This window comes from Ciconia boyciana, chromosome 2 (assembly GCF_034638445.1).
Source record: "Ciconia boyciana chromosome 2, ASM3463844v1, whole genome shotgun sequence".
NCBI lineage: Eukaryota > Metazoa > Chordata > Aves > Ciconiiformes > Ciconiidae > Ciconia > Ciconia boyciana.
In genome coordinates, this window is record NC_132935.1 from 12,282,280 (window position 1) to 12,566,558 (window position 284,279).

Consider the following 284,279-nt stretch of genomic DNA (forward strand, 5'->3'; position numbering starts at 1 on the left):
TCTCCTAGCGATGGACTGAATAGACCCTGTTCTGAATAGACACTGGACTGAATAGACACGAATAGACGTGCTCTCCCTACTGTATTTTCATTTTTCCTAAATTAACAACTCTCTCATTCATCTGATAGTATTTTTGTCCCTCAGTAGTGTCTGCATCTATCTGGGAGAGTCCAAATTAAACACACTGAGCCAAAATGAAGCCTAGATATTACAGGAATTGATGTGTGGGCTTTCACGCAGGAGGCAGTCCTTTTTTCTGCTCTTGCAACAACCTCTCCTCATGATAAAGTCTGGAGATATAAATCCTGCCTCCCTATATGTGGCTCCCACTGAAGTCACCAGCAGGTGTTCGCAGACAGAGGGTAGAATTTGCACATAGGGAAAGATCATTTGCAGTTTGCTTTTCAGAGCAGTTAAGCCTGATCTGTTGGAGATATGTATGTGAGTCATCTCACACTCACTCACTTTCCTCCCCTTGTGAACAGCAAGCAAACTTCAATCTAGCAAACCACATATCTGTTCTGCAGCATCTTTATGTCTTCTTCCACGAATACTTCACAGTCAACTTAGAGAGGGAGAAAATTTGCACCAAAATACTGAACAATTTTAGGCCTGATCTTGCAGAACAGAAGTGATGGACTTCCCTTCCTGATAACATACCCCAGAGTGTTTTCATTTATCAGGATATAAATATCAAGACAGTTTAATGTCTTTGGGTGTGAATCAGAAATAACTCAGAGGAAGACACTAGAGGATTTTTTGTCATTACTAGTGGTATGTGCCATATATCACATAAATCACAAACTTCAAGGCGAAACTCTGTTCTCATCTAACGTGGTATAAATCCAGAGGAACTCAGCTCAGCACACTTGAGTCTCTTCAGTACTAAATTTGTCCAGCTGTATTTGTGATTTAGCAGCCACAACGCAAATGTCACAGCGCTGAAAAAGCACTGAGGACAACGAGTGGCTCTACAGTTAACCTTGAGGCTGGGTATATGTATCAGGCTCCTGGCTCTGTCGCAGGTTCTGTTCTCTAATTCCCTTCATCCCAAATCAGCTCTGCCTCTTGGAAACACAGGTTATTGCTTTCCTCCCAACTTCTCTCATTTATCTCTTCATTACAGGGACAGCCCCTTAGTAGGTGTTTAAAAAAATCTCTGACTAGGTTGAAAAATGTACTGTGTTAAGCGTGCTTTTATATAATAAATGCAAGTTAATCCCTGCATGGCATAACTGTGGCATTAAAAACTGTCAGTCTCCTTGCTTTGTTCAGCATTAATCGGCCTACTCTACAGGGTTTTTAAGCAAGAGGACTTCTAGGAGGTAAGTGTCATTGGCTATGTGACCTTGCAATAAAACTTTCCTTTGGAACTTCTGAATGCTTCCCCAGGCAATCTAAATAATTTCAATAGCTCTGTGTCTCCCCCCCCCACCCCAAGTTCATACGAAAACAATTAGGTTCTGAGAAGGCATCTACAGAGCTGAGCTTACAGTCCAAAGCAATGAGGAAATAGCTCCTCCAGCTGCTGTGAATTTTACATAAAACTATCAGTGAGCACAGTCCCAAATACAGCTTTTCCCCCTTAAAAATAGTTTCTCCAAGTTAAGCTTTGGGACCGAGCATTTAGCATCATTTCTTTAATCTGCCTTGATTAAATGATTCTTAATAAAAAGTCTAGGTTTCTGAATACTCTGGATTTCATAGCTAATCATGAACGGATACTAACTGGAGTCACAGACAATAACCACAGCACAGGAAGTTGATTAAGATGCCTGTCCCAGATGAAACATTATTTTAATGTTTGGAAGGAGTGGTTTTCTGTTTTTCTTTAGAACCGCATAAGAATTTGCAAAATGAAGAACTGAACACAGATAAAATAAGCTAACTCAGGTGGTTTATCATACTGGGCTGATACAAATGTTACAAGGGGCAAAGGCAGTCACTGGGATCGCCAGGAATCCCATACTGTGAAACAAGTATGTTCAAGCAAGGAGCTGCTTCTGCTGCTGCTCCCTGGCCTCACCCCCTGGTCTCCATCTCACCTGTGTTGATGTGCCTCTAAGGAGCCCTGTCCATCTCAGTAGTCCTTACCGAAGAGGAACGGATCACCTCGCTTGCAATAGCCCAACCCTAGAATAACTCCTTGTAATCTCAATTACTAGATTTAAAATACTTTCTCTGAGGCTGGAAGCAAGTCTGGCAAAGGGACAGAGGAGAGCGGCATCATACCTAAGGTTCATCCACCACCCTCTTAAACAAGGCCAGTTCCTCACTGACAAATACTGCGTGCTCCCTATCCTGCAGTGGATTTATTTTCAAGAAGAGATGTAGGGAACACTTATCATCTTGAGAAGAGAACTGGGGCATTACCAAGAGAATAAAGCTGCCCTGAGGCATGCTGGAATTTTGCCTGGGCAGCTCTTCTCCTCGGAAGGAGCCATGTGGACATCTCAGGGCTGCTTATGTAATTTGTTAAGCAAACGTGGCTGCATACCGGAGCTGGTCAGGACATTTTCCACAAAGTGAGATTTCAAAACTGAAGTGTACTTGTCAAGACATCAGGTTTTGAGAAAGTTTTTTTGCAAGAGAGTCATGTAATTTACATCCTGGTGGTTAGGACAGCGGCCAGGAGATGAAAGAGCCAGGTGAAACTCCTTTCCCTGCACAGTTGAGAAGGAGCTGTAAGGAAATCTTTTGACCAGGAAGACTGATGGGGCTTAAACAAGAGACTCTCACACTCCAGGCACCCAGTGCCTTAAAGATAGGGAACAAAAATACAATCTGAAACCTTGAAAATTATTGCAAAACAGAACAGTCATCTTCTAAGTCACTTCTCCTGCATATGCAGCAGGCCTGAGTAAAGTGGTTTCATGCAGGGAACAGTAATTGAAAACAGTCATTGAAGTGGTAAACAAAACCAGAATGCTAAATATTAATGTGCACTAAGTGACCATGTAGGTTTTCCTTCAATATTAAGGATTTAAACCCCACAGTGTATTTGCAATAACCCATTCTTGTTTTTAAAACATTTTGTTCCAGATAGCTCAAAACCCTGCTCCCTCCTGACAATGAGAACAATAGTTTTCTATTGGAAGCTAAGGATAACTTGTTCTAGGGCAAAAAATTCTGCAAAGTTCAACCAAGCAGCTTACAGGCAAATGGGTTTTGTAGCAAGAATAGTGGGTCAGAACCTTGATTTTTACTTCTCGTCTGAAAAAAGAGCACCTCCAACAACACAGAGCCCCATAGCAACATGCTCAGGCATTGACTCTGCACTGAGTCAGAGGGAAGAATGCCATTTAATGACTCACCAGCAGCACTTATGCTGCATTGTATAGTGCTAAATAATCTAATCTGTCTATCTACTCGAGAGCCTTTAAAGAGTGCTAGTATGCAATGTAAAGAGTTTTCATTGGCATACATGAAAGGCATTAAGGACTGGATAGCACTCAATGGAAAGCTGCCATCATTTCCACTGGGAGTTGAACCAGAGCTTATACATGCAATGCATAGTGTTTGGGAAAGCTCATAGGGAAAAAAAAGAAGGAGGCTCTTAAAATCAAATGGCAATAGCTATCAAAGACAGTGGTTTCTGGACAAAGTTCTGTTCTCAGGTATTCTGCATTATCTGTGCATGCAGATCTCCCTTTGATGTCGATGAGAAACCTGCTCAACAGGGGAGCACCACACTGAGAGCGAAATCTCCTTTTACAGAGGAGGGAGAGAAGGACAGTTCCTCCTGTAGCTACCCGGACAGCCGCTGAGTTTCCTGGCACTTTCCTGTAGGTGGCACTGCTAAATTTTTTAACAAAAGTGAATTTTGTGAACTCTGACTAAGTTCTCAATTATTTAGTAGTCTTATCTGAATGGAAAAGCTAAACCATGCAAGTCATTTCCCTGTCACAGCAGCATGCCTCGCACAGACACAAAAAAGTCTAAGCCTGATCCTGCATCCAGCGAAAGTCTAAAGGAAAAAGACATGTAAGTTCAAGACTTGTATTCATGTCATCAACTGAATACTTTCCTGCTAGGAATTCAGTCCAGATGGAGAATTCTGGATCTGATTCCCTCTCAGGATTACAATTTTAGCATTTCTACCTTCTTGGTTACATAGTGATATGTGGATGTGTCAGAGTCGTTCCTTGCCTCCAGTATAAAACATGTGCTCCTGTTTCAGTTCATGGCCTGGGTTAAATAGCCATGCTGCCTGCTGTTGGCTCTGCTAGCAATCTCCGTGCCTCACAAACAGTGCTGTGAGAGAACCACAGGTGCCAAGATGCTCCTTTTCTGGCAGAAAAAACATTCCTCCTTTTCCAACCCTACTGACAATGCCTGATATTTGCAGCAAACCAGAACAGTCAATCATGGATGGAAAAATCGAAGTGGCAGTGGACAAAAAAGGCCATCTGGATGGCAGAGGATAGATCCCTCTGGGGACTGTTCATCCCGCATCAGCCCTCGGCGTCCCATCTCAAACCCCTACGCAACAGAACCACAGTGCATCTGCACACAGCGTACAGTTAATGAGGATACAAGAATCGCCCTTCAAAACATCTCACCATGCAAGAGCCAAACCCAAGTTGTCAGTGGGCTGCTTAGCAACAGGCTGACACTAGAAGGACAGTCCGGTGCAAATCTAAGCATGTATTAAAATGTCAGCAATACACACTGGTTTGCCTAGCTAGCCCTAGGCAATAGCTAACCGTGTCTACCTAACACCTAATACGTAACCTGTCCTGTGAAGGTCAATACTTTTCTATTTTCAACTAGTATAGATAAATTCATAAGCTTTCAAGAGTCCTGAAAAAGTCTTTGTTTCAAGAGCATCATGTGGCAGGAAGTCCCATGTGTCAGATATTATGTTACGAAAACATCCTCCTCTTGCACCAATTACAGACCTATCACCCTCAGTTTCACGGGTTCCTTTTGTCATCAAATATAAGGAACAGTAACTAGCAGGGACACATAAGCTTTTGGAACATCCTACCCAGAAAACTTTGTTCCTGTCCAGGCTATCAGTCCAGAGAAGCTTCAGGTTTCCCCCAGATATGCTGCTTTCCTTACTATGGGAAAGGAAGTCAGGCAGGACTCTGAGCGTGCCGCAATTAAAGCTTCTCCGGTGGCCACATTCAAAGAAACATGGATATAATCATAAGCCAGAGAGAAGTTGTATCATGACTGCCCTCTTTGTACCTCTTCTTTTGTTAATGGAGGGTCTCTCAAGCCAGCTCCTTCTGCCAGCACTGAAAGGAGAGAGCAAAAAAAATCCCTCTCTTCCCCTGTTGCAACTGCACTCATTTGACAGGCACTCAACCCAAGGACACTGCTTGCCTTCCAAGGTGAAAGCTCTCAAAAAATTGATGCTGATGTATCTTATAAACTCCCAGTTTTTACTATCATCATGGGATTCAAGTATCTGGAGAAGAGATTTGACTGATGAGAGATGGCAGCATTAGCAGCTCAAAAGTTCATTCATCCTCAAGAGCATATATATCAGCCAAAATGAGTTTCAAAGGACCGTTCACTTGAACTGATTTACAGGTACACCAGCAGACACAGAGACACTTCTTTCAGTGACATAATTTTAATAGGCCAGGAGCATTTTTGCTACTGCAGCCAAGATCAGGATATTTTTATTTTGTTTGTCACAAGGGAAGCTTTGCTTTTCATGCATTTAGCCTCAGGAACAGAGTTTCCTGACAGTGTTGCCAAGAGGACATCATTTTTGCAACAGAGGCAACACTGGGAGAATGATGTGCTTCACTGGTCTTGACTGGAGTTTATAAATGCTTTTGCAGCTGTCACACAGAAGACCTGAGCCAAACTGTCCAGTGCAGGTGTGCCAAGCAGCCATGGGAGCCCGGCACTGCCATTCTCTGTCCCGAGGCAGGAGGCAGCTGTGTTGGGCTGCCCATGCCTGCCAGCACCAGGACAGACCGGCCCAGCTCCACCTCCAAGAAGACAAAGGTGCCTGCAAGGCTGCATGCACTGCCATCACAGGGGACACTTTGGAAGAGGCTTTGGAGAAGGTTCAAAAATGCTTTATTTGGATATAACATTTTTTTCTGTAGCCCCAGGGATCACGAACCACAAGCAGACCGTGGAAGTGCTGCCCAGGCGGCTGACGGTGCGGTACATCGGCTCACCAGCAAATCCCACTCCTAAAGCAGCAGTGTGAGCAATGCCCGTGCAGAGCAAGGCTGATGGTGACGTGATGGGAGAGTTCGTTGAGGGAAAGGGTAAATTGCATAATATTTCCCACCTCCTCAGCAAAGCCAGCGCTTGATGGGGAAAAATGAGGTGGCACGGTTTTATTTTTCTTACGTGATGTTTTTTCCCTCCCGTAGAAAGGGGAACTTTTCAGCCCCAGCATTTTCACCTCCAAACTGAGTCTGTGGAACAAACTTTCAGCTGCTGACTCAGACAAACGCCCATTGCTTTCAGTGGGAGTTTTGCCCAAGCTATGACTGCAGGATTTGGTCACTGCTCCATACAAAGTCACTTTAACTCACAAGATGCCTTCTCCCCTGTTCATGGAAGAGATTGCCAAAGCCCGTGTTATTCTGATGCTTCCTCAGAGCTCTTCCTTTGAGTCTATCCAATTTTCTCTATATCCTGGGGGGGGGCGGGGGAGGAGAGATAACTGTGAATGTCTAAGCTAATTCCTCATTCAAATTTTTAAGACTTAGAGGAGAAGGGGCCTTAAGTCTAGGAAACTCTAAGCATCACTAGGTAGGACCATTTTTGTGGGCTTCTTCTGTAACATTAAGCATTTTGCTGAAATTTAAGTAATACTAACTATGGATCAAATCATTGGCATTGTGAAGGATCCCTTACCCCACTGTCACATTAAACTCATGTTAAGCAGAATGAATTCATGCCAGACAGACACATAGTCAAACTCGCTCCCAGATGCACTGGGCTCAGCCTGACCCAGCTGATCACAGAAATGCTTCACCCTGCAGCAGGGCAGGGGGCAGGGGGGGTGAAGATGAAAGAATAATTTTTACTCCAGTTTGCCTCAGATGTTTCAGCGCTGGGGTTGTTGTACAGCAAGACATAGTCGGGTACTTGGATGGCAGACAGCCACGGCCCTCATCAGTAGCACTGAGGTGAAAATTATCATGCTATAATTCAAGCCCTGTCATGCCTCATTGCTTAATTACACAGTTCTGATTACAACGGATTCATTTTTCGATAGTATGTCCCAAGCTGACATCACTTTGATTAACAACTCATTTATCTGATTACATAGTAACTCAATAACATTTTGAATTGGAAGGAAACCAGGAAGCCCTTTCATGCCCATTCAGCTTCCTAGCTAGCATGCATATAAGTACCCTGTAATTTCATCTTCTTTATTTATAGCACGAACAATGCTTTAATGATCTGGAGAATGGAACAAGCAGTAAGGTACAGAGATTTGAAGATAATAAAAAACCTAAGAGCAGTGAGGGAAAGAGATAGACCCTACAGGGACCTGTAGAAGTTCTGCAGCTGGTGCCATCTTCAAGCTTATGTTCCTAATCATTTATTACAGAAAGGCTCAGAGGCCCCAGCTATGTCGTAGCCCTATTATGTTCAGCTCTGAGCAGGCCTCTAATTGAGGAGAGTCTGTTTCAAAGAACTTGCAGTCTTGGGCTTTGATTCAGCAAAGAACTGAGGCATTAAGTCTCTGACTTTAGGCTTCATTATCATACCTCCTCTTGCAACACCGACTCTTTCTTTTATGACTCCCAATGTTTCCCATAATATGGTGTAGTTCACATCTTCAAAGTGCTATAAAATATAAGTAAATTAAGCTTTAAAACTACCCCAGTGAGATCAGCAGACAGTCGTTTCAGAGGCAGAAACTGAGTCATAGAAATATGAAGTGACTTACCCAAGGCCCCATGGTAAATCATTGATAGTAGTCAAACAGAGAAATGCTAGTTCCCAAATCTCTGTTAGCCCAGCACACGTTGCTATTTATTCTTGATTCACCCATTTGCTTTAGGTAACTTCCTACATATGCTGTGGGAATAGGAAGCAAAGACCACTGTTAATGACCATATGGCCCTATCCGTGATGGGATCCAAGGGAGATAACTACGAGACATAGTAACTGCATTTCAGTAGAAAGGCTGCCCATCAGAAAGGGATGATTAAGTGAGATCAGTATTGCACAAAAGTGCACTCTTTCCATCAAAATCCCCAGTGGGAGTCCATGTGGCTGCCGTAGCCATTGCTTGGTTCATTCCTGCTACTCGACTTGAGCAGCGCTCCAGGGAACAAGTATGCCCATGGCAGTGGCTGGCATCTACCTGCAACCCTGCAGGCTTTCCATTGCCCCGTCTCTCCAGCAACCCCCTACCGAAGCCAAGGCATTGGCACCAGGACTGTTTAAACAATTAGAACTCATATATTCCAAAACTGGTTTTTAAACAAGACCTATGAAAATTTTTTTAAATGTAGCAAAGCTGATTTTTCATTCCTGCTTGTTTAGAACAGTTTTGATAACACAACCATGCTTTTCTACGTTCCTCTCAGCAGTTTTAGCTGATTAAAATAGCACTCCAGCTTGTGACATCCTCAGGAAAGGGATATGTCTGCTGCACATGTAAGGTGATGTTAACAGCTGCCCTGTATATTGTTCATTGTCAGCTCATGATTATTACTTCTCTGACCCCTTAAATAACAACTCTGTTGAATTTCCAAGACATTTCCAAAGCCAGCGCGTAGTGTACACATCCTTGTCTACTCTGCATACAAATGGGGTGGAGGTATTTCATTAGTTAACATCTGCACGTTGCTCTGAGTTTCCAAGATATAGCTGTATTCACTAAACCTCCAATCAAGCCCGTCATCAAGTCACGTGCTGCACAACTGCATATGAAATAAGCCATTTGCTGCCAAAGTTCACAACCTGTGTGACAGATCCAGTGCAGCAGGTGTGGCTATCATGTCAAAAATTATCTTGGGAGTTCTCCAGTTGTTTCCCAGTCCAATGTCTGTTTATTGACCTACCTGCAGTTAATCTGTGAATACTTCCCATTTCTCTTCTTGACTGCACGGGCATGGTATGCAGCCTTCTGCAAGAGAAAGATAACGTTCATCATGTGGATACTCCGCTTGTCTGGAAATGTTTTCCTAAATGCCAGTGGAAATGAAATGTTGTGTGTACATCTGTGGCAGACTGCAGCTGAACTGAACACAAAATGGCAGCTGCATGAAGCCTACAGCAGCCTCTGATAAATTTAGAGGGGCAGCAGAAGGAAAATCATCAGCATTTTACCATCAGCACTTTGAGAGTGAATGACGAAACACAAAAACCAGGACTTGATTAATTTTATTAACAAGCGGCAGGAAGAATCCACAAGAACAATTTCTAACCTGCTTCAAAGACACCAAGAACAGATCCCACACACACAGCCCATTGCAGTAACAGTTACTTAGCCATCTCCACCACACAAAGCCATCTGGCTTTGGTTTTTATCCACAGCCCAGCATTCATTATTTGAAAGGCTGGCAAATGTCTCAGGCCAAGACTGATCCAGCTCTGAGCAACTCTGGGTAGATTAGGAGCATGGAGTGAGAACCATCATTACAGATTTCTGAGTCCACAGGTCATGGGACAAATCCAAACCAGTCACTCATGAACACCCCCTCCCTCCCCAAATTCAAGCAAATTTGCAGTATCCTGAAGGGCTGAAGCCACTGCCTTTGCTCTAGACATACTCTGCTTTCTAATGGGGAATAAAATACAAATCGTGGTGAAAACATGATTGTGAAAACTGATTGCAGGACCCGTCCTGCTTCACTTCTAGCCCAAGGCGTCGATGCTAGGGGAAGACAGCTATAAACAAACTGCACATAATTATTCCATTATTACAGTACATGCCTACTGCGTGGGTGGGAATTCTTCTCTTCTATCTCTAGCATGTTTCCCTGCACAGCTTCCTCCATCCCCCATCATCTGTTCAATTAACTAACACAACAAAAGGACATTACCTCAATGTATTAACAGGGGATACCAAAGCAATAGCAGACAATGTTTGAGGAACTTTTAGACAGGTGTGTATTCGTCTGATTAAAAATAATAATAATAATAACACTCCCACAACCTCCGGGTTCTTTACTGCTTTTCTTTGCCTTTCCAGCTTTACCAGGTGTAAGTTATTTGCATTTTGTTATTATTTTTTAAAGAGTAATAATTAGGGAGGGTGTGAACATAGAAGTACACTGCATCTGGCTACTACCTTTGCCAAACTTTGAGTCTTCCTTGCATTCCAGGGTTAGGATCAGGCAATTAAGGACTCTTGTAATGTGGTGCTGTGGAAATACATATTTCTCAACCAGGGCCTGATTCTTTACTCATTAATATGGATGTAAATCAGGAGTAACTGCATCAAATCAGCTGAATGCTACAGAGTTAGGATTGCAATGAGCAGAAGCTTTCTTGCTTTCTTTTTCCAAAAAAAGGGGGAAATAGAATGAGAGCTTTCTTGTGGACAGTTTGCATTTGCATATTTATTCCCAAGTATAGAGTTTTGTTTGTGTGGTTAAGGAAAAGGTGTATTAATTGGACAAGAAGCTAGGTATGAAATGGTGACCAGCAATCTCCCTAGAATATCCTAGTGCTTCCATCAGCTGAAGGGCTTGGGTAATCAAACACGAGTTTGATAGGTCTTACTCTTTCAGTTGAAAAATGGGCTGGACTAACTCTTTGCAGGGAAAATAGTTCCAGCGCCTCCATGACCCCAGCCTCAGTGGGCCAGGCTAGAGCAGATGTTGCAGTTTTGTTCCTCAAGAGTACCACTACTGGATACTGTAAATCTTAGTGAATGGTCCTAAACGATACCCAGATCAGCAGTGTTCCTGTATGTTTTGTCGCAGAGGTTGTGCTTTTCTTCCTCCATTTTGACTAACATCATACCTACTAGGACAGGTACTTCACCCCACAGGGACAGCCTACATCATATTTGCCAAACTCTGGTGTATCTCAGCAGTTTGACATTTCTTCTATATTTTTTGATGCATTAGATACCCTGTCCAGTTTCCAAGCTCTTGAATTCGCACTCAGCTTTCAGCTACTAGAGGACCATAAATTGATGGTATTCTACAATAGCAGGACATGAGGCAATACCTTGGCTGAAACATCACTTTTCAGAACTGTTCACCTGTAGGGTAGGTGGGTCATTAACTTCTTAAAAAATTGCGTTCCTCTACCAGCTCCTTTCCTATTGCATCCTACATTTTATTAATACCGCCTTATGGAGTAAAGGTGCATTTCTTCACTCCACATGGACTGTCCAGCCTTCTGTTGTCCTGGACCAGATGCTACCATTTACAGCTGTGTGCCACAGAGGTAGGATATTGTGCTGTCACAAGTAAATGATGGTCCATCCTTTCTGCACTGCTATAAAGGATTGTGCAAAGCAGAGGGCAATGGAAAGACAATTGCCTTGAAGGACAACAGTACACAGTATATTTCTCTACACAAAAGGCAGCTTTCTTGCCCAAAAAGGAAGAAAGCAGGGCTCATGCATTTTCCTGATCCCTCAAAATCTTTGCAGTCAGAAGTTTTTGCCCATAAACATACATTACCCTTCTGAAGTAAACAAAAAGTTCAGGGTAATTCTCATTTATCCAGTCTGGAATACTTCTGTTTTGTGAAAAGAAATAGATCTCAGTACAGAGGAGACAGTTGTCCTGCCATGTGCAGAACTACTTTTCTCCATTAAAAGAGCATCATGTTACAATTAGCCAGTCAGGCTTTGAAATACAGTTCTAGCCTTTAGCTAATGTTGTAGAAAAAAATCCTACAGCCTTTTAAACTTTAGTGAAGGGAATTATTTATGTTCAGATTAGGACATTAACATTTTGTCCTTTGAAATTTGCCGATACCAAACGAGACTTGTATTTATTATTTGCAAGGTGAACTAAAATAGTGGCAAGACTGGACAAGGAGGGTGTGACTCAAAAAAGGTCTACTTTCAGCAGGGCTTCAGAAGGCATCTTACTATCACTAAGATCTTCAAAAACCCTGCTCAGCTGACATCTAGAGCTACAGGCAACCAAGTTCATGCCAGAAGAAACTTCTTGCTTCTGACACTATTGAGCTTTTCGTTAGCATCTTAACTAATGCCCAAATCCTGTCTGGGCAGGATTGAAGGTAGATATTCTCCCACTTATCTCCAAGGTCCCAAACCAATAGGTATATTCTAGGTATACTCCGTACATGGGCACAACTTCATGGCCAGGCCTCATACAGAAGACCACTCGTGAGAAGGCAATTTTATGTTTATCACCATCCCATTTTAAGCCATACCTAGGTGATTGCCCTTAGAATGGGAGATGTCTACATTTATTCCCTTTTCCAACAACTCAAGAGGTGGAAGAACTAGAAAACAGGTGTCTTGTCTCCCAGATGGCAGACCTAGCTCTGAATATCTTGGTACCAGTGAGAAGACATGTCCCTCTCCTCAATGGGAAAGGATTGTGCTGGCAAGCTCTAACAACAGAAGAGGTCTTCATCACATACAATCTGTATCATGACTGTCCTCGAGGAAGGCACCTCATTTAAGAGGCCTAACCGTTGGGTTTTCCTACCAGACAAATGAGAGCTAAAGTCTGTGCTAGAGGTTTAACGCTGCCCCAGCTTTGCATGGGAAGGAAGTCTGAGTGCCTAACCCAGGGCTGAGGATGCCACAAGACTGGTGCCTGAAAGTTAGGCAATACAATGTCTATGATCATGTAAGGAGTTAGCCCAAAGGGCCTCAGAGGTATTTCACAGAGAAATGAAACAGAGTCTCTGACCATTGCAACACTTGTCATCAGAAACTGCAAAGTCAGCTGATTTTGCGAGAAACTTGCTGGTGAACGCAAGCGTTGCCATCTTGTGCTTTCTACTTACACGTGCTTTGAAACTGTAACATCTTCAACACTAGGCTGAAAATGTTGTAAATGCTTTATTTTTCCCTTTCCCCCTACTGTTAATGAAACTACTTTGCTTGTTAGAGAAAAACCCTGTCTCAAGAACCTCTATTGGTAAAGTCAGTGAAGCAGGTAAGTGCTCTTTTCTCCATTTGACAGCCTCTTTCAAACTCCTCTTTCCATCCCACCAGCTGACAGGAGAAGCCAAGAGTAGCCTGATCTGGTACACTAGGAACTTGGTTCTGGTCCTGGCTCTGACACCAGCTTACTGCCTGACCTTCATCTCCGTTGGAATCCATTTCCCTCCCCCAGCTCTGTCATCCCTCGCTCTTGTTAGACTGAATTCTTCCAAAGAAAGACTGCTTTTCATTAGCATGAACTCTTTTACTTAGCTTAGAAGCAGCCTGATATAAACTGGAGAGTTTTAATGCTTAAATGATGCAACTGCCCACCTAGGGGAATTTAAAGAAGCCAACTACTAATGATACACTAAAACATGATCCTCAGGCTGGAACTTCTTTCAGCTTTGGAGCAATATCAAGCGACTGGAAATCATTCCTACCACTTTGTTTGTATGTCTTGATTTTCCAGTTCTGGTATAAACACAGCCAGCAGTAGCTGGATTTCAAGAAGGAGGCCTGTATACTGCCAAGACAGATGATTTTGTGAAGCCCTCATCATTCCATTTACATGAGATGCGCAGAAAAGTAGAGAATTTAATAAGCATCTTTTAACACTCAGCAGCCTGAAGAAAGGCTTTCTGGGTGCATGGGAAGTCTGCACTGTCTCAACCTTGAATACACTTTCTGTTAGAAGTTAGTTGCACAAGCTCGGATTTCCTCAGAAAACAGCAGTTTGTTCCTGTGGGCTGCAATAAGTTACTACAGCTCTGAGAAATATTCCAGATAAGCAAAATCCTCAGAATGCAATACAGCATCTTTGCTTTCAGCAAACGTGACAGTGTTGACCCTGCTACATCTGTGAGTCAGGTTTGCATAATGGGCAACTAGTCCCCATGGGTGGGATTCCTTCACCTTCACTTCACCCTCCAAAACTTAAACACCGAGGTCTTATCTAATCACCTTAGGCTCACTATATGGGCAGTCAGAAGCAATTTCACCCCAGTTTCTTCTTCCCATCAACTTAACACAAAGATTCAATGTTGACTAGGTCAGACTTAGATGTCTTCCCTGTGACACACATTCATGTACCCTCCGTCACACACCCAACAATGGCTCAGTCACACATCCTCAAGACTAAACCCTGAAGTTGGAATCAAGGCCATCACGATGTTTTGCCATTCTGGTGCTTGTGTTCATACAGCTCAAGTGCTTTCACACAGGGTCATCAGTATGAATAAACTGAAGTGCAGATCATCACACCTGCCTTCATACTCAGTGTGGCTGATGCTTTCAAGAGTTAAATTCAAATGGGACATTCAGCTTACTAATGGACAATGGTTTTAAATTATAACAATAATCCTAAAGTGTCCACACAAAAAAACCAGTTCCCTTAATTTGACTCCTTCTGGAGCAGCTATACTGCAGTGAGATGAGCACAACTGCAGAAAAAGAATCAAATTTTAGGCAGAACCTAGATTTTCATGACCCATAAGCAGGGCAGTGACAAGGCAGATAACCACAAGGTGAATCTAAAGATTCAGCATTGAACATGTTTTTCAACACTGATGGAGGTCCTTTTATTACAAGATCTGTCCGCTGCAACACATTGTGCTAATGAAATATCATCTTCTTCTTTTATTAGTAAGTCCTGATTTTTAAGCACACAGCAGAAGATTGGAAACACTCTGTGAATTCAATCATTCAAAAATATATCCCAGAAAATCCTAGGATATGCATCTGCTTGTGAGCACTGTTTGTACTGATAAAATTTGGGCTGGCATCTAAATCCAGGTACATATTAAAATCTTTTTTATGTCAGATTTCTGAGACATGTGCCAGATATGCTACATGAGGTAATAAAAATCATCAAATGGACACTAATTTTGCAACCAGGAAGAATAAGTCTCACAGTCCTGTAGGATTTTTTCCTCTGGTTAGCACAGTGAACTACCCTTCCAGTTTCACGGCAAGGCTTCTGATCCAAGTAGAAGATCTGTTAGAAAATTGAGGGGACCCCAAATTTTAATAACATGAAAGTAATTTTGGAACTATAATATGAGACACATAGGAACAACACTTAGAAGCTGTAGTAGTCAGATCAACAAATAAGGTTGCTGCTGAGTTGAATATGGGCATGCAAACAAACAGAAATGGACTTGCGTTTTTGAAGGATTAAGTGGCATGATTTACCTACGAACAGTAGAAAATAAGCATATAATTTACCAAGCCTCTGTCCTTCCCAAAAAAGTAACCTTCTCATCAAATATTGACTAAAGAAATCTTCCTTGTGGTCTTCTACTCCAACTGAACTTTCTAGTCCAATTTCACCTGTTTCTTACAACATTGCCCACTATACTCTCTTTTGGTTTTAATTAAGGCAAAGTCCAAAGATCGTCAGTCTGTTTTGTTGACTTGCTTTTCGTGGGCTTTACAGCAGGGATAAGACACAGAGACCTGGGCATAGAGGCCACAGGAAGTAAGAAAGTAGAAAATGTTTACATGAAGGACTTAGCCTGGAAATTAAACAAATGTCTTGTTAATAGAAGAAAACACGGTAAAGCTGACCATTGCCTGTATGCACTGGTGTCGTGGTTTAACCCCAGCCAGCAACTGACCACCACACAGCTGCTCGCTCACTCCCCCCTGGTGGGATGGGGGACAGAATTGGAAAAGTAAAAGTGAGAAAACTCATGGGCTGAGCTAAAGACAGTTTAATAGGGAAAGCAAAAGCCGCGCACACAAGCAAAGCAAAGCAAGGAATTCATTCACTACTTCCCATGGGCAGGCAGGTGTTCAGCCATCTCCCGGAAAGCAGGGCTCCATCATGCGTAATGGTTACTTGAGAAGACAAACACCATCACTCCGAACGTTCCCCCCTTCCTTCTTCTTTCCCCTGCTTTATATGCTGAGCATGATGTCATATGGTATGCACTATCCTTTTGGTCAGCTGGGGTCAGCTGTCCTGGCTGTGTCCCCTGCCAACTTCTCGTGCACCCCCAGCCTACTCGCTGGTGGGGTGGTGTGAGAAGCAGAAAAGGCCTTGACTCTGTGTAAGCACTGCTCAGCAATAACGAAAACATCCCTGTGTTATCAGCACTGTTTCCAGCACAAATCCAAAACATAGCCCCATACTAGGTACTATGAAGAAAATTAACTCTATCCCAGCCAAAACCAGCACAACTGGGGAGAGAAACATCAGGCAAGAACTACCTCCTTGTTTTTAATCTTACCATCAAGAGAATCAGTCCTGTTGACCACAGGCATTAAGGAACTGAAAAACTAGCATGTATGGTTGAGCTCTGCCGTGTTTGCTCACACAAAGGAGAATTCCTTCAGCTGAAAGAATTAGCAAGTTAAATGGTATGGCCTGCTTCAAGTAGCCAGATGAGATCATCTGCCTAAAAAGAGATCTTCTGACCCTAAAAATTACAAAACATGCCCTACTTTCCAGATACAACCGTTAGGATCAGTGTCTCTGAAAATCAAGCCACTTATCACATTTCAAAATTCAGGTAGCTACTCTGAAAATATATTCTTTAGCATCTTTGGGCCAAATATCACTTTCATTATAATCCCACTGAAAGCATAGGGAAAGGATATATCCCTGACATTTCCACCTGGCTCTTCACCCCCTACTAACATCAGGATGTTTCAGGTTATAGCATGGTTTCCTGCTTTATAATCTTGTAAACCGTCTGAAATGTCCAGACCACTGCAAAGGTCGATATTGGTTATTCATGTTTATTGGAAGATGTATTTTCATGTAGAACTTTTTGGATAATGTTTTTCTTAACTGAATCCAAAGATCCAAATATTTTTAAACATGGAAGGGGAGGAAGCATCAGAAATTGCCCAATTGCCCACATTGACTCTCGGCTATGTGTGCTGGCAATGACCCTGCAAAGCACTTAAGCACATGCTCAACTCAGTGCACAGGTATGTCTTCATTGACTTTGCTAGGACAGGTATGCCAGGTATGCAACATCTTACAGGGCAAAGCTCTTCACACAGCAGTTCTCAAACATTTCCCTGTTATAACTCAGTTTCTGACATTCTCATGACTCTAAATATTAATCCAAACAGTTTAGTATCTGTTGAGTCAGGACGCCACTTGTAACGCACTTGGGGCATGACCTCCAGTCCCAGAAGAACTGTCCTAGAGCCCTGCGAGCACACAGTGAGTTTCTGTGGTGATTATATGTCAGTATGTGACCACTACACAAGCAAGGAAAACCTACCCTCTCTCATTACTGAGGCTGGTTTTGGGCACTACTCCAGTTCTGCCAAGTCCTTTATCTTCCCATGTAGTTAGTAATCAGTTTGTTTCTACCTCACCCATATTTACTCTGGTAGTTGAGCACCATCTCAATAAGGTGAGCAGCTCATTTTGTATTCCCTTTCCTAATTGGAGCCTTTAGGCATCAGATCATGTTTGTGCAAGACACTGTAGAATAGCTCAAAGAATTCAAGTTCTAGTTGATTCAGTAATAGAGAGCCTTGATATCATCTGCTGCATCTAAGATTAATTGGTTGCTGTGATCCAACACTTCAGATGAGTTTTGGGTACCATTTTAGATCACGGGGACAGAGCATTCCCATATATCTGAAGTATCTGATATAGCTCCAGTTTCAACCTATGACTCTAAGTATGATTATAGTATTAACTAAGATGTTAGATGCTTTTCTGCTTTTTTTCATCCTTTGTCTCTTGTTTTATGAATACTAGCTCCTCGTGGAAGAGAAGGTCTTTCTTTTGAGTGTTTATCAGCCTTCCATTGTGTTCTTACAGCTTCTGCTCCCAGTCCCTGTAATGGAAATGCTTATACCTGCTGTGAGCAAGGGAGCCAATAATCAGACATCCCATACTAGGAGACTAATAGCAGGAAATTAGCACAAAGGAAAATGTCATCTTAAATGCCCATATAACTGTCAGATAGTGGCAGAAGAGGACTGCTGGAACCAATAAAATGCACTCTGCTGCAGTAGAGAAAGATGCTCAAAAATTGTATATTTGTCCACAAAGGAAATTTTTACCCTGCATTCATGAAACCAGCAGTTAGAAGAAGAAATCTTGATGCTTTCAAACACATACCATCTCCTATTTTCACCCGCATTTTCCATGTAAACAAGTATTTCCTTAAAAAAACCAACACTGTGGGATTCATCAGCTTAAGTGCCTACAAGCTGTGCAGTCCTCGAGGCTCCATCCACGCTCCATGGTGAGACAGACTCCTCAAACGCAACTCAATCCCATCCTAAGCAAAGTGGGTTTTGTCACCTGATACTTTTTGCTTTCCCTTTACTTTTTGCTTCCCCTTTAATTGAACATTGCCTTGTTCTTTTATAGCTCAAGAGGGTAAACAGGAACACCCCCCCTACTTTCTCTATCCCATTCATTAATTTGTATAGCTCTTAGTCATCTGCTCTCTAACAAAGTAGTCCTATTCTTTTCAGTTTCTTCCTGAGGGAAGTCTGTCCCTGCTTAATTATTTTTGTTGCCTGTTCTCAACCCCCCTGTGTTTCTGCTGTCTCCTTTGTCAGGGCAAACTGCAGTTGGTAGTCCTGATTGTAGGGCTGACAATTCACACTGGCAATTCACACTATGCTGACTAGTTGTGCAAGACATTCAAGTTAGGGGAAGAGAAACTCCACATATCTTGTGTAACTAACCAAAACCATGTAAATTACTACTGAATATGCAACTAGGACTGCTCTGCTTCCTGCAGGAAAAAAAAAAAAAACGATGGGAACTTATTGGTAGGCTTTTGTGTGCATCCTGCTTTGAAGCCAAGAAGAGCCGAGGCTGTGGGAAGAAGCAGAGGTGCCCCATAGGACATTTAAACATAGCCTGAGAGAGGGTGCCTTACTCTCTAAGCCCCCTGCTTGTCCTGTTTCAGTGTCGCGGCTGTCACCTCTCAGTCTGCATTATTTAGACCTCCCACTGTAGCCTCTCCATCCCCACACGTCCCTGCCTCCCAGCCTTGACACCAGTGCAGTCCCTACCACTCTCAGCAACAAGCCCCAGAAAAGCCCCACTCTCTTATTCTGCTAGCCACCCCTCTCAGTCCATCCCAATGACTTAGGCATCCCACCCCTGAACCCCCCTCTCCTCCCTCCTCTGATCTGCCCCCACTCAGAAACAACGGAGGGCTCAGACAGGTTGCACGTCCATAGGAGGAGGATGCTGCCCCTCCAACAGACTTTGCCTTGGGGAGGGCAGTAATTGGGGCTGACAGGGCTGGTTACCACAACCTAGCACGAGCCTGGCCTGCTTTTCCCACATAAACAATTTTTGGTCCTTGCTCTGAAGGACACAATTAGGACATCAGCCACACTTCTCAAAAAATCTTCCTCAATGGCACCTGAAAAGAGATGAAAAGGACATGCCCAAAGAAAAGCAGGAGCTGCTGAAGCCTCGAAACTGGGCTTCATTCCCCTTTTTTTCTCCCTTTTTTCTAAAAGCAGCTGTGAGTTATTGTCTGACTGGATGGCAAACGCGATGCTCTGTCCTGCTGTTGAGACCAAACGCAGGCAGAAAGCACAAGCTGTTCACAAAAGATCATCAGCCCATGAGTGACTTGCCGGGAAAAAATGTGAGTGATTTTCAGCAGCAAGGCAATCTTGGGTGTTGATTATTGGCACCTGCAGTGAGACAGCCACAGGAGGGGGAGGCTTTCCCGTGAACCAGTAACAGGCTGGTATGTCCCACATAAGCTGGTTAAATAACACAGTATTGACTCTGCCCCTTGGCTGGGCATCTTAGGTAAGAGTGAATTGTGAAATCCCCAACCCAATATTACCCTCTGACATTTGCTTTTGAAGAAGTTACCACAGAAACCTCAAAAGCAGGTTTCAGCAAGACACACACAGGGCTTTGGTCGTGCACCGGCCCCGTGCGAGAAAGAGTATTTCATCCCTCCTGAGGCCCCAGTGCTCCACAGGGGTCCTTGTCCCAAAGGCAGAACTGCCTCCTCCCCATGGAAATCCCCATGGGATGCAGCGATACCCTGAGGGGTCTCATGGGGCAAGGTGGGAAGTTGGTCTGAGAAAAGAGATGGTTGAATATACATAGGAACCGCCGTGCATGTTTACAAACCCCAACCCCGATCTGAGTATCTGGCTGATGAATAGGGATGGCAGCAGATGGCTGTAGGGGTTCCCATCTTCACCTCTGAGCCCTGCCCCTGCTTCAAGACAGCTCAGCTGCTAGAGTGGCGGTAATTGAACCACTGCAAATTACAGCCTGGTGTATTAAGGAGAGCCAAAGCTGGTGCCAGTTTTTCTGTTAATATTACTGGTCTGCAAACCGTGCTGGTTCAACAGCTGCCTCCCAAACAGCTGAGCCACCTTCACAACGCGAATGAAAACTTCCGAGAGAGAGGTGGGGCAGACAGCCGGCGGCAGGAATCACTGCAGCCATCTCCGGGTAAGTCATCATTGCCCATAAATCAGAGGCCTTAAAAAGTGGATCTGAGGCGGGATGTAAAATATTACACATAGCTCTAATAACTCTGGGTTTCTTTGAGCCTCATGATGTATGACATTCCCCCATGGCACAGACTAAATCCATGACTGCATGCTTTCTAAGAAGCTTAGGAAGTGATTGTATAAAATTAGTATTAACTAGTTTCACTATTATTAAATGGAAAATTAAAGCTTTCAACACTAAGCTATTCAAGGTTGTTGCTACACGAATGCTCTGTAATGCCCTCATCAACAATAACCATCATTAAGACTGTTCCTTAAAAGCTGGGAAAAAATGCATAATCTGTTGTATTATAATCCACTTTCCTAGAGCAGCCATGAATTTAAAAATCTATTAAGAATAGCATGTACAGGAAGCAATTTCCTGTAAGTTCACAGAACGGCTCAGCCATAAATAGAGCAAACACTATCAGTTAAGTTGCAAAGGATAATCAGACATATCCTGTCCCAGATTCATAACATCAATTTATCTGTTTGGCTGACTTTGCTTCACTCTCTGTATTATAGTTTGTGGTTCCAATGTACCAGGATATTTAAGGAAACCAAAACCCATGAAGGATGTTTCCTTTGCACCACATTTTGGTCATCTTAAAAATCATGCGTCTTATTCTCCCTTCTTATTGTTTGAGGTCCTTGGCATTTACAGACGTCAGATCCATTGCATTACCTTTAGCCAGGCAAACAAACACAAATTCCCGCTCCTGGGCCTGCTAAGAAAAACCAAAGGAAAAAGCTAATATCATTGCCAGCAGGGCAAAGTTGTGCCACTGGAATAAGGAGCAGCAACTGCTGTTGTGTTGGAGCCTCAAAGAGTTCTCCATGTGCAAGAGGAGAAAAAGAGGATAAAAGTACCACAGGGCTGCAATGAGACAGCAAGCTGCCAGCCAGACCACAGTGCTTTATCTGAATAGAGCACAATGGAGAGGGTCATCTTGCATCAGACCTGCAAGGTCAGTAAATAATTAGTTTCTGTGTTTTGCAGATGAGAAAGTGGGAACCAAATTATTTAAGGCCATCCAGTGGGTCAGTGGTAGATCCAGGACTGTTTTTCTCACAGCCTCTGAGCTATATGCATAGTTTTCTAGAATCCTATATTCTGCATACAGCATTAAAAATAAAATGATAAGGCTCACGACATCAAGAACAAAGAACAGTACAGATTTTCTGCTCTAATGGGTCCTTGATTGCTGCCTTTGCTAGTATCCACAAAAAAGGAACAGGAGGAAAAATGGGGAAGGGGAAGTCTAAAATGCCCCCTAAGGTTCAGATTCTTGTAATTATTTGGGTGGGCAAAAATTTTGTTGGACAACCCCATGTTCACTGGCTGAACATGGAGGCAGTAAGTTCTCAAAGGCAAGGCAGTCTGCCAGGGACCCAGGCGAGGTTTTAATGGGTGAGGCTCTATGTTCAGAATAAATTAATTGAATGTCAGATGTTTTAAATGAGACATTTCTGTCTGATTCCCTGTCAGAAGGACACACCTATGTGCTCCCAGGATTGTCAGTCAGTTGTTCCTGGAGTGAAGCTCCCAAACCAGCCTTTTCTCATTAAAACAAAAAAAAGCAACAATAACAACAACAACAAAAAATTAAGGAAAACCACCTAATCATACGGTTATAGTTCTTGGATTCAGATTTCTGAGATTTCTGAGTCAAGAGGAATGGGGTGGCCTTGAATTTAAAGTTCCTATGTGCCAGAGTAATGCTGCACCAGTGTATGTGCAATATTCACTAGCCACCTTCTAAACAACACCAACAAGATTTCTCCAAATGCATTTTATAGGAGGCCTGGTCCTAGCTGTCTTCCAAAGACGCTGTGTAGTCAAACGTACCCCAGAATGGCAAATCTGAGAATCCTGTGAAGTGCCACCATGAGCAGAGGCTGTGACACATCCCATATGTCAGCCCTTGGGCACTTCTGCCTATGTTCACCTGCAGAAACCAAGGCATCAGGACTTTTCCTGATCACCTCGGCACAGCCCTTCCCTCTCCCCCCTACTCAGTGCAAAGCATTTTCCCTGAATATCCTGACCTAGATTTTGCCATCAAATATCTTAGTGCCAACTTACTGTTGATGGAACATGGTCTGTTCTTTCATAAGAAGAGCTTTAAATAAATCTCCTATGTGAACACACAGGGTTCAGCAAGCAGGAAAAATCGGATTTTTCAAGAGCCCTCACTGTTGTTTTCATTAAGATTAGCAGCAAAACTCCCATTAAACTTGAGGAGAACACTGCAGCCAGTGCTAAGCTACTTTAGAAATCCTGTTTATATTGACTAAAATCTACAGTCTTACTCCAAACAAAAATCAGTTCCATGCAAGAGGCTCAAAAGAACTAGACTATGAAAAATCCATAAATTAGTTCATAGGCTAATCAGCTCTTCAAAGTCATTCTTGTTTGTTTCCTTGGAAATGAAAAACAGCCAGAAGAAAAAGTCTTCAAGCTCATGAAAGTGTTCTTTCTATAGCTACATGAAAAAGATCTGAGGATTTAAGCAAACGATGAGCGCTCAGTAATAACCTCTTCAAAGTGTGCCCTCTATGCTAATGTCCTTGACTGCGATAGTCAGAGGAATAATAAAATTATACAGATTAAAATTCACCCATTCAAGTGGTGCCTGCTTGAAGCTAATTCTCTGCATGGAGGTCAAATTTGAGCCACTGTAAAACTGATAACCAGATAGTGCTACAGTTGGTAGGAAACCCTGCCAGTGTTTTTAAAATATATGGTTGATGCTTTTCTTTTGGTTTTCATAGATTTCTTTTTTCCCTGTTCAGACTGTAGAATGGAGAGGATTAGGTAATTTGGAGGACTGGAGCTTTAGTTTGCCAGATTTAATCCAGCATAAACCCCTACTTTCCCAAGGAGATACCTGATAACTGGTCAGTGGCCACTGTGAAACGAGTTGGTGGGAGCATTTTGGGGAAGTTTCTTGGGAGATCATTGTCTCACAGAATTTGAAGAGGTCAGAGTGTGATGGATTCTCCCACTATAGACACCACTGGGATTAATGCACTCTGGTTTAGATCTATATTTCCCTTCATATTTCCACATCTTACAGAATTGATACCGTAACATCTAATCTCAGGCACACTGGTACAGAAGCTTTCTATTTTGGTTTGGATTTTTCTACATGACAGGCAGAAACTGGGCCCATTTAAAAAAAGCAACCCACCTTCTGTTATTTTGCTACTTGGTTATTTTCTCAGATTCCCTGGTGGTTAAAGAACCTGGTGGTTTTACTGGAGTATGAGCTCTTTCCACTCAATAGGCAAACAAGAAGGTTTTAAATATATTTGATTTTTAATATTTTCAGCCTTGTCTAGTGTAAAAAAAAAAACCCCAGGCCCTATTCCTCCATCCCACCAAGGCTGAGGTATTCCCAAATAAGCCTTCCTCTATACAAGCATTTGTAAGTGGCTACCTCCTGACATCCCTAACCAAAACCTGACCCAAGAATTGGCCCACCCTACCACTCTACCCAATGTTATATCAAGACATTCTGGAATTGCTTCTTCAGCAAACATATTGTCTTACTTATCTCTTTTGTCAGACAAAAGAGAGCATGACTGCCCACTTAGATAGTCCTAACTACATCTTTCCCAGAAAGTCTAGCAGCAGCAAAATGTCCCATCTTCCCTCTGGCAACTGCACCTCCCAAGTCTCCCTAGCATGAAAAGGCCAAACCCCATAGCAGAAAGCCCGATGTCACTTGCTCTCAAAGGGGTCATTTATTGCCCACATCGCAGAAGCACTTTCATAGTGCATCTCTCAGAGACATTCTCGCTTCAGGACTTCTGATGCCATTGCTTAGTCATCTTGGAGGTCCTTGTGGCTAATTAAATTACTACAGCGTGAGCTCCCACCCACAAGTGGCTCTGGGAAAGTAAAATTAACCTCCCCAGTCACCTTTGCATCTCTCAAGAGGCTTTTAGGAATGTGGAGTCACATGTACATTTCTGTTTGATGGGAAAACAATAGGAAGACATCTGATAGTCCCCTGTATGTTTACAAAGAAGAAAATAAGCAAGTCTCATCTGTGCATCAGGAATTCGGTCCACCCTCTTATTCCAGTCCCTCTTATTAAAGGGTTGGCTTGAGGAAGCCTGGCCATCGCCAGGGCACTTGCACTCTTACTTTGGCTTCCCTGAGAGTCCATCCTTCCCAGATGACCTCCTCCAGCCCTGAGACAGCAGCGTGCCAAGGCCTTCTCCGGAGGAGCAGCTCTCCTCGGACCCACGGCTGCCAGCCCTGCAGCTGCCTGGCCCAGGGCTCCCTCTGCCACGGAGCCAGCTCTGCACTGCCACCATGTGCCAGGCCCTGCTCCACGCTCCCACCCAGCCCGGGCAATGTGTCCCCATCCTCACCAAACTGGGAGGTTTCATGCGGCGCAGCGGTGAAGGAACCTCAGCCTCCTTCCAGGCAGTGCCCTGACTGCTGCTTGCGCAGTGGGACTCTCTCCCGGGCACGACGGACACCTACCACATTCTGCAGGGACCATATACAGCAGTAGGATGGAGAATGTCCCACCTTGAGATATCTTCTAACCTGCTGATTGGGACAGCCATGTGGGAGATGTGGGTTCAGACCTCCTCTGGTAGAGAAAGAGATGGAGGTTGTGTGTCACACGTTCTGTCTGAGTGTCTTAACCACAGGAATATCTGGATGCAACTTTTAGGGGGAAGTTCTGATTTCGTATGTGTGCTCTGGGATGCCTTTTGGCTCAGGCCCTGGGTGACAAACATGAGCAGGAGGGATTGTAGATCATGTAGGGGTGTAGGCACTCCTCTACTCAAAGCAAAGCAGAAGCAGAAACAAAGCAGACATGCCTGGAAGCAGAGATGTTAGGGACTGCCAGAACTTTGTTGGTGAAAACCTGATGCCTGCTAGCTTTATGTACCTCCTAATTTGTAGTAGATTAGTTCATTTAATGTCTGGGCTTGCTATTCTCTAGGGGTGAGACTTCAGTTCTGAAGTCTTCCTGTGAATTCATTGTGACTATAATTAAATGGCTGGTGTACTAAGAGCCCAATACCAACATCTGGGAGAATCACGTTCCAGTCCCTCCTCCAAATAATATTTTTAAATGTAAAACAGAAGCCCACCATTCAGAGGCATTCATAATGATTCACAGAGTCCCAGCTGACATGGAGTTGCATGCACACCCCAGTGCTCTACCGCCAGCCAAAAGCAGATCTGAGCCCTGGCCTCCCACATGCCTTAAGTGCTCCCCAACATTCTCATCCTCTCCAGACATGAGGGGATTTGGTTTCATATGCTGTTTTCAGAGTCAGACTGGACCATCACAGCAAGACAGGTGGAAGTACACCTACCTTGTGAATCTCATTAATGAAAAAGTAAACCATGGCCTGCTTTCTCCACAGAGTTATCCAGAGATGCAAATGTAGAAGTCATGAAGCAATGCAGGCATTCCTGGCAGAAACAGCAGTGCCCAGAAACAAAAAATGAGAGAGATGTTTTGAGGGTCTAAGTTGGCAATTAGGCATTTAAATCCTCCTTTCAAGCCTATCTCCATCCTTCTAGATCATGAGGACCCCAGGTATACTTCTACTTACAGCTGCTCAAGCACCTTTCTCCACTGTGTTTGGTTAGTAGAAGCAATATTGATATTGTTGTCTCCATACATCACCCTTGCAAGCAATGGAGTTGACTGCAAATTAGTTCGTTAGAAACAGGTAAATAAACTATTATATCCATTAAATGCGTGAATATAAATGCATGTAGTCAGGCAGGACAATTAGGTTCAAGGCATCATTATATTCTGTACTTCAGACACAAACATAAGTGCTGGATCCTTCCTGGAAAAGGTAACAAGATGAAATGGAAAGTGGTTATTGGGTTGAGGGGTTCTATTCCTTAACATATTACACAATTACCGTATTTCCTGGGGCATTATAATTAACACCACAGTCCTGCCCACAGAGGTAAATACCTCCAGGACAGAGCTGAGGGCTATCACCAGAGCAGCACGGGGAGAATAACTTCTGCTATGCTCCCTGGGGGACTTAAGGGCATTTTTTTCATACGCATTAGACTTTGACCTGTGTTTCCTGTCAAAATCCAGTGAATTTGGAGCAACAACACTGGGACCAGCAGAGTGTTCAGAAATGGCCAGCAACATATTCAGAGCTGTTAATGCACATTCTTCTTAAAGTGACATGGGTGTAGGCGAGGAGGGGGAAGTAGCAAAAACACAGTGTCTTCTCCCTATGCCTTTTTGATCTCTCCTCAGCTCCTGCTCAGTCATGGCAAATAAGCTCTAGAGATAGATACAATCCTAACAGAGGGGCAGACCAACAAGAGAGCATGTGACATCTGGGTGAAAAGTTTCTTGCACTGTGGGATGGTAAGGAGCAGACTACGTTTTGAAAGCAGATTCTTTGACACTGGGTCTTGCATTTCATCTTGTTGTCACGCTGTGTTACCACACCACATCACACTGTGTGACATAACCGACAAACCCTGTTGTAACCTGCCTTAGTATGTGTCATGGGAAGGCAACCTGCTGCTTGATGCTTGTAAGGGTGCTTTAGGAAAAATCAATCCTGCTACTTCCCCGCACCCAGAAGTGTACCAGAAGCAAAGTTGAACATGAAGAGTTGCTCTCTTCCTGCATGTCCACAATCAGCTCCAAGCAGTCATCACTTGTCCTCCAGGATTCAGAAATTCCAGAGTACATAGTGATATAAAGCCACTGAAATGGAGTAACGTCCCATGAAGAAAGAGCCTGCCTGTTGAAACCTACTATTTCACATTCAAGTAGGAGGTGGTATGATAGAGCGCACCACAGCAGAGTCCTGGCAGCACACATCAAGAAGGACAAATGAACTTTTCAGCGCTGACTCAAGGCATTTCAATGTTGTCTTTCACTGAAGTTTGCTCCACTAACCCTCTTTGTGACTTGCTGTCTTCACAGTAGTGATATCAGTTGGGAAGTGATACCAAGTAACTACTCAGAATCTGAGACCTTTACACTTTTATTTTTGCTACTTTCCCCAGGAATTACCAGTTGCCTCACTTTGTGGATATCACCACAGATGACATTTAAGCAAGCAGTCTCCTGATTTATCTTGTCCCCAGGGGATTTCTAACCTATGTGGACTATGTCTGGATAATGAAATACACTGTCATGCCACAAATTAAACACATTAAACTAAATGACTGTCTCTCACGCTCTTTCTCACTTTGTGAACTTCTAAACGTGTATCATTGTCCCCGACATCTTCAATACCACAGACTCACCTTAAATCCAGAGAAATAAATTCTGTCCCACAGCTCAATAAACAGCATTTTAGAAAGCCTCTTTTTATATTCACCAAGCAGGTCATTCACCCCTGGGTGCCAGCTCAGCAAAATGACGAGACGTTCCCTTGCACCTTGGCATAGAGGTGGATTTCATCCAGGAAGAAAAATTTGTTTCCCCAGCAAACAGAATTTAACTGTGAGCCATGTACACAAAGAGTCAAGTTGTTTCTCTTCTCAGCATCCCCCAAAGCATTTTTTTGTCAAGACATATTAGGGAGAAAACATCATTCTGTGCAATGTGATGTACAGACCCCCCTGGTGCCCACCTGTCCCACCAAAGGCATCATGGTGCACAGGCAGGAGCATCTGGTCTGTAACGCACTCATTGCAGAAGAAAGAAATATTCACATCTTTAAGTGTGTCTAGTTTGGGGTGAAAAAATAGAGCAAGATACAGGTCAAGTTCTCCCACCCAACCCACACTGCAATGCACTGGGCTCCACCTCACGAGGCTGTATGTGTCCTCCAGTGTTTGCGGCCTTGTACCTCTGCTTTCTTGCTGAATTTCCTCGGCAGACCATAGAGCGTGATCATGACAGAGCTGTTGGCGGCCTGCCTGGCGGCACGCAGGGGCCATACAAAGCCAGCAAAACCCTGGGTGCTTTCATCAGGTGCTGAGAATCCTTTGGTGCATCAAGGCAGGCATTTCACTGCGTGCAGCAGCAGCCCAGGGTGACATCAGTGCGAGTAGCATGGGGAGGAGAGCAGCTCACCCTCTGCATACACAGCAGCCACCTAGGCGAATGGCTGCGGGTGGTGTGATTAATAAGAACCAGGATGTGCTGCTATCTTGATGAGAGGAGCAGATTGGATTGCAGTATGGGTTACTGTTCGCATATTTGCAGGAAAAAAGGACAGTGGTAAACGTTTCCAGGGACAGATGGACATGACCGCAGCTCCAGCTGTACAACCAAGCACCTTCAGGAGCCCCAGGATGCTGCAGCCATGGGCAGGCAATGGAGGAGAGGCATACTGAGGGCTAAGGCTTTGGAGGAAGCGGGGCTGACAGCGTTGCCGGGCCACAGGCCAGATGGCAGCGGTGGGACTCTGTAGCCGGCACCCTTCTCAGCTTTGGGGCTGCGATGCGGGCCAGCCGGGGCCCCCTCATCGGACACTGCTGCCACCACGGGCCACAGACATGAGGCGAGGGCTGGGATGGCGGGCAGCACTGGGCCCACAAGAATTGACAGGCCCCTGTGCTGGTGGCACGCATGGGATGGTGACACAGCCACCAGGGCTGAGCGGCCACCTGCCCTTGGGAGCCAGAGCAGGACCAGCATCTGCAGAAAAAGAAATCTCCAGCTGCTGGCAGGTGGCCTGCCTTCCTTGCTCTGCGATCTCGTCGGATCACCTCAGAGAAAATGGCTGAGTGCCTCGGCCGGCGCCCAGGCAGGACAACAAAGGGTGAGCACGGGTGATTCACCCGCCGTGCCAGACGGCTCTCCCTCCCCACCGGCGCCCGCCCTGCTCCGCAGCAGCACCCAACATGGGCAACGGCAGCCTCCGCTCCGCAGTGACCCCCTGACACCAGTTTTAAGGTTTTAAGGTTTTAATTCCAGTGAACTGCCCCAGCTCCAGCGTAAAACCCTCCTGGCTGACAGGACCCTCTCGGGGCCCGCAGATTCCCACCTCCCCCTAGACGTGCCCAGCTTCATCTGCAGGCCAGCCCCTCTCAGCCACCACCCAAGTGCCTCACATGGCTCCACTTTCCTCCCCAGACTGTGCCTCCAATGGGCTGTTTTGGAAGAGGAACAGCAGCAGATTGCTTTTAATTACATTGCAAAGTCTTTTTGGTTTCCACGGTTTTGTCCTTGTGTAGCTCCTACCACAAATCCCCAATCCCTACAGGGCCCAGGCTGCTATAATTAGTATTAGGTAAGATTAAGGTAAAGAGTAGCTAACTAGCTAATTTATCAGGGATCCAAGAAGGAATACACCCTGAATGTTGATGTATGTTACAGTTAAGGTCTATCTATCATTCCTCACATCTTCACCATCTTTAGTATTTTGGGGATTCATTAGAGCAGCAATTTCAACAAACTTGTTCACTGAGCATTTGAGACACTCATCTCTAAAACCGCTGAAACAACACTCGTGCTTTTCCATCCTATTTCTCAGCAGCTTTTATGTAATGTACTGCCCAGCTTTCAGAGACAGCAAGGCATAGAGGAAAGGGTTGGAGAGGAGGTTTACAACCTTCCTTTTCATGGAATTTAAAATCTTGAGGTTTCTTCAAAATTACAGAAATGAAAACAATTCAAGCAAATGCGCAGATGGACAGAGGGGAGTGGAAGGCTCACAGCTGAAGAAATTTTATTGAATGTATATGTCATATCAGACACTGCATCAATATATATCAATGCCCAGATAGTCCCAGAGCCCCAGCCCTCTAACCCAGAAGCCCATGTTTTATTCACTACATGTCCAATGCTTTGAGACTAGTACAGTTACATATTATAGTAAACATACATTCACATCTCTATTGCATTGTTGTTATCATATTTCTACCTCATACACAGATATAAAATATTTTGTGTTCCCTGTGGCTATGCATGTACTTCTTAAAAGCAGAATATTTTACAACATTGCTGGACAGTGTTTTCACAAATAGATGTATTATTAGTAATAAAATATCCTACTCTGATTTACATTCAAGCATCTTTTGTTTCTGGCTGGGGAAGCATGCTTGCAGTGACTTCACAACTTCTTAAACTCTATAGATACACCTATACATCTTTTGTAGAAAAAAACCCAATCTGTCATGATTTATGGGTAACTCTCTCTGTTAATCCTAATAATAGGGTTAGGAGAAGCAATATGCAACCTACTTTAACCTTCAGATTTAAGGATCTTCAGAGTGCGCCCTTCTGCTGCTCTTCAGCACAATGGCAAATGGACGGTGAAAGAGGAGCAGCACACTTGGCTGTCCAAAGCCAGAACTGCCAGATGAAAAACAGGAAACCAATCTGGTTTAAGAGCAACAGCAAGCTGTAAATATGTATCTTGATGGAAACACGTTCTCAGCCTGCAATGTTCTGAGCATACACCCTTATGCTTCACAAATGCCTGGAGGAGGACAGCAACGTTGTAAAACTGACTCCAAGCAATCTCATCTTCTGAGCTATGGCCTGGCAGCCATATAAATGACATTTTGAATGACATTCCTCTGTCCCCCACCACTGAGTCACCTTTTAGCTGGGGAATGGACACACGGTCTCTTCTGACTCTGTATTTTATGGTTCCCTGACTCTATTAATGCCTGCACAACCCTTACAGTAATATGGAAGGGACCAAGCATAGCCTTTGCATCAAAGTGAGTCTCTCATCCGTCTCCGTACCTGTCTGTCCCAGCTAATGTCATTTCTGATTCCCAGTCCCCATCATTTACTAGCCTCACGCCTGCTTCTTGCTGCATGAGCTAGACTCCCTGGCTGGAGTCCGTCTCTGTAATGCACTGCAGTCATCAAATTGCCATGATGCATCCTGTCAGTGTAGACAGCACGGAGACTACAGTGCGGTAAGTAAGGGTAATGTAATGCGGCCACGAGGCCAAGAGGCCCAAGAGTAGCCGAGACTGGAAGCACAGGAAGCCTTCTCCATGAGGCATTAGAGATACTCATGCAGCCGCACTGATTAATATTGCCTCTCCCAAAATGAAATATGCCATCTCAAGGTCAGTGGGAATGAAAAAGCACACCAGGGTAAAACTCCCAGCTTGCTCAGACTGAAAGAAGGAAAAAAGAAGTGCAGAGCAGAGGGCAACAAGCAGTAATAGCAATAAAGATTATAGAAGAACTTAATAAGGATTACTGCCTGTCATATAGTAAAGAGGGTAGCTTTTTCTCTCCCTTTTCCTTTTTGAATTCTTTCTAAAGAAACAGCCTAGGCTGATAATTCTGCAGATGGGCACTGAAAAATGAGCCAATCTCAGTTCAGGAAGAAGTTCCCGTTACAGACAGCAAGACATGCAGACGGAAGAAAGTTCAAATGCCTCCACAGGAAAATTGGACAAACGGTATGTGGAGTACAGAAGTTGCCTCAGATAGGGGCCTCTAAGGGTTACAGCTAGCCTTGAAGGCAAGGGGAAGACACTTAAATAATGTACAGACAAAGGAAGGAAAAGAGTAATACAGCAGGTGAGGTTTTGGACATGTTTTTGCCTCTAGACTCCTGGCAGGGACATTTTTAATGGTCTGTGGGGGTGAGGTATTTGCAGGAAGTCCAAGGAGGCTGCAGGAACTGGTAATTGCTTGCAGTAGATTTGTTTCAATGAGCGCTGTGGTTTCGCTACACCTCTATAGATCAGGCCCCATCATGTTTGTGAGTGACACCAGCTCACGGCTCTGTCTAAATGCAGTGGTTATTATTAGCACCCATGCACCGTGGATGTACAAGCTTTAACCACTCAGGCCCAGCCTTTGGGAAGAAACAGCCTGTGTTTAGCTGTGTACATCTGCAATGATTCATGAGATTGTCTGCAATCGCTGTAAAAATAGTACTTACGCAACCCAGGAGCTACTACTGAAATCCTGACATTATTGGGTCTTCCCCTCTTAGTCACACTCATTTCAATTAATTTCCATGCCGCCAAGAGAACTTCATACAGAAAAGGCATAAACCTGAAAGAGGAACTGGGGGAGTTAGGAAATGCAGCGAAAGGGGATGATCATTTCTTTGCAATTGTGATGAGGAAAGATTGCAGCTGTTATTCCCCCTGTAGAAGTGAAATGTGCAAACTCAACGAAAAAAAGGAGACAAATCTGTAGAGACTGTTTTTTGTTTTTTTTTTTTTATTTTGCCGAGCTGATGTTTTCCTTTACTTTTAAACTGAGCAGCTAAGGAATGGCTGGAAGGTATGAAGGAACATATGTTTTTCCACCCATTTTCTACCAGTGCTGTCCAATCCTTTCTCCATTTCTATCTGGGTCCAGCTCTGCACTTTTTGCTGTATTTGCAGCCTAGCGCTTCTCAGCTCAGCAGCACCCTGATGAGGACAACTTGAAGGATGGCTCAGAGCACACATAAGCACATGGGGTTTAGCCCTTTCACACATAAGCAACCTGCCAGACCTCATCCACTGAACCATGGCTCACACATGCGGCCCTTGTCCCCCACACCTTGGGGGTTTTCCTGGCCCAGGCCCTACGCTTCCATCACACAACCTCAAAGGCAGACAAAGAAGAGACCTGGGGGTCTGGATAGGGACAAGGGCTTTTTCAGTGTTCACAGCTACCCTTAAAAAACTTTCAGAGTAGAACCTGTAGGGCCAAATGATGAGCCCCTTTCCTATATCGGTAAAAAAACTACAACTGCTTCTAGACCTTTTTAACCCATGGGTGTTGCTTGGTACAGGAGCTGCTCCCTAATGTAAGGAGCACACAGGGTAGCCCAGAGGCCCAGGCCATCAGGACAGGGTCAGCACTGCAGATTGGACTGGATTTGTTCCTGGTTTCTTTTCAAGCCATCTGAAATCCAGCTGAAATTGGTAGAGCTCTGTGCATTTGGCACACTGGAAAACAAGGCTTTTGGACTGCACTCTCTCAAAACGTCTGTTTGCTGGGACTGGGGTGGACTATCATTTGTGTGTGCAGGAGTACTAGATGAAGGCCTTCAGAAAGTTCTTTCCATAAAGTTTGTCATGCACAGCAAAGGAAACCCAAATGACAAACTGCTTTATAGAAATCAAGCCTAAAGAAGTACTGCTCAACTTCGTATTTGCAGCAAGGCAGGTGTGTAAAATGGAATTGAAAAACAAGCGGATGTACCTGGGCCAACTTGTACAATAATAAATGCTACATAAGCCACATTTGGGTCCCTTATCACAGGTGATAAGGTGACAATGATCCAACATCTGCTTGAATCTCACTGCAGTCCTGCTGAGGCTGCCAGACTATTTCTTCGCTTTGTCACTCTGGGATTCTTCCTAATTCTTCATCCTGGCATGGAAATAGGATTTCAAAGCTCAAGGTGCTCAACACAAGTAAAAGCAGTGTTGGCTTCCCAGTAGGTTAAATACAACTTATACCTCACTGGGCCAATAGTTTGCCTCTTCAGGACTACAGGGTAGAGGATGCAAAGAGACACATAGGTTTTGTAGAAAAACAGGAACATAGCAATCAAGCACAGATACTCAACACACTGGAAGATCCTTTACCTGTAACCCTGAGATACCTGTTAGGCCTCCAGGTGTTATGAAAAGGAGCACTCAAACAGAGAGACGCAGTCAGGGCAGAGCATTGCGTTGAAATGCAAACACTGAAAAGAGATTCTTAGGGCCATCACATCAGGCTGGGCACCTTTTACACGAGCAGTGTTTCAGAACAATTTACAAGATTAGATCACAGCCTCTCAGAGCACATATTCAGGCAGCAGTGTAAAAAGCATAGCCCATGGATCTCAGGAACCTGCCTGAAACAATGAGCAACAGCAGAGAGCATTCAGGTGTGAAAGAGGTAGGTAGGATATGCAAAAAAAAAGCTCTTTTCTAGTGTTTCCTGTCCTTTCTAGCAATGTGATGCAACATGATGTTAGTTAAGGACATTGGTGTAATCTAGCTCCAAAATGAGTATTTGCTTACTCTCCACAGAACAGGGATGAGAGATGTAGCAGGTCAACATTCTTCTTACTCAGCTCTCTGTGTCTCCTGATACTGCAACAGACAGATGTCCTTCAGAGGGATGTCCCCTGTACCTATTCAATCTGGTCTCTAATGCCAACAGAGGTGGTAATTTGCATATAGACAGCTTTCTACTGGAAAACTGTCCTTTATTCTAGAGCAGAGAGCAGCCTTCAGTTGGTGATTAATGATCCGTGTTTTCTGTAGTCAGCCAGCACTCGATGCAATGGTGCCATACAGGCACAACCATTCAGAGATCATGTTTTTCTATCCCACAACTGCACTTCTGCAAGCAATCCCCCTCATCTGAACAAATCTTAAAAAAAAAAAAAAAAAAGAAAAAGCCTCAGGATTGCAGCAGAAAAAAGAGACAACCAAGAAGAACAGGAAGGATGACAGGGAGGGATACAGATTAAGAAACACCTGGACAGCTTAATGTGAAAATACTCCCACATGTGAAAAAAAGTGACAGAAAGGAAGAATAAATCCTGCTTGTACCCCACCTGATTCTCAATGTAACAGCCTGGCTGAGCTTTCTCTTTTCCAGAATACAAGCATGAACACTTAGTTCATGGGAATCAAAAAGGCCAAAAGTACCCAGAAGTAATAAAAACCTGAAGTAGCTGAAGAAAGTACAAGATACCGGGTTTTCTCTGCACACAGGGAAGCTTAGGTAAGGAGCAGACATTCACTGAGGCATCCGTTGCCCCAGATGCAGGGACTCCTCTGACTGTCGAGTGCTTCCTTTCCACTCTGCTCCCGAGAAGGGTTCCCACTGATTCAACATGCAGAAGCAAGCCTGGAATTTCCATGTGGTTTGGGTCCTTGTTGCATGAGCTTCTTGCTTCAAATCTCATTGTCAGAAAGCTTTCTCCTGAAATCCATCTTCATATTTCCTTTCTCTAACTGTCTGCCATCCTCCCATGCTGCACATTTTCCTTTGGTCAGGGGAACAGAAAATTGTGTTTGCCCACCAACCATATTAGCTTTCTTTTAAAGCTGGAGTCATCACTCTCACCAAGCAACGCAGGCACAGGGAGCTCAGGGCAGTGGGAAAGAGAGCTGAGGTGTTCATGGCACAGCAGTGAGCTGTACCACTGGGAACCACATAGTACTGGAGGGCCCTAATGAAATACGTTGGCACCAGTATAAACCATTGTCTCTCTGATTACAAAATGGCTGTGTTGAAATAACTACCAGGCCCTGCTAAAACACCAAGCTCTTATATACCACTTGTCAGCCATCATTTTCAAAGCACTTTCAGAGGGTGGGAAATGATTTATGCAAGGTCACTGAATAGAAGCAAAATTAAACCCCTCTGTGCCTGAGTCATCTGCCAGCATCCTAACCACTGAGATACTCCAGGAAACCCTGGCTTCTTTGTCATGTTAGCCATCCACAGGGCAGGGTATAGCAACAGCAGCAGCAACAGCTATACAGCTGGGATTTGCTTAGACAGAGTTATCAGGACAATTTTAAGTGGTGCAGCTCTAAAGCACTACATGTGAGAAATAGATCTTCTTTTCATATGCAGCAAAGTGATGCAAATCACAGCATAATTTTTCTCTGGAATCTATGGGACAGAGGTACTCAGGAAGGCCATACTAATATCACATTTATGCTTAAAGTCATCAAAGCAGGAAACGAATAATTTGTGAAGTAGGAGAAAAACTGCAGACTCTACAGTTCCGCGTGGTTAATGATCTTTCCATGACCTTTCAGTTTTGCACTTCATCTTTTATTTAAACTATCTATTTAGAGCCACAGGGCCTTGTATGAAGCACAGGTCTGGATCAATTTTCTTAGAGCATTTCAAGATTAAAGTGAGAGGTTTTGGTAAGGAAGCCAGAGGGAGAGGAGCTTAATATTTGTCTCTAAGCAGTTTTACAGAGCTAAGCAGGGAGTCTGCACAGTAAGGCACAAAGGAGGCTGGGGGATAAGACTCCAGTCTTTGGCTTGCCAAGTCCATCAGGTTAGCCACTTCATCACTCAGCATTTAGTACTTTGCTAAGCTGGAAAAACGGTTACCTCAGCTCCCTGTACTGTCAATGGGAAGAGGTAATAATGCTGAATTACTACCTAAACTCAGGGGCTATGGGGAACTTAGGGTAATGTCTCTGTCAGCTGTAGGGACACTTGCTACTAAAGTTGGGTGGCCTGGCCTCATTCCTTCTGTGTCCAAGGTCACCCCTCTCAAGTCCCTCCATTTGTTTGACAGAAGGATTGGGAACCTTAAAATAGCTCTCGATATACCAAAAATTATTAGAGGAATACATTGAAGGACTGAATTGGACAGGATTAAAAAAAAGTCCAACTAAACTTTGAGTCAATCTGCACAGTTTTCAGAAGTGGGGAGCACTGGAAAGCTCTTTAATCTGCAGGGTATTTGCACATCACGTCACTTAGCAGGAGCCAGAAGCCCAGGCTGAGGACATCACTTTGAACATCTCCTTGGGAAACAGCTTGGCCCAGCATCCTAGCATGCTCACTCCCACTGCACAGCCAGCACTGAAGTGTTGTGTGTCACTCCCTCGGTTTGCTGGAGCCATAAACTCATCCCATTCAATCTTCTGGGAACTGTTTCGCCATTAAAAAATGTAAATAATAGTAGCAAAAAAACTAACTCATAAAAAGCTTTGAAGTTTGCTTACAAACAAAATACCTTCATAAACTCTCCCAATCCTGTTTGTGCTAAAATATTGACTTTTCAGGGAGGTAAATATTTCTCCATTGCTCATTGCATAGAAGCTTGTTCCTGCTGTTTTTTCACATGCCAAGGCCAGTAAGTACTGCTGCAGTGTATATAATCCCAGTTTAGAGGCTGCAGTACAGTTCCCAGCCTGTTCCCCAGGAAGTTAGCCAGTGGCAATACTTTCATTAACTTTGGGGAGAGCCAGGTTTTATTTGCCTGCCTGTAGTGCTACTCTGTGCCTTAAAGTGTGCTTCAAAGGCTGTTGTGGTCTTTAGAAAGACGTCTTTTGCAAGCAGACTGCTGATCTCTTGTGTCCTGTTGCCGGACTCCAGTGCCTTGCAAATGCCCTTCTACAAAGTTTGAATAATTTGTTTTTCCGGAGTAACAATCAATTGCGGGTGATATTTGCAGCTGAGTCACTTCTAGCAAGGGCAAAAGGTAACGCCTGTTTGTGCAAGTGTAAGCCATATCCTTTCTTGGGGCTGTGCCATTTGACTATGGAGGGTGATAATTTTGCCCATCCTCCTCTCTCTTACATATCATTGAGGTTTTATTTTGCATGTATTATTTGCAGAACAAGGGAATTCCGTCTTTTTTTTTTTTTTTCATTCTGTGACTACACCTCAGAGCAGCCATCTCAAACACTGGACAAGTTCATGTAAAGCACAGCTATTGATGCAGAGGAATAACCTCTCCTATCTGTCCTAGGAGAAAAGAAAATATTTCCCTGGGAACAGGGAAAATAAACCAACCTACTGTATTTCCCTGACAAAGTCACCTCCATATCCTCCAACTCACCTCATTCATTTCCAGCCTCCCAAACATCCTCCCTCTCTGCTAAGTCAGGAAAGGAAGAAGGGCCACCACAGCACTGAACACGGGCCATTCCCAGGCATGGAGAAGATGGACCAAATCAGGCCTTCTGCAGTGGAAATCCAATGCTCAGTCTGGGGATCGCTGGGGCCTGAGGTCACAACCTTATTACAAGAATGAGGAAAAGCTCCTGCAGGAGACAAGCTCACGCATCTGGCCGAGGCAGACAAGGAAGAGAGCTACACAGCCACATAACTGCTAACCTCACGTGATGGGAGACACATGCCTACCATGTGCAGGCTTAGCAGCGTGGAGGCAGAGATAGATCTTCCTTGGCCAAACCCTTCTTCTTCCCTCTCCTGCCCTCAGCACTTCTGCAGCTGGGGGGGCGGGGGGTAGAACAACTCAAAGGAATGACAGGACTTAACTAAAGGTATATTTGAGGTCAGTGGTGGAAGTATGACTTGAATCAGCCTTCTGGATCCCAGGGCCATGTTCTACACACAGGAAGGTTTTCTTGTCCTGCTTTTTTTTCTTTTAGCTTCATTTTTACTTTTCTCCCTTATTCATGCCCTCTCCAATCCCCAACCTCACCATTTCTCCAGACACCTTACCTCCCCTCACAGCCCCAGCAGAAGTTTCTCTTTGCCTAGTCCAGATACAGGATTTTGGGAAAGGTGAGTCAGATTGACTATAGTGGACTGGACTCAAAAGTCTAATGCAGACACCTGCCCAACCCTGCCTGCTTTCCTGCCAGACAGAAAAATGAATTCAGAGGTAGCTCCTGTCCAGATGCAGTGGCAGATGTGTGGGATAAACAGATGGGCTGAAAATAAGGAAATCCATACCCTAAGTCTCTCTTTTTTCAGGCCGCAGAGAGGAAGTTAATCTGATTCCTGAACTTCCCCTACATGGCAATTCCCCCCCTTCCCCACACGCTGACACACCTTTATATAGTGACCGGCTTCATGCTTACAAATAAGGAAAGACTGATCTGGGATATGAAGGTCAGGGGCAGTCTTGACTGCAGTGACCATAAAGTGGTGGAGTACAGGATCCTGAGAGGAGGGAGCAGGGTAAAAAGCAGGATCACAACCTGGACTTCAGGGTTTCTGCAGCAAAAGGAAGACTAGGGAAAATGTAGGCCTGGTACTGAATGGGCCAGGGGACCTGGTGAAAATGGCATGGAAAAGGCCAAGGTACTCAATGCCCTCTTCACCTCACTCTTTACTGGTAAGACCTGCTTTCAGGAATTCCAGGGCCCTGACATCAGAGGGAAAGTCTGGAGCATGGAAGACTTACCATTTGTGGGTAAGGACCAAGTCAGGGAATTTAAAGCGAACATACACAAGTCCATGGGACCTGATGGGATGCACCCACAAGTGCTGAGGGAGCTGGCCAATGTCAGTGTGAGGCCACTTTCAGTTATCTTTGAAAGGTCATGGCAGTCGGGGAGGTTCCTGTGGACTGGAAGAAAGCAAATGTCATTACTACCTTCAACAAGGGCAAGAAGGAGGAACTGGGGAACTACAACCTAGTGAGCCTCACTTCAGACCCTGGGAAGGTGATGGAGCAAGTAATCCTGGAAACCATTGCCAAACGTATGAAGGGCAAGAAGGTGACTAGAAGTATTCAGCATGGATTTATGAAGGGGAAATTGTGCTTAACCAACCCCATAGACTTCTAATATGAGATGCCTCACTTGGTGGATGAAGGGAGAGCAGTGGATGTTGTTTATCTTTACTTTAGCAAGGCTTTTGACACTGTCTCCCATAAAATCCTTGCAGATGAACTGATGAAGTACAGACTAGATAACTGGATAATGAGGTAGACTGACAACTGGCTAGATTGCTAGGTTTAAAAGGTTGTGATCACTGGCACAGACCCAGCTGGAAGCCGGTCATTACTGGCCTACCCCAGGGGTTGATACTGGGGCCAATATTCCAAGATCTTCATTGATGACCTGGATAATGGAGCATCATCAGGAGCTGATCCTACCCCTCTGCTCGACCTTGCTGAGACACATCTGGAGTGTTGTGTCCAGTGCTGGGTGCACTGGCCATACTGAAGTGAATCCAGAGAGAGGTCATAAGGTTGATTAAGGGATTGGTGCATCTGTCATATGAGGAGAGGCTGAGCGAACTGGGACTGTTCAGCCTCGAGAAGAGAAGGCTCAGTGGCATCTTATCCATGTGAATAAATACCTGATGGGGGGAGTTAAGAAGGTGGAACCAAACTCTTCTCACTGGCACCCAGTGACAGCACAAGAGGCAATGGGCACAAATTGAAATGCAGCAAATTCCATTAAATTAAAAAAATAATAATAATATGAGGGTGGTCAAACACTGGAGCAGGTTGCACAGAGACATTGTGGAGTCTAAATCCCTGGAGATGTTCAAAACCTGACTGGACATGGCGCTGAGCCACCATCTCTAGCTGCTCCCACTTTGAGCAGTGGGTTGGACTAGGCCATCTGTAGAGGCCCCTTCCAACTTCAGCCATGATGTGATGCTGTGATACCGGGTTACCTAAAATATGCTGTCTGACACCCCAGGTAAACTGAAGGGGAAGGATCTTTAAAGATGATCATTCTTGTTTCAAAACAAGATCCCTTAAAAACAATAAACTGTACCTATGTAATTTCTGTCATGTTTGCCTAGCTTGTCCTTCAAGCTCTACAATTGATTCTCGTGTCTCATTATCTTTGATCATTAAGTTTTTTTTTCCCAGTGACTAATCTGAATCTTTTCTAATGAAATTTAAGCCACTCTTACAGTGGACTACACATTTAAGAAAGATTAAACACTCTTTTTGTATTTGGAGAATGCTGTTGTGTTCCCCTTCAGTTTTCTCTAAGCTGACCACGATTTCTTCAGTCTCAGCATGACAAAGTAATTCTTTTCAGATCTCGGATCATTCCTATTTCCCCCTTCTGGGCTCTCCCCACTTGACCCACATCTTTACTGAAGTGCCCCAGACTCAACATAATACCCCAGCCAAGGCCTCACCAATGATAAGTAGAGCAGAAGGATGACTTCATCTGTCTCACAAGCTGCATTCCTCTTACCAGAACCCAATACAATGTCTGCCTTTTTTGCAGTCCCATGACACAGCTGATTCATGTTCAGCATGTGATCTACTATAACCCTAGAGTCTTCTCGAAAGAGAACTGCCGGCTAAACAATTGTTCCCTGTCCCAAATTGGTCTAGTTACTCTATTTCTGCTCACATGTAGCGTTTTGCACCTGCATCACTGAACTCTTCCATTTTCAGCCCATTTCTGCAACTAGTCCCAAACATTTTGAATTCTGACCATGGCTTCTAGCATACATGCAGCTTTTTCATCACCCACGTTGTTACAGAGAAGGGTGACCCAGGGCAGACCCTTACAGAACTCCACTAACTACGGTTTTCCATATCGATGGTGATTAACTCATAGTTAAACTAATAATGTACTTTCCAAGTACAAGCCATTTTGCTAGCTCTTACATAGTGATTTATTCTAGAGTGTATTTGCCTGTCATGTGGGACTACGTTAAGACAAAAATCAAGATGGAAGACCCTTACCTTCTCCCCACCCCCTAAACCTTTTACCCTACTATAAAAGGAAAGATCTGTTTTACGTGACTTGCTTTTAATAAATCCATGTTGACTGCTGCCCATCTCTTGGGCTTGCAAACAGTTTGTCTGATATTTTTTTCAGAGTTTTCCAGGGTTTAGAAAGTGATCATGCTTCCACCTCTTCCTCTCCTCTGTCCCCATTTTAAATATATAGCCAATGTTAATACTGCCCAAGGGATGCCTACTTCATGGAAGAGTCTAGAGGGAAATGATGCAGGAAGATGTGTCAGAGCTTCAAACTGGAACCTCAAGATTGGCCAGGCCTGTGAGACTCTTGTCCCAGCTCCAAGTCTCTGATCCATGAGTTGGCTCTCCTGTGTGGCATAAGACAGAGGACACTGACCTACTAATGTATGGGTAAATTGGAATAACACTTTCAAAATGCCCACCTTTAAATGTCAGCGCTTGGAGAATAATGTCTGACTAGCAGAAATTGATGGCTCCTGTGCCAAAACCTGGAAAGACCAAGAATTTTAATATGCAGGTATCTTAGACTTCCAGTACTGGAGAGTAATTGGTTTCAGAATAATATATCTACGTCCTGGCATTTTGTTATGAATCTTTTCCTGATTACTGCTCTGCTTTATGGCGTTCTTGAGATAAACTGGTACATTATATCATGGGTCTCATTTATCAGATGTAGTTTTAAAGGTAAAATCGTGCATGCTCTTGCAGAACATGTGTACTTCGAGGCCAGACTGCCTTGAGCGGTCAAATCAAATCAAACTGCTCCAGGCTCTGTGCTGTGAAGGATCTAATCGGTCGCAGAAAAGGGCAAAATCTCCCCTAAACCTTTCCCCTCTCTCACCTTTCCCCTGACTGGCAGGTTTTCCCTCCAGTATTACACTTGCTGGCTCCCTGTCAGGTTTTATTATCCAGCAGCCCGCCTGTCACTGGCCCTGTTTTCCCAGAGATAACATTTCTGTACGTCAATGTTCACTATCTATCTATGTCACATTTAGCTTTAATCCTTTCTTAGACTTTTGTGTGAGGCCTTTGCAGTCAGTACCTGTTGCAATGGGGGTCTTGTAACATTTGCTTGCAAACTTAGTTAGGCAACCTGATTGTGTTCGATGGAAGTATCTTGAGTAAACAGCTTGTTATGTACATGGCCACTTGCTCAAGAGGTTGAACGTTGCATTACTCATTTACACATGGGATGTTTTGAAAATAAAACCCAAAACAGTGCCTTCTTATCAGATAGTGTTTAACTCATTCATGTTTGCAAAGGATGATTCTGAAATTCCCTTTCTACAGTTCCTTTCCTCTTACGACTGTTTGTAAAAGGTGACCAAGCTTATGACTACATCAGGAAGGTAGCCGTAATTAATCAAAGCACAACTGAGGTACTTACATTGCACCTATCTGAAATCTCCCTCTAGTTTCAATTGAACAAGGCTTTCCTTTCCACTTCCTAGCCTAAATTGTTGATCTGGAATGTTAAATATTTGCCACAGATCACTCCAAAGCTGGCTGTACTTCAGCAGGAGATAAAGTGGCCTCTGGGAACTGTTTGTGACATTTTCAAGAGGTTCTGAAATCCTACAAGGAGGGAAAAAAAGGATCTATATACAGAATAAGATTTTTTTCCATGATTAATTATTATCATCATATTCATTTTGCGAACAGCTAAACTGAATCAGAAAACCCTCAACCTTATCTGCACACCTAAACTAGAGCCAACTGGAACTGAAGAACACTTTCAAAAATTCGAAATATTTTTTTAAAAAAAGGTGCATGATGGGTGCTAAGCACCCACCTTCTTTTGAAGATCTGGCATACATAATTAATCCAAGCAACAGTTGTGCAATCATAATTACCTGTTTACACACACTTAAATAAGTGGTCACAACCAAAGGCTATGTCTATACCGGTAAAATAAATGTGCTTGGGACCATTTCTGGCCCTGAGGCCAACTGGCACGGAACAGCATGTCCGTACAGTTAAATTCCCTTACCTATCAAAACAGGGTAGCCATATCCAACCTGCCCATTGAGAGCTGAATAGCCTGTGTTGGCTCCCAAACAATGGTGCCTGGGAATTGTTTGGAATCCTGCTAGTTAACACCAGCCAGCACTGCACAATGGAACATTTTACCTATTCAATAGCATGGATGATTATGTATCAGGGCCCAGGAATGTGTGCTGCTTAATATACTAATATGGACATAGCCTGAGAGTCAACTATGACCTGAAAACTTTTTGTTAGATGGTAATTATTTTTTTTTATTCAGAACAAAAATAAACGTCCCACTGTAAAACCAGTGAAGTCTGTCTATGCCTCTCTATGGACTTCATTCAATTTTGGCTCAGCTGCTAGAAAATATATATTTATAGTGCATATTGTTAGTATTTATGTTGCAGTATTGCCAAGGAATGCCAGTCAAGGACAGGGACCCTTACACGAGCTGCAAACACAAAACAAGATGTGTCTACTTCAAAGTTTTGGGAGATAAGTGTTCTAGCAAATCCAGGATATATTATCAACATCTATGGGACTGACTGCACTGGCTGTTTCAGATAAATGGGCGCTTTCTCTGCCCATGCTAATCCCAGGGTTGGACGTGTGGGAAGCACGGTGTTGAGAGATTCATTCGAGCTGGCCAGGAGCCAGGTCGAGTCCAGATGTAGTCTAGACAAATCAGGCTGTAGCTGCCAAGAGCCAGGGCTTGGGAGCTCGTAGGCAGCGCCGTGTAAATACAGCCTGGCTTCTCCAACCTGGAGCTAGCCAGACCCTTGCTGTGCCCCATGGATATGCCAGCTGGGTCTCAGCTACCTTGGGTAGCCCCACGCTGAACCCTGTTTCATGGCGTAGATGTGCTCTTGCTCCTCACCGATCTCCTGGTGCAGCTCCTGGCCACCGCCGTCTGGACGCGTCCACGTTAGAGCAACTGGGTCAGTGTGAGACAACCTGCCTTTAGCCAGAGCTCAGCACAGGCTGCAAAACTCGCCGGTGGAGCTCCACCAGCTATTTCCATCATAGGGGCAGCACCTGCAGGACTGACCACAGCATGAAGGTGGGTGTCACTGTTGGGGAGAGCCCGTGGTTAATGCATGTGGCTGAGGCAGTGAGTGACAAGTTTGCAGCTCCACAAACCTAAATTAATCTTGGCGCTTGGGCATAAATGAGGTTGAATTGTGCCTGACCCATGAATGAATGAGAATGATATTTTGCCATAAGCAATAGATTTCTTTTAATATTGCAAAATATGTATTTTATACAAAAAAAGGGAGGGTCTTTGCCCTTTTTCATGCCCTTTGAAAATTATTGATTTTTTTTTACTCTCTCTATGATAAACAAAAAAAACAACACCAAACAATCTGGAAAAATTACACAGCCTGGCTGTAGCAGAAACAGGGCCTCCTGCATTCAGCATCGCAAGCCTTAGCTGCCTGCTGGCCTATTCACAGCCTTGCAAGGCACTGATTACATCCTCCATATCAATTCATGGGTTTCATTGATGTGCTGCTCCTAAGAAACTCCTGATCTTGTAGCTCAGCTGTGGAACCCACATCCCCATGAGCCCCTTTCTACGGCTGCAATGTTGGGGCTGCTGTCGGCCCCAGGGCAGCTCATCCCACAGCCTCCACAGGAGCCTCCACTTCCCACTGCTTCTTCACGAGAAAAAACCTTTTCACCTTAACTCCTCAGCTGAGCTCAGAACTGAGCCTTTTGATGTCCTCCTCTACTACGGAGGAGTTTTAGGGAGGTCTGAGCTCAGGTGAGGGCTGCCAGCTCTGCCCTGCCGACACTGCTGTGTTTCGTCTTTGGGGCTTTGCAGCACTGCTGCAGCCACTGAGTTTTCTATGCTCAGTAATGCCAGCTGATTAACCCAGGTTTGCAGCACCTCAGAAGGACAGCTTTGCAGTTTGCTCACTATTCCCTCTAATTCCAGTGCTTCTGAAGGAGCTCAGAGTAATTAGTATTATTTAGAAATATGGCAGAAGATGTCTTAGCATGCAGTATACTGAAGTGTCTGTGCACCAGATGGAGACAGAGAAATGCCACTGCTCCTGGACTCTCCCATGAATCTGGTGCTCTTGAAATTTATGTTAAACTCGGCCTAGAGGAAAAACATTGGAGTCAGGACCCCCTACCCACTCTCACAGTGAATTATCTCAATCAGAGCCAGCACTGACACACATTGTGTTTAAATTTAATTTCAGGTACAGTAACGTGCCAGGGGCTGTAGTGCACTGCTTCCAGGAAAGGGCGACTCCCACTCAAACAGGTACCTGAGAGGAGGGAGGAGGATTGCCCACCAGTTTGTGAAGGACAGTATGTGAGCACTCATCTGACAGAGACAGAGCTGTGCCCCAAGGAGGTGAAGAGGGGCTTAATTCAACCAAGAGCTATCAGCCCATCCCCTGGAAAAGGAAGAAATCAAGTAGTTTCTGGAAAAACAGGTAAATGCCTCCAGGCCCTCTTAGTGGATGTCCAGGGGCAGGCAGGCTCTGAAACTATGCCAGTCCACCGGGAAGGTCTTTCCAGGACGCTGGAGGGGTGTAAGAGCCGTGGAAGAATGGCAGCCCCTGCACCTCCACATCAGGAGAGGCAGCGCATGTTGGCAGTGTCCAGGGGAACCTCTGCAGCTTCATCCCAGTGTGAGCAGATAAGGAAGGGACGGGGGTCTCCACCTCCACCCTTTAGAAGTGAGTCCTGGCTATTTTTTTCCACTGCACATCAGTGCTTTTGTCTGCATCTCATGTCATGCTGGCTGGCATTGCAGGTGATTTTGAGATAACCGGGAACAATAAGGCTTTCTTCACCCAGGGGTGTGGCAAGTGAACAAATGGGGGGTATTGGGACACCTCAGCAAGTGCCCTGGTCCCCAGCATGCTGCCTGCAAGGCCTCCTTGCCCAGTCACCCCACCTCCACGGAGGTGTTTCCAACGACCAGGGGAAGAGTCTCACTCTGTATCACAATGCTGCAGCTGCGCCCAAGCCCTGAGGGTCCCCAGGAGTCTCTCCCAGCCCCGCCACATCTCTTTTGGTTATTACCCTGACCGTGCTCTCGGTGTTTACTGGCGGGACCTAGGTGGGTGCATGTTGGGATCTCCAGAAAAAGCCAGCCATTGCCACTATAGTGAGATGGTTGGGGGTTCAGTCCTGTGCTGGGACCTCAGGAGGCTGCAGTGGGGTGTGCTAGCTCCGTGCCCGGTTTTTGTTGCAGTTGTACAGCTGGAGGGGTTAGAGTTTCTGCTGATTTTCCCGGGCGATTGGCTGTAATTACAGCATGGATAGTGCTGTTGCTGATAAAAACAAATGCCAGGACATACTGTTACAGGGCTGCAGCCAGGTAAGGCTTCCCAGCTGCCCTCCAAGCTCGGCACCTTGGCTGCCGCGCAGGCAAGCACTGAGTTCCAGCTCCTCTGCCCCTGCAGACCCCTGAGCCCAGAGGGGATTTCTATCCACATCTTCATTGCCATCGGTCCTGCCGCTGTCCCCAACGCCTCCATGGAGTAACCACCCCAGCCTCGGGGGGACCTGCCTTCCTCAGGGGTGGGAAATGGCCTATTCAGGGGGGCAAGCACTGGACCCTGCCCTTTCCAGAGCATCCCCAGCATGACGCTTTCTGCCCTGTGTTTTGTTTATTAATCATAGTATTTTTTTTCATGAAAGGCCCAAACAGGTCCAGCTGTCGGTTATTCCTGTTCTCGGGTTGTTGATCCTAGGGGAGATGTCATAGCTGGCAGCTCTCCCACGTCAAGCAGAGGCACTGCAGAGAAAATAGAATGGATCTTGCTGGTTTCCAACAGATAATAAAATATTTGCAAACCAGTTATTGTACTTAATTTCCCTTTTTTTAATAAAGACTATCTCACCCCTACCTTCAGAACAGCTACTGCTTTTCTCCCTGCCATGCACAAGCCTGGCAGGGAGCAGCGCTAGGAGGGAGGGCACAGGGCAGCACTACTGTAAGCACTGCCTCACCGAGGGGTTTCTCATTTCTTCTCCAGCTTTCCTAGGACAGAACTGGGCTCTACTTGCAGCCTCACAGAAGCCCCCAGCATTAAATCAGGTAACAGCTGCTCTGACAGTGGTACAGCAAATTTTGAGACACAAGTTTTTTGCTGTGCCAGCTGTAGAAACAAAAAATTAGTGCACATCATAAAGTTTACCTTACCTGGCTTCTTCCTACAACTGTGTTTAACAGTCACGGTAGCCTGCAAGCTGACACCTCCTGTGAATAGTCAAGTTGTCAGGAGAGACAACAAAGCAAGTGAAGTGATAAATTAGAAGCAAATACTTGATGAGCACATTAGCATACAGGAACTTGTTTCTTTAATCTTCTATAAAACATTTAGTAACAGAGAAGGGTGGGGGGTTTTTTAAATGAAGTGCTGCTCCAGTTATTTGATGGTGGAAGTTGATGCGTGTGCTGGGAAGAGAGCAAACAGTCAGTGCTGGGCAGCGGGAGAAGTTCTTTTGGGCTCTGCTGATGTCAATGCCTGCTCCCTGCATGGAAAAGATGCAACATGTGTAAGATAAGTGAGTCATCCTGGGTCAGGCCCGGAGCCAGCGACTGCTGAGCTCTCTTCCCAGCTCTGCTACTGATTTGCTTGATGGCCTTGGTGGGTTTGTCAGGCCTGAAATCTGATATTGCCTGCCTAAACTGTCCCTTAAGAAAGCGGCTGGTTTCTCAGCATCCACTGTTTCTCACAGCTTCCTAAAATAGCAGCCCATCTCTGTTACCTCTTTGCTTTTCTACCTGGATAATGGAGGTAATTGCTCAGATGTATCCTAGTGCTGTGCAAACAGATGAGACCTTGCCAAGACAAATGTGCAACATGAGGGTCTCTAACCCTTTACTATAGGATGGAGATGTTTGAGTTACCCAGACTAAAGCTACAGAAACACTGAGCTCCATGTGGTTGACTTTACCCCCCTCAGACATCCCTGGCCTGCTGCTGTTTCCCCATTAATAACTACTTTTTCACATCTGTCACTCAGCCAACTTTTAATCCAGGTAGTGCGTGCCCTATTCATCCCATATAATGCGAGCTCATTAATCAAATTGTCATGTGGTGGAGAAAGCCAAGAATACTGTGTCAACCAGATCTCTAATCTTGTCTGAAGAAAAAGAAAACAGGTTTGTTTGACAAGATTTACCTTCCACAAAACCCTGCTGATTAGCATTGGTTTTAATTTTAGTCCCTAATGCCTTGTTGCTGGAGGCCTGAATTAACTTTTGGTGATTGTGTTGAGGGATGTTGTCCTGCTAACCAGCCTATTGCTCCCCGGAGTGTCCCTTTTACGCCTGTTAAGTCCCAGAGCTACCCCGGCAGACTCCCATGTCTTTGGAATTTCCCCAGATTTGTAAATATAAAAATTCACTGAGCATTTTAGCTGGGTCCTTTAAGACACAAAGATAGCCAGGCCAGATGATGTGAAAAATGTTTAATTTTAGCAGATGCTGCCTCACATCCTCCGTTGTTCCAGATGGTAAATGCTGTACTCCATCCGCAACATCATATGGGATGAATATCCCGCTCCTTTCCAAACGCAGAGCAGAAATAGCTATTGAATATTTCTGCCTTTTTTTGCACCGCTGTTTATGATTTTACTATCTGCATTTAGCAATTGATCTATACTGCCATGGGGATGGGTTTAGGAGAGGAGGGAGCATTGTTCCTAACATGATTTTTTGAATGTTTTCTGCATCTCTTTCACTCCGCTGGCTGTTGATAGTCTATTAATCCTTTGGTTTCCTTTTATCAATCACTTACATTGTTTTAACTTGTAATTTATAATAATCGTCATTCTATTTCCTGGGGGTTTTTGCCTGCTTTATACATCATTTTTTCATGTTATATTGGTCTTTCTACATCTCTTTTTAAACAGGCTGTTTCTTACCCCACATATCTATTTTCCATCTCCATGATATCATGGATTTTTGAACATCCAGTAGAATAGTCTTGGATAATTTCCAGTTTTCATTAACACTTCACGTTTTACATTTATGTTCCCAGTCAACTATGCCGCCAACTGCTTTAAATATGTGCACACACACACACATACACACACACATAAACACAGTGCACTTGAAAACTCAGACACAAGGGGACCACAAAAAAATGGTCGTGTTTGTTAGCAATAATTTGTATGAAGTGGGAACACCAAAGAACAGACTTGGCAATGTGTTGTAATGACACTGAAGTGAGAGAGTGCATTTAACCCACCCTCGATATGGTGAGCAGGCCTTCAGTCATGTCATTACTAAAAAAAGTCAGTGATCTTTGTCTCCAGGATGGTGCTCTCTGCTGCTCCGCAGAGGTCTCGGTTCCATCAGTCAGAGTGAAGTAATGTGATGTACCAGCCTGTGTCTCCAAGAAGTGACGAAGTTTGTCAGTGTGTGCTTGGGCTTCTGACAATGATACATGTTCTTCAGGTCTGCTGACTTCAGCAAGGGCACCAGCATTACTTGGATTTTTCTCCTGAAGAGGCTACAGCTAGAAATTTGACCACAAGGTCACAAGGGCTTAACTTGCCCCATGGCTACTAATGTTTCATTGGCAGAAACCCAATCTTCAATGCCATCTCTTCCAGTCCTACCAGGCCACACACTTCTCTACGGCTTAACTGTTGTTCCACCACCACCACAAGCTTTGCCAAGTCCTCCACCTCCAAGATACCATCTTTATAGACAAGCCCAGATGTCTGAAGCATCAAAAGCCATTGATGAAGTGGAGATTGTCCAGCACCACATATGCGGAGATCCTCCTCCCCACACAGGGCAGCAATAACCTCCACTTGGGTTTTGGGTTCAACCTTGTGTGTATTTCTGAATATAGAAACATATGGGTGTTTACGTTCATAGACGTGTGTGTGCACACTGCATACATAGGCTGATAATTAGTGTTCCAATCTACTTGCATGACATAAATCTAATTTGATTATGATCTGTGGTACAAAAACAACTTCTAATTTTTAGATCAAGTGATTAGTCCTTCCATTTCTGCCAAAAGAAGGCTCTCTTTTGAGTTAGCCAGAGCTGTCTGAAGTTTAAGAAATGAACCCCTATTTTTTTAAACTCAGGGGAACTGCTGTTGGCTGGATGAAGTGACCCAACTAACAGTGAATTAAAATCCTGGTGGGATTTCCTCCTCTGAGCTGTGAAGAGGTGACTGGAAGACTGAACGCCCTGTTCTCTTGTGCAGTGAGGTGGTCTTTTCACAGCCACCCATCAGTATCTCATTTCCAGTTTTATTAAGTAGAACTTCACTCCATAAATCACATCTTGTTACTTGCAGTACCAGAAGGAAGACATTTCCTGCTGGTACTGGGCACAAATGCTGTGCAGGCTTTTAGGGCTTGGCAGCTGTACAGAGCCCAGTCTTGATGCAGAAGCACAGAGGTCCTGGGTTTCCCAGGGCATCAGAAGGCGTCTGACTCTGCACCTCTACAACTGATCTGAATAGAAAGCATGAGTCAACGTGGATGCTATTCAACTGATTCAAATCAAGAAGGTAGGACGAGCTAATACCAGTATGAGAGGAGGACAACAGACAAGCTTCTCCGATGTGCCTCAGCTATGCACTTGCCTCAGTGCCCAGAACAACTATGCACAGTTTGGGGTTGAGTTTCTGAATGCTTTCCAGGCTGAACATTTACCTGTGCTTAACGACCATGTGACAGTAGCTGCTGCATTCCCCAGTACAGTGTCGCAAACAGACCCCTCAATAGTACAGTAAACAGTTGCTTTGTCTTTTGTCTTTATTAGTCCCACAGGAGACAATATTGCCTTTGCTTATGACCCTGTGCTCTTGCTGGTACAGCTGTCTTCCTGCCAGAGCACGTATTAGTTCCTGAGCTCAGGGTGCATACAATGTGTTTTGTTATGTGTTGACACAGACACACACACACTGGTTTACCCTAATGACGTGGGTCTCTCTGAAAACTGAGAGCTAAATTCCAGGCGGCCATGGGGGCTACACAGGATCCAAAATATTACAGGATGTCTCCCTACATGTCAGAGACAATTTCACAGGGACAGGGAGGCCAGAGCAGGGGGAAAAAAAAGAAAGAAAAAAAAAAAAGATGATTTACAGACCTAAACAGTCTTCTGGCATTGGTGGTCACAATCGAGCTTTCCCTTGCCAGAGGATGGACTTTGCCTAATTGAGTTGCCCATCCTGAGAGCATGAGGGTATCTGAACTGCTCTCGGGTCCTGCTCCAAATCCTCGGATCGTGGCGACATGGCCCCTGCACTCCGCTAGCTTCGGTTTCGTCATTCCACGCATCTCCTGGCGCAGGCAGGCATGGGCAAGCAATTCTTGGCAGCCACCTCTGGAACCACATTAGTACTGTACTATAGGAGCTACTGCCACCAAGATGTCCTCGTCTTCATCTGGCCCTGCCAAAGGGCACCGCTGCCCTTCCTCCAGGAGGGGATGTGGTGGTCGGCAGCGCAGCGGGTGCAGAAAGCGAAGTCTAGCGTCTGGAGGGGATAGACATCTGCTTCAGCCAGGGAGCCTGGCTGTCTACAAAGCAGCTTAAAAGGTTATCCTAGGTAAAAGAAGGCAAACAAAGCAAACTTGTGGGCTTGTTTCCGTGGATACTTGCCTGGAAGTGGAGGCATCCTTTAGAAGTCTTCATAGCCTCAGTGCCACAGATTGTTATGAATCACTTGGGACAAATACATCCTCAAAGCAACAATGACTTTTAGTCCATTGTAAGTAGTTCATGTGTTGATGTTTTAGAGAATAACATTGCTTAATGTGTTTATACTTTCTGAAGGATGATGCAACAACCTCTCTTTATAAGGTAACCAGCTCTTGTGGAAAGACCCATATGGCAGGTACAGCATCCACGGCACTATTATCCAGAGCATCCTGTTGTTGTTTGCACAGAGCTTTCTTTTGGGTGTTCGGACATATACTTTTCTCCCTGTTACTTTTTTTACTCCAGCAGATACGTTCATGGCACCCGTTTATAGCCCATTCCAATTTTGCTCGCCACAGGGGCAAAACTTTTTTCAGAACCTCCAAAAAAATTTAGTAAACTCCCTTATGTGTGTTTCTGTAGCCTTTCATCAAAGAATATAGAAAGAGGCCATGTGGTCTTGCGGCTAGATCAAAGCTAGAAAGCTCCTGAGATCTAATCTGGGCTGAGCCAATGACTCACTGGGTGGTTTTGGCAAGTCACATGATCTCCGTTTGCTTAAGTCTATCCAGCTGAAAAAAGCAGGCGAGAAATACATGCTGAATCCAATCTGAGCTTTCCAGCACAGATGTATTTACAGGAAAGAATCTAAATTGATATACCACACATACAGGCTAGAGTTAATACTCTCTAACAAAGATGCCAGGCTCTCGGTAATACATATTGACTTTGGACCTGTGGCTCTTTCTTTGCGTTTGCAGTTCTCAAACAACCTCAACATACACAGGATTACCTGAACAAAAGGCTGTATATATGCATGAACCCTTGGGATCTTGTGCTGCAGTCATGCTTTTCACTCCATTCTTTAACCCACCTCCAATAGCGGGTATCTTACATTGTCCGCTTCGCCAGCAAAGGAACGTGTTCAGTTCTTTTTTCCATTATTTCATTACCATTTTACCAGATTCTCTCAGGAAGCAGCATGTGAGTGCACAGGCAATTACCATCATGCATGCATGCAATGGCATTTTTGCTTTGCACAGGCCTGCAGCCCGTAATGCTGCTCCCAGCCTACCTCCAAGTGGGAAAAGCCCAGCTCAGCAGCTGCCTGATCCCAATCTCCAGTTAGTATTTATCCAACAACTCCTCCTGGAGAGATTCTCCACTGGCAAATAATTTCCCTCACGTGCTTTCCCCTTACACCTGTTTTGAGGCTGAGAACATTATGAAGGCAATCCTGATCCTAATCTATATTGTAATCCTTTCAGCCGAGCATGGGATGGAGTGAGCAATCTGTTTGCCTGACAGTCGTAATATCTGGAGGACGATTGTGTGCCTGGAGTTATGCTGCCATGTGGCGATGCTGCCATGCAGTTATGCTGCCATGCGGCACAGGCAGGGTGGCAGGGGGGAAAGTAAAAGGCTAAAAGTAAAAAGTTCCTACACAAATCTGAGATTTTCACTGTTACTGAAACCCTCTTGTTCTCGGCTCACGCTTGCAAGCCCAGAGGGTGAGTCGAAGAGTGCTTCTTGGCTTTCTGTAGGCTGGGTGCAGCCTCGGAGTCATCCAAACACGTGCCCCACCACCCCCTTTTCTCCCCTCCCTGGTCTGAACAAGCCCAGAGGCTGAGCTGTAGTTGGTTACTGAGGCAAGGGGCAGCAGGAACAAAGTGGCCAGTGGTCTGGCATCACCCACACAATTATAAAACATGACCAGCAGCTCGGGCAACCCTGACATCACCCACACAATTCCACTCTCAATTGCTCCAGTCCTGGATCTCCCCTCCACATCCATACTCTTCCTCACCCTGTTGCCACAGCTCCCAGTCTCACCCTCATCTTCCCCTGTGTCCCCTGGCAGCCTGGGGCCCAGTGCCATGAGGGGCAAATTGCTTCGTGAGCCAAAGTTTGCCCGGGCCTATGTTAAATGCACAACCGATGATCCCACCTGATGGGCACCACAAGGGAGAAGCCGCATTCCAACTCGAAGCACCAGTGGGTTCCCAAGCATCTCTCATGCCATCACTCACACCAACACAACGCAACACTTCCAGTGCCAAAACATCTCAGAGAGCTGAGGCAGGGTGTCCCCACACCTCTTAAACCTCCATGGGCTAGTTTTACTGCCAAAATCACCATTTTTCCTTATTTTCATGGTCCTTTGCAAGTAAAGCCACAGCTGAAGAGCCCAGAGGGATGTCTCATAGCTGGAAGTGTTAAAAAACTGGAGCCAACTTTTGAAGGTGCTTTGGGAGGCAAAAAGAAATTCAGACCCTAAGTCTGAATCTCAAAAACTATTTTGAAGCACTAAGGAACTATGCAGATTCATCTGCAGTAGAAGGGAATGGAGTTTTGAACCAAAACTAAGCAAAGCACTTAAACACATATTAAAACCCACTCCTAGTTAACACCCTGCAACTGGCCATCCTGCCAATTTTATTCTAAACCCAAAAGAAATGATGCCTGTATTTGCCCCAGGGGAAATAAAACCAGTTTTCCTTGAAAATACATTTGGTTTTGCCTAACGGGCGCAACGGGGCTGCGAGTCACTTCTCAGTGCTGGGCTGGTCCTTCCCATCACAGCAGCTGCCACTGCAGCCGGGCGCTCATCCCTGGCAGCTGCTGCCCAGGTTGGATCCAGGGCCGTGGGACTGCCCAGTGCAGGGTTACAAGTCGGGATCTGAGGTGAAACAAAATGTCAGCAGGCTCCAACGGTGCTGGCACCCCTTGTGCTCTATTAAATATATTAACAAGTAATGGCATAGTGAACTCCAAGACGCAGTGGAGTAATTAAAACAATAAAATCTTTAAGGTTGAAATGATGCCTTTTGTTGTGGGTGGAAGGTGAGCGAAAAAAAAAAAGAGCTTTATATCTGCATCAGCTCTTTGAAAGAGATTGCTGAAAACAGCCTGGGAAGTGGTACCCTTTCCCTGCATAGAAACAAGAAGGGACAGAGAGGGTGTGAGTCCCCAAGGTAAAGCTCACCCCTGTGCAAGGGTGTAAACATCTCCCGCTTCTTCCCATCTTCCTATCCCACCCCTCGGTCTCCCCCGCAAAGCCTCTCCGATAAACCTTCAACAGTGGGACTCGTCGGATCTGAGCAATGAGCAGTCCTTGCATTTTGCACGTGGCTGAACTTCACTCCAGTGAGTAAAAAAAAAATCCTGATGGTTGAATTTGGTAAAAGGAACTACTGCGCCTGTGTGTCAAATATGGGAAGAGTCACAACTTCTGCCCTGGGCTCGTACAGCTCTGCCCTGGATGGAGAGCCCAGAGCAGTGCTTTACTTTGCACAAAGTGCTGACGCCAACAAATACCATAATAGTGGAAGTAACTTTAACAAAACACTGCTGGCTAGCACAGCACTTCTGAACCCCAGCCGCCTTTTTTTTTTTTTAAAGCTGTTTTGAAAGTTAATTGTTGAGCCTCACAAAAAAAAAAAAAAAATCGGAGTTGGGCAACTATTTATGCCAAGGTTAAATTGGGTCAAATCCTGAAATCCTGACTTCAGGCCAGACTCTACAGTTCCCATTGATTTACACAGGAATGTTGCATGCACTGGAGAATTTCTCCCTGGGTTGCTCCTCGGGCTCCGTTGGGTGACCACTGAGTTAGGATCTCTAGGTTTGACCCAGCACGCAGCAAGCAGGCTGGCAATGCAGTGGGCTGCTGAGCAGGCCAAGCCTGACTTCGCTCCAGATTGCAGTGGTTGTGTTATAATTTATGCCAGAGCAAAAGTCCTGAGTATATCCTGAATGTAGTTGCATTATAGTTCATGTCAGAGCAAAACTTCTGGATATACCCTTATGATCTGGCTGGGGATTTTATGCATGTGGGATCTGTGGGACCAGATACCCCATGCATGGAAACTGGCTCACCCCTGCAGAAAATGTGGTGGGGCTGCCAGGGTTTCATTGCAGCTCTCTGCTTTCTCAGAAGCATCTGGTTTCAGTGAAGCCTTTCTAACTTGCACCGATCGGGTGGGACCCACAAGGGCTCACAGCAGACAACTCAGCGACATGGTGGTCGTTCCCATCCCCGGTTGCCTTTGCCTCTGTAACTCCCTGGCATTTTTTGACACTTTGCTAGCAAAGGAGGAGCATCTGGGATATGAGATGGCTCCACTGGTATCATGCTGTGTGTCCTTGTCACCAGGAGCATCCTCAGCTGGCCCATAAAGGAAAACTCCAGCTCTCTTAGGCTGCCCAGCATAGCAAGCAGATATGAGATGAGAAGCTGTTCTTGTGCGTTTTCAGAGCATGCATTTTCTATACACACACAGAGTGATTTATTTCTCCTTACTTTGAACTGCTGCAGCAGCCTGGATCATGGCTGTATCATTATCCACATACTTTTTTTGTTTTGGTTGATCGCTTCCCAACTTAACTCCTCCCTGTTAGGTCTTTAAGTAAAGAATTTCTCCCTTTGCTTTTGAGGGCTACACACATCCTTCGGTGGCTGCAAACATACCTAAGGAAAGTGCATTATCCAGCGCATTGGTACATTATCCTGTTGGATGTTTTATGTGATGGTCACTGGAAGAATCTCAGTGCTGAACTGTACTTTGTCTATGGTTGGCATGTGGTGAGACTAAATAATCCTGTCTGTTACAAAGTCACTCCTGCTAGTTGTTTCCAAATGAATCAATAACCCTTTTAAAGCCACAGCTGCAGGACCGCAGTCCATCTGCCACTGGCTTTTGAACTGCCTACAGTCATACCCGGCATTTGTTACTCTATCCAAGTCATCCCATTGACTCCAAGAAGCACTGGGGATGTTCAGGGCTTTGTGTTTAAGTGCCAAACCATGGACACCCTTCCACTCACCCGGTGCTGGGAGTCCATTGCAGCTGGAGTGCTTTCCAAAATGATTCATCCTGACCTTTGCTTGAGACACGGAACAGCTTCCTAGCAAAGATGAACCCGACTTCTGGAAAAATCACTCTAAAACCATAGTGGAAAACTTCCCGAAATAATTAAATGCAATCATTTGCAGGGGTCAAAAGATCTGGACACCTGTTTCCTGGCGAGGCGGCAGGGGGGCCAGCTGGACCGTCGCTCAGCTGTCCCAGTGCCCGAGCGAGACTAGCACTTGGGTAAAGAGCAGCTGACGGGTGCTGAAGATAGCAAGACCGAGGTCAAGCCGATGGGAAGAAGAGAGGTAAAGACTGCAATTGCTTTTCCAGAGGCCTCTGCCCAGTATGGAATTATAGAATGGTTTGGGTTGGAAGGGACCTTAAAGATCATCTAGTTCCAACCCCTAGACCAGGTTGCTCAAAGCCTCATCCAACCTGACCTTGAACACTTCCAGGGAGGGAGCATCCACTACTTCTCTGGGCAATCTGTTCCACTGTCTCACTGACCTCACAACAAAGCATTTCTTCCTAATATCTACTCTAAATCTACCCTCTTTCTGTTTAAAACCATTACCCCTTGTCCTATCACTACACTCCCTGATAAAGAGTCCCTCCCCATCTTTCCTGTAGGCCCCCTCCAGGTACTGGAAGGCTGCTATAAGGTCTCCCCAGAGCCTTCTCTTCTCCAGGCTGAGCAACCCCAAATCTCTCAGCCTGTCCTCAAATGGGAGGTGCTCCAGCCCCCTGATCATCTTCATGGCCCTCCTCTGGACCCACTCCAACAGGTCCACATCTTTCTTATGCTGTGGGCCCCAGAGCTGAACACAATACTCCAGGTAGGGTCTCACAAGAGCAAAGTACGGGTGGATGGACGTGGATCTGCTCAGCCTTGCTGTATCTTCTCACTGCGGGAGATGGGCAGCAGCCTAGGATGTGTGTGCTGGAAGCCCCCAGCAGCTCCTTCAGCTCTAAGGTACACAGATGCCGAAAGGCAGGCTCTGAGCCACCTCTACAAACCCATCCTGTAGTGTTTGCATTGAACCTCTGACAACGCGGTGGGAGACCTGGTTCACTCCAAACCCCCTTCCCCGTGCCACAGGTGCAAGGATTTTGCCAAGGGAGGCTGTCAGCCGTAGTAAGCAATCTCTTCCATCCTGCACCGCTCTGCCTGCCACTGGGTGAGGCCTCTTCCTCTCGGGCTCTGACTCACGTCCACATGCGTGAGCAGGATGTGCATCACGGGCCAGCCCTGGGTCACCAGCTCGGCCCCCAGCGCGCTGCAGGAGCAGCCCTGCTGGCGTCCAGCAGCCAAAGCCCTGCCAGCAACCCTGAGCCATACCCAGCACCAGGGACTGGAGCTAGATGTGACTCCAGCATCTTCCCTCCCGCACAGAAGGATGTCCCAGGATGGACCATCTCCTGGACATGGCTATTAAAGGTGGTGCTGTCTCCAGCCAGCACCGCTTGCCCAACAAGCCTGCAGGCAGGGGGGTCCCTCATGGCTGGAGTCCAGGTCCCATCCTGACGTGTCAAAAGCACTCTCCCTGCAAAACCACCCTTGCCCCACGCCAGAGAGAGATTTTTCAGGGCTTCCGCTGCGGTTGGCACATGCACATGAAGCGCCTGGGCCACAGCACGGCACAAAAAGGTGCTCCCCCACTGGCCAAACCACAAATCCTGCTTTTCCCCACGCGCCTGGAGAAAAAGAAGAAGAGGAGATTGAGAAAAATGTTACCAAGTCAGGAAATCATTCTGGAGGAGGGGGAGTAGTTCCTCTAACCTCATGCATGGGGGAAGAAAACTATTTGCTGACTTTGCCTTATTTTTTAATTTATTGTTTTGCCAGCTGCTCAGATAAAAGGACAAAGCTCTGCCTGCTGTAATGAGGCAGCCTGTCAAGCTTGCCCTTGCAGCACGGAGCATCTGGCTGGGACACCAGTGACGAGTGGGGAATAGTCCAAAGAGTTCACAGGACACATCCTTTCAAATCCCTTTTTGCAACAGAGAGGACCGGACACTTGCTCATTCTTCCTCACATGAAAGTTTTAAATCTCCTGGAGATCATTAACTTCAGCAGACAGGGCTCTTACATATTAAGGATCACAAGACCCGTGATTGATAAAAAAAATCCCATGAGTTTGCTGATTAAGCCTTTCTGTCTGCTGGGCTCGAGTCCTCATCCCCGGCCACCTCCAAAGGCTGCTGCCCTGCACAGAGCTTGGCTACTCTGCATCGCCTCCGATCCCCATGGGGAGCGAGGGCAGCACAAAGTCCCTCCAAAACTGGGCCAGTTGGTCCTCTTCAGTGGTTCCAGTTGTACTCCTGTGTTTTGGAGCATATCCCCTTTCCAAGCAAGATAGTTGTCCTGGTTTCGGCTAGGATACAGTTAATTTTCTTCCTAGTAAATGGTAGAGTACTGTGTTTTGGATTTAGGATGAGAATAATGTGATAACACACTGATGTTTTAGTTCTTGCTGAGCAGTGCTTACACTAGTCAAGGCCTTTTCAGCTTCCCATGCTCTGCCAGGTGCACAAGAAGCTGGGAGGGGGCACAGCCAGGACAGCTGACCCCAACTGGCCAAAGGGCTATTCCATACCATAGGACATCATGCTGAACAAAAAAACTGGGGGGGAGTTGGCTGGGGGGACACAGCCACTGCTCAGGAACCGGCTGGGCATTGATCAGCAGATGGTGAGCAATGGCAATATCGCATCACTTGTTTTGTGTATTCTTTTATCATTATTATTATTTTCCCTTCTTTTTCTGTCCTATTAAATTGTCTTTATCCCAACCCACGAGTTTTACCTTTTTTTCCAATTCTCTCTCCCATCCCACTGCGGGGGAGTGAGCAAATGGCTGTGTGGTGTTTAGCTGCCTGCCAGGTTCAACCACGACAGTAATTTAATGGAGCAGCGCCAAGCTCTGCTCTGGAATTCGCTGCCTCAGGATTTTGAGACCCCAAAGTGCAGACAGGGTCAAAGGCAGCCAAGCCACTGTTCAATAGGAAGGTCTTCGGAGGATGGTTAAACACCAAGGTGGGCATCAGTGGGCCACGAAGTCATAGAATCACAGAATAGTTTGGGCTGGAAGGGACCTTAAAGATCATCTAGTTTCAAACCCCCTGCCATGGGCAGGGACACCTTCCACTAGACCAGGTTGCTCAAAGCCTCATCCAGACTGACCTTGAACCTCCCTTCCAGGGAGGGAGCATCCACAACTTCTCTGGGAAATCTGTTCCACTGTCTCACCACCCTCACAGTAAACAATTTCTTCCTAGTATCTACTCTAAATCTACCCTCTTTCATTTTAAAACCGTTACCCCTCGTCCTATCACTACACTCCCTGATAAAGAGTTCCTCCCCATCTTTCCTGTAGGCCCCCCTTAAGTACTGTGTCCCTGTGCTGCAGGGGGGACATCACAGGGGGAGCCCAACGGGCACCTGCCCTGCTCCCATGCACATCTGTAGGCATCTGCCGGAGCTTCTCCTGGGGCCAGGTGGACCTGTTGGCCCAACAGCATCCTGCCTTCCCCCAGATCCAGGCAGCTTGGGCACAGGCATGAGGGTGGGGAGGAGCAGGGTTCACCACCATGCTTGTCAGCCAACAATTTCACACAAGCACCAGGGTGGGTTTTACCCTTTCGCCTGGGGTTTGGGAGCCGTTGCTCCCCTGCTTTGCAACGAAGGCTGCCAGCTGACCTTTGTGAGCCTTATTCTGTCGCCTTTACTCACCAGGGGAAATACTTACTCACACCAGGCATCCCACTGCCCATCTGCAAAGTCATTGTCATTGGGCATAAGAGTCTTGTGCAGCCCTTTGCCCCAAATTATGTTGATACTTTGCCCCCAGTTGCTAGCACAGCAAAGAAAACGCGCGGTATTGGAACATCAGCGAGACTACAAATCTGACAAGTCAAGACTTGATGGGGACGTTATCACAGGGCCCAACAATGGCTTTACACTCAATTACATTTATGGTTTCTGTGATTCATCTAAATGTTTATGGCTTTGTTACTACCTGGAAGTTAAGAAAAGAAAAAAAAAAAGAAAATGAAAAAAAAAAAGCCCTGTAATGAACAATTTGCTGGTGCAAGACACAGGGTGACACAGGAGAAACTGAGCAACTACCTTAGGTGGTGGGGAAGAGTCATTTTCTGTGGTGAGCGGAGCTATATTTGATTTCTTAGGCAATGTCAGCTTTTGCATGCTACATTCTTTGGCTAATCGCCAGTGCAATGTGTAATACTTTAGCCACACTGTTGTTACTTAATCCTTTCCTAATCTGCAATTTGCGCAAGAGGAGTAAAATCTAAGCAAAGCCACTGAGAACATCTCCACTAACAATTTATCAAACTCGACTTTTGTTGTTGGCAGGAGACAGTAGTCGGTGGAGGTGAATGTTTTCCCACAACAGCGCCGTATGATAAACACGGGGCAGCTGATTCATGCCGCACTTATTTTCTGTCATCCACCCTTCGTGTCACCCTGATATTTCTTCGAATGATAAGCCCGCGTGTATGCTCACAACACACCGCCGAGGTCCCAGTTTCATCTCTTTCTGCAAATTACACATTAATTAACCATTAATAACAGTGGGAGTTGCATGCAGAAATCCCCACCCGCTGTGATGAGACCGTGCCCTCAGTGAGCAAGTGCCTTATTAATCACCTGCATTTCAGCGCCGGAGCTGCCTCCGCAGCCCTGCGGGACAAACGTCCCTTGAGAGGAAAGCACACGGGTGCTCGCCAGCCCTAATCCTGCCATAAAGAAAAGCGTTACCTCTTGCTCTATGAATTTTATTTATTTTGGTCCTCTGGGCAGTGCTTGCTGTTGTTAGAAACATGATTGCTTCATACAGTTATGTTAATGTTTGCATTTGACAGAATGTAATTGATACTTCTGCTGCTCTGGCTTCAAAGCCAAATTAGGAAATGAAGTGCTGCACATTAGCTTGTTTAGCTGGTTAAATACTGTAAATAAATACATACAGTGCAATGAAAACTAATGAGTTTTCTTTAAGGCATTTTCTAAATAGCTGGCTTCATAAAAAAAAAAAAAAAAAAAAGTTCCTGCTGTGAACTCATATCCTGAAGGATTTGTCATTTTGCTGCAATAAAAATTGACCCTGGCTGAAATCTGAACTCTGAATTTCACCTGGAGACCAGGATTTTGCAAGTTATGGAGGAATCATGGTAAGAACTGTTGCAAATTTCACAGTGCTTTTACCAACAATAGTTCTCAGAGATGTTGCATTTAACAAAGCCATTTTTTGCAAGGGATTAATTCAGATTGTGGTTATATGTCAAGCTATTCTTCTCAATGCTCGCTAAGAAAATATTGTATTTGTAAGAAGCATTTGCATAGGATATTTCTTTGTGCTGCTAAATCTGTGCAGCGCCATAACACTAAACATTAGGATTTTTCCCTGACAGAATGCAACAGCATGAAAAAAAAGTGGGGAAAAAATCTGCTTTTGTATAAAGAGATAATCTGAAGAGATGTGCTTGACAGAACGCACTCAGCACTGATTGAATAAAATGTGTTTTTCAAGTTACCTCTCAGGCCTACCCTCAATGCATTAAAGCAGAGCTAGAGAAGAGCATGCACAGGCTTTGCGATCCAGCCAAGCACAATGAATCTTCATCTTGCACATCTTTATAAAAAATCACTCTTTTCCCCTTTTTCTTTCATAAATAATACATTGGCGAAGAAGTGCCTTTGACTGACTTGAAGGTATTCTCCTAAAATCAGGGCTCTTTTTAGCATAGGTAGAAGTGAACCTCTACCAATCCTTCTTAATTAACTGCAAATAACCTCAGCAGTATCACCTGCTTGGCAAAGAGATGTTGACCTTAAACCTGAGCTTGCTGAGCTGGCTGTTTTACCTGGCGCTTTAAGAGGAAGCTGGTTAATAAATTCTGCTGTGCTACTTTAAAAAGAAAATTATTGAACTGATGCCTAAAATGCAGCTGAAGTATCAAGAGTTGATAAAAATATGTTACCTAGGATGTGAGATCTATCCTGACTGGGAGGTAGTGTGATGGATGGAGTTTTAGGAGGGAGCCCGGGATGTAGTGAAAAACCTCATTTTTTTGTGTGTTTTCAGCAGCAAACAGAGGAGGACTGAAGCCTCCCAGAACTTTTCAGAGAGGCCAGCAATATCTTGCAACTTCAAGATGAAAATGGTGACCAGCCTGAGAAATACGTAAGGGATTCAGACAGTCCTCATCCAAAAGGACCATTTAAAAAATAGGCAAATTATGACGCTCTCAAAAAGAAATGTATGCATTGCATAAATCAAAGTTCTCACACCTACCATCAAAGTTTAATCACTTAATATGCTGGTTCTTTCAACATGCTCTGAAACTTTGTATACAATAATACAAACGATGGGGTTACGAAGCAATAGCAATTTATTCTGCTGTACAAACGGATGTTGCATTATAATCCCTAAAGCAACACAGAGGCTGTTTGCAGATGTTACTAAAATTTGGCATTTATTTTAATTGCTCTACAGTGTAGCTCATGTGAAATAAAGTCATGGGATGACCTACACATTCACCTACTCAGGGCGACTTAATTGCAGGGGAAAAAAAAGAAAGTGTTTTGAAAGTTTTCAAGGTTTCACCAAAGCACGAACCTCCTGCAGTTGTTTTAAAAGGATGCATCAGGGCTTCTGTCCAAGCCCGAAAGCATGGTAGGGCAGGGGGTAATTTAATCAGCCAGGCTATGTGGCGCATGTATTTTTACAAGTCTTGTAAGAATAACATCAGTAAAGTAACTTGAGATATTTTGGTGTCTGACATTCACTCAGCAAGTGCTAAGAAAATATGCTTACTGCACAGATTGTTGGTTTCTCAGAGTGGGAGTCAAGGTGCCTAATGAAAGTCAGTGCACTTTGCTTTATCATTGACCAGGTCCCTATTCCCTCCTTTTCTCTTTCCACTCGCTTTCTAAAAGCAGAGCCTGTTTAAAAGTTGCTCCTGCTCAAAGAGCTGCCTGGAAGCAATTGCTCTGGTGAACAGATTTCAAGCAAAAGGACAAAGTTAAACATGAGGCAAAGTATAAATAAAAATCAAGACTCTCTTCCTCCTCCTCTCTACTTGTGAGCGATGATCTCACCGCTCTCGGGTGGATTACAAGGGTGGCTTGATCTCTTTCAGGAAAGCACATTCTCTAACCTTGATACTGCTGCTATTTATACTCCTCTCTTCTCTCCACGAAGAAAAGCAGCTCTAATAATCTTTCCCTTCATTTTTAACGGGAGCACCGGGTGGCCTCTGTGCTGCCTGCTGGCAGCAGGGTCAAGCCCCTGCCCACTGGCTCCAGCTCCCCGTTAAAGCCACTGCTGTCAAACACTGCCTCTGCTTCTGGCTACTCACTTTTAGACACCTGAGATCTGATTTTCCACTGGCTCGAGCATCACATTGCCACGCACACAGGTGCAGGGTGACAGCCTTGCGGTGCCTTAGCATTTTCTGCTCGTGCCTCACAGATGGAAATGAATGCACGTGCTGAAAGCAATAGGGTTTCTAAAGCTGTAACTCCTCTCCCCCTTGTTTATCAGATGAGTAGGACACCCCGTTTCACGTAGCTCCGGGGACATCTCAGGCCCTTTCCACCCCCCTGTCCCCACTCCTATCCATAGGCATTCAACCCCAGGCAGAGCAGGGGGAGTCAGGGCTCAGGCCCCGGCGGCTCAGGCACAATGAGCACACATAGGGACCGTGGATGAGCTGATCCTCTCCGAGGCCAAACCCCATTTTTTAAGATTAAACCAAACATACTCAAGCTGCGTTCCCCTCGAGACACCGCAAGAAATGGGGACAAACATTATGAAACCAAGTTTATTAAAACTTTCTACAAGTCAGACTTTATCATCCAGGTTTCCATGTACATATACATATTTACAAGTTGGACATAGTGTTTTTAGCTTTTCTGGCAGAGGTTTCTACCAATATATACAAATGTACTGTTTTTCATAGAAGGGTTAAACTGTATCACAGATACAAATGTCAAGCAATCATGAGAGGTTTAGTGCAACGGAGAGCTGTAGCGCCCTGCTCTTAATGCTCATGATTCTGTCAAGTTAGTATTGCCAACAATAATTCACATTAAATTGCTCTTCGACACTTCTTATTAGGACAAACAAGGTACAACAAAACAAGAAAACAAAACCCCAAACAGTAAGGTATGTACAAAGTACACAGTCCATGAGGTATACATGGTATTCTCGCAACGCGTGGTGGGACTACAGCTTGCTGGGGGTTTACCCTTAAAATGACTTCGCTCAAACTGTGCCGCGTCAGGGACGTAAGTTACCCAGCCCACGGCCATTTCAGAAGCCGCGTTCTCGCCTAACGCAAATGGACATCTCTTTGCATAAGCCACTGGACACAAATGTGAAACAAAGCAGAAATTTTAGGCAGGACTAAGCTTTACTTACCCCCAACCCAGGAAGCTAATGACTTAGATATATTCATTATCCACGCACATTGGAAAGACTACGAATAATCATGCAAAAAAAAAATTCAAGGGGAAAAAAAAAAATGTAGCTGGAAGCGAACAACATACCTGAATAATCAACTAAGGGCATATGGAGATTTTACTCTTAAGACTAACTTTTTGGGGAGTGGAGGAGGAAGAGGAGAGGGGATGTGATGTTTTTAAGAGTTGAGGCTGCAGGAAAACACGACCGTGTTTACATGTACTGTACAAGATACCCCTTATCGTTTTCCAAGGGAAGGCGCCCCAGCCAATAGTGTTACGGTTTGGTAAACGGATATGTTTTGGCACTCGGAGCTAACGAGACCTGCTACTTGACAAGCTCGCTGAGGGCATAAAGTTATATAGGCTACAGCATGGTAACACAAGGCTTCAGTCTATTTAAAATGCTTTGCCAGTCAGCCAATGGAATCAGAGGGGGTCTGGCTGGGAGATCCACCGGTTTCTCCCTCAAAGAGCCGCAGCAGTGATTTGTGTTATGGGTGGATCTAGGAGCTTCATGCCTCTGAAAGCAACATCCGCTGGAGGAGCAGCAGCGAGCAGGCGGCTGGCCGTGGCCGGCGAAGACCTCCTTCCCTCATTAAAGTGCGCTTACAGTCAGAACGCTACTTTGCAAGCTGGCCGGTGTGACACGCTGTGTCGATGCCCCTTTTTACCCATTTCTGTCAGATTTGCTCAGTTAGAGACATGCCTCGTGCCCCCCCGCCCCCTAAGCATTGCAGCCAGGGCTCCGCACCCTCGTAGCTACCATGGGAAAGCAGAAGGGGCTGCCTTTCTGTCTCACACCTCACCAGCCATAAGACTGCAGCCAAGGTGCAGCCAGTTACACCGGTGGAGAATGCGGGAGGCAGGAGAAAAGCCAGGAGGCTCTCGCAAAGCTGCACGGGTCCTCCAGGGCCGGCGGGCTGGACCTACCGGCAGAACAAGAGGATGAAACTCTGAGTACGCTCAGGGAGTGGAGATCTATGGGTTGGCGTTTATTTTAAACAAGGTCACTTTTCTGACCATACTGGCACTTTAAGATGCTTTTGAGTTTGCAAACGTGGAAAAATGAAACCCTATGAAGATGCCGGAGGTGAGAACTGCCAAGTTTTTTGAGATTTCAGGGTTAGCAGAAGAAGGAACTAATATCGTCACTGTCTCCATGGTATTCTGGAACAATTTGATCCGAAGTTCCCGTCTCTTGGTCTGTATATCCAGGCTCCAAGACTGCCTCGAACCAAGGGTGAAGCAAGATCTCCGGAGCAGTGAGTCTTTCAGAGGGCTCCCGCCGCAGGAGGCTGCGGATGAGGCATCGGGCTTTGGGGGAGACATGGTCAGGAATACAGAACTGTCCACGCCGGATTTTGGAAAACAGAGTGCTAGGGTCCGAGTCATGGAAGGGATAGCGTCCCACCAGCAGGGTATAGAGCATCACTCCCAAACTCCACACGTCGGCCGATTTTCCAGAGTAAGTCCCCGTTGTGTTTAGAATCTCAGGGCTGACGTACGCCGGGCAGCCGTGCTTGTCTGAGAGTGCGTCGTCTTCGCCTTTGATGATATGTGTGTCTTCCAGGCTCTCCAGCCGCAGCTGAGTCCTAGGGAGGGCAGGAGAGGAAGCCACGGGTTAGAAATAGCAACACCCAGGCACAAGCGAGCCCAGCGAGCCCCCCCGCCACAGCAATCCCCACTCCCCTTCTCGCATCGGCATAAAGAGAAGGAGAGGAAACACTTTTTAATTTGCAGCAGAGAAGTTGCCTGGACTCCCACACCTGTGCAATGGGAGCGCAGCTATGTGCATCAGGTAGGCACTCAGCAACACCTGCTTATTTTATTTACCAGGGATTTTAACAGCACAGAGGGCTGTTGAGGAACACCAGCAAGTCACCTTCTATCTATGCAGGTTGCACTGCAACTGCAGGGGGTTAATCAGCTACAACGCATTGCACACGCCGCTATTTGCGGTTCAGGCTTGAGCAAACAGCGTCCAGCTGTGTGATTTTGCAAACCGCAAAGTCCAGCTCCCTCCCACACTTGCGGGAATCATCGGCTCTCCCGAGTTTTGTATTTTACTTTTTAATTATTATTCTTTTTGCCTTTCCAGAGGGTACCACCGCACCCGTCACCTCCCGGGTGGAGGTGGGTCCACCCCGACCTCCCGTTTTGGGGGGAAAGGGGAGCTTGTCATCAGCGAGGAAGCCATGGGCTCGCCCGGGAAGGGCTCTGCGCTGCCTTGCAGCCCGCTGGGGTGTAGATGCGTTGGCTGCAGCCTGTCCTCAGCGTGACCTCGCCAAATACCCATTGGTTCTGCAAACGGAAAATATGACTCAACGCAAACCGTGGGCCCGGGATTGGCTGCGGGAGCCCTGAAACTGCACCTGTGCCGGAGAGCCCGAGTCTGCCTGCCATTGCTTAACCCTCTTCTTGCCAAATGGGATGCACATGACACTCGCCTGTGCAACGCATTATTTCCAAATGAGCGAGACTGTGTGCAATGTAACATTTCAACAAATGTTTCATCTTCTCATGGGCGGGAAAAGCTGCAATAGTTTCCTTCAAAGGAATTACTTTCTTTGCATGTCAACATATGGTTGTTTCTGTTTAAGAGGGGCAGCGCTGATTAATTTTCTTATCACATTTATAAACGATATGCTGAAGAAACGTTAGCCCAGTTAAAAAAAAATAAAACCAAAATGTGTTTTGTTCTGCTTCAGTAATATTACCTCCAGTTTCATCAGATTAAGCACAACTCCATTACAGCTTTTACTTGGTTTTTTAGCTTTCCACGGGATAAGCAGCTAGTCAGAGTCAGTTTTGCTGATTAAAAATGTATTTCTGGCTCTGCCACATGCAGTGAGGCACTACAAGAGCAGCAAACACTCCAGGGAAATACTGAATTATTTCCCTAATTTAAATTTAACAACTAGATTCTGAATCTCCTTTCTATAAACCTAGGCTTTAGGCTAAGTTTTACCAAGGTGCTTTTCTTCGGTACAGGATTCCCAAGGCAATATTTAACTGTGTCCCACCTTCCCTCCTGTGCGTGCCCACATCCGTGGGCACAGGGGGCACGGAAAGCCCCACCACCAGTAGTGGAGGAGGGATAAAAGCCTTGAAAGGACACGGCCAGTCTTTCGGTAGCAGCGTAACCCTGATCAGCAGGAGATTTCAGCGAGGAGACCCCTCCCAAGCACCCCTCTCCCGACCGCAGCTCTGCCACGGGGCAGCTCTCCCTGGCATGAGGATGGACCAGCTCCTCACACCTCCTCATCCCTCAGACGGGCCGTTCCCCCTCCCAGCCCCGTGCCTCAGCCTCCCTCCTCTCCTTCTCTCTGCCTTTTATTCATTTCACACTGAATGAGTGGCACACATGACATCTTCTGGCACTAACGAGCATCCAAACTATTGTCCCTTTGTCTACCAGCGGGTTTCACCAAACTTCTGCTGAATGAGAGGAAGCTCCCAGAGAGCTTCCTCCCTTTTATCAGTTGAGATCTAACTAAGAGTAAGTACGTACTGGTTAGATCCATGACCTACTACACACATGTGATGGGGACCTACTCGGATCGCTCGCAGGTGATGCCCGGCTGACACGGCCGTTTCCACTCCCTGGGACGCTTTTTGCGTCTCTGGATGTGGCATTCCTCCCTCCCCACTCACCCCAGGGCTGGCTGGTGACAACCGCTTACCTTTCTTCATTAGAGAAGACAAATTTCCTGAGCTTGAGGTCACCGAGTACGATGGCTGACTGGTGGCAGTGAGCTACAGCGGAGACGATCTGCTTGAACAGCCGGGCAGCCTCCTCTTCCCTCAGCCTCTTGCAGCTCCTCATGTAGGAATGCATGTCCCCAAAGTCCTTTTCAAAGAACACATAGGCCTTGGTGTCCCCAAGGATGACTTCGACGACCCCGGTGATGTTTCTGTGTGACGGCAGCTGAATGTAAGGCCGGATCTTGTCCTGGTAGTGTTTGAGGGGGAACACCTGTAAAGAGGAAATTAAACTAAAATTCATTCTCAAGGGCGTTGAAAGCAGCCGCTCACGTAGCGACTCTCCCCAAACAATGACGAGGGAGCTGGAGGGGAGCCAGGGCTCGGCAGGACTGCCGTTCAAAGCGGTTACCGAGACCCTTTCCTGTTCATTTTATACTGAAGGGGGGGGGGGATAAAACAAACCACCATCCCCAAAGCCTTTTGGGGAAGGTACTCCCAGGTAACCCGGAGTTCCAGCTTACTTCCAGCACATGTAAATCCCCACCGGCGGCGGCAGGCCGGGCGTTTCTAACCAGGGAGCAGCGGGAGGAGGTTTTGCAAAGCTCTCCCCGGGTCGAGCGGTTCCGCGGGGCTCAGAAACACCGGCAGGATCCCCCCACCACCCCCCCCATCCTCCCCATCCGCGCCCGCGGAGCTCCGCGCTCACCTTGCAGCGCAGCTCCCGGCCGGAGCTCACGCTCAGCGCCCGGGACACCTGCTCCCGCTCGGCCAGCGGCAGCAGCAGGTAAGAGGCGATCAGGCTGGGACCCGCCGCTCCCCCACCGGCGGGAGAAGCGGGGGCACAAGGCGACCCGGGAGCGCTGAGGCAATCCGGGGGTCCGCAGTCGGCGAGGCGAGGGCACTTGGCGGCCGGCGATTCTTCGGCGGGGCCGTCGTGGAGAGGCTGGAGCCGCTTAGCCGGAGCGCTGCGGCAGCGGGCGGCCGGCAGGAGGGACGCGGGGCGGCTCATGGAGGGGAGCGGGAGCGGGCGCGGAGCTAGAGGCGGGCGGTGCGGGCTTGGCGCATCCCTTCGCTCTCCCCGCCGCCGAAACCTCGGGCCGTGTCCACCATCTGCTGCCGACTCCGCGCTAAAGTAGTTGGAGGCTTTGAAAAAAAAAAAAAAAAAAAAAAAAAAAATTAAAGGGGGGGGGGGGGGAAGTGAGTCTCCTCCTCCTGGCCCTGACGCACGGGGAAATGGGAGGAGGGAGGCTCGGACACGCCTGCTCCGCTCCGCCCGCTGCTCTCCGCGTCCCCGGCCCCAGCGGGCCACGCAGCCAGGCGGGGCGGCGGGAGACCCGCCGCCCCGCCTGGCTGTGTGGCCCGCTGGGGCCGGGGACGCGGTGGGGACCCCCCTCCCGTGGTCCTCCAGCCGATCTGAAGCAAGGACATCTCATGTTCGACCCAGACTCCTGAAGACGGCAGCGCTTGGGGGGTCACCCCTTGCTTTTGGGGTTCGCCCCTCGCAAGCCCAGCGTGCTCGCAAAACCCTCGAGCCTCCACCGTCCCCTTGTAAGCACAAAGATAGAGGCAGGGAGCGTTTGCTAGCAAAGCGAAGCGCTGAGAAAGTCACCGGCACCAAGGCAGCCCTGGAAATGGCAGCAGCGGGTTTATCCCCAACCAGCGTGTGCTGCTGGGAAACGGTGCCAGAAATTTCAGATGCCGCTGTAATGCTTTTGAGACAGCATCGCCTCGTGCGATGAGTAAAACCAAAAAGTTAAGCCAGGCTAATTGTGGCGAGAAAGCAAGCCCACCTCCATTCACAGGAGCTTCTCCTTTAAATGTTTGCCACACTTCTCCCTAGCCCCAATTCTTGCTTTTCACCAATCACTAAACAACGATAGTTCATCCCAAGGTTTGCATCACGAAGCTGTTGTATATTTACCACCCTTCATTCACGAGCGTGGACTTCATGTGCACCATCAGAAATACTTTGCATTGGGTGTTTCCCATGTTAAAACTATCTGCTCTCCGAAAAAGGAATAGCATCGAGAGCAAGCAGCAGCCAGCAGCTGAAGTGACCTGTGAGGAGCAGAGAGTCGAGCTCAACAGCCACCATCAGGCTCAGAAGTGTGGGTTTAAAGGAATAGTAAATAGATTTGCAGCCAGGACTGTTAGTAAATGGAAGAAAAACGAGAGAAAACCAGACAACAAATCATCCCTGGAAAAAATGCAGACAGCTGTAGTTTTGACAGGAGTGCTTCCGAAGGAAACTCTCCAGCTTTTCTGTTTACATATATGCAAATTTTCAGTAATGCAGTGCTGAGGCTTCCCTAATAGCACAGGGAGCCTGCGTTTTGTTACTCTGTAGAATCAGTTCCTATCCTGTTTCGGTTTCCCCAGCCCTGGTCTGTTTAAGCAGCAGGAGGGACGGGGATGGGCCTCCCCCAGCTCTGCAGCCCGTGATGCCACGCGTGCAGGTATTCGCTCAGATTCCTGACAGATAACTGCACTGCAAACCCGTGCATGCCTTCAGCTACTTCTAGTGTATTTTAAGAAACACATGAAACTCTTGTGCGGGATGACTCATAGCATAGCAGTCCCATTAATGCATTTAAACATAAAATGCATATGCCATAAAGGGATATCCCAGGGCCTGCATTTTCCTTTCCTTTTTTTTTTTTCCCCCCAGAAATACAATTCTGTTAATGTCTGCAGATCGTTTCTGAGCGATTCACCACAACTCTCAAAGCACGCTATTTTATTTCATTCCTCTCCTAGGTAAAATATACGCGAGTATCCCTCAGACCTTTGTTTTACTTTTCCCTTCCTGGAAGTTTTATGATTGGGATGCCGCTGCCGGGTGAATTTAGCTGGTAGGATGCTGCACGTGTGGGCTGCTTCCTACATCTGAGATAGCGCGAGGTGGTGGGGGTGTCAGTGCTTTTGGGGACAGGGGAAGGGTGTAGACACATCAAAATAGCAATGTATCTACATAAACATACTCACGGGCATTATTAGTGTATAACAGCATCTGCTGTAGCTCTCTCAGACCGAGATGCAGTGTGAGCAGGAGTGAAGTTGTCAGTGTAAAAACCAAGTGGTACACCTGGGGTAAGTATGTTCCTTTGGTCCTCACCCTCCCAAAGATCCCCCTCTCTCAGCTTCTGTGCCAGCTCACTGTCCCCGTTGAGAAGGGCCATACTGAGGATCCATTTGCACACGTCGTTGGAAGCCGTATCCTTCACCTTCCCTGCCTCCCACCCATTTAAAGCTTCTTAGAGTCCACAGCTGGTCATCCCATGCTGGCTCTATGCCACCAGGACCAGCACAGGTGCTTGGTTCAGGCTACTGATGGCCAAATGGGGGATGGCACCTATTGGTCCTTAAGAAGGGCAAAAAGCCCCCCTGGTCACCCTGTCCCCCCAAAAAACCATCTGGGGTGTGAGAGGAGAGCAGAGCACAGAGGTAGACACAGCATTGCACCCCAGAGTCCTGCCACAGGCTCCTGGTGTCTGGGCAGCCTCTTCTCACAGGGATTCCCCAGATTTCATGCTCTGTGGGGGTGTCCCTGCTAACTGGAGCACAGAAACTGGGCATGCAGTCCCCAAAGGCTGGGAAAAGATAACCCCTGGGCAATTCATCCCAGAAGCGCTGGTAGATGCCCTCTTCCAGCTGACTGTATAGACCAAATTTCAGTTGTCTACATGTGGCTGAGATGAACCCAAGCTTACATCTCCCAGGTGTCAGGTCTTTGCAAAACAGGGGCACTTCTTGATGGCAGGAAACCTTCATTGCTTCTTTAAAATGCCTGGCATGCTTTCAGGTACTCAAAGCATTCATGTCATGAATAAACATATAGTAGCAATTATTAACCAAATAAATAATGCTCGCTAACTTATTCTCAGTCTTGCGTTTTGGGTACGGATCATAAGAAAAGGTCCACATCCAGACTCCTCTCCATCCCCACCAAATTCATTCCAACATGCAGAGCAGAGAAGTGATTCCCACTTTGGCTTTTCTGTTTTTTTTTCTAATTTTGGCTGATCCCCAAAATGCGAAAAAAAAAAGGGATGCCAAGGATGGTGTCTGATGACCTGTGTGGCATGGTGCTTCTCCAAGGGTTGAAACTTGTCCTCCTTACGCATGTCCACCAGTACTTGCATGCAAGCCTGGTTTGGTTACAAACCAGTGCAGAGACAGGAGGAACTGCAGGGAGAGGTTTGTGAAGAACAGAAGGACTGCTGCAGCATTTCAGTATCAGATTTTTGCAGAATATGGGGCTACCACACTTGCCATAGCGGTCTCTTGTTCATTGTAGGTACCACAGGCTTTTAAGCATCCAGGCATGTCTCCGGCATTAGTCTCCTCCTGAAATCAAAAGCCATTGGGGGTCTTCCTTCTATTCCCTGCACCAGCCTTCATCATTCCTTCTCTGACTCCCCCAAAAAAGCTTTTTTGGGGGCTATCTGCTTAGCATACATGAGATGATACTAGCATGGCAATTCTCAGCTGTGCCTGCGGTGAATTTGAGTCTGAATAGCTTTACAGCCCTTCCAAATGAACCAAGGCAGTGTTCCGCATCTCCAATGGATAGCACTGTAAAGCGTTGTGGAGCACAGATCAGTGCAGATTTACACTTACAGACCTAACTTCGGGATAAAACATTGACTCTGTGGATGAGTCTTGCTACCCAAGTGCTGCTGTGAGCCAGCAAACTACAAGGAACCAAACACCCAGCCTTGGATGCTCGGTCAGGGGCCCGGTATCAGTGAGGTGGGGCAGGGATGGCCTTTGGGAGTGCAGATCAGTAGTCTTTGTGCTTGGGAAAGGACAACAGTGTGCAACAGGCACCTTCCAAATGCTAAGGAAGTCTGAGGAGCTCCCAGTCAAAGGACATTACAAAATCATTACAAAATGTAGATTCTGCCTTGGAAAAGGATGGTCAAAGGAAACAGGACTGCTCGTTGTCTCCTCTCTTCCTGGAGTCCCAGCTGATAGGCAAGGAGCTGGAACTGGAGCAGAAGCAAGATCCTGTGGGATGTGTAGCACAGATCTGGCACGTCCCAGCAGAGGGAAGGGTCTTGCCCAGCACAGATTTGCCAGAGCTGTGGCAAGCTGAACATTGCTCTTCATATATTTTTCTCTCTTTCTTAAAACAGACAAGCAGCACTATTACATCTGCTAGATGAAGATTTAAGAATCCAGAATTTCTGGTGGTCAGGCATCAACATTCCCTTTCCCTGGCATGTTATTTTATTTAAGGGGATTTTTGTTATGTGGTATTCAAGCATCTACCTGTCTTGCCCTCAGCCAGTGCCTACACTCACCTGATCAGCTGCTTTTCCTTAGATGCTCACAAAATTATCTCCGCTGCTCCAGTTCTCTGACCCTTTATCTTTGTAACTAGAACAGCCAGAGGCAATGAGAATTGTGTAACCATCTCCCCACTTCCCAAGTGCTTGGGACAGGTCTGGTAACTTTGATAATATGTCTCATGGGATACACAGAGTAAATCTCTATTAGATTAGGCCACTTATAAATAAACTGGCTGCTTGCTATGGGAAGAAATTTAAAAGTCATTATTTTAGTTATCGGATGAGAGAGGCGTGACATACAAGTACTTCAGCTAATATTAAACTATCAGGCAAACGATGAAAACTAAATATCTTTATTTTACAAGTTATCTCAAGCCATGCAATGAAACTTAAACTACTGCTAGATTGAAAGCCAGCAGTTTAAAACCAGCAGGTCATCCATAATCTACTAGCGTACAGAATCACCCTGCACAGACAGGGCTCAAAGAGTAGTTGTGTGGCCAGGTGATAAAGAACTTAAAAGTAATGGTTTTTTATAGCAGGAATGGCATCTGTGATAAACCCACAACCATCCTTAGACACTGTGGAACTCAGTGGCAGATTCACTGTTAAGATATAAAACACATGATGAGCACATAGTGACATCAAAAGAAGTGCAATGTAATGGTGTTCAGATGTCTCCCCTCAAGCTCGCACAGAAGCTGCTCTGAGGGTTGCTGTTGCTAGGAACCCTAAATAATTCCCTTTTGATAAGCCAGTTGTTATCAAATCCAAGGAGTCTCATGAGCAGCACCTCCTGACTTTGTTCCTTTGCGGACTAAAGAGCATGAAGGCTGCTTCTGTTGCTTGAAAGACGTGTGAAGGTTCAGGTTTTAAACGTCAAATCCTGTTTTTACTTCAGAAGTTGATTGCACAAGCGGACAGTGAATGAGTGTCTCTCCATTTCCCTTGCGGTCAGAGAAGATCCTATTCATACTGAGTTTACAAGCAAACACTTCCTTTGGTAAGCTTCCCATGCAATTCAATTCATGTGCCTGCTTTCAAGCTCTGTCTTCAGGTCTGGACTAACATCAGAATAAGCGAGTGAGGCAGGCTTTCTTCTCAGCCCACCGCAGCATTTTCTGCAGCATTTTGAAATGATGAAATGCACTGTGTTTTCTGTACGTTGCTGCAGTCCCATTAAGTCGCTGAGATTACTCATGCATCAAAAGGCTAAGCACATACCTGGGTATCTATCTACTGTATGATGTACACACATCCCAGAATTTTACTTGCTTAACAATCAATCTAATGTTTTTACTTCTTATAGTTACTGGCTGGCAGCCTAGAATCCGCTGGCACCTACACATAGGAGTCTCCTCTGAGCACTGCTGTGACCATGTCGTGTGTTTGAAATAATATGTATTAACAGTAAGTACTTTATGACCAGAAAATAAATCATTATTTATGGAAGACTTGGAATTTGCAGTCAGTACTAGTCTGTACTTGTAGTGAGGAGCCATCAGCTTAAGGCTTTGGCTGTAGCAAGAGAAAGGAAGACCTGTCCTTGGGATATTCTAACATTTTCCACTCCAGGAAGCCCCTTTCCTAGGTGCATCTTCTTCACTGTATAACAGAGCACTATCCTTTATGGAAATGTTCAGTTAATGGACCACACAGTACCTCAGGATCCATATATGGAGATTTTTAGGGAAGGTGGAGATTAATATTCACTTGAAACGGCAGTGGAAGTGAATCAAGTTGCACATTGAATTCTAAGCTAGTTTTGGCCACAATACTAGAGCTATTCTTGAGAAAAACGTCATGAGGTACTTGTGACCACAGGTAGGGTAAGACCTTTGTCATCAGCCACTCATGAGGAAACATGAGTATGTCCAAGAGGACATTGTCTAAAATAAGGCAGAGTGTTGGCCTTGGCTGTTGAGTCATCGGTATCACTTCCTGCAGCCTCTGCTTTTGCTCCGGGTATTTCTCAAGAGAGCCCTGACTTAGCCTAGTCTTTTTGATTCTTCTAGAATGAATAAGATCACAGCTCCGGAGAAGTAATGATGAATATGTCCTTGATTCAGAGGAATGTGTGCTCCTTTTAGCACAAGTGTGCTAAATCTTCCATGAGATGCCTGCCTGATTAGTTTTTATCTTTACACATCATGGCTCCACTGATTTGAAAACTTCAGAGTCTCTAGTCGTAAAATGGAGAATTCTACTTCACGGGGAGAATCTGTTCAAGTGAGAGAGCTGTGTTAATGGTTCATGCCTCAGGGTACCACTGAAAGCTGTTGCATATAGATCTCTCTTGCTTTTATTTTAATGTTTGATTAGACATTTCTTTAATCACTCAAAATACTATGTGGAACTTCTGTTCTCTGGCAGAGACAGATTCTCACCAGGTTTCAGTGACAGACCCTTATCAGCTACATTGAGGCTTGCTGCATTTGTAAAGCACCCATTATGGGGGAAAAAAAAAAACCACCTCACCTGAGTTTCTTTCCTTAAATATTGTTGCAAAATTTCTGACGTCAAACAATGAGACACAAATTACCCTGTGAACTGTTAACATATGCCTGTTTACATATGATATCTTATAGCCAAAACAGATTAAGGTTTGAAGGTTTAACTGCTGTTGAGTTTCCACTTCTGTGAATCATACAGATCAGCTTATTCATCACAGTCACTTATTTTTATTCTTTAACTCTTTCAAGCTACTTCTATCCAGGGCGGAGTTTATGGGGGACATGGGACACATGGGAACAGAGAGGTCACAACTGCATAACAAACCCCAAACTTTGCAAATGAAAGAGCAAAGAGCTGCCAGTAACTACAGCCACCCCAATGAATCAGTAGCGGTTTGTAACTTCCATCAGGTCAGTTGACAGGCACAGAAGCCTTCCACAATTGCTGAGGCTAGTCTGTCCTTCCACCTAGTGCAGTGCCACCTGCAATTCATGCTGATGACCAAGCCTGTAATCTTTCAATTTCAGAAGGAAAATTACTTGTAAGAACCAACAAGAAGAGAGAACCAGCCATGAAAAATCAACAGGATGGCTCAAATTCCATGTTTGGAGAAAAAAACATTCACTCATTGTACTAGGATTCCTTGGATGTTACGATGTAGTTTAAATTCAGAAATGCCAAACATTCTGGGGAGAACTTCATTGATTTCATTAACTACAGGCAGTTTTCTCTAGCAGGTGAATCTGTGCGGTGCATCACTGATTTGATGGGACTCAAGTCAGCAATCCTGACATAAGTGCATGAGTATTTGTCATTTTCTGGATAATATGGCTGTGGCCATACTTGAAAAGAGGTATCTCTGATGATAAAAGAAGGAAACCTACCGCCATTTAAGTACACATGCCTCTTCATCTCATATGTGATTGTTATTAAAGCTAAGCAGGTAAGTGCTGCCAAAAATCAGTCCATTTCTTTCAGCTGAAGACTGAGAAGGATTTCAGAATTTAGGCTGCACCTGCACTTGCGATTCAGGCTCTCTGATTCACTGATGTTGCCTGGCTCAGGCTAGCAAAGGTGAGAAGGAAGATCATGTATTCTGAGGCAGGTATGTGAACATTCAAAAATACCTTTCCACTTAGAGTGGCAATAAGTGCGTGCTTGACTATTTGTTCTCTTCATTTAAAGTGTTGCTTCAGATTTGTTTTTTTTTTTCTCCCAGCTGCATCATCTTAAGCAGGCAGTTCACATTATTACCTGTGGATTAGCTAACACAGAGACAGATTGAGTGCAGCTTCCACTAGGGCCATCAGCACTGCTATGGGTCAAGCCTCTCTCTTTAACTTATGACAACAAGGTGTAACCAAGACAGCAATCTCCCTTATAGCATTACTCATTGGAACATGAGGGCAATGACCATATCAGGAACTGCAGCTATCTAAGGGTATACTGGTACAAACACCACACGTAGCAAACCAAACCTGCTGCCACCAGTTTGTTGGTATGAATTAATCTGGGTATAATTTAGTATTTGTAATGTTACGTGTTATTAGAAGGCACGCTCAAGCATCCAGACACCTACATGAACTAAATTTGAGGTGTGACACTGCGGCCATGTAAAATGTATATACATCTTTGCATCTGAAAATCTGTGAGACTGATTACCACTAGGGATTGAATTACATCCATGAGGACAACATTAATGCACCTCTGTCAGAAACTGCAGAGATTGTTTAACTAACGCAAGTTTCTGTTTCTGGGTGTTCTGGCACTGGAGTAAATTTAATCACAAACTTAAAGATGAAACAAAAATCTATGAACAGTTTAGGACGTTCCCTCCCCCACCCTTTTTTTTTTTTTTTTTTTTTTGGCAAATGCTATAGTTAACATCCTCCCTTGTGGTATTTAACTGAAAATCGGTGACCCATCTTAAAAACTATAGGTTTGAGACCTGAGATGTCTTAAAAAGGACCCGATTTTTACACATAAAAATACAAACAACTACATACTGCTCAACCGCTCCCCAGTCTCTTTCAGCTATTTCAGCTGGGCTTCCACAGACAGAAGCAGTCATGATCACTGCTCAGCTTTGAAAAGATGGACCTTTGGGGTTAGACCACATTATGAAAATTACCCAGCTAATTCCCATGAAGTGTTTTGAACACAAAAGCACAGTGCAAATAATAATGGTTCAGTTCCCTTTTTTAGCTATGAAATCAGCTTGCAGATTAATATTCTTCAATTACAAAATAACAATTGCAGTTTGAAGTGGTTTGCACTTTTAAGTGCAATTGGGTTTAATAATGGTCTGCAAAAGGAAAGCTGTTAGCAAACAGTAACCCAGAGTGAAAAGCTCAGCATTTAGGTACCTTAGCTACATTTTACACTAAATGTCAGATTGTAAATTCAGAAAAATTACCTAGGAAAATACCATCTAACCTGCTAAGGATGCCAAAGCTCAAAGAAACCTGTATTTTCTGCTTCACATATGCCAAGAGATAATTGCCATCTGACTACCAAAGCAGCTCCTTTTACCTATGGCTATTTCTAATTCATATATGTCGTGCCTTGTCTGCTAGATGTGTTCAGATCAATTTAGATAATAAATACAGAGTGTCACAAAGTTTAAGTCTCTTTTTGGATCTGTGCCCAAATGCATAGATATCTGAAGCTTATATAAAATGAGATTAACTGCTTTTCAGTTCAAGGCATATGGTTCCAATGTATTTGTATTAATTATCTACAAATTAGTTATTGGAATAAATTTGCAAATAATTGTAGTCTCCTAACCTACAGTATTAAGGTAAAGCCCCCTGGGGCTTCCAAACGCAAAAAGCCTGAAATAAAAACTTCTGAATCTCAAAAGAAAAGCGTAAGTTAGGGCAGAGTGTTCAATAATTATAAGAATGAGGCCAAGATCCTCAAAAGTGAGTGGTAATTTTGTGTGTCCACACACGAGGTACAGATGTGCAGCCCTTCCTGCAAATTAAGCTCTATTAAAGTTTCTTGAGGTTTGTATTAAAACATGGACATGCTCCCAAGCAGGGTATATGACTTGGGTAAATCCTTGGCCAGAGTGCCCTACTCCGAGTATTCCCAGCAGTTACAGAGACAGTAACAGAACTATCTGCAATATTGAGCAAAGCACTCCCTATTACATGCGGGCAGAATCTGCATCTCTAATATGCTGAAAAAAATTAGCACACTGACAAGGAAGGTTAAATGCTGCAAAACACGTTTTATTTATCAAATGCAAGCTTTTAGAATTTCAGGAAGGTTAAAAAAAAACAAGTTAAACTGGAATTCCACATATTCGGCAGTTTAAAAAATGCTTTCAGTTACAGCTGAGACCTTCAACTTTGCCTATAAATGAAACACTTTAAATAACAATCAGTTACACAACCTACTTACAATCAGCAGCTTATCTCACAAGACCTCTAATAACAAATTTTCTTTGTGGCAGCAGCGTATCCAGCTGACTTTTCCAGTGTTGACCAGCTTTGTTTATTCTGACTGTCAATCGCTCTTTTAAGTGCTTCATCTGGCACAAGATCTGATTCTTTTACATCAGCATGGCTACAGCCAATTTTAGGGCATCTGTTAAAAAGAAAAGAGAGACTCCATTAAATCGGAAGAATTGTATTTGTCAGATATAGGCTTTTACATAACATCTGCTGGTTTATTGTATTTATCTGGGATTCACTCTCTCCATCAGTTCCCCGTTACCTCTTTTTCTCTTTACCAGCTGTCTGTGGGGAAAAATAAATCCATTTATCTAAACTGGTGGGAATCAACAGCTGAAGAAAGGAAGGAACACAGCGAGAGATGGAGCCTCTCACCTGTAGATCACTCTTGCTTCATGTACACAAGCTGCCTGCATCAGTAATTGTACTAGCATTGCATGGACATCTTTCTGTGTTGCTTTCTCTCTTTGCAGTCCTCTACAAACTGCAGGTAACTACCTCTTACCTTATTAATCTGCAGTGGAGAAGTATAATCTTCACTGATAGATAAATAGGGAAATTAATTTCTAGGGAAATAGATAAAAGAGAGTAAGACTTGCAAAGGCTGACTGGTGAATCAGTAGACTATTCAGTTGGTGTAAAAAATTACCTGGCCTTTTATGAACTGAGAAAGCACAGAAAGGAGAGATGGGGTCAAATTAACAGCCTCTAAATGATAATGAAATACCAAATGTCTTACAACTACTTGAAACAGCCAGATAAAGGCAGCAGGGTGAAAGATATTCAGGGACCAAAGGTCATTTTCCTTTGGCAGTGGCCCATATATGCACTGATGGTACCTGTATTCAGAAATAACACTTTTCCTGAATTTTTCCTCTATTAGGATTAACTTTTGTCTGAGGCGCTGAACTTATTTACACTCGGTACTCATAGCTTTTACTCCAGATTTGTCCACAGCTTACTGTGTTTGTCATGGATAAGTCACTTAATTGCTCTGTGCCTCAGTTTTCCCATGTATCACCTTATTAGAGCAATAGCTTGCCAGATTAATGAATAACAAGTGCTCAGAAAGCTTCCCACTTTTCCTGTAAGCATAAAGTATTAGTATGTCCTTCCAGGCAGTGGAAAATAGTGAGCAAACTGAGATGTAAGAGTTGCCTAAAGGAGTCTATGGCGAGTCTATCAGCACAAAACCGGTGGCTGTGTATACGTCAGCTGAAGAGCTGACATTCGGCCAGTGCACTGCCAAGTGCACCGAAGGGATTCCGTGGATTCAAACTGGAAAGTACATGTGAGGAAACAGCCACTTCTGTAACTCCAGAATGAGCAACAGCTTTGATTTCAGAGTCGGGATAGAGAGGATCCCCCTAACCACGACTCTGCTCTATCAAGATACCTGCTTCCATTTGAATATTGCTGGCAGGAGCGCAGTCAAGTAGCAACACCATGAGAATGGGGTACTCAAATGGGGAACTTGTTGCATCAACTGGCCTATCTTCCTACCACAGCAGACTTTGGTTTTTCAAAACTGACTGCATTTTCATGAGAAAGGTTAAAATTACAGCAAGTCAGTGAGACTGGGCAGAGAAAACCAAGCAGTCTTTCTTAGCTTCGTTACAGAGAAGTTGAGTTCTTGCTGTGCTTGTGCTTTTCTAGCATACTGGAATAACTACTGTAAAAATGGTAAGGTTGCAAGCTAAAAGCTCAAAATTAAGAACTGCCGGGACTGCACAAATAACTTCAGTTTGGGTATAAGGTAGCTTTTAAAGCTAAATGTTGTACAGCTTACACGATTTTTTTTTACTCTATATTTTCTCTACGTCTTTAATTTCTTAAAAGGTAAAATAAAAATTCAATCACGTGACCCTATTAGTTTTTCCAGCAGTGCTTAAACTTTTGATCCACCACAACAGTCTCTACTACCATGACATTTTCCTGATGGATTTAACAACACAGAGAATTATTTAGATATGAACATCCTAAATTCAATTCCGTATTGCAGAACGTATTTTTGTTGTGGTTTGGGGCTGTTGAGCACATGCTTCCTAGCCTGTCCCTATCCTCCAGAATGCTCACTTTCTTCCCTCCAACTTGTGAGCTATTTCCCAACTCCTGTTCATTTTTCCAGCCAAATTTCTGTCCATCCATGTTGCTGGTTTTGTTGTTACTCCCAGTATATTGCACCCACTTCACTTTTTCTCCCTAGACCTCATAACACAGGCAAGGTACTTCTGTCTTGTTCTTCAAGCTGTCTTGACAATAAGGTAGTGGCTGGACATCCCAATCGATGCTTGATTTCATAGCAGTGCTTTCCTGTAGCCAGGAAGGAGCGTGGAATAAAAAGTCCCTCTCCATCTTTGTCTCCCCATGGCAGAGTATGTAGAGTCTAACAGAAATGCAAGAGCAACGGATGGAGGAAGTAAGCTGCCTGTAGCATTATCTTTGGGGAAATCAGGTTGCTAGTCTCTGACAGACCTTCCTGAGCATTTGAAAACTGCACATTTATTAAAAAGTCCACAACTGGTAAGTTTCCATGACGTCATGAACCCAAAGCATGAGGCTGTAGCATATATGGTGTAAAAACAAATATGAAATTAATGATGAAATTATATGTCCTCTAAACTTGCTCTAAAAAGTGTCTGTGCCCCTTTACTTCTCTTTTTTTTTTAAAATCAAAACCATCCTAAATTTGAAACTTACCTGGGAGAATTTCAGGTTTAAAAATTCAACTGTTACATCTTTTCATTCAAAAAAATATGTCCTGTGTGGAAAGTGGCAGGCTGCTTTGATGATATAAAGTAAGAATTATTTAATTGCAGCATAGTAGGAACTGCACAATCCTGTCTGATCATTCTTAAAGCTCTGTCTGATCATTCTTAAACTCTGTACTACCTAAAAAGTTGTGTTTTAATATTTGTCACTTTAACACTCATTTAAGTGTTTTAATATTTCTCAGTTGTATTGGAATATAACTGCAAAAGAGGGTTCACAGAGAAGATGTTTATTTTTTTTCATTAACTTCAGGGCTTGCTAAATAAGCGGTGGGAACAAAATGAGCAACTAAATTTTAGGAAGCTGAAGTTTCTCTTTGTTGCTCATGGCCATATGAAATCTCTTTGCTTCTGTTGTGCAGGTACCACGAGTAGCTGTAACTTCCTCACACACTTCCTGAATATTTCCTTACACATTGTTTTCATTAAAAAGAAAAGCTCCTTCACGTGTACAGTACTAATGAGGAGACTGTGACTTGGGTAGACACTGAGGTATTACTTCCTGCAGCCTTGCCAATCCAAATACATTTCCTAGAACAAGTGGAGTAAAATTCCACTTACACAGCAAAGCAAATAGCTTTTCCACACATTCTCGTTAGCTTACCGGACTTTTTTCTTTTGCTGCTTTCGAGTCTGGATAATTTTTAGAATGGCATCTTCTTCATAAGTATGTCCACAGACTTTGTTTCGAACTGGCCTCTTCATTTCCACCTGTAATCAATAAGGTTTGATTTAAAGGAACTGATAATGCCCATGAAAATGCTTCTTATGAGATTTAATGTAAAAGCGCAGGAAGTGTGTTTGCCATTCATACATGGCATTCCACTCAAATTACAGGGTCAGGTCCTGCATGGTAAACTGCATTCCTACTTACGTGGGTTTTTTTCCCAAGCAATGTTGCTCTTCTCTGATAATGCTTGTGATTTATACTGCCTGATTTTAACGAGTATGGCAGATTTGTAATAAACAATCCAATGAAGAATATGAAATAACTATTTCCCAATCGATTATAGTAGCAGTGATAGCATACCTGTGTAATGGGACAAATAAAGTTCATCTGACTCTGAGTCACAGCTATATCTTCATCGATTTCTTCAATGGCCTCATTACCATTATCTGATTGACGACAAACTATAATGGGAAACAAGACAGTTTTCATTTAATATTTAATATAGATAGCCAATACTTAAAATAGCAAATAAAATCCAGCATTTGCCAAGCATTATCTCACAGTGATATCTAAGATGCCACGACGTATTTCTGTACCACTCCCTGAACAAGATACTGCAAAACCACTGTACTATAGTCTCTGTAAGAAAATGTGGATTTTTAAATGGTAACCACTTGTGTTTGTGTATATGTGTGGCTATTTATAGCCAATGCTAGAAAGGAGGGCTGGGAAAGAAAGCAAGCTGGCCTGAATATATGCAAAGCCTTTGGTATTCTCTGTTCAAGTTCACCAAAAACCAGTAACATGCAGGTGAGTCCCCAAAATCTAACAAAGAATGAGGTGGAAATTTTGCAGATTTGGCAGTCCTACCCTCAAGATCAGTTTGTGTTTGAATGTCATAAATGGGCTTGCTATATAGCCTGTATACACAGTATATATTTTAAAAGGAATTTGTACTATTTGTCATAATGCATCATTTGTAAAGTGATGCCGCTGTATTTTAACAAGACTATAATTAGTGAAAAACAAAAGCCAATAAAATGTTATTTGAGATGGGTAATAGAAACGTTATTGCAGTAACCTTAAGGAGGAGGGGCAGAATGAAATACTGAAATCTCCCAGAAAACACCTGATGGCCCAGTGCCAGGGAATGAGGGGCAGACAAACAAGAAGAAATCCACCTTGAGCTAGAGAAGATGCAGGTCCCCACTTTTACCAGAAGAAGAAGGCAAGGCGTAAGCAACTCTGCGTACCCAGGGGCATGCCAGCCCAGGGTTCCATGCAGAAACTAATTAGCCCGAGTCAAAAGCTGAGACACAGGAGCAGCTAAGGAGGATATATATCGCTAAGTATAACCTTAATAAATGTATGCATGTTGTTTTATCTTTTCCTAACTTTGCTCTGTTATTGTGAATCTAGGCTTTTAGTTGAATGCATTTATTTATCTTTAAATCTTATCTGGTAGTAATAGCAAACTTGACACCTGCCATAACTTTCCATTCCTTTGGGGTAGTTCTGCAATGTTTTTGCAGCAGTGCCCTGGGGTGTAGTCCTCAAGGTGTCCCAAGCTGAACAGAACATTTTTCTCTCTAGCTGCACAAGCTAGTTTGCAATGTGGCGACACAGGGTTTGGAGAGGATGAAATCCGTCAGTCGCCTGTGTTGGCTTTGACTGCCAAGGGGGCAGCGAGAAACACAGGTGAACACGGAGGGTTTAGAGTTACTTCATGATTTGTCTTCTACAAAGTCTTAGCCTTGGTTCCCTTTGCTGCTATTGCACACTATCAGCCGATCTTTGTATCTTTGCATCCCTGGTATTCAGTCTTCCACATCTGTTAAGGACCAGTGTTTCCCAACTTATGGTCAGTCCTGCATGCCTGTGTAATACCATCACCTTCCGGATGATAACAGCAGACATCACTCTTGGAGCAATCACGGTCTCTCACACCCAGTCTAGACTGAGCACACTGCCATGTGAGCCAGCACATCTCTGGTTGAGATACTCTTGGCATCAGTATTGCAGCCATCGCTCCACCACAGCACCTCTCGGTATGCTGGTTTTATTTGCATGTTTTTCCTTCCTCCTTAACAGAGCTTGCCCTTCTCTCCATTCCAATATACCAAGAGTTTTCCAAGCATTCAGGAATGTTTCTGACCCAGGTACTCCTGCAAATACTTAGGCAATACTCAGGCAAACATCAAGGGTATTTCTGTTTCTGTTACTAAGGCCTCATTCAATCAATAGAGTGTGGATGCAGGGGGAAAAGGAGCTCAAATGTCCAACATCAATAATAATTTTAAGGCTTTCATCCCCAAGAATATTAACATACCTTTATCAGATATTGACCCCCTAACAAAAGTAAACACTTGCAAATCAGAAGGAAGAAGTGGGCACAATTTAACTGTAAATACCGAAACTGCAATGGTATAGACATCATACAAAGACTTGCATCAGTCACCAGTTTTCAGAAAAGAAAACCTGTCACATGCTATTCTTAGATTGCTCATATATAAGGTTTATTCTATCATAAACACATAGTATTTTGAAGAAAACATAACTTTGGGGGGAAAGAAGTGGTTTTTTTTAATGAAGCTTCTGAAATACAAAGCAATAGGTGAAATCCCACTGAGATAGCAAGGCTAAACAATATTGCAAATATTGATAGGTGCCAGCTTTGGCATTGGCTGTTTTATTTAAATACCATACTGATTTTTTTCCTATAAGTAATGCCAACAAAGAACAAGAGATTCAGAATTTCCTTAAATTCATGTATCTGCAAATTTTGACATATTGCAGCTCTAATCTTTCCTGATAAACATCTGGAAACTCACATTTTTCTATGTTGTACTTTGTTTCAACTCATGAACTTGGCATGTAGTTCCAGTGTACCAGCGTATCACGTCGGTCAATGAAGTTAGAACACAGCAGTACTAACAGCAAGATCGAGGACAGGTGATTGTTTATGAAGGATTTTTTTTTTTTTATCAATATGTAGATGCCAAGGAAGGTGGGTAAAGTTTTAAAATGCAGGGCTCGTGCCTGTGATTTTACTTTTAAAGCTCAGCTCTCCAAGTTAGGCATGTAGGTGGCCTCTTCTGGAAGAGTGTTCACCTCGCGCAGCACCTTCTGACTTTGCTAAGGAGTCACCACTTCACTCATCACTTCTGTGTGTGCTTACTTAGGTACCGACACAAGAATTTAGGAGACTATGTTGAAGCATCCAAGTTTGAAAATATCAGGTCAAGCTTGGGTACTGGTGCTTGAATCTCCCCTGAAGGCCTCAGGTCTCTAAATTATGTGAGCTAAATCACAGGCTGAGTTTACCTCTTTTTCATGCTGGCTTTGGAGGTGATTTAGATGCCTCATGTTTAATGGTTGAAATTCCATGAGTTGAGACCTACTCCCTGTAGGTGGGATATATTAATCTTCCTGGATTAAAATCGTCCTCTTGCTGCAAGCTTATCTTAAACACTTCAGGCTGCACTTCATTTGCAATGATTTTGTATACAGTCTACCAGAGCGGGGCCCTGGTTTCAAGAGGTTATCACAGCACAAATGAATAATTATTTAAAATATTTCCTTTTCATAAGCAGCTAATATTTTAAATAATAAATATGCAAGACTGGGATGATGCAAGTGATACCTCAAACATGTCAATAGCAAATTAGCATAAATCAGATAAACCACCCACAGATTTGTTGTTATTGCTTGATGTTCTAGATTACAGGAGGAGAGAGGAAAATAACTTTTTTCAATTACAGTCAATTTTGCAGAGATTATGCAAAACACACATACTTCTCAAACTGGTCAGTAAGATGCTCTAAACTGTAGATCTATACCTGTAAACTCATATTGGAAGATGTTTTTATTAAGGTCAAAGGGGTTTTTTACCAAATGAAATGTATAAAAGTTTGGAGGATCTAACTTGCAAGTCTGACTATTCTATAGAAAGAAGAAATAAAAACACTAGGTCATACATATTTCAGCTAAGTCAGGTTACATTTTTGTAAAATTGAGTTTTCCTTGCAAATTAAAACCAGATGCAGAAAACACTAAGTTATTGTTCCTGAAATTCAGAGGTTGCCTTAAGTAACAGAAGTCCATACCTCTATTTTGGTAGTCTGAGAGATTACATTTTAAGAGCCTTAAGAGTTTCTAGTTTTCCATTCCAGCCAACTGAAACCTGTTATGAGTATTAGTAACGCATTTTCTATCTGGCTATCTCAGCAATGATGTTTACAGCTAATTAGTGCCCACTGTTGTAATAAAACTGCATTCTCATACAGGTATCTATTTTTGGTAACACATCATAATGAATTTTGCAACTGCCAACTGTTTTTTACTTATTCAGTTTTAATTAAAAGCTGGTAGTACTTTATATCTCTATCACTTTCATCTCTTGATAAAAATGTGACTAATATGCCTTAGCGCAGTTTTTACCTACTCTGCTGAGAGAGACTGAGAACTTTTAACCAACTTGTAAAAATAAGAAAGTCATAGTGCGGAGACATTAACTGCTATATTGTGAATTATATTAATTGTGAATTATATTAATTGTACACATATTAAAAAAGCATTAGAGGAAAGATCCTCTCCATTGTCATTGTCACTTCTATGACAGACAGACTGCTGTCTGCTCACTGCTTCCAGTGCCAACAATGTCCTCTACCCAATTCCCGTTCCTCTAACCTGAGTGAGTACATGTTGCAATGTAAACTTAATTGATTTCTTTCCTTGTGTGCTGCGCTGTTCTGCCTTCTCACCTGCCATCAGTCAGATGCTAATCCCGGAAATCAAAGGGTAACGTTAAGCATACCGGATTGAGTCTTTGTAAGCCTGAGCCACTAGACAGACAGGGTCTTGGCTCCCAAGAGGGTCTATTGTACTGCTGACTCTATAGAAATAACAGCAACTCATCCAGGCTGGGAAAAATCCTATCTCTGAGAGCTCCAAGAAAAACATGAATGTTATGAGGGCAAGTCAAATGCCAAGTGTTCCTGCCAGCAGGACACTGAAAATAGTGAAAGGTGGGGGAGGTGAAGGACATCATCACATCCAAAAGTTTTATTCTAAGAGTCAGAAGGAGTCTGGGGCACTGCTAGCATGGGGTGAAGTCTAAAGAAGGGAACGAGCCCAAACACTGCTTTCCACAAAACACACTGCTGAGACCACCATGGGCAATGCTTAAGCGTGGGTCAGCACGCCCATTAGTGCTCTGAATTTGAGTTAGACTTCAGAACTGGAAAAGCAGACCAGAACAACTGTCCAGTGTCCTGCCCCCGGGACGGATCTGCAGTAAATGCTGTAGGAGGAGTGAGAGAAGAGGGGAAGCACAGAGTAATACCTTCCTGGCAAACTTTCCCAGTCTCTAGCAATTTGTGGCCAAGGACTTCCTGAGTCAGAGGTAGTATCTTTGTACTTAATAAGCCCTGGAGTTTTCATCCAATGAATTTGTCTAAACTTGGAGAGGGGCATTTGGGCCTGGACTTTTCAGCTTGATTAGAGACAGTTATCTTTGCTAGAAAGGTTAGCAACAGTTTAATTTTCCTTGAAACTTACCGCAGAGGCTGCAGGTTATAGTTTAATTTGATTTTTAAGAGGGAAAATAAGGTGTGCAAGCTACAGCTGCAGTCAAACAGTTCAAAGGCTTTCTTGCTTTTGCCAGAGGCATGCGATAGTTTAATTTGCCAACCAAGCCAAACTAGGCTTTGCATTAAAGTACCTTACAATTTGATTACTTGCTAGTGTTGCAATACACAAGTTGATCTAAGGAAGGTGGCCTCTAACATGTTGCTCCAGATTGCAATTGCAAATTTACTTGCTCCTGCCCAGGCCAAGCAATTTGCTGGTAATTTACTGACAAGTCCCTTGTTACGTGCCCTGTTTTACACATACTTGTGTAAGAAGTACATAGACATACATTTGGTCAATCCAAAATAAAATGACAGTTCTGTAAATATAAGCCATTCTGATTTTCCTGGAGTGTGAAGGACAAATTAGATGAACAAATTAGCAAATTGTTAGTCCCTTTACCTAATGAGTGGGGAAGGAAAGGACAATATCCTGCACTAAGCAACAATCCTCTAAAAACTCCTTTAATACCATCAAATTCAGAGCACTTGCATATTTTACAGTATTTTGTCCCACTAAGCTACAGGCCTTTTAAAATACACTATCCCAAATGGAAATACTGTTGCCGTTTTATCCTTTCACTATGGGATAGAGCTGGTTGATGCCAGTTTTCCAGAATGAACTTAAAATGAAGAAAGACTGATTTGATGGAAATGTTATGGGACACTTGTTACAGAAATGTAAGTGAAGGAGATGGAAAGACACTTGAAGCTAGATACAATTTGTTGTTGTATTAATAAATAAAATGTGACTATGAATCCCACCTAGAAAAAAACCAAAAAAAAATCCAGAGGTGCCCTGTGAAACCTTCAACTCATACACTATTCAAAGTGAGAAGTAAGACACGATCTTGTCCTTTAGATTTTGGGAAATTCAGACTGGTGTGCAGTGGGAGCTGTGTCCCTAGAAATGTGAACAGAAAGGGTATCTTTGATTATAAACAACACAACTCAAACAGTTTGGTAGGCAAACACACACAGGCAGCTTTCTTGCTCCCTCTGTTATTGCAAACAAACATGAGAAATCCACACTTCAAAGTCCGTGGATGACATTTCAAACAGCAGTTTCCTCATCACTGCAGTCTGGACTAGATCTGAAGAAGCTCCTGGGGGAGATGAAGCTTACCTAAAAAAATTTCATGAAGGCTCATCAGTAAGCTCAGAGGAGCCACTATTTCTGGAAAATCTAAGAAAGCCATATTCTTCCACCTTAACTATCATCTCCCACAATGGCGTGCAAACTTAAGAAGCAAGTTAAACACCAAAGGCTTGCTGAAAATAAACCTAACTGATAAACAGGTTACTTAAATGACCAAGAAACTCTAGGTCTTCATGAAAGCGTGCCAGGCATGTGACAATAGAGCAAAAGTGTTAGGGATGCCACAGTACAAGCAAAGGAAGACAAAACCTGGAATATCTTACAAGGAAAAATATGTATTGGACACAAGCTACTAAATTGCAAATATATGTGAAGAACATTTTTACTACTTGGATTTTCTCCTGTCCTTCAGAAGAAAAAAAGATGAACAATCCCTGCTTCATACAGTATACTGTATAAAGGCAATTTCCATGCTTAGAGAGCAACATTTCATATATCAGACATTAGAAGAATATCACACACATTTAAAAAATGAAGAAATTCACTCCAGACACATGAAAGAAAAAGTTGCAAAATACGCAACCAGAAAAAAAAAAAAGCCCTACCATTTCATTAGAAGATGAACCACTTTCCATTACTAACATTGTGGTCAGAATCTGGAATGTCACTGATGCAATGCTAACCATCAAATGACATGAACATGTAGGGCTTGCCTACACAGGGAAGCTGTTGCAAAATAAGTGAGGGTGTGAATGTAGAATGCATTAGCTACTTGGCATTAACTCACTGTGTGGATGCTCTTATTCTGCACTAGGAGTGCCTTTTGGCTGTTTAGCCTAATCCATTTCCACAGTGGACTTGAGAAAGGCACTGTTAATGCTGGACAGGAGCAGTGAGAGGAAACGCATCGGTATTGACAGCAGTTTGGAGCCACATCTGTTTATGCATGAGTCCTTAGCAGTCCGTGGATGGCCTCTTCTGTAAATCTAATTAAAATTCTCTCAGAACAATCCATGCCAAATATACTCTACATATTAGCTCACAAGCAGAAACCATGTCTACAACATCTCTGAACAAAAAGTAATGTCATGTATCTTTTAACCTACATGGTTGGAGGTCACTTTGCCCATTTCAGTCTGTCATTTGGGGATTCTTGTCGTCATTCACTTCTGAAAAGCTGAACCGGTGACAGATTTTCAGGTGGGACAAGCTTCTGATAGAAAACACTCCTGGACAGAACTGTTCCAGGGTAACAGAGGGACAGAAAACAAAAACAGCAGTGATCAGGCAAGCGGACCAGGCAGCGTAGCTTCCTAGCAGTCCATCCAACAGGTTGCTATGGAACTAGTGAGCAGAAAAGCCCCTGGCTAGCCCAAATGATCACACCCCTGGGAGATTATCATTCTGATTATCGTTTCAATCTGCCTCTTCATGTTCTCCTCAAAAGACTTTTTGCCAAAGACTTCACTGTATTTCTTTCCTAAGCAGCTCTGTTGAAAAACATCTTTTAAAATTCACCAAAATAATGCCACCAGCCCCCCTGTCAGACGCATGTAGTTTGCCATGTGTTGGGGGATCGGTAGGAATACTTACAAGGTATAGGGTGGAGGGCATGAAGCTATAATCCCTGAACATTAACCTGTTGATTTTGTGGTTGGCGAGGATGGCACCGACTCAGCAGTCTGAAACTGCAAAGCGAGCACAGGAAAGAGCAATCTCTCACCTTCAGGAATCGGCAGGTTTGTAGTACAGGAAACCAGCTCCGCTGCCCCCTTCACCCAAAGGAAGCTGGAGAGACAGATCTGCCTCTCTTTACCAGGAAAAGACAGATGTACTATATCGCTCTCGAATAAAGACATGGGTACAAATAAGAAAAAGTGAAACCAAAATGGTGGGGACAAAATATGCTTTTCTCCACCTCCTAAAGCCCAATGTTGAAACACTTGAAAGAAACTTTTAGGCGAGATATTTTATTTCAAAGTTAATATTAATGAAGAGAGCAACATTAGCAATTCTGTTCTTAGTGATGCATTTCAATCCTTCAGAGCGCTTTCTAAAACTCTTAACTACTTCAAAAATGAATTTACTTCATTTTGAAATATATAACATCAAGTGATTACAATTCAACGTGCAGTGAAGCACCATATATATACACATAACTTACTGGAGTTATATTATTAAGATGTATAAAGACAGAAGTTGTGTTCATTTCCCAAGCTTTTTCTATAGAAATGAATTTCTTCTGTATTTTACATATAAAGTTTACCACTCCAGTTATTCTGAACTCTGCAGTTTTGCACTGCCTGAAATGCCTCTGCTGAAATGGCCTCTGGGATGGGCAAGAAGACTCAGCTGTCTGCATGTCATGGTCTTCACTCCAGCACCATCTCGGAGCTTGTCCCTGCTGCAGTCACTGCTCCGGGCACTGTCTGGGTACCTGCTCGGGGCTGCATCTCCCACTCTGCTCCTGCCTTTGGTCACCAGCCTGCGGCCCCAACAACCTCCTCAGAAGAGGAATTTTCCTAAAGCAATGAATCATTTGTGGAAGTAATTACATCCAATTCCTCCTTCTCTTGAACACAAAGCACTATAAAAAAGGTCAGTTTTACTACCATGACTGTTTTGCTGGTTGAAAACTGAGGCACAGGGCAGGAATATGTCCAGAGCCACTAGCACATTTTGTGTGCTAGACCGTTGTCTTTCCCATTAGACCACACTGCCTTCCCCCTGAGTAACTAAGGCTATGAACAGTTTCCAAATACATTCTTAGTGAATGCATCAGTTCCATGCTAAAAGCAAAAAATACAATTCAGAAACCAGTATCTCCTAGTAATTGCACAATATCTGGTTGTTTATTTTGAGAAAACTAACACTTGCACTGAACAACACATGATCATTTTCTGGTAAGTCATATTTATAAAATAATGCTTCTTTGCTAAACTACATAAGAAAAGGGAAAAAAATCAACATTTAATATCATATCAAAACAAGTTAAGAAATAAAACTCAGGCTTTTTTTTAAAGAGGAACTTACAGATCTGCCATTGCTCAATCATAAAACTGCAAGGTTTTCATATAGGTTAAGGCAGAGTGACATATTGCATGTGTGTGTACTAAGACGTTCTGCATAAACTATGCTGTGCACTCTGAGCAGATCTTCACTATAATAATGCTCAGTAAGCTGTTCTCTAAAAGAAATAAAAAATGCTGCTAATCCCAATTTATACAGCATCCTCCAAAACAATGTCACAGGGGGCTTGTGCAGCTAAACATAATGCTATCATCAGTTAGAAACAGCTGAACAGTTATTTTTCTCAACTTGTCCTGTGATGTAAGATTAGGCTTCTTGAATGGCAGTCAGTACAAAAAATCTAACACTAAAGCCCTGAGCTATAAATACTCATGGATTATAACTGCAGCAGCCTAGTAGCTTCTGTTGGTAATTAGTAGTTAATTTTAAATCTGATCGATATTTATTTTAAATTTCTTTCTGCAGATTCTCATTTGCGAGGAGTATAACTGGCAGAGTGGATCTTCATTAATGCTACAAGCATCAGAAAATCCTTACCATTCTATAGGTGTCATTTATGTAGCAACACATGCATTTCAGACTTCACCTTGACATTTTTGCATGGTGCAGATAATAGACAATCTGGAAACGACTGTGCTTTATGGCAAATGTGCTGGGAAGACTGTGAGGGGCTTAACTAAGGTCAAGCACGAGGCAAAGTCTTTTAAACCCTCAGGGTCTCTCTATGTCTGCACTTTCCTCTCCAGATCAGGTTTAATAGGGTAGTGAAGTGGGACAGAGAAAGGGCTTGAACACCCTCAGCACAGATGCACACAGCAGCAGAAACAAGAACGGCTAAGCAGGACAAGCAGAGCAAGGGAAGCTAATGTTGAATTGATGGGGCAGCAGTTGCAGTGTCACTTGTGCTTCATAATAAGGATAACGAGCACATAGGTAAATCACATGGCATTCTGCACAGTCTTCATCTTTCTAGCAAAGCAGTTAATGTTACGCTCGCTATTTCAATCTTATTACCAGGATGGAGTAAATTATAGTTGTCCTCTTAAGAACTATTAACTTCCCTTGCATTCTTTGGCTGGCACATCAGCTCTTGCAGAAACATGTACAATCCCTCCATGTATGCTGAGAAAGACGAAGATTTTATATCTCGAAATAAACAGCTTAATATAAGTGAAACAATCAAACTGCACTAATTAAGGAAGGAAAACAAAACTGAGTACAACAGCATTACACTAAGGAATCACCATTTCAAAACAATGAAGATAAGGCACAGCCTGTTTTTGTCAATGCTTCTTTCACATCAGAAATCAAGCAGAGCCCTGCAACCCAGAATTTAGGTTAGGTCAGTGTTACTGAGACTCGCTGGTTTGTACAGGTAATTAAGATTCCTCTTTTTCTACACATTTGGTTACAGCTAGTAAAAATATGTGGGAATTGGGTTCAGTGACTGGAAGGAATGGAAAACCTTTAAGGACAGAATCAATATATAAAGGGGGATCATAAGAAAGATGGAGAGAGACTTTTTACCAGGGCCTGCAGTGACAGGACAAGGCAAAATGGTTTTAAGCTGAAAGAGGGTAGATTTAGATTGGGTGTGAGGAAAACATTCTTTACTATGAGGGTGGTGAGACACTGGAACAGAGAAGCTGTGGATGCCCCATCCCTGGAAGTGTTGGACGGGGCTTTGAACAACCTGATCTAGTGGAAGATGTCCCTGCCCATGGTGGGGGGGTGGACTAGATGATCTCTAAAGGTCCCTTTAACCCAAACCATTCTATAATATTTCCCTGGTTCCAAGCTTTTATTTGCAGATACCAGCACTGGCAGCTACAGCTCTTCGGGATCAAATACTACCTTGATATGGTGTGTATGACAATACTAGAACATGTAACACAATTTAGGAAATAATCTATTAGATTAAGAAGCTGAAAAGCACTTTTAGTGAAGACCACAAAGGCACTATATCCTTAAAAAAATGCAACAATAGAAAATGCTAGTCACAGACAAATGACACAGTTAAGCTCTCCGCATGACAAAATACACTCAGCCTGAACTGAAAAACTGCTCTGACCATACACTTCCTAGAAGTGTCCTGCTAGTTTTTTCATTGCAAAGCTGATCACGGTACAGCATTCCATTTCATATAAAGGAAAACACATAAAGTATCAAAAGGGCTCTTCAGAGGGCACATACCTGAATAATAAATAATTCTAGCCAGGGAGTACAGGGAAATCTGCAAAACAGCAGCAAGTCGCATGCCGCTTTTGTAAACATAGGAAATGATTGCTTCAAAACTTTCAGCTGCTTGAGGTGCTGTCCACCCATATATGACAAACCTAACAGGGAAGAGTCACCGTGTTAGTGACACCCACAGGTATGTGGAAAGGGCAGTCATTTCGCAGTAAGCAGAGTTCCTTGGGAAGTGACAGTCTTTGCAATCATGCATTCCTGGGTTACTACATTTGGCCTCTGGCTTGTACAGCACAGAGCTTGAAACCAGAAGCTCGATTATCACTGACAATGCTGATCTGGAATTTCAGGAATGGGTTGCAGTGGGTCCCGGGAAGCAAACAGCATCTATGAAGCAAAGAAGCACTCTATACCTTTGCCAACAGAGAATGTTATGTTGCTCTGAGATGTTGCAAGAGCATGCAAGTAGTGTGGGAAAAAAGCAAACAGAGCTGGTGCACTACGAACTACAAACGGCATCATGTTATTTACCACGGGGGGCAGGAAGGCGTATGGAATTCCACACCGCTCAGCGCCTGACAATATTCTTCAGCAAATTATTAAACAATTCGATGGTAAGCAGTAAAGGATAACAAGGTAGTAAGAGGCAGTCAATATGTTTCTTGCTGGATCAAATCATGCCAAACTGATCTAACTTGCTTTGCTGATAGATTAACTGTCCCTACTGGACGAGAGAAGTCAGGTAACATATATATACTGATTTTAAATACAGCTTTTCACATTCTCCCGATGACATTCTCCCAAGCAAACTGAAGAAATTAGTATGGATCTTCACCCAGATCCAAGAAACAACACAAGAATTAAGCTTTATTCTGATTACAGTTTCTTTTTTTCTAAAACAGATCACAGGTGTAACAATCATTACAGTAATGCCTAAAAACCATACCAGAGATCAAACAAGATTGTACAAGACACTATACACATTAATGAAAAGACAATTTCTGGCATTACAGAGCTACAGTCTAAACAATCAGGACACACAAGGAAAATACCTTACCAGCACTGTCAGAGATGGGAAACTGAGGCAGAAAATGATTAAGAGCCTGATTTTCAAGCGAGCTCAGCATATTTGTTGCTGAGCTCGCTTGAAATTCTGGCCATAATCAACATCATGGAAATCACTAGATATTGAGCTCCTTTGAAAATCAAACTTCAATATGAAAATTTGGCCCAGAGGTCTTTTGAAAATCTACATCAAGAGGCTTACCCAAGGTCACCCAGGAAGTCGGTGGCAGGGCTGGGAACTGAACTTGCATCTTCTGACTCCCACTCTGGTGCATAACTAATGTCGCCCTGTGTTCTGTTTTAATTAGCTATGGGGAGATCTCAAACCAGAGAACGCTTTTGAACTGAAAGAAAAGAAAACCCTCACAAATGCATTCAGTTTCCTCTCAGAAGCATCAGCACAATGGGCTACCAGCAACTCACAAGAAGTAGGGATTTCTAGCTTCTTTCACAAGCTTCTGTTTTCCTTGGAGAAGATAAATTGTTTGTTGTTTACTTCTCATATATAAAGGGATTCATTGGAGAACTGTTCATTTTTTCTCCAATAATTTTTTTTTACTTGCATTATGCCTCTGACCCATACAAATATTTTTCCAGTGACAAATGAGGATAGAAAAAGGAAGCCTGCAGAGTGCAAAGGCTCCTAAGGATTAGTAGACAACCTCTGGGGCAAGGAGTGGAGACTAATGCTATTGCTTATTATTACTACATTTTTCCCTAGGTAGAGAGAGTTGTTTGAAGTGGTTTCCTTGCTAATGCAGTGGCAGAGCAAACTATTTACTTTGCATGTATATGTGGTTGCTTCAGTACCTCTCCTGCTGTTCCTGTGGAACACCTAAGATGCACTGTTTTCAGCAGTCTACAAGTTCTTTCTGGAACATCTAGGTTCTCCATATTTTCCCTGGCTTTGGCAGCATCCATAGGTCTCTAAGCATCTTCCCTGACAAGTCTTTGTTGGAGAACTACTGCAGCCATCTCAAGAACAACAGAATATAGAAAATTATAACAAAGGTGGAAAACAAGCCAAAGCTAGAGTAGGTGTCTGTAGCAGCTTCTTTTAGCCCAACGCACTTTGCTAAAACCTAGATATGGCATTATTTTGTCAAAGACAGCATAATAGGTTAGTATTTCTATTCATATTTTTGCCATCAAAAGCTTTAGCCTACTTTCCTGTAAAAGACTACACAGGTTGATACGTTGGAAGAGCTCTTCAAAAGGGGCAGCAGGTCATTTCCTCAGCTCTCTGACCCTGATATGCTGTCTGTGATCACAGGGGACTTCTGAATTCACTTTGTTGTACACTGGGAATGTCACTGATAAAAGCCAATGAGAATTTTGCCCAGTTTTCCTCAGACAGAAAGCTATTTGGTGGATAGAAATGGAAATTCTGGCTCATGCTGACGGCTGGAGATTTCATAAAAGAGAAGCTGCTGGGTTCATTATTCCCAGGTTTCTGTCAAAAGTAGAAAAATGGCTTGCTTTCGTCTTTCCAACTTTCAGTCTTCTTGTACCTCTTCAGTGCTATTTTCAAATCTGCTGCCTACTTTGGGGTATGTTTCTCTTGGGCTCAGAACAGTATCTTCTCTGTCAAAAGCACCTTCCAGTTTTCTTCTTCATAATTTTCACTGCTACAAGTTTATGTGTCCAGCTGCAAAGTTGTGTAAGTTTAAAAAGAACTTTATCTAGAAAAGCCAAGAAACACTTCACTAAAGACAAAACATAATAGGTATGTGAAACAAACAGATGGTGGAGTGAGAGAGATGGTATACAAGCATCATGTTTGTTTCTACAGATTAGCTGGGCATACAGTTTCTACTTACAGAGCATTTTCAGTTTCTTTTAATCAGGAAAAAAAAATTAGCTTTAGTTTAGCACTGGTTCAGGGATTACTAGTGTTTCTACAATGGAAGTCATTAAAGGGGGTGTTTGAGGGAAGGCAAATTTATTTTACAGGGCTCCCTCCCTTCTGGAGAGTGCTTCTCATGTAAGGGATGGCACAAGAAAAAGCAAAGGGACGCTTAGGGGAAAATAAGCAAAGCTGACACTCGAGGTTGGCAGCGCTGCCCAAGCAGAGGAGAAGTGGGTGACTCCATCAAGTCGCGCACTGCGTGGCTGGGTGCGGCAGCAGTCTGAAGGTCCTCACGGGTAAAGCATTCCCAGAGCCTACTCCTGCAAGAGTCCTATCTGTCAGATTCTTTTATTCCATCTTATCTGTCTCGTTTCACTCCACACCCTCCTTTTCTTGTATGGCTTTCTCATTGTCTCGTCTCATTTATCTTGGATCCCAAGCATTCTGGGGCAGGGAATGCATCTTTATATAGTAAAGAGGCAGTGCTTTTATGGCACTATATGCATAATTAATAATAATTCATTCAAAATATAAAGTGAAACTTCTCAAATAAGCATTAAATATCACTTGTCTAGAAGAGGGGATCTCTTCAGTTAATGAAAAACACTACTGAAAATCTTGGGGTTAACCTTAAAGTGTATGCTTAAAACAAACCACGACCACTGTTAAACACGCAGGTTGCACATGTTCTGGAATGCTGATTGAGCAGGCTTATGTGGGATCACCCAAAACCCTTGCAAGCTGATGAATCTGAATAATTAAGCTCTCCCTCATTACAGGTCTCCAAAGCACATTAATCAGGTCTCCAGAAGAGTAAAGTTCACTCCAGAGACAAGAATACATCTTTGACTAATTGGGTGTTTTGATCAGCTGGATTTGGTAAACTGAGGCTGCGTTTGAAATATCAGTATTGACTACATACAATATTATATGCTACCATATAAGTTATGCATTCTGCTGTCTGCATACTGACCCAGCAATAGATCTTACAATGTACATTATTTTACTCTATCTCTTTTCATTTTTGACAAGTGTGAACTTCTAAGGACCTTATGAAATACTTTCTTCTCCTCCAATAAAATCACAAATGGAGTGGGGTTTTTTCATTTTGTTTTGTTTTTCAACTCGGAAATTTGACTCTATATTATGATCCTGACCATGAAATGAGCTCACAAGGGCAGTACCAGCAGTCTTCTCAATTGTGTTTAACAGTCATCTTGTCCCTAAGCTCACTGAAGGATGGAAATCCCTCTTTACATATGCTGCTGTCATGGCTAACATCCTGAGAAGAATTTTGTTGAGTCTATTGACCACATAAAATTTAGAATTTAAATAACACTTAGACAAATTATATCCATGCATGAAAAATTAAATACAATTACAAATATCAAATAATACAAAAATGCTTTCGAAGATGCAGAGGAAATTTTATTTGGAAGAACATAATTAGAATCCTGCTCACACTGATCTAAAACCCCGAAAAAGGAACAGAAATCCGGCAGCGCTAACATACTAAAACTGGTATAAACCAGTAGCATTAGCACCACCCCACTGTACTCTTGCTTTAATCCTGAAAACTTGCCTGGCACAGGTAGCCACAGGCACCTTCTGTAATATGCAACATCATAAAGATCTTGTTATTGGATGCTTGAACATTCAAAGTGGGTTGAGCATTATAATATCGTAAAAACAAGTTTCTAAGTGAAATCTTAGTTAGCAGTACAACATCACTCATTTCTTTCCAAAATGAATTAACTATCTTGAGATAATGCACAGCTCTAATGCTTTATGTAAAATTTTTTGAGATAGAGCACTTAACCAACCAAGAGCAACTTATACTCAAATATGATTTGAAACAATGAAAACTTCCTTATCAAAGGCCAACATCAGATTTAATCCATTGAGCAATACTTGTGATTAGTACACAAATAGATGGGTGGAAATGCAGAGAGTTATTAACATTTGAGAAATTAGGAAACCTTATAATCAAAACATTATTTTACAAATTGATTTAAATACAGAAGAGGAATATGTTCAGGCAGGTCTTCTATTTCAGACATTTTATTTCCCTTTGAAACTTAAAAAAAAGAAGAAGCAAAAGAAGACGACAGACATGTCAATGACCGAACGGGTGGGTGGGTCTTCCTGTGAAATGAATCATACTTTTCATTCAGTTTTATGAAAGTCTTGCTTCAAGCATGTCTATAATTACTCTTTGTTGCAATGGCACACCAGTCTGCCATGCAGTACGGTTTACAAGGATTTGCTAGTTTTCTAAGGGTGTGAATCTCTTTTGGGACACAAACTGCAACGCGGGTCCCTTCCTCAGCATGCACACGTTGGCTGGGAGAGCTGATAAAGAAATTTTGGTATAGGATGGTCAGGAAGGTTCTTTGTTATAATAGCCTGAATTACTAATTGAAGATGTATAGTAATCATCAGTATAGACTGAGACAACTATCTAAATCCTGTGGCCAAAGTTAGCTCTGCCTCAGAAGCTGTTACTACAAGGACACACAACCCACCCCAGATTATGGTGTTTCTTTGTCAGTCTTGATGTTTTATATAACTTTCTATTAATGCCTTTCTTGGGTACCTGCTATGTAAAATCAAAAGTGATTCTTTTACGAGCCATTCCACCGAAGGTGCCCAGCCACTGTGTTGGCAGAGAGAGCACCAAGTTAGGTGCTGAAGAGTCTTATATAGTCCTTCAGGAAAGTCAGCTAACTAGCAAAGGGATCTACAGCTACCACCAACCTTGAAACTGCTAAAGAAATCACACAGCACATGCTGAGGACAGCATTTCAGATCTCTCGTATTTGGGAGTCTGGTGCTTTATTCTGCAAAAGCCTCCTACCACCAGAGATTGAGAGTTCTAAGGCCTCTCTGGAGTTCAAAGCTCTTTCTTTCAAAACAATAGGAGATAATATTGTTTCTTTCAAAATATGTCAGTAAGAGAAAGCAATAGCACCACTCTTTCCCTTTCTTTCAATAACTAAGAAGATAGAAAAAATGTTCAGTTATTCTTGGGTAGCTTGCAGCTCTACTAAGGAAAAAGTAGGGGGCCACTCTGACATCTTCTACTGAAGCTGGACCACTGTGCAGCTGGAGCAATGGGTTGAAAATGAGAGCCATGATTTTGCAGCTCCAAGAGCAGGGCATTCAACTAGGAGGGAGAAAGTTTTGAGCTTCTCCCTTAGCTCCCTGGGTTATTTCTGGTATCTATTCACATGCTGCCTAATGTGAAATGCAGTCCTCAGTATCTTGAGAGCAGTACCAGTGCCAACACCTACCTGCATGCCCCAACCACTAAAAACCAAAAATGTTACTTTTTGCTTGGTCTCCTCCTGCCACCCCTAGTCTTTTTGAAGAGAAGAGGAAGACAGGGGTCTACACCCAAATAAACAAATGCAGTGTCTCAGTTCAGGTTTTTGGATTGCTCACTGGAGACATGGAAGTGTCTCTCACAGGAACAGTATATGGCACAACATACTAACTGCATCCCTAAACAAGGTACTTGTTCTCCCCTCTAAAGGAGAGACACTGTTTCATCTCCATATAGAAGTCCAGATCACTTAGGTGTTCTAAGTATTCTGCTGCTTAAGCTCATTATGTGTGGTAAAACCTATCCTTAAAAGCTTGTTTTCATTCATTGTACAGAACGTGTAGGTGCCTAACTCAGCATTACACATTCTACTACATGACTTGGTCTTCTGATGTTTTTAAGAAACATACATCTAAATCTACAAATGTCTCCCCAGCCACTCTTTCTCTTTTGTCTGACTCTTTCAGGATCTAAATCCTTAATGGACTTCATGGAGCCTATGGCATATCTCTCTTTTAGCATAGATCTGTGTATCCTATGGCAATCTCATTTCAAGTGCAGATTTTGTGTGCTCATTGCGATGAAAAAAAGAATGAGGGGAAAAATAATAACAAAAAAGCTTATAATCCAAAACTACACTTGCTTAGAAACTAATTGTGGAAAATATCCAACAGCTGACCTGTAGTGAACATTTTTTACTGTGTTGTCCAATTCATTCAATTATCCATTTTTCCTTTCTGCTACTACAAATACTGGAACATACTTATTAAAGAAGATCTTTTCCTTTTTCAGGTTATCTGTGTTTTATGTATTCAAAATATATAAGCCATTTAACGTAAAGCTTTAATCACTGTCTCCTTTTAGGCTGCTTCATTAGTACGCAAACAACGATAGATCCTTTAGAAGTAGCCTGAAAAAAACCCCAAACCTTTCACAGACTATATTTACAGAACTCTGCTAATTTAACATTTCTGTGTCATAGAGAGAATTAATATCTTTTATTTTGTCACTATACTTTTATCAGTGAGTGACCTCAACCACTCACATAGCTTCAACAACTATGTGCAGTTCATACATGTGTCTTTCCTTTTCTAACCTCCCTCTTTTCATTTGGTCCTGTATCTCAACCCATCTCTCTCCTGTCTCATTTCACATACCTCAATACTGAGATCAACACAGAAAGGGCTGAAATACAATTTTTAGGCCAGAATCTACTGTTCAGGCAGATTTGCACAACAGCCTACAAAATGCAGAATAAGAAAGTAAAAAATATTTAAGCTCTTTAGAGTCCAACACCAAACACGAATTAGAGAAATCACATTGTCTGCCTGTTATTGAAGAAGACCACTGATGATATCAACGGGCTATTCTGGAGCGTGATGACGACAAGAACACAGGGATGCCTTTCCAATGATGGCCCCTTACTTCCAAGAAAGTCACAGAAGTATCTGTCAGGTTCCTTAGAACTGGGAGTCTAGTGAGTGAATATTGGTTTTACACCACTGGAGAGAGAGCACCCCTTACATTTCCTCTCGAACTTCCTCCCCTATACTTCTTCCATTGCCTGCCTCTAGTCATGTCTACATTAGTATTGTCTTTGATAACCTATTTTTCCTTGGGCACATTAGCCTGAGCTGGGATAAAAATTCTGGTATCAGTATTTGTACTACACAGTTTAACAAACTGCTTCTGCCCCTGTTGTGATCACGGCATACGTATACTCACTTTTACAAAGCCAGTATCTGTGTCTTTCAACTTTTTCTCTCAATTGATGACAAAACTAATGGGAAAAGGGAAATAAAGATGAGAGATACTGTTCAACAAGCAAATATGGAATATAAACTCATTAGAGTCTGAAGATAAAGAAAAGTGTATAAATAGAAAACCTGTAAGAAAAAGAAAAGTACCTGTAAAAATAGAAAACCTGTAAAAATAGAAAGCCAGCATCTGTGTCTTTCAACTTTTTCTCTCAATTGATGACAAAACTAATGGGAAAAGGGAAATAAAGATGAGAGATACTGTTCAACAAGCAAATATGGAATATAAACTCATTAGAGTCTGAAGATAAAGAAAAGTGTATAAATAGAAAACCTGTAAGAAAAAGAAAAGTACCTGTAAAAATAGAAAACCTGTATAAGAAAGACCAACAGCCTGAAATTTGTCTAACATATTATTTGCAAACTGATTTTTAGGCACCTGAACATAAATGTCCTGATTCTCGAGGTGCTCATTATGCATAATTCCTTTCACTTGAGCCTCAGTGTTTCTAAGAAATCAGGACACCTACTCACATATCTAAACGCTGGGTCAGTTTATGCCAGTAAATGCCATAACAGTGAATCGGCATCTCTTCTAAGAAATGGTATTGCTAGTTACCTCATGCATTGAATGAAACCTTATGTTAAAACTGGCCTTCAGATTAGAACATTAGTTATCTACAAGCTCAAAAGTATCTATCCATACATCATTTTCCTGTCTTCATACAAAATGTTCCAACAGAAGTCATTCTTTATCCACATATGAATGCAATTATTTACACAGGAGGAACACAAAGTCTGCTACCAAAAGACCTTCTTTACTTTCCAGAAGTCCACATTTTCTCAAGCACAAAACAAATCCCTTTGTGCTTATTTTTTTGGGCAAGAAATAAACACAAAGGCTATAAAATAGCAGTATTCTCCAAAGACATAATGAAGTCATACATGTCATTAAAGTTTAGTCAATCTGCTCGAAATCCTCTAAGGCAAATACATTCAAGGTTAACGCAGTCAGCTCTTCTCTTCTACTGATTATATGACTTGATCTCCTCTGAGGAATGTAGATTTGACCTTCAAATTCTGCAAGGAACTAGGAATTTCAAATTAAGCATACATAGCTAGTTTTTGACACCAAGAAATCTTTTCCACCTTTTCAGTAAAGTAGCTGGGTAGAATGAAACAGACCCCCAGTCCTGCTTTTTCTTGTGTGTTTTCCCAACAGCAATTTTCAGTTATTTGAGTAGCTTTTAAAGCACCTTACCTCGGTGTTTATCCATCTTTCTCCCATAAGTCTGGAGCTGCTGACCTAATAAATCTGGCTTTTTAATATTTCTGGGCTAGAAATATACTATACTGTATCATACATTTTACTCCTTACACTGACCCTAATTTGTCTCGACCTTAATAATCAGACTGCAACAACTGTGCAAATAAAAAAAATCAGATTAACTTACACAGTTCAATTTTCAAAATGAACAGAAAAAAAGGATGAAATATAAGAGCTGTGAAGCTAATGGAAATGTGTGAACTGTAACAATGTACACAACAGTTACAGAGTCCTGATTTCACCACATCATTGTAAACACACTTCATGTTTTCAAGAAAGGCTTTTGGTTGCATAGTGGACTTTGAGACTCAGGGAATTCTGGCTTCAGCTCCTAATCCTACTATAGAATGCTTTTGTCTTATTCAATAAATAATCAGTTTCTCTGAGACACTTTTTCCCCTAAGTAAAACTGGAAGCATAAAAATTTCCTTCCTCACAGAAGTGTTCTCCTGTTGGAGACAAGTTTTGGGCATAAACATGCTAAGTGTTTAGATCAAAAGCAGAAAGATTAGTTGCCCTCGGTTAGAGAGAGAGGTATAGAATAAGTTTTAACAACCAGACCTTTAATATCTTACCAATTCTAGTGTTACTGAGAATAAAACAAAATCTTTAAAAGTAAACAGTTACAGTTACCTAAGTATTTTTGCAGTGCAAGAGCAGATTAACAGAAACTACTGATCTCAGAGGGCTCAAGATCATTCCTAAAGTTCAAGGGGAAACAGCAAAGAAAGTTAAGTATCCCTGCCATATTTCCAAAAGCACAGTTAAAAATGTTTGAGCTTCCTCCTAGCTTTTAAATATTTTTGTTCGCAACACAAATTAGCATTGCTTGCTCTTAATGATTTTCTCTCCAAGGATCTGCTCTCTGCATCCTGCCAATTGTTTCTGGCGATGCTCAGCAAGGCCATAGAGCAATCGTTCTTTGCCATTTGTGGAGGCCTGCCAGAAGAGGCCAAACAGGAGTTAAGACTTGATTTAAACAGGTCTCAGTTTCCATGCAGCTCCCTGATTAGCTCCTTTGGCTAGTTACCACCATAAATTATATCAGAGAATTATGCTCTGGGGTGGGCAAAGTGCGGGAATGGGAGGAGGGAAGGTTCACTATGTATTTTACCTGGTAGATACATGAAGAAGGATTTTAATTGACAGAGTAAAAGTCAATAAATTTGTACTGCTCAGATTGTGAAAGGCCACTTTTCTACAATTCCAGCAAATACAAAGATGCTCTAAAACTCTCTGCCTCTCTAAACTCTCTCCCCTTCTAAAACTATTCAAGTAACAGATGACTTTGTAAGGATTCCTGGACCTCCCTTAGACCAGAATAATTTTAAGGAATGATGCTTCATCTGAATTAATTAAACCTCACACTATCACTGTAAATTAGCTACCTTTCTTCCCAAATTATGTTTTCAAAATTTCATACCTTTAATCCTTTGCATCACTTCCCAGCAGAAGGCAGGCTCTCTCATAACGTAAACTTACTAATAGAAATTATGAGCAGAATGATAGCACTTTTCAGCAGATACAATGCTGTTAAACTGTAAGGGTTCAGACAGAAATTTTCTGAGCCAGCTGCCTGACTCTGGCTGATATGTTTGTTTTGATACCAAATCCAGCAAACGTGGTACAAGTCTGTTCTGAGACTAAATTAGGCCAAGACACACAGTAAGAATTACAAAGACTAGCAAAATTGTGTTGTAAATGATGATGTCAAGAATCTCCAGTATCAGGTATTTGGCAATGAAAAGGACACCATCATGTCACGGATTTGACACTTGGCATCTGCACACAAAACTGGGCATGTTAAAAGCTTAGCAAAAAAAATAATTTTGCGCATATCTTACTAAATTATTATTACTTAGGAAGTTAAAATTTCTAAGGATTTCCTCACAAGCAGGAGCTGAGGTGTAGAAGGTTCCACTTCAAAGATTATTAAAGAAATTATGTTTCTGCAGGACTAAGGGAAGATGCTTTTATGTACTGAAAGCTGGAGAAGAGTCAGCAGTAGGATCAGTGATCCTTTCTAGGGATCCCTGCTGGAACCAATTTTATTCAACATTTTCACTAATAACCCAGAGAAATGAGAAGGTGGTGAAATCTCCGAGTGTGAGGATGCTATTAAACTCTTTCAGTTAGTCAAGTGCTGCACCAATAATGAGGAACTACATTAAGACTTTACAGAAGTAAGTGGTCAAAAAGGTGACAGAAGAGCTTCAATGTAGACAAATGTAAGGTGATTAATTTAGGGAAAAATAATCTAAACCATGCCTGCATAGTACTGAACTCAGGCCTTGTATTTACAAATCAGGAAAGAGATCCTGGAGTTGCCACTACCAGTCCTGAAGCAGCTCAATGCGCAGGACAAGTCAAGGAAGCCAAGAAGCCGCTGGACATCACCAGCAATGGCATTAAGAACACGACACTGAGTGCCTTCCTGCCTGTACATAAAACACTGGTGCACCCACATTTAGAGTACTATTTGCAGTTCTGTTTTTTGCAACTCAAGGATGAAGTGAAGTTACAAAAGGTACAGAAAAGGGCAACTAGAATGATCAAGGAGAGGGACAAGCTGCTTTACATGGAGAGACTAAAAATGCTGAAACTCTTCTGTAGCCTAGAATCTGAGTCTGCAGAGACTATGAGTGAATGAAAACAGGAAACTAGGAATAGGAGAAGGAAGGGGAAGGGAGGCAGATTTGGGCAACAAGTAAGATAAGTGGCAGGAATGCACAAGGAGGATGAATTGGGCAAGAATTAGGATGGTAAATGAAAAATATAGTAGCATTTGGGTTGAAGGAGAAGAGGTGGGAGTGACAGGCACAAGCAGGTTGAAGAACACCAGGAAAATCTGGAAAGGGTAGCAGGGAGAAATATCCAAGACTGCAATAGGAGAGTTTCTACAAATACAACATTTTTTCCTTGAGTCTGAAATTAAACTTGAAATTCCAGAACCTCAACACTGTGAAAATCTCTCACTAGTGGCTGGTCAGAAAACAGAACCATAAACTGTTGCTTCTGCTGGTATTGCTTTGCCTTAGTGGCAGGGGACACCATATACCCACATGTTCCAAATCAACTGATAATATGTTGATAATCAACTGATATGTTGATAATCAACTGCTAATATGTTGCTCAATACAATTTTATCTTTTCAATCTTTTATCTATGGTTCCATGTGAATTAAATTGCCTGTACTAACACATTGAAGGGAATGTCTTTGACAGTTCTTGATCCCCCCCCAGCAGGTTTGGAGGTATCTTCTCAAGAGGTGGGGACAAGCCAGTTGCACCATTCTGCTTTATTGCTTATAATGGAATACAATTACTCAAACATTTCTGGCATTCCTTGTCATCCCCCCCGCCTCATGAAAATAAGTCAAATTTGCTAGTTTTCATTCTGAGTCAGAATAAAAAGTTGGACTTTTTTTGCCCAACCAATTCTAATCTTAATATATCTGACATGAGATCAAAACCAATACAAAAAAAAAAAACAACCCAACCCAAAAACCAAATACAAAACAATGCCAGTTCTTGAATTCCTAAGTTTAAGTGCTAAAATTTTCATCTTGCAAGTCTTGTAAGAGTTTTGTCATGTTCTGGCATGACAATACATATGAAGTGGGGTAGCAGGCTAGCAGAAGGTTGGTAGGTGGAAAAGAAGGGAGGAGTAGAGGCATAACAATGACACATATTTCTGAAGTTTTATAAGGCTATTTCTGTGACATTTCAATGAATCATTTTCCAACATCAATAAAACTTACAAAATACTTAAGCCTGTTTATAAGCTGTTGCAATTAATGGATAATAAAATAACAAGGGATTCCTTACATCCCTAAGAGGGAGTTGTCTAACTCCTCATATGCTACTCAGTATACTGTCTTCATAGAAAGACAATAGCTTTCATTCAATTTTAAAAAATTCAACTATTAAGACTTAAAAAAAACCCCCTCTTTTTGAAAGTATCTCCTTTTTCCAGTTGAAATACTAGTACCATTTGTGGTAAGCACTCCTTCACCCCTGTAGAAAAGTGGGAAGCTCTGTATAATTCTGATAAGATCAGTTTTACAAAAAAGTATGTCTAAACACTGCTTACATGAAAGATTTCAGTTTACAGGAAAGAAAGGGAAATCCCCGCTGAAGGAATTGCACAAGATGTACCAATTACAAGGCATAACGTTATGACATAAGGATATGTTTTTATTTTGGTTTCTGATGACCATATGAACTACAAAGACAAGACTTCAACAGGTTGCACTCTGCACATGTAACTGGTGTGAGGAGGCAATAAACTGACTACAGCCGCCTTATATGGACAGATATTTTTAGCATTGGTATGAAAAGAAATGGGTATTGAAAAAGAGAAGGAATGCTTGTAAATATAAAATACAAAACACCAGGCATGACATTTTTTCTCATCAGAAAAACAGAAAACAGATTTACTCTGATGAAAAATGTGACAAATCTAGTTCTATGAGCTGCTTACGTACTCTTTAATAAAAAATATTCCTAAATAGAAAATAACACTTTTACTATAAGATATATGGCTGAGAATTTTACTGAAAGCAAAATAAAAAAAGCATGGAAATTGAAAATGTTGAGCTATGTAAACATATTTGTGGTTTCTCGACACATTTAGAATTTACCCTTTTGACCTCATGTCTAAGTAAATAAATGTCTTTATTCAAGATATTATCAAACTAAAAATCTTCCAAGTTGATTAGCCACATCCAAATATAATTCTATTCATATTTATTCATATCTGTAGTTTTGACTTGAATAATAAAATATTTCATAACAGCAAGTGTGATTAAATACTTCCACCTTGAAGTGCTGGAATTGTGCAATATTCTTCTGAAACATCTTGCTAGAATACTTCTTGACACCACTTGTGTCTTGTCCTTCATTTTAAAAACATGCAATTAAAAAAGTATTCATATAAATCTTCTTCCAGTCTTAAGTGCCCCTGTATGTTCACTTAGACATTATCCACCTCAAGCAGCCAACATAAACTCCTTTCTGTATATATTTCTCCCAAAATTATGATTCATTATACTGCCTATCTTCATATTTTGTATTACATTTTTCTAAGTCTTGGAAACCAAAGAAGAGAGTATGAAATATCATATTATATCAAGAATATTCGTTAACAGGATAACTGTCTAAAGTATTTCATTTCTTTGTTAACAGTATTTCTACATAACATAAAACTCTAAGGCAGCAAGAGAAATCTATTCTGCTGCTACAAAGAACTACAAAGTCAATTAACTTCTTCTTCCTGTGATTTTAATGACTACTCATCTAAAATTCAGTGACGTAACACATCAAATAAATCTTAATAATAGCTGCACTGTATTCACTACATGAGAGTCCTCCAATTCTGTGTTCCCATTACCGTCCAAGTATTTCACAATCATTTTGAATAGATGAATGGGAAGAGCTATCTAACTTTGACAAGGCTATCATCTCCTACAAGGATAGCTTAAGATCTGTTTAATAGTTTTGATGTTCTAAATGCCTTAGACATAACTTCATGCATCAGTTGTTTCACAACCGTCCTCTCGGGTTTTGTTTAGTTTTGGCTTTTTCATATTAAAAGCTTCTATGTAAGGTTATATTTTATTATGAAGTCAATAATTTAACTTTTAGTCTTATTTTCTGCCTTATTTTAGCTTATTCCACTTATTTTAGCCTCACTTTACATTTCTTATTTATCTTTTCAGAAAAAAAATATTTGGGTTTTTCTTCCTGTAATGCATATTTTTTGTCTCTTTCTTTCCTGCACTGAGATTTTTTAAAAAATACAGCACAACAACATTAGACTACTTTAACACAATGAAAAAGAAACCACTGATTTTACCATTTTACTTGCAGAATCTAAATTTGGGAGATTAGTATTTGTCCACAAATTCTCAAGGAAGTTATGAAAAGAGAGAAAGCCAAACAATTTCTACTACAAATTTATGGTTTTGCTCTTAAAAAACAAGTGCATTTGACCTTTGAACTTGAAGATAAATGAATTTTTTATATTTGTCTTACAAATTTTTGAATTGTTTTACTTGCGTCTTCTGAGGGATCACAGTGGAGCACATCAAGAGTTACATGTCCACTTTAAAAAAATATTTTAAAAATCACTCTTTCCTGAAGATAAGCTATCACACATGCATTACAAAACAGTCCTTTAATTATACAGTTTCATACTTAAAAAAAAAAACCACAACATGGGGTGCCTGTGTTATTGGTAGCACAAGATAGCTGCAGAGCAATAAGTAGATCAGTCTTTAACATTTCATTCTATCATCATGACTCAGTGTGTGGTTCAGTGTCTTATTCACTAGAGCCATCAAAACCAGAATTACAGAAAGATCCATTTCCTCCTTGGCTTTTCCATGCCATTGGCCTGTATTCCTGATGCTGCACTGACCGGTAGGGTAACCTTCAGAAAATCACTTTCCCTTTCAGTCTCTGAATTTCCTCATTTGAGATGCCTTTGTTGGTAAAACACTTCAAGACCTAGTGATTAAAAACAAGGTATATATCCAGTAGTAATTAAGTAAAAGCCAGTTAGCTTGTACTTACAGTGCACAGACCTGTAAAGTCATCAGCACACCCACCAGTCTTGACACAATGGTACCATGATAATGACTATTGTTATTGTTAATACATGAATATCAAAGAAGCTGCTGACAAATACTAGATTAAAGTGAGGAAATTCAACATCAGGTAAAGAAGGATACTAAAAGCAATGGACTTCTGCAAGTTCATTCATCATCTGTTACGTGCTCTCAGTGAATCTGCTGACAAGGAACTAATTTTACTAGCTTTTCTCATTTCCAGCCTTTTAAAGAAACTCCAAAATATATTCAATATATTTAATGGAGTTGTGTGTACAATCAAAAGAAAAAAATACAACCTGTACCAGTGAAAGAAAATAACCAAGTAATGGGCTTTATTGCTGGTTCTCATCCTAAAAAGCCCATCAGTGCATGGAATCCCATAGTGGCAATAGTGATGGGCAAAGGTGCAAGAGAGAATAGAAGAGCAGTAACTTGCCCTGTTGCCACCCAGGGAAGATTTTACACAGGCCCTCCCTTACACCCCTAGAGAAGTGGATCTTTTTGCATTAAAATATATTCTGTAGTGCTAATACTTTCTGTACAGTAAAATGACAAAATTGCTTCTAGAAAAAGGGACTGATGGATATTTAAGCATATCAGAGAGAGCTCATATTACAAAAGACTCAGAAAGGATGTGAAACCTTGCTTCCAAATACTTATGAAATAAAGCATGCTTAATGAAGCATGTTATATGAGTAAATAGCATATGATCGCACTTTGCTTCTCTATTTTAATATAAACTCTTCAATCTAATGAGTTGACATCAATTGAGAAATTATTTCTGTGACACTTACTGTCCTGCCTTACAATTTCTTACAGGATACTTTTGCTTGGTTAATTTAGATTTGGACCTTCCATTCACCATTTTCCACCTTGTTTTCAGAATATTTCTTCAAAAGAGGACTCAAAGTGTGTAATACTAATTACTTACAAAACCCCTTTTCATCGCCCTCTCCTCCTCCAACCATTACAAAGTAATACTAATGAAAAAAAAACCAAACAAAAATTAGTGGAGGACGTCAATATTTGTCCCAAGGAGCACCCCAAAGCAGGCATCAGTCTTGTTGCAAAGGAATAGGTCAGAACTCAGAAGATCTGGGCATTATCACATGTAATCTCTGAGATTTTGCTTTACAGAAATTAGGAATAGTACTGAATTTCTCACTGTCTGTTCTGCATCTAGACTATAATCTAGTGTGAGCAGGGATTATTTCTTATTATGTGCACATGTAGCACCCAGTCTGATGGGATGAACAGAATTTATTCCAATGAAAATCATGAAAGCGTACCTAAATATGAATAGTACAGCTATGGGAACAGATTGGTGGGTGGGAAGAACTTGAAAATAGACACAATAGGAACAACAAAGCAATCACTCAAGAAAACCCTCCAAACGATACTAAAGATTTGCCTAATAACTATGCAGACTGCAAAATACAGGTAGGTGGCCTTAGTTTCTACAAAGTGGAAATACAAATACGCACATGAACAGGGCAGTACACAAGTGCTATTGGCATTGCTCGCTGTATTTCTACAGCACAAACGTATGCAGTATTTGCAGATTTCACAGTAGAAATCAAGATACTGAATTATTTTCCCTTGGTTTTAATTTATGTTACATCCAATTTTTTAAAAGTACAATGTTGTTTTTCTCTTTGTAACCCTCCAACAGTTCTCTTATTGCAGCAAACATCTACAGATGTCAGTTACAGGTTCATTATTTCCTTGCTGATTTCCTGTAAATCTTGTGACTCAGCATGTCATCTCAACCTGTTACTCTGTGTACTGAGAGGACATCGAACACTTTCGCAACCGTGCTCCAGCTGCACACTTGCTACCTCCTTTTCTGTGAGCAATGTAGAAGTCATCACTGAACTTGGGGTGGTCATTACCCTGTTACTAAATTCAGCCCTGCATGTATGAATGCATGCACACACACCTTGCTAACTGTGCCAGAACTATTGGTCATCTTTATTCACTATAGACAAAAATACTTCTTTCTCTATTCACTATAGAAGAATGCTTTTTTTTCTCTCCATAGTTCTGACATTAACTACAGTCTTGAGTAATTCCCTTGCATCACTGTCCTCCAATAATGCTTTTTGAATGAGATCTTCTTTTAAAAATGTAGCTATCTTTTCAAATGCAACCCAGAATAATTCATGTGCTAATTTTTGAGTATTTACTAGAAATATTTGTAAGACTCTCCTTTTCAGATATTTATGATTAACTCTTTCAGTCTGAATAGCTGGCTATTTAGCATCAGAAACTTAGGACTAAAATCATTACACCCTTAAAAAAGCCCTTCTCACATGACTGCTTCCTATGTCGCCTTTGAATTTCTGTAAAGGTTTGGCTTCTGGGTTTTCAGAATATCTTTTGTTTCCTAATGTAACTACTACATTGGTTTCTGGAAGCTACTTATAAAGTTTTTTGGTTTTATTTGAGGAGGTATTCCAAATACATACTTTAATTTTTGTTTTTAATATTGAATTACTCTAAGCTTCTGCATTTAAAATGAAGAGAGTGCTTCACTCTGCAGGTTTAAACAGAACCTACTTGAATACTGTAGAGCATATCTGTATCTGAAATAAGGAGTAAATTGTACTGTCTCATTTGTTTTCTTGGCATGATTCATCACTTTAAGGGCCTCTGTTCTGTCACTTCATTTCCAGTCTAGATTTCTTCATACAAGAAAGTTTTTTGTGCCTTTAATAGTTTTTCCTGCCTCTCTCTGAACTTTATTTTAACTGCCTTCTCTTTGAAGATAAGATCCCTGCAGATGAATACAGCATTCACGGTGAGGATACATAATTTGTATATAATCTCTCAGCTTTCTCTATTCATTTTTACTATGATCCTTTTCCTCTTGCTGTACTGTAATTGGCCTGATTTGGGGGACCCAGAAAAGAAAGCACTCATTGTTTTGGGCCCTTTTGTCCGTTTGTTAGTAACGAAACAAGGCAACATCTAGCTGGAGAGGTTTAGGCTGAAATTATTTCTGCTTCTGAAGAGCTTGGGAGGAAAAGCCTGCGATCAAGAAGGGTTTACACAAGGAAGCTAGTGTGTTGCTGGGATAATTTCTTGGGAAAGTCAGAGCTCTCCTCCACAGAGTTATTCTAAAGAACACAAGTGTAGAACAACCAAGCCATCTGACTGTAACATCTACTTGACCTCATGAACTTGGCCTCATGAGCCGAGTCTGTGTTTTGAAGTGTATTTTATACTGACTTAAGTAAGAAAATCTCTTATAGAAAAGAATTTAATTTCTCCTTCTGAAATGCCTTGATTTGCTGTACCAAGTCCTTTGGAAGAGGAGACTGCTGGCTGCCGAATAGAAGCACCTCGTTCTGCTCCTTGTGCTTGTGCCAGGCTGTGGGACCCGGGCCGACACTTCCCAGCTGTCCTTCAGGCAGACAGGTTTTGAGTCTAATCACACGTAGGCAGACTTGAAGTTCTCTTTTCTGTAGGCATTACCCCTAAACTTATCTGTGCTAGCTTGAATTAATCTAAGGTAATGCTTACCACAGTTCACACAGTTTTTCTACTCTGGTTGAAGTTAATTATTTGTTTTTAAATTTACTCAATAAAGTAAGTTATTGTGTTATGAACTTTTTTCTGAATGGACCCCTAAATCACCTCAAACTGACTCTCCTTCATGACAAAATGTGTTACTTATCCCTGTTCTTTATTTTATCCTCTCCTGGTCCATATTTAATTGCTTTTTGAAATAAAAGGCTTCTCATGTACCATAGAAAGGGACTTTATTTTTCCAAATCTGATAAAGACTTTATTATCCACAACAATTTCAGATTTTGTGCCACAGGTCAGGAGACCAGACTAATTCCGTAGTTCAATAGTACTCTATTGAAATTATTCTCATGCTTAGAAAATTCAACAATGTTAACTTGTTCACCACCTGAAATACTTTAAAGGCTTTCTGAAAGCTTTACAGGTTCTGGCACTCTAGTTCTGAAAATTATGTCTCTGTTCATTAGGGATAAGTTTCATTTGCACAGCTTTACTCCTGGTGAGCAGGCATTTTACTAGGGCTCCTTGTGGCTAAACATATAGTGCAGCAAGTACTCTCCAGGTATATGTTCTGCTTTGAGGTGTGTATAGAGACAGACTGACAGGGAAAATAAGGAAAGATATGATTGAGAAAGGATGATTCGGAAGAAAAAGTATTAGCCTGTGACAGAAGAGAAGTGGATTCAATTCTGTTCTAACACACTTTCTGAAAGCTCCTGTATAAATCACTTCAACCCAGAAACACAAAGAGAATGATATGCCTGACTTCCACTGAAACCCCTGAGAGTTAAGTCCCCAAAAATATTTTTGTGGAAGTAAGTCTTGTTTTTCTGGCAAAAAAAAGTATCCATCCACAAAATAGGTATTACTACAAAACAGCTTTTCTTCCGAAGCAGCTCACATATTCCCCATTAGTATCCACAGTATTAAAAGAATTTAGACAGTACTGACTGTGTGGGACATTACACAAAGAGACAGGAGAAAAAGAGACTTAGAAAAATACATTTCAGTCCCAAAGCTGTACTTGTCTTTAAAATAAACAGTTCCAGTGTCTCAGCAGTCATGGTTTCTCTGACACACACTGCTGCACTAGGAAGATTCCAGAATAGCAAAAACCTTAGTGGCTCTACTAGCATGGGAAAAAGAACGATAACCAGCAAGGGTATAGCAATCTACCCTTCCTTTCAAAAATTAATAGAAAGAGGAAACATTTCTACATTTGAAACAGAATCAAAGATTTTCTGCCAAAATATTGTTGTCATTAAGTTTCATGCATTTGATTTATTGTCACTTCCTGCTGTTCCTATTTAAACTCGCCTTTCCAGCAGGCATGTAATCAAAATCATATGAAGTGTTCCAACAGCTTGCTTGTTGTGGCTATTTATAGTAAATATTTACTGATACATACTTTAAGAGAAAAATAAAGTCCTACACATGACAATTATTTGGAAAATACTGATCAAATTCAGTTGGATCAACACTTCAGTATAGGATCTGAGGTTCAAGGCAGAATTAAATTGAGTCACATTTAGCTTATTTTTAGCACATATTTCATATTGCCTCGCTATGAATCTACAGTGCAGTTGCATCCTAGCATGTCACAGAGCTAAGAAAAGACATTTTTGCTGCATCGAGTTATCTCATTAGGTATGAAAAAAGTTTTCTCTATATGAACTCTCACATTGGTGAGAGCAGTTGTCATTTGCTCAACTTATTTACAATCTATTCTAAAAGACAGTGTAAAATGGGCCTTAGGTTTGATGACAGCAAAAGTTTTTGAAAAGCCATACTTTGTTGTTCGGAGAGTTTGGAAATTCCACGTCCTGCTAGTAAATAAAATGTGTGTGTTATTCAAAAGTTCAGTAACATACAATGGAAATTACCATGTATGGTGTCCAACAGTCTGCTGAACAGCTGGAATTTTAAGGCTGCAAGATTGTAAACTAAAGAATGCCCAAGCAATTTTTCAAAGAAACACATTAATACAGGAAGCTTGTGACAGTGCTAAAGCCCCTTATTTTAGGGCTTTTCAGGACTTACGCCTCTCATTCCATGATTAAATTGTCAACTGAATGTATTTCATGCTAACTGTCTCAATGCAGTAGAATTGTGATCAAGCTGATGATTGAAGAAGACATCACAACAGACTGCCTAAGTGGCAGGCAGCATGTGAGTACACATGCCTCCACGGATGAAGCTAACGAAGGTTTCATGTAATAGATACACTAATGTGAGGGTAATGGATACCAGTATGAAGAGCTCAAAAGAAACAGACACACTGCCAGAATCCGCTTCATTAAAAAGAAATGGTGCAATTCTATGGTTAACCTGTTACTCTGGTAACAGTTAGTATAAAGAATCCAAAAACGAGTCATACATGTAAAGGTGCCTGCAAACTGGTGAGCAGCTGTGTTGGTGAATCAACGAATTACCGGCAACAGAAAAGCCCATCTGTGAGCACTGATGCATAAGGTGTATGCTGCTATTTTGATCCAATTACAAGCAAAGTAAACCACAGACAGCACAAAATGGGCAGTGAGAAAAAATACATCCTAATAATCCAACACGGAAGATTTCCTGTGAAAAGGGCATGGTCCTAAGAGATTCTGAGATCTTTAGCTTGGCTTTGTTATTTGTGAACACATTGTCTGTATAAACAGGGAGACAAAGGCAGAATAAACCTCCTTATATCAATGACCTTTACTCAGCAGCAGCACTATAGTTTTCCCAGGGTTGAAAATAAGGTAGCTTTAACACAGCCAGCTGGCAATATCATCTAAGCATTATTTCATGGGAGATGCTGAACTTTCAGGTTCTTCTGAGTAAAGAGAGACACGTCGGTATTTCACCAGCATACTGATGAGTCTCCTTTCTAAATTCTGAAGTGGTGGCTCTACAAGGCATCATATTAAACTACCTGGGAGGCAGAATATGGCCTTAGGGGCTGCTGCATTTCAAAACAGTTGATGATGACATACAGTTGTCTGCCAGTACCTGTTAAGCCCTTTCTCAGAAGTGCAGTGAAGAGCAAGAAGAATAGCCTCCAACATATCAGCAATATTTCACCAAAGCAATAAACCACAATCAAACGTTCTTTTAGACATTCAGCAGAAATGTGATGATGAGGCAACCTAGATCTGAGAGTGAAGAAATTAATGCACAACCAACGCACCTAGTACAAAACACAAAGGAAAGCCAGACTTGGCCCAGAACCTTTCCAAATGCCATTGACAGGCAAATTCAAACTATTCACTACTCATCTTTTCCAAATGGATGAAATCTTGGTATTACTTAAGTCAAAAGCAAAACTCTCCATTTAACAGTGGCTGTAATTCAGCTGCAGGAAATTAACTGTCAGGCTTTCAAGCATTTTTCCTCTTGGGTAATACTTGAAACATTTATCAACTGTGCAGCAGGATCCCAGCATCTCTGTTTAGTTTTCCTCTTGATAGATAAAGATTGCAGCAGCTTCCATGTTGCTACATTTATCTACATTTTGAATAATAGAATAATAATCTTTCTACTTCCTCTATCAGGATGGCCTTTTTCCAGTCTGAGCTCTTCATGTTTCCTCATCTGCAGCTGTTAGTAAGCGAGAAGCTGCTTTGGATCATTTGAGTATTCTACCACTTTCTGCTTAAGAAACATGATTCTAGGAACAGACAAGTCAGCTGTCAAGAGATTATTTCACAGATGCACTTGGCATCATGTGAAGCCATTTTCAGCTGGCAATAGCTTGAATAAACATGTAATTCCACCACAGAAAAAAGGCAGGCTTAGGAAAAAGCAATGATGAAATCAAGAGTAAGCAACGTGCACTGCTGAACTGTTTTTTGATGTTCAGCATGCCCTTCCAGAACTCAATGCATATCTCACTTCTGTTTAGAAGTCCACACTCCTTTTATGAGGCACCAAGCACAGAGGCAAAAGGAGACTTAACAGACCAAGGCAGGGGATAACGTAAGGGTATCAACAACTAGGCAAGTGGCACAGCAAAGTACGTAGGTTTAGTGCCTTGTTGCACCTATCAAACTCCACATTTTATAGGGCAATAAAAATATTTCCTTGATTACACATAGTTGGACATTCAGCTTTGCTGCTTATGTCAGGAATATGCTTATGCTCCTATTTTTGTTGTGTTAACAAGTATGAGACTCACAAGCCTAGTAAGTGTAGAGAACACGGAGTATTCCATGTTGAACAGTCTATTATCTTGCCAACCAGTCTACACTACAGATCAAGTTTGATTAGACAGGTAACATTTCTCACAAGATGTTTTATGAGCTGAAATATTTTCTGATTGCTCTGTGTAGCTGGAAGAGAATAAATGAGTTTATTATTTGTTATTTTCCAGGTTTATTTGTATTCAAGCAGCACCCAAACTGTGCAAGGTGGTTTACCTGGAATTTTTACTCATGTTCTCCCAGAAGAGTTCCCAATCAAAGGAAACAGAATAGAAGAAAGATCCAGCTTATAGAACATTCAGTTAAACACTTTTGCTTCAAATAAGAGGCTTATTCACCGTGTTGTAAGTAGAGACTGAAAATGCACGCTACACTGTGTGGATACTGAATCCATAGCTAATCCTATATAAATGCACCAAAGCGAATATTCCAGAATTAACAAACAATGTGCATTTTCTCTGGCACATCACATTCCATCAAGTATTTGCACTGTAAGCTGCTTGGAGCAGGGACCTGCCATTTTTAATTAGTCCATAAGAACTATGTACATTAGGGACCGCATTTAAGACTTTTTCTTCTTTTCAAAGTTCCAAAGAGCAGATTTGATTTTACAGTTCTCCTACGAATTAGAGGCTAAGGAAAAGAAAGCAAAATCTCATTTTAAATAATGTAACTGATTACTTGGGCTTTATTCTGACTACTATTTTTTTTTTTATTTATTTCTGATTTACATTAATGGAAATGATAGGACAGTAGTTTTTGGTGTTTGGGTTTAATTTTTAAAGAGGTGTTCACCCCAAAAAATCTCCAGTCTCCTCCAGCTAGACTACCTGCATAATACCTGGAAGAACTTTCAGAATCAACTGTTCGGGACACATCCTGAGCTATATCTTACATTCACAATTTCTACAGTCATTAAGGGGTAAAAACATCTCTTAGATCAAAAGATTTTGTTGAATCCAATACTTGGTTGGGGACTACAGAAACAATAATTACTGGAAGGCCACATTTGGTGAACTTTGGGCTATATTTTTCTTTTTCTTAGAAAGTGAAGACAACGTAAGTACCAACTTCCTTAAAACTCACGAAGAGGAAGTTAAAATTTTCCAGATGTCCAAATTCATAACTAACTTGAAAACGGATCTTTGAAAATAAATAATAAAAGTCATTAAAACATCAACAAAATCTTTTATGCCCTTATTGTTCTTCCCATACTGCTGACCACACTGACTCTTTCAATATGCAACTCTGAAGAAGCTAATCCAAAAGGAAAATATTTCTGAAATGCCATTTAAAAAAAGAAAAGAGGAACCAGACTGGACACACACATTTCAAAAAATCTGACCTTGCATGTAAGTTTTTGAATCAAAATCTGTTGTTTAATAGCTTTCACATGAGTTACTTCCATATCCAGAGCAGAAAACCCAACTGAAATGCTCAAACTATGATGTGCCTTTGCCCAGATATTTTCTTCTGAGATTGCTAAGAGGGTAAAATAGCATGTCCCAAATGCAAAGTTCTTTGATGTACAGGTAAATCTATGATTGCTTATCTTGTGAAATCAGTCTCTCGTGTAAACATGAGTCTCCATATGGACGTAGCTGCAGCAAATCAGACTCTGTTCTAAATTATGCAAAGGAAGGGTTCCCACTCCTGCAGCTTTAACCACATTCCCTTTACACTTTCCAATCCATTCCTTCTCAAGCAACTCCAGCATTCATATCTCCTCTGATACCATTTGTTTGCCAGAATTGCAGCATTTAAGTTAAGATTCAAACCCAAACACTCCCCAAGGGAGCTGAATACCCTTAATTCCTATGCATATATATGAATCCTTCACCTGAAAGGTTTTGGGCCAATACGATCATGAACAAAAGCATTTTTTAAGAAAGAGCTCAACTTTGAGTGTATTTTGCTACACCTACAGCTATTGCAAAAGCAAATATTTTGAACAATAGGTGTCTGCACACCTGGGAAGTTGACAGCCAAACCTTAGGCAATTGGCAAGTATGGAATTTAACTTTCCTTTAAAAATCTCAAAATACTAATTTGGACAATTAATCTTAAATATAGTGGTCTTTTTACAGATATCTGGTTACGCTGTGTAAAGCACTTGTGAATTTTTAAATTCTGAAAGTTCCCTCTGTAGTTTAGTACCATTTATAATACAAGTCCTGAAATGCTATTTACTATTGTGGTGCTTTGTGCATCCATGCCATTTAAAAATATTTTCAAATTAACATTTCTGTCTTCAAGGATTTGCAAGGTAAGGCCCCATTCATTAACGGGGTGTAGGTCAATGGTTTTCAGTCTGTGGTCTGTGAGACTGTAGGGTTTAAGAGAAGCAAACTAATCTTCATGAGACTTAGGTTTGTTTTCTAAGGGCCAACACCTTCATTGTTTGAAGCCTGCATTTGAAATTGGTAACTACTGCATTAGCAATAGACAAATCACACCAATATTAGTAGCACCAGGATCTATAGAACAGCCCCCCCACAAACAATAAGCTGTTCATGGGATTCCAAGTGTCCTGGATTTTCCCTAATACTATCTTCATTATTTAGTCCATACTGTCTACTGGATTTACTAGCTCATCAAGCTGTCTTTGGAGATGGGTCTAGACTTCTGCTTGTCAAAAAATTTCACTACCTTGTCTTTTTCTGCTTCCAAAAATGGGAACAATCCCTGTTCTTACAGCTATCAGTCACTACTCTGAATTTGCCTTAAACCTACATGTGCATCTCTTTTCAGTCTGGCTTCAGTTAGAAAAGTTGGAAACCATTTTTCTAGTAAACCCTGTTAATCCCATTATCTTTCTCATCCAGCACAAACAAAACCTGTGATAGCAATTCAGCCCACAAATTCAGAATCTATGAATTGCTACACGATAAGATTTCTATTTACAGTACTTTCAGATAAACAAGCCATTTGTTACAGATGAAACTTGCTTTCTCTTTCTGGCCTCACCAGACCTGATGCCCAAGAAGTACATAATTTCTGCCACTTAGAGCATATTCTGTTAAGGTATGAGGGCATCAAGCAGAATTCTCCAGTATTTCTGCTGTCCTGCCAATACTGTCAGTGCTAATATCTGGATGGAATAGTTGCATAGATGAACAAATTGCCTGAAACAGGACTAAATATAACATTCTTTACTGTTAAAATATGGATAAACTCTGACCTGTAATCTTTCCAAAGATTGCTGCTAGACCCTTGCAGGTGCTATAAGAGGATCAACCCTGGAACACACCATCACAGAGGATAACTATATTTTGTATCAGCCCCAAGACTTTGCCTCTCCTGTGGATACTCAGGTTTTTCTGCCACTTTTCTGCTGTATCTGTGAAAAAGAAGCTAAAACACTCTATTGTATATAGCGCAATAATATAGTAGCAATTTAATCAAAGATTAATTACTAAAGAAAAAGAGATCTATACATTTCTCTCATGTCCCAATGTAAAGCCATCTGACAAAGCTAGTATCAAATAAGTTAAATTAATGATATTTTGTTCTCAAACATATACACAAACAGATCACATTCAGCAGTTTTATTAGACATAGCAGTGTTAGTAATACAGCAATATAGGGCTTATAATTTTGCTAAATGGTACCCATTTGGACTGAAACTGACTGACTGAATTTCAATCAAAAAAGTGCATCCAGAGCACCAAAATCACAAAGCTAAGGAAAATTATGCAGTTTTACCTCCGTAATTCTGACAATTTGTTCTTTGGACAGCTCCAACGTCCCTTTGTGCTGAAGCAGGGATGTGAAGTTAAGCTCAAGTCATCTCTGCGTTGGGAATAAATTTTTGTCTTTCCTATAAGAATCTGTCCATTTTACCCAACAATAACTTTCTGAAAAGCTGAAATCTGCACATTCTCTTCTGGGCTTCTGGGCTTAGTAATTCTGAGATTTCATCTAGACTGGGCATAAGTCCAGAAAGAAGAAAGGAAGATGGTCATTACCCTGCCTAAACTAAGTAGACTAAGAGGAGGAAGAGGCTTTCTGATCAAAACGGGTAAGTTGCAAACCTTGGGGAGGAAAGAGGAAGATTGGGAAAAGCAGTCTGAGGGGGATGGAATGAATAGAAGACTGGTAGGGAAAGGAGAAGGGAAGTTAGGAAGGGAGTTTCCTTATTCCAAATTTAGAAAAGGGGTGATTCGAGATGACCTATGAAACCTGACGTAAGACTGCAGTCTGTTTTGCATAAATGCTGAAGTCAGTGGGAACTGTGTGCCATACAACAACAACTCTGATAAACTAAGTCCTAGGCTTCTCAAAAGCTACCAAAAACATTTATGTTAATCTCTCTGAATTTCAGTTTCCCATCTGTCAAGTGGGAATAATAATAATCCTCTCATATGGGTAATGTAAAAACAAATTCATTAATGCTTGCAGATACTGTAGTAATGAGCATCATAAAAAAGCACAACAGAAGTACTAACTCTGCATTAAGAACAGGGTTTGATTAGTCTGCAGTAAACAACAAATGGGCCTTTTGTTCTCTGTCTTAACAGAATGAAGTCTTGGTATTTAATAACTCATAGACTGTAGGCAATACCTGTAACAGCAGTAAGAAAAAGGCACTGACCATATAGCCAACAAGGTAGAGAATACAAAATACTGAATCAGAATTGAGAGGAAAAAGTAAACTGTGACTGTGTAACTTAAAGGCCATCTGATTGCTTATGGGTGGGGGAATGAGGAAGGGATAAAATAGTAATTTTAATTCAGACACTTAGTTTGTAAGGTTGCCTTTGCAGCCTTCATAATTTCCTTTTAACTCCACATTATGTGTGTGCACATATTGCTGTTCATGCAGGCACTCACAAATCTTCCACACTGACACTGTGTGTACACCTATATCTACATATTAAGTAATTTTCAGCTAAACCAATAAAATACATCTAGAACTACTATATTCAGTGTTACTACATAATGATGTTAACAAATTCACTTATATCATAAATTATTCATGTACAATAGCAGCTTGAAAATATACTTTTCAATCCTTTTGAACTTAGACTAATCTTAAAACAACAAATGATGAAAGTTCAAACAAAGGCTAATTTTGTTTAATGAACTAACCAAGGAGGTATTGTGAAAGTATTGTGCAACCAAATGCTAAGCTAATTATTGTGAGATCAAATAACCGTTGCCATAGTTACTGGACAGTGTTTTCCATAACCACTTTTATCTCTTCAATAAATCTTTGTGATGCAACAAATATAAAAAGTTGACTGTAAAATGACCATTATGTTTTGAACAGCATTTAGTTATGAGTGACCTGTCATTGTGCTTGCGTTCCCGTGTTTGTCAGAGGATAATAAAAGACAAGTATCTGCTCAAGTTAACAGAGAAACAGTTATAGCTTGGCTTGGCTTGAGGACTGCAGTTCAGGTTGTTGATTTTAGCATAAGACATTTTATTTTGTGTATCAAACACATTTGTGTTGATTTGTTTGTCTTTAGATTGTATCTAGTATCAAGAAGGCCACCTTGTCTCTTTTTCCCCCACAATAAGTGTATTATTCTTTTATGTTAGTTCCCATTAGATGATGCAGTGAACTCTACAGTAACTGAAAGGTAAAACCAAAATTTGGGTCATAAACAACTGAATATGAAAGTCAACATCAAAAGCATATACCACTGCATAATGAAAAAAACCCTGCTGCTCTGATTGAATGCCCCTGTAAGGGAGTCTAGTCTGTATCATGTCATAGACTCAACAGCTGGCTTCTGCAAAAATTGTCCTGAACAAATAAATATTTTACATTAGCTACATTTTTATGTACACAGTTATACCAGGAGGATTCATGACTAAATCTAGTGCTTGGAATTAATCTAAATTTGAAAGGTCTTGAGAAAATACTGGTTTTGATGGGTGAACTCCAGAAAACAAAGATGGATACTGGAGAATAGGCTATCTCAGCCTCTCAGTGGAATTTTCTAAATTCAACATTTGAGTATAGATGTTGAAATGAAATGCCCAATATCAGAAATTAAATGACTTCTAGACATTTGTATTAAATGACAGTTCTCTCCTTTTCTGACATCCTGCAATTTCATGCAACTCCTGCCAGCTTACACAGGATGCTGCAGAAAGTCCCACAAACCAGATGTGGCTCCAAATATGCTTCTGTCTTAAATTCATGAGCAACTGATTATCAGCTAAAGCTAGCCATAAATTCTACAATGAAAAACATAAAGGTGACCAATTTCATATGTTTCCAGAAAACACTGTGGATTTATACACCTTTTTTCATGTCACCAGCACGTTTCTGATTTTCTGATGAGTTCCTGGGGGAAAAGGAACTTCTCCAAACACAAACAGTCCCATTGTACTAGATGTCCCAAATTTCTTGCTGCGGACTCAGGAATCTGGCCATTGCAAGGCCCATAAGATCCTACTCTTGCTAGACTTTGTGTCAGTAACAGGCAAGGAAGCCCAAAGGTCTAATTCAAAGCCATGTTGCACGAGAGAGGCTCTGTTACCACCATAGCTTCTCTGACTGCCCCAACAAGGGACCGTAGGTGTCCAAAACGTGGAGAGCAGGACAGAGAAGCAGGAGGTAGGTCTTGCAAGGAGAGGTTGTGTTAGAGCAGTCTTAGGGTTCTTGAAGCTGGAAGTGCCATTCCTGCCAGTTTCATAGTAGTTACACAAACAAGAATACCAGAGTTCAAGTCAACACTGGTACACTGCGTATCATTTCAGAGCAACAACTTGTCTATTTTTTCCCAGCAAGTATTTTCACAATTTTCAATACATAGGAAATTTTCTACTTTAATCAGTTCAACAAATGAAAATCCTACTTTTGGCTATTTTTGCCATATCTATCAAGCACAAGGACAAAGGAAATGAGTTTACAACCCAAAGAAATTCCAGTTCTAAAATAAGCTCTAAATAAAAAAAGTTACATGGATTTCTATCAAGCTTAGATCTGTGCAGACTCCACAATGTTTTTTAAACTTTGCAGCTCAGCTAATAAAGCCCAAAACACCACCATTCCTCTCTGAGGCACTTGCATGGCTCACAGAGGGGATGAGTGGCATGGGCCATCTTTGCATTCCACTGATTTTTGCTGCTCCTATGGCCCAACAGCTTCATGGCATCTGAGCAGTTCAGATCTGAGCCTAGAACTGGGAATCAAAACCCTGTGCCACTTCTCTTCCTACTTCTCAGATGAATAAGAATCTAATGTATTGTGTTAAATAAGAAAATAGATGCATAAAAAAGCATCTGATCAGATGGTTAACAGAGGAATGAGGTAACTGAGAAGGCACAGCATAGAAAATAATATCTTATAAAATAAGATTTGACAACAGCAAAGAACAAAGTGGAAATCAGTTCTACAGAACCTCAGAAGAGAAGATTTTCATAGTGCTGCAAGGGACTCTAACGCTGAATTTTGGATCACAAGTCAATTATTCATGCATTGCTGGGTATTTTTTTCCTCCTTTCTTATTTTCCCAGCCTAGTAAGAAGCTTCGTCATTAATTTACCTAAGTTTGAATGCTCAACTTAAGCTAACTAAACCTTTAGCATGCTTTTCAATGTTTCTGTAACGAAGCTGCCATCTCGATATCACACGCCTGCAATATAAACTGACACTTACTAAAACTCTTTTTCAGGTAGAAAATAAAGCACTACATGTGTTCCAAGGATAACTGTATAAAGAAAGAGACAAATTGGTTAGTTACATTCAAGTCACCTTGAAATGATGAAATTTTAGAAAGCTAAAAAACCTTGAACAAATAAACAATAATACACCCTGTCAGTAGCCTAAATCCCCACAGTCCTTACTCAGGGCAAATGTATGTTTTGTTAGAGAAAGAATAAGGTTGCCGGAATTGTATTCATAGGAATTACAATATCAGCTAATTTTACAGCAACTCTACACAGCTGTCGAGAACGTTCATTTTTTTTAATCTGGGATATGTTGCAGAAGGAGCCAATAAAACTTTTTTTTTTAATAGTCTTCGACTTTTCCTTTGACTAGAAGACTGTGCAGATCTAGTGCTGTGGTGGATTTTAGCTTCGCTGATGTTAAACTGCAAAGTATTCAGTGTATTACACAGAGATTTCACGATGTGAAAAAATTTAGTCTGCAGTCCCTGTTCATGGGAGCACGTTTTGCGTTGTGAGCCGTGCTGCAGTTTTGAAGATATTTCTGTGCTTTATGCTTCTTGCAACACTCAGAAGCACCAAGTTACACAGACTTACACAGTGCATCTCAGAGACAGCATCTCTTTCTCTATGTATCACAAAGACCGTGATTAAACTTTGAGCACCAGCTTGTATGGCATTTTGGAACTTATTTCTCCAATAACTTGACAGAACAAAACCCTTATGAACCCAGATGATAAGACTGTACCTCTGACAATACAAGCCATTCCATGATGCCAGACAGCCCTAGAAAGCAGACAGCCTGTTTCAGAGAGCAAAAGAGGTGATGTGAGGAATAAAAGTTGAATAGTAGTTGAAAGAAGGGATTCAGACTTCAGTGGTTGAGGAGATTTTTAGATTTAGGTCAACAGTCCCACTGCAGTGATTCCTAAGCTTTTCTTTCATAAACCCACTTCTAGGATTACAACCCTATTTTCACTGCAACTTTTGATAGTGTCCATACTTGCGAATCACTGCTTTTAAGAGTAATTTTAAAGTTTTTATAAAATTATATGAAGTTATTCCAAAGCATTGGACACAAGAGAAACAAAATACTCAACTCCTAACTCTGCACACACTTGCATCACTTGTTTAGTGGAGCTTCCCTTGAATTCTAGCAGTGTAAACAAAGGGGAGGACGAGGCTAGGCATCTCTCATATAAATAGAAAACATTCTTTGTACCATTACATAAAACTCATTTTGCAAAAGACTTTTTCTAAAGCTTTTATACTATTTTACTTATTTCCTCGCCTGATTAGCTTTTAACCAAATGTAGATGTTTTCCCTGACCTATTTTCAAAGCTAACTAATCCCTAAATCCCCCAGTTATGCAATCTCGAAGGATTAAACGTTTGTCATGAAAGAGTCTGGATTTGTTTAGACTGAATAAATTTCAGTGGTTTAAATACAGTTCATTGATTAAATTACATTCATAGAATGCTGGCTCTTGTCACAGGGAGTCTGCCAAAGTAGCTGTATTTAGATGTATATGATATAAGCTTCTGCTCATAGTTAAGCCCACAAAATATTTGCATGTGGTGCATCTTGGAAGAGAATGAGGCTCTTTTTATTTAAAACACTTGTTCCATCTCCACAGAAGTATTACAATTATATAATATGTATATTGCAGTAGCACCTGAGTGCCAGCCTGGACAGAGCAGCATGATACTAGGCAAAATGACAGTCTCCACTCCAAAGCATGTAACCTAAAAGGCAAGACAAACCAGGTGGAGGAGACAAACAAGTGTGTTGGTCTGGGGGTGGTAGCAAAGACGGGGTAGCAAATAATAGGATGCACAGGATTTGCAGCCAATGAGGAAGAACAATCACAACATGCCATCTGCCCACCCGCAGTTAGATGAGAGTTCTCTCTATGCAGTACAGCAGAGCAGTTTTGAAGAGACACTTGGAGGAGGACAGAACTTTGTCTTGGAGCTTCTCCTATGCTTAGTAAGGTGTCATGAGAGAAAGGATAAAGATGCCGAAGGAGAAGTGGAAGATTGAGACCAGCAACAAAGGCAGGTGTCAAGGATGTAGTGAGATAACAGGTCACAGAGCGAGCTAAATGGTCAGAAAGGTATATTCTGCTTGTTTAGGTTTTGCTCACACAGTCAGAACATTCTTTAGAAGTCACCTTCACGGTGGTTTAAGCTAACTGGTTTTACTTCTCATTTACAATGGACTGGGAACTGCTATTTCCAGTTACACTATCTTAGTTGAAAGGGTATAATCTCAATGTGTTGTCATTGAACAGTTGCTTTGTACTTCTTAGAATGCACTGAGATCATGTGCTGCGAAATGAAAATGTCTTTATTGGAAACGTGAACACCAAGAGAGTGATTTAAAAGAGATGAAAACATATTTCTTCACAGTTATACATGAACCTCTCTAAATGAGGAAGTCAAGAATATTTTTTTTCTCCTTAGACATAATGGTCCCTGCTTGGGTTTCTATCCTTTCTTCCAAAACAGTATGTCTGTCTCTCTCAGGACAGGAAACCAGAATACATGAACTGCTTTCATGAACTGCTGCTTTCACCTACTCTAGCAATTCCTATTTTAAACAGTTGAAATAGAATGGTCATACACAATTCACCTTCAAACCTTCTAAATCTGTAGATTCAGAACTTATTCAATGTATCTAGATTTGTGCCCTTCAATTCTGAAATGAAAAACTTGATATTTCATTTTCAATTCATTCTGATAAATCACTCCATTATGTGAGCAGGGACTATGGATTAAATAGTCATGAAATTCAGGTTTAGCAAAACCAGTTATTATAGCATTGCAACATATCTACTGAATATAAAGATGCAAAAATAGTACTTTCCACGTTCCATGACATTTTCTGTAAAAACAGTCTTTTACACAATTACATGGTCCCTTCTTTCTGGAAATGTAAGTAATTTTCAGTTTCTACTAGGACAGGAAAAACAGCTCACTGAAGTTGAGGCCTCAGTATTGCAAAATTCTGTACGGATAAGCCAGCTCTTAAAAAGAAAGTCAGACTACTTGCTCACATTATGGGTGGATACCCTGAGTGGCTGCAAAATACGACTGCAACCATTAGCCTGTAACAAGCAACAGATAACTACAGCTTTTCAATAGGTACTGACAGCAGCAGATTTGCTGTATTTAAGACAAAATCTGGGGGAAATTCACAGCTGTCACAGCTGTGTGTCTGCGTTCGTAGAATCCCAAAACAAAAATACTGATCAAGGATGAAAAATAACTGAGTAAAACTGAAAGTAGAAAAATAAGACTATTCTTGAAACGGATGGAAATGAAAGAAATGAAAATGAAGGGAAACTTAGTTACAGTGAAGCACTGGCAAGGATGTCTGAGGCCTTGAGAAATAAAAAGAACTATGCTAGTGCATGTGCCTCGTGCTGGGCAGCCTCACCATGCAATCTTTGAACAGCTAATACTCATCAGAATATGGCTTAATCAAAACAAGTTAAAAAAAATCATAAGTGGTGGTGAGCAAGAAGATTTAACACAAAATCTATTTCCAGGAAAATTAGTTCACAGAATTAAATCAAGAATACAAGATTAATAAAAATAGCAGCAAAGCCATTTTTTTGTGTTTTATTTTCCTAACTTTTAAAGCAAGTATTTTGAATCCACTGTGGTTTTTTTCCTAAATGAATGCAGTCACAATACACTGTCAAAGCAGTTTGATTTATTTACTATTACACAAGCTAGACTGCACATTAAACAGCTTTTACTGTAGGCTTCCTACGGAAGAGTTAAAAGCTTTGCTGGATTATCAGCTGAATTAGCAGAAATCACCCGGAGAAATCCTCCTCCTGTTGTTCTTACTTCAACAGCAGGCAGGATTTAAGAGCAAGGTTATAGGACTTGTCATTAGAGATCTCTCAATGTAACTCAACGCTGATGCATGACCCTCCACATACCTGGTGACACACAGGGCAGTGGACATCTAGATCCTCAGTGAGGACAAACCAGACTGAACATCCAGAGAGGGCTCTGGTGCCAGCCTGTTTCTCAAGGAAAGGACCTTCTAGGAAGATCTTCTCAAGCTGGGATCTGGCTAGATGGCACTGCCACTGTGAGAGCAAAACTTCAGAACACATCCATCAGCCATTGACCAGAAAAGGAAAGACTGCAGGGTTGTAAAGCAAAGAAGTGAGATACAGGCACTGCAAGGAAGGAGTGTGAGATAGGGCTCAAATCAGTGAATCCCCCACGGCTGGCACAATGCTTCACAGGAGTAGGTAGCGGGCACAGATACAGAAGTGAATGTATACATGTATACATATATACGGTATCTTAAAAATATTAGTAAATGGGGAAAATTCCTGCTTAAATTAACCACACTGATAACTATAGAAGACCATAAACACAAGTTTTAACGATAATGGTGCTGGGTCAAGTCCTGCAGTGGCTATGGGTACGGGCCTAGCTCATATATTTTGCATCCTTCAGTGTTTCTGGACAGACCTTGAATTAGCTGATAGTATGTTCAAACTTAATACATGTGTTTCTAACAGCACTTCAAGTACATCGGTATTTCCTTTGATGCATGCTTAAAATACTTATTTCTGAATGTAAAATTCATACATCTCATCCAGGAACAGCAAGCTATTTGTATATTTACTCTGAAACCTCAGCAGAATACTGTACTTTTGCTAGATTTTGGAGAAAGAGCAGTCAAATAGCTTCCAGTTCAGCTCCTGAAGAAAAGCTAAACGAGAAGTAAAAGACTGTCAATGTCAATGGTTACAACAGGATCTGGGGAAATGACATTGTCAATGGTTACAAAAGGATCCCTGCACGCAATGCCTAACCAGTCAGAAGATGCAATTTCTCAAAAAAAAAAGTGCACTAACATCTCTTTGCCATGTTTACAGTCATCAGGTTTCACTTAAATATTAATTTTCACCTGAAATAATGTTGAAACCAAACATTAAACCGAATGTGTATGGAACTTTTTCAAAAGTTCACTGTAGAGTAGGGATGACATTTGCCTCAATGCTGCATAAAGTCTAGGCATGTTTTATGATGGTGTGAAGTGTTTGCTGCGGCACATACTTCCTGTAGTGTATCATAAGACTTAGTCCATGCAATATACAAGGTTTTCCAGATTAAATTCTAGTGCTACATATATGAAACATCCCTTATTATTTAATTATTGTTTATGAATTAATTTCTATAAGGCAATTACATGTTGGTGTTACAACACTACCATCAATATAAAGAGAACTGCCTAGAAAATGAGCAGAACAGAAAGCATTATTTCCAGTTAGATCTTTTGTTCAAGTCTCTGGTTGTTTATTTTAAAGACAGTATCTTAAAACAATTTTTTGCCTAAAGATGGCTTTTCTATTTTAAGTCTTAAACAATCTGTTCCATGAACTACTTGGAAAAAATGTGTTGAAAAATAGTTGAAAAACATCCTTTCATTATAATTCCTGGAAAAAATGTGACAGTCATTATCTATGACGAGACTTTTGTATTTACAAAGAGTTAATTCAAATATTGTGTTGATCTCTCCTTCCCCCTCGAAGCAATACTGAACAATCAGAATTCATTATGTTGCCTATTATAAATCAAATGCCATTATTTCTTGTTTTACAATGGAGACAGCATAAAAAACACACCAGAGTAGAAAATATCACCTGGTAAAACTGAAATGACATTTTACATTAAAAACTCATTTCTATCATTTATACTTGGATCAGACCTGCACCACAGAGCACTAAATACTGCACTGCAGTTTTCGTGATCCACTCTCAAAGGTTGACTGATCCAAAGAGATAGTATCAGGGGTTATATTACTCAGCCACACATCCTAATGAGAAACTTTCCCATTCCTGTACCCGCAACCACTGACAGGTTGGCTCACAGATACACCTTTCTATGCATCATCCAGGCAGGTCAATGGATTGTACAGATGGTCTGAGAATACCAATGTAGAGAAGCCAGGGAATGCTGCAGTGCCTTACGTTTCAACATGGAGATGTTCTGTGCTTTTATGCAACTGCTTCTAAGGAGGTTAAGGAGCTGTAATTAGCATACATCACCTCTCTGTCAGTGGAGCTAATCAGGCTGAAAAATCCCAAACGTCTCCACTCCTGAGCAGTCCTGCTTCTTGCAATGGAATTTTCAACCTCTTTCTTGCTAATTGCTTACACTGCTTTCAGACTTGCTGGCACCACGGAAAGCTTCCTTCTGGTGTGGAAATCGGGGGGGGGCGGCGGGACACGGAGACGGACGATGGGACACATGACACAACACAGACTTTCGCTATGGAAGTGACCTTTTCTCTCTGCTAGGAATCTCATTAGAGCCCTGGACTCTTCTGAAGACATCTATTGATACTAACAGTATAGACCACTTGGAAGCTAGTGTTACACATTCAATTTAATTCTCACCAAATTTCAGGGGTAATTCCTGGCCTCTGTCTATACTGTAAGGTCAACAGCTGTTTGAAAGCAAAGTATTCTAGGTGTCACATCTGGTACCATGCTGCCAGCTGCCAGCACAGCTGTAGCTCAGGCTCAAAGCATCCAAATTATGATTACAAACAGCAGAGGTTATGTGATCTGCTGGTGAGTTGCGGTTGTTAGGTGCTCAATCTCCTCGCACCTGATCAGATCAGACCACGTGATTGACAGCTTGGGGTCTGGCTAGCAGCCTCAAGCTTTCCTCATTGAGAGCATCTCCCAGAGTCAGATCGAAGTCTGCACCTGAGCACACACCCAGCATAAACAACATGGATGATAGGCAAGTCCGTAGCTGAGAATGGGCTTAACAGTTACTACTCGGTTATCTTGACTAGGCATTTACTCAAACTTCAGAATCTATGTACTATTCACTTAATGCCTACTCAGGTCTAAATGTGATGTTCACACATCACAGGCACAGATGATCTAAGACCCAACTGTTGTAAGAAACTATCTAACTAGCTGCTGTTTCCCGGTTACGGCTAGTGTCTGTTGGGCTTCTCTCTACCTTGCCTTCCCAGGACCAATAGTAAAATATTTTTCATTGCAGGTCTGGCCTTTTCAGCATGCTCTCTCAGGTTGTTGGATACCATCTTCATTTATCAGCTTCAGAGTAAGTTTTCACTGAAATTTTTTTGAAGATTACATAACTGTTTCACATACTACAAAGTAAGAGTGTACTTGTAACAGACTGCTTCATGTTATACAATTCAAACTCTAAAATAAGTCACTATGTAGGGAGTGTCATGAGCACAAAATAAATTATAACAGCCAAGAACTAAATAATATTTAGATGACTTTTTATATCCTGCTTATATCATACCATGTTAATGTGATTTTATTTTTGCTTTGTAGCTATGTTTTCAACCAAATAATTTTTAGAAATCAGGGCTTCATGAGTTCACCTTGAAAAAAAAACCCACATATAAACTAAACAATAAATAATGTAGTTGTGTTGATATGTCAGAAGGATGATATATAAGTTGCTATGCCAGGAAAACATACTTTTAATGTCAGTCTCTCAATATCAGAAATTAGGGTTTTTTACAGTTAACTGTATTGCCAATGTAAATGCAAACCTTAAGTAGATCTACACACTATAAGATTAATAAAAAGGTAGAAAACACAAAAGCTTCTGAGGACATTTTACTAGAGGACATCGTTCAAAAACGTCAAGGACAAAATTTGCTATGTAAAAGTAGGGCACTGCACTATATCCTCATTCAGTTTTTAAGTTAAAAAACAAAAAAACAAACAAGCAATCTCCCTTCTTTATTGAAAGGTCACTGTAATGCAATAGGACACAGTAAGCAGTTGTGAAATTAAGCCCTCCAGAACCTGGTTGCAGCTTTGGAATGTGACCATTGTTGTGCAATGGAGTTTGTCACCATCATATGAAAACCCATTGGGAAATAAATCTTTTGTTTACCTGCTCATCACAGATAACCATTGACTGATTCACATTCTGTAGTATTTTACTAAGGTCTAAAACAATACCTCAGCTGCAAACATGATCTTTTTCTTTGAACAACTCTATTCAAGCAATTTTGGAATAAGCGTCATACATCCTACATACAGAATGTTTGCTTTGTGTTCCTCTTTAAAGAGAAGGTATGTCAACAGATTCACAGCATATTAAAAGCTTCTCAGTTCTTGCTACCTATTTTTACCTGCTTAAAAAAATACAATAACGATGCTGTGCTAGATATCCACTGTAACATTAATCATGCTGATGTCTCAAGCAGAGGCTTGACCTCTGCTCAGAAGGAACAAGCAGTAAAAGCAAATTAACCCACATGTAGAGACATCTATATAAGCAGAAGTATGAGCACATTGTTCTAATTACAATCTTCATTCTCTGGAATTTTGGAGAATCTGAGGGCACATCTACATACGTAGGTGTAAACAGAGCTCCTTCGCCCATTCCCTTGGGTGAACTGATGGAGACTAGTGCTGATTCAGAATTTGTATAGCCACATTTGCATGGCACTGAACTGACTAGATGTAGAGACAACGCAGGCAGAGGAACTCAAATGTCTGCACATGTCTGTAGACACTCATCCTGAGCTGCAGACTTTCCCCGATATACAGAGGGCAACATAATAAAGATTATAATCAAATTTCTCAATCAGGGAGCTGAAGAGATACTCCAAGTTTATATATAAACTAAAAATATGGCTCCAGATTTAGATTCCTAAATGTGGATTTAGGAAATTAACTTTGTAATATGCAGTGTTGATGCAGAAAATTAACTTTCAGTATCTTAAATTCCTCAACTGGCACAGCTGATCTGAAATACACAAGCTAGTTATGCCTTAAAGCAGGAGTTTCTAACATGCTTAGTGAAAAGCATATCTCTTCACTCCCATCGTCTTTGGTGACTTGACTCGCCCAAGATTAAGGACTCTCATGACTTAGAAGATCTTTTCAATTGCAAACATCTGTTTGCAGTTTCTGGTCTGTAGTTAATCTCAGGGCAAATTTGTCCACTAATACTTCACAAAAACACCTGCCACCATAAGTGTAAAAGGCTTGCCATAGATTTTAAGTGTGGGAAAAACAAAAAACAGAAGCAGTGAAATCTCCTAGACTAATGGCTTTTGAAAAAGAAAAGAATTTGGCAGCTGTTCAGAAATGAGCAATTTAACATTTAGTCTCTTCTTCTCAAAAGGTGACAGTGATTAACAGTCAGTCCAATGATGCTACTGGATCTCGTATGACTATGCTTGTGAATCAACCTTAGACAAACTGCAGCAAAAACAGCTATATTTAAGATTAAAGGCTCACAGGACAACCTTAGTCAGTAAGGTTGGTTCTATAAGCACACAGTCACATAAAAAATAGTGCAAGAGACAAAAAACAGTTTTTTCTGGCCATCTGTAGCTCATGCTATGCAAGTACTACATTTAATGGCAAATTTGCTTAGTAATAACTATATTATTCACAACTCTCAGGGAATAAGGAATTACATCCTAAGAAACCGATCCATTATATATGAAAAAGAGTTCCTCAGGTTAGATGTACCTGATAAAATCAATTTGAACGGTGGGGAAAAAAAGCCTCCATTCTGCTGTTGAAAGCAGTGCTGAAACTGAATATATCTGCAGAACACAATTTGTTAGTCCAAGATTCCTATCACTTTTCTATTGACAACTCACAGACATATTGGTTCCTGTACTGTACCTCAAACACACTTCAAGACCCAGGAGAAGAATGCAAGAAGATGGACATCCTCACAGCCTGTAGTGGTTAAGTGGATATGAATTCTTTCAGCACTGTGCATGATTTACAGCTTTGCATAATCTCTTCTGTTTGTTCTATTATACGAAAATATTAAAGAAAATAATCTTGGATTCGTAACTGGAACCAGAAGTGATTTGAGAACTGAGAGTTTTCACCTGTCATTTTAGGATGCACGTGTAACAGGATGTTGGTTTCAGTTCAACAGAGTATTTCTTATGTATTTATGGAAAACAGTTAATACGTTGTAATGAAGTTCACATTCAGTGCTAGACTATCGTGCTCCTGTGCTCAATTTAGAGCTCAGCACATGGTCTTCTGATACGTCCTAAAGAGAAAGACTCCATGTCAGTGCCCTGCCCATACTCTCTGTGTCATTCACGTTCTGTGAATGGGTACACAGAAACACACACATATGTGAGGGGAATACTTTGCTATAGCTTAATAGAGGCATTACTTACACAACGTGTATAGAGATGCCCAAGAGGTATCATGCCTTAGGCAGCTCCAATCTTTCTGATGATCCTCAGAGCAGAAAAACCTCCTACACAGAGCTGTCTTTTAAAAGGCACAGTCTTACTCCTAACATAAATTCTCATGTCTATATTCTGCATAACATGTCTGGAGGTGTGGCTGAGGTACAGCCTATTCGGTAGCTATGAAGAGATTGCTAAAGAGCGTATACCATGAGTAACTACTGAAACCATTTTAATAATAGTGATTTGGGGGTCACTGTCAAAGAGGTAACACAGAAAAAAATCAAAACCCTGTCCCACTTTACACTGTCTGATATAACACAATCATTTTTTGATTCTAGGTTTAGGGAAATAACATGGTATCATTTTTTAGTATGATTGTTAGTCAGGAAAACTTAAAGAAAAATTACTTTAACCTTATTTTAGTTAAGTTCACTGAACAATTTTAAGTTTTAAACAGAAGAAGTCTCTTCAGTGCAGTTATGTCTGCACTTTTATTCACAAATCTGTGTTGAAATAATGTAGAATAGTGCACATCAGGACAATGCATAGGATGCCACTGTTAAGCTTAATTAATCATTCTTATTCCTCTCTTGAGTCATCGTAATGAGATTTTTTTATAGGGAAACCACTTCAAGAGAAATTTTTGAAGTTGGTGTTCTAACAGATTAGATAGAGAAAATGCTTGAGCTTATAAAGATCCTGCAACAGCATATATTATTAAATGTACAGATGAATGTACCGTATAGGCTCTATTTCCATCACCTGTAGTTAAAGGAAGAGATACATAGCCAGCTTTTTAACCGTACCCAGGTATGTGGGATTTTACTTTTGTAGATGTTTTGAACTTACATTATTAGTATTTTAATTAGATTTATGGTACCTCCTTTAAACACATGCAGAAGGTTGTGTGCTGACAGCATAAGATTTTTCTTCAATTATCATAGTAATATTTTTTAAAGTAGAAAAAATATGGAAAATATTAAAGGATTTCATTATCTATTGTCCTAAGAAGTGGCTTTTAGTTAGAAATTACATTTAGCTGGAACCAAAATTTTAGCATACTGAAGAGTGATATTTGGCCCTGCCAGTGTATTTCAGGATATCATCACATGGTTACCTCAGCAAGTTGCTTTTGGTTTCAGCCCTCTCTCATTACCCCTTCCCATCTGACTGAAATCAGCTGATCTTTTATAGACATTCCCACAGTCAGCCAGCAAGCTACTCGCTGTCAGATACCAAGCACCATATTTAGGGTGTGCCTTTTAAATACAGAGGCCAATAGGAATACAGTTGCCTCGTTTTGTCTGCCTCTCAAGAGCTGACTGCCTTCCCATCATAAAACCTTTGCCAATCAAAGAGAAAACATTCTCAACCTACAGGCTTAGCCTTCTGATTCCACATATGCCCTTGCTGAAAATGCAAATAAATAAAATATATATTTTAAAATGTTTAAAGTATATCTTACATAAACTGGATAAAATGTAATTAACTTTTAACATCCATGCAATCATTTTGTTATTGCAACTACAAAATAATTCTCAGAATACAGCTCTTCCAGAATCTCCAAGAAAAATACTCTGTTTCACCATTTTCTGATTCATTCGACTTTGGAAGCAAAATAAACACATTGCTGTGTTTAATATTCTTGCACAAGAGAATTCACAAGAATGAAATGTGTTCAAAGTTCCTAGAAAAAAATGTAGCAATGCAGGCTGCCAACTTGTTCAATGTCAAGCTCTAGGCAGTATAGCAGGACTAGCAGTAAATGACTCATAGTGAGTCACGCTTTAGCTATTTTTGCTTTTAAAGTAATGCCAGGCACTGTGTTAATATTCAACCCAGAGTAAATTTAGCAATGCAAGAAAACAAGTGTTTCCATGGTTGCTCCTTCACAATGTTTATGGTATATACACAGCCATTAGGCACCCGAATTAAGCCAAATGAAGAATATGGAAATGTTCCTCTTTCATTTACAACTGAATTTTGCTACATTGGGTTCCATGACTCACTCAGCTACTAGATTTTCCAACTCTAACAAGAATGTAAAGCTATAGCTAGCACACCACCAACTGTACTGTTAGTGGTCAATAGCCACTACTTTCCTCTAAATTATGGCTTGTGCTGTGTACACAACTGAGCTGGAAGCATACTGGCATATCAGTAACTGTGCAGTCAAAAGCAAGTGTAAATGAACCAAACAGTTTATCAAGATAATGAAGTTATGCATATTTTTTTCAGGACAAAACAAGACTGACATGAAGGCCTCAGTACTGAAACTAAGTACATCAATCATGGGTGACATGTTCTGTGACACTTCTAAGGAGGAGCTGGCAGGGAGGAAAGCCAAAGAGGAGCACTGAAGGGAGGAAGGAGATTGTAGCGTCATGTGAAAAGGGAAAGCAGCCGTATAAAAATGAGGAAGAATGCTGATTCAAGCTGGGGAGCAGTTGGGTAAAATGAGAGAAGTGGTAAAGAGAGTACAACAGAGCTGGAAAATGTCTGTCCATGACATAGCTGTGATGTGACAAAAGCCATATGCAGGCATGATTTCAATGGAGCTATCTGCACAGCCGTGTTTTCTTAGGTGAGCAGGTATTTGTGAAATTGAGGAATATGAGCTCAACTATGTAGACATCTGACATGGCATAACAAAACTCTGCTAGAGAACTGGAAGGGAGAATTTAATCTGGGTTGTAGGGAAAAAAAAACAACAAAAAACTCAAAGCAATGGATGCTGCAGCAAAGGTTAGGTGAATAGCTTACTTTGCCCACACTAATAATGGAGCTGCCAAATGATTACATATGATTGCCTGTTAAACTTTTTTGTTCACGTTTTAATACAGTGATTTATTCATTAGTCTTAAATTGCAGTAATTACTATTTTTACTGAAGAGGCTGATAAAGCAATCAGGAAGCTTTTACATTTTTTCCCCTCAAAGAAAACTCTTCAGCTTTTCTGCATGAAGTCTTCTTCCATGCTGCGATAAGCAGGGCTTTTTTTTCCCCTGTTTTCCTGTCTGATTATAAACTAGCCACTTCATTTGTACTGGAAGTTTACAGATAGATCCTGATGAACAGCCTTCCTGGAAAGACTTCTTTAGATTTCATTAAGTCTTGGATTGACCCATAAACTTTCAAATAGGGAGTGAGGGAGAATACTTAAGTTTGGGCCAGATCCAAAGAACTGAAGCAAACTACAGACACTAAAGTCCAAAATGATGAAAAATCCTGTTCAGTGGCCTCCTAACCCTGAAGGCATCTAACTCTGGTAACCCCCTCCCAGCTTCTCCAGGGATCTGAAGTTCTGACTTCTGTACTTGCCCAGAGCTGCCCCAGCCTGAGTAACAAGGAATATACGTTGTTTGTCCTGTGACCTCTTTGGCTCTTGAAAGCAGGCAAGATCCATCCAAGTGGAAGAAGAGAAAGTAGTGATGGAGATGGAGAGAACCCAGTTTCCCATTCCTTGCTGAGTGAGTTAACTACTGGAGTACACAGTCATGCACCCTCTTCGCATCCTTCCTAGTCCCCTTCCATTGCCAGCTGCACACGGTGCAGAGTTTGCTTCAACTGAAGGGCTGATGAGTGCCCTCTACAGACCAGCCCACAGCCGAGGCGTTGCGTGAAAGCCTATGAGCAACTGTATGATGTCACATGTAAGGTCCATCCCATCCAGCAGTCTTACTCTGATGATGAATAATAGCAAATCCCTATAGAGGGCACAAGGTAGGGAAAGCCTACAGTGATGTTTTCCTGGTATTCTTGTCCAGCCTCCAGTAATCTGATCAGGGACATTTGGAGGATCCAGACAGGAGCCAAAAGTGACATCTTCCCTGTAAGGGCTTTTTCTTACGTGCTTATTTGTGAATTTATTTGCATCACTTCCTGGGCAACTGCTGTAGACACAATGCTATGATGTAAAACATAAGCACTCTCACCATCACTCCACTAACTGCTTCTCTCCCTCATGAGATATTTTTGGTGCCTGCTGGAACACCTGTTAAGTAACTTGCCTTTAATCCCGAGATCATTCACAGCAAGTCTGGTAACGCAACCAATCTACATCCGTATTTGAGATGATAAGACACGATAAACCTATCCACACTTGTAAAGTCAGATGCTCTGTCTCAAATGAGAGCTAATAACAGCTGAAAGATGACAACTTAAACCACTCCTCAGTTGTGACAGAACATCTGAATGCTCCAAGCCTGTTTTAGAGTAAGTGTGAATGCCATCGGTGGTGTTTGACTTCTTTGACTTTGTGCTAGTGGTGACTGAAAGCAACATATCTTAGGTTACCCCTATGAGACAGTACACACAATTACCACTTCACCTCCCTGATAACATCAGTAATCATTTCAGAGCCTGAAATTCCCAAATCCACAGATTAGACCCATGGTCCATTTCCTCTCCAGCTACATAATATAAGCATGTGTGCTCAGTCTCACAGTAAAAGCCCTGATTCATTCCCTTTGGTTACTTTACAGTTGGCACATTTTTAGTCATCTTATGCAATACTGTGATTGACGTACAGATGTAAAGCACGCTATGCTGACAGAATAGATCTGTCACTCAACAAAGTTGTTCACGCAGATGTGCCCTAACCCTCCTTATGGGAGCCAAGGCACTTAACTCTGGACTCTGGCATCCAGTCTGAGGTCCACAAACCTAAAAGATGGGGTTTGCAGTCCTTAGCGCTTCTCTAGCTTTCTTCCTCCGTTTCAGCTAAACTTATTTAACAGGTTTGGGGTAGTGTAAAGCAGATCTCCAGTACATTTAATGGCATAAAATTCAAGCTGGAAAGAAATCATACATAGGCACCAATAACCTCATGCTATGAGGTTATTGGTGCCTACGGCTTTTGAGAGGGAAATGAAACAATATGGATATTAAAAATTATGGTAAGCAGCCAATGCAAGTGAAATTCTGATTAGGAATTAGAGGATGTTTATTAATCTTGCTGCACATTACTAGTTTGCATGTTACTGTATGTTGCCGATATAAATCAGGGAAATTCCACTGATTTCAGAAGCTACACTGACGCTTACCAAACCAAGATCTAGCTCAACTTGCAGCTCTTCTGAAAGACACACCAAGAACTACATGGCAAATAGTTTCAGGAACCATAAAAACACCAAGTGTTTTCCGTTCTCTGAACTGGGGTACTCTGAAGTTACCATGCATTGTGATATGCACTGATAGATTATTATTTAGACAGCATTATCTCAGATCTACTTCCCTGTTCTTCCTGAAATGCTTTTTGTGGCTGGCACTCAATCCAAATGCATTACTTGGAGTAGAGTTCTACTTGAAGTAGTATTTCCTTTGATCCCTGTGAATACTGATGGCACAAAATCCCACATATAAATGATTAAAATTAACATATAGGAAGGGTAAAAAAAAAAACTACTGTCCCTCCACGAGTAAGATGAACACTCAAGCAACAGAAAAAATGAGTAAATAAAACAAAGTTCCCTAAGTTAAAAACTCCATTGAGCTTTATTTTCCTCCTTCCTCCTCAATATCCTAACTTCAAAATGAGAACATGTCAATTGAAAAATCCTAAGACTGAGATGCTCTCCCTTTCCTCTTTCTTTGCTTTCTTCTTCTTGGACTGTTTTTCACCTGTTTTCCTGTGATCACACTTGAAGTTTAAGCTGTAAGCTCATGGAACAAGGATGGAATTCCTCCATCCTCTATCTTTTAAATTTGTCTGAATAGCATGCAAAAGACATAATGGCAAGTAAAATTGTACTGAGATGGCAGAGGCAGTCCTTACATTTTCACTGCTCAGAGTTTTACAAGAAAAATAGTATGTATTATTACACCATGAAAGAAGTGAATGAAAACTCTTAGTGAAATCGCTCATGTTTTATTACCAGAAAGCAAATTTTCCATATGGTATAATCCATCTATTGAAGTTTTCAGAATTTCAGATACAGGCAAGCTTTAGCATCTATCTCTATGCTTCTTACTCATCTGAAATTTATAAAACATTTCTGATGAGTTCAAATATGGTCACAAGACATGAGATTTTATAAGTTTCCATGTTGCACAAATGGATTACCATAGACTCAAGAAATACAGGAACTGACTGAACTGAACTAAACACCATTGAGGGAGAACATCTATATAAGCTAGGGTGCAGTGCTGGCACAAGAACAAATGAGCAAAATCTTGGTCACAGACTTGTTTTGCCTGAAAATTTCTCACCATCTGAGCAAGGTTCTAAGGTTTTTTATCATGCTTCCAACAGGAAAAAAGGGGAAAAAATTAATGTATTTTAAGATGGCATTTTATTAGATAATGTGATTGACTGCAACATCAAGGGAACGGAATCAGCATCCAGAAGCTCCCTTCCTGACCTATATGTTCCTACAAACAGTACAAATGCCATGCTGGCAGCCATCAATGTGCTCACTTAAGAGAGAATTATCCCATGGCAGTAACAATAAATTACCCAAAGTATTATCCCTAAGTGTATAATAATAATAAAAAATTATTTCTATGCAACACTTCATTTCCTTTCTAGATTTTATATACTCAGTGCTGATCTGAAAGCCAGGCTGATATAAAAGCAAGAGTTATATCTTGCAATGACTTTTGCAATGGAATAAAATGTAGATCTTTTTAAAAGACATGTATAGATCAGATGAGTGGCACAGAAAGAGATAAAAAGAGTTCACCCTCAAGTATTCACTGATTGGAAGGGCAGATATTTATAACAAGAGAGACCTACATCTGATGCTCTTTCTGATTTAGATACCTCCCTCAGCTGAGTGCCTTTACCATAGGACTAAAGGGTCAGTGTCTCCCAGTATTTCCTTCTGCAGTTTTTTCCATTTTTATATATAGTTAAATACACACTGAACAGAGAGAGAGGGAGACTGATCCCAGAGCTACAGGTCAATCACCTAGCAGGCCCAGAGTCAGTCAAGTTTTGACTTTAAATTGCTGAGACCAAAACCCAGGTCTCCTACACTCCAGGTTACTCACAATGGAGAAGGGCTGTTTGAGGGGGTGGGTTGATTCCTCTTTCATTTTAACTATGAATTCCACGTCAGAACTCTAAATGCGAAAGCATGAAATTTCATATTCTGATCAATCACATTAGAAAGGCAATCATTTCATCAAAGAAACCCTCACCAGATTCACTGGCAGTTAATGTTCTTCATTAAGCCACTAACAGAATTACTGCTAATGCAAGCTTCTGCCTGTTATCCTACCAACATAGCTAATTTTTGACCCAGAAAAATTGTCCCAGATTGCAAAACAAAAGTTCTGATGGTTTCATTCATTCTAGAGTTGGTCCTTCTTTGCAAACTAGCAAGGACACTAACTTTCCAATAACTCTGTGAATTATAGGGGTTGTATGTCAGACATAATCATCATCACTTTAACTCATTCCATTTCATTCCCAGGCCCTGGTCTCCTAATCTTTCAAAACTACAAGTGGGCTAGCTCACTCCCGAGCAAGCCAACTAGTTCTCTCAGGGTAGTCCTTTAACCCTACCCAAAAGTCAGATCTCAGTCACACAAATGCCTCTAAACATATCCATGTCACTCCTCAGGGGCTGCAATTTGCTCCCTCAGCATCATGCCATGAAAACATTACTCTGTCAGACTAAAACACAGTTATGTTATTCCAGCTCTGTGAACTGAAAAAAATCACAAAAAATAATAATGATGGTTTAGTGCCACAGGAGTGCCACAGGAGAAGCAGGACAATTGAGTGTTTTGCAGTGCAGAGTGGACATGGCTACTTTGCTCCCTAGGGTACTAGCCCAGAGCAGCATGGATATGAGCCAGTCCGCGTTCATTAGTCTCTCCTTGCACAGTCCACAAACATAATATATACATAGCTGAATTTCAGACATAGGTATAAGGTTCAGACCCACCAAGATTTTAGGCACCTAACTCCCAGTGATCTGATCTGAACCTAAGTGACTTGATCTAATACAAGAATACTGTAAAAGCAAAGAACTAAACCAAGGTCTCCTAAACTGCAAGCGACCTTCCTAATTCCTAGATTATCTTTCCTTTCTTTACTACTCAAAGGGCTGTCTATAAGCAATTTTACATAAATGAAAAGTGCATATCCCACACACACCACTGAACTGTCATAACACCAATCCCACTTTCAGTTAGAATTTTCAACTTTTGTGCTGAAGTTGTTTTCCCATAATTAGTCAGTAAAGGGATTTTAAATTATTATTTTATATTACAAATACAAAGAAAAATACATTAATGTTATTTTTCAGCTGATCCTCTACTAACACATCTAAATATAAAGGTGAAAATAACCTTAAAAGAGGTTAGCTACTACTGAAGAAAAACCCAGATCTGTAAATGAGTTATGTGACTCTGTACAAGTAACTTCAACTATTTACTCAAGTTTCACCTCTGTTATATGGTGAGGAATAAAATTAACTTGCCTACCTCAATGTAATGTTGTGAGGATTAATTGGATGAAACTTGTCAAGCATTATACTACACAGTGTCATGTTGCAGCTTGTTTTCTTATGCTACTAAAAGCAAATCAAAGACTTTAGCCTTTCCTGGAATCTCCAGATAGACTGTTTTATGAATTTAAAGAGAATTCTTTTCACAGTGTCATTTTTTTCTAGCTCAAACTGCATGTAAAATAACATTTTTTTACATCATTATCTCTCACCAAATGCATGGCTTAAAATACATGTATCAACAGGGCATAATGGTGTCTACTTGAACATTAAATATTAAATTTTAAAACTTCTCCTTTGCAAATATTTGCTTATTGATAATGACTATGAATGTCTCCTAGCAAAATGTTAAATCATGATACATTCTCTCTCCTTTCAAAACCTCTGAGACTTTTTTTCTTCAGTGGAGAAGGCAAGGATGAGCTTTACAACTGCAGTGCTGCTACCTTCCAAACTCCATTACAATGACTGGTTTCCTGTGACAAAAAGTTGCTTAAACTACTATTGTGTCTCAAAATTACTTGTTACCTATCAAAAAAATATTATCTTTCTTACATTTGCCAAATTCACTCCTTAAATTGTTTGGCATAACCAGCAATATTGTCATTCACTCAAATCTTAGCACTTTCTACAAAAGGACTACTGAAGCGTGCATCTGTTGGGTGTTCGTACAGACCGTAGTTATCAAGGATTCCAAAGTGCATGTTATCAGCTGCTATAAAAGGGCTATGAAACCTGTCATCCTTTGTGCACCGAATGTGAAACTAAATAACCTTCAGCAAATACAGCAGTGGCAGCTAGGGTCACAGGAGTAGAGATTATACCTTCTGATTAGCTCTTTTCACAGAGTATCAGAAACTTAAACTGATACATAAAGACAGCTCTTACTTTCATTTTGTGAAGGCAAAATTCTCATACTCTGTGCCAGAAGATGCCTCTGATTTATATATATATATATATATATATATATATATATACTGGCATGAAATAAAAAGACTTGGTAATACAACTTTAAACAGAAGGTGGGATTCTAAATTTACAGAAGATACAAAATGCAAAGTTACAATTCCTGCAGTAATCATGACTTAGTTCCTATGGGCTTAGTCCTGCAAGGTTCTGTACTGTGGTTACACTCCAATAAGGAAGTGAAACATGCCAGCAATCTCACTCATTTCAAACAATCTACTCATGCAATTTAATTTAAGCAACTTGCTTAAGCATTTCACTTAATCCAAAGGAGATCGCTAAGCTCTTTGCAGGTCCGGGGCCCTTATGTGTAAGGAGAACATCAGTTATGTAGGGTTAAGGTCACAAAAAATTTTCCTTACAAACCACACATGCAATTATTTAGAACTTTCCAATATTACCAGATTTAGTGAGTATCCTTCCAAGTGCTCAATTATTTGGAAAAGATAATGCAGTCATTTTGGGGTACAAGAAATGGTTAAAAAAAATATATTAAAAAAAATTAATCAACACTTCTTTTCTACTGCTTACATTCTAAGCAGGTTTGAGTAGAAAAATGAAAATGTTTTCCATTAAAAATAAGAAGTGGGAATTTAGGAATGTAAGATAGTTCTGAAAACAGACTTCAGAAAAATCACTTGCTGTTCACATAAAACCTGTCTGACAGTGTTTTGACACATATCATCAGAGGTGGAGATTTTACATCATTTTGCACAAATTCCAGCTAAAGTAGCTGCATAATAAAGGCTCACAGATTGAGGGAAAATGCCTGCAAACTGTCTGAAAGATGAGCAGAACAGAAACTGCTCTGAGGCACGATATCATCCTTACTGCCACAGAGATGCACTTTCCCAATTTCATTTCTGCACCTTAGCTGGTGCTGAAGTTCAAAGCTAAGAAGGTCTCCTTCCTGCAGCACTGCCTAGAGGAGAGGACAATCTGAAGGTGATACAGCACCTTTCTCCTCCCTGAGTATTAGAGCTACCTACTGCTCTGCATGTCACCTGTCAGGTGGCAGGGAACAACCATGCAGCTCCCTTTTATCACTGTGGCAGCAAATATCAAGAGAGAACATGTATTAGCTTTCTTAATTTTCTGTTAAAATAAGGTTATATTTAACTGCTTCACACTCTGCACCGTACCTAAAAACTTTGGTTCAAGAATGTTTTTCTCCTTCCAATCGTAGTTAATTTCTAAGTAGCAAGACAACATGAGAATATAACGTTTTCTTGTTCAGCTATTCTAGAATACAAATGTCAAACTCTGCATAAAAGAGATGTAGTGATTAATGGTAACTCACCATGGAAGGCAAATCATTTTAGCATCTACCCCATCTGCTCCTTTGAGACAGAAAAGGCTGGGACAAAAGAAAACTCCAGGAAAGCTCCTCTGAGAAAGCTTGGCTGGAGTTTTGGTATTTTATCTGATTTAGCAATAAAACCAAATCCCAGGAAAGAGCTAAAAATTGGACCATACTGTACATATGTGCTTGAAACAGGCCAGGAGTTATGCACTAAGTTGTGTCCAAACCTAGCAAGACTAATAGTTGAAAATAAAATATTAACCAGGTAGCTGTTGATGAAGTTATTGACATATGTAACTCACATCAAGTAGTTTTAAAGTCTGTCCCAAAATTTGCAGTTATAATATGCTGTATCATGGGACCTGTATTTTAGGATTCATGCTTTTGAAATCACAACTCATACAGGAGAAGCTAAAGAATACACAGATGGCTTGACTTAGGCATGGCTGCTGAATATTTAACAGGGTGACCTTAATGTTCTCCTTACGAAAGAAAAATAAAGGAACATGTGCACACGGTGTGCTATAAGGTAAATCACCAGTTTATTGAAACTAGTATATGTCTTCTACAGATTTCATGAATCTTTAGTTCAGCTGGTATTGCAATCCAGAAATTCCTGCCTCTGAGCCTACTCTTTCTCTACAGTAACACTACTTTCTATGTGGTATATGTGATATTTCAGATAATATTGACAGTGCTCAATTACACATCCCAGCATAGTAATTTACTGTGTAGAGCCCAACAATGAGAAGAGGCTTTTTGTACCAGATGGAGTACGCATGCCAGTTTAGCCTCTCACAAAGACATTAAGACCAGAGGCCCTGATCCTATAAGAATGTGGGTATCTGTCATTTTTAAGTTTGTGAATAAATTTGTGATATTCAATTCTGTGGGTCTTTTTAAAGGCTAGCTATGAGTGAGAAAAACACACAAAAGGAGAGAGGGAGGATAAGGGTAATGGCAAGAAGATCACATAACTACAATAAATAGAGAAACTGGACAGTCTTACTGGTTCCAGGTCAGCGTATCATATAGAAGTGAATTTACATATGTGAATATAAACAGACTCCACTGATCTTCAGTCACCCATTATTACTCAAGAATTTCTGGGAGCCTTCCTGGTAAAAGAGCCTTTTCAAGAGGAAAGTAAAGTAGGAAAGTGACTTTATGGTGGATCAACAGATTATTTAGGCAGAAGAGACAACACTGATACAAGTTTAAGGCAGGAGAATTGTGCTTGCTTTGAATGATTTGACTTCGAATTTTCCACCTCTTTCCTACCTGCAGACCTGAGGTGGCATTTAGTTATCCATTTCAAAAGAAGGTGGGCTGAACTAGACTGTTTGAATACATCATCATTACATTGCATCCAAGACTCTGAAAGCTAACTAACAATTTTCCATTCAAACTTTTAAATTGCATTAAATGCTGCAATAGGAGCAAATGTGATGGATTTACCTCATCAAAAACATCATGAATTCTACAAAACCCAAGCTGACCCAGCTGATCAATAGTCCATGGACTGAACACAGCAGTCCATCCAACATCATCATGCATTTCGTTTTGGGCACAGTCTGCCCTCTATGCACAACCAAAACAAAAGTCCAAGTGGCTAAGAAGACAAATCTGGAATTCAGGCAGTAGTAGCAGAATGATGTCCTTGTGACTCTTATTGTGCTTATTTAATTTGGGGTTTCTTTCAACAGGTCTGCCAGTTAGAACTCAGTCCCATAGCCTGAGCTGAATGTATTACTAGGGCATACGCCCCTTCCTCAGGCAATTACAGGGTAGAAAGTAAATCCAAAGTCAGTTATCAAGATTTTATCTTCTCAGTTACAAACACCTGGAAATTAGGAATTACAACATAATGGTGGGGCAGTAATAATTTTATGGTTATGCAGGGAGTGAAAATTACACTGTTTTGTGGTCTGCAACTTGGTATTTTCATTCTTAGAGTAGTGCCAAGAGCCTATTAAACTCAGAGACCAGTGCTAATACTCAAATCCAAAATCTTAAAACCCATAAAGATGGGGAACAAATATATTAAGCCCTCAAGGTCTAATCCTACGGAGTCTTGAGATATCAGATCTAAAATTCACCTTGTCAAGCATGTCCTCACACTTCATAAATCTCTACAGGGAAGTAATCCAAAGTCCAGTGAAGTCAGCAGGAAAATTCTTTCCGCTAGTTTCAGCGGGTTTTGGATAGGAGTCCAAAAAACAAAACTCAAGGAGAGCTACAGGAGAGCATCCAGAATATCATTTTCCAATGGTATAAATCATTAATCTATGACTCCTGAAGTTCCTGAGATACCAGTTTATGTTGAAATCAAAATGTAGGGTGGGAGGGAATAGGTACAGGGGTCAAGGGACAGCAAGCAGAATAATATGATTTCAAAACATGATCATGATTGGGGAAGAACAGCACAAATAGTGTTAGAGCCCATGAACTTTCCTGGCAACAGTAATCAGAGTGATATTTTAATGGCTGCTATATGTGCAGGGCAATAAAAGCATACAATTTTGTTGTGTTGCATAAATACTAGAACTGTTCACTCTCCAACTTTTCTGGTAATTCAAGCACAAATAACTTAAAATTTTAACACTTGATAAATCATGTGAATTAAAAAAAAACAGATTTTAATAAGTTGAAGTGTTACATGGTGCATGCATAGAAGCTGTAAACCTGAGAACACACAGAGTAAGCATTTTCCAACAATATAGTTCTATGATTAAAGCAAAGGTCTTCTTAGAGTTGCAACACATCCTAAGTTGTGAAACAGGAGCAATTTGTTTAAGTGACAAATGAAAACAGCTTACCTAATCCTTTTAGAAGATCCTATCAATTAAGAAAAAAATGAAAAAGTCTTCAAATGAAAAAACTCACCTTACAAAAAAAACAAGTGAAGTAAGATTTTCATGATATTTGTATTCAAACACGGCAGGAACTGTGGGAATCTAAATAAAACTACCAAGGTAATTAACTGGCTTTTTTTTCTACACATATATCAATTTAAATAAGTTTTTAAATAAGAACACTCACCTCGGTTTGAGCCATAACTGGCAGTTCTATATTTTAGGACAGTTAGTCACATCTTACCATTTATCATTCAAAGAATCTATTTTTTTTTAAATACGACTTACATTGTTTTCTCATCTCTTTAAGTTGATCCTTAAAATATATGTATTTTTCATTCCTTTGCAAATCTGAGTCACTGTTCTTGCTCTCCAGTGCAGTAAATTTTTCTTTTACTAAATATTTTAGATCTGGTATATATTCTGGTTTTTCTCGTTTTATCTGTAATGAATAAGAAATAGAATGTTATTTATTATAACACATATTTTAATACAAAGCAAAAGACGTCAAGCAAAAATTCATAAGCATAATTTCAGTTTCTTTTGACTCCAGTTGGGTTTCCTGCTCTGAAATCATAACCTCCAGGTTATTATTTATTTCAGCAAAAGTAACTATAAAATGTAGTGTTTCGGTGTCATTTAACTCAGTCGCTGTATACAGGTATTTCTCACACTAACAATAGGGAAAACTGAACCTCTGCAGTCAAACTTACTTCCATGAGTGGTAAAGGTCAACATGTTAACAACCAGCATAACACTGAACGTGAATGAAACCAAATATGACTCTGTCCAAAAAAGTGAGATGAATAAAAAACAGAAGTAACTTTTTAAAGAGTTTTCAAAACCTCCACTCTCTCACCATTTCTGAATCAGCTTTTCAGAAGCTTATAATCTGCATGGATGATTAGTGTGATAACACCAGCAAAAGCAGTACAGATAGCTAACGTAAAAGGAAACCACCTCAATGTATTTGTTCTGTGTGAACAAGAAGCATTATGCCACACAGGCAGGCAAAACCACAGTTTCTTGAAAAGCACTTGCTTACAGTAATTGTATCTGGAATGATCTGAAGAATAAATGACTGGAAATAAAAGGGAAGTCACCACATAGGCAATATTAAGCTACTCCAAGAATGCAAAAAGCACTTTGGGAACCCCCAAAAAACAATAATTAGAGGTTTTCCTTCTGTTTCTCAAGCCAGCATGAAATTCTAGGGAACTGTACCTTTGACAGGTCTTCAAAAGAACTAGCTTACAGGTGGTAGGCTGGGGACTGTGCTATACAATGATGATCAGCAGCAGCACAAACTCTGAAAGAAGGTGGACATCTGTCACATCATAGAATCACAGAATCATAGAATGGTTTGGGTTGGAAGGGACCTTAAAGATCACTTAGTTCCAACCCCCCTGCCATGGGCAGGGACACCTTCCACTAGACCAGGTTGCTCAAAGCCCCATCCAACCTGGCCTTGAACACTTCCAGGGATGAGGCATCCACAACTTCTCTGGGCAACCTGTTCCAGTGTCTCGAAACCCACATAGTGAAGAATTTCTTCCTTATACCTAATCTAAATCTACCCTCTTTCAGTTTAAAGCCATTACCCCTTGTCCTATCACTACACGCCCTTGTAAAAAGTCCCTCTCCAGCTTTCTTGTAGGCCCCCTTTAGGTCCTTAGCGCTAAGCCTTTTCCAAACCAGACAAAGGTTATTTCTAATCTAGCCTATCCCAAACATATGGCAAAACATGCCAATCTGAAAAAAGGGAGGAAAGCGCCATTTCTGCTGAGCCACTCTTCCCCTACCGCACACATTAAATTCTGCCACTCACCAGACCACCATACTATTCATTGTGAATGACAGGAAAAGATCCTACTGAGAAAAAAATGGTCCACTTCATCAAATCGTTTACAGCTCCCAGAGTTTACAGAGACGTTGGAAATCCTACAGAAAGTATTTTATTTCAGGAGCCAAAGAAATAATAAAAGTTAATATAAAAATGGACTTTGCAGATATATAAAATGCTACATAGCCAAGAAAACTTTCCTTTTAATCAAAGCAAAGCAATCCATAGAATGATTATTTCTTCCAAGAGTAAAGCCAGTTTGGCACATTTACTTTAGGAAGATGTGAGTTGTAGCAAGAAGAAAAATACGAAAAAAACATTCACTGCCAGGTGATAGCATGCAGTTTTCAGAGGCACCTGGAGATAAAAGATCACCTACCACAACATCCAACTGCAAATGGGAAAGACTCAGGAATACCTTGGTACCAAAGGAGCACAGCGACTATGAAAGACCAACAGCAGGTCATCGCAGATGCTCAAACTGCTGCGTAAAGCCACAGTAGCATACAGTCCTCATCCTATGAAACCTGACAAAAGGAGCAAAGGAAAACAGAACATCCTGTGCCCAGGGCAATGGGGGCAATCATACGCACTCAAATGATTTGCCTGTGTCAGCATCACAGCAAACTGCTGCGAAAGAAGGCCTACCACGACCAAAACCAACATTGTTCAGTACCCAGCTGGACAAGAAACTTGGCCATCAGGTGTATGCAAGCACAAGAAAGCAGTAACTAAATCAAAATACATTTAAAATCCAACACATTATAAAATAATTATTTGATTTGGACAACATGTAGTGCAAACACACTCCTTTCTGCAACAACTCCATCAGGCTGTTTTTCAGACATTCTCTCTTTAACATAAAAATAACGTATAAAAACACAAAAATAACATATAAACACAGGACCACACTCACAAGCATAGCCCAAATAACAACCCATCACTAAGGCCTGTCCTCATCACGAATGAGAGCACTATGGCCAGATACCATACAGAAGATCCAGCTGTGTATACTAAAAAAAAAAAACCCCAAGTGCTTCTAAGTTGCTGATACTCACACAAAGAGTAAAAGAAATGATGTGGACACCAGTTATTTTCGCAACAGCAATACATTAAGTTGTGAGGATAGTCCAGCAATGCAGCACATATGACATAGGCTCAGACAACCATCTAATATAGAAACCTAAAGAGTTAGATGAGAGAGATGCTCAAAGAATGCTCTTTCCTGTAGTTTAACTTCTTTCACATTTACAATTTAAATTCAGTTTCTGTTCACCTCCAGATGATTGCTTTCATTAAAATGATTAGTAAAGACACCATCCCTGACCACACTCAATACTGTACCATCACGTATGCTATTACTGAAATGCCAGGTAGACCTTCTGGAAGGTCATTACGTCACAGGTGAATAATAAGGCATGTCCACCCACTATAATAACAAGTAAATACGTTTGCTGTGCACAAGCAATTTCTCTTTGGTGCTGCATATCCCATTCCATGAAGAGGGTTGAGAATGGTCTAACCCAACAACATAAATGAAAACAAATGAAAGAAAATGTGACATCAGTCCTAGTTCCTCACGGTGGGACAGAATTGCAACATCTTATACACTGCATCAGCACAACACTCTTACAGGTACATTAGAGTTTTCTTTAGTTCTCATCACCCACTCCTACTCTACAGATTCATGATGGATGTAGTGATTATGAGATCAGCATAAAAAAATGTATGAGGACAATACAAACATAAGATATGGCTAAGGGACAAGGCAAAATTATCAATATTCAGGACAACAAGTTGGGGTCATACTTCTTTTTGGTCTAAGCAGCATGTCAGACAGGTGCTCTACTAGCAAACCTGAAGCCATTGGCATGTTCAGTTTGTCAGTAGAAGTTACTTCACATGGGAACCATGAAAGACACGTTAAGCAAACAACTGTTCGTTTAGCAGCACTGTCAGCCAAAACCAGCATGCTAAGTAACACCTTGCAGTCATCAGTCAATCCATTGAGAGTTACATTGATTTTGAAATGGGGTGGAGGCATACACACCCTACAAAGCACCCTGGAAATGACATATAACTATGAACTGGGAGTGTTCAGGACATATGGTGAAAAGAAGTATCAGTCACAACAGCTTGTTTACAGCAATAGAAAAAGCAAAAGCATCTGCTGTGACAGTCCCATAGCAGCAAAGAACCACATGAGTATTTACATGGCAGCTCAGCAATAAGAGGGAGAACAGACATGTTATATACGATAATTAATGACACCACATACTTGATCTATCAGCAGTGCTGATAGGAAAACACATTTAGAAACACTAAAAAAATAATTGTTTAGAAAAACATAGCTGTGGTTTACCTACCAAAAGATACATTTGCTCATGGCAGCACACCACACCACCTGGTCACAGCTGATATGTGCAAAGAGGTTACTGCATTTGATGGGCAATGCTTATGAAATGAGCCAGTTCTTGGCAGGTCTTTGACTTCTGCCAATATCTATCTGTAAGGACGAGCCTTCCTCTTGTAGATTCTTTCACTGGTAGTGTGCCTATTCCATGCATAAACTGTTAGACCATGCCTCCAAAAATCAGGCTTTTTGAAACGCCAGCTTGCACAGCCTAAGATAACTGTAAACTCAGGGTATTCTAAGGGGCAGTCTGGGGAATTTTTATTTCATCAATTACCATAACCACCAAATGGGAAATAAATTATTCTGTTCCAGACCAATCCCAGAACCAGTGAGGTCAAAGGTACCATAGACTAAAATTGGACCAGCTTGTGGTACTAGTCTACATACAGTAAAGGATCAGTGTCTAAAAAGGCACTAATTAGCATAACTCTGCATGCAGCATTGCATCATTTAGTAATTTGTCCTTCCCAGCATTATGTCCCGAAACACTTCACAAACATTAAAGAATTTAGCCTCAAACACCCATTGTGACATATGTACCATCAACTGTATTTTACAAATGGGGAGACTGTGGAATGAAGAGATGAATAACTTGGCCTAAGGTTGCACAAGGAGACTGTGGCAGAACCAAGAATAAATAAATCCTGGTTCTGTGCTTTGAGCACAAAGCCATCCTTCTACCTTCTCCTTTAGCTGAGGGAAAGTTCAAATTAACATGTGCATTTGGTTCACTCTCTAAAAAGAGGCCTGAAACAGCTTGTGGCTGCTTGGCAAACTTTGTGATAAAAGAGCGGCATTCGGCGTACCACAAAAATGCTCCACTGGACTTTGCATTGCAGTGGTTCAGCATGTGACATGCCATGGTTATTTTTTAGCCTTTTCTTTCTTCTCTCTCTGGCACAGAAGTTCTTCAGCTGCATGTTTTTAATCCTGTCACTGTTCCTAGGTACCCTTTCTCAGGGCTATCATTTATGTCCCTTGGTTTTGCAGAGTTTGCCAGTGCCATCCATTTTATTTCTCATAAATTTCTTGACACACCTGAACCATGTTGAGGTTTCCTCAAACCAGTGACGCAATCTGCAAAAGACCTCTCTTTCCAAAGAATTCAGAATTCTCACCTTAATCTTTAAGGCCACACATTATTTGTTCCCTGTAATTTAATCCCCACAAAATATGGACTTTAAAAGTTTAATTTACAGATATTATTGACACTTGGTATTTGTGAGGCAAAGAAACGTTCTTGCTTGCTAATGACCTTTTCAATGACCAAGTCAGCTGACGTGGCAGAATTTCTTCATTTTCCAGATTCTTTGTTGTTTCATTTATGAAAGGGAGGGTGATTAGTCACTCAGTGTTAAGGAGCTCAGAGGTATGTAGTTACCTAGATATTTATATCCTTTTGGGACAACCTGAAAAAGAATATGCTGATGTCTCTAGCTAACTCTAAATTCATAGTAATTTAGACTGTATTTATACTACAGCCATGTGCCGGTGCACATGCTTACAGAAAACTGATAGCAGCTGCATCTTTTGAAGAAAAACTTAGTATCTTATAGCTCTTGTTGGGACAGAATTTCTTATCTCTGTAATTTGATATTGTAAAGGAACTCAGTCAAGATTTTTCAGACAGACGACTTCAGATACTTCAGGACTTGGGGTGACTAGCCTAAGACATCCTACAAAGACCCAGTTTTCAGAACCTGGGTATCTCACACTTTCTGAATTGACATCACTTTAAAATATCTGACCCAGATGTGGACATATCTAAAACTACTTATTTCAGAGAACAAATGCCAAGAATTGGCTGGCTATAGCAATAAGTACAGACACTGTCAAAACAGCTTCTCTGAGCATCTCCATCAGATAAAAATAACTATTCTTCCTTTATTTATATCTGCTATGCAACAAAATCAACCAAAAATGCATGTCACACTTCCTTCTTGTTTAACGATTCCTACGTCCTATTATTTCATCCTTACCTCACTAAATAATTTATTATTACAAATATGCAGCCTTTCAACACATACATTTGTTTTACCTCAGGATAAGTCAAAGTTTGCTGTGATTATTTATTACAACAATTTTTTTCACTGAGAGGGAAAATAACATGGGAGCTAAGTAAATTTGTGGGCTGAGTCACCCATACACTTTGTGAATCATGTGAGAACCAACTCTAAGTGAGTCACCACTGTAACTGAATCAGGCTGCAAAATTTCAGCTCAACCTAAACAGTCATTTATTATTCTTCAATGGCTGGATTCAAAGCCTTAGCAAATATCAGATCATTTGTTGATGCACAAATAAAACACAGCTCTTGGAAACATCTGCAAGGGCACTCAAAAAGGATATCATCATTCAGCAGCAGGAACTGCCCTGGTTTGAACAGGGCTCTGCTGCAGTCAGAATTGCCTAAGGGCCCACATCTGATTCAGGAGGTGCAACACCTCTACACATCATGGCTGCAGGGCTGGGACTCCGGTTGAGCAACACCTTCACAGACAATTGTGAAATGCCAAGAGAGGCATATTTATGAGGGCTGACCCATACTTATGACACATACTGCCTATTAAACTGGGCCAGCACAACAGAAAATGACTGTCAGCACCTTTCAAATATCCCAAAACTCTGCCAGAGTAACAGTCTGAAGGTGAGGCAGGGTTGCCATGGTTCAAAAGCAGCATGTCAATACAGTGGTTGTAGCTAAGGTGTCCTCCAGAATGAAACTGTTAGTACCTTCCACAGTTTCCTTTCCTTACTTTGAGTGTAGCTGGAGATGTTTAACCTTTATAAAGAAAGTAAGCACAAAGGGGCATATGCTGCTTCCATGTATACTGGGGTATATCCAAAACTAACTCCTCACAAGTCGTGGCACATTAGATTCATTTTGGTAAGGCTAGAAATGGACTTTGGCCCACCCTGTTTGCTTTCTTTCTCCTGTTTAGAAAGGAACCATATATAGAGTGGGATTAAAGTAAACGAGCACCAGGTGAAGAAACAAAATTACCTGGGCACAAATGCAAAGTTTATAGCCTGAACAGCATTTCTTGGGGTTCCCATCTGTTAGACATTTCACCTCAGGTAAAATGGTTTACTCTGCACGTTTTAACAGAAAAAAAATGCTCTTTGTATTTTCCCCAGTTACCCACTATGGTTGAGACTAGACTGTGAGTATCTTTTTGTTTCTCTGCAAGACCTCTTGTGCACTGCTTTGCAAAGTGCAAAGGGGTAAAAAGAAGCAAGGAAAGGGGATCTTATTTAAATACCAGTATTGAAACTACTTGCTACCAATAGTGTAAAACTGTCTCATAAAGACAGCAATAAATGTGAGCATTAGAGGTGAGGTTTTCCCAAGGTACCAAAGTGAAAAAAGTTAATGGATATTTAGCACCTCAATCCCTTCAGCATTTCTGAAAGCCCAACTTGCCTGTGGTTTGCCATGAGGGTTGGATTGAATTTTCTTAATTATTCCAACCAAACAGAAGTCTGTCTTCATCTTGTTTCTCTGTAGTTTTTCAATATATGAAGTATGAGTACAACAAAGCAAAAACTTCTACAGTATTTAGGAGACATTTATGAAAACACCTTAAAAATATGGTTCAAGACACAGTGGAGGAGCAAGTACATAAATTTACTAATCCTTTCGTCTCTCTGTACTTTAAATTTCTGCCACAAACATAGTTTACGTGCAAGTTACTTTTGGTGCAGTAGAGATACACAGCATCTTGTTCTGAGTAGTTTTGCCTGAGCACAGATTAAGGCCTATAACAGCAAAAATAACTATTCTTATTAAAATGTTGCTTTGTTTTAACGGCATGTTAGAAACTGTGAGGCAGATGGTGCATCTGTTTTAGCAAGGTTGATTCAGCAAATGCATCAGGTTGTTGAACCAGTTTACCAAGCTGCTGATTAATTCACATATTTAGAAAACACATTAACATGGATATTAGAGCATTTTTTTGTCTTTAATATCCCACTCAAACTGATGGGAATTTAGACATTGATTTCAGTGAGAGCAGAAGAAGGCCCTAAGGTGATTTCAGATTAACAACCTGTTTACTCTTGTATGGCTCTGCTTGGTTGACTGAGATCACTAAAACCCATGTCTTCCATAGTGTGGAAATATAGGGTTAAATCCTAAAACAAGTAAATTCAGTGTATCTTCACCAGCTCCTACCAAACACTGTCGATTTATGCTAGCTGTGAAGCTGATGCCCATTTAAATACAAAGTGTGACTTATACTTTGGAGAACTGCATACAGCATGTATTGTTAAAATCAGATGATTTTCCAGAGGGATGTTTTCCATATTCCTTGGGCATACCTCCAGTGAAAGTCAAGCAGACTTTTTCAATTTTTACTCCTCTCAATTTTTTTTCATTCATCTGATTAAATTCTTGTCCCCAAAAAGTACTTCAGCACTGACAGCATTTCTTCTTCACGCTCTCCAAAACAGCAATGTGAGTCATGTTGTCATTTTTCATTAAGACTAAATGTAACCTTTAAACTTCTGGGAAACAGCAATAAGATTTCTAAGTACAAACTCATGCTTTATTTGAATTGACATTAGCTGAAAAACATATATCCTGGCTGACACTTACAGCCTAGACTCGCCTAATTAATATATCTGTATTACTATATGGATCAAGATGGCAATACTCCATCAGGGTCAGCACCACCTTTAACCCAGAACAGTGAATTCAGTGATGGTGCAGAGCTGGACTAACCGGAAGAAAAAAAGAGTACCACTGCAGTATGCCCCCAGATTCCTTATAAGCAGGGAGTACCTACCTTACTTACACCTGTAGTGAGTGTAAAACACCTCACCTGTACAACAGTCCCAGTCTGCGCCCTGTGGCAGAACTGCCTTTTACTTTGCACTTTACTGCGAATGCCCTAGAGATAAATGTCTCCTTTGAGCCTTTCCACATATCACATTCTTCAATCATTATTAGTGATGTTTTCTTATCCAGCTTCCTATTGGGACAGCCCTCAATAGAGTTATTAGCCACTAAATCCCAGGTCTTACTTCCATTCCTATCCTTCTTGATTTACCAGTTCTGGCTGACAGCTTGAACCTCTTCCCTTGTCTTGGCAAATACTATGTGCTTTCCTAGTACATGCACAAGTTATTCTTTTCTGTTAGGTTGCATAGGACACTCTAGAATGCTAACATAGCCTTTTTGCTATGTAGGTGTCCCCGGATATCTCAGTTCCCAATTTTTTATAGGCTCCCTGCAGGGAGTATATCATCTGATAGCGAAGGATATTTTCAACTGCAATTTCTTTCCTCCTCTTTGCTTATAGGTTCCATTTTTGCTATTAATGCAGTTTCAGCAAAGCCTCAGAAAAATAACTGTATCAGAAAATTAGCATTCAAAGGGCCTTTGCTCCTAGTATGCTCAATTAAGCTGCTTACACTGCTTACAGTGACTCTATAGTCACTGATTTTTGCAAAGACAACACGTGCTGTGTAACAGCCTGGATTCACCTTGTCTACATTACCACCCTATACATCCTTCCTACCGACTTTCCACAATCCTTGGAGTCTATCCACACCTTTCCTGTTATCTATAAGAGCATCAAGAGGCTGGTTCTTGCCAGTAGATAACTGATGATGCCAGTCTCTGTCACTCTACCTGTTTGATTTTTTAAACAAATGCATTCCACTTTCTCTCTCCTGGTCCTCCTGCTGTGAACAGCTACTTATAAACATTTGGGAATAAATCTTTAAATCCCTCTTCAAAATCCTTGTTTAAAAACATCTTCCTTTATTATGATGCCCACAAACCCCTTCACAACTGTCTGACTGTTTCTGTGCTATGACAGCTGTGTGCCCTGCACGACTGAGCCCAACTTCCTGACTCTGGAGCATCTCTTTTTATACAGAGCCTCACAAAACTGGGTCCTGAGAAATTTGACGAAACCTGAAGAGCTCTTTTATTATACGTCATTACACGGACTTCCACATCTTAGCTCATAACCAGCTTGCTTTGTACTGTCCACATTAAAGGAAACCTGAAAAATTGTGAACAATATAATAAGCTGTAATTAAACACAACATTAGCGATAGTAATATCTAACTGTAAGGTAGATACCGGATGCAATCTGATAGCTGACTGTAGAATAGAAAGCACATAAGAAGACTTTTTAAAAATTCAGAGACATTTGTTTTGCAACTCTCTTGCAATTTATATGCCTTTTTAAAAATCTAAACATAAATTATCAATCCAGGTTTAAAATTATGACTAAAAATGAAATCATATTTCAACTCTCCAGCCAGTATAGCTTCCTCCATTATACATAAGCCCTTGATTTTTACATGTTGTTGGAACTAATTAAAATCCAACTTTAATTTAATACAGTTTTTAAATAGTTCATAGTTAAAATAACAATTTCTGTAAATGCGACTGGTGTGTGACAGCAGTATTAACTTACCCATGTCTGCAAAATGTAACAGCAGGGTGAGAAGAAACAGGGTAAAAATAAGAGTTCACAACTGCAGTTATAAGGCTGAAGGAGACAGTTCTACCTGAGGGTCTGTCTGCATGGCAATAGGAAAACAAGGAGCACGAAACAGAAGAATTCCTAAACGGGGGTGCTCCTCACTTATACTGTTGAAATACTGTTTGTAAAAGCAAAATAAATTAAAAAGCTTAGCCTCAGATTTAAATACACTTTTCTTAACATTGCCTCAGCTGACAAGAAAAGGTTATGGAGTAGAAACCTTGTTTGTCTCAATAAGAACTTACTCACACAGGAAGTCAAACCAGTATGAGTTTGGCTGTAATACTGAAAAAACTCAGTACGTAAAATTTTGACTATCAAAAACATTGCCATTATGCTGGCTGACAATCCCAGAAATGTGATGTTGTTCATGATTAGACACTGTCACTTACCGTAAGATTTAAAAGTATAAAAAGTAAGTCATTGTCTTCTAAACTTAACACTCTATGCATGTATTTCCTTTCTGTTATTTTCAAGCTCAATAGATACATTTTTTTCTTGTTCCTCAGTTTCTGCAACACTATCAAATTTGTCTCCCCAGATTCTTTCAGGCTGCTAGCATAAACCCTATGCCAGCCAGCTCTCTCGATCACACCTCCCCTGTCATTCAAACTCCTCCCTACATCTTCCCGAATTTACAGTCCTAGGTCTTATATTTAGTACTGGTTTTGAACTCGTCCTTCCCCTTTCTCATATTACTTTGCTTTCCCTTTTTTATCTTCTTTTGAAGCTCATCTCATCATCATTCATCACAATTTTTCAGTACTGCACTCTCCTTCTTATAACTCTATCGAACTCACTTTTCCTTCTTTTCTCTGACTCATTCACTGTATATCACATGCTAAACTGATTCCTCTCTTTATTACTAGCCCTAATTATGGGATGCCTCCATTATTCCTTTTATATATTACATTCTCACCAACACCAGCTCCTGAGTCACAGGCAAAGGATTTAGGGAGCAGACGGAGCAAGTGACGGCCTCCCCTCCACGCATGGGTCATCAGTCTCACAGGAATGGTAGGTTTCACTGACCTCTTCACAGGGTATTGTAGTACGTGCTCTCCCAAGTGCACCCACTGGTACCTAGGAATATTTCGTCCTGAGAGTGCTACTGCTGTGCACTTTCCTCAACTGTCAGTGACCTCCTTAAGTCACCTCACTACAAAGTGAAAATACACCATCCAAAGTGGAACAGTATAACTCACCATAAGTAGCTAAACCTTATAATTGCATCTCATGCTTCAACAGGGATCTTCTCTATGAGTACACGTCACAGCAAATTATTTGACTTGACACTACTCTGTAGTTATTCACAATCAGATGAAATTTCAGCTACTTTCAGCTGATCACTTGCTATTTTGGCCCGTTCCTGTAGATTAACTATTATTAATCTCCATCATGATTGCTCCCCTTTGTTTTTGTCTTCTGCCATGCAATATACAGTCACATGATAATATTTTTTGCTTCATGAGTTTCTCTTCTCCACCAACCTCACCAGCACATTCTCTTGTCCAAGGGACTTTAGTTTGGACAGCAGACACAGCTCATCTCTACAAAATATAGGGCAGTTGCTATCTGCCCTTGTTTCTCAAGCTCATGACAGACTCCTGTGACGAGCAATGAGGAATCTCATCTTGTTATATAAAATACTACATGCAAAAAAGCCCAAGAACAGGACAAACAACTCCCTGAGGAAGTTATGTATTACAATCAGTAAACAGATGAACCATTAACTGATCAACCATTTCATTGTTCGCATGACAGAGAGAATGAGACATGCCTACTGCAAAGCTGGGTAACAAAACTGAAAAAAAAAGAACACCCAACTCACTGGCAGAAGAAAAAAACTCTTTTCCAGAGTCACTAACTCAAAATGGAATAATTAAAACTCCCACTTCAGAAGCTACCACTTTGAAGTGGAACTGTAGATCTCTATTTGCATATTAGGAATGCTTGTGTCGATTTCCATGCTCCATCTGAGCAAGAGATTGCAGATGAGGATGACGAGGCTCTGAATTAGGACAAATCAAATGGATGCGGACTCATGAAATCCTGTAGAGATAATTATGAGTCTCTCAAGATGATGTAATTAGTATATTAGCATGGTTTCCTCCTTCAGCAGTAAATACATTTTAACAATACGTAATGTCTTTATGTCTGCTATTTAATACGTCAGCCCTGCTAAAAGTCCTTTGCACCCTTCTGTTTGGTGTGTCAGCATCATTACATGCCCCCACTTTGTGGCAGACAACTAGATGCACAAAAAGACTAAGTTGCAGCAAAGATGCAAACTGTAACACTTAAGATTTAGACATCCTGCTATCTAATGCAATCCCCTCCCTAAATTAGACAGTTAGACTTTTTATGAAATGGATGGAGAAAGCTAAGTGTCACAAAACAGGAATCACAAAAGCCAGCTATCTAAGCAAAGATAGTCTAAGTGACAGGGAGTCCTATTCCTCTAATGGCAATGGGTGCCTCCACCACAAACCCTTTTGTTGAGTTAGTTGCTTAAGCCAGGCAAATCCTTCCTCATAAACAATGATGAGAGAAATCCACATACTATCAGACTTAATATCTCAGTGGTTAAAACAGTCATCAGTAAGGTGAGTGACCCATTTTCAAATCTCTGCTCATCCCATATTAGTTGTCCTAGCCCATAGGCTATTGGGTATTCAGGGGTAAGACATCTCGATCTCTCCTGTTTGAAGTTGTTCCACTTTGTATAACTAATTAAAAGATAATTGGAGTAAGTACTTGAACCTGACTCTCCCACATCCCAGGTTATTGCCTAACCATTCAGCTGTGGGTTCACTCTCTCATTTTGTTTCTGCAAGGTTCTTAAATCATGTAGGCACTTTTAAAAATCCTATTCTCTGTATTTTACATACAAACATTCACAGAGCAGAAAGTCACATTCATTTCATAATTACCACTACAAATATCTCCCATTCTTCTCATAAATAGTACCAGCTCTCTTGCTCAATGCTGAAAGATAGGTGTTTTGTTTGTGTGTTTGTTGGGGGGGGAGGGTCTTCTTTTTCAAACCCTTTGTCACAATACAACCCATTTGTGCAAGCACAAAACCAACATTTTCTGTGGTTCGTAGTTTCATTCCTTGCTTGGAGAAGGCAGCAAGAAGCCTCAAACAGTATTCATAGATAGCAGAATAAAGGGATATTCGTCTTTCACAATGATTGATGATCGTTCTTTGGATTCTAAAAATATGGTATGGGCTTCAGAAAGCACATGATGTGATGAACAGCTCTGCCCTGAAGAGCTCGCAAAGTAAATGATGGACCTGGCACACAAGCAAAGACGCAATATAAACCACACTTCAGGAGAAACACAGATTACAAATCCAGGATAATGAAGCACAAGTGAAAGCTTGTAAGGTATTTCAAAATAAGGACAGCCTGGTATAACAGGCATTTGTTCAAGGACTATAAGGGCATCGTGAGCTGATAACAGAAAGATAGTCTAGGGAAGAAGTAGTTCAAGAAGTAGTACACATGACAAAGTAATTCAAGGAAGGCTGTTCAACTGGTCTACACAAGCAATAAATGTTTACATTTATTTTACAGTTATCCCACTATAAAACTTGCAGATCCTTTTATTTCATTTCAGCTTACGTGTCCTATATGAGAGTTTAACAAAATAAAACAAACCAAAAGAAAACCCCACCGAAAAAACCCACAAGAAAAGAAAAAAAAACCACTCATTCCAGAGCAAGAATGTAGGGAACACTGATAAAACTATTTTAGTTCTGTCGCTGGCAAAACCTTCCCCAAAAACAAAGCCTTAGTTTCAAACTGGGAAGTAACTACAGTCCGAGAAGAGATGAGGGAAAATTTTAGAAATGTTGGGTGAACAGTGGCTGAGGAAAAATAAAGAGTCCAGCAACAGTATTGTGAAATGTTAAATGCAACAACATTACACAGCAAGCAGGGGAAGATCTGATTCAAAAAACCAAAATTTTGGCTGTGCAAAACTGCACTGGCTCATTTATGTTTTCCAGAATTTTTTTTACGATATAGCATTCTGTTAGTCTTCAGCTTGCAGTTCTTCCCCATAGGAGAGGCTTGTGGTGACATAATACAGGCACAAACCAACCCCCAGAACAAAAGGTTAAAGTCTTTTACAATATTTAATTTCTGTAGAGATTTAAACATTTCAATATGTCATTACAAAACAAAATGACTCAGTATAGATGCAATTCAGATGTACCAAAATGCATTAGTCATTCAATAAAACAGGCACTGAGGATTTACTAAAAATACTTTACAGAAAAAAATAACAACATATATTTACTTTACTGCATGGTTGTTGTGGAAAACACATAAAACCAAATACTGCATAAATCACCTTAATTTGCCTACCCTGAAACTAGGACTGCTAGTCCTAGTCCTAAAGCAGCATGGCTAACCCACATCCAGTTTCAAGCCCTTGTTTTGAACAGCAGTGCAAGAGGAAGCAATGTGTGATGTGATCACAAGGCAAGCAAACAGGGCAGGGAACTAACTAACCGGCAGCATGAGGAGCTCCCTGCCAGGTGGGAGTCTCACCAGCGGCACAGTTATCTTGCATCAGCTTCCTACTTGTCTAGAGATGAGATGGTGTTCCTTAGGGAACACCAGCAACAAGGAGCCTTGCCATCAGGACACAAAACCAGAAGCAAAGCAGTTAGCATGGCAGTTGGACTGCAGGGTGCGTAAAGGAATCCCAGAGATGTCACAAAGAGAAGCTGCTCCCAAATGGTAATAACACGGCACAGGTCACCCGTGCAGCCTTTCTGGTACTTTGGCAACCTCAGCCTCCATGGAAGTGCTGAGGGTACATTCTGCCAACCAGGGCTTGGACTGCTCAGACGCCCAGCGCTCCTCCCTGGGGCAGGGAGGTGCGTTCTGATCAAGTCACTGCTATGCTCAGTTAGGAGCTGCCAAGAGACATCAGCAGGCTTCATGCATCAAGGGTGCTGCACAGGAGACCAGTAGGATCTTTGAAGAATTTCTCCAAGACACAAGCTTAAGCCCCATTAGGGTAAGAATTACCAAATATCTGCTGGAAATACAATACAGTGGAAGCAGTCTAGGAGGTTCCTGGAGTGTGGGGAAGATAAATTCCTGACACAGCTGGTGAGTGAGCCAACTAGGGAAGGTGCCTTGCTGGAGCTGTTGTTTGTGAACAGAGAAGGCCTTGTGGGTGATGTGGTGGTTGGAGGCTGTCTTGGGCATAGCAATCATGAAATGATAGAGTTTTTGATTCTTGGAGAAGTAAGGAGGGGGGTCAGCAGAACTGCCACCTTGGACTTCTGGAGGGCAGACTTTGGCCTGTTTGGGAGCCTGGTTGACAGAGTCCCTTGGGAGGCAGTCCTGAAGGGCAAAGGAGTCCAGGAAGGATGGACATTCTTCAAGAAGGAAATCTTAAAGGCACAGGAGCAGGCCATCCCCATGTGCTGAACGATGAGCCAGCAGGGAAGAAGACCAGCCTGGCTGAACAGAGAGCTTTGGCTGGAACTCAGGAAAAAAAGAGGAGAGTTTATGACCTTTGGAAGAAGGGACAGGCAACTCAGGAGGACTACAAAGATGTCATGAGGTTATGCAGGGAGAAAATTAGAAGGGCCAAAGCCCAACTAGAACTTAATCTGGTTACTGCCGTAAAAGACAATAAAAAATGTTTCTATAAATACATTAGCAACAAAAGAAGGGCTAAGGAGAATCTCCATCCTTTACTGGACATGGGGGGACACATAGTGACAAAGGATGACGAAAAGGCTGAGGTACTTAATGCCTTCTTTGCCTCAGTCTTTAATAGTAAGACCAGTTGTTCTCTGGGTACCCAGCCCCCTGAGCTGGAAGACAGGGATGGGGAGCTGAATGAAGCCCCCATAATCCAAGGGGAGATGGTTAGCGACCTGCTACACTGCTTAGACACACACAAGTCTAAGGGGCCAGATGGGATCCACCCAAGGGTATCTGGTGGAAGTGCTCACCAAGCCGCTTTTCAATCCTTTATCAGCAGTCCTGGCTAACTGGGGAGGTCCCAGTTGACTGGAGATTAGCTAATGTGACACCCATCTACAAGAAGGGCCAGAAGGAGGATCTGGGGAACTACAGGCCTGTCAGCCTGACCTCGGTGCCGGGGAAGGTTATGGAGCAGATCATCCTGAGTGCCATCACATGGCACGTACAGGACAACCAGGTGATCAGGCCCAGTCAGCATGGGTTTATGAAAGGCAGGTCCTGCTTGACTAATCTGGTCTCCTTCTATGACAAGGTGACCCACTTTGTGGATGAGGGAAAGGCTGTGGATGTTGTCTATCTAGACTTCAGTAAAGCCTTTGACACCGTTTCCCACAGCATACTCCTGGAGGAACTGGCTGCTCATGGCTTGGACAGCCATACTCTTCACTGGATAAAAACTAGCTGGCTGGCCAGGCCCAAAGAGTGGTGGTGAATGGAGTTAACTCCAGTTGGCAGCCGGTCACAAATGGTGTTCCCCAGGGCTCAGTACTGGGGCCAGTCCTGTTTAATATCTTTATCAATGATCTCGACGAGGGGATCGAGTGCACCCTCAGTAAGTTTGGAGATGACACCAAGTTGGGCAGGAGTGTTGATCTGCTGGAGGGTAGGAAGGCTCTACAGAGGGATCTGGACAGGCTGGATCAATGGGCCAAGGCCAATTGTATGAGGTTCAACAAGGGTAAGTGCTGGGCCCTGCACTTGGCTCACAACAACCCCATGCAACGCTACAGGCTTGGGGAAGAGTGGCTGGAAAGCTGCCAGGCAGAAAAGGACCTGGGGGTGTTGGTCGACAGCTAGCTGAATATGAGCCAGCAGTGTGCCCAGGTGGCCAAGAAGGCCGATAGCATCCTAGCTTGTATCAGAAATACTGTGGTGTCCTGGTTTCGGCTGGGATACAGTGGTTGCGTGATGCTTAATTGCTGACGGGGGTTCAACCACAACATGTGGCCAGCAGGACTAGGGAAGTGATCGTGCCCCTGTACTTGGCACTGGTGAGGCCGCACCTCGAATACTGTGTTCAGTTTTGGGCCCCTCACTACAAGAGAGACATTGAGGTGCTGGAGCGTGTCCAGAGGAGGGCAACAAAGCTGGTGAAGGGTCTAGAGCACAAGTCTTATGAGGAGCAGCTGAGGGAACTGGGGTTGTTTAGCCTGGAGAAAAGGAGGCTGAGGGGAGACCTTATTGCTCTCTACAACTACCTGAAAGGAGGTTGTAGTGAGGTGGGTGTTGGTCTCTTCTCCCAAGTAACAAGTGACAGGACAAGAGGAAACAGCCTCAAGTTGCGGCAGGGGAGGTTTAGATTGGATATTAGGAAAAATTTCTTCACTGAAAGGATTGTCAAGCATTGGAACAGGCTGCCCAGGGAAGTGGTTGAGTCACCATCCCTGGAGGTGTTTAAAAGACATGTAGCTGTGGTGCTTAGGGACATGGTTTAGTGGTGGACTTGGCCATGTTAGGCTTACAGTTGAACTTGATGATTTTAAAGGTCTTTTCCAACCTAAACGATTCTATGATTCTATTCCATGATTCTAAGAAGAAAGGTATGACTGAAGGACCAGGAAGAGGATACAAACTTGCAGAGGATGGAAGCTGGAAGCCTGTGACTTCGGGTAAAAGGAATAAAGCTCTGTTTCCTCCTCCAGCTGTGCCTAGCTAACAGTTTCAGGAATAGTAGGGGATGTTTGGGGAGAAAATTCTGAGTGGGTATCTCAAGTCTTTGGATTAGTACCAGTACTAAAGAAAGCATCGGTGTTAGTGGCTGATGAGGCTCCCCTGTGTGAAACAGAAGAATCCATCCCTATTATCTAGGTGAGTCTGTTGCTTGCCCAGAATTTAGATCACTGATGTTACAGAGAAATTGCCAACACTCACCCAGCCTTCCAAATTCTACCTCTTGCTGCTAACCCTTGTGGGACAGAAGTAACACAGCCAAGGGAAACCTTGAGCAGCTCAAATGGAACAGAGAGCTCAGAGCAAACATGAGAAGGCAGAAATCCCAGTGCTGCTCTCTTCAGTCCTTCTAGGCAACGGAGAGGCCTGGCTAGCAGATGTAACCAGCAGACTGATGCCTGGTTGTACAGCTGCTGTCACCAGAAAAACTTTGGGTTCTTTGATTACAATGCCTCATTCAATGAAGATGGACTGCTATGGAGATATGGAAGCCACCTGACAAAGAGAAAAACATTTCTGTGAAGAGACTTGCTATTCTAGTGAGGATGGCTTTAAGCTAAATTCACTGAGGAATGGGTACTTGGCCCAGAGATAAGGGAAGGGAGGAGAAAGTATGTGTGAGAAAAGGCCACAAGGGAAAGTTACACCTTTCTACTTGGAGGGAGGGCATGCAGAGGCTTACCTCAGGTATCTGGATACTAGTGCACAGAGCTTGTCCAACAAACAAGAAGAACTGGAAGCCTATGCACAGTCAGAGAGTTCTGATGTGATCAGGATCACAAAGATTAAATGGGATGGCATCCATGACTGCAACAGTGTCGTGGAGGCTGTTCAAGGAGAACAAGCAATAAAGAAGGGCAGTTGCACTTTCTTATAAAGCACCTCCTTGTCTATGCAGAGGTCCAGTGTGAAACCAGAGAGGAATCTTTGGACAGGAATCTTTTAGTCAAAAGCAAAGGCAAAAGCAACATTGGCCACGCAGCAGTGGGGGCCTGTTACACACCACCTGCCCAAGGGGACAAAGTGGATAAGGCTGTCCAAAAACAACTACCAAAAGCAACCCGATTACCAGCCTTTGTCCTCATTAGGGATTTCAACCATGTGGGCACCATGGCATTGTTCAAGCAATCCAGGATATTTCTAGATTGCATTGGTGATAACTTTTAATGCAAATGCTAGAGAGACCAAACAAAGATAATACTCTACGTGACCTCTGTGCACAAACAAGGAAGAACAAGTGGCAAATGTGGTCACAGACAGTAGCTTGAGAGCAGTGACCACAAGCTGATTCCATTCAGGATCTATAAGAAGATGGGAAGGTAAGCAGAAGAATTAGGACTCAGGATTTTATGCAAGTGGACTTTGGGTTATTCAGGAGATGGCTCAGCAGAATCTCCCAGGAAGTTGATGCAAAAGGTGCCTAGGATAGCTGGTAAATTTTTATAGGAAAACTTACTGAGAGCTCAGGAACAAATAATCCTTTTGTACAAGAAGACTGGAAATTTCAGTAGAAGACCCACTTGACTAAGCAAGGAGCTTCTTAATGAACTGTAATGCAAAAAGACAGCATACAGCAAACAAGAACAGGCAACAAAAAAGGAGTACAAAAGCACTACTTTGGCAATTAGGAACAAAATTGGGAAAACCGAAGTGCATTTAGAATTAAAAGAAGTGAGGGATATAAAGAGCAGCAAGAGGGAATTGTGTAAGTTCAGAGGAAATGTGGGGATGTTACTGAATAGGAGAGACAACCTAGTAGTTGTGCAGATGGAAAAGGCTGAAGTACTCAATACATTTTTGCCTCAATCTTCACAGGCAAAGAGTACTCCTAGATTTCCAGGTGTACCAGGATGGTTTGGGAAGGAACGGGTTAGGGACGACAAGTTAGAAATTAGTTAGAGCAGCTGGATGTATTCAAATCCATGAGGACAGACAAGATTAATCTGAAAGTGCTGAAAGAGTTGGCTGATGTGACCCCAAGAGTCCTGCCTGTCATCTCCAAAAAAAACCATGATCATTGGGGCAGGCCCCTGAAAACTGGAAAAAGGCTAGCACTATGCCTGCCTTCAAAAAAGGCATGAGAAAGAATTCAGGCAACTACAGGCCGGGTAGCCTCACCTCAGCCCCTAGAAAGATTACATACCACATCCTTTTGGAATCCACCTCCAAACATGCAGAGAACAAAAAGGTAATCAGCAACTATCAACGTGGACTTACAAAGGGCAGTTTATGCTTGATTAAACTGATTGCCTTATGTGATGAACTGACCTGAAATGCAGATGTGGGGAGAGTGGTGGATGTAATCAAATGGTCTGGTAGGTAAATTGAAAACTACTAAGACAGCAGGGCTCAGAGGGTAACACTCACAGTAAACATTAATTTGATGCCCAATTTGTAGCCAGTACCAAGCAGAATATTATAGTGGTGAACAGTAGGGCTGAAAATGTTCAATATCCTCACCAACAACCTGGATGATGAAACACAATGCACTCTCAGCAATCTTCTAGACAATATTAACCTAGTGGCATTCGACACATCAAGCAGTAGAGCTTTAATCAAGAAGGACCTTAAGGAAATTCAGGACTGGAAACATCAAGTTCAACAAGAAAAATTCTGCAGCTTTTCTAGGGGCAGGGTAACCCCATGCATCAGTGCATGCTAGGAACTGACTGGCTTTGTAGCAGCTCTGCTGAAAAGGACAGGGAGGTTATGGTAGATGCCAAGCAAAATGTGAGGAAACATTCTCACTGCTAATAAGGCAAATTGGATACCGGCTACATTAGGAGCAGCGTGGCCAGCAGGACAAAGAAAGTTACTCTCCCCCTATATGAAACATTGATTAGGCGATAGCTGAAATACCACATCCAGTATCAGACTCCCCAGTTCAAGAGGTACGTGGAGAAACTGGCGTCTAGGAAGAGGCTGTGGGCTCATGATAGACAGAAGTTGAAGCAGCTGGGTTTTTTTAGTCTGATAAACAGGAGGCTGAGAGAGGCAAAAACTACTTGGAAGAGGAGTTACAAAAACGGTGGAGCCAAGCTTTCCTCAAGTAATGAAAGTGCATGTAAAATCATGATTTTTTTCTGACAGTTCTATCAACTTAGTGCTTTGGTTTTTTAAAAATAAGACATGCTTTGTTGTCTCTTATTCAGCATCTCCTGTAATAAGCAGCCCATAGTCACAACTTAGTTGACCATATATATAATCCCAGTTGGACCACCTTTCTAGTTTATAACACTGCTGATGAGGATATAAAAGGCATTTTTATGTTCACCAATTCAGGAATCTCAAGGACTGATCTTAAAACTTTCAGATTCTGATCTATTAAAGTAAGTAAAAAAACTACATTGTATGGTATCTACCCATCCAGGAAAACATTTCATCCCATTTGGTGTGGTTGAGATCAGAGCAGGTACTTAACGTGGAATTTCATCAAATTTATAAGAAGGGGTTCCAGCAGATGCTCACCTAGAGCTGTAGTTCTCCTCCTCCCGCCAATACTACAAGCAAGATTTGTTATTTAGAACATGTTATTAAGTTTTTCTTGGGCATTAAGGGAGAAAGCTGGCTGCAAGACAAGGATCTAGCTGAAGATTCCTCCCTTCTTTGGTGCAAGTGGGTGTACCTCTGCTAACTTCAGGATGGATTTTATCTGCTAGTACCTAATTATTAAATGGTTTGTGTGGTTTTATATGATACAGATTTGAAGTGAGCTTTGAGATTAAGAATTTTTCCATTATGTAACAATGCCCAGAGCAGGAGCTGTTCATTTACTCATTTTTTAAATCATCAAATGTATGAGTAAGAACACAGAGGTAAATTATTAGATACCCTGAAGACTTTCCAAATATTAAAAATATGGAGGTGAAAGGTAGTTTTTAGATAGAACTACGTTCCAAAATAGGTTTGAAGCAGATTATAAATATTATTCGTCTAAAGCTATGTAGCCAGTCAATATAAATTTCAGGATGCAGGAGTGCTTGTGGACTCTGTATTTTCTATGTAGTTTGTTTTCTGCTGCATAAAGATGAGAGTACTGCATCAGACCAAAGATCCATCCAGCATATTCTCATCTTTGACAGTGGCAGAAGCAAAAAGCTGGAGTAGGAGTATAACAAGAGCATCAAATAGAAAGATCTTCCCCTGTTTCCCACCGTATACTTTCCCTACTTCTAGCAACTTGCAGTTTAGGGGTTTCCCAAGACAGTGACTGTATTTGAATCTTTACATCTAATAGCTGTCAATGAGTTTTTCTTCCATTAATTTGTCTAGTAGCTTTTTGAACCCATTAATGCTTCTGGTCTCCATAACATCCTGTGGCAATTAACTCCCCAATGTAATTATTCACTGTGTAAAAAGTTACTTCCTTTTGTTGGTTTAAAACCTGTTGCTGGATAATTTCATTAAATCCTCTTTGTTTTTATGTGATACATTGTGAACAAGCACTTCTGTTCCATCCATGACTGTACACACTGCTATTATAGTCACCTCTTATCTGAATTAACCGTCAGTTTCTCCTTGAACAGAAGTAAAGACACACCTGTGATCCTCTATAGGTGCTTTTTGCTTTAGCTGGATTTTCTCCTTACCATAAAACACTGTACTTCTATCAAAAATTTAACAGACAAATAAGTACTGAAAAGAACTAGTATAAGGAGGGATTAATATAAGGAGTCTGGGTTTGAGTTTTGTGCGGTTTTGAAATGGCTGAGCGTAAACTCACTTGGAGCTGTAATACACATTACAACTATAGTTACCTATGCTGTGTATATAAACCTGGTCGATGGGATTTGTCTGAAATACGTTTATAAGCCTGACTGATTAAGGAGGCCAGGCATATTCAAACCTAACTGGTAGATTAAGCAGAATGACTAGCTATACTCAGGTCTAACTAGCTCATAAAGGGTTAGCAGAGACACACGTCGTTATAATTGATGGGGCTGCTCTGTGCAAATCCAACTGATGGGTCAGATTCTCTTAAGACACTGTTCAACAGGATCGCCACTGTTCTGTCAGATTTTGTCTGCCAAGAGATATCATGCACTGCTGTGGATGGGAGAAAACGCAATACTTCTGTAAGTCTTCTCCAAGTGCATGCCACCAACTAACAACAGCCAACTCTGGTTTTGGTCAAAAGAAGACGAGAAAGGGATTCTAAAGCCTAAGCAGGCTGTAAGAGGGGAAGCAACAGGAGAGGAAGAGGAGCTGCCCACCAAACAGAACATAATCAATGTGACTCCAGGGAGAAGAGGTGGTGATGAGGGCTGTGGCTCCAGTAGTTAGTGGAATTTAACAGACAGCAGTGGGGGAAGGTGGGGTTGTTTTGTGGGGAGTAAGAGCATACAGTGGGGTTGTTAATAGCCAAGTCCAGAAACGCCCTGTTTCAATAGATGGTTTTACTGAATTGGACCAAACTGCCTCTAGTGCAGCCCAGCCTTTACCTGTATCCCTTGATCACCTCCAACTAAGCATAAAAATATCCATGGAGAAACATTTCATCTACAGCCCACACTTCATCATTACAACAATTATCACACACCACAAAACCACACCCTGTCAGTTTTCCCTACTCAAGTTGCCATCTTCCCAGCAACCCTTGTAAATTCACCATTGCATCCAAGCCCTTACTATCCTATCCTCTCCCCACACAACAGTCTGCTGGGGAAAACATAGCATCATAACAGCTTTGAACAGAGGATGAGTATCTAGTTGAATAAACACTGTGAATTGTTCACACAGAAGCAGTGGCAATGCAGTAAGGCACCAACATTTGAAAAGAGCCAGAAGAGTTAACACTAGCAACATCATTGAGCTTTTCATTTCTCTGTTTTTGTGGAATTTATCAGGCGTAGTATGTGTGAATACACATTAATGTGGGAACTTTACACTTTACAAGGAAGTTTTGAGTGTATCTGATGTACACACTTATTTTCTTAAGTCTTTTAAAATATTTTTCATTCATTGTCAGTGTTAACACACAAGCCTAAGGATAAAAGAAATACTTCAGCTAGTTAAATCAGCTTACTCAGGCTATGCACTTAGCTCAGTTAAAAAAGATGAGAGCCCAGAAACTAGTCCAACTTGCCAACTCTTATTATCAAGCACAGTGTTTGTAACTCACAGTAGGTTATCAACAATGGGGCCACATTTGGGAGATACCGTGACATCTGGTATTGATTTCTGGCAGGATTTTGGTCTTTTTTGAAACCTCCACCTCAAGTTGGAAAGATAATAAAACGCATACGTACTACTAGGCAGATTTTTTTTATTATTTTAGTAGACATTAAAATAGGCATAGTTACATACTGCAGCAAATCACAAACACAAAGAAGTCATGCTTCTTCTTTTAAATCAAAGCACTACCTCCCATCAACAGGAGCAATGTGAAAGGTGAGAAAGACAGTTTGATATTTGCAGAACAGGTTGAGTGCATGTGTTAAAAATAATAAGAAACCCGTTATATAATTTAATGAAATAAACGTCAAAAAGCTGCTCTTAACTCCCAACATCAAAAAATAAAACAAAGAAATGCTCCACAAACCTTCAGTTCTTTCCATTTTAACAAAGGCCCTAAATATGCAGTTCTGTAAGTTAAAACATTCAGAACAATCCATATTATGAAGTCGCAAGAATTTGGTACATTCTAAACTACATGTAACATGTTGCATACACACTCCTGCTTACGCCCAGAATTGGATAGCTCAACGAGAAAAAGTCCCAAATAATATAATTTATGAGGAAGCTAGGAATGAGAGTAGCAACTTCTACTAACTCCTTCTTAACTGAAATTCTTTAACAAAAACAAATTCATGGTAGTAGCAGCCACAAAAAAGTGTGATCTAGTTAATGCTGTAAGCAACATTTTATTTGTGACTCATTATAAAGCTGCTAAGAATCTTGCAGAGGGAAAATCTGTGTAACTGAATATTTTTATTGATAAGGTCAGTTAAAAAACATACTAGGAGAAAGAGTAAATGTTTTTAAATGAGTGACCTAACATTTAAACTTTTGGGGGAGGAATATTAAAATACCCAACATACACATATATTTTCTGGAAACAATTACAGTAATTAAAACAACACCGAACATTTGGAGAGAGACATTTTATGGAAGGCATTCCAGAACTGCCTCCCCAAAGACACTGATCAGCTTGGGTGTGTTCAATTACGGGGATAAATTAATTTCAAGTCAAAACTCCTGCTGCTGAGAATCATCCAGCCTTTAGCGCTCCCCCCCCCCCCTCCCATTTAAATCCTTGGACTGTCAGCAGGATCCTTCCAGATGACATGGTTAATTTGAAAGACTATTTTCACTACTGATCAACTGAAACTACAACTCCAGTGTTTCCAGTAATAAGTTTCATCAACAAAAAAAGTAATAATCCATAATTTGAGATGAAGATGGCCTTTTAATTTGCACTGGCTATCTACCTCAACACCTACCAATTTCATTACATTTTATAATTTTATCTTCTTCCTCTAGGCTAAACTAAGCCAGACAGAGTTAACTCATGTTGACTCTGAAATGCAGACATTGCCTAGGAAAGCAGGGATCCAAACCACAGAGACTTTCAGTTGCTCTCTGTTGTGACCTTCTGGAATTCCAGAAACAGTTCAGACTGCCAATTACAATTCTTAGTATTAAAATAAAATCATTTAAAAACTGAATTCAAATTGCTTTGAAATCTTCAGGTAGAAAAAAAAATAAATCTCTTCACAGACAAAGAGATGGGATGCTGTCCACATGACTGAGATCGTGATTGAACTAGATAGTAAATTCAGTTTCAGTATGTCTAGTACAAGATCAAAAACACCACAACTGCATGACGCACTGATTAAGTGCAACCCACTCTGCCAATTCTAGTTTTGCACATAGTTATGCTCCATCAGGTAGCGTCTGTCCTTCTGCAACCGGCATACAGCCAGTATAAATATGATATCATGTGATCTGGTTTATTTGATGAGAATGTGCTACCAGGCGATTTGGTACTGCACAAAAGTGGTATTAATGAACATGGGACCATAGCCCAAGGCAAGGAGTGAAACAATTTGTCAAGGTCAACCACACAGGCTGCTAGTAGACCTGAAAATAGTATCCAGTCCTCCTTAATCCCAAGCTAGTTTGCTACCTACTGGGCAGCACTGCTGCCCAACATAAGAAACACAGTTTTCAAATTACAATGGGGTTCTGAGGATTTCTTTGGCACATTTGTTCTAAATACTATCCCTGCTGCCAACCTGTCTATGGAGCTCCCAGTTCCATGTGATGGTCCGAGGTCCAGAACATTTCTTTTCACCCAAATCCTCGCTCTGCTAACCAGCTGTGGCCCCTGCTGCCCCAGCCCTAGCCACACAAGCCAAGGGCCATTTCAGCAACTGCAGTGTTGACACTGCAAATATTTAGGAAAATGTTTAGCTTGACAAATGTAAGTAACTGCAGTGAAGTCAAATAAACCTATGTTCGTGTGCAAGGGTGTCCAGCGTTTAGTCTCCAAAAAGCAGGACACGTTTTTATTCTTCCTATGAGACACTCAGACACACTACTGAGGGTGTGCTATATAACCCACATAAAATCAAACACTACTCCTACTTCTTTATATACTGCTCACTAAAAAAATATTTTTATGGCAGCTCTTCAAATGTGGACTCTAACATATTCTTGTAGTGAACTATACACATAGCTTACTAATTCTGGGAAAATAAAAAAGCGGCTTCCATCAAATGCTTAGCCCAACACATACAGAGACAGACACAAAAAAGTAAAGTAAATATTAGAAAGTAAATATTAGAAATGTGTTGAAACGCATCCTTGTCCCAGTTTCTGCAGGAAATACCTACAACAGTGCAATACTGTTTGAATTACTGTTTGGAGATGGCAGTAGGACAGAGCAAGCATTGCACTATTGATTAGAAATTAATCAAAGAGAATCAAAGAAATCAAAGAAATTGCACTGAAGAAACTTGAAAATGTTAAAGAACTCCATAGCTAGTAAATGCCAGAATTAAGTTTGCCCATAAAAGTTTTATTAAGCCCTATGGCATTATATATATGCGGAAGCATAACTACAGAGTCACATATTATTTTCCTCTACTGTCCTGCCCAAGTCATGATAAGGATTTGATCCAATGTCCATATTTTGCTTATTCTGTACGATGAATTATCAGTCTGAAGTGGCTTCACTAGTAGATAGCAAGTAAACAAGCAGTAAAGAGCAATTCCAGTTAGCATTCAAGGTACCAAGATGCCAAGGAGACATCCATTGTTAACAAAAACTTTAAAGATGAAGCAAGTTCTCCAGAAATCTATTTATTATTTGATGTGAGAGAAGACACTGCACAGGTACAATGTGTTTCACCAGGGGATTGACTTGTTGCTGCTGATGGTGCGCTTCAGTACACTGTAAGTGAACTTCAAGGGAGATCCACTAGCTTCTACAACAATTATAGAGTCAGAATAAATACAGTGAAAGACTACAAGAGCTCTTTTATTTTTCCTAACAGCCCAAGAAGAGATATATACATCTCTCTAAACCCATTTTCATGGTAGCAGACTTCACAAACATCTTCCTGAGCCGTTTCTGTGCAGCAGAGGACTTTTTCGATGAAAAGAAGGTCTCAAAATTTTCATGGCTAGCATACAAGATTTCAGAATCAAGAAACACTGATGCACTGCACATAAGAGAAAATGCTCTGAACTCAGCTGGAACAGTAAAGGTCACAGTTGCAGATATGGATATCATCTGTGGATTTTGCCCTAAAACATGCTGTCATGACAGTGCAGTGAGAAGAAAAAGAAGAGCAAAGTGCTCATTAAGAAAGCACCAGCACCAAACAAGGCTGTTTGTTCCATGAAACTAGGAAGTTCCATGACAAAAATTGTTTCACTGACAACACTGGCAGAGAGTCCTGAATCAATCAGAACACATGAATCCCATGGGATTCATAGTCTTCCTGTTACTTAGCCCTACAGAAAACTAAGTGACAATCTGATTTTGAAGCACAGCCCTGTCTCTAACAGGCAGCAGAGGTCATTGATGACACTGTCAGTGCCTGCCACACAGACTGGACTTGGTCATCACATCAGTTCTGCTGCCATAGCTGTGCCACCAAGGAGGATGGGAGCTGGGTGGAATCACATCCCCTGGTTGACCTTGCTATTCCTTCAAAACCCACGCTGCAGGTGGAACTACCACTACAGAAAGTGTTTTGTTGGTTCAGTTTACTTTGTTGAAAGAGATGGCTTCAATATATTGGTAGAGCCTTCTCCAATAGGACCCACAGCCAACACAGCTAATATTTCCATCTTTTTCTTCCAGCTCAACACCACCTCCTTCCTAGCACTCTTTCAACCAGTCTCTTCCTCATCTGTCTGTATGACCTCATGATTTCCCAAGCCCATGTCCTTTACCTTTCCATCTACCTCTTCCCACACTCAGTGGTTCTGTAACATGCCTCTTAAAATTTTTCTTAAACACGTCTCCTTCCACCTCACAACCTCACTCAGGTTTAGATTTTATCCTCCCTCACAGTGCTCAGGCTTAACAAAAGGCAGACTAAATTCAAGCAACATAGACTGATGCTTGGCAAAGCAGTAACTTACAAGAGGAAGTACTAAGCAATCTTTGCCAGAGATGTCACTATCACATTCAACACTTCGCTCTCACCCGCAAAGGAAACAAAATAGCCCAGGTTCTCTTTCCCTGCAGGAGAAGAAAAGAGAGGCGGGAATAATGCAGCTTTAGAAAGCTAGTTATGTCTTCCTTGTTCTCTCGATAGACCTACAATACATTGTGATTCATTTTATTTAGAGAAGTCTGGGGACTTCAGAAAATTTACCCCAGCTTTTACAGTCCCAAACAAGCCAAATGCTTGAAAAGCTGAGATAGTGATCAGAGTCCACCACCAACACCCCTGCTAATCTAAAGAGCAGAGTAGGGGAGAGAGAGCAGGCACAATACGCTGGCACTGGCCACTTGAGAGCTCTCCCAGAGTAGGGGACACTTGAACTGGCTAAGTCAGCCTGGGTCCCAATCACTTGGGTCCACTTCAAGAGTATAAAGAAGTCTGCAAGAGATACTCCAGCTCCATCAGTCTTCTGTTGTTGTTACACTAAAAATAAGAGAGCTGTCCAGACTTTGCATGAAAGGACCCAAATATTGGCTAATATATTTTAAAAATACCCGTTAAAAATGAAAAAAGAAGCAGCAGTAGGAGTCCAGTCACTACACAGGTACAAGAAAATCCAGTGGCACAGGGAGTTTCCACAGACAAAGGATTTCCCACAGCCTATTGTTGGAAACACTATGATTCAATTGCTCATTTCTTGCTCAACAGGCTGCTGATTCAACCAGAAGAGGATGCTGATATGTTTTACCTTCTGCATTCCACCTACTGCAAGCTAAATCAACAAAAAAACTTGGCTTTTAAAAACATGTGACTATATCTCATGCTAGTTCCTAGTTACTTACATTACATACTTTTGTTGTACAATATCTTTTTGTCAATGTCATTTAAAGGTAAACATAATAAAATAATAAATCAGGAATTTTAACTGTCGCTGTCTCCTTATCTTGCTAACTTCCAGTTGGACATTCATTACAAGCAGGTGGTTAGGTGAAACACACAATATAACATACTTTCAGATTCACTGCTGTATGAAGAAACCACAGACCAGAAAAAATGACAACATACAAACTCACAAAATAATCAGATAAAATGTGCTTTGCAGCTTGAGACAAATACTGTTAACACTGTATATGAAAAACAGTCTGCTTGTGAAAATGAATGGCCTGCTGCAACTCCCCAGAGAAAGCCCTCAGGTAAGGAATTCAGATGGAACCAGGGAGCAAGCCAGTGGAGGCTATTTTAAACCCAAGCCTATCCACAGCTACCTCCAGGTGCAGTCCTAAATTCAGCAACAGTATCTGTTTCCCAGAAGCAGACTTTAAGCTGTCTCTGACAGGTAACTGGAGATATGCTGTGCAGTTCTAGAGGCATGGCATGTAGCTATCCTCCAAAACAAAGCACTAGCTGTTATTTTTTAGAGAAGAAAGTGTATCTCTGTTCTACTGTAGAAGCTTATATACATTTCTTTCTCTTACTCAGAAAGGTTTGTTCAGGATGCTGGCAGTGGAAAGTACAGAAAATTCCCTAGAGCAAGGTAGGAAACAGACATAGGGGAAGTGTGGCTAGAGGCTAACAGATTAGCCATTACTGACTTTATAATCCACGTAGACTCTTAAATGTGTTAAATGTCTTGGAGCTGCATTTTTAAAACCTTAGGAATGAAAGAACAAGGAAGGAGCTTGTTTTTGCAAAGGAGGAGTCTCTGACACAACATAAATGAGCTACATTAGGGAAAAAAGGGGAAAAAAATTAAAACCAACCCTTCCAGGACTTTATTCTTTTGGAACACAAGCATAGATATGCACACAACAGATGCTGCTGAATCCAATCCTAAAAATCATGAATGTATCATTGCTCTACCTAAACCCACAAAAATATCTCCACTTCATTGAGTACTTTGTTGGTGAAGGGACAAGCTTACTCTTTATACTCCTGAGGATGAAGAAAGTGTTTTGCTGGCACATAGGAATAATGAAAGAAGTTACATTGTTGAAAATTACTTGAAATTCCTGTTATAACAATAACACGTCAGTTAGTTAATAGCTTACAATCAAAATATAAACCTACTATGTTTCACTCAAGCCTGGATATACATCATTAATTTCTAATGATGTGAGGACTATGTTATGTTTTACTAGGAAAGCTTTAAAAATCATGAATATTCCGAATAAAAGGAAAAAGTTCTGATCCATCCAGTTTCTGTCAAATATAAACTAGGAGGTCCCGCAGTTATGGTGACATCTGAGTTGAAATGTGTATTTAAAGACTGCATGAGGAATAGTGACTGTATTTGATGCTGTCCAACATTTGCTGATATTGACATAGTTTTCAACGCCTTTTAACATGTAATATTTAATTATTTGAATGAAGATTTTTCAGTTAAGCATCTGACTCAGGATGATTTTAAAAAATTATTAAAGGAAAACCTTTCTACAAAATAAAAACCATGTAGGCATTTCCCAGAATAGAACTCATGGAAAATGCATTGCTTTGCTCTCCTGTTTTTGTTTTAAAAATAGCAAAAAACAATAGCAAGATAATAGCAAGACAGGTTTAATTGAAAAGCTCTATTACTTTCATGCTTTGAAACACAGATTTCACATCTTGAAGGGAAATAGAGATGTGCATTTTGCCTTTTCTAGAGAATTCCATACAAAACTGACACCTAACAGTCTATTTGCAGACACTAAAATAGGTTACTTAGAAAGCTGAGTTCTCCAAGCATGATGTGGCCCAAAAATTAAGTGATCAAGTACAGACTGCACTGAAATTGACTCTTTCAATGTCTGGATCTGCTGTGGAGCCTACACCTTCAGTACCTTGCTTGCTAATGGCCAGGCTGCGATGATCAGAAAAGAGAAAACTAAGGAGCTGGTTCAAGAGAGCAGTCAGGGACAGCCTGAGAGAATGCAGAAAAAGCAGCCGCGCACTGGAATCGCGGTAACAAGGTTACCGAGCTGAGTGGATCACGCAGAGTCCAAGAGCCAGGGACAGAGAATCAAAGGGGGCTGACAGGACGATAACCATGAGAAAACACGAGATAATGGCGGAGCGGGAATGGCCAGGACAGCGGGGAGGCGCTGGCGGGCGGCGGCGGAAGCAGCGGCGCTGGGCGGGCGCGGGGCCCCGCCGCAGCCCCGGCCGCCGCACAGCGCGGCCCGCGGGGAACGCGACCGCGGCGCCCCCTGGCGGCCAGCGCCGCCGCCGCCGCGCCCCGGCCCCGCCCGGCCCCGGCCCCGGCCGTTCCCCCTGCGCCGCGCTCCGGCCCTCGGGCCGCAGCGGGCACGTAGGGGGGTTGTGTTCGACGTCGTCTTCTGTCCGCGAAAGGCGGGGAGGGAGAAGTCCTCCGAAAGCTGGTGTTCAGCTGCCTGACCCACGGCGTCCTCCCCCGAGGCCGGCTGGCTAAGGAAAAGCAGCTTACGCAACCCGTGCTGCGTGTGTTTCAGCCGAATAGCCCCAGCACCTGTTGTGCAACTGCAATCGCACTCAACGCCGAGCTAGAAACCCCCTGAACACGCTGAAATGCTCTTGCAAAAATGCGTGGTCAGGGAGCAGACGAGACCCTAGTTAACTGAGTGAACAATTAACAAGCTCACCCTTTATTAAGCACCAGCAAATTCATGTGGCAGGAAGGCACTGGAAACCAGGCTTCATCAGTTCCCCGCTGCCAGAACCACTTGTTTATTCCTGAAATCAGCTGCCTCATTCATTACGCAGCTTCCATCTTCCGCAATATGAGAAGCAGGTATCATCTGAGACTACGGTGTCTTAACTACACAGTCCTCAGTCATTCCCAAAGCACTATCCATCCCGTATTCCAGCTGGTGCAAGAGTTTGGTGGGGAGGAATTAGAGACTGTATCACACTGCATGCAAACTAGGAAGAAAAATTAATAGTTGTACTGGCAACTTTAGTATTTTACACCTGTCAAAGACCTATCTTTCCAACTATGTATTGTTTTAATGTAACATTTGTATCTATTAAAAGATGATATTTAAATACGGATATATTTTCATAACTTTAATAGAAATGACAGTTTACCTGATTTACTGTTTCTTCAATTGCTCTCATATAATGGTTGAGTTCTCTGTCCATTGCAGCATATTCTAACATGACATTTTCCATACTGTTAACATCCTCTACATCATCTGCAAAACAAAATATTTTGTACACGGATGATCAGTTGTATTATTTTCAGGGAGCAGTTTTTCTTTACAGATATGAAGACAAGTATTAATGCTGTGAATTTCTAAAGCATCTGTAAGGCACAGCAGGTGTTTTCAAACATACACTTTTTTCCTATTTTGCAACTGTAAACCTTGACATTTCTTGGGTAACTTGAACAAACAGCTTACTCAGAAAGACACTTCCCTGGTTTCATGTGAACAAGAGAGAGTGTGTGTAATTTCATCTACCAACACCTAGTCATTAGGCAATCAGGATATTTTCTGCAAAAGTTATATTTCATGACTCATCACATTGCCTCAGAAATAGTCAGAAGAAACTTACATGCCCTCTCAGTACAGTATAGTTCACAGCTATAATTAGACCCCTTATCCCCAATAAACATAGCTACTGCAAAATCAAAACAGAGCCAGCATTTTACAACACAGGAAATAATGGAAGATTGAATAGCACTGGCGAATCAAGCAGTAAAATTTTAATTGCCAGTGAAAATCAATGAATCCAGGACACGTGCTTAGTAATTCACATCTACTTTTATTCTCTTCTGCATTCCTCCTAATTTCACTCCTTTCATCTCTAACTACACCTCTGCTTTCCCATTCTAACATTGCTGTGCATCTGCTCAGCTGGATAAGGACTCTTCATATATGCTACAGGGCTGAACAGCCACAGCTGTCTCTCTTGACACAGGTGCATGTACCACACCAAATACTGCCAACTGTGGGAGGACAGCCAGCCACGAGCCCCTAGCCCATTCAGGAAATTAAGAAATTAGGAAACATAGGTTCCCACTTCTCTTACTCCCATTTATTCCTACCCTGCAATTTCCAGGTATAGAGAAAACAGCTGGAAGCAGCTGGAAGCTGTAAAAAAGCCCCAAAGTCTGCCATGTAGCATTGGAGGTTGTCATTTAATGGAGTAGTCTTCTTTACAAGCAGTTTAAGTAGCCAATCTGTGCTGTTATTTTAAGGAAGAAAATCATGGTATAGTTTTTTAAATTACTTTTTTTGTGAAGAAAGGAAAATGTCCTCTGATCTGGCGAGCTAGTGCACTTCCTAAGTTGCTAACTATATTAGTACGTTAGAGCACAAAAATCTGTCTCTGCAGAAAGCTAACATAAAGCATTGTATAGGGCCGTCTTAGCTTGAGAGCAAAACCTGAAACTGTTGCTGAAATAACACCACTCAGGGACAGGAGCTTCATACCATATGAAACAGTGATGGATCCAGGAGACAGAAGGAAAAGCACTAAGATATATTTATACAAAAAAGTTACATAATAAACCATACTATTTTGTGAACACGGCAATTATAGTCACGATGTTTCCCTTAATTAGGTATAGGCTTGGTACGTATCCATTTTTCATTAAGTAGATGAATGGATATTGCAGGCAGAATCTTGGCATTCCTGCAACTTTCTTCTGAATAATCAGCATTTCCCTCTCCCCTTTCCCTTCCCTCCCACCCAATTTCCATATCCTATCTGGTAACTATGATCATGCTCTTTTTCCTTCCTGCTAGGAAGCATATGAAGTGCCTCCTTCAAGGCTGACACAAATGGCACTCCATGAATCACAGGAAAGGTTTGTGTAGCAAGTAACTATCATTCTCCTCCCATGGCCAAAATGAATCATATCCATGACATAAAGAAACTACAGTGCCCTAAATCATTTTTTTAGGGGAAGAGAAGTGCATTGGTGAACACCAAGAGACCTGTATTAATGACATCTTTCCTAAAAGTTAAAAAAAGCTTTAGATAAAGAATAATAATGTTGCAACTTGAGAGATGCATTAAAGTAAAGCTCAAACAAAGAAGCAGAACACAGCTCAGGCAAGAGGGACATTATCTGTAACTACATCCTGCTCTACATTCTTCATGTACTGACCATTCCACCCCTCCACCAGCCTGTTTTAAGCCTCAGTGATGCCCACTGCTGTTTCCCTGTTGCTGTTCTTTCATGCGCATGAAGTATGTTATATATACTGGGAAATCGCTGAATGTGTCACTAATGCATGATCATAGCCTGCCCTTGAAGGCATTATGGACATAGAAGGACTGTATAAAGGTCAGTTGTTGTCCATCCCCTATTTCTGCTCTTTGACAGATACTAGAGTCCATTTTATATCTGCAGTTCAATCCATAGTCCAAGGTGCTGAGAGCTAAGAAGAAATCTCCCATGTTGTTCCCAGCCACTCATCTCCCCATGTCCTAAACAAGATTTAAAAGAAAATTTACATTACAGGCTATTGTATTTGGCTTTGAAAAACTCTTGTCATCCCACATTACACACTGCAATAACCCGCTGTGCTCGGCTCCTCTGCTCCCACCACACTCTCCCATCGCCTGATGAGCTAAGAGCACTTTTGCCCCTCCCTGGTACGGAGCAGAGGCAGAGCAGAGCTTGGGTACACATGATGAGAAGCTGTGGGTGACTGTATGGGGATGTAAAGTTTTATAGCTCACCAGGGCAGGGATCGCAGCACCTTCAATGTTTCCGTACAACAGACTCCACCATAGACTAATCAGATCACACCAGTTGACCTGATCTTACTAGGGAACAAGAAATCAGAAAAGAAAGACTTCTCTCTCCTCACCACCATCTCACAACTCACTCTCCCAAATCCCACCAACCCATTAGTTCAACAGCACTATAATATGAAGAAGAATCAACATTTAATAATTATATCAGGCTTTTGAAAGATTTAAAAGGCATTGTCCGTTATTCACTCTGCAAGCCCCGCTGCTACTTTTATTTCAGTTGTGAGGAAGGCAGTAGAGATTCATGGTAAAGGGATTCAAGGCACTGTCTCTCTTCCAGCAGACTGTGACCACGTTATCTGCTGAATACCCTCCAGCCAGACTTCAGCTACAAAGCCAGCTAACTCTCCAAAGCACTCAAACCTTTCACTCTGCAAGCCAGCAACCTAGCTCAACACCAAAATCAAACACTTTGCAAGTGCTGGATCAGTGCCCTTCTGTTATCTAATCAAAATTTATCCTAATCTTGTTTCTAATTCATATCTAAGGAATGCATTGCAAACTCTCTGCATATGCTTTTAGCTACTGCCACAAAATACCATCGAAGTTGCATACTGTAGTTAAGTCTCCTTGTTATCTAGGCTAAATATGTTGAGTTTAGTAAGCATTTCTCCACAAGTCCTTACCCTCACCACCCAGAGATTATACATTTTGCAATATTACATCTTTTACTCACAGAAAGCCCAGTTCAAGGCCATAATTTTCATTTTCAAAGGCCCATGTGCATCATGTTAAAATTAGCTGGCTGAATATGCACACTTCATGATTATGAATTCCAGCTCGCATGACTTTATGAACTCTTTTTATAATGGAAACAGGGATATTATTCTGAAAAGTCTCCCTAAATAGTAAAGAACAAAATTACATAAAGAGACTAACAAGAGTTTAATTTTTCATTTCTAGTAAGAGACCAAACTGATCATGCTCAGGTGCCTTACTGCTGATTCAAACTGTAATCAATCAGGGGTATCATGAACCCCACAGTGTTAAAACAGAAGTTGCAATAACAGGATAGAGTCAAGTCAGCACTGGTTTAATACTTCCTATATTAACACTCATCTAAAATGCCACCCATTTATCCAAAACTTGCATTTCCTTCTAACATCTGAGTTCATAATTACTTTAGTTCCCTGCATACATCCACAAGTTAGCAAAATTTCTACAGATTTTTCACAACTACCTCTTTTTCTGTGCAAAAGTTACAACATCAGTATTTGCTTATTTAGGGTATTACAGCTGTCCTGCAGCCAATACACAGCAATTCAAACAAGCATTCACTTCCACCGCAGACTATCTCAAACACAAAATGGTCTGGAATACCATGAAATTACAGGAAGGCTCTAAGCCTACAAATATAACAGTACTTAAAATGAATGCTTAAGCACAGACAACATGGATTAACATAAGTATATACATACTCTCGTATCTTTATAGTATTGGCTAACAAAAGTCAAACTTCCAATTTAAAGAAAACAGGACATTGTCAGTTCTACCTCTTGCACTACATATTAGGTTTCTTTGAATTTCAAGGGTACATGCTGGTTTTTCTGTCAAGGTCTCCCATCATTCAAGGCAGAAGAGGAATGGTATACCATTGCCCACAAATTTTGACAGACTTTTAAAACACACGTAGCAGAAACATCTGTCATTTGAGCCAATAGCAACAGCAGTAGTAGGGCAGTTGTCTTCATATGCACCAGCAACAGATAAAATACACACTTTGCCAGCAGGTTTCAAGTTACGGCTGACAGCAGAGGAACACAAGCTCCCCAGCTTCTCGATTTAGTTCCATCTTCTGAAGGAGAATGTACATTCTCGATTCAGGATACAGCTAAGCATTTTGTTGTTTTTAGCAAGTACTTGCATCTTCAAAACCAAAAGTGCTAAGACAGCCACCTGCACCCCCAATTTTGGTCTAGTCAACTGTTGGAAATTCAAGTTGGACAATACATCTTGAAAAAAACTATCAACCAATCCACACTCTTTAAAAATAGATTCACAAAACACTTGGAGGAGACAGTAGCAAGATGTCCCTCTACTGTCTAGATGCTTGATAGTGAGAGGATACAGACCTATGTAGAAGACCACTGTCTTATTTCCTTCCTCTGTCTATATATACTTGAACCCTGCCATGGTCCTCCACACTGTACAGACCAACAGGAACTTAAACAGGAGACTGATTGCTTCTGCAGCACTAAGGATGCATCTTCACTTTTTCTCCTGCAGATACATGGACAGCTCCTCATAAAACTCTCACCAAGGAGATTTCTTTCCAAATCTCATCTCCCTGACCTGTAACATATTTTATCTATTAGGCTGCAAAAAGAGCAGAATGCTAGTACAGAAAATTCTAAACTAAAAGAAATTAGAAGCAATACAAAGGAACAGCAAAAGACAGGAGAAAATCAATTTGATCTCCTGAATGCAGGTGTCCTCACATTATAACCAGAGAAATGGTTGAAAGTGGAATGCCCAAAAATCTCCACAGAGCCCTTTGGATAGGGAACTAACCACTGCAATTCATAAGAGAAGAAAAATTATTGCTGATTAGAGGGCCAACAACCATACAGGGAATGGCAATTGGTGGAGTAAAGGGGAACTTTGGGGCAGTAATTGCAAAATTTCCCTCCACGTAACAGTCAAAAGCTACTTACTGCTGAAGCTGGTCCTAAAGAAACCTCCAGCTTCTCAGGAAATGCCTTAACTGGGCTGTAGAGTATTTGGAGCTGGATTTCCCTCACTGTCCCCTAATGAAGCCATTCTGCCTGCAAAGAAAGCTTTCATATACATGGAGTTAGAGACCAAGTGTGCATGAGTGATTTTACAGACCAATGCCTTCACGTAGATACCAGCACTCCAGTGAAAAGTAGGTATGTCTTACAAAATGAAATTACATCAATGAGAGAAAGAGAAACCTACTCTAAGTGGCCCTGCTTGAACGGGGGGGTGGACAAGATGACCTCCAGAGGTCCCTTCCAACCTCAACCATTCTGTGATTCTATGATACTCCTCGATACCCGATGACCTTGTATCTAAACCATTCTTCTGGAAGATGGTTGAAAGTGAGTTCAAGTTCAAGTCCTCTCAAGCAAAGAAGGAAGTTGAATCTGAGTTTCCTATATTCTATCAAAGAAAAAATCTGAGTAGAAGGAGTAAAAGTGAGAGGAGTGTGGGAGACATGACTACTAGAACTTGTAAAGGAAAGACCAGCACAGAAGAACACTGTTAGCTGACTGTGCCCAGAGTTGCACCAGAACTATCACTTGTGAATTATTTCTAAAGTTTTATCTTATTTTCTATTCATTTTCTGTTAAGAAATTGCAAATCAAACTACAATACTTGGATTCAGGTCAAGCATTTTGCTGTACCTGAGTACAGTCTTCTGAGGTTTTATTTTGGAAAGGAAAGGGCAGTGCTTTTCAGTCTGGATTTAAACATTTGTTTTATTCAGCAAGTAACTGAAAAAAATCTTCAATTATCCATTTCTCCCTGTTTAATTTTTTTTTTTTAAGTAAGATGAGCTAAGGGTGTCTGGTAGATTACAGACTACTCCTGACAAAAAAAAAAAATCTTGTGTTACAAGCCATTTCTCTGTAGGCTATGACAGTCTGAAATGGGAAGAGACAAGATTCAGTGACCCAGGAGGCTCCTGCCAATCCCATGGAAATGAAACCCAAGTACATTATATTGTAGAGGGAGTCAGAAATTCAACAGAAATGGACCATGCAGGGTCTGAACGCCCACTCTGAAACATCTCAATTGCTGAATGCCCAGTTTGAAACACCTCAAGGGGCCAGCATTTCCAGTGAGTGGGTGTTGCACACATTCTGAAAACAGAGTCATCTCAGAATGGGCACAGAGAAGTTGAGGCACCCAGTATTACTAACCACTTTTGAAAATAACTTACTATATTGTTCTATAATAAAGTAATCATGAAACTTTTGCTCAACATGAAACTCCCTTCAACTCCATTGCCAGCAGAACTAGGCCAACAGTGCTTTTGAAAGCAACTTCCTTATAGTACTTTTTTTTCTTCAAGACTACCAGGGGAAGCCTAAAAACTCATAATGATCCCAGTTTAGACTTGAGAGCAGTAACAAAGATCTATCTTACCAGATATTTCTGCCACAGTATCGAAACAGACTGCAAGGTAAAGAAGGGCAATACCTCCGAACATCTATTGACACTGTGGTAATACCTAATGAAATAAACAGGGTTCTCAGAGAGAGTTTGATTTAGCAAAACACTCCAACATGTGCTGACGTGCTTTGCTGTATAAAATCCAAAGTAAAATGTTATTTGACACAAATAGAGATGGTTTAATTTAGGCTGAGGCACACAAACAATAAAAAGACATCAACTAATCTCTCATACAAGTAAACAGAGTTTGCTATGGAAGAGAAAGAGAAAAAAGTCTTTATAACGTATCTACATATTTTTTGCTACTGTAACCTCTATGTTTGGTGCCACACACACAGCACCAAGACATGAATCAGGTAGTATGTACACACTTCCCCAAATAAAAATGGATGCTTGCTTGACTAAAGGCCCATACAATTCCCAGGCTACTTCCCTCCCTTCAGACAAAAAGAGACCAGCACCTGACCAGCACCTCTTTTCTCCTTACTTAATTCCAAGGTCATGGTGAGGTTAATCTTTATGTTACCAATTAACACCTACTTAATTTTGCAGAAAGACCAATTTAAAGTTAACAAAGACAGTGTAACTAGTAAGCAGGAGCACTGAAGGAGGATTTACAACATGCAACAATTTTGAGAAGCAACTCAAGCTCTCCTCTGTCATAATTCTGTATCAGTTTCCTGGAATTATGCAAATATCCATCCAGAGCTACTGTGCTCTGTTCAACAAATGAGTAAATCAGCATTCCTCAACACTATCTACATCCACAGGTCCAAGAAGAACAGAAACACAAGTTACGTTGACAGACAAGCAGCAAGGAAACACCAAGGCTGAGGTTCATGTACCTTTTATTTGGCAATAAAGGGAGTTTCACAGGTCATTTCCCCAGGCACTCATCCTTGCTGTTCCTCTATGTTCCTCTTCTGCTGCCCCTCAGCTAGGATAATATGACTTTTCACAGGGTTATACTATAAATTGGTTTAATGAAACAATCCAGGCTAAAAATAGCATTCCGCCCTCCAAAACCAAACCAAAACAAAAAAACCCCAAACCATGGTATTCCAGTAATTGAATCTGAAATGCAGATATACAAACAGTTGTACCAGTAACAGTTGTTGAGGGGGTGGCAAACCGTAGCAAGGTGGAGTTGGGGGAAAATAACTTTCTAAGCCAACTTGTTTGCCAAGAAAAAGGTAGAAGAACCACACCTGTATTTTCTAAGCAAGGACAAGGCATATGTTATCTTCACACAGAAATCTGACCAATCTCTCATAAAATAAATAACAAAACCCTCTCTATTTTCATATATATATATATATCTATATCCCTCTCTTCTTAGTGGATTTCAACATATGATTAAATTAAGGCTGAAAACAACATTCACTAATAATTCTAATGAGAAAGGATTTTCCTATGACTAAGAAGCTTCTTGCCTGTGGAGGCGTGGGCATGTCTACACCACACAATAGAGCATGGTTCAGAGCCCTGAGCTGCTGCTGACCTTGCCTTCCTCAGAACGAGAGATGGGAGGGCTGGGGATACTTAAAAAGAAGGGGACTACTGCTGTCCTCCTTTTACCCGCTTTCTCCTCTCAGAACTTGATATGGTAACATTAGAATTTGGGCAAAAATTTTCTTGAAATATTTTCCCTCACAAGGAACAGTGAAGTATTTGTTAAGGTGTTGTAATTGCTACTCTTTGATCCCTCAGAACACTTTCTAAAACTGCTATTTCAAATGAAGTATTTTATTTCAAGACTTTTAAAGGGCATTTACAATTTCCATAAAAGGTTCACAGGCTGCTATATCTATGATTTCCACTGGAAAGGAATACCAGCAAAATCATTTTTTATTATTGTTTTATGATTCCAACAAGTTCATTTCCAACTTGTTAGAATTTTTTTTAAGAAGCACAATTTCTTCTGTATTACACAAGATCGTTACTTGCACGTTATGAATTCTACAGAGATAATCCACCCATTTTGTTTACAAATTAACAGTGTTAATGCTTTCTGTTGCCAATAACCAATTATTCTCTTATTTTAAATTGCATTGACAGGTGGATAATAAATATTTTAGTGTGAAGTGCACGTCTGTCTCTAATAAAAGGCATGATTGTTATTATCCAGCAGTAAACAATACCATTAGGTTTTTCACAAAAAAACTTTACTTGTGTTAATGAACCTATTATATTTCTCATCTCAGAGAAGCTCATTTGAAGTGCACCTTCATTAAACTAAATGCAGTAGTTACTTAGAATTTCCTTCATTTGGGGGAAACAGGAAATGTGTTGGAAAGACATTTCAGTAAAAATATCAGTAAAGATAGGAAAATAAACCCTTTTCACCCAAGACCGTCAAAATGCTCAGAAACATTACTTCTCTGTCCAGAATTGGAGGCAGCCTAGCTCAGAGACCGAGCTAACAAGCCCTCATCAGAGCTTATTTAATCAGATATAATGTTTCAGTAAATGCAACTATCTTGGTTCTGGGCTCACGCTACCATAATGTCTGGGTCTGGTGCAGATATATCAGATTCAAAATCTAATTGCACAGACTAGACATGCTGCATGTGGCACCACAAGAAATAGGAGTCACATGGTGCATCATCAATGGCCTGGCCAGAAAACAGGGCCATGACGCAGGACAAAAGCATGGGAGAGTTGCCTCGCAAAGAGACTGAGAGCGCAGTTTCAGTACAGAGGCAGCCTCACTCTCAGTCCCTTGTTGCATACTCCCTTCACACTTCAGAGGTGTCAGTACTAGTGCTTGTGCATCAACTGCTCAACAAACTGGTCCCACTAAAACTGAGCGAGCTGTTCTTTCTAACCCAAGCAAAGCCCAATTACCAGACTGCAGCGTGCATGAGCTCTAGAACAAGTTAAAGCAGTAGAACACGTAACAAACAGGAAGGTAAGACCAAGACAATCCTTCACTTCGAGACAGTCCAGCACCAACTTATTTCGGCTCAGTTCAGTAGTCATAGTTATATTCCCACACAAAAAGAACGCAGAATCCAAACTAAGCTTCCATAACTGACAGCAACAGCTTCATGCAGACACAAATGAATGCACTTCTAGCACTGAAATTTTAACATTATTGACCTAAAATGAAACAGCTGGGGAAGGAAAAATGCCAAAATATGTCTGGTTTTTAGAAGTCAAATATTTTGATTAGATACTTCCAAACATAACTTTTTTTTTCTCTGAACCCACACAGTCTCCCATTCTAAGTTTTTATATTTCTGCTTCTACAACCCTTAGCACTACTGACTTCAGGATTTAGAGAAGTTAACCAGTAACCCCACACAGAGCAAGGCTGGACTTCAGCTAACTAGCCAGGGGACTAGCTATACTGCAGCTGCAGCAGCAAGCAGCTCAGGGTGGAAAAACAATCCAGTTTTATAGTTGGCTTTTTAGACAAATCCGGCTGGCAGACAACTCCACGTTCTACACCACTGGGGACAGAGCAGTGATGTGTCTTACAACAGAGCTGACACTGGTCCACATACATAAAGGAATAAACAAAAGATAAATCAGATTCATAATATTCAGCTAACAATGGAAAGTTTTGGGTTTTTAAATCAGAAACACTGATCTGTTAGATTGTCAGAAATGGGAAGGTTAGTAGAAAAAGATATGAGTATCATCTCCTAAATTGTTTGTTGAAAATGTAGATACTTCCGTATGCTTTGGGTATTTTCCAGTTTCTGTTGAAGAGAGCTAACAGACAGAACACAACCAAGGTTAAACTAAAGGAGTCTAGAAAATCAATGTCTCATGCAAGCAAAGGTCAAGTGATGTTCCCCACACAAAACATCCAATTCAGCATGAATCACGTATTGATATGGTACTTGAAGTGCTAACCATGGAGCAATACTAAAGCTAGGACTTTCAGAGGCCATAATTCCTCAATATGACCAAAAAAAAAAAAAAACCAACACAAAAAACCAACCTACAACCTAATCCTCTTACACAGACAAGGCAAAGGCAAAGGCAAAGACTGCACACAAACTGCAAATAATGAAAAACAGCAAGTCATTCTGCCTCTAGTAGGCCTCCTTTGCATAAAACCTCTTCTGTGAATTGGCAGATCTCCCCTTTTTGGCATGAATCGCTGGTATGTGGCATTCATTCTGTTGCTTGCATACTGGTAAATGACAGAGCTAAATCTTTCCATTGCTGGAATTTCGTTTCCCACAAACTTCATACAGAAACTTCCCCTACTATGAGGAGCTGCTACTTTGTTATCATATGGAAAATGCACATCTCTGTGCAAAAAAGGGCAATGCAATTCTGTATTGCCTGGGTCTCTCACATAAGCACAAATATTTATGATTTTGAGAGGAAACAGGAATTTGTTTGATGGCTTACAGTACACCACAGATGATGGTGTCTCAGCATGTTTTTTAGATAACGCTGTTATCTTTGTCCATAGTAGGAAAGAAGTAGCTCTGTGGGGGCCTCATGGCATTTAAAAGGGCTGTTTTGAAAAAACAGGAATATAAATTGAAACCGAGTGTGGAAATGTTCTGTAACTAAATAGGAAGAAGTAGAAGGCTCCCTCTGTTCAGTACTAAAACAGAACTGGTAAACTATCACATAGCTATCAGACATTGTGTTATTAAAATAAATTAAATTCAGAACCATATGACTATGCTTGAGATTTGTGTAGCTGACACGTACTACTTCAGAGAATTGTCTCCCCTTTATACTGATATGCTTTTGAATTTTGTTCAGTCTAAATGCTGGTTTTCTATAAGTGACTGGGCCAAATCTGGGCACTAAAGTAAGTATGTTCAGTGGAGAAGTCTTGATTACCTTGAGACATCAGGACAGACTACACGCCTCCAACAAAGCATGGATAAAAGATTAATCTAAAAATACTGAAGAAATACAGAATTTGAATGAGTGATGGCATACCTAATTCACTCAAAAAACAGCTGTGAATTAGATCCACACCCACAAGTAATAAACTTAAAAAAAAGAGTCTTGTGAAAATGTCACATTAATCTACCCATACAGTAAAAAGTCTACTCACCCACTGCTTACTAAGATGATTAGTAAGGAAATCACAAGTTAAACTTTATTCATCTGCTTCAGAAAAATAGGAAGGAGTTTGCAAGGTTGATTTAACTCAGAAGATATTATTGTCACTTGACATTTACATGCAATGTATAATTCCATTCCCACTTACAGTCTGGGGAAAGCCTGTTAAAATACTTCCTTAATGTGTGAACACTCCTTTGAATTGTGTTCTTTTCATCTGTCACCTTCTCCTTAAGCCAGCTGGCTCCTTTTGTTAAGTCTTTTTTAATAAGAAAGTTCATTATATGTAATTTATGGAGCAGTTTGAGATTGTCACCTTCTATTGAGTGCTACAGCACATGCATATTTCAGACCACTCTATAGCATTTGATAGTTGATAATGTCAAAAAAGTAAAGAGGTTCACACGCATATATCCTGAACAACTCTAGCATGAGACTCATCAGGACATCTCTCTTCTCATTTTCAGCCACATCAACCTTCCACAGGAGGACTGTGGAACCTTTGAGCCACAGTCCTCCTTCGATTTATATGCCAGACTACTCTTCCCATTTGCAAAAGCTAACACCTTTGTGGAAACTACAGAAGTTGCTTACACGGGAAACAACATTAGGAAGGCATTTAAATATCTTCCGTCACCTAGAGCACGATCAGCATACTGTCCTGCTTAATCCTTTTGCTGTGGCTTTCTTATTTCTTACCTCTCCTTCATTACACGTTTCTTTACCACTTGCTCCTCTCCCTTTCTCTTCCTCCTCAACCAGTTCCCCCATTCCTGCTCGTTTTTTCCCTGAGCACTTGCTAGTCTGCTTTTTGATTCTTTCTCTATTAGCAAGTGATATCTTCCTGGTGATCACAGCCTTTGGGGGTCCCGTCCTACTTTCTCCCATCCTTTTATATAATAGCAGCTCTAACAGACTCATGGCTGTTGATTTTCTTTTATTGACATAATGGTCCATTAACACACAAAAAACCCCAAACTGAAACAACAATAACAAAAAAGACATAAGCTCACCAGTCATTAACAGTTACTGCTATGTAGTGCACAGTTTGGGAACTAACCTAATGCAAACAATGCTTGAAAGGGTGGCTGGGGCAGCAATGTGAGTGATGACAGGTTACCTGACTATTACTGTATGCCCTATGCAGAAGGGTGTGCTGTATGATGCTCGTGATGAATGCGAGACCTTTGTTCAACATGTAAAGAGGGTACAGGGATTGTTCTAATTTTTTTTTTTTTAAAAGGGGCTGATTGTATGCTGACAATTTTGCAGATGCATCACTATCTTTATATGGCACATAGTGCCTAATTTGGGCAAAGGCTCTTTCTAGACCAACAAGCATGAGACTAAATCCTGCTAATTGCATTCTCCTTCAATAAGCTCTTTCAGTGTTTCAAAGAAAGAGCAACACAAATTACTTAATGCCTGGAAAGTGTGACTGACTGAAGACTGACTAAAGCAGCTCAACTTGCAAAGTTTAAGTAAGAGATGCTAAAGGTGACTTGCTCATGATCTACCACTACCATCCTGAAGATTTCTGAATATATTGGGCTCTCTGATTATCAGACAGAAACATAAGATCCAGTGCCTGAAAACTGAAACAAAGCTAATAAAGGTTCTCTCTGAAACAGAGTTGAACTATTTATTCAGAGATGGGATGGATTCTCTATCAATTTAGTTGAGTTTTTACTGGACTGTGGGTTTCACTGGTAAATTTTCTTTCCATAAGCAGTTTTAGTAGCACATTTTTTGAAACAGTGCAATATTTTCTCTCGTCACATAGTATTATTTATTGACCCACCAATAAACATCAGACTATCCTCCTGTAGACATGGCTGAAGAATCCACTCATACATTTCATCTAATCTTCAATCGTCTTCTAATCTTCTAATCATCAAATCTTCACTTAGTGTCCTGTGTATATTTTAGTAGTTCAAACCATTTCATACCACCTATAATGGTTCTTGGAGATGTGATACTTCCTATTTGTTAATTCACAAAAGGTAAAAATGACATGTTTGCTAGGCCGTTGTTTTCTGCTGCCTTTTATTTCCCCTGCACACATATTTTTCCTGGCTACCTATCTCCTATTGCCATTACAGACAACTCAACTTATTTCTAGACTCTTGCAATATAATTTCCACAAGCACAGAAGACACAAGCAACAACAGAAGTGAACATCTACAGAGGAGTTTGAGATACTCAGATGTTCATACATCCTCTCAAAACACTCCTGACACCTCTTTTTATAGAAGGAAAACTGATGCCTAGTGAACTTTAATGACTTGCCCAAGGCCACACAGTGGCAATGCCAGTTTGAAAGCACAGTTGTTCCGAGCCTCAAGGCCTCAGCAAAATCAGACTTGGAGCATCTCAGTTGTTTTATCTCTTTCATATAATGCTATTATGAGTTCCTTGTTGTACTTGAGAGAAAATGGGAAAGAAAATGAGAAGGGAAGAAAAAAAATCTATGAAAATTATAATAAGAAATATTCCAAATCTACAGCTCAGACAACCAACCTCTGCCTGTCCTCCAAAGGATGAAATTTTTCATAGGTCTCAGTGACAGCAATCATAAGGAAAACACAAGTCTTACATGTGATTCTGACTAATAAAGCAAACATTCCAATTTAAATTCTTGGAATTTAATCAGTATATATTATAAACTTCATTCTTCACTAGAGTGTCAGCATTCTGTATAATATTGGTGTAAATGGAAACACATCATAAAACCTGGATTTGAGTCAGAATGCATTTTTAGGTTTTCTCTTTTTAATTATTTTTAGCTATTAAAAGTATTAAAAACCTCTCATAATTAATGCTACATGCACTGACAAAAAAGTTACTTGAGTATCAAAAAAAAAGAAAGGTAAAAAAACAGTCACAAGTTCTTGAATTCTTGAAGAGAAGAACAAAGAAGAGAAAGGAAAAGGGGAAAAAAAAAAAAAAAAAAGAAGAGATGAGATGAGTGTCCTGTGTCTATTGGTAGGGGATCAGGATGAAGGTCTCAGAATGATCATGCCTACCTAAGGGCTTCTTTCATGTTTTGACCAAACACTGAGAACATGTCAGCACAATGCTTACTTTTAACCCATATAAATCTTTCCCTAATGGAAAGAATCAAGAAAAGAAATACAATTGCTTTATATTCTTAATCTTTCTGAATGCTGCCAACCCCAGATTTTTTCCTACTTTTGTGGGTCCCTCCTCCCTCCCTAGTTATTTAGGCACACAATTAGATCACTGAAAGCTAAATACTGATCTACTCAAATTTATAAAAATTAAAGCCTTCAGAGTGGGTTCTTCAAAGCCCACACTACTTTCTATATATACTGTATGCCTCTACATTTAAACAGGAGTTAGTGGTATTTTCTTATTGCCACATTTCTGTGGCAGAAATATGATGATAAGAAAATGACAGATTAATATACTACAGAGAATATTTTCATACAGTAAATTATTCAGATAAAATATTCCTCTCTGGCTTTTGTTCAAAGAGGTTGATTTATCTTTGTGCTAAAGAGCCCACACAAGACCTCTGCAGTACTTCATAGTATTTTGAAGCTGGAACAGACCATTAGGATCATCTATTCTGATCTCATGCATAGTAGAGGCCAAAGAACCTCACCCAGCAATTTCAAGCCTATAACTTACAGCTATAAGCTCACTCATTCTCTCAAGGTTAATATCACTAGTGTGCAGAGGGTCTGCAAAAAGGTCTATACAGCATTTAAATCCCACTTATGATCTAGTTTGAAGACTGCTGAGAATTTATGAGGTCTAGGTCACAGAGAAATTTATAGTGACTATGGGTACATGAGGTAACCCACCAGGTGACTGCAAACCTCCCTAACTCATAATGAACTTTGGGGGAGAAAATTACCCACTTCCTTAGGAAAATACATAAGAAAAAAGTATAAATATACACACATATGTATACACATGTATGTATGTATTTGAAATCAGACACTATGTGAATACCACCTACCGAAACCTGAGAAATAAAAATTGTGCAGTTTTCATCTGAGCACTCACAAGAGTTCTGACAAAAACCGAGACTGTCCAGAGTACGACCTTCTGTTCAGGTGCAAGCTGCCAGTACATTTCCATGAGAATGAACTAAAGACAGTTATTCAGCAAGCTAGCTTTAAATCAAGACTGGATTTCACTCTGAATGATACTCTCTAGTTCAACCACAACATACCAGCTTCAGGCAAGAATAACTGTAGAAATGCAATGATCTGTATTATGCAGGAAGTCAAAGCAGTAGATCATGCTGGTCCCAAACAGCTTTAGAAATCTATGATCTGATAATACTAATTCTCTTTCTCCACTATTAATCTTAATCCTCCATTTATATTTTAGTGTTACTAAATGCAAGAGTACTGCGATATGGCACCAACACCTCTAACTCCATTCTAGGAGGGAGTTTCTGTAGGGCCACAGCTGACCACAGCCGGTGAAGGAGAAACGGCACAAGCTGCAACCAAGCCTTTGCTGCCACCTAATGGGTTCCCCTTTCCTTCCAGAACTGCAGAAGTTGAGGAACAAAGATGCTTGGATGCACTCAGCTTACCGAGTACCCAAGATGAAAAAGAGCCAGCAGAACGAACGCATGCTGCTTAACATAGCTACCTTCCCCTCGCTGCACTGTGTTCTTTTTACAGTCAAAATTCCAGCTAGGAAATAATAACAACCCCACATATTTGTTTCTTCCCACTTTGTAAGATTACAGGCTGTGGCCAGGGTGGGTTTTGGATAAATATAAAAGAACACAAATCTTTCATTACAAGTCATGTTTTTCCAGATTTTGAAACAAGGCACATTTCCAAATTCTCATTTTTCAGACAGCTTCTTTGAAGAACAGCCTTCAGAACCAACCAGTGTATTCCAGCAATGGGCTCATCAGTGCTGGCTTTAAATGTTGTAAGTAATTTTTACACCGTAATTACTGAAGCACAAAGGTAGCACAAAAAATTAATCCAACCTTCTCTTCTCAAAATTTGGGTATTGACTGAAGAGCATAATGCACAAAATGTAATTTTTTTGTCTTCAGAAAAGCGTTTCACAAGAACCCAACCAGTCCTTTTTGTTTCAAGAAATAAAATTACTTGAAGAAGAAATACTTAAAGCGTGACACCATTTACCTACCTGCTTCAAGAAAATATACATATCTTCCTCACTGTTAGTTGAAAGGTTAAATACCTATAAAACAATCCAAGAAGCACAACATAATAGAGGACAAGCATAAGTTAAAATAAAAAAGAACATCTTTCCTAAAAGGATGAATCTTAAGTGAGGGATTTGAAGGAAAGCAAAATTAGTATTTTTGAGAAAGGGAATCTGAAACATTTTATCTCACATACCCCAAAATACAAGTTTACTTTAAACAACAGAAAAAGAACCTTCCCAAGAAGAAAGATGTAATTTTGGTGCCTACACTGAGTTTGTGCATGCCACCAATTAGTACCACAGACATTGGTGTAGCAACAAAGCAGTCCAGTTAACAAACAGCTTCTGGCAGATAAATGCCTGGGGTTAGAAAGAAACTTCCTCTGTGAACAGCTTGGTATCATGAGGGAATTCTTGCAGCTTCACAGGAAGCATCTGGTAGAGGCTAACACAGACGGGTTACTGAACTTCATGGATCACTGGTCTCTCTTCATTTTCTACAGTACCTTCTCTCATAGCTAGAAAACATTTTTGTATAGCAAGCATCAGTGAAAAGCCATTTATCTCCAGGATGGACTTTGACATTCTACACTTACATTCTCCAACAAGCAAAAAGAAAAAAAAATCCTGCAACCCTTACTTGGATCTTACCCTAACCTAAAGACAAGGTAAATTCTGAGAGACTGAGGCACACTCTTGGGGATTTCAAATCCAGGTAAGATTGTTCCCTTGTGTCCATAAAGAAGTAAAGGATTGCTCAATTCCAATGATATTCCTACACTGCATATAAAACTGTTTGCTAATTGCCTCCCATGAGAACCTTCACAGACATATGGACTCGCAAGGGAAAAACAAGGATTCTTCATGCAGGGTCCTTACAACACAGGCCACAGCTTTGTCCATTATGAGGCCACTATTAGGTGTAGAGCAACCTAACAAAACCACAATTCATATGCGAAGGAAGGCAGGATGTGCAAGAAAACATCTTGACACAGATTATCGTCTCTGGACAAGAACAGGATAGCAAGTCAAAGTTTAGTCCTGCTCATTTCCTCAGTCAGCTGACCTTCATGATACCTCTTACTCAAGCAGGCATACTACATACTATAGTATACTATATGTACTGTTCTCAGGACAAGTACCTTATGTTTTGATTATTTTTATGAAGCACAGTGATGTCTAACACCATGGAAACTAACAGAGCACGAGAATTTTAGAAGCATAGGTGTCAGCAAGTTCACTTCTGGATACCAAAACAATCACATCATGGTCATTTCATGCACAAGAACTTTGCCAATGTTAAGATTCATGTTATATTATGGTCCTGCAGGAATCCTGCATTTGAATTTTCAATGAAAAGTAAACTAGGAAAAAAAAAGAACAAAAGAAACAAATTAACCAAACCATTTTATATTCACACAGAGCTACAGAGCCCATCCTTATACTGGAGTTTGCACCATTTCAAGTAGGAGAAGTTTTAAGTCAATGACAGAGAAACTTCCATGGAAAGGTTCCCTGCTCTCAGTAATGAATGAACTTACGATCTTCAAGTCTGACTTTGTTATAGGTTGCTGCAATGTGTTTAGAAAGCCACTGCATGTAAGAACAGTGGATATTCCATAGAAACTCATGAACCAACTGCCTATTAAAAGGCTGCCAATAATTTAATAAAACCAGGCTGACCGCCGTGTCTATATTCTCTGCACTCCTTCCTATGTCAACAAGGGTCAGCAATGTTTAGCGTGATTCCTGTTTAACACCATTTTAAGAGAGCAGTGAGAGAAATCAAAGCACTCTGGGCAATCTCACAGAGCTAAACACACATTGAACAAAGATCCTACATTACCAGCTGCTGTTTGGCTAGTATTTAACAGGCATCATGACACAAGTGGCTCCCAAGCAATCTGTAGAATAGAGAGCAGTCAGTAAAGGGAGGACATTGCACATGTGAGATGCAGTGCAGCACACATGAAGAAAAGCACAGAAACAGCTCTGAGGCAAGGGGAACAGACAAATGGGATATGCAGCCGGAACTGAGGTAACCTCTGCTGGCAGAGAGAGCAGGTTATGCAATAGGAAACATAGCAGACAAGCAGGAAAAGCCGGAGCTTTTAAAGGGCTAACTTAATCCGGGGCAGATGCCAAAGAATCATATCACTAACACTCTGTAAGACCCATGGGCTTGCCCTGTACATACTGGTGAGCAGAAAAATCCTTCAAAGTGTTGAGGAAGAGAGGAGGAATTCTCATGCAGACCCTGATATTGCTACAAGAAGATCACTGCTATGTAATACATATGTAATACATGCTATGTAATACATATGCTATGTAATACCATGGCAAGCAGACACGGGTAGCAGCTGACCATGACATCTTAGGGCAAGTTTTTGAAGAAAAAGAAAAGCAGCTCATTTTTTTTCCCCAAATAAGACTAGAGTTCAGGTGCAATAACTGCTTCCCACCCAGCTATTCTACACACCAGGGCCTCTACACTTCACACTGGGAATGTGATGTGTGGTTAGAAGAAAGTCCCAGACATCAAGGAAGCATCTTGCTCTCTACTTGAAAACCTGTTCAGCTAATCAGACAAAACCCTATATGTTAATGCTTTAAAATGCTTTTCAGAAGTTTTACGCTAAGAAATTCTTATCATCCTGTCTGTACTTAGCATAGTCTCCAGCTCTCCCAATTATTTCCCATTTGTACTGGACATTCCTCCTAGTCCCACACAGCTTTGGCTCCAGCCCAGAGACAAAAGCAACGACCCCTCTAAAGAGCAAGCTGCAGGGCTGGAAGCCTGGAGATGACCATGAGTTAGTCTTCTGCATTCCGGTATCTACAACTCTCCATACTTCACAGTCCCATATTCTCGAAAAAGTTCTGCTGCTTTCTCCTGTGGAGTCAGATAAAACTGCCATCCTCAGCAAGCTGACAGAATTCACATCCGATAACTTTGAACAGAGCTGGGAATGGATGCCTGTTTTGGGTATGGCAGACCTATACTGGGCCAGCATATTGACATCAGCAGCAGCACATCAGTCAATGCACGTGGCAGGTTACACTAATTCCAAAAACAGAGAAGACGACTTATCCTTCACGTATTTCATATGGATGTCCAGCAGTGCTTTCTAACTCTATAGAACTACTTTAAGTAGTTTAAGTAAAGACAGTTCAGCAACTAAGAAAAGTTCAATTAGCAGTGCAAATAGCTGTTCCTCAGTGTGCAGAGGTGTCAATACAGGGCTTAAAGTTCAATACTAGGAGCATTACAACTGGGAGACATTGCCAAACAAGTACTGACTTAGTGAATCCTTTTTTCAATCACACTACTAAAGCTCAAACAACAGATTGAGGCTAAATTTAGGAAGATGCAAATTATAGTAGAACTTAGATGATTTTACTTGCATTAGAACTGATTTTGAACAGCGTCACCTTCAAATTCACATATATATTAGGACTCCAGTCCAGCAAAGGATATAAGCACATGCTTAAGCTTTAAAATACACAGACCACTCTGAAAGTTGGCGGACCACTCAAGAATTTCAATGTATCCTTTCCTTCAGTATTTTGCTAGGCTGGGCCACAGAACATCCGAGGGTATTTTGAGCATGGGGAGGACATACTGAAACCAACTGTGCAGTCTGTTTTTCTGCTTACGTGGTTTTTTATATAGTAACATTTTAAAATGTTTCTATACCACAATGGTATTCTTGAAAGAAGAGAAAAATATGACCTTTAGACAATGTCAGTATCTAAAGATAATCAGCACGAAGACTAAGATGGACATAAAACTTATCTTTCTTTTTAATTCATTAAATAAAATGAGCTTTTAAATCGGCTGTTTCCCTTTGACATTCAGTTTGGTGAAACTAGTTTTCACCTCTAGATATAGATCCTTAATCCCTTAGTGGTTCTTTTTAAATTTTGTCTCTTTGCCAGCGCATGCTCACAACACAACACCATGAAGATACTCAGTGCTAAAATTCTGCAGATTCTCAATGGACAGGGAGGTCTTAATCAACAGTTTAACTTCACATCAACAAAGTTATTTGAAAAATAAAAGGTTTTCAGGATCAGATGCATTAAAATTATTCTTCACCTAAATTAACAGCAGTTAACAGAAACTCTGCCTTATTTTGCCAGAGATCGTACGTGTTCATAAATGAGCAATGCCTGACCTGAATATTTAACACTAGTAATTTCTTTTCATAAATCTATACAGGACTAGAACAAAATGGACGCAAATGTACTAGTGGACTAAGCAATAGAATCACTGATGAAATTAAGACTTGGTTAAGTGCAATTTTGGCAAAGAACCTTACAGTAGTCTAAGTATCTCATCCTTACGGCACACTGTGAACAGTGGATTCCTTAGAGGAGAGAGACTTGGCAATGACTGTGGTTAGAGCTAACTTAAGATTTATCTCCAGAGTACAGCAGCAGTGAACAAGATGCTAGAAGGCACAAAAGAAAGGAGAGGTAGTACAAAGCTGGGAACAGATTCTGAGCATTTATATCATTAGAAGCCTCACAGACATTTCAGACTTTTAATTCTACTGTGAAATATTTTCCTTTTGACTTCTTCATGTGAGGTCTGTTATTAGTTACAATTCCATAGTAAAAAATCCATACTTCCATATTATCTCTCACTAGGATTCCCAAAACATCTCACACCATTAAATAAAGCTTAAATGGACAGGAATAATTTTAAATTTACTATTGTGGACTGCAAACAGATGTCAAGGGAACTATATGCGTAAGTAGAGATGAATGTGAATCTGCCTAGAAATATCGGCTATTAAATCTTTCCGTTATTCATATGAAATGGGAAAGCATTGTTTTTATTAGTATTATTATTTTGCAGAAAGTAGTAAAATGAACTCGTACAAGGTCATGGAGAATTAGGTTAATTGGTACATTCTGGCCTACATTTCAAAATGTGGGACCATGTGATGAGAGGCTATAAATCTTTAAATCTTCAAAGTCATCTGAATTGCAATTTATATCTGTGAAACTGACTCCCTCACTTTTCTATATTTCTCTGACCACTATTTATTGCAGAGCTACAATGTTTGATTATTTAATTGAACCCTTCCTCCCCCGTCAATTTCTCTAACAGTTGTTATACCCCTCAGAATAGCTGTATCCAGTGAGATTGCTTTATCTTTCCAGAACAGAAAGTCAAAAGCTATAGGGGAAAATACCAAGTTAATAGGAAGTTCTGAGCACAATTAATGTGTAGAAGAAAAAAAAGAAAAGCAAAGAACCCCAAACCTGAGAACTGTATCCAAACTAAAAGGCTCTGTTGTTATTACCAGAAAGTAATGGCCTCATGTAAGTTAACTATGAAGAGCAAAAGTGTTCATTTTTAAGAATATAATGAATAGATGTACATTGGGCTCTTAAGATAGAATAAATTTAACTACAGCAGCACAGTAATGAACAGCAGGCACAGTAATCAATGGTAGCATCAGCATGTGCACTGGCTTGCAGCCATGCTGCCTTTACCCATTTAAGATAAATTCCATTTAAGCAGGACTGAAGTGAGTCAGGAGGTAGATGGCAGCTTCCTAAAAGGAATTATGGTGCTGGCAGAAATGACAGTCGCAATTCAACAGGAGGCATTCTCCATATAAAATTACTGTTTAAATGAACACCCAGTGTTTGATTTAGTTCTGAAACTTTCAAACATTATGTCAAAATGAAGGTGTGAAAGATCTATTGTGATATTTATTTATGAGTAAGCATTTTAATCTGATGTCCCTGATGTCCAACTCAAAAACCTCTATCTGTCTTCTCTAATAAAGTTTTCTCAATTGTTTCAGTCAGTTGGAATAAATTTTATTTTTCTCTTTTGGATTATGATTACAGGTACAATGTTTCTATATAGCAGCCATTATTCACCCAAAAGAGTATCATTTCAGTGGTGGTGAAGTAAGTAATCCCTGTACCCATTATTTACCTCCCAGAGAGTTGAGAGGCTCAGCCAGTGTTTGCAAAGCATCCCAGATGTCTGAAGAAAGCTTACTATAGGTTACAAGGTTACTACAAATCATGGAATATCCTGAGCCAATTCCTGCCCACAAGTCTGGCACCTCTTCCTATCGGCAGCCCTCTGGTTTCACAATCAAACAAGTAGTTTTATTCCCTCTTTATTCTATGTAACGCTACCACCATCTGTTTACAAAGCTTAAATTCAAAATAATTCTGGGAGGATTTTTATAGCTTCCATAACCAGTGTAAGAGTTCCTTGTTCTCTGGATGATTTAACTGGAGAGGACTTTAGGCTACTCAAGGGTCACGGCCAGATCAACAGACAGATGAAGAGGCCAGTTTCTTTTCAAGGCTTTCTTTAACTTAAATGGAAGTACTGCTTACTTCCTATCTTCTTCTGCCCCCTAGTGAGCTTTGATTTTCACTCCACCTGAACAAGCATGCGGCTGCTTTATAACTTCACATGCATACAAAAGTGCTGAAACACCAAACTCTTTTCTTTTTACATCCTTTAGAAGAGTTCTTCATATCGTTCTCCACTAAACACATCAGAAACCGAAGAGCCTTTTATAGCCCTGCAGTGCTAATATGCAGGAAGCGATTTTTACTGAACAGGGAAACACCCACAAAATTGGCATACCATAAAATCTCTCTAAACATGTCAAAGAAAACTTAACTTTGTTAGTTTATATTTCTCTGCTTTACTAGAGCCGCGAAGTTAGAAAAATCATACATAGGTTCTTTCACAAATCACTGTTAAAAAAACTATGGTGTTTTCTGCCTAGAAAGCATCTCAAATACAGGGAAAAGTGATCCACTTAGAACTTTTGGTCTAACTTAGCATCAGGTACATTTATGGGAAGTCTCTCCATGATACTGCATTAAACAGTGGCCAGTCCAGCAAACACTATTGTGTACTATTTAATAAATATGCTTACCAGTACATGTTTTCAGGATAGGGCTTGTGGAGGACAGCAACTAAGAGAGGAAACAGACATCACTTACTGCACTAACTTTGCCTGCCTTTTCAGTTATCTTCAGATGTAAATGTAACCTCTCATATACTCGCTATGAAAATTTTTGGTACTATTCCCAAAAAACAGTGTTGTCCAATATGAAACTCCAAAGGAACAAAATACCTTCACAGAAATAGTGCTTGTAAAATAAAATAACAGTCACAATAGAGTTCTTTGCTTCTACAAAGCCTGGCAATGAAACCTGTCAGAAGCTGGACAAAGTTAGATCTTGTAAAGGCAATTAAAACAAATTGCAAATGGGACAGGAACAAGAATGCAGAAACATATTATCTAATGCTGGCTCAAAATTAAATTAATATTTTGCTTCAGAACATGAAGGCAAAGTAGGATAGACGAGTAACAATTCTAGAAATAGAAATCGCCATATATGAGTTGGAGGTAAGAGCTGAACAGTCAAGTATGGCAGATCAGATAATGCTAATTTTAAAACACCGAAAGTATTTGTTTCCCAAAAGTATGTCATGCCACAGAAACCCTGTATCTTTCCTGATGGCATTGTATAGGCAACATAAGAACTTGAAGTCCAAGTGGAATAAGTCAGGGGAGCAAAAACCAAACCTTATAAAAGTGAGGCGCTTCACTCATTTGTTTGTTCCCTGCACACACGTACATACATCTGCAAGGAAAAGTGTAGGAGTGAAGAAGACAACTATTGTAAGTAAAAAGCTAACACTGTAACACCAGACCAAAGAGGTATAAACTACAAATACAAGTCTGGAATAGCTTTTCTGTAGAGCAATGGACTATGTTAAAAGGTGATGCTTGAAAATTCTGTAACTGTGATTCTACAGGAAAGTTGCTACTGCTAAAATAAAATTAGTGTTATGGTCTAGGAGCTGTTTTCCAGTCACATGATGCAACTTAACTGTAACAATGACCATAGGCATTTCACCAAGAGTAATCTCCTCCTCTCAGGGTAGAATGCTAAATATGATCCTTTTGGTTACTGAATGAAATGGACAAAACAATTTCAAGGCTGTAATAAAGATTAATGTGTCAGAAGCACGTAAGTGAGGAAGATAACAACATTTCCTAAGAGTATAATGCATGGACTTCCAGCTGCAGACCTGCAGAGTGAAGCTTAAGTTGCCTTTCAACCTTCCAAATAGGAATGCAACAAGGGCTTCTACTGAAAGGTGAAATTAATCAAAGCTTTTAACTTTAGTACCAATAACTAATTTCTGTGGATCATTCTGCAGTGTTGGGACTGAACGAATTCAGTACATTCAGTGTATTTCCATTGCTTACAGCAAAATAGGAGAGATGGTGACAGCAAAAGCAGAGAGGAAACAGAACTGGTTATACCAGTTTTACCTCAAAGGGAATCCCCAGTTGACGGTTCAGACAAGCTTTCCATTTCCTCTACCTCGCTAGAAATGGCATGTCAATTGTCTCTGACAGCAGTATGGATAAAAAGGTCAAAGGAGAGAGAACTATCACACTAGACAAAGAGAAAAGCATTCATCTTGATTGTACATAAACCTTGGCTTAGTTGAGTGCAAGATTTATAATGAACAGCATAACTTTTGTTTCAGAGGATTCTTGCTCTCCACTCATAACTAAAAGTATTAGGGTTTTGGAGCTTTAAAGTTTTTTATTTTTTCCTAGTGAAAACATTATCATAGATCTAAGAAGACAGAGAAATGGGATGCCTAATGTTTGGCTTTGAAAAGTAGCTTTGCAGTGCACCTGTTATTGTGAAACAGCAATGATGAGACTGTTAAAAGTGATTACAGATTTAAGGTACCCCACTTTGCACACTTTGGACACTTTGCAAGTGTCCAAATTGAAGCACCCTAAAAGGGCCTGATTTTTCAGCAGAGAAAGAGACAGCATTTTAAAAAATTGCATCCCCTAACAGGTGTCTCAAGCTTTGTACTCAAAATCATTAGCATTATTTTAATATATCTTGCCCTAAACATCAAATAAAACACACACAAAGAAGCAGTATTAGAACGAAAAGTCATTTTATTCACCCACTTAAGAGGCCTTCTCCATCTCATTCAGCAACATTAAAGTTTTTACAAAACTGTAAAACAACCACTGGAACGGAATTAGTCTTAGGTGTTACAAAAGCTGGGACAATGTTTGCCTGGTATTTACATTTTCACTGAATTTATCATTTAAGACAATGAAGTGATTGGAATGAAAACACCCTGGTCTAGCCAGAAGAGCTACAGTTCCTATAATGAAGATAAATATTGACAGTAACTAAGTCAAAATACGTAGGCCTAGGACTCATCTGTCAGATTCAGGATGCAATCCAAGAGAGACTATACTTACTGAAACTTTCCACAAGGTCAAGCGCAACGTGAGTAGCAATATCCATTCCAGTATTTATGTAAGACTGGCAGTTTTTCAGAGATGAAAGAGAGGAATCCACACAGTTGAATGAGATTCTTGCACCGCCCGGCATCTTGAAATCGTTACTCTAGAAATAACAGATACAACACTTTGAATGCAGTTTACACCCAAATAATTTGGGAGAGAAAACAGAAGCACAGATAGATAACCATAAAGCACATAAACATCAGAGAGCAGGGATGAAATATTCACTCCCAAGATGTCAGTAATTTCAGTGGAACTGCAATTTACCAGAGGTTTTCAATTCACCTTCTGTTCAATATTAAGCAAAACTACACCACAAAAAGCAACTTGCAGTTTTCATCTGCTCATTCCTATTGCTAAACCACAATGAGGGTCAAACTCAATGATTATGTTCGCTTGAAAATTACTGCTCTATTACAGATCCAAAGTAGCTCACACACCCTAAAACTTGTCTGTGTTTTCTAGGCATATTATCAATTAGGCTAGAAAGAAATATGACCTCTCGCATCCAATTTAGCCTCACCAACTACAAGCCTGTTCAACAGCTAGCCCTTGGAAAAAATAATCTAATAAAGGGCAACTGTTCCAATAAGGTACTTAACAGTAAATCATCTAGCATAATTTTTTTTAAAAAAGCCCACCTTACAAATGGCGCCTACTTCCCCCAAAGATATCACAAATTTTTAGTAACAACATCCCCTTAGGACAGAATAGTGTCACACAGGAATCATGTTTATCTTCTTTACCACCATCTTCCTTTCCAATACAGATGCACAACCTACAACCTTGCGAGGTTTAACTGCTTCTCCTCTGTCATTAATACAACTTTCAAGTGGGTTTGCTTATGCTGTGCCTATGCACACTGTTCACATCAGTTGGTTTCTTCTCAAAAATTCCACTTCTGCTCTTCCTTCTTCATGCTTTGCCATAACTCGCTCAGATAACACAGAGCTATTATAAGAAACATGAACCTGGTGTGCAGAATTTTATACTTTAAGTTGCAGGAGATAAGAAAAATTCTGCTCAGCTTTAGATACCGAGTTGTTCACAAAAAATCCCCACAAAAGTCTTGGACAGACAGAAATACTGCATTAGTCCATGTAAAGAATAACTGGTATGTTTAACGACTATACCGAGATCATATTGCGGGAGAAGGAGAATGGAATCCACAGCCAAATTTGGGTTTAACTGAAGTTTTAACTGAATTGTATACAAAATAACAAGGGGATGACTTGTTCTATCAACAATAGCCTTTGACAGGCTATAATCCAACAGAAATCTGGAAAATATCTAAATAGAAAGGACAAAGCTTTGCCCAAGCTTTGCATACCTAAGGCTGTATCTCCCTCTGCTACTTTCCATGGGATTCCAAAACTACATCTTGTGCTCATCCTAACCTGAACAACATTGCCACATTCCTCGCAAATATCGTGCAGACTATGAGATCTGAATACCTGCTGTCACACTCTCTTCTCTGCTAATGTTTTCTTTCATATCTTTTTCTTTTTTTCCAGTTAAAAAATGTGCTTGACCACTCAAGACTATCTTTTATGACACCTTTTTTAGGTCACATGCTTCCAACAACATTTTAACAACAGTTCAAGTTCACCACTTGAACTTCTGAATTACATACAAATTGCCTTGCTCTCTGTCCCCTTCTAAAGGTGCACCTTGCCACAGAGGAGACAGTGGCCTTCAACAACAGCTCCAGTTATGTCAGCTCATGCTCTCCCCACCAAAAGACAGTGATTCCTATCTTTAGAGATCTTTAGAGACTGTCAACTAACAACAGAAGACAAGGAAAAAGTTCCTTACAGAACTTCTTGAAAGTAAAGGAAAAGGATGCTCTTAAAGATTTAATAACCAATGCTTTCAGCTGTTACATTATTCAACTTTTTTTTTAAAACCTGTTTGCCGTCTTAGCGAGACTGTTTGTAAAGAACCTCTGTGATCCAAGTATACGCTATTAAATAGTCACATAAAATCACATTAGCAGCTTTATCTTTCTGGGCCTATTTAGTGTATCAAAGTTAACAGTGAGAACCTAATTCCCTTCTAGACCCTGGTAAATCTCACTCACTGAGAAAGCCTGCTGTTCTTTTGGAAATTTCACAGATACACACTGTGAAAGGCAGGAATCTGAAAAAAACAACAGTGAAAAGTTAAAAAGGCTTCTTCATTCTCTTGACATTTGTGGAAGCACTGAGCAAACTACACAGGAACAATAAAAGTTATTGTTTACAATACTAAATCATACCATTGCATTGGTAGTTGCATCCCAATTTGTCTTCTGGAAAGTAATTTAAGTACTCTTGGACAAATATTCCTTCTTTTTTTTTTTAAATAAAAGATTATTTTTCTTAGAAACTGTTTACAATCCCAAGCAAAGATTTCACTCTTGAATTTTCTAAGTGAATTCTCCAACTTCAGCTTGCAGCTGTCTGTTATGCCTTCAGAGGAAAAGCCACATTCTTCACTGGAACTGGTTTCACAGCAGTCTTTTTAAGGCACTCTTTTTTGCCAGGAAGGTCTTCAATGGGTGCATCAATGAAGCACTTAAAATTTGCAACTCCCAGCCCCCCAGTCCCCTCACTTCTGGAAAATACAACCAGCAAAGTCAGAGCTGAAAAGGAGATCAAGTGAGACTACCAAGGCAGATTTTTTTTCTTTCAACAATAAGTGATCAAATGGTCCCAACAGGATTACTGAGCAGCAAACTTAAATTATGGTTTCTATTCTGCCACTCATTTTAAAGATTTGAGCAAATAACCTAATTTCTCCATGCTTCAACATCCCAAACTACTAAGTAGAGATAAGAAAAAAAAGAGTTACTTCTGTAACACAAGATCTATAGGTGACAAGTGCTCACTGACTACCAGGATTAGTGTCAACCTCCTAGAGTCACTCGGTGACCATCCATCAAAGGGAGACGTTACTTCCCTGCCACAAAGGTCAGGAGCAGAGCCCACCAAGCTCCGCTCTGCCAGCCCTACCCTGTCCATGACCAGCCAGGGCAGCTGGCCCGGCCCACTCTGCCCCTCGTCAGTCATGCACGGAGGGCAACGGCCCCACATCCCCTCCCCGCCCGCCTCTCCCCGCTCCCTCGGCCGGAGGGGAAGGGCGCGGCGAAGGCAGCCACCCTCTCCAGCGGCTGCTGCTCACCTAGTCCCAGCCGCCGAGGCCCGAAGGGGCTCCTGGCCCTGAGGTGGCCCCCGCAACGACCCTCTCGGCGGCAGGAGCAGGCGGGCAAGCTGGGCCCGGGGGAGGCGGTCCAGGCGGGCGGCGGAACCGCCTCATCAGCCGGCGCCTCTCCACATGACGGTGTCGTCATGTGATGGGAGGCTGGGCCGCGCCGCCCGGAGGGCTGCCGCCTCACTTGCCGCCGCAGCTCCGTTCAGGCGGCCGCTGTCCCTGCCCGCAGGCGCTGACGGAGCGGAGCACCCTCCTCGCTGCCGCCACTCACCGCACCAGTGGCGAGGGAGGGTGAGCGCCGCCGAGCGGGGGTGGCACCGGCGGGGAGGCCGCTGCGTGAGGGGAGCGGGGGAGGCCGCCGCCGCCGCTCCGAGGCGGTTGGCGGTTGGTCTCGCGCCGCGGCGGTTGCCCCGAGGCGGGTTCAAACCGTGAGGGAGAGCGTTGGCGGGAGGGAGGCGGGACCGTTCAAGCGGCCCGGTGACTCGCCTTGTCGGAGAGGGGTGGGATGTAGTTTAAGGCCCAGTCCGGCTGCTGTGGGGTCTAGGGCCCGCTTTGGGCCCTGCGGAGGAGCTTGCTGCACCTGGAGTCATGCCCTGCGTCTCGCCTAACGGGAAGGTCCGGACTGCTGGTTCTCATTTTGGGGCAGAAGAGGCGCTGTCATTTTAAATTTATCTCAGCGGTTTGGAAGGTTATGGGTGAAAAGTAAAGTCAGCTCATAACTTCCCATAAATGTTTTTAAACATAAAAGCTTATTTTTAGCAGTGCTGTGCTCTGTGTCTTGCAGGAAACATGTCAATAAATAAAACTCTGACCAGGAAATGTAACCACAGCATGGAAGCTAATGCAGCAATGAATAAGGGAATAGAGCTATATTGTTTCCATTTGCTATAAAAGCTTTCCTTCTTGCTGAAGCTTATTACAACCACTTTGGTTGTCTTTTTAAAGTGACTATTATAAACACAGTGTACATGCTGAAGATTAATTCAGTGCCTTTTTTCATTTTGCACAGCTGTGGATAATTTAGATTTCATAAATTGAAAGATTTGAGAATATGCTTAAAAATCCACATAGATTAAACTATCAAAAGTATTAATATGAACCACTCTGAATGTGTGTGGTTTTGTGTTTTTACAGGTTATTAATGGAGCAGCTAGTTTTCTCATCAGACTTTCTTCAAATAACCTAAAGACTAACGATCAGAATCTGACCGCGGGACTTCTGCTCTGTCACGTCCAGCTCCACAATGGTTGATTTTCTAGCTGAAAACAATCTCTGCGGTCAGGCAATTCTTCGAATTGTCTCCTGTGGAAATGCCATCATTGCAGAACTTCTGAGACTTTCCGAATTTATTCCTGGTGTTTTCAGGCTAAAGGACAAAGCTGATCAACAGAAATATGGGGATATCATATTTGATTTCAGTTATTTTAAGGTAAATCCTGTTATTGTTAAACTTCTCTTTAAAGCATTGCTGCCCTGCCTGAGGATGCTTCAGGTTATGAAACAGCCATTCCTGACTATTGCGTTTATTACTAGCATTCTTCAGAGTTGACTATCATGACTTCCTACTTGCTTAGTTTTTACCAAAAATTCACCAAACTGAGGAAGCAATTGGGATACGCTTGCATGCTAACGTTCCGTTTCTGGGCTGTCTTGTGTTTTATATACTTCTGATCACACGCAGCCTCATCTTATTCATTTCAGTGAGCAGAAGCAGTCTAGGGAAGGTTCTGTGCTTGGGCTCCTAGACAGAACATAAGTATAACTGGTACCTGCACTGAGAGTATCAGGGCAAGAAGGAAGAGGCAATTTTAAGTTCATCCATACAAGACCAGTTCCAGCTATACATTTCAAAATGTTTGATGAGTCATCTGGCCTGTGAACGTTGACAGATACTGATTATATAAGACTTGAGTATTAGATTCTGGGGGTTTTTTTTAATTATGTCTTGCAGAAACTTTAAATTATACTTTCACTAGCAGGTTCCGAGCCTGTGCAGTTGGTTGTTTTCCTTTGGAGCAGTGCTGTGGGCAGTACGCCCATCTTCCTTTGGTTATCTGTAGCTTATTCTTTGCAGCCATGAAAACTGCTTTCTGCTTTCCTGTTTGACAGTACTGTGATTGTTCATTCACTGGACTTGTCACATGCACTGAATAAACAAATACATCAAGAGTAGTGTCCATGAAAAGCCCTTGTTTCCCTTACAAAAATTAAGCTTCTTGCAGTATCTATTTCCTTCTACCATTCCCCATCATGATTAAGAAGGAACTACAGAGACTGTCTAATCTGACTTTATCTGGATTCTGCAATTCAATAAGTGTTAATAGTAAAGCAAGCAAGGAGGGAGGGTATTTTTATTTTATTTTTTTGTAAGAGTTGTAAATGTCAAGCACTAACTGTGAGCCTTGGACACTGAAAACCCTGAGCACAAATAATTTCTGAGATGCCTTTAGATCTAAGTGTTTGTTAGAAGTCTTTTTTTTTTTTTTTACACAAATTACTTGAAAATTTAAAAGCAGATGGGTATAATTGGTGAGAAATACAATTATCCTTGAAATTACAAGATTTTTGAATGTTAAGGAAGCATAACAGTGCTGCTGCTTTTCAGAGCACCAAAATCCATAAAAGACATAAAGCAGAGATTAGTGAATTTACAGATGTTTTTACTGCGAATGTGCCATTCCTGTATTCATGATTCTTAGAATTACCTGATGAGAAGAGATTTGAGATTTTGAAAACTCAGGCTGTTTACTTTGTGTATTTGAACTTCATAGGCAGTTTGGGGCCTGCTTCTACCCTTTGTTTTATGTAGGTATTTTGCACAAAAAGAAACTGAAGAGCATTTTTAAAACCACACAAAAATTGTCAGCTGGGTATTAAGCTTGATATTTTATTTAAATTCTATTTTAAGTTATTTTTATGGCGCTCGTGTTGACTAAATCCTTTTAGGCAATGATCTCATGCTATGCAAGTGGTCTGTGGAATGACATATTTTCAATTAAGTGTTAATAATATTTTCAGTTAAACTCATGATATTTTCATTTAGATGGTGGTGGTAAGACCAAATGATGGTTATGAGAAATGTTGACAGTGGTAAATGGCTAAAAAAGTTTGTACCATTGCTTTAAGGAAGTCAGGCTCTGCATCCCAACCATTCCCACCCCCCCCCCACGGTTGTTAATGGCATAGTTTCTGCATTAATTTGGGGGACTAGTGCTGAGCTAGATCCAGAGTCTGTAAAAAAAATTCTCACATCAGTCTAATACTTTCAAGCAGTTTAAATGTATGAGAAGGTTCTAAGCTCACCACTGTTTGTGAGGCCTCAATGTTATGGTTTCTAGCTGAGAAATCAATCGGATCAAATGTATAAAGGAAAAAATTCCAGCAGGGAGATAGTTAGCTCTACAAAAAACACACACTGGCTTCAGATGTGCTTGGGCTTTACCCAAAGCGTTAACTATTCTTTTCCATTGGGTACCTAGGATAAATTGTATTTAAAATCATTGCAGATTGTAACAAAGTGTAAAACTCATCTTTTTGGAATCAACATTCAATCATAAAGTAGCTTGGAAAACTACAGATCCTTGTTTTAGCAAGAAATGTTAATTCTGGTGTTGTGCGTGCAGTGGTGGTTGTACGTGTTCTGTGTCCTACTGAAGGGGTGTCAAATAGAGGTCAAAGTCAAATACTGTCTCTAAAGATTAATTTCTTTTCTTAGGGGCCTGAGACATGTGAAGGCAAACTGGAAGCCAAACCTGAGTTACTGGATTTAGATGAAGAATTTCGTGAAAACAACATTGAAATTTTGACGAGATTTTATCTAGCTTTTCAGAGTGTACATAAATACATTGTAGATTTAAACAGGTATGGTATCTTAAATACATGTGGATTTTCTTAAAAAATAGATTACTGTTTAGTCTTAATAATGAGAAGCTTTTTCCTTAGAGACCCAGTACTCTCACTGTTGAAGCATATTCATGTGCACCTGGAAACCTGGATTGCTGGAGCGAACACTAGCTTTTACTCCTGCTGTTGCTTACCAGCTTAATATATGACCTGAAGACACTTAACCACTCCACCTCATTTCCTCAATTGTATGTTAGAGCTAATTTTTCTTCTTTATCTTGGAGATTGTCTTGAAGATTTTTTTAATAAAAAGAGACTCTATATTATTGAACTAAGTTTTTTGTGGTCTTGCAAAATGGAATATCAGATAGGTTTTTTTCTTTAACTTTCATTGGCATTATTTTCCTGAACTTAATTTTTCAGTGGAGTTGCCATATTCTCAAGTTTGCTCCTCTTACCTGTAAAAAACAATATGAAAAGTTCATGAAATACTCTAAGAAAAAGTTCCAGAGAATCTTCAGCGTAAGAATTGTTTTTGTTATTGATCTTATATGAAAAGATTAATTAAAAGATTAAATGTTTAACATTACTTATTAATAAGTGGTGTTAATGGAAAATCCTTTAATAGGAAGAAATCTTCTGTTAATCAAGATGAACATACTCTATTTCTAGCTCTACCTTCCAAATTGCAATTGAGATAAATTTATGGTATTTCCAGGAGATATTTTTGAGGTAACTTGAAAATGATGGTTTTACTGATTTTTGGAGTAGAAGCCATCTCAGTACTCGCTTCTCAGGCTGTTGTCCATCTATGAGAAGATTAAGAGGATGTTAGCTGTAAGTTACAGAGTATCCTCTAGTGTCTTTCACATACACCATCAGGATGTGGATGGAGGCTTTTGCCAACTGTTTGGCTCTAGCTAGGAGTTCTAGCCTCTCATTTCATAGTAGAGCATCGCTTCTTTGTCTGAAAAACTCCATGCTGCTTGTACTAGGGAAATGTTCTGATGTGTCTGTCAACTTTCAGAGAAAATTGGCCAATTGAGTTCTGAGGACATACGATTTGAGAGCAAAATAGTCAATGACCAACTCTTTGTTATGATCCGTAGATATTTAGATGACCTCAATGAAGGAATTTACATTCAGCAAACATTAGAAACAGTCCTCCTTAATGAAGATGGAAAACAGCTTCTAGTAAGTATTGAACAGTTCTGTAATAGTAGAAAATGAACCAACTAGTTTAGTGCCAAACTAGACAAAGATTTAAATTTACTGAATGCGTGGAAATGCTATGACTCACTTTTAGGAGGACAAAGTCCAAAAATATACAGCCCACCATTTTTCATATTGTATTGACTACGTAGTTGATATTGGGTTAGTTTGCCAGTACGTGTTTGTCTTTACATGTTACTGCAAAATTGTATTTATGTGATTTCTTCCCTTCGTTCTTCCTTTTTCTAAACAGTGTGAAGCACTCTACTTGTATGGAGTCATGCTACTGGTCATTGACCAGAAGATTGAAGGAGAAGTCAGAGAAAGAATGTTGGTTTCCTACTACAGATACAGGTAATGTATATTGGTTTTCAGAAGCACTCATGGCTGAAGGGATGTAGCATGAAGTATATTCAGTTAACTAGGTTATTGAATTGAGATAAATGGAAATACCAGCAACTTTTTGACTGTCTGACCATACAGATAGACTCCGATAATTCTGCAGAGTTCTCTGCACGTCGGTAGAACTCCTTGCATTAGCCGGTTTTGCAGGTCTAGCTGCAAAACTGGAGCAACAGATTTTTCATGCTGTCACAATAGAAATTTGAAGTCCACTGACAAACTTGCGGCTAAAGGTTTAATGTTGCCAAGTGCCAGCTATGAAAGTATCACAGGTTCCCAAATGTGTGAGCAGATCTTGGTGAAAAGTCCTGAGTATCTAGATGACAAATGTATTGCGAGTCAGACATCTTGTAGTTACAGTGCTTGATTAGTCAAATCAGTAATGAGTTTCCAGGGTAGGCTGACAGCATCATTGTATGACAGTTTGGGTCTCAAAGGGTATCAGTGCAAATCCTTTCACACATATAAAAGAGGGGCATATCCTGTTCCTATGCTTCTTTGACTATGTTTATGCCTCTCAGTATATAATGAGAGAGGATTCCCTAACTCTGGAATGCAGAAATGGGGAACAAAAAAGAAAAAAAACCCAAGAACAAAACTCCTCTTCTGAATATAAAGCTACTTGTTTCTGTTCCTGAATAAAGTTCATTTTTCTGTTTGTGCTTTGTGTGCTTATCTGGGATTCCAGTATGGACATTTGTCAGTGTCCTCCTGTAATATGGTGAACATTATATTCATGAAGTAAACAACCAAAAATCTCCCAGACCTTAGTATCTGATCATTTTCTTGGAGGAAAGGCATGGTTACAAGGGGAGGGAGAAGAAATGGTTAGGTCATGCAGCTCAAGTTTTGTTCCTTTCTTTTGTAAAACAGTGCAGCCCGATCCTCTGCTGATTCCAATTTAGATGATATCTGTAAATTGCTTCGAAGCACTGGATACTCAAGCCAACCTGGAGCTAAAAGACCTCCAAACTACCCCGAGAGTTACTTCAGCAGGGTACCCATAAGTGAAACATTCATTAGCATGGTTATTGGCCGCTTACGGTCAGATGACATTTATAACCAGGTAAGTTACTGTGAGATAAGAGGGATCTAAAACTGAATATAAAATGGTTTCTCAGGTTAGTTATTCAACCATGAAGCCCAGAAAAAAATAAATAGCAGAATCACAGAGGTTGGAAGGGACCCCTTGATATCACCTAGTCAAACCCCCTGGCTCAAGCAAGGTCAGCTAGAGCAGATTGCCCAGGACTGCGTCCAGCTGAGTTTTGAGTATTTCCAGAGGTGCAGACTGCAGAACCTCTCTGGGCAACCTCCTGCAGTGTTTGACCAATCTCACAGTAAAAAAAACTTTATTTGATGTCTTTAAATCATAAATGGTTGGCCACTCTTAATAACTCTTATTCCTTCAGAGATTCCCATTCTTTTAGTTACTGCAAAGACATTCGTCATCCCTTAGTGGACAATGTGTTTAAAATGAAACACTAGTATCGCACTTCTTAACTATGGCAATTGTATTCATAAAGAAAAAGAACAAAAATTGAAGAAAAGTATGAGTATTGGCTACTATATTTACAGTCTCTTCCAGTATGACTCCCTTGAGAGATCTTTAACAAAGCGTTTGCTTTTGAGCAAGTTTCAGTCTTTAGCATGGACAAGCAATCTTATTTCTGTAATTATTGTCACACTTTTAGTGAATCCTGGAAAACTGAAGCGGTTTATAGATGCCAGAAAATGAGCATTTGAAGATTAATGAATGACTGTAAGAAATAAACAAAGGCTTAAGTCTTTAGGCAGGAGTAATAATTTAAAAGTAGGGACTTTATCGAAAACACTTTCATACTATGGACAGACTTATTAACCTTCAAAGGGGAAAAAATGCCTTTTCAGGTACTGTACTGTAAGAGTTTAAGTTGTGCAGCGCTCTAGAAACAAAAAAAAGAGAACTTAGCAAGTTGTGAAGAGAGTCCATTTTATGACATAATCTGTATCTCTGTTAAGAAATTGTGAACTGTTTGTGAGACTATGCTCTTGTAAAGTGCTTAACCTAGAAATCTTACTTAAATCAGCTGATATTTTGTATCAAAATTACTTTTCCTCTTTTTTATGTAATATTATTGGTTTATTGCCTTTGCATTAAAATAATATTACAATTTGTAATTTTTATTTTGTAGTGCTTACAGTTGATAATGAAAAACATCAGTGTTTCTATACAAAGCATGATTATAACCTATGTACTTTTTCCAAATGTAGTACAAAAAGTAGGGTGGAAATCTTCAGCTCAACCCAAACTAAATACAGCCTGTTTTACTACATTATGTTATGTCTGAGGTGTTATCTCCTTTGATACTTGCAGCTTATTATTGATGTCAGTGGGCAGAAGCCTCCTGATTTTTCTTACTAGTTTGAACACTTACCCTAATAAAATAACCGAACAAAATTAAAGAAAAATAGAATGTTACTAAATAAAAGCAGAGAGCTGTTGTCCTAATGACAAATCATTATGTCTTATTGAATATGATTTTGATGCCAACTTTTTTGTTAGCGTGGAGGTCTTTTAATGTATTATCCTATGTATTTTTTAAATGAAAATTCAGTTGATAATTTGAATCTTTTTGATCCTGCTGGTACATGGAATTGGTGAATAATTAAGTTATCTGCATCCTAATTGCCTCTTGCTTCAGTTAAATTAATACTTGTTTCTATCTGAGATTAACTAAACATACCCAGTTGTTATGAAATACTTATTTCTAACTCTGCTCCTTTCAACTCATCTTAAGCTCTTTGGTTCATCCCTCCTTTGACTCATTTACAGCATAGTAATATCTTACCATATCCTGTTAAAGTTAGCAGGCATCTACACAGTCAGCTTTTATATTCTGCAAAATAAATCTGGTAAATATGCTGCATGTGTAAGCATGTCCAGCTTACCCACAGATCCTCCTTGCCTCCAAGTATCTACCATACTCTTTATCTATCTATGTATCTATCTACCATACCATACTCTTTAATGTGCCCCATAATATTTCGAAGTGGTTTATGTTGCATTTTATTATGTTATGTTTTGTTTTCTTCCCTTTTCCTAGGTTTCTGCATATCCATTACCAGAACACCGCAGCACTGCCCTGGCTACTCAGGCTGCTATGCTCTATGTGATACTGTATTTTGACCCTTCTATTCTTCACACTCAACAAGCAAAAATGAGAGAGATAGTGGATAAATACTTTCCAGATAACTGGGTAAAAAAAAAAAATCCTGTTTTAAAACTGTTCCCTGGATTTAATGTTATAGGAACAATTTACCTTCTTTTTACAGTGTGCATTACAGAAAATAATACTGTCCTAAAACTAGAATAGATTCTTCTCTGGGGAAATTTTACTGTGTTCAGAATGAAATGGTCTGAGTCAAACCTTCTGGATAAGTGTGAAAAGCTATCCTTTAAAAATACCAGTTATTATCTAAAATAGTTAAATCAACCACTCTTAATACCATCATGGTAAAGTGAATCATAGAAAAATGTAGGCTGGAAGGTAATACAGGCATCTTCTAGTGCAATCTTTTCCTCAAAGCAGGGCTAGCTTCGAATTTAAATAAGGTTGCCTGGGCTTTGTCCAGTTGTTTTGAAAATATCTAAAATATCTACAGCCCCTGTGGGCACCTGTGGCTGTGCTTTATCACTCATGGTGAAGAATTTCGTCCTTCTATAAAACTGGAATTTCCCTTGTTGTAGCTTATGACTGTTGCCTCTTGTCTTTTCACTGTGCACGTCTGAGATGGCTCTGGCTCTGTGTTATTCATAACTTCCCTTTAGGTAGTGGAATACCACAGTCATGTCCCTTGGTCATCTTTCTTCCAGCTTAAGCAAAACCAGCTCCCTCAGCCTCTACTTTCATAGTCGGTCCCCGTCAGCGTCTTAGTGGCTTTCTATTCAATTCATTCCAGTTTGTCCATGTCTGTCTCATACTGAGGAGCCCAAATCTGGATACATTACTCTAAATGGGACCTCATGAGGGCTGACTAGATGAGAATAATCACTTCCCTCAATCTGCTGGCTACAGTGTGGCTGACATAGCCTAGTGTATGATTACATACACTTTGTTGTCATAAGGCTGCATGTCTGATTCATGTTCAGTTTGTGCACCAGGATGCTTAGGTCCTTTTCTGCAGAATTGTTACGTAGGGAGGCAGTTCCCAGATTGTGCCAAAACCAAGGGTTTGGTTTTGTCCCGAGTGCAGGACTTTGTATTTATTGTTATTGAACTTCATGTGGTTTCTGCTGGTGAATTCTACCAGCTTGTCAAGGGTGCTCTGGATGGCAGTCTTGCTCTCCAACAAATCCCCCTATAGTGATGTTATTTGAAAACTTGTTTAAGGATTCATTCCACGCCATTGTCCAAATAACTTAGAAGCAAAATCTGTCACTCTGTGCAATTCTATAGACGTTTTCAGATGCAGTGGTCAAAATGGAATTACTACATGTCTTGGTATTGAGATTTAGGATTTCCATCCAGAAGCTCTAGTCTGAAAAAAATGCTACCGAAATAGGCTGGCATGTAACAATAGAGTCCCCAGGTAGTCTATATCAAAGGGAATCAAAGAAACTATAAATTAATTTGTGTTTCTCTATTGGTTTCAAATTGTATTCTTCTGTACCGTAAGGGGAACAGTGAAGAAAGGAGGGAATAAACTGTAATAGCTGGCTATTTTAATAGACATTAGAACCAATCAGTTTCTGAAAAACTGCAAGCTTATTTTAGAAATGAGAACTTGACATTGTGAATTTTTGATTATGCCAGTGTTTTTATTCACTTGACTTCATAGTACAAACTGTTATTTTAAGACAACACGTATCTTCTTGTGATCAGGTATGGATGAGTTAGCTGCATCATACAGAATACTTGACTCTCAGGCTGGTTTCAAATCATTGTTAGCAGTTGAAGTGTAGCCTTTTGAGGAACTGTCATCCCCAGGACATAATGAGTTTCACTTCAACAATACGAGAGGGATCCTCATATCAGCAGACCAGTGTCCCATTTGCCTTTACTGGCTTCCTTTTTGACACTGTCAGAAGAGCTCAAAGGCTGACGGTGTCCCCCTAGATGTGATCACTCTAGGATGGAGGAATATTGGAGCAATAGTGTGACAAAGCTCATAATGCCACAGCTCTGTATATCCTTCGTCTGTCAGTAACCCAAGACTTCCATTTTTAATCAAGTATCTTATGAACACTTGTAAGTCAATCACAATTCTGTATTTTTAATTACACTCTTGGGCTAGGGGTCTGAAATCAGTTCATCTTTGCTCCTTAAAAATCACAGTGTGGAATCATAGTTTCCTTCTGTTTGTGTTCACCACAGAAGATGCATTACATTTCAATTTTAGCCTTTGGGCATTCTTAGACTAGGATTAATTCAGATTTTTTTTTTCCCATATCATAGTAATTTCACCAGTTGCTTTTGTCAGTCTACTGCATAGCATCATGGAAATGAAAAAGAAGACATAAGTTCATGGGGGGGGAAAAATAGAGGCCAAGGATCATACATAGTGACTGAAAGAACTGTCAGCTTGTTTTCAGAACTAGGCCTCTAGTTAACTGTGTGCCTTTTATTTCAAAGTCTTCTTACTCCTTGATTTCCAAAGTTGATGGAGCAAAAAGTACAGGTACCAAAAAAGTTTAATTGTCTTACATTTATACCCATGGCATATCGCTTTCTACTTCTATTGCTAAATGAAAAGTATGTATTTTTCTTAATAAAATGTAAGTGCAGCTTCTTGTTTTTTGCTTCCAATCCTAGGTTATTAGCATTTACATGGGAATCACTGTAAATCTAGCAGAAGCATGGGAACCCTACAAAGCTGCTAAAACTGCCCTCAACTACACGCTGGATCTTGCAAATGTCAAAGAGCAGGTATATAAGCCAGGGTTAAGTATTTCTAGCAAGATTTAAGCTGCGTGGGCATCTCAAGTATATTATATGACATCAATAATGCATGGGTCTTTTTTTCTTGCTGTAATAATACAATTTTTTGTATTACATTCAAGTACAATACTTTGAGTACATATTTTTGTATGTAACTTTGAGTTAAAAATACTTCAAAGTTTCAAAATCTGGTCTTCACAGCACTGCTTGTTTCACTTCCTCTTGCACTGTTTGTTTCCCCTAAAAGTTTCAGGGTTGTGACTTGACTGAATAGATGCTAGCACTCATTGCCATGTTGTTCAGTATTGGAATGTCTTAAAATGAATATAGCATTTGATCTTTCATAGATAACAGTTTTAGAAGTTACACATTTATGCTGACAGTGTGTGGCAGCCTCCCGAATTAATGGGGCGTCCCAAATTAAATAAACAATAATCTGGAAAAAGCATCTGATTTAAGAGTGATACTGGAATATTGTATGATGCAATGCAGTTAGTTCTTTTTATGTGAAATCATTTTTTCCATGCCTAAAAAACAGTGAGTAATATTGAGTTGGTTGATTGTTTGCCCAATCAACAAATCAATTGACTGATGATAGCTAAATGCTTCCTTAGAATCTGACCCCAGTGCTCAGGAAAGAACACACAGAAGTGTCTAATTAGGAGAACTGTACTATATATTGTCTAGTAAACTTAGGGAATATGAGCAGACATTTTTCCTTAGTCTTTAGGGAAGAAGTTTGCTAAGTGGAACTGACATTTAATTCATAACAAGTATTTCCATTTTGGAATAGATTGTTGTTGTTGTTCTTTCTCATTAGGCAATAAAATATTAGTACCATTTTTTAGGAATGATTTCTAGAGAGTACATAAGTGAATACAGGAAGTTTACAAGTCTGCATTTTTGAAGCATTATGCTTCCTGTGTAGGCTCTTCGGTTTAAAATTTAGCTTGCATCCTTTGTCATGCAGTTGCAGTGTATGATATTGACTACTAGTAATGATGATAATTTTTATAGCACTTGTTTGATCTGTGTACCCTTTAAATTCTTCGGAAGCCACAGTCACATTGTACATGATGTATTCCGTTTGAGGCAAGGATTATATTGATGCAAGCTTTGTATATTCTAAGGCAAGCAGATATGCTGCAGTCACTGAGCGAGTGCATACTCAGGTGCAGCAGTTTCTCAAAGAAGGCTGTCTAAGGGAAGAGCTGGTGCTGGACAATATTCCCAAGCTGCTGAATTGCCTGCGAGACTGCAATGTAGCAATCCGTTGGCTGATGCTTCACACTGCAGACACAGGTAAGACTTCATGCTAGACTTTTATTACAGAGCTGTCAGTCCTGCTATACTGCTGCTTCATGTTACATCCCCAGGGAAGTTCAGTGTGTGCTGCTGTTGAAGTCAGCAGAGTTTCATCTACTGTTTTCAATAGATTGTTGAGCTGTTCTCTTGCTAACAGTCTCCTAAAGTCTTCGGCTGAAACAGCACACGTGCATTTCCTTAATTCTTGCGAGCTAGACACAGGTATAAAAAGTAGGAGGAGAGGTCATGATCCTGTTGAATACTACTCTGCAGAAAAAGTCTGGGAACTTTATCTTTTTCTGCCTTGCCACTTAAAGCATCATTCTGGAAGTTCTACCTAGCACCAAAAGGAAAGCAGTAGCCAACTTCTCAATATCTTAGTAATTAATAGTATAAAACCAAGGTTTTTATTCTGTTGAATGGAAATTCAACTGAAACTGTTGAATAATGTCTCTGACATGAGTTTGGGTCTGTAAACTTACCTATTTAGACACTCTCTTGGGTGAATGCTTGTGCTGTCTTTGGGGCTTCTTGGTATGTGAGAGGGCTTCTGTTACACCTCCATGTGTTTTCTGTAACACCTTCAGAAATTTTGATCTCTGGGCTTCTCAGTCAGGTGTACTAAATTCACATTTAGTTTGCAGAGGCCAGCAGAAGTTTTAAGAAGGCTGAAGCACCACAGAAGCCTTAATTATTTCCTATTCTAAGGAAGGTTTGTGCAAGGGTGGTGAGATCCATGTAAATGGAGAACAAGTGGGGACTTATATATCAGAGCAAAATGTTTTTGCTTTCAAGCTATTAAAAAAAAAAAGTCTATTTACAAAGATTGAAAAGCTTGGCCAAATTCTGTAACAGTGGAGAAATGTTGTCTTTCCATTTTCAGCTTGTGATCCAAATAACAAACGTCTTCGCCAGATAAAGGATCAAATTCTCACAGACTCAAGGTACAATCCCAGGATCCTTTTCCAGCTTCTTCTGGATACAGCTCAATTTGAATTCATTTTGAAAGAGGTAATGTACTGCTGCTTTCTTCAGCGTTTTCCCCTGAATGGCAGAACAGAGCTGAAGACTTGAATAGCAGTGGTACATTTACTGCACAGTCCACTTACATAACGAACAATTATTTTGATTTGTTAATTGTGAGTTTTCTATAGAAGATTACAAACTACTATTGCTTGGAGGTGACTTTTGCAGTCTTCTCAATAATTGGTAGTTTTCATTCTTACCCAACGTGTTTACGTTTACTCAGAATTTTGCATGAACATCCTGATGACAGGCATAATAAAATCTGTTGAGGAAGCTGCATAAGTTTTTATCCTGCCATATTTCTCTTTTTCAGGCTTTCTTTTAAACAGAGACGAAAGCCTATATATGTTGAGGACAAGCTGCTAAGAAAACTCTTACACCTATGTATGAAGTTCTGTCATTTCTAAAAGATTCCCCATTAATGCTCTGGTACTAATGTGGTGGAATATATAAGAGTATGCTTAACTTCAAGTACGTGCTTTTTTGAATTGGGTTTCTCTGCACAGGCTGAGATGACTATGTGAAGTATAAGTCATCATTAGACCAGAGTCTTCTAGGATCTCTAAGCTAAAAAAAGTTACTGGATATTTTTATAAGTGACTAAAAATCAATAATATCTGCATCATACTGTTTTTTAAAATTCAGTTAATTTCTGTCACTGTATGTCCATCTGTCGTGGTTTAGCCCCAGCTGGCAACTAAGCACCACCCAGCTGCTCACTCACTCCCCCCTGGTGGGATGGGGGAGAGAATCAGAAGAGTAAAAGTGAGAAAACTCATGGGTTGAGATAAAGACAGTTTAATAGGGAAAGCAAAAGCCGCACACGCAAGCAAAGCAAAGCAAGGAATTCATTCACTGCTTCCCGTGGGCAGGCAGGTGTTCAGCCATCTCCAGGAAAGCAGGGCTCCATCACACATAACGGTTACTTGGGAAGACAAACGCCATCACTCTGAACATCCCCCCTTCCTTCTTCTTCCCCAGCTTTATATACTGAGCATGATGTCATAAGGTATGGAATAGCCCTTTGGTCAGTTTGGATCAACTATCCTGGCTGTGTCCCCTCCCAACTCCTTGTGCACCTGGCAGAGCATGGGAAGCTGAAAAGTCCTTGACCAGTGCAGCAGCAACTAAAACATCTCTGTATTATCAACACTGTTTTCAGCACAAATCCAAAACATAGCCCCATACCACCCACTATAAAGAAAATTAACTCTATCTCAGCTGAAACCAGGACACCATCACACTGGCTGTACTTCTTAGTGTTTTCAATTTTGTATTTAATATTCTGGCAAGATCTTGAGGTTATGTAGTAATCACTGTAAGTCAGTTCCATCTGTTTTCAGTATTTTATTTCATCTGTTGTAGTATGCCTTCTTACCAGTTTTGTAAACCAAATGCTTCATTTTTCAATAGATGTTCAAGCAGATGCTGTCAGAAAAACAAGCAAAATGGGAGAACTATAAAAAAGAGGGATCTGAAAGGATGACTGAGCTTGCTGATGTCTTCTCAGGAGTTAAACCTCTTACTAGAGTGGAGAAAAATGGTAATTATTAAAAACTGTGGGAAAACAAGTAATTTTATTTTTTTATTTCTAAGCTGATACCAAAAGAAAATACATGAGGCTAATACTTATTATAAGAAAAGTTTTAATCTCCCTCAGCTGCCACAGAGGTCTCTTACATGCTGTCTTGTTTAGGTTTTCTGCATATATTCCATATGTTAGTCATATTTAGGTACCTAATATTTAGATGGCCATATTTTTTAAAATATTTTTTATCACTTTATTCAGATATGCCAGATAAGACTATGAAATGCCAGTTCACTTTTCTATGTATAAAAAGTTCACGTTACTGTACTCTGTGTACAAAGGAGTGCAAAGATCATGCCCATTAAATATGGGGATGGTTTAACCTCTCCTCTCATTCTTTTCTTAGCTGTAACCTGGTTTTCTGTTGTACCAGCATTTTTTGAAACCTTTTTTTACTTCTCATCTGCACTGAGTGGTATTCTCCAAGGACTTAAAGGCGTTGAATCTGTATTTCTCTCCAAATTTCTTGCTCTTTTTTTTTGAATACTTTTTTTTTCCCCCCCCTTGAACTGGTGTAAGAATAAGAATTGTAAATCACTCTCTCATTTGGTCAGGAGCATTGCGTAAAGTGTCAATGTAAGGGCAACATTTGTGATCAATCCAAAACAACAAAACTTAGAATACAGGCAATTTTCGCACTTGATTCCACTTAAAGGCAGAATCACCTACTGAAATATTTCCCTTTACCTTTTTGATGTCAGCAAACGTAGCTAAAACATAGAAATTGCAACTGCCAAGGCAATTAACATTGTAAAACAGTTCATAAAACACAAATTTATGATTTAAAGGGCTTTATCATCTTTTTACAGATTTTATAATGCTCATTTGTGTTGGTAGTTGGTTTTTTTAATGTTGTATGTGAAACTTACCTGAGCATTTGCCACTTCACGAGTTTGCATGTTGAACGAGTAGAAATGTAAGAGTAAGATTAAAACTTTTAAAATAATTTCCTACATGTATAGCTTTGTTTGTTTGTTTTGACTAGCAAGTTCCCTGTGGGTTTTTTTGCTTATCATACATGCAAAGATTTGATTAAATTTTTCTTGTTCTTGCATAGAAAATCTTCAAGCTTGGTTCAGAGAAATCTCCAAGCAAATAATGTCTCTAAACTACGATGATTCCACTGCAGCAGGCAGAAAAACTGTGCAGCTAATACAGGCACTGGAGGAGGTATGGCAAAGAAATTTTGAGATAAATGACCTCGTCCTCTTGAAAAATAGCGTTTGATACACATGCACTGACTTCCGATAGATGAGTTACAAAAAAGATCTGCATTTTAACAATTGTTTAAGTCTGTAGATCTTTGCAGTTTTCTATATACAGTCAGCAGGACTTGTTTATAGACCTTGTGATTGTAAAATAAGGGATATAGCATGAAAAATCATGCCACCTGCAGCTGAGGATTAGTAGAGTTTTTCAAAGAAATTAATTCAGTATTAAATGTTATTTGGTAACATTGCTCATTTTATTAGAAATTCTGAAAATAAATTCATTTGAAGCTAGAGAGGGTAACTTGAAAGGCAAAATAAAAATATCCGTATTTGTTATGTGTACATTTCTTCTACTTCCAGGGTATAAAAGAATACTCAGTATGGTGTTTCACAGTACACCTCCTCGAGTAACTTTGTGAAATTTATTATTTAACGCACTCTGAAGTAGGCCAGGATTTGTTAAGAGTCTTGCTGTAATAACATCCTGAATAAATATGTCAGTTTAGTGATTCTATTTGTATTGCTGTCCTTAAAGATGAACAGAAACAAAAGGGGTGGTTTTATGGTGTTGGTTTGTTTTGTTTTTTAAATATAGGTCCAAGAGTTTCACCAGTTGGAAACTAACCTTCAAGTTTGCCAGTTTCTGGCTGACACCCGCAAATTTCTCCATCAGATGATCCGAACTATCAACATTAAAGAAGAGGTCTTGATCACCATGCAGATAGTTGGTGATCTTTCTTATGCTTGGCAGTTAATTGACAGGTATCTTAGCAGGAGCTTTTTCTTCTAAATCAGTCATGATTCGTGAAACTTGTGGGAAATAATATGCATAAGTATTATTAATACTATAAACTTTCAAATTTAAAAACAATCTTGAACCCATGTTCTATCAGTTGTTGAGTATATTTAACTCTCATCAACTTGAATAAGAATTAACAGCCATCCTTGTCATCTTGTTAGCTGCAGGTTAAGTGATACTGTAACTTTTTACTCTTTATCCTGTTCTAACTGTAACAATTTTGTTAAGCTTCTATCTCCAGCCTTTAGCCTAATTAAGTGTTCTCCAAAATACTGGAGTTCCTGTTTCAACCAAAAACAAACAAGGAAAGACAAATATTAGAGAACTCCTTTTCCATGGTGTGATTTTGCTGAGCTGCTACTTAATTACCTTGGCTCTTAACACTCCCTGATGCCCTCTTCTTTTGCCCCACCTACCCCTTAATGTTACAGCTTTTTCCTAGCCATTATCTCTTCAGACTAAAATCCTCCTTTAGTGAAGTTCTTTAGTGATCTCCTGTGCCACTTCTAGATTACACTGATGCTGGTGACATATGATTTAAGAGCTGAAAATAAGAGTTTAAGGGGAAGAAGCTGATTTGTTTTGTTTGTTTCCTACCCCAGCTTTACATCTATTATGCAGGAAAGCATACGAGTCAGTCCATCTATGGTAACTAAACTCAGAGCCACTTTCCTAAAGGTAAGTATGAGCAACAGTGAATGTACTTGAACGCTGCACGTCAACCAAAGCATTTGTTAAATAGGCCTTAGGGCTGTCAAGTCACAAAAGAGTCAAAACTTCCTTTTACCAACATTTTCTATATCCAGATTTTTCAGACTGTATTAAATTAACTCAAGGTTAGTTTTAAAGAAAATAAAACCAAGTTATGCATGTCTCTTTATGCAGCCAGTTATATTGCTGCTGTTAGGCAAGTAAGTCTCATCATCCAGCCTCTACTCATTACAGGTATTTGCTGGAGACATTGGTGCATAGATGGGATCCTCTGCATATGTATTAGAGGAAGCTGAAGGAATTACAAAGGTTAGGTTGGCTATGCCCTTTGTCTGTCATGATGAAGATCTGGCATCAGATGAAAATATTCTCTGTAGAAGTAAGAATGGCAAATAGCACGGGAAGGAGTGTAAAATTACAATGAAAAAATCTCTGATGCAACTGGTAAGATTTAAAAACAATGAATAAGGGGAGTGTAGCGTTATAGACTGTTGGACTTCCTTGACTTTTAACTTTTTTTTTTTCTTTTCTGTTGGCAAACCTGATGTTGTAACACTGCTCTTTAGAAAGAATCTAGTGCTTTGAGTTGTAGGTTAAGAGAGTTCAGGCATGCAATTTATATTAGAAAAACAGACATGTGAAGTTAAAATGTTGACTTTATTTCTAGCTTGCTTCTGCTCTTGACTTGCCACTTCTCCGCATCAATCAAGCAAACAGTCCCGATCTTCTCAGTGTATCACAGTATTATTCTGGCGAATTAGTTTCCTATGTTAGAAAGGTAGGCATTTGAAGAGATGTAATTGTCTTGTTCTCTAATTACTTTTCCTTAATTGAAGATTTATTATTTTTAATGAGAATATACTGACTATGTTTGTTTCTTCTCTCGTTTACAAAGGTTCTACAGATAATTCCAGAAAGCATGTTTACATCTCTTCTCAAAATTATAAAGCTTCAGACTCATGATATTATTGAAGTGCCTACTCGCCTTGATAAGGACAAGCTACGAGATTATGCTCAGCTTGGACCACGATACGAGGTGCAGTTAAAATAGGGAATTCTGAAAAAGCTTATCTTATAGGTGGCCAACTTCAACCAAAGTTTAAATAGGTACAGCTCCATAGAGTTACACTTGTAACAGTGAAGTTGGGTTTGTTGACTGAGTAAGAACCAAAATTGACTAGTGTTATCATGAGTATACCTTAGGTTTCCTGAGGGTAGATGAGTAACTTTTGCTCTTCTGTTTGTAAAAGTTTAAACTTTTGATCTTGTAGAAAAGAGGAGGAAAATTAAATATATTTATAAATGAGGGTAAAGATTTTTGGATTTATCTAGGTGGGGGAGGGGAAAGACCTAAAACCCAAGTCTGAAATTAAGCTTTCCACATTTGGAATACTTGTTCCAGGAGAAGAAGATTGAAGACTGAATAAGCCAGCAGTGTTAAGCTTTTTGCTGCCCTCAAATGTGAAGGCAGGATGGAAGCACATTGATTTCATCAGATAAAGCTGCTATTGCTCATTGGCTTTTTGTAGGCTTTTTTTTTTCTGTACTGTTATCAGTCTGGAACAGTGAGCAAACATTAAAATTATTTGGTTTTATTTTTAATGGAGGAGGATGAGGAGCAAAAACCTGAGTAGACCAGTAACTCTTTCCCTCAAAGAACGTATCTTTTGTCTCTCCAATTATCAGTTAAGATGCCAGCTTTTTCCAGCAGTTTTTGCCAAAGTGCTCACTAGTTAGGAGTTTTATATAAACAGGCTGTGGTCTTGGGTTAAGCTGACGTTCAGACCTAAACACTAGGTTTAGGCTCTCCCACTAAACTTTGTAAAGACAGTTTTTTGTTGGGTTGCAGGGGGAGGAGGGAGGCAAGGATGGAGGAGGAGGCAGTATTCAGTAATATTTCTTTTATTTCAAGGAGGTAGAGGGGAAACTGAGCATCTCGCACAAAAGCTTTTCACTTTTGATTTCTGTAGAATTCTAAGTCTGAACCATGTTGTCTCTATTCTATGTTGTAAATGTCTTAAAGGCAAAAGACTGGCTTGTCTGAACTCTGAGCTTAAGGATGCTCACCTAATAATTTAAAATTAAGTGAATGTGCTACTGTATCAAATCAGTGGAAATACTGCTGGAAGCAGGCTTTATTATGGAATAACTGCTTCAGGCTGTGTCCCTAGCCTGCTCAAAGGGACCAACATAGAGTTTTGTCCATGATGTTTTATACATACATGATATAGCCAGCTAGGTCTTTCCTCCCATGATCTCTGAGAGTTATCTGTTCTTTCCTACTGGTAACATACCTATATTGATCTAATTAAAAGAAAGATTATTATTGTACTATAAGTAAGTCTACAACAAGATGTAAAATTGAAAGTATATTAGTGGATATTACTTTAATCTAAAATAGGAAGCTACCACTGGGAAAGATTTCTATCTTTTTAGAGTAATTTTAGAGTAGTTTATTGAACCACTTCAATAAATTGTATTTTCTCTTTCTTTTAAAGGTTGCCAAGCTAACCCATGCGATTTCAATCTTCACTGAAGGTATCCTCATGATGAAAACTACTTTAGTTGGTATCATCAAGGTAATGTTCCATTATTCCAGTAGGAAAAAGTAATTCAGTAGCAATTAGCACTTTAGCACAGATATTTCAGCACATTAAGCACAACGTCGAGAAAAGATAAAAAGACAAGAAAAAATAAGTTTGCATACAGATTTTCAAACGGCAATGCCTAATTTGGCATTCAGATAAGAACTGTATTATTTAAGGTTGTTAAGAACCTGCAGTCCTCATTGTAAATGGATTCATCAACCTTAATTGATGCTCTTCCCCCCCCCCTTACTGGAAAATGACTGCAAGCTTTTCTGAAGAGCCGTTTCTTCCATTGGCAAAGAGTGTTCTTCCTACATTAAGATACCTCTTTCAGGACCAGGAGCAAGTATTCTTGAAGAAATATATACTTCTTGATGCATACTGGCTTCTCAGAATTGTATGACATTCTCAATGGATCATTAACAAATGTTCAATATGGGAACTACAAACCTTTGCCATTCAACTTAAAGGAATCATTTATTATCTAGCAGAAGTATTTCAATATTTATTCTTTGAACAAGCACTGGTGGGCAAGTGCATCTGTTAGCAGTGCTCTCCAATTCATCATAAGTATTTAATATCTGTCTTGGTACAAACAAAATCCTTTATATTTTTTTATACCTTTCTGACTTTAAGAGAAAAATGTTTCTTCTACTTAGGTGGACCCAAAACAGTTACTAGAGGATGGAATAAGGAAGGAGCTGGTGAAACGGGTAGCCCTAGCTCTTCACAGGGGACTCATCTTTAATCCTAGAGCCAAGGTATGTAACAGCTTGATTTGATTTTATTTTTTTATGTATCTTGGGTTTGCTGGGACCTCTTTTACTGTACTACCTTCTAGAAAATAATTCGTACTTTTCTGTGCAGATTTCCTTTTTGTAAAGTAGTACACTCTCTGAACTTCCTAAAGGTTTTTTTGGAATGCCTTATTTGATGTTAAAATGAGTTTATAAACTGGTAAGAGTACATAGAATTCAAAAACATATTTTTATCTTTTGCCAAGTGTCCTGTCAATTCTGAGTTCACAGTTCTGTCTTTGGCTGTGATGACTGATGACAACACATGATATGTATAAGCCAGGTAAACATAGAAAGGCAATGACAGAATAAGGAGTGTGAATCCTTATTTTGATCCTGTCCAGATTCTTGAGTCTCCCAGATCAATCAATAGTACCACTGAAGCCTAAAATAAACATTAAAAGCAGGAGGAAAAAATATTTAGTAAGAAGAATTACTTCAGATACCAAACAATCTTTGATAAATTTCTCAGCCCTTTTCAGTTCTGTCTGGAGTATAGTGAAATCCTCTAGAGGTTGCTGTGTAAAGAAGCATTTAGAAGCCTTTTACATTTTCTTTGTATTCTGCCTGTTCACGGTTTTGGTTTTGGGTTTTTTGTTTGTTTTTTGTGTGTGTGTGTGTGTCTGCAGCCAAGTGAACTGATGCCCAAACTGAAAGAAATGGCAGCTACAATGGATGGATTCCATCGATCATTTGAATATATCCAGGATTATGTCAACATATATGGTTTAAAAATTTGGCAAGAGGAAGTGTCTCGTATTATTAACTACAATGTGGAACAGGAGTGCAATAACTTCTTAAGAACAAAGGTGCTAGTAAAAAACAAGAATGAGTAAAAAGTTGATAAATGTCTTTATATTTGGATGTTAAAGTTTGTGACTGATGGAGCATATGTACCCCATTGTGCACAGTCCATACTGTTGTGACTTCAACTAAATGTGCTAACTACTGTGTGAAAACTTTGCCCTCAGCTTTTTCTGAATTATTTCAGCATCCCCACTGCATTAGTTGTACATAAGAAGAGCAAAGTGCCCCAAACAGAATATTTTAATATCTCTTGCCAGTGAACAATATCCTTCCTCTCTTTCTCAAAGAAAACAGAAAGTAACTACTGAATCACAGTAGTCTCTCTTTATCTATTGTTAGCCATGAGAACTCAGGCTTAGAAAGATTGCAGTAATTACCAGCTCTTTTTGTGATATTTCACAAGTGGTGGAGTGAATAGATCTTAAATTTAGCTAACAAAATGGTGCCTAGTCTTACTGCAGAAAGGAGCAGATGGAATTCTCACCAGGATTGTAGGTAGTTCTCTCAACCTCCACACTTATCTTCTGCTTGTTCTTTGTCATAAGGCTCATTCTTCTCTTTGCTTTATTCTGTTTCATAGTGTTCTGTGTGTAATTTACAATATTGTTTTACAGTGTACTACTTTTAAATTAAACAAAAGGAATAAAATTTCTAAGTGAATTAAAAACATGCAATGGTAACACTGCAAATTACTCTAAAACTTATTTTTCAGATTCAAGACTGGCAAAGCGTATACCAGTCTACTCATATTCCTATACCAAAATTCACACCTGTGGATGAATCTGTAACATTTATTGGTCGGCTTTGTAGAGAAATCCTGAGGATCACAGACCCAAAGTAAGTACGGTGTGTCACAAGCTTGTATTACAGCACCATGCATTGGATTGCTCCAATTCCACCAAAACAAAAAGTACAACAAATAGTTTTTCCTTAGCTGTCATATCACCATCTTTATCTAAAACCAAATTTACCCAATCCATCCTGTACATTTTAACTATTAGTCTAGAGAAGTTGTGATTTTAGTCTAAGAAGGAAAACGGTGTCTTACACAAATAGAGGAGAGAGACGCCAGGGAAGGGTGACAGAACCCTTGCGGAGAGAGGAGTAACTAAACATCACCTGAGATACTTAGAGAGTCTTTCTAACCTCTGCCTGAACAAGATAACTCATTACTCAGATTATCACAGGAACTGTCTGCAGCTTATTCTGAAGTAGTTGTTTGTTTAATTTTTCCTCAGAATCACGTGCTACATTGACCAAATGAACACCTGGTATGATATCAAAACTCATCAGGAAGTAACCAATAGTCGTCTCTTCTCAGAGATCCAAGATACTTTAGGTACCTTTGGTCTCAATGGTTTAGACAGGCTGCTGTGTTTCATGATTGTAAAGGAACTGCAGGTAATTTTTGAATTTCGGTTTCTCAAGGTCACGATGCTTTTGTTGTTTAATAACTCCTAGTGACATAAAAAAATCTGTTAATTTTTGAAATGGTAAATTGAAGTCAAAAGCATTTGAAAAATGTGTATTGAAACCCAAAGGTAAGAATTTCAGTTACAGATATAATTATGGAAGTTGGTACTCTTGAATAAATGGTGCTGTGTAACGGCAGGTTATGTGTTACATTAAACCGCGGTTTGCAAGGAATGCCTTTTGAAGGTGTACACTTTGTGTATACTTAAAAGTTGATCTCAGGTCAACTTCTATTTTTCTGTCTAGATATCAACAAAGAATTAGATTGTTTAGGTCTACCATGATATAAATAAGGTGTAAATTCTGTGTAATTACTTTTTCCCTAATACCTCTATGTGAAACCAAGTTTTGTTGTTTTCTGAGAAGAATCCAGTCCTAGCCTGGTTAAAAATTTTAAGGAAAATAAGTATTGATGAAAACAGTTCTTCCTCAAAAATTTAATTAATCGTTGTCTACAGTGGGTATTACATATTGATGAGGGGGATCTGCTAATTGTCCTAACACTGATTAGCATAACTCAGAAAAGCACAAAGTCTAACTACAGAATTCCTCAAGTCTTCATCTGTGTTAAAAAATCCCTGCTGTTAAAAAATGTGGCTCTTGTGCATGTGCGAGGATTTTACTTACTTCTTTCTTTTATTTAGAATTTCCTCAGTATGTTTCAGAAGAATATATTGCGTGACAGGACAGTACAGGATACCTTAAAAGCACTTATGAATGCTGTCAGTCCTCTCAAAGGAATAATAGGTAAGGGCTTACTGGTTAAGATGGAAGAAAGCCATTGTCTTTGTACGCTTGCATTTATTTCTCTTCTTCTGTGTTCTTTTTTTAATGCCTCACCCTTCTTCTTTTCTCAGCAAATTCAAACAAGGTTTATTCTGCAGCAATTGCAAAAACTCAGAAGATCTGGACAGCATATTTGGACTCCATAATGAAGGTAGGTTTACGTGACAGTGATACACAGAATTCACTCTAGGCTCTTTGGTTATATACTTTAATCTGCTTATTCTACAATGTTGTATTATGTTGCCCTGGAATTCTGTAACATCACAAATGAAGCAGGCCTGGACTTGCGAGAGCTCCTGAGCTTTGTTTGTATGGACAGCTCACATTCCACAGTGCTTAGTGCTGAGAGTCCTATGTAATAGTTTGCCAAAAATGGAGTCTGGCACTAGAGATCTGATCTGGGAAGACCGAGTTAGTGCTTAGTATCCGGAGCTCTGAGACTCCCCACAGTGCCTGGTGAACATAACATACCTAAGGCTAAAGTTTGGAGCAGCAGCATTTCCTGAACTGGCCTTGTTCACGCAGAAGGCAGTCTACCGTGCCAAAAATTTAAACAAGCTATCCCATTAACGTGTCTCTTTATCTTGTCTTTGTAATGATATTTTGTGACCCATGTTTTTCAGAGTGCTGTGAATGTTTGTTTATGTTACTGAAAAGAAGAGGAAAGGTCAGGGAAGGAAGGGGAAGGTTGACTGCAACAAGCCTCTCTGTTGGTTTTTATCCCTGCCTTTGCTGGCCCTAAGGTCTAGGGAGAGGTGGGAAAAAGAGTACAAGCATTTTCACTGACCAATGAAAAAAACCCCAAGTAACTGGGTTTTTACACCTGTTACCTTTTTAGTGCCCTTTTCACACTGCCTGTATTTGCTACCATGAGCTATGTGTAAATTTTGAGCGCTGTGGATACTCCTCTCCTTTGACTGCACTGCACAGTTGGGGTCTGTCAGTTCTGACTGCAGGCAGTCTGAATCAGTGCTCTGTTACCAAAGTGAGGAGGTAGCTCCAACCACTATGTATGTCCCTGATTTGGGAAGCCCTAGAAGGGCTGTTAGGTGTAATGAGGACTTTGTGTAATCTCTTTAACTGTAAATTGTTACTCATTAAGTTTTTCCATAGTTTGACTTTACTCTTCCTTCCTTGAGTTCAGTATAACACCCCACCCTTTTTTTGTTTCTTTGTTTCAACAGGTTGGTCAGATGCAGATCTTAAGACGACAGATTACCAATGAATTAAATTATTCCTGCAGGTTTGACTCCAAGCATTTGGCTGCTGCTTTGGAAAATCTCAATAAGTAAGAAACAAAATGTGCTGAAGAGCTGCATGTATCACTGTGATGTAATTATTATTTAACTCATCAATCCTTAAAATCCAAATTATGGCAAAATACGGAGTCTGATTGTATTCAGGTTTTTGTTGATGAGTATTTGAATTTGAACCCAACAAAAACATTAAAAATAAGTAACTTGGCAAGTAATTTGTATGAACATGCTGGTGGACAATGCAGCTTCTAATTGCATTTGGTTATACCTGGATTTGAGGTCATATTTGGATGAGAAGTAAGAACAGTGAAAATGTGTGGTGCTGATTTTGAAACAAATATGATGTTTATAAAAAGATATTCCAAAAATGTGGTTTACTCTTGCTTGTAACCATTTATAGGTTTTGTGTCTTTGAAGTTTTTAAATTAATACGACATGTGGCATCATGTAAGGTTTATTTGGGGATAATTTAAATAAGTATTTCATATAATTAATTTATTTTCCTGTTAGAGCAATACTGGCTGACATCGAAGCGCATTATCAGAACCCATCGCTACCTTATCCTAAAGAAGACAACACTCTTTTGTATGAAATCACAGCTTATCTGGAAGCAGCTGGCATTCACAATCCATTAAATAAGGTCAGGCTTACATTCCAGTGCTCGGTACAGTTTGCTTTTTCTATTTTATTGATTATTAACAGAGAAAAAAATTAATATGTGGAAGAACTGTGTTCCTCTTTTTTTTTTTCCCTCTCCCTCAGATCTACATAACAACAAAACGTCTGCCGTATTTTCCCACTGTCAACTTCCTATTTCTCATTTCCCAGTTTCCGAAACTTCAGTACAACAGAAATTTAGGTATTGTATAAACCGTTGTTTGTCTAAATCTAATGAAAACCTATGTGAAATTATCTGTAGAGCAGATAGTAAAATTATCTGAATAGAAAATACTCAGTTTCTGACTTTAGTCCTTTGTGTCCCAGCAGGTTTGTTATAATATTGAAGCCAAATACAATGGAGCAGGAAGCAGAATCCAAACTCCTGACTTTCTTATTCCATTCTATGTCTTAGTTAATATCTTTAAGCCATTTGCTATGGAAGAAATGCAGTTGTTACATTAGGTTTTAATTTTCATGTGTGGGCAAGCAGAAGGGGAGGCACAGCAAAAAACCTCATGAGAGTTTATTATGTCAGTTTGCCTCTGCTGTAAAGAATATGTTCTGTTTTATAAACGTGTTGCTTTGGGGGTTTTTTTCTGTGCAGGAGTGGTGTGCAAGCGGCCAGCTGATCAAATTGACTGGCTTCCTTTAGTTCTGGGACTTCTTACCCTGTTGAAACAGTTTCACTCAAGATACACAGAACAATTTCTGGCTCTGATCGGTCAGTTTATTCGTTCAACGATGGAACAGTGCACAAGGTATCTGTGTTTTACTTTTTCCCTAAGTATCACCTCTGTGAAGAGGACTTCAGTAGTATTATCACTGCTTTTCCAGCATGTTTTTCTAGCAGAGTATATGTATTTGGCTAAATATAAGATTAAAATACTATTTCGTTTTGTAATGGAATCCCATGGTACCTAGTGGAAACGGTGTTATTTGAAGACTGGCATTTTCATGTAATTTTATCCAAATAACCGATCAGCTAGTAAGAGTATGATCTTCTTGGTGGTTTAATTTTAGCCAGAAGATACCAGAAATGCCTGCTGATGTAGTGGGTGCCCTGATGTTCCTGGAAGATTACATTCGCTACACAAAGTTACCAAGAAAGGTAAGGAAGAATTCCATGTCTCCCATATGGAGCATTGAGCAGGAGTCCTGTTCAGATGAGCTAAATCTTGGTTTATGCTGTGGTTATGTACTAGCAGTTTGATCACACATACCTACTCTGGAACACGGCATCACCTATAAACAAATATCCAAAAAACTGGACTTGTTAACCATGTCCAAAAAGCGGTATTGACCCTTTTCAGATGTTCTGTACAAGATTGCCAAAAGGAAATACAGATGAAAAATGTCACCTGATAGGAATGGGTCATAATGAATTATTTTACCCTGTGTTACAAATTGTGTTACTTGTGTACTTTGTGTAACTATTCCTATACTAGTCATAGTATCCTTACAGAAAAATTATTTTATAGAAAATACAGAGGGGATACAAAATATAGAAAGGATTTCAACTTTGTGCGGATTTGAGAAGAGTCTGTTCCATTTAATCTTCAGAGAGCGTGTACATTGCTGGGGGGCTTTCGGGAAGGGAAGAAATAAAATAGAAGTTCTGAGATGTTGCAGAATTAAGTAATAATAAACTTAGCAGTATTCTAAATGCAGGGCAAAAAGCTAATTAGCAAGTCTAACTTTTGGTGAAACACCATCTCCAGTCCTTGATTTCCTTCCCTTCCCTTCCTGCCAAAGCATGGCTTCCCAGGCAGGTTCTTTGTTTCACGTGCAAGGGAAGTTCTGAAAGTCTGGGCTTGTAGAGAGACTTTATTTTAAGGTTAAATGCAACTTAACTGCATTTGAAGATGATACATTATTTATATGTGGTATTAAAAATAGGTCATTATCCTATTTGCTATAGGCTATACCTCAGTGATTCTTGAATAAGCCATTTCCCAGCTAATACTCACAACTAAAAGAGAGAGAGATTCTTCCAGTTTCTCTCATCTTCCGAGCCCACAGTGCAATGTAGTAGAAAGTCCCTGTGTCAGCCTTGCAGCTGATGTATCCGGTACCTGTGCCAGCTTCTGCTTCAGCCTGGTGCTGTGAGGAAAAACAGCAGAGAGGGTGTCAGCGTTCCTCCAGTCTTACACAATACCTGTGGTCCCGGCCATTCCTCACAGCCCAGGGCTTGCCCTACCTGCCTGACATGGTGTTCCTTCCTTGCTCTGTGCACCAAGCAAGAACACATCCAGGAGCGCGTCCTAAAGCCGGGGTGCTTCAGGCCAATAGCGTGTGTGCTTGGCTCATAGATGAGGTGTGGTTGTTTAAGGGATGAACAGAGCACACAAATGAATAATGGAGGAAACACCTAACTGTCCCTTCCTGTTCACTTCAGGTTGTTGAAGCACATGTGCCTAGCTTCATTTTTGATGAATTCAGAACTGTTCTGTGAATATGGAGAAGGACCGAGTCTTTCCCCCAAACCTGAAACGGGGAGTTGGGGACTGAGGATGAGACAAGTACAGCTTTTCAGAACTGTACCTTTTCTGTGCTTTAAGGCAGTACCTACAACTGCCTCTATGAAACATAACCATCAGCACTAGTCTATATAATTAACACTTGTTTAAATCTTGGCATGATATGCAATTTGTATCTCATCCAAACAGTGTATATTTTGTACTGCACATTATAAATGCTCTATGTAATTGTTTATGTATAAATCATTTAGTTTTTTGTTCTGAATAACTATTTGTGGAAGTTTGACTTTTGTATCACAAATGAACAATGAAATTAGAAATAAAAGTGTTGGATAGTTGGCCGGGACTGATGATTCCAAAGTGTCAATTTTCCTGTTAAAAGAACCATTACTGAGAATGAATATACAGTGAGAAGAGGTTTGGTGTCTGCCTCTGTACTACAAAAAGTTAATTTTCCTCTATAGGGGACAGAAAAATAATTAAATAGCCATAGCTGAAAAGTCCTGTCATGCTATTTACAGACACAAACAATTCTCCTGATGCAACTGTAACATGACTAACGTATTCATGTAACTTTGAGTCTTGGTGTGGAACCTTTTACACCTGGCATAATTTCTTGATAGGGGCTGCTGTGGGAAAGCCAGTGGGGGATGTTATTCTGTCACTGAGACAGCTTGGTGATTATCAGACTGGAAAAGAGGAGGCAAAGGCAACAGCTGGAGGGAAGGGTTACTGAGAAAGAGGCGTTTATGGCACTAGGACAGGCTGGAGCGGCTTGGTGGCAAATCGAGTCCTTGTTTAAGAAAGGAAGAGCAAAGGAAAAAGGGCAAGGGCAAAAGCCCCAGGACACTGGTCCTAGCCGCATCACCCCCTGCTCTGCAGTGAACTTGCATCTTCCTCACCTGCCCTCAACTACCCCAGCCTTTTTCCCTGGAAACAAGAACAGGGAATGTGCAGTCCCCTTCCACTGCAGCTGGTGACAGGATCGGGCCAGGGGGGTGGCTGTCCATGCCTTCCATTTGTGCTGCATTGGAGCCAGCATAATAAGTAACAGGTTAGGGCCCTGCTGGTTACCAGTGCAGAAGCAGCCCTAATTCACAGAAGTCAGTCCCATTACCACAAGAATAAAGAGATGAATATTAATTAATGGGGGGGAGGGGGTGTTGGATCAAGAAGTTTTTGTAATCTTGCAAGTAGCAGGGTACCCCCAGGTTTTGGATTGAGTGAGGATTACAAGAGTGCCTGAACACATCACAGGGCTTGATCTGTTAACAGATTGTCCCCTACTAGGGGAAATAAATACTCCATTGGTACCTGACCAGCTTGGGCCCCAGAGCTTGTGGCAGGGAGGACCGTGGATCCCACCGCTGTGCTGATCCCCCCGCCAAGCCCATAGCCTTCAAACAGCACCGGCTGCTGCCTCAGGGATACCTGCACAGCCCCACGACTCATCACGGGGTTGTGGCTCAGCCCTCGGAGGAGTGCAGCCTGGCCCCAGTGTGTCACCCGCTCCGTTACGTTGATGACATCCTGCTGACTGGACCTACCCAGCAGGATGTCAGGGAGGCACCGAGCAGTGTCCTGGGCACCACGCGAGGGCATGGTTGGGAAGTTAGTATGAGGACCGGCAAATGAAGTACCGTTTTTAGGCATCATCTAGCAAGGAGCTTGGCAGATTACGGAAACAAACAAAACTTCATACAGCTCAGCCCCAAAACAAGGTTGATGTGCAGCGCTTTGTAGGATTACTGGGGTACTGGCACCAGTTTATCCCTCACTAAGCACAGGTTTTAAGGCCCCTGTATAATGCAGCGAGAAAGAGGAACCAGTTTGTATGGGGGAAAAGAGGAAAAAAGAGCTTTCGAACAAGCCCAGCACGCTGTCTGCCCTGTGACTGCTGGATGTGTGGATCGTTTGAGCTAGCTGTCCTCGTTTCGGGAGATGATCATGCACATTGGACTTTGAGGCTAAAAGATGAAGGAAGGCTGCTACCCCCTGCCTGGGCTCAGGCAGCTCCGACACATGCACACATCCCCCCCACACACACCCCGCCTACCCCACCAGCAAAATATGTCAAGGGACGAGGCAGGGGAAGGCTGCTGCCCGTCATCCTGCCAAAGCTCAGCAAGGTGGGGGTAGCGGCCAGCATGCAGAACTAACGGCCATGCTCTTGATACGAGAGGAGACCCCCACCAGCACTCCTGCGTTACGTACTGCCTTCTGGGTGGTATACAAGGCATTAACTGCATGGGTTAGTGGTAAGTGGACAGCCAGACAATATGGTGGGGGGCAGGATTTATGGAAGCCCTTAACCCAGAAATATGTGAATTTACACCTGTGGGTTTGACATGCTGATGCTCACATCACCCGGCGTGTCAGGGAAGCAAGGAGCAGAATGCCACAGCTGATCACAATCAGGTCACATTCTCAGCACTACCTCCCGATACCCCGTCCCCTGATGCTCTGCCGCCCGATGACGAAGCTCTCACTAAGCGGGCTCACAAAAAATGTGGGCACCTGGGTGTCGATGGCATCTACAAACAGATTCAAAGCCAGGGCATCCCACGTACCCGGATGGCAGTTGGGAGCCGGTGCAGCGGGGTGCTGTCTGTACGGTACCGAAAGCTGAAGTTCCTTAGTAGCCTTATGGGCGGCTCCGGCGAGGGCAGGTGAGCAGCAGGAGGCTGAATGGCTTCGTGCAACAGTAGCGATTCAAGGACAGACAGACAACACTGTGCTCATACTTGGCTTGCTTCAGGTCCCTGGAATTAACTTCAATTTTTATTGGCTTTTTATTACATTTGTAAGTTAAATTCTAGAATACTGTGAGTAGACTGGCACAGCCAGCACTCCTCCCATTTCTCAGTGCTTTTGTGCGTAAGAGATTGAAAGCCTCTGGAGAAAAACTGCTAGAAAAAGAAACAGGACTGAACTCTTTGAGGGTTTCCTGTTTAGCTGATCCCTGTCCATTTGTCGCAGTGCTGAGCTGTACCCTTCTTGTCTCTGTTGCTTTGAAATTAAGTCAGAAGTCCCCTGTCGGGACTGTCCAGTCCACCCTCCTGCTCAGAGCAGGGCAGCCAGCACAGGGTGCTCAGGGTCAAGGCCAGTTGGGTTTTGAGTGTCTCCAGGGATGGAGACTCCACAACCTCTCTGGGTGACCTGCCCAGGTGTTTGACCACCCAAACAGTGAACAAAGCTTTTTCTTATGTTTAAATGGAATTTCCTGTGTCTCAGTGCGTGACCATGGCCTCTTGTCCTGTCACTGAGCACCACTCAGAAGACTCTGGCTCCATCTTCTTTACTCCCTCCAGCCATCAGATGTTTATCCACATGAATAAGATCCCCCTGAACCTTCTCTTCTCCAGGCTGAGCAGTCCCAGCTCTCAGCCTCTCCTTGTATGACAGATGCTCCAGACTATTAATCATCTTCATGGCCCTTCACTCCAGTACGTCCATGTCTCTCTTGTACTGGGGAGCTCAGCACTGGACACAACACCCAGACATGTCTCACCAGGGCTGAGCAGAGGGAAGGATCACCTCCCTCGACCTGGTGGAAACGCTCTGCCTGATGCAGCCCAGGAGGCTGGTGGCCACCACTGCAGGAGTGAACTGGTGTCCCACAGGATCCCAGGGCCTTTTCTGCCAAGTGGTTTTCCAGCAGTCATTCTGGGGCCTGGGGTCATCCCTCCCCAGGCGGTGGGTTTCACGCTTCCCTTTGCTGAACTTTACAAACTTTCTGTCTGCCCATTTCTCCAGCCTGTCCGGGTCCCCCTGAACGGCAGCACAACCCTCTGCTGTGTCAGCCGCTCCTCACAGTTTTATATCACCTGCAAAAGTGCTGAGGGTCCATTGCCCAGGTCATTAATGAAGATGTCAAACCGTACTGGCCCCAGTATCAACCCCTGGGGTACACCACCAGTGACTGGCCTCCAGCTGGGCATTGTGCTGCTGATCACAGCCCCCTGGGCCCAGCCGTTCAGCCAGTTGGTTAAGCTTGATTTTCCCTTTGTAAATTGATGCTGACTATTCCCAGCCACCTTCTTGTCCTTTGTATGTTTGGGAATGGTTTCCAGGTCTATTTGCTCCACCACTTTCCCAGGGATCACGGTGAGGCTGGCCGTCCTGCAGCTTCCCTCATCCTCCTCCTTGCTGTTCCTGAAGACAGGAGTGATGTTTGCTGTCCAGGGCCCAGGATCACCACCACCGTTCACAAAGACACGACAGCGGCCTCACACTGACACCTGCCCGCTCCCCCAGCACCCGGGGCCCATCACACCAGTTCCCATGGACTTGTATACACCCACGTTGTTTAAATGTTCCCTGACCTGGTCCTCCTCTGCTGAGGGACCGAATACTGATCCGTGGGGTTCAGCACTGCCGAGCATTGTCATTTCACCTATTCCCAACTCAGCCTTTGCAAAAGCTGAACCTGCGTCACAGTAACTCGGCTTTCAGGGGGAAGGATTTCAAACTCTTGCCTTCTGCCCCAGCAGCTGGCTTTGTTAGGAGTACAGCCCTTCCCTCTCCAGCCGGCAGAGGCTTGCCCAACGCCCATCTCCCTGCCCATCCAAGAGCTTTGGCATGTTCATGCCAGCAGAGATACAGCGTAGGCTTCCCCACGGGCAGCCTGTGCCCTTCTGGCCTCCACGTCTGCTTCCAGCTGTGACGGATGCCCCGCTCTGAGTGAGCGAACAGCTCTTTGGTTCAGGCATCACCAACAAAAAGGCCTGACTGAAACCAGCCCTAACCTTGAGAATTGCGCTAGGCGCATCTTCTCAGGACTGAGGAGTCTAGGCCACGTCTTATCAGGAGCTAAGAGTATCAGCCCAAGCTGAGACTAGACATAATTAGAACTGCTACAGCTGCACTCCTGCACATACACCAAAGCGGGGTTTGGCTACGAGTCAATCACTTTACACTATAAAAATTTGTAGCCTCTCCGAGCCCATTGAGCTCTCCTGTACGGCAGCGGGCTGCACGGCAGTGATCTCCCTTGAGCAGGGATGCCTCTCCAGGTTACTCCTCGAGGCTGAGAGACCCCGTACCCAGCGTCCGATATCTGTAACGAGGTAAGCGACATCTTACACTAGGCCTAAAGGTACATTTTATGCTAGCGACATTTATATATCCAGCTATTATTAGAAGTGTAGTAAGTAGTAGAGTGTTTGACTGCTGCCTAATCACCATCTAAATCATCATTTCAATCAGCATCCAATCATCGTCAAATCACTGTTTAACTAATATTCAATTATTGCTTAATCACCATTTGATTTTCATTCAGTCATCAATTAACTACCATTTGATCATTGTTTGATCATTAATAAAACCCTTTTAGTCAACCTCGTAACGATGACTACTCTTAATAATTCACCTGTGACACCAGATAAGCAAAGGGAGATGTACAGCAGGAGGAAGGGGGAATGCAACGGTAAGATTGCAGATAAAAAAAAGGATAGATAGGGTGAAATGGGGGAGTCGGTATTACCCAGCTTTAATAACCTGAAGCCTTTAATGTCCAGCCCGTGCTAGAACCACGTACTCCTATTTTAGGGGGTAGGAAAGCCAAGAGCAACAGACGAAGAATACAAACTGGTGTCAAACTATTTTTTCTCTGTTTGACTTTATTTTTAAGCTTTTCCTTTAGAAAGCTCTAAACTTTCCCAAAACAAATGCAAATATCCTGTCCCCACCATGGAAGTACAGTTTCCTAAAGTTGGCTAAGATAAGTTAAAACACACAGAAAACTCTTAGCGCATTAGGGCTTTTGTTATTAATGCAATTATTTATGATTAAGCTTCAAGTTTTAGGTCCTGTTTGAGAGTTACATCAGACCCTGGGCAAAAACAGATTACAAGGGGCAGTTCAAGGGCAGTGTAAATTACTGCTGTGACACAGCAAGCAGAAAAATCAATAATGATTTTATTATTAAGGAAAACTGATGGTCACAGACAGACTAGAAAAAAAACTCTAGAAAAATACTCGTCATTAGTTTCTGCAGCTGAAGTAGCCCATAAACATCAGCAGGCAGCTTTCCTGTGCTCTAGTTCACCACGGTATGCCTCAGCAGGGAATAGATCCCTGCATTTCTTCTTTAAAACTTATTACGCCCAAAGTCTCAATAATGCTTTATGAAGACCTGACTCTGAACTCATCTGCTTTGGGAGGTATCCACGATGCCAGAGTTAATGGGCATTCCTCCCTGGAAATTACCATCTCATGCTTTACTCGGGTACAAACCACCAGTGCAGGGATTCCCTTTCACTTCAAGCAGGTACAAACCAACCAGTACGCAGTGTGCCACAGAAGTTAAAAGGGAATTTATGCCATTTTATGATGCTTAATTTTAATTCCTATGGCTCTTCAGACAAAACCAGAAAAATTAATACTTAGAATAATTATAGAGGTATCATTCTAGCAGACATCTATTGGTTATACCCATGATATTTTCTCATCCTTCCACGTAATCAAAATAAGTAGAAATCCACCAAAACAAGGCTTCCAGCTTTCACATTCTGTATTTTTAAAAAGGTAACGACAAATAAGACATCAATGAAAATCCAGTTATATACAAATGAAGCAATATCAAATAATGTCCTCCATCTTCAAATTCTCCATCTATAAACCTTTGTAGTGCAAAAATTAAGTATCAGGCAAGAAGAAAAAAAAACCCTAAGTTCTTGTCTCCCAAGAAACCCCACTGGAGCAGGGTCTCAGGACCAAGCTGCTGCTCTGCACAGAGGGTGCCGGTCACTCCACACCACTGCGAAGCCCGGGACACTCCACAGCAGTGGCAGGAGCCTTCCCGGGAGGGGGTCACGTCCCACTGCTGCCCAGAAACCAGAGCTGCGGCGGCTGTGGCTCACCCTACAGCCAGTTCCACCGCAAGCTGTTTGGCTCCCATTAGCATTGGTGGGAATTAAGAGCACATTCTTCGTAATCTGTTTAAAACATAATTCTCAGTTCACGTTCTGGCATGAAACGTAAGACCCGATATATTGCTTTTACCTTTAAGTTTGACAGTGGCAGACAGTGTTGTCTCCCAGCACCATTATCCATTGCTTAACTGGTTAACCAGGCCCAAGAAAGCTCAACTGGCTTCAAATAAGCTCACACCCAGACAGTACAAGACTCACACCCAGATCTGCCCAGGGGATGCTTGCATTTATCTAGCCTGCATGTTAACATTTGAAATTTGGAATTTGAATTTGAAACGCCTTCCTGGGGAAGCGGAGGAGGCATCTGTAACTTGCATCGCCACCCAAGACAAGAATCTCCATCGAGACTCAGCATTAAAAAAGAAACACACCCTGGTGCAGGAATCCCTCCCGGCCACACGCCCCAGCGCTGCAACTGCTGTATGAGGAGAAAAGATTTTGAAGCTTCAAGCATCTTACTGGCTGAATCACACAGGGCTTTTAAAGCTGATGTTAGTATATGCTAGGCTAAGGCAGAGACAATCTCATTTCTGCATGCTCATGTCTTTTAAACCTTTGAATGCTGTGTTCTTCTCTGTTTTGCATTTGGCAAATAAGCACCTTCATTCACTTGTCCAAATATAACTAAATAAAATCAAGATAATCCTTTCTACAGGTATGCCAGTCCTTAAAAGCAGGTTATAAAGGTATTTTTAAGGTGTGCAGCGACAACGGGTAATGCAGAAGTCTGAGAGGAGAAATGCCTTCCCATTACAGACTTTAATTTATCTAATTGTAAAGATGGTATGTGACAAATACAGTAGCTGACAGGTATTGTGTAGGTACGATACGGAGTAGAATGATGCTGGGTGATGCTGATGTGATCAGACACATGAAAATAAGAGACCTCTGATTTCAATGCCCCAAGCTGGGCTTGCAAATAACATCTATACACACTGTTTCCAGCTGTCGTTCACAGGAGAAAACAGCTCTGGACAGAATGAAAATGGAGACACAAAATATGCTGAGAGACAGAGTGGCTCCATGTATGCTCTACAGTAATTAGCAAGTGTACTCTGTGTACAAAGGAAACCATGGTAAGTCAACATCCAGTTTCCACCGCCGTGTAATTACCTGTGGTTACCGAGTTACCATGTGGGCAAACCTGAGCCACGGCAGTGCCGCTTTACAGCTCGCATTTGACAGAGATAAAGGCAACTGGAGTTGACAGCTTGTTCGGGTGCTGGATCTGATTCCTGCCTGGTGATGGCAGGAGAGATGGAGACTTTGGAGAAAAATGTAATCTAGGCGGCAATCACTAGTCACTTTTTAAGCCCCTATTCATACACTTCCCCAGAGAGGCACTGTAATTATGCTTGAGATATTATATATTATTAACACCACATTATACTACCACTGTCTCAGAAGCACAATGAAGTCACAAATTACAAAATCCATCAGCTGCTCCAGGACTAGTCAAGTGCTTTCTCTTTGTTCCAAGTGATTAAAGTGAAAGTGGGAGGGAAACTACCACCGCTCTGCTTCTTACTTGCTTGTGCTGGAGCTAGAGAAGGCACTAAGCATGTGCACAGACCAAGCAAGTATCACTCCTCACGTGAAATCCAACATCGCGTGCCTGCACTAGCAGGCATCTTAAAGCCATAATAAAACCCCCTCTCATTGCCCTATATATTGTCCAGTAAAGGGCTTGTTCAAAACAAAACAAACCCCCAAAACCAGAAGACCAAGAACACTTAACCTACACGATACAAATTTCTCAAACAAGCTCCAAGAAATGTGACACTTGCATGAACCAGCTCCCCACCTATGAACAAGCCTCCGGACCACTCACTAGCAGAGAAGGCAACTAGTTTCCTCTTTCCTCCCCACCACTAGCAAGTTTTCATACTCCTGCAGCATGTCGCGAGCTACAATCTCATCGCTACGTATAGCTGCTTTTCTTGTTCCTTCTGCTCTCTCAGTTAGCTGTAGCTGTCACTGCTCCTGGAATATAGGGATAACCACACACGCATGATGCACATCTCGTGCCTACAGCACTTATCGAAGCACACTGCTAAGGGCACGGGATGGTATTAAATTTTGCAGTGTAGAAATCAGATATATTTGCTGCAACTTGTGAGTTGTCTGTGTGTGCATTGTGTTCCTCTCAGGTTCTGAATCATGCCTGTGACACACCTTTCCTGGTGTATTGCTTCCCTTTGCTGCATACAGATGTAGAAACTGAAAACCAGGACTCTTACAGACTGTCTGCTGCGTACTTTGGCTAGCATTAGATGTTGTTAGATTCCATTTTACCTATAGACATTGCCCACTCACTGCCAGCTTTACTCCTCTTACTCTCATTTGTCTCAAGAACTGCTTCTTTCATGACCTTCCCCCTGCCCCCCAACCTCCTTCTGTGTCCCTGAGAAAAACACGGCAGACAGGGACTACGGAATGGAGCTTGAAATTCTGCCGTGACTTGTCTTCACCAGGGCACAGCGCTGCCGCGTGCCACTGACCACCTGGAGTAGGAGCCCAGCCAATGCTGTCAAACACTACCGAACACTAAACCATCAGTAATTTCAGTCAGAAGCCCACACCCTGTGCTGTCCTGTGTCCAAGTGATCCCGGTTTGTTCGATACTTCAAAGTCAGTCCTTCATCTTGTCCTGAGGACAAGGCATGTAACCATTTCGTGAGTCGCATTTTCAGGTTGCTCTTCCTTACACCTACATGCAAGATTTCTCTCTCCCCCACGGTAATTTCCAACAAGTGATTGTTACCCCGATCATCAAGACACTTAACCAGGCACCGGGTTCAAAAAAAGAAAAGAAAAAAAGAGCTTAAACATATATGTAAATTTAAGCATGCTGGTACTTCCTGATAAATCAGGACCTAACAAGACTCATTAACCAGAGATACACAACAAAGAAAATCTACAGATATCGTAACTTTTTATTTAAGTTAGCTGAGGATATGCGTATTTGGCTCAGGACTGTTTACCTTTGACTTTAAAGAGACTGACTGCAAATAATATAAAAAAATAGAAAATGTAAAATTAATCAATATTTTCAAAATTGTCACAAATTTTGAAAACACTTGTATAAATTCTGCAAAGTTTGTATACCCTTAAAGTGGCATCACTTAGTTACCATATATAACGATATTAGAAAATATTAGTACTTTACCCTAAAGTTTAAACATAGACATATTCATGATGCCTGTAATTTCAAGAGGGTATCAAAAGTGATATGGTTAGAAAAATATACATACTTTTGCTTCTGGAAAAGAACAGGTCATTTGAAATATCCATCAAATAAAATACTAAAAAAGCCTCTCCACAGATTTTTTTCACAGTTCAACATAAAATGTTTGTTTATGTACAGCTTATGCAATCTGTTATTTTTAAAAGATATAGTCAAAGTTTTGCTAGCACAGAAAAATGGAACCTGTTCCTGCTCTCTAACCTGTTGGCTGCACTGATGTGTGATTGTTTAGGCAAGCCAAAATAGGAGAGCCATACAGCGACACACAAAGCAATCATAAGAAAGGTAAGGAAAAATGAAAATACACAAGAGCAAAGGAAAGCATATTGATAAAGATAACATTGAGAGGAATAGTGACCAACAGTAAAGCTCATGAACTCTTTAGTAGCATGCAGTAATTTCTACAGGGGAAAAAAAAACATACTCCAAGTATTAAAAGGACACTTTTGCGATACTTGTTATGAACTTTAAGAAGTAATATTAAAGATTACTTTACTGTCTACTGGAAATAGCCTGGACTGAATTTGTTTCAGTGGATACGGTTTGTTGCTGTGCTTCCGTTCATGGCAGTGTTAAACTTCAATTGTGCACACACCAAGTAACCAAAACAAACCCCCTAAGTTTTTAAAAGGAAGTGAGATAGGAAGAAAGTTTCAAAAACATGTGCTTTCAGTACCTGAGTGCAATGCAGTAGCCAACACAACTATGGTCTGATTATTACTTGTTTAAATTAATTCTGGTGTAAAGAATTATTTCAGAAGAGCAACATGGCACTTGCAACAGTGACTGAAGTTAAACATATGGTGACACTTCAAGATCTGAAATCCTTTACAGTGTCCTTTTAAGTGTCAGCAGACTAGTACCTTAGCTGCAACTGAAAAAGAAGAGGCAAATCCTAATGAAATAACCCAAATCAAGAATGTTCTTACAATATTTCACAGTAATGAAGAAACAGTCTATGGAACTACTGAACAGAAAAAAGCATGAAGGATAATAGCAGCATATGGTTTACCGTTTTCACTTTTCAGTTTATTAATATTAGTGGTGCACTCAGCAATGGATAAAGCAAGGAATGAAATTCTGACAAAACTGGCAATTATCTACCACATGTCAACACTTAATTATGCTCCTTGTAAACAGCTAACTCCTTTTTGAATTTTAATTGCAAAGAAAAGAATATTTACATATTATATATATGTATATAACCACAAAACCAAAATTACGTCAAATCCTTATCAAGGAAATCACATTTTGAAGAGAAGAAAACATAATACAATATTAAATAGTACATGTCCAAAGATTTTGAAGGCATTGTGATTTTCATGTTTTCTTCCTCCAGTCATTTCCCCCTGGATTTTAATAGACTAAATACTTCATTTCAGAGTAAATAAGTGGAAACATTATAGCGCAACTCCGGTAAAGAATAGCTCCACTACTGAAAAATGCACGAGGGGTGGTGATCCATGACTCTGACTTAAAGCAAAAATAAGCAGCGTATAATGCCACAGCAAAGAAGTGGCCAATCAGTACCATTGGTTTAGGAGATAACCTGTATTAAAAACAAATAGATAAAACATGTAAATAAACAGAATCAGAAAACACTGACAAATTTTCATTTTACAAAGAGACATCTCCTCTCACGATTACACACAGTCTTCCAATGTAGGCAGCTCTGGTCCTGCCATCTCAACTGAAAATATGAACTTGATTGTCTTGGAGCTGCTACACACTCTGTATTCCTTTCCACAGTATAGCCAACATACGCTGCTGCTTTCCCTTCATTTCCAGCAGTCTGTGTCTGCCTTTATCAACCTCCAGGGGAATATTCTCAATAGGCTCTATCAGCTGTAGCTCTCATTCCAAAAAGGGGGAAATATAAATGCACACATTTTCACATGTTCAAAGTAGTATGACTTACTGTGCATACACTAGTTTCGGAGCATTTAATTCAAAACTCCTTGATAGTTACCGATTTCCTTATGCTCTTTTATGGAAGACCTCATCCTTTACTATTCTCAACTTCTCAAGCATGAAACGTCTCCACCAGCTCCTCTTGCTAGTCTGGACCCCTCTACCTCATTCAAACTCCCATGCCACCTACATTAACCTCTCTCCAGCTTTTAGTGGCATTTTTTTTACAAAGAAAAAAAAAGAGTCAGCATTTAAGACATAGCTTCTAATAAAGCTCCAACCTTTAGTATAATCCTAAAAATATAGGTTCATGTGAGCCATTGCAGATGACAACAAGTTGGGCAGGAGTGTTGATCTGCTTGAGGGAAAGAAGGCTCTACAGAGGGACCTGGACAGGCTGGATCGATGGGCTGAGGCCAATTGTATGAGGTTCGACAAGGCCAAGTGCTGGGCCCTGCACTCGGGTTACAACAACCCCATGCAACGCTACAGGCTTGGGGAAGAGTGGCTGGAAAGCTGCCAGGCAGAAAAGAACCTGGGGGTGTTGGTTGACAGCCAGCTGAATATGAGCCAGCAGTGTGCCCAGGTGGCCAAGAAGGGCAATAGCATCCTGGCTTGTATCAGCAATAGTGTGGCCAGCAGGACTAGAGAAGTGATTGTCCCCCTGTACTCAGCACTGGTGAGGCCGCATCTCGAATACTGTGCTCAGTTTTGGGCCCCTCACTACAAGACAGACACTGAGGTGCTGGAGCGAGTCCAAAGAAGGGCAACGAAGCTGGTGAAGGGTCTGGAGCACAAGTCTTATGAGGAGCGGCTGAGGGAACTGGGGTTGTTTAGCCTGGAGAAAAGGAGGCTGAGGGGAGAGACCTTATTGCTCTCTACAATTACTTGAAAGGAGGTTGTAGCGAGGTGGGGGTCGGTCTCTTCTCCCAAGTAACAAGTGATAGGATGAGAGGAAATGGCCTCAAGTTGCAGCAGGAGAGGTTTAGAGTGGATATTAGGAACAACTTCTTCACTGAAAGGGTTGTCAAGCATTGGAACAGGCTGCCCAGGGAAGTGGTTGAGTCACCATCCCTGGAGGTATTTAAAAGATGTGTAGCTGTGGCACTTAGGGACACGGTTTAGTGGTGGACTTGGCAGTGCTAGGTTAACAGTTGGACTTGATGATCTTAAAGGTTCTTTCCAACCTAAACGATTCTATGATTCTCCCTGTGCAGAGCCGACAGACTGCGAGCAAAGCAGATCCTCACAGAGGCTCACAATGCTCGACCCCATTCACATTAACTATTACCAGCACACTGAACTTACACAGATAGCAATCCAACAGGACCCGAGACACATTCTCCACCAAGTCTGAAGTAATGGAAACAGGCTTTCTTTAGCTGATGCAAGGAATCTACAAAATGAATTAAAATGACTCAACAAATACATTCAACATATACCAACAACTTTTTCAGCATACACAACAGTGATATTAAATCTAGGACTTTGGTACTTTGGTAGCAGCTGTTCTGTTAAATTCAGCTGGATTTTGAGGTAGTTTTATTTAAGTAAAGGATAGTCTTACAGAAAATTTACATATTCTTGGATATTAACTGACACAAGAACAAGTTTTCTCAAAGTTTTTTCTTTGTTTGGGGGGTTTTTCTTTGGTTTTATTTTTTTAATACTAACTCAAGAGTTGCCTTCACATTGCTAAAACTCAGTTTACATAACACTAGAACTAAACAACTAGGCAGAGAACATAAGCTAACTCATTAAAATCCTTTGACATATTTTTAATATATACCAATATACATATATATATACACACATATATAAATATATACGCACAAACACATGGACATATGTTCATACACATACACATCCCCTCCTCAGGCATATTTATTTATCAAGTTGTAATTAGTCAGAAGTTATCTTTAAAATATATTTACCATCTGTGGCAGCAAAGAGTTCATAAAGTGCCTGGGCAAGAACATTCACTACAAAAGAATGAGATTTTTTTCTTGACCAGTAAAATGTTCTTTTTGCCTGAAAAAGGAAAACAAATAGTATTTCTGTCAGTAAATACAGAATAGCATTCAAAAGATTCCCAAAGAGGTGGTAAGAGTCATACTAGTGAAAATGTAGAGTTGATTTAGTGATACACTAGATTGGTTCCAAGCTAGGTCATTAAGGAACTTTGGAAACTTGTTGAACCAGTTATCCAGGCTCCTCTTACACTAAATATAGCAGGAAAAAAACAAAGGTAGTTCCAAGGTGTGCTTCATCTCATCTTATAGTAGGTGGCTGGGGTAGGTCAGAAACTTGAAGGATAACACTCACCTAGTTCTCTCTGTTGACTAAGTAGGAAATAATGGAAAGTCTGAGGTGACTAGCTGAGATGTAAGTATTTGCATTTGGTCAGGTAAATCCTGTATTGTCCTGACATTCAGGGTCCCTCTAAGTGCTTCTCAATTTTCAAATACACTTTCTGAATCATTTACTTGTAGTTTATAATTATTCTAGCTGTAATTTAGCCAAGACAATATGCCTAACCCAATTAAAAGCAGTAAACAAATGAATAAATCTTATTATCTACTTGTCAGAATTTTGGGTATAAATCTCACTGAAAAAATAAACTCAGCATCACCACTGATGGTGCTGAATACTGGAAAGGAAGGATGTCTTCTAACTTACTGCTCTGCGATTAATGCAGCAGTCAAGAGGCTAGTGGAGCATTGAAATGTGTCTTGATAAACTCGGTACACATGCTCATTATTCTCCAAGTGCCACTCACACAAGCGTAATAGTCCAAACCCACCCCATTTACGATCAATCTGTGTTACAAACACACTACTAATATGGGAATATCAGGTTATACTAGCAGCGTATGCTGACTAGACACAGCACACCAGTCTCCTTAAGCAAAACACGACAGGTCAGTAAGCAGAGTTTTGAATCTGCCTTTTGCCACACAGCCACAGCACTCACAAATCACAGCTCCGCTTACTGGCGAATGCCTAATGTATGATTTATCTATCCAAAGCTTTGAAAACAGCTGTGCTTCACTAATAACTTGCATGTCCCCAAGTTGCATAAAACTTAAAAGTGTGTCATTAAATTGCAGCAAAAGCTGCCAAAATAAAGATTCACCTTAAGAATGTCAGAATCTTCATAAAGGTCTGGAATATCCTGGAGTAAACTTCTCCATATTTTAACATCGTTTAGAACAACACTCATTCCTCCACCAGTTAGAGGGTGTCTTATGTTATATGCATCTCCTAACAGAAGAACACCTAGACAGAAGAGAAAAATTAATGGGATACTGCATGACCATTACATAATCTTAGAACTCAAACCCTCTATTTTTTTTTAAAATCAAACTTACTAAGAATTCATTCCCACGAGAAAATAAGATTAATAACAACTAGAAATTTAAAAAAAAGGAAAAAAAAAAAGAATGTGTTGAAATTAACAGGCTTAAAAAGGCTTTAAGATGATCAAAGTCGAAATATATTTTTCCCTATAGGTATGCACATATGTGTGTCAAAGAACACAGACACACACACTTTTCAAGGTAATTTATTTCCTTTTTTAATCAAGTTTCCCTTAGAAAGACCACACTTGTATGAGTTTGAGCAACTGAGTGATTTAAACTTAAAAATAAAGCAGGCACTGATTTGAAGTCTGGTGTCAATATAAACATTTCAGTTAAACTACGCCCAAGGTACACATTTTCGAAGTATTATTTTTCATAGAAGAATTATGAGACAGTTGTATTGAACAACAAGCATACATCTACGGTAACAAAGCCTTAAGTCCCAGAAGAAGTTTATAATGCTGTTTTCCCTCCTTTTATTTCATAATACACACCTTTTTTGTTAACAGCTGAAGGGGGCAAGAAGCTGGCTGGCATAGTCCTTAAACGATCATTCTGAACGGCTATTAAGAATGGTTCCTTTAAGTGATCTGCAATAACCAAATTTTTTAGTTACACTACTTAGAGTCTAAAATAATTTGCACACAACCCATTTTAACCTCTTCTTAGAGATATAATCCTCCTGAATTGCTAACCTCACAGATATGAGCTGAACAAATTGCTATTTGATGAGGAATTGAAGAAGGATCAATGGTTACTGAAACAGTAACTGTGCACATGGAAAAAGCCCACACAGTTCAATGGATTCAATGAAATGTGCCTTTTTGGGCACATTTAATTGTGACAATTATGGATGGAAATCTTTCTAGACTTACCAGGTAGTTGTGGATGAACGTTCTCAATCATATATTCTTTTAAATTTTTTGGCATTTCCCCTCGAATATCAACAAGGACCCGAGTCTCAGTTGAAGAAATCTGATAGATTAGCACTGGACTAGTTTTAGCTAAAACAAGTTCAGCATAATTAGGTTTAAACTGTGGTGCATCCTTAAAAAGAAAAGAAGGGGGAGAAAGATTGAGACTGATTAATGAAAGGATATTAAACTTCAGATATACAAAATAAATTTCTGAAATACTTTGAAATAAAATCCCATATCATATTAGGTTTGTGTTATTTTTCTCTTTAAATGAAAAAGAGAAGTGTTTTCAAAAAGAAAGTTCTGAACTTCAGTGCAGTTACACTTCTTTTGGCAATATATTTTAATATTTGCTAGAATGTATGTTAAGTTATACATTTCATCTGAACACCTCACTAACATTTAATACACGCCACTGAAAACCTGTAATGTAATCAACGTAGTAGTTTTCCATAAGATCATTTTGGTTTATTTTCATAAAGAAGGTGGTGGGAGGGAAAGAAATACACTAGTCTGTATACGACTACATGGAGAAACCAGCTGAGGAAGAATCATAGGGTTCTATCCAACCAGGTCTTAAACAAGTTTCCAAAAGTAGATAAACAGGAGGCACTTGGGCAGTGGTAACTATAGAGGTAGGGACCCAAGAATTGCTAAAGTTCCTCCAAGGCAGTGTTCTCAGTCCAGTGAAAGTTCTGTAGTTTTGGTTCCTTCTCCCTTAATTATTTTTGCTGTTAATCCAATGGTTATTGCAGCAGCCACAGAGGGCAAGACCCACCCAGGATTCCTACCCGAGTTCTCCAACCACCCAGCTACCAAACTAGACTCCCACTTTCTCTCTTAAAAGTTTATAGGTCCTGAAGGTATACATGTACCAGGTTACAAGGTACCCCACCTTCAGGCAGGAGCACAGTTTGGGTATTCTTCTGGAGTATAAAACATAGGTGGTTTGACCCACAGCTCTCAGGATGATCTAAACCTCAAGATTTCTGCTCCCTGAACAAGTGCCGTAAGTATTGTGAAAAAATGAGTGTCACCATCTTAGCTACCGATATCTTAACATAACCCAGTCAAAGCACCTATATCCAAGGAAATAATTTTACAAATTGGGTTCCAGCTTTACAACAGTGCCTACCTCTAATCCAGAGATTAGTGCTGTGTAAGATATAGCACTAATAGTACCCATAGCACTACCTTATATGAGATGCTGAAACTTTTCTTTCTTAAGGAAAAAAAAAAAAGTATTTTCTATGAACTGGTCTAGTGAGTCCAGTGCTCAGTTTAAACTAGCTATATTGAATCCTAATCCTTTTTTTTTTAAACCCTCCCTTGTTCAACTATGTGCTTAAGATTAACACTGTACTCCACTCTTAAAACCAGAAATCTAACTTTTAACAACAATATCCACTTAAAGAAAACAAAACAAAACCCAAAACTGGCTCACAGTTACTTAAAAGTGTTTTAAGAGTTGAAAATCTGATCTGTAACTATATCAGATATGTCAAGTTTGACATAGCAAGTTCAGCTATCCTAGAGCTGGGATGGAGTATGCATCAATAATTTAAAAGTTAAAAACATAGACCAAAATTTCCAACCACTCCTCAAAGGGACACAGAAACCGATAGAACAGCTGGATAAATATCTAAAAGCATAGTTCTAATTGATTCTGTTGGAAAACATAATGAACAACAACATATTCAGTGACATTCAGATCCACATTAAGAAACGGTAGCATACCGGCTTATATGGTATTATATAGAAAAGTTACCTTCAAAATGCAACCAACAAAATGGGATGAGACGGTAACTTTGTTGGAGACCAAGTTTTTTCTAAACTTGGAGAAAAGCCCATCAGCTACAACAGTAAGTGGTGCATGAAGTTGCTGCAGCATAAAGAAAAAATAAAAAAAGATATGACATTTTCCATTTTGCTTCAGAACAGTGGGAAACAACTCCCAAGCTCTCATTTTCAATTGCACATTAGATGTTCTACAAAACAATAAACGTGTAAGAGGATCACAGACCATATTTATAATATATGTATTAAGAAATACAGTATTTTTTTCCTTCCTCATATGCATATTTAACTCTATTTCCTCTAAAAGTTGATCTAACAATATACTCCAGCTTTTTTAGACATGCAATCAGATAACATAGTTATGGGGACTGTGTAGGAACTTGGATTAAAAAAAGAAAGTAGACTAATTGCTCCCTTCAGCCTACAATGCTCTTCAGGAGAAAAAAGAACATGCAGAAATTTTAAATTAAAGAAGCATGCATAAGCAACTAAACAAAAATAAACTGAAGTGTAACAAACTGAAATGCAAGAATCATACCAAGATCTTCTTTAAAAGACCAAGCAGTGAACTCTGAGCAGTTCCTAGTATACTTAGGAACTGTAAGAACAAATAGTGTATATAGACAAAATAAAATCTGAGTAAACTGATTAGGTTCAGCCTGAACATATGTACAAATTCCTAATGTTTAATACATACATTGTTCTCGAACATAAACGAATTATTCTGATTATTAAAATGTATTTTTAAGCATTTTACTGTTATGGTAATATAACAATATTATTATACTAGAAAGCATTTAGAGGTAGATGTTGCCTTCTACCTACAGCTTTTTCGATGTCAGTATATTCAGTGATTTAACTGAAAATGACTCTAGATTTATATTGAGCATTAGTCCTTGGCCTTCAATGATCTCATACATTTGGCATGACCTGGAAAAAACTGTTTTCCTTTTAAGCTTTCAGAATGTAAGTAACAAGGCAAAAAAGCATGCCGTGTCTCATTAGTATTCCTGGAAAATATTTTACTATTAGATGGAAGCATTTGGTGAGCCAGTATGTGAATGGGTTCCTCTACAAGCAGTTCTCTCCTGCATAGGAATAGACTTAGTCACTTGTGTCACTCAATCCTTACATCTTTTGCTGTGTGAAGGGAAGTTGGACAAAATCAGACGAGAGTAGAGCTGAGGAAAATAATATACGTTTATGGTGTCTGAGCTTATAGAAGTGAGCTCCTGAGTAGAGCTAATGAAACCTCCTTCTATGGATTCCTGTCTCAGATGATTGTAAGCTCTAATTACTCCTGCAATTAGAGCAAGGTCACCTGCCTATATGGGTTCCTTAGAGTCTAATTATCTGAACATTCATGCTACAGTTTTTCCACAGTCAACATACTAAGACCTTTACTCTATTCAGTTGCCTAGTTTTGATAAATTTTATAAGTAGATTTTTAGCATACTGGCTAATTTCAACCTCATTTAAAAGAATACAAATCTCAAAGGTAACATGGTGGACAATGGGGACAGAGAGAACAGAAAACCACAGACATAGATCAGCCTCCTTTTTTTATGAAAGCAGGCTAAGGAATGTAAACAGGCTTTGGTTTTGGGTTGTTTTTTTTCCCCCGAGTAGTTTCCCAGCTGTAAAAAGTCACAGGTAGGGAAACAGTTAAGAAGAAATGTTTAGTAGAAATTTCTTACAGTAGATTTCTACAATCAAAGGACATCTAGGCCAGCAAATGAAACAGCTCTTTCCAGCCACAGAACTTCAGCATTCAGAGCAAAACATGAATTTGCTTATCCCCATTACACAGATAGGAAACTCAAAGCCTTAAGAACAACATCCATGCTCTCAGGAAAGATGCAGGCTAAAACACTGGTCACCCTACTGCTGGTCAAATAAGTCACACTTAAAATTACATAATCATCCAGAAAGCTTAAAAACAAATCTCAAAGCAAAATATGCACTACCCCCCTCTACCCCTGTCCTGGTTTCGGCTGGGATAAAGCTAATTTTCTTTCCAGTAGCTGGTATAGTGCTGCGTTTTGGATTTAGTATAAGAATAACATTGATAACACACTGATGTTATAGTTGTTGCTAAGCAGTGCTTACACTAGTAAAGGACTTTTCAGCTTCCCATGCTCTGCCACAAGAAGCTGGGAGGGGGCACAGCCAAACTGGCCAAAGGGCTATTCCATACCATAGGACGACATGTTCAGAATATAAACTGGGGGGAGTTGGCCAGGGGGCAGCAATCGCTGCTCGGGGACTGGCTGGGCATCAATCAGCAGGTGTTGAACAATTGTATCACTTGTTTTTTCTTGGGTTTTGTTCCTCTCCCTCTCTCATTGCTTTCCTTTTCATTACAATTTATTATTATTATTATTATTATTATTATATTTCAATTATTAAACTGTTCTTATCTCAACCGATGAGTTTTCTTACTTTTGCTCTTCAGATTCTCTCCCCCATCCCCGGGGGGGGGAGGGTGAGCGAGCAGCTGTGTGGTGGTTAGCTGCCTGCTGGGTTAAACCACGACAGCCCTTTTGGCACCCAACGTGGGGCTTGAAGGGTTGAGATAATGACAGATCTGACCGGAGCATGTTAAAACAAATTTGTGACAAGCATTCATTATATTAGTTTAATAGTCGCTGGTCACAGTGTTGATTAATTTGCTCTCAGAGTTGTTGTGCTTGTTCTCAGAGTCATGTTGTGTAACACCTCACTTACTGTATATGTTCCCTGAGGTGCTGTTTATCACCTCTGGGAGCTGGTTAAGGTTATCACTTTGCTGTACTGTGTAGCACTGGCTTATGACATGATAAAATTCTTGGTCGTGAGATTGTACTCAGCACTGCTGTCATCCCCGTACTTTGGGAGCCATCTCACGGAAACTATTAGTAATTTACACTTTTAATCTCTTCTCCTCGGCAAGCCAGTCTACGGGGGAGACACCTTCCTTCACCTTCGCTTTCTCCTCCAGGCTGATTACAAGAGCTCTTGAGAAATATCCTTGGCATGTTCAAACCAGCATGCTCCTATTGCTGTGTCTCCTGAATGTGTTTCAGGCCTTGTTTAAGGCTAAACAACCATTTAAGAATACCACCCAGAGATCTGCCCTGAGGCTGGATAGTTAGGAGTAGCAGGGTGTGCAGGATAGCATGGGCAAGTACCTAGGACAGTGGGCACTTCCACTGTTTTGGAACTTCACCCCTGAACTAGTGCAGAATCCTGAAAAACTAGTAAAATATTTGGAAAAAGTATGCTGTCACCCTGGCAGCTCCAGAGAGAGACAAATCACTGCAACATGCTGGGGCCTGGCCCAAGCCTACCGAACCCTGTTCAGCACTATTCAGTACCGTCAAGGGGAAAAGAAGGTCTCTGGATCTGATGACAAAACAACAGGCACTGCAGCTACTCCAGCCCCCCCATGACAGGCACTGCGGCTGCTCCAATTGTCACGACAAGCACTGCAGCTGAACCAAGGAATCAACCCGTGCCAGCATCAGTCACCCCCATACACAGGAAGAAACCCTGGAAGCAAAAGTCAGCTCATTTAGAAAGGGATGATGAAAAAGCAGGGCCATCATGAGGAGAGGAGGAGGAAGAGGAAGAACTCATAAAAGAGATGGAAACCACCTAATCCCTGTTCCTGAGTGGGCAGCAAGATATGCGAAAATATTTCAGCCATCGTCCAGGCGAGCACATTGTCACCTGGCTGCTCCGATGCTGGGATAATGGGGCCAGTAGCCTGGAATTAGAGGGTAGGGAAGCCGAGCAGCTGGGATCCCTTTCTAGGGAAGGAGGCACTGACAAAGCGATTGGAAAAGGGGCACCAGTCCTCAGCCTCTGGAGGTGACTCCTGTCAGGTGTGAAGGAAAGGTATCCCTTCAAAGAACATGTTATATGTCACCCAGGCAAGTGGACTACCATGAGAGAGGTATCCAGTATCTGAGGGTATCAGCTATGCTGGAGGTGATTTATGGTGACCTGGACAACAACCAGTTATCCAAACATCCAGATGAAGTCAAGTGCACATAACCGAGATGGTGGAAGTTTGCAGAGAGCACACCAGTGTCATACGCCAACTCGTTGGCAAAACTGACCTGGAAAAATGAAGAGGGACCAACGGTGGATGAATTGGCTGGCCAACTCTGGCAATACAAAGAAAGTCTCTCTTCCTCCCTCATCTCGGCTGTGGAGAAACTGTCCTGGGAGGTCCAGCAACTCAAAGAGAATAGGTCCTACTTTCCACCTGTACAGACCAGTATCTCAGCCATTACGAGTCAGCATCCCTCTGCTCAAGAGAAAGGATAGAAGGTATCCTCCAGGGTAACACCACGGGGCACGCTGTGGTTTTACCTGCGTGACCACAGAGAGGACATGAGGAAGTGGGATGGAAAATCTACCTCGACCCTAGAGGCACAGGTACGTGAGTTGCAAGGAAAAACAATCACAAATGGGGGTTCTTCCAGGAAAATTGCTGTGCCAGTTTCCAGTGGGCAGTTCCCCAGACAGAGTCAAAGGGCTGATCTTACTCCTGGTTTTACAGAAGGAACTCCTGACCCATACTTACAAGAACTGGGTAGTGAATACTATGACCAGGACTAGAGGGGCCCTGCCTCCAGCCAGGTGGAGGAAAGGGACAACCAAGTTGGCTGGTCTGTGTGGATTCGACGGCCTGGCGCATCAGACCCACAGGAGTATAAGGCTCTAGTGGACACCGGTGCACAGTGTAGCCCAATGCCATCAAGCTATAAAGGGGCAGAACCCATCTGTATTTCTGGAGTGACAGGGGGATCCCAACAGCTGACTGCACTGGAGGCTGAAGTGAGCACAACTGGGAATGAGTGGCAAAAGCACCCCATTGTGACTGGCCCAGAGGCTCCATGCATCCTTGGCATAGACTACCTCAGGAGAGGGTATTTCAAGGACCTACAAGGGTACCGGTGGGCTTTTGGTATAGCTGCCTTGGAGACGGAGGAAATTAAAGAGCTGTCCACCCTGCCTGGTCTCTCGGAGGACCCTTCTGTTGTGGGGTTGCTGAGGGTTGAAGAACAACAGGTGCCAATTCCTACCACAACGTTGCACCGGCAGCAATATCACACCAACCGAGACTCCCTGATCCCCATCCAGCAGCTGATTCATCGACTGGAGAGCCAAGGAGTGATCAGCAAGATTCACCCACCCTTTAACAGTCCTATATAGCCAGTGTGAAAGTCTAACTGAGAGTGGAGACTAACAGTAGACTATCGTGGCCTGAACGAAGTCACACTGCTGCTGAGTGCTGCTGTGCCAGACATGCTGGAACTTCAACACAGACTGGAGTCAAAGGCAGCCAAGTGGTATGCCACAACTGATATCGCTAATGCCTTTTTCTCAATCCCTCTGGCAGCAGAGTGCAGGCCACAGTTTGCTTTCACTTGGATGGGTGTCCAGTACACCTGGAATCAACTGCCCCAGGGGTGGACACACAGCCCTACCATTTGCCATGGACTGATCCAGACTGCATGGGAACAGGGTGAAGCTCTGGAACACCTGCAATACATTGATGACCTCATCGTGTGGGGCAACACAGCAGAAGAGGTATTTGAGAAAGGGAAGAAAATAGTCCAAATCCTTCTGAAAGACGGTTTTGCCATAAAACAAAGTAAGGTCGAGGGACCTGCACAGGACATCCAGTTTTTAGGAATAAAATGGCAAGATGGACGTCATCACATCCCAATGGATGTGATCAACAAAATAACACCTATGTTTGCACCAACTAGCAAAAAGGAAACACAAGCTTTCTTAGGGGTTGTGGGTTTTTGGAGAATGCATATTCCAAATTACAGTCTGATCATAAGCCCTCTCTATCAAGTGACCCAGAAGAAGAACGATTTCACATGGGGCCCTGAGCAACAACAAGCCTCTGAACAAATTAAATGGGAGACAGTTCACCCAGTAGCCCTTGGGCCAGCCCAGGCAGGGCAAGATGTAAAAAAAATGCTCTACACCGCAGCGGGGGAGAATGGCCCTACCTGCAGCATCTGGCAGAAAGCACCAGGGGAGGCTTGAGGTCGACCCCTAGGGTTTTGGAGTCAGGGATACAGAGGATCCGAGGCCCACTATACTCCAAGTGAGAAAGAGGTATTGGCAGCATATGAAGGGGTTCGAGCTGCTTCGGAAGCGGTTGGTACTGAAGCACAGCTCCTCCCAGCACCCCGACTGCCGGTGCTGGGCTGGATGTTCAAAGGAAGGGTCCCCTCTACACGTCATGCAACTGATGCTAAATGGAGTGAATGGGTTGCACTGATCACACAACAGGCCTTGTGGGAAAGCATCGGAGGTGGAAGGCTGCTGTATGGAGTCCTATACGACAAGTCGCAGAAACAGCTGAAGGAGAAGGGGAATGGAGTCAGTTTGCAGAGGTGAAAGCCATCCAGCTGGCTTTAGATATTGCTGAATGAGAAAAGTGGCCAGTGCTCACTCTCTATACTGACTCACGGATGGTGGCAAATGCCCTGTGGCGGTGGTTGCAGCAATGGAAGCAGAACAACTGGCAGCGCAGAGGCAAACCCATCTGGGCTGCTGCATTGTGGCAAGATATTGCTGCCCAGGTAGAGAGCCTGGCTGTAAAAGTATGTCACGTAGATGCTCACGTACCCAAGGGTTGGGCCACTGAAGAACATCAAAATAACCAGAAGGTGGATCAGGCTGCTAAGATTGAAGTGGCTCAGGTGGATCTGGACTGGCAACATAAGGGTGAATTATTTATAGCTCAGTGGGCCCATGACACCTCAGGCCATCAAGGAAGAGATGCAACATATAGATGGGCTCATGATCGAGGGCTGGACTTGACCATGGACGCTACTGCACAGGTTATCCATGAATGTGAAACATGCGCTGCAATTAAACAAGCCAAGCGGTTAAAGCCTCTCTGGTATGGAGGACGATGGCTGAAAGATAAATATGGGGAGGCCTGGCAGATTGATTGTATCACACTCCCACAAACCCGCCAAGGCAAGTGCCGTGTGCTTACAATGGTGGAAGCAACCACCGGATGGCTGGAAACATATCGCATGCCCCATGCCACCGCCTGGAACACTATCCTGGGCCTTGAAAAGCAAGTCTTATGGTGACATGGCACCTCAGAAAGAACTGAGTCAGACAACGGGACTCATTTTCGAAACAACCTCATAGACACCTGGGCCAAAGAGCACGGCATTGAGTGGGTATATCACATCCCCTATCATGCACCAGCCTCTGGGAAAATCAAACGACACAATGGATTGTTAAAGACTACACTGAGAGCAATGGGTGGTGGGACATTCAAACATTGGGATACACATTTAGCAAAGGCTACCTGGTTAGTCCGCACTAGGGCATCTGCCAATCGAGCTGGCCCTGCCCAATCAAAACTTTTACGTACTGTAGAAGGGGTTAAAAGTCCCTGTAGTGCACAGAAAAAATATGCTGGGGAAGACAGGCTGGGTTATTCTTGCTTCAGGCAAAGGAAAACCCATCCGTGGAATTGCTTTTGCTCAAGGACCTGGGTGCACTTGGTGGGTGATGCAGAAGGATGAGGAAGTCCGATGTGTACCTCAAGGGGATTTGATTTTGGGTGAGAACAGCCAATGAATGGTATGATGTTAATTGCTATATAATACTGTACGTCATTACTTTTATGCTTGCTAATTCCATATTAATGGTATTACAGTAAGAATCACCCAGATTAATGACGAATGAACTTTGATGAAACTGTGCAAAGTGCAGCCCTGATGGAACCAGAACTGGCTTCAGCCTGCAACAATCCAACACCACACACCATCTCTCCTGCCCTGAAAGACTGTTATGACAGATGGAGCCCAACGCCATGGACTAAATGAACCCAACGGACATTTTAGAGGGATGGCCCATAGACTAAGAGAATGATATCTGTGTGTATGTATCGAAAGACGGGGAAAGTGGTGGTGATTAATTGGAATGTATTGGAAAGGGTGGGACCTGGGCATGACGTAGATGGTATAGAATAAGGGGTGGATACTGTCCTGGTTTCGTCTGGGATAGAGTTCATTTTCTTCCTAGTAGCTGGTATAGTGCTGCGTTTTGGATTTAGTATGAGAATAACGTGATAACACACTGATGTTTTAGTTGTTGCTAAGTAGTGCTTGCACTGGTCGAGGACTTTTCAGCTTCCCCTGCTCTGCCAGGTGCACAAGAAGCCGGGAGGGGGCACAGCCAAACTGGACAAAGGGCTATTCCATACCATATGGCATCATGCTCAGTATATAAACTGGGGGGAGTTGGCCAGGGAGCAGCAATCGCTGCTCAGGGACAGGCTGGGCATCGGTCGGCAGGTGTTGAGCAGTTGCATCACTTGTTTTTTTTCTTGGGTTTTGTTCCTCTCTCTCTCTTGTTGCTTTCCTTTTCATTACAATTTATTATTATTATTTCATTTCAATTATTAAACTGTTCTTATCTCAACCCACAAGTTTTCTCTACTTCTAGTCTTCAGATTCTCTCCCCCATCCCACCAGGATCGGGGGGAGGGTGAGCGAGCAGCTGTGTGGTGCTTGGTTGCTGACTGGGGCTAAACCACGACAACCCCCCAAACAAAACAAAACAAAAAAACCCTTCTACATTGCTAGATGATAAAGTCAGTTGGATTTGGGGGGGGAAAAAAACAAGCCACCCCACTCCCCCCAAAACCTCCTCCACTCCAAACTCCTTATCTTTCCAGTACACATATGTGATTCCATGGCTTATTCTACTACAGTGGATTTCCTAATACAGTTTTATTTGTTTTATATGACATGCAAGACAGACCAAGGATCAGGACTTGGAACTCCCCCTTCCTCTAGCTACCTCAAGAGTGGCCAAGGATGTTGTTTCCACACAGCTCTCTTACAGCTTCCTACTTAAAGCACTTTGCCACCAAGTGGGCTGAAATGCCTTTTGCTTGAGGAGGGTCTAAAACCAGCTCTTCTACATCTTGGGCAAGTACTTTTAAAAGGCTCTTTTACGTATGGTTTTATACTACCATTTCCATTTCTAAGCGCCTTAAAGATGAGAGATTTTGTTAGTAATGCTCAGAGCAGGATCTTCCAACTACTCAGGAACTTTCTCAATGTTGTACGGAGGACAGCAGAGCTTAGATAGGAGATTCCTGTCTTCCCTATCAGAGTGCATATGAACACACTGCCTAGACAACTTTAGGCAGCAAAGTAATTTTAAAGCTAACAAAGGGGGAGATTTCAAGTTTGGCTTTTCTAGAGAATAGGCAGTATATCCAGAACTTCAGCACATAGATTCTACCTACATTGGTCTCTCCTAAACTTTTTATTTTAAGTTCATACAGTTTCATAGAATTTAGCCAACAATTTAGCATTATTTGAGGCAAAGAACATTAATCAAATCAGTGATGCAATTAAAATAAGCCAGAGCTCTGGTGGAAGTGTATGTGGAAATGTAGACCGTTACATCCAGGCAAAGCATAAATCTTAATATATTGGTTTTTTCCAGCAGTAACTCTCAAAAGACTTTAAACCCCAGACATATGAATATTGGAATAAATAATGAACTGAATTCTCTGGAGACACTGAAAGCAGAAGCTGCACAAGAATTTATAACAAGAGTTCCCATATGCTGGGACTGTATCCACTAGGAAGTAATCTCCCTTTATTAAAGCTTTTTCTTTCTTGATAATTGCATTATTTCCTTAGCACTGCTCCAAAATAGAGGGTTTTAAAAAAGTTTATATATATATAAACCAACCCTCGATTTTCTCAACAGTTTAACAAAGATTGTAACAGAAAACTGTCTTACCTTAGTGTCTCCAGTTTGTTTGTCCTTGTACTGAACACCCACGACACAGTCATCTTCCTCAAGCAATTGTAACACAGTCCCCTCAATGAATTTTGCACTGAAATAAAATAGAAGGGTTAGAACAGAATGGAAGAGGATTAATGATGCCAACATTTCAAGGCACTAGACACGGAAGGAAAACTGGATTTTCACTAATTTTGTCTCTGCCAACACAAACACTTTGTTTAAATTTTACAGACAAAGATGTTTCTTGACCACCTTCAGAAGCCACAGTAAACGTCAAACAGTGCTTGTCATTAATTTCAGTTCAACACTACCATTTGGTGTGATGCTTGAGAATATTCTAAAACTGCAGTGCTTATCTTAAACACCCTACCACTTAGCAGAATCCCTAGCTGTGCTTCAGGTGCTCCATGGCCATGTGAGAGACACAGAGGCGTTTGACACCTCATAATGGTCAGAAATCAGGCAGCTGACTGAGTCATCCCTGCTAAATGGTGGGAAATGCTGACAGTGCGGGTGAGACCTAACTCCAAGCAGAATGCAGGAGCAAGATCCGAAGTAGCACTTCAACATTTACCATGTACAGTAGATAAAAGTGAGGTACCTAACTCTCAGAGTAGTCCAAAATAATCTAACCAACCTGTTTAGGACAGAGACATGTAGCTTTTCACCTCAGGAATTCAGGATACCCCTTTTTTTTTTTTTAGTTGGCTATTTATGCTTTTAAAGTTCTGCTAATGCTTATGTTTGCAGTTTGAACTGAGCATCCTCAATTTCCACCTCCCAACCAGGGCTATTTCGGTTCCACAAATTAAATCTCTGTAAACTTAAATCCCTTGTTGGGTCTGAGCTGTTAGACCTGATCCCAGCAGTTCAGACTTAGCCACTCAAAATGGACACCCTCTCTCCCTCACAAATATTTTTCTATCCAGATGGAATTCCACAACTTGGAGAAATGAGCTAAAGGCCCACATGAGAATACAACAGCTTGATATTTTAGGCTCTCAGAGGGAACATGAGCAATCGAATTCATGTCTTTTCTACATATCATCCAGCACAGAAATTTCAGAGCAGATAGTGACTGGCTTAATTTGCCAGGCAACAGGCAGGTTGGCTGTATCAAAATATGAATGGTTATGCGTAAGCACACTACCAGAAATTTCAACAGCAAGGGAGTGCAGCAACATGTCAGGTTAATAGCAGGTGAATCAGAGTTCTGCAGATCCTATCAGCTTTAAATTTCTTTTATAGTTGTCATTTCAGTTATCTGAGTAAGTGCTCACTTCTTTTTCTGGTTCTCACCCACTATAAAAATAATTAACTAATGATGCCCTACCTCCTTCCTTTGCAAAAGTGATTTTACTCATCTGAAATAAATTCATATTGCCTAGTACTTATAAAGAGGATATATTAATCAGTAATAATTATCCTCTATATTTTCACAGTTATGAGATTAAAAACAAGGCCTCATGGCACTATTAAGAGATCTTGATCTCTCCCGCACCTTAATTTAACATGCAGTTTTCTATGCTACATTTAAAATGGAAAGCAAACATACACAACATGAACATTAAAGAGAGTGTGGAAAAAGGGGAAAGAATTGTATTCAAGTCACAAACATTAGCTTTTGTAAGTTTCTGCTTCAAAGACTGTGTACAGCAAAGGAGTTTTCCCACAAGTTGAACAAACAGGTGCCCAAATTTAACTGAACTTGAAGCCTCAACAACAAAGCTTTAGCTTTTATAGCTAGTATACACGATTGTCATTAATTTTAATTGCACTATAGAGCTGCTACCTTTTAGTGCTACTTTTAATAATTCATATGAAATAACAGGTATGATAGCAGAATGCAATTTTCCAGTTCTGAATAAAGACATGTAAGGTAAAAACACCATAAAGCACCGAAAACACAAAATAAAAAAAACACCCCACAGAAAACAGTACCTAGAATCTATTTTGTTTCAATAAAAGTTTCCTTATCTCTTGTATAAAAAAAAAGTAATCAGTTAAAGAGGAAGTACCAAACACTAATTTTTATTTCATTAGGAAGAGAAGGTGTCTTCAAGATTCTGAAAAACAGAGGTTAATAACTGGAAAGAGCTACTTCCGTTTAGTGCTCCTTTCTAGTTATTTTGCTTGACTTCTTGTTATCAGAAAAAGCAGAACAACATGCAAATATAAGAGAAGCTTGATTTCTGGCATCACAGATAACATCAGTGGAAGAAATAAATGTCCCTGCTCATTGCAGGAGGGTTGGACTAGATGACATTTAAAGGTCCCTTCCAACCCAAACCATTCTATGATTCTAAGAAATTATATCAGATTTGCCACTTGTTTCTTGACCAAAGAAGTTCTACGCATTGCTCACTGAGAAGAGGTTGGTGCTTCTGGTAAAATGCCAAACCCGAGAATCGGTAGAAGAGAATAAACTCTTTATCCTTGAACTGTTCTCTCACATGGATGGGCCAGTACCTTGCCTAATATTTAAAGCCCATATTCCTGTAGTTTAAAGATTAACTTGTCCCAAAGGCTAACGTATGATGTATACGCAACTCATGAACATGTCTACAGAAATCAGAGCGAGTAACTACAGCTGTTACTTTCTCTCAGTCTTGTTCACTGCAGCCTTCTGTGTTGGGACAGAGTGAAATGGTTAAGGAATCTCACAGATGCTGGGAACAGTGCTTCTGAATCTCTGGATCCCAACTGTGATGTTCACAAAGTGACTCACTTGGGCTCTGCCATAGCTGCCCTTCGGAGACCCATGATGAACTGGCCATGATGAAAAGATCTTCCACTGGCCATGTGGCCATCCTCATATGTTGGATAAGGAATTTCAACCTCCGACTTGCTCTCTATGTCATGAATTATGTAACCATTTACTATTTGTGAATCAATACCTTCTACTGTATCTGCAAAATATAAACCAATAGATGAGTTTAAAAAAGGTTTTAAGAAGCTTAATTATGTATGAAAAGTATTTATTTACATAGACTCCAATTTTCTTAATCAAAACACACATGTTGAAACACAAATATTTTCAAAATGGCAGACTGGAAACACACAAGCAATTTTAATTCAAATATTAAACAAAGATAATGTATTTCTTCATTTTCCCTGTAGACATGCTTTTTCTAAAAACATAATTGAGTGTAGTAACTTTTGTGTTACAGATATATTTACATTTTGAAATGCACTCACCTTCAAGACCCAAGTCTCTAAGTGCATTAAAACCTCCAGGTTGCAACAATTCTCCAACTATCCTGTCAGGTTCTTTCAGATCCCTCTCTATCACAGTCACCTTTCTTCCATCCCTTGAGAGCACCGTGGCCAAGGAAGAACCAAGGACGCCTGACCCCACAATGATAATTTCTGGATCGTTTTGGGGCGATGATGTTGTATTCGGAGCAGTCTCTGTCACATATACATCTGACGAGTTTACTTCTCTTTTACCCTTTAGAAAAGAAAGCCAACAAAGTTACATGTGCCAATGTATCTGTACCATAACCTCGTCAGAGGGCTGACTTTGGACTAGTTCTACTTTGACCCAAGGGACTGAGAGCACATTGGTAGTTGGAGAGCATCTTCCAGTTTAGTTTTGTCCAAAATGAAACCAGTTGTACTCTACAATGCAACAAAAACACAACAAGCAGAGAAAAGAAAAAAACAACACCCTCCCAAACAAAATCAAGATACTTAAAACTGCCCCACTGATCAAAGGCAAACCACTAACATAGTCTCAGAGAGACTGAAAGTCAAGTTCCTATACAAGGCAGTAAGCCATGGCTGTCCCATGTTCTTGGTCTATAAAGTAGCACACCAGTGCCTTCATACCAGTGAGCCACTACTACACAGAGGCCTTAGCACTTTGCAATGAAAAAGGTTATCAGATTCACTGGAGAACATATTTCTCTTTAATTTTACTGTAAGTGAACCTACCTACCAAAATAATAGCTTATAGTAATACTCAGCATGGAAAAGTGTCAGCAGAAGCAGCTACCTGGGAAATGTTATGAAGAAGTGGTCCTGAAATGAAAACTCACCAGACAGTCAAAAGTATAGGCAAAATTACCATTCACCTACATTTAAAACTGTTAAGAATTTATATATATCAGATTTCATATCAGTTAACATACAAACTGGTAACTGAAGACCAGCTATGTTATAGTACCTTCCCAACAGCATCTAATCATATACGCTTCGAAGTGAAAAAAAGTTGTAAGGGCAATTTCAGTGCAAACCTGCAAGTCATTTCTCCAGCTGGTACAAAAGAATAGAGTCCAGTTCACTCTCTTCACAAATGCCTCAGCACTACACTGCTGACAATGGTAAAAATATGATTGCATCAGTGAAATAAATGCCCAGAATAATACTGACACCAGGATTTCTAGTGGCATAGTGTCGTGTTTGTATCTACAACACAGCAAGGGTGTGCAAAACTAAACTATCTGAATTCAGATAATACAAGAAATTGGGGTAAAGGCAGCTTTTACCAGAAAAACAAAATAAAAATCCAGAACCTTTGACTCGCAGCCAAAAACAGTTTCAAGTTCTCTTGTGCAAGGGGTCAGTGCCCAGCTGAAAATGCCCAGAAGCACACAGGAAAGTAGCCAAACAGTGCCAACCCACAGATGTACTGAATATGCATGTCCAGTCAGTAGTCTTAGATGGCAGGACTCCAGCTAGGCTCCAGCCACGAACTAAAGCTCTCTCCACTGTCTCACAGCAACTCTCATGCTGGGCTCTCGCAGCAACTCTCATGCTGGGCTCAGTGGAACAGACTGACTATCTGAGCTCAGGTCCTGTAGCTATTGTACAAGCAATAATTTAGCAGTCATTTTCAAATACTGTATCTGCAGTTGTCTAGACAAATATGTTTTATACAGAAATATTAGGAAGCTGATCACAGAATAGCTGAGGTTGGAAGGGACCTCTGAAGGTCATCTGGTCCCAAACCCCCCTGCTCAAGCAAGGTCAGCGAGAGCAGATTGCCCAGGACCACATCCAGTTGGGTTTTGAATGTCTCCAAAGATGGAGACTCCACCACTTCTCTGGGCAACCTGTTCCAGTGCTCAGTCACCCTCACAGTGAAAAACTGTTTCGTGATGTTCAGAGGAAACCTTCTGTGTTTCAGTTTGTGCCCATTGCCTCTTGTCCTGTCACTGGGCATTGCTGAAAAGAGCCTGGGTCTGTGCTCTTTGCACCCTCCCTTCAGGCATTTATATACATCAATGCAATCCCCCCTGAGCCTTCTCTTCTCCAGGCTGAACAGTCCCAGCTCTCTCAGCCTCCCCGCATAGAAGAGATGCTCCAGTCCTTCATCTCTGCAACAGACTGGCAATTGAAGATACTTTTCTGCTAGCATAATAATCCTTTACTACAAATCTTTCTTCAAACACATTTGATTTGACTCTACAAAATGCCTGCTCTATCACTTTAAGTTTCACTGTTTCTTTTGTCATCCAAAACTAACACAAAACATGACAAATCAAACATCCAGCATGTGAAGACAAACCCTCTCCAACCCTTTCTTAAGCTCCTTTCCCTCACTACGGCAGAGGGTCAGTGGCCAGAGGGAACAGCAGGAGGACATTGCACCCCATGTGCCACGTCTGAATTTGCACCTACCTTTCTGGATTTGGGTTGTTCGACTTGTCGAGATCCTGGGGTGGGTTTTGCCCAGAAAAGCCCAACAAGCGGTAAAGTTGAGAGAACATCAGAAAGCACCCCCCGGTGGGTCTTCCGCTGCTGCTGCTGCTGCTGCTGCTTGGGCCCCCTGAAGTGGTACCTGTACGACAGCAGCAAGCCGAGGGAGAAGAACACTAACACGGAGAGTAGCACCTCCTTATTAGCATAAGTCATGAGGTCTCCGCACTTTTTATACACGTAGATGAAGGAGGCAATACCCAGAAAGGTCCACATCGTGAGGGGACTAGTCACTGTTCCTGGTTGCTTCCTCCAAAGCTTTCCTGTCGACGGATGCTGCCCAAAACGGGGTTTTGTGCAAGGTATGAAAAAATATATCTATAGCAATGCAAAGACTTCCTTTGCGATGGAAGGGAGGGAGATCTCAATGAAAAAACAAGAAGCTCCACAAAACCCTGTACGGGAACAAGCCCCACCTCGCTGGGCTGCCAGAGGAGCCCAGAGAGAGGTTCCAAAAACGCAAAAAAACCCCACAAAAGAATATAAAACGTCTTTTAAAAAATCACCGAGCTCCGCACAGCACCTGAAGGAAAAGCACGACGCCGCCCACCACACGCGATGCTCGCGGAGCTGGAGCTCGTCCCCGCCCCGGCCCGGCCCGGGGGCTTCCCTCTCCAGCGCCTCCCGGGGTCACCCCTCCGCCGTGCCCAGCCCCGCCTCGGCTGCCGGAATGGATGCGCAACCGTTGATGGCGATGCGGCCGCAGCCTCCACGCCCCGTGAATGAAGCGACGGCGCTGCCAGGGAGCCGCCCCGCCCGCCCGTGACACACCCAGGCGGGCGGCTCCGGCGGAGGAAGGCTCATGCCCCGGGGGAGGGCGGGGGGCGCGGCTGATGCTCTACCTGCTCGCGTCAGGGCCCCTCGCAGCCGCCTCACGGAGGGAGGATGCGGCCCGGCCTCCCCCCCGGCAAACCCCCGCCTGGCGCCCCCTCACAGCGAGCACCCCACCAGCGTAAGGGGGGGAAAGGGGAGGGGAGCCGGTCACCGGCGGAGGCTATGCTAATGAGCAACCACCTCCGCCTCCTCGTAGGTACCGCGCGCCCCGTGCCTCAGGGGCATCTAGCCAATCGGCGGTGCTATGCCGAGATGGCGCTATGGCCAAGCGCCCAATCCGAGTGGGAGGAAGGCGGGGCTTGCGCCCGCCGGGCTCCTAGGGCGATGTGACGACGGGGAGGGCGGGGCAGGAGCGCTGCGGTTGCCATGGTCACGGGATGAGGTGCTGCTTGCCGCGGCGGAGCGAGCCCTCCCGCTCCCCCCTTCCCGCGCGGCTGCCGAACGGGGGCCGCGCATGCGCGCTGCGAGGGGCGCGGGTGCCTGAGGGCGCGGCGGGGAGGCTGAGGGCAGCGGTCGGGAGCCGGCGGGCAGCCCCGGGGGGTGGCGGTGGCGGTGGCACGCAGGCGGCGGCATCGAGTCTGCCGTGCTCGGTTCGGCGCCTGCCGGGCTGCGGGGGGCAGGAGGCTGAAGGCGAACAGCTCGAAGAACGAGGGGGCGGCTGCATTCGTCTCTGCGCTGGTCAGTCCTGAGGGACGGCACCGTCCTGCAGCCTGAGGAGATTTAAGAGCATTTTCTGAGGCAAAGGCGTAAGGGTGCGGCTGCAGGACAAGCCAGAGGGGCAGGGGCAGGCTGGCAGCCGCTCAGCTGCAAACTGGGCCCAGAAATGTAAAACCCATGGGAGAAATGGGGGGGGGGGGGAGATAAGAAAGAGCCTGCTGTGCCCCAGCCTTACCGATGGGAAGGGGAATTTGAAGATTTGCTCGTGGGATGATTTGTATGGCTGGACAGAACGAACAAAACACAAATAATCCTTTTTTAGCATTGAGCTGTGCAGAGTCACGCACCTGTGATCCTCCCATTTCTCCGAGAGAGGGACCTTTCTTGGGCTACGTAATTGTTGCAGCGCAACAATATTGAACATGTCTATCGCAGTATAATAATACTTAAAAGTGATGAAGCTGTGAAACATGACAGGACCCCACTCCAGGCAGAATTGGTAAAAGAATGAGCAAAACCAATCACATGCAAATGCAGTGAAAGGAAAGGAGATCCTTGCAGTGGTAAAATGGAGTGGATTTTGAAGAGGGGAAAAACATTTAGTAGTTTTTCATGTGGTAAAAAGGAGACTGAAAACAATTTGGTAGACTTGAATGAATACAGATGAAAACGGGAGCCAGTAAGAGTTAGGGGTTTGGTTCATTTATCAGATCAGACAGTTTAGGCTAAAAATAAAGATCCTGTGAGCTAAAGAGGTCAAGCGCAGGTTTTTCTATATGGTAAAGATACTGGTCTCATCCAGTGATGATGGTTATTCCCTCAACGATGACATGAACTCTGGTGCAGCAGAGGCATCCATAATCATAGGCATCTACCTGTAAAAACGTGTTCACAGCAGGAGCTGCTTTTCCCCAGTTTGAACTAGGATTATTAGAGCTGTCAGCAAGTTTTATATTTAAACCACTTGAGACTGAACCTCTTAAATACATCTGCACTTGATTTCCTGTGTTCAGTTTACTAACCTTCCCTGTGCCTGCTAAAAATGCCTTTTGTTATAGACTGAGCTCCACAGAGCCTCTCAGTATGTTGTAAGACCAAATTAAACCGTGTGTTTATGAATCTACCATTTCATGGTAGAGACCAAACATAAGACAACCCATAGCCTTTAGGAACCAACACAAACCTTCTAAAGACTAAGAAATGTCAATTGACATACATGAACCACCAACTACTGAAAATAATAAGAGTAATGCAAGTGCATAGTTAGAACTGTACCAAGGACCAGTGCAAGCTTAAGTGGTTAATTAATAGGAAGAAGAATGGTGTTTAAGAAAACAGACTGAAGCAGAATTATGTGAATGAAGATAATGGTATGATGATTTTAAGATTAGAGTAAAATTTCATCTTCTGCTTTACTGCAAACTATCAAAACCCCCTCTTCACGTGCCATGGATCCTGCTTTATGCAGCAGGGTCAGATTTATATTAACTTTATGTAAGGTTATGTGTGTTGACTCAGTGAGAACATGTAATTGTAACCCACTACAGAACATCACCTTTCTGTCTCATCCAAGTCACTGTGTAGCCACTGTGTCTGAGCCAGAGGAGAGGACAGTAATACGTGGCTTGTATGGAAGGAGTGAGTGCAGGTGTCTCTTCAGCTGCAGGCTGTAATTAGATGTTACTAGGTGACCAACAAAACTGCACACTTGTTCTCCCTCCACCCCAAGAAATCACCTTCTGTTGATGAAATAGTAATGCAAAATGTCTTTCAGTATTATGTAATTAATTAGTTATTTTTCTTGATACTTGTATTTGGAGTGGTTAGCGCTGGGAATTGAAGCAATTACAGAATTCTGGTTTTGAATGCAACACTCACAGGGGCATCCGTTCAAGGCTCAGATGTCATCAGAACATTTCCGTATTTCCAGCCACAACATGGAAAGTGGGTGCCTCTTCCCACTACCTTGCCTCTCTTGCCACGATCTCTTCATTTACTCTCACTGTCCTGGCTATGGTGAAGAGCTTGACATACGTACATTTCTTTGTTCTCTGAAAGAGCTATCTTCTGTTGCTTACAGTATTGTAAATAAGAAGGTATTTCTTTAGATAGCTAGGTAGAGCTACTGATTTTTTGCTATGGCCCTATTTTCCAACTTTACAAAACAACCTGTTTTTTCTGTTTTGTATTTATGTGCATCCTTTGAACTTTGTTAAGAATTTTCTTTCTAGAATAGGAAACTTCTTGCTTCACTTGTGAAGCACTGTCAAGATGACTACCTATGAAACATCATTTAATGATTTAAATTTCACAGTGGCAAATATGAACAGGCCTAAGCAAGAATTTCTAAAATTCTGTCACAACATCACAATCAGGAAATAAAGGTACCTGAGAAGAGGTTGGAGTTGAGCAGACTTTTCTCTTAACCCTTCTCCAGAAGCAGCTTCACTCAGCGAAATGCTGTTTTCGGGCTCAGACAACCAGCAGTTGGCAAGGCAGCAATGTGAAATTGGAATAACCAGAAACGGTTGGCTGACCTCCAGGGTATAAAAAATAAATCACTTGATGAAGGCTTTGCCAGTTTTGCAGAAGCAGGCATCATACGTATGGCGTCTTAAGATGCAGACACATAAAACACAGGACATGCCCCTCGTTCATGGTGACAGCTACCCTGGCAGCACATGCATCAGGACCAATATCCAAAGTATCAGACCTGTTGCTTATATGCTGCACAACTGACCAGCATGTGCTGTACGAGGCTGAGCCTCGCTGTCCACGGACATGCTACACGTGATGTAGAGCCTGGTCTCACTGCGCATCCAGTTAATGGTCATCTACCCACGCTGGTAGATAGATGGAGAAAGTCTGGTGTGAAGCAAGAGGCCACTTGCACAAAAAGCTCTAATCGTTGCGTATATATCAGTGGGTGTGTGAACGAATAAAAAACTGTTATCCTTCATGTGGGGATGTTATTATATTGAGAAGTTGGGTGGTTTAATTCCTTTTTCTAACAAAGTAGTGCAGTGCATTTGGATATTTTCAAGGCTGATCACAATGAAGAACTCTGCAGATGTTTTCAGTATGTTTTTAATAAATGTAAAAAACCAGCTTAATGTCTGAGCAACAGCAAAAACATTCTCAAATATATATGTAATGAATGAATTGGAAATCCACTAAGAAGTTTTAAATATTATGCAGCACATCATGAAAGTTCATCCTGATGACATACTTTATTTATAAAGTGTGCCAAGGGATGCTTAGCAATATTTTCTCTCTATCCCAGCAGGAAGATTGTAAAATAACTTGTCTCTTATTAATGCATAATTAGGGAATTAAAGCCCGTAGCTCTTATGTTCTTTGCAGTCTGATAGTACAGAATATTTAAGAGGGTACCTCTCTGGGGGCAAAGCTGTAATGCCTGGGGAGTCCAGGCTGTAATTTAAAGTTATTTGGGCTTGAGGAATACAGGCAACATACAGGCGGTGGTATAGCCAGTGGCCACATGCCCCCTGTGCCAGCCCCAGCAACTACATCTATAAGCACTTGTCACCTTCTTGGTTCTGCTTTACCTATAAGGTTGGAATTATGCTGTCCATTTTTCTATCATTTTATCTCTTAGATTGCACATCGTGATTTTTTATTACCAATGTGTTTACCTCTTTTTCTTACTATATAGAGTGAGCAAGCATTCAGTTGATATCCATAATCACAAGTCAGCTGACTGGGATGGAAGGAAGGAAAAGGAAGGGCTAAGTCATTATTTTAAAAAGTACAGTCCTCACACCAGCAGTGGCAGAGTTTTGTGTTTTAACCTGATTTTCAAGTTCTGTTCCATAGACGTTTCCTAGTCGTGCCTTGCTGAAGATGGTAAAATGTTTTCACAGGACACTACAGGCATGTACATTCCTCAGGCTTGTGGTGTGAAGGTGGCAATGCGGGAATCGGGTTAATAGATAGCAGACAAACTACAGATACTGAGAATGGAAACTTATATGTGCTGGATTGTCTGGAAATGAGCCCCACAGGACCCGAAGGTTGAGCTTTTTCTTCCACAGATATGCAGCTATCACAATGTCCTGATTACAGAAGTACTTCTCTACTAAGCATGCAGCACTGAGAAAGAGAGAATGGAGCTGCGTTGAAAATCAACATGTAAAACTCAGGTTTTACAAGACTCAAGTTTGAGAATTTCTTGTTTCAACTCAAGTTTGGAAAAAAAACACCCAAAGTTATCTGGGGCCAAAAGGTAAGAAAAGGGGTTAAATATGGATATAGACACTGCTCTGTATGGTGCTGTGATATGTGAACAGTACTGCCTTAAATTAGATCTGTAGTTTTGACTCAGTAATGTTCCCTTTAAAAAAGGGATATCTGTTTTTTTTCCTTTCTTATAAAAGCATGGGAACAAATTCCACTATTAAGTGCGACTGTATTTCTTTAGAGTCAGAGTTTGTTTCCTATTATGTCAAAAGCTGAAGTGACTGATAGGATAGTTTCAATCAACATTTACTTCAATACATGTCATTATCAACTTTTTTATCAGCTACTTTATTATCAACTTTTTTATCAGCTACTTTAGAATCCTGACATAGCTGAGGTAGGGCTGTCTAAGCAGCAACCACACTGGGGCTGGATCTCCATCTCCAAAGAGCCCCAGAAGCGCTGCCATGTAAGTTAAGCCTCACTGCAAAACCCTCTGCAGACCAAGCCAGTCAGGTCACGTTTACACTTTCAGAGCAGTCTTTGCTTGTGGCTAGTATCCCCCTCTCGTGGAGTTTTGCTAAATTACATGCCAAAACTCTCACATACTTTGTCTCTTAATCAGGGTCTGATTCACAGCCACGCTGCTGCCTGCAGCACTACTTTGCAATAGAAACGGGCCAAAGCTAGACGGGAGGCGGTTCCAGTAGAGGAATTGAACTTATTTTCAATTTAATCACTAATTCTTGTTTATTGGGAATTCTCAATCTGTGTCTTTAGCTTTTTCTGCTTTTTAGTTTTCTTTTAACTGCTTTATGCAGAATCTTTTTAAAAACTAATGGGTACTTGAGGGTCATCTGATGCGTTATTTATTTTTAGGGTCACAGGTCTTCAAAGCTCTCTTGACCCTTCAGTCAATATAAAATGACGGACTGTGTTCTGGAAGGAAGCAACTGTGAAAATCACTAAGCATGCACATCTCTGACAGAACTGTAGCAAGAGGTATTACAGTTAGTAAACTTTGGATGTATAAATGGGCAGAGTGAATAGGAAAAGTAAAATTATTTTTACTGTGGTATATGGCATTGCTGACAATGATATCAGAATGCCCTGTGGGAATTTGTGTTCTCAAAGGCAAAAATCAACCTTAAAAATTGAAAAAAAGGTAAGCAAAAGAGCACCACGCCTGATTTTTTAGACTGGAGAAAATGCATTTCAGTAGGACGTACAAGAAATTCAGTGTGATGAATTTGTCAAATAAATGACCGAGAAGTGACTGGATTATAGCAGAGAAACACCTTTAGGTAAAAAAAAAACAAACAACCCCGTGTGCCAATGGGTTCTTTAATCAAGCAGCAGTGGCTGAAAAGCCATGGCTGCCAACTGATCCAGAGTCATTCAAATGAGGGATAAGGCCCAAATGTTTAATGCTGAGTGTGATTAATGCCTGGCACAGACTCCCAGGACAGGTGATAGAGCCATCTCTTTATATCTGTAACTCAGGTGTCACCTTGTACATATTTTAGCCAACCACAAGCTATGCTTTTATTAAACACAAGTAATTGGGTTAAATACAGAGGTAACTTTGACACAAGATGGTATGTATTACCTGTGACAATTTAAATGACTGTGTCCCCTCCTGGAACTTAATTCTTTGAATTTGTATTCTCTTGTGGTTTCCAAACCAGCTGTTTACCAGTGTGAGAAGAAAGTACTTAATGAAGGAAGGAGTTCTCCTCGTGTTCCTGAGATACCCTGTGAGCATCTATAAAATGCCAAGGGATACTGATTAAATGAAATATTAGGAAAAATCCCAAACCTAAGTACTTGACTGCAGCAGAGACATCTGTAAATGTCAGATCTGCTGCAACATGCAAAGTAGCAGGTGAGTATTACAACATCCTTTTGGAAAATGCTAGCTGGCAACCTTAAAGCAAAATGCAGTTTTGCCACTCAGAAGGAAAAGTGAGTTGGTTACTTCTTCATAGCTGACATAATGAAATGAAGATGAGTATGACTCTACCAGTGGAATGCCTGAGAAAAGGGGAGGACTGCTTCCTCCACGAGCAAGTACCTTAGCTGAGCCTGAAGAGAACTCCCAAACATCCAGTAACTGCAAGAAGATGAGAAAAGCCAAGGCAAATCTGAAGCAAATCCATTGGAGGGACAAAGAAGAGCCTAGAAAGAGGGGACCTCTTCTATTTTATTGTCTACAGCAGTTCCCTTTTACTAACATCTGTCTTCCGTCTACTCTCTACTGCTACAGTCCAGGCTTGGATGTGAAGAATCGCAGAATCATAGAATGGTTTGGGTTGGAAGGGACCTTTAAAGGTCATCTAGTCCAGCCCCCTGCCATGGACGGGGACATCTTGCAGAAGGTCAGGTTGATCAAA

The 284,279-nt window shown here is 41.2% G+C and overlaps 4 protein-coding genes across 5 annotated transcripts; 1 reads left to right on the forward strand and 3 right to left on the reverse strand.

Moving 5' to 3' along the window:
* Positions 1 to 64,893: 64,893 nt before the first annotated feature.
* TRIB1 (tribbles pseudokinase 1) lies at positions 64,894 to 70,386 on the reverse strand. 2 transcript variants are annotated; one of them, XM_072851900.1, is made up of 3 exons: positions 69,956 to 70,386; positions 69,228 to 69,520; positions 64,894 to 67,136 (listed from the first exon to the last, which is right to left on the reverse strand). In XM_072851900.1, exons 1-3 carry the CDS (start codon positions 70,256 to 70,258, stop codon positions 66,668 to 66,670), a joined length of 1,065 nt encoding a protein of 354 aa, XP_072708001.1. In that variant the 5' UTR covers positions 70,259 to 70,386; the 3' UTR covers positions 64,894 to 66,667. The 2 variants fall into 2 exon arrangements, with proteins under 2 accessions (XP_072708001.1, XP_072708002.1); XM_072851901.1 differs by having other exon boundaries at positions 69,228 to 69,539; positions 69,956 to 70,095.
* Positions 70,387 to 80,223: 9,837 nt separating this feature from the next.
* NSMCE2 (NSE2 (MMS21) homolog, SMC5-SMC6 complex SUMO ligase) lies at positions 80,224 to 213,814 on the reverse strand. Its single transcript, XM_072851904.1, has 7 exons — positions 213,623 to 213,814; positions 210,416 to 210,563; positions 184,062 to 184,168; positions 151,228 to 151,381; positions 84,260 to 84,360; positions 83,834 to 83,940; positions 80,224 to 80,591 (listed from the first exon to the last, which is right to left on the reverse strand). The coding sequence occupies exons 2-7, from the start codon at positions 210,546 to 210,548 to the stop codon at positions 80,432 to 80,434; spliced, it is 762 nt and encodes a 253-aa protein (XP_072708005.1). The 5' UTR covers positions 210,549 to 210,563; positions 213,623 to 213,814; the 3' UTR covers positions 80,224 to 80,431.
* On the forward strand, positions 213,806 to 242,854 carry WASHC5 (WASH complex subunit 5). Its single transcript, XM_072851902.1, has 29 exons — positions 213,806 to 213,943; positions 214,787 to 215,081; positions 217,368 to 217,513; positions 218,605 to 218,689; positions 218,961 to 219,061; positions 219,983 to 220,175; positions 222,196 to 222,348; positions 224,905 to 225,018; positions 226,161 to 226,332; positions 227,219 to 227,346; positions 228,775 to 228,904; positions 230,007 to 230,119; positions 230,756 to 230,922; positions 231,562 to 231,637; positions 232,338 to 232,448; positions 232,566 to 232,706; positions 234,169 to 234,249; positions 234,918 to 235,019; positions 235,685 to 235,864; positions 236,575 to 236,699; positions 237,101 to 237,263; positions 237,980 to 238,082; positions 238,193 to 238,272; positions 239,306 to 239,409; positions 239,888 to 240,017; positions 240,140 to 240,236; positions 240,642 to 240,795; positions 241,058 to 241,145; positions 242,433 to 242,854. Exons 2-29 carry the CDS (start codon positions 214,896 to 214,898, stop codon positions 242,487 to 242,489), a joined length of 3,480 nt encoding a protein of 1,159 aa, XP_072708003.1. The 5' UTR covers positions 213,806 to 213,943; positions 214,787 to 214,895; the 3' UTR covers positions 242,490 to 242,854.
* A 9,534-nt stretch (positions 242,855 to 252,388) lies between these two features.
* SQLE (squalene epoxidase) lies at positions 252,389 to 277,177 on the reverse strand. The gene is made up of 11 exons (XM_072851905.1): positions 276,118 to 277,177; positions 273,691 to 273,943; positions 273,221 to 273,401; positions 270,487 to 270,583; positions 260,654 to 260,767; positions 258,844 to 259,015; positions 258,463 to 258,558; positions 257,743 to 257,885; positions 256,542 to 256,638; positions 255,916 to 256,003; positions 252,389 to 254,245 (listed from the first exon to the last, which is right to left on the reverse strand). The coding sequence occupies exons 1-11, from the start codon at positions 276,409 to 276,411 to the stop codon at positions 254,053 to 254,055; spliced, it is 1,728 nt and encodes a 575-aa protein (XP_072708006.1). The 5' UTR covers positions 276,412 to 277,177; the 3' UTR covers positions 252,389 to 254,052.
* Positions 277,178 to 284,279: the final 7,102 nt, after the last annotated feature.

Coding starts and splice junctions, on each gene's coding strand:
- TRIB1 (XM_072851900.1), bottom strand. CDS start 70,258: ATGAGCCGCCCCGCGTCCCTCCTGCCGGCCGCCCGCTGCCGCAGCGCT. Junction 69,521..69,955: donor GCCGGGAGCTGCGCTGCAAG/GTGAGCGCGGAG, acceptor TCCTCTTTACAG/GTGTTCCCCCTCAAACACTA. Junction 67,137..69,227: donor GTCTTCTCTAATGAAGAAAG/GTAAGCGGTTGT, acceptor TGCCCTCCCTAG/GACTCAGCTGCGGCTGGAGA.
- NSMCE2 (XM_072851904.1), bottom strand. CDS start 210,548: ATGCCGGGCGGTGCAAGAATCTCATTCAACTGTGTGGATTCCTCTCTT. Junction 83,941..84,259: donor TTATTTGTCCCATTACACAG/GTATGCTATCAC, acceptor TATTGATTACAG/GTGGAAATGAAGAGGCCAGT. Junction 80,592..83,833: donor CAGCAAAAGAAAAAAGTCCG/GTAAGCTAACGA, acceptor TCTTTTTAACAG/ATGCCCTAAAATTGGCTGTA.
- WASHC5 (XM_072851902.1), top strand. CDS start 214,896: ATGGTTGATTTTCTAGCTGAAAACAATCTCTGCGGTCAGGCAATTCTT. Junction 228,905..230,006: donor TACTAGAGTGGAGAAAAATG/GTAATTATTAAA, acceptor GTTCTTGCATAG/AAAATCTTCAAGCTTGGTTC. Junction 234,250..234,917: donor CTTTAGTTGGTATCATCAAG/GTAATGTTCCAT, acceptor TCTTCTACTTAG/GTGGACCCAAAACAGTTACT.
- SQLE (XM_072851905.1), bottom strand. CDS start 276,411: ATGTGGACCTTTCTGGGTATTGCCTCCTTCATCTACGTGTATAAAAAG. Junction 273,944..276,117: donor AACAACCCAAATCCAGAAAG/GTAGGTGCAAAT, acceptor TCTTTTCTAAAG/GGTAAAAGAGAAGTAAACTC. Junction 260,768..270,486: donor AACAAACTGGAGACACTAAG/GTAAGACAGTTT, acceptor TTTATGCTGCAG/CAACTTCATGCACCACTTAC.